Source organism: Ursus americanus, chromosome 17, assembly GCF_024610735.1.
Source record: "Ursus americanus isolate L20-20 chromosome 17, mUrsAme1.1.p, whole genome shotgun sequence".
NCBI lineage: Eukaryota > Metazoa > Chordata > Mammalia > Carnivora > Ursidae > Ursus > Ursus americanus.
Genome location: NC_142143.1, coordinates 17434958 through 17653036, shown reverse-complemented (window position 1 = coordinate 17653036; position 218079 = coordinate 17434958). Strand labels below are relative to the sequence as shown.

The window sequence follows — 218079 nt, the reverse complement described above, 5'->3', positions numbered from 1 at the left end:
GGCTTTGAACCATAGCTATAGGGCTTCAAGTCCAAGAGCAAAAACTAAATGAAAGCCAAGGGAAAGAGAGCGCCAAAGAGAGTCCAAGACTCTCATCCACAGTGGCCATCCAAGCAAAGAGACCTAAGGTGGGCATAAGAACTGAGGGGTCAGGGACCTGGGTGGCTCAGTTAAACATCTGCCTTTGGCTCAAGTCATGATCCTGGGGTCCTGGGATTGAGCCCCACAAGGGGCTCTCTGCTCAGCGGGGAGCCTGCTTCTCCCTCTCCGTCTGCTGCTCCCCCTGCTTGTGTTCTCCTGCTCTCTCTCAAATAAATAAATAAAATCTAAAAAAAAGAAAAAAAAAACTGAGGGGTCAATCCAAGCAACAAAGGAATCTAAGAACTAGAAGCAGCTGCTTAGAGCAGACAGGCCGAGGGTGGTCTCGACAAAGAACTGAGAGATGGCCCCTGATTGGGGGGAGGGGCAGGGGGAGGAGTTGCAAATTCCACAAGGATTATTGGGTCCGGATTCCTGTCAAGGGCTCACGTTGGAATGGACAATGTCCATTCACTATGTTTAATACTCAATTCAACAATCTCATGTGCTCAGGAAAACTTCACTCATGAATCCTTCCTGCCACTGACCACATCCCTCATGTTCATTCACTTAGCACCAACATATAGTTTGAACGGACAAGAAAATAATTTTTCTTATTATAAAGCGAGGATGTGTGCATTACAGAAAAATTGAAAAATACGGAGAAGTACAAAGAAAAATAAAAACCACTCATCATTGCCTCAAAGATCATCTGCATTAACATATTGCTTTATGTTCCTCTGACTTTTGCATGTACCCACATTCATTTCTTTTAATAAAATTGGGATCATCCTATATAATGTTTATTTTTTTTAAGTTAATGGTCTTTTTATCGGAAGGAAAAAAAAAAAAAAGACTAGCATTTACAACGTGGAATGGCCGTGAACTGCAATTTCTCGAACAGCAGCGTTGACGGTTGTGCTGAGGTCCGCGGCCACAGACTACTCTGCTGGCTCCAAGTCATGCTTCGGAAAGTTTTAGAAACAGTCCGCAGATGCTCCCTTGATAAAGGTTTCTTTCTAAACATTCGTGTGAATGGTGACAGCCTGACACCCATTTTGCTCTAGTACAACGCGGACAATGCTAAACCAACACACACAGCATGCCACGAGGGCGCGTGTCATTGTCACCAGAGGTGGGGGCACACGGAAGTACGAGCAGGATGTCCTGCTAAGGGGAGGCTACACTTAGACAGTTTATCCTCCACCCATTTTTCTGCACAGCATCCTGAGGTAAACCAATTTTAAATGTTTTCAGTAAACCAGCTATGGCAATTTTTGCTAACAAATTGAACTAGAACCCATTTGAATGGGGTTAAAATTCGTTTTTTCATTTTGTGTTTTTAATAGAAATGCCTGACAGTGCTCCATCATCAAGCCGCATGCATGAAAAACTGGCCAGCCCAGTGCACTCGTCACTAGCGAATGGGACTGCAAGGAGTCCACTTAATGCTTCCTTATCTCAAGGTAGCACAAGTGTTTCTGTCGTAAAACTGATGCGTAGTGTAGTCTTCAGGGGACGGGAACACCAACACATACATGTAGATTTCGTGCACGTGAACGGAAGGTATTTTGACATTCAGTTTTGCTATACAGAAACAGAACGAGTAAATGAACTTTTTTTTTTTTTTTTTTTTGCAAGGGGTAAGTAAAAGATGCAATTTGATTCTTCTGGGGAGGGGGGAAAGGAGTTGAAAGTAGGTCTTCATTCTGTAGTCATCATCTGTACGAATTCTTCATAGCTGACTTGTCCAACTCCATCAGTTGCTGCTTCTCTGATCATTTCATCTCCTTCTTCATTTGTTTTTCTCCTAAGTTGGTCACGAGTGATGTAGCCTGCCGCATGGATGTAACCAGTGCCATCCTTGCCAAAGACTCGGAATGCCTCGCGAATTTCTTCTTCACTGTCTGTGCCTTTCATTTTTCTCGCCACCATAGTCAGAACTTCTGGGAAGTCAGTGGTGCCATTACCATCAGCATCCACCTCGCTGATCATATCCTGCAATGCGGCTCCTGTTGGGCTCTGACCCAGTGACCTCGTGACAGTTCCAAGTTCCTTTGTTGTGATGGTGCCATCACCATCTTTGTCAAACAGGGAGAAAGCCTCCGTGAATTCTGCAGTCTGTTCGTCAGTCAGCTGATCAGCCATGGTGCTAATCAAGGGAGGAAGCACAGAGGAAGTATGGGCGGGTGGGGGGCTGCAGGAGCACAGGGGCTGTGTGGGCAGGGGTGTCCCCTCAGCGTTGTGACCCCACCACCAACCTACTGAGTAAGGGCGCCCTGCCACCAGGCTCCCAGCACCACTCCGCGTTATGCTTAATACCTGCTTTTTCACTTCCATATTCAACAAATATTTATGTGTCAGCACTGTGCTAGATATCGAATATATACTGAACACAATATTCATGGTTCCTGCCCTCATGGAGCTTATAGCCTATAGAAAAATATATTGTATTACAAATATTTTTCCATATCTTTAAAAATTGAGAACACATGTACTTACCATTGGACTGTATTTTATTTTACAAATTAAATGTTATTTAGTGAGAATCTTTGGCAGAAATCTTTTTAAACATCCCTGATTATTTTCTTAAAGCAACTGTTAAATTGAGCAAGCCATAGGATATTAATATTTCTAAGACTTTGAATATATATTGCCAAATTGCTCCCCAGAAAGATTGTCCCAATATAAACTCTTACTGTAGCAGGTAAAAGTACCTATTTCTTCACACCTTTACCAACATTATTATTGTTTTTTATTTTTTATGTTATTTTATTTTTTTAGATTTTTTTTATTTTTAAGTAATTTCTACACCCAACGTGGGGCTCAAACTTCCAACCCTGAAAGCAAGAGTCACATGCTCTACCAAATGAACCAGCTAGATGCCCCCATTACTGTTTTTAAAATTCACTACAAAAAAAAGTCATTGCCCATCTGGTATCTGAAAAATAGTATCTTGTTTTAATTTCCATTTCTTTGGTTACTAGTGAAACAGAATATTATAATGTATTTATTAAAAACATCTAATGTGCCATCTACTGCAAGATGCACCCCCATTTCAGAAATGTTAGGTTTGGGGTGAGCCTACTTCTTAGAGCCAATGAAATCCAGCATTTATTCTTAAGTGAACTCATTCCTTCAACAACCACTTCCAAGGCACTTAGTACCTGCTGTGGGCCAGGCACTGTCCTGAGTGCAGAAGATAAAGGATGAGCCCAAACAGATCTGGGCCCCGCCAGCTAGGCTGTCAGAATGGTGGGGAAGATAGATTATCACAGAATCATACAAATGAATATAAATTCAAACTATGAAAAGAACCATGAAAGAGTTGGTGATATGAACTATGGAAGGTTTCTCCATAGAAATGACATTGAGCTCAGTTTAAAAAAGAGTAGAAGGTATGGAGGCAAAATGAGGGAGAGACAGTGTGGGAATTATGGGCAGAGGAAGAGCATGTGCAAAGGCTCTGGGCAAGAAAAAGCAAGGTGCTTAGAGGACTCAAAGTTGGGGACTGAAGAGCAGACAGAGTGAGGTGTTTGGTTCCAGATCAGGGTGGAGACAGAGGAAGGGGCCATTCAGCAGCCACACCATGCCTGGTGCTGCTGCAGGCACTGGGAATATAGCAATGAACATGAGAGGCAGAGTCCTTCTTTCATGGAGCTTACATTCCAGCAGGTGGGAGAGTCAGAGACAGAGCAGCAGGGAACAGAGATAGCCAGGAGAGGAGAGGAGAGGAGAGGAGAGGAGAGGAGAGGAGAGGAGAGGAGAGGAGAGGAGAGGAGGCGAGGGGAGGGGAGGGGAGGGGAGGGGAGGGGAGGGGAGGGGAGGGGAGGGGAGGCGAGGGGAAGGGAGGGGAGGGGAGAGAGGAGGGGAGGGGAGAGGGGAGGGGAGGGGGGAGGGGAGGGGGGAGGGGAGGGGAGGGGAGGGGAGGGGAGGGGAGGGGAGGAAGAAAGAGAGAAAGAAACTAGACAAAATCAGGTAGCTAGAATGTACTCGAAGGACAGAAAGAAAGCCAAAGCGGTTTCCATCTAGAGGACAAGAGGAAGAATCTTGTAAGATGATGCTACTTAGGCTTGTAAGGGTCAGATTATACAAAGGATGGTAAATTAAGCTGAAGAGTTCAGATTTTAGTATAAGGGCGACAGCAAGTCTCTGGAATCTTAATCTGGAAAGTGCTGTGATCTGGTTTACATTCTTAACAGCTCATTCTGGCTATTAAACAGACAATGGACTTTATTGGAACAAAAATGAAAGTAGGAAGACCAGTTAGGAGGCTGTGACGATGGGCCAGGTGAGAGGTGATGGTGGTGGGGCTCACTAGAGTGATGCCAGTGACAAGGTGAGGTTAAGATATTCCCTCTCACCACTCCTATTCAACTTAACACTGGGAGTCCTAGCTAGTGCAATAAGACAAGAAAAGGGAATAAAAGATATACATATTGGGAAGGAAGAAATAAAACTGTTTCTGTTAACAAATGATAGGCTTATCTATGTAAAAAATCCCAAAGAATCAACAAAAAAACTCCTAGAACTAATAAGCAATTATAACAAGGTTACAGGATACAAGGTCAATATACAAAAGCCAATTGCTTTCCTATACAGTGGCAATGAACAATCGGAATTGGAAATTTAAAACACAATACCATTTATAATAGCACCCCAGAAATGAGAAGCTTAGGTATGAATCTACCAGAATACACACTTGATCTATGTGCAGAAAACCATAAAACTCTGATGAAAGATATCAAAGAAGATCTAAGTAAACTGAGAGAGGTTCTGTGTTGGTGGACTGGAAAACTCAACATTGTTAAGATGCTTGACCTGTAGAGTCACTGCAATCCCAATAAAAATCTTCCGGAGATGTCCAACAGATCTTTGTCAAAGTAGCAAAGACAACTCAATGGAGAAAGTCTTATTAGATAAGTTGTTCCGGAACAACTGAACATTCATATGCAAAAAAATGAATCTAGACATTACACCTTTCACAAAACAGTCAAAATGGATCGTAGCCCTAAATATAAAATGAAATACTATAAAAGTTTTAGAGGGAAACAGAAAAACCTAAGTGATCTTGGTTTTGGTGATGATTTATTAAATACAACATAAAAAGCACAACCCACGAAAGAAAATACTAAGTTAGACGTTATTAAAATTAAAAACTTGTGGGGCGCCTGGGTGGCCCAGTCGTTAAGTGTCTGCCTTCGGCTCAGGGCGTGATCCCAGGGTTCTGGGATTGAGCCCCGCATCGGGCTCCCTGCTCCACTGGGAGCCTGCTTCTTCCTCTCCCACTCCCCCTGCTTGTGTTCCCTCTCCCCCCGCTTGTGTTCCCTCTCTCGCTGGCTGTCTCTCTGTCAAATAAATAAATAAAATATTTAAAAAAAAATTTTTTAATTGTGCTCTATGAAAGATACCATTAAGAGAATGGAAAGACAAGCCACAGATTGGGAGAAAATATTTGTAAAATATACATCTGATAAAGGACTTCTATCCAAAATGTACAAAGAACTCTAAAAATTCAACAATGCGATATGTAAAGATATTCAATATTATTTGTCATTAGGGAATTGCAAATTAACACAAGAAGATACCACTGCAATCTATTAGAATGGCTAATATAAAAAAAAAAAAACTAGCAATACCAAATGCCAGTGAAGACAGAGAACAACAGAAACTTTCATGCATTGTTGGCGGGAATGCAAAATGGTACGGTCCCGTTGGAAGGCAGCTTGGCAGTTTCTTAACAAAGTTAAATAAACATGGTCTTTCCACACATTCCGGCAATCATGCTTCTAGGTATTTACCCAGCTGATTTTAAAACTTGTGTGCAAATGTTTACAGCAGCTTTACTCATAATCATCAAAAGCTGGAAGTAACCAAAATGTCCTTCAGTAAACAAGGAGATACACTGTGGCATATTCATACACTGGAATATTCTTCAGCAATAAAGAGAAATGAAATATCAAGCTATAAAAAGATATGGAGGCAGCTTAAATTCGTATTACTGATCTTCGCAACCGCATGCAGCAGCTCTGACAGCTTGGAGAAGGGCAGTGGTGGTGGAGGTGGACAAGTGGACAAGTTTGGGAAAAATTTAGGAAGTAAAAAACATCAGGACTCAGTGATGAAATGTATTTGGGGAGGGGGTATAGGACAGAAAAGTGTCAAGGGTTACTCCAATGAGGTAAATTGAGAGATGGTTCCTGGAAGAGAACCTGATTTGGGGGGTATGCTTGTGAGTTCAGTTTTAGAGGCGCTGGGTCTCAGGAGCTTTGGAGACATCATCCAAGTGGACAGTTAAGTTGGCAGTTGATATATGGATCTTTGGCTTGGAGGATAAATGCAGTTAGAGACATAAAGTGGGAATCGTGTGCACATGGACAATCACTGAAGCCACGAACAGAGGTAATGTGCTTAGGGTGAAATTAGGCATGAGAAGAAAAGAACCTTAAGAAACTCACTTAGAAGTCAGGTAGAAGAAGGGGAACTAACAAAAGAGACAGAAAGGGGGGCACCTGCATGACTCAGTCAGTTAAGCATCTGTCTTTGGCTCAGGTCAGGATTTCAGGGTCCTGGGATCGAGCCCAGTGCCAGGAGCCTGCTTCTCCCTCTCCCTCTGCTTCTCCTCCCTGCCCCCTCCCCCGAGCTTGTGCTCTCTCTCTCTTTTGCTCACTCTCTCTCTCTCAAATAAGTAAAATCTTTCTTAAAAAGAGAGAGACAGAAAGAGAGGAGCCAGATAGATGGAAGATGAAACGGGAATGTGTGTCGGCAGAGTCAAGAGACCAAAATGTTCGGAAGAGAAGGGCACCATCAAAAATATCCATGGATGCTAAGAAGGGAAGTCAGACAAGAACTGAAGATGTTCTTTGGATGGCCTGCTCGTGATCTTGCCTATTTTTATTGATGTGCTCATTATTTTATTTAAGAGCAGTTTACTTACTAAAAATATCAATTCTTGGCCAGCCATGTATGTTACAAATATTTTTCCCAGTTATCACTAGTCTTATAACTATGTTTCTAATTTTCTGAGCCGTGTTATGTTTTTACATGTAGTAATCTCACATGTTTAGACAGATTTATCAGTTATTTTCTTTGTGATTTATTCTTTTGCTTTCTTGCTTAGACTCATCGACATTTTCTTATAGTTTTTTAATATAAAATCTCATTTCTTTACATTTAACTCTAATCATTCTGGAATTTATTTTGGTGTAATGGTTCAGGTAACTTAACTTTACCGAACAGTGATCCGTTATCACAGCACTATTTATTCCACGATCCTCCTTATCTGAAAAGCTTCTATCACTTATTTATTTATTTATTTGTTTATTTATGCGGGGGAGTGAGCATGAGCCAGGGGAGGGGCAGAGGGAGAAATGGGCTCCCCATCAAGCAGGGACTCAATCCCAGGACCCCGGGGATCATGACCTGGGCCGAAAGTAGACGCTTAACCAACTGAGCCCCTCAGGTGCCCCTAATTTTTTATCTTTATACCTGAGTCTGTACCTGAGCTTTCTACTTCGCTCCACTGAGCTATTTTTGCTCCCAGTAGTATTTTTTAAATTATTATAGCTTCATAACATGTTCAAATAAGTTGATATTCAAATTGCTCTCATTGTTTTAAACTCTTACTCTCAAATTTTCTCCAAGAACTTTAAAATCATTTTGAAAATTTAGAAATGTTTTAATCCCACTGAGATTTCAATTAGAATTGTTTTATATATATAAGTCAATTGTGGAAGAACTGATAGGTTTATAACCTTGAATTGTCCCATCCAGGAATATGGTATGTCTCCCTATATAGTAAAATTTTATTTTCTATAATTCTGAAACTGTTTTATGAAATAAAGAGCCTACACATTTCTTGTTACATTTATTCTTAGATATGTCATATTTTCTGTAGCCATTGAAAATTGCATTTTTCGTTCTTTTAATTTTTCTGTAGAGCTATTTTTAAAATTGTTTTTAATAGGGGCACCTGGGTGGCTCAGTCAGTTAAGCATCTGCCTTTGGCTCAGATCATGATCCTGGGATCCTGGGATCGAGCCCTGAGTTGGGCTCCCTGCTCAGCAGGGAGACTGCTTCTCCCTCTCCCTCTGTTGCTCCCCCTGCTTGTTCTCTCTCTCTTCCTCTCTCTCCAAATAAATAAAATCTTTTTTTAAAACTTTAAAAATAAAATTGTTTTTATTAAACCATTTTGTTCCATTTATCTAAAATATTTAGAAGCTTTCAAAGGTATCAAGGGCAAAACATCATATGTTAGTCATGAAAAGCTGACATCATCCCATTTACTACAGCCTTCAGACAAGATCCTGTACTGTAATGCGTTTACCCTTTGCTCTAGTTAGAAAGGCTGCCCCTTGAAAGCAAAATGATTCTCCCCAACCTACCACATCTGCCACCTGGAGGGTAGCCAGCCATCTGTCAAGATGGAGCCATGCTGGGACCCATCCTTCTGCCACATCTGTTTTTAGTCTGTTTCTTCTGGTGTTTGACTTTGTCTAAAATGCAACTGCAGCCAGCAATGGATTTTCTCCACTTTGATGTGACCCAGGACTACCACCCAAACCAAGCTTATCATGTCACAGATAATCTATAAAAATTGACCCGACCGTCAAAGTTGTCCTGTAGGCTCAAAGACCTCCCTACTGGCCATCAGTCGGGGATGTAACTTGCCTAGATGCATCCCACCAGGAGGGGCAGAACCCAGGGGCAAGTGGGCAGGAAGCACCTGCGGAGAAGCGATTTCCAGACTCAGAACCCTGCATCTTTTCCACCAATCTAACAAGTTAGGGCGCTGGTTCTCGTCACAGCCACGAGGGGGAGCCAAACCACAGAGTCCGGCGGCAGGCGCCCTAAGCCGGGCGGGGCGTGCGTTCGGTCCTGAGCTGGAACCACAGCCTCCCGGAGCAGGAGGAGACATCACACACTCCTCCACTCCCCCGTCCGGCTGATGAGCCTGCCCACTCTCCCCTGTATCTATACTGGATTTGCTCAGTTCTTCGGGTTCGTCACTCTCCCTCTGGACTCAGGGTCCTCAAACATGCTGTCCCCTCGGCCCTTTGTCCCACGAGCTCTCATCTTCCAAGTCTCAAATCAGGTGTCACTTATTCAAGGCGGCTTCCGCTGTTCCGAAGACGAGGCCACTCCTCCTGCTCCAGGTTCCGTGCCACCACGGTGTCCCGCTCCTTCAGGCTGAACTTCTCGGTAGTGTCTGTTTTACACTCCCCGGAAAGCTCCACCAAGGCAGGAACCCCGTCTGTCCTGCGGGCTGCGGCACCCCTGGCATCTAGCACCAGGCTCACTGCAACCCAGGCACTCAGCAAACACGGCTGGATTGATTCAGAGCCTTAGCCCGTAATCACGGCCAGCCCACCTGCCCAGACCTCTTTATTAGAGGGGAGGGCGGGGCTGAATTGGCAAGCAACCCCTCAGACTGCCGACGATAAAACAGGACTTCTCAAAAACCCCTTTGAAAGAACATTCCAGTTTAAGGGCCTTGCCTCCAGCAGCACCCTAGGAGGACCGATTGTCTCAGGGCTGTGTGTGGCTACCAACCACAGCAGGAAAAACAATGTTGGGGGGGGGGCAGCCAACCAGACCACTGGAATGCTCCCTGGGACTATTATACAGGATTCCTGCTATAATTACTTTTTTTTTTTTAAGATTTTATTTATTTATGTGACAGAGAGACAGCCAGCGAGAGAGGGAACACAGCAGGGGAGTGGGAGAGGAAGAAGCAGGCTCCCAGCAGAGGAGCCCGATGTGGGACTCGATCCCACAACGCCGAGATCACACCCTGAGCCGAAGGCAGACGCTCAACGATTGCGCTACCCAGGCGCCCCTCCTGCTATAATTAAACCCGTTCCAATGAATCTTCTATTGCTTTGGTGACAAGTCATTGGTCTTGTGACTTCTACATTCAGCAATCCAAAAGGGGAGAAAGTGAACTTACACAGTCCCGGGGGAACTTCAGGAAGCCCCTCAAATGGCCATGGGCTGACTCTGCCAGCCAAGGTAGAGATAAGACGAAGGCGGACAGCAGCAACGTACAGGGTGACTTGATCACAGCTTTGCTTTATGAAGACTGAGAAGACAGAGGGCATGAGGGCCCGGAGGCCAGGACAGACAGGATGTGAGGGGCTGGCTGGAAGTAAAATCTGCAGGATTGGGCTGGGATGGGACATGAGGGGTGAGGAGGACGGAAGGTGTCGAAGGCACTGATGGGGGCCAGGACTCCCTGCTAAGGAGCCCCCAGCACCCAGAGTGAGCAGACACTAACCAGCAGATGATCATACGAACGGCATGTTTGCAGAATCACCAGAGAGCCCTACTGATGTCTCCAGCCTAATTCAAAGGGACACATTCTGAACTAAGCTCCTTTACATCCAGAAAATCCTCACACACTGAAATGTTAGGTGATTTCCTCCCACTGTCAACCCCCAGCCCCCAGCCCTTTCCATCACCGTAACAACCACGTTGTGACAAGCAGCATGGCATCATCAGGAAGGACTCTCACCCCCACCGCAGAGAGCTCATCTTCTGTGGGTTAGCTGCCAGCTTCCTATGACACATAGTGCTCCCCCCGCACCATCTCCCGCCCCCCACCTCCTTCCCACGCCCTACATCCCGAAGCACCGATGCAATTCCAGATGCATCCTGGCTTTATTCAACACACCAGAATCCTCAGAGTATCGCTTGGGTCCTTCCACATGGAGGATTAGTGGATTGGAGAAATTCCAAAATTACATAATTCATATGTGGTAGTAAGAATACACATGCCTCGGGGGCTCAGTCAGTGAAGCATCTGACTCTTGATTTTGGCTCAGGTCACAATCTCAGGGTCAAGAGACCGAGCCCGGCATCAGGCCCCATGTTCAGCATGAAGTCTGCTTGAGATTCTCTCTCCTTCACCCTCTGTCCCTCCCTCTACTCGTGCATGTGCTCGCTCGCTCTCTCTAAGTAAATAAATAAATAAAATATCTTAAAAAAAAAAATACAGGTAAAGGCTATGTGGTTAAGGACCAAAAGGGACGCAGGAACGACATAGCCCAAATCCATCCCTAACTCTCTGGGACATCCTGGGCAACTTACTGCACCTCTCTGAGACTCAGTTTCCTTAGTTTCAACCAAAGTATTAGTCGTATAACAGAGATTTTATTAGAATTAAACAAAATATATATCACGTATTTAACTTAGAGCCTGGCACACGGCAAACGCTCAGAACCTGTTCTTATGATCACTAGATGGTAAAACCACGGGAGCGAGGATTCAGTTTTGAACTAGTTTTGAAGGAGTTGGCCTCGTTCACCGATACGTCAGCAGCGCCCAGTGAGTCCATGGCCCGGGGAAGGTGCACCGTTACTATTTGTTGAAAGACTGAATGAACATTATTACAGTTTAAGAAGCCAGGAAATATAGGGAGAGAGACAGGCAAGGCGGCCTACTATGGAGAACAAAGGGAAGAAATTTGACCAGAGTGCTGTCCGAATCCAGGCCATTAGGCAGCACGTCCAAGGACAGCTGTCCCAACTTGGACTGGGCCATGCTTGACAGTAACTGCGTGTTTCCAGGACTGAGTGAGGGGTCCCGGGGGGGAGTGAGGGGCACCGTGAGCAGACAGAGCACAGAAAGAGGCACAAGTGCGGAGGGAACACGTGAAATGATTCGGGGTTTGCATCTGTTTCATTTGAACTGTCAGCTGGTCGTTCGGGAAAGCTGTCGATGGGGCAGCAATACTGCCCATAGCCCTCGGGAGTTGGGGCACACATGCAGATGCTCCGAAAGGAGGTCAAGGCTGGAACCGCAGATGAAGGAAGAAGATGCTCGGAGTGAGGTTGAGGCCATGAGAAAACAGAGGAAGAATGAGAAGGACAGAGCCTCGGAAACCAGCCACAGCAAGAGAGAAAGAGGAGCCATCTCAAAGCGAACGCTTTTTCTCCATTTCCTAGCTTCAGAAATTGTTGGCTTACTTTGTGGGTAGGAGTACTCAGAGAGGTCTGCTGGAAGGACCAGAACTATGTGGGGAAACAGGAGAACAGTAACTCTTGGCCACATGACATCCCAGCAAAATGGACTACTGAACCATAGCGACTCACTGTACCTGAGAGTGTATGTCTCTTCCTCACTTTATGGCACTTCTCGGCTTTAATCCTGGCCACCGTGAATAAATAGGCCCCAGCAGCATCATAGCCGACTTCTGATAACACGTTCCAGTAGTGGATGAGGTGCAGCTTTGTCCAGAAGCTTGGGTTTTGGATCTTTGATATAAAGTCTGTGATACTTGCAACACAATGTATTAATGTAAGTCATGTTAGTATTTCGTATCTGGAAGGAAGCTATTCTTCTATTTGCCCCATTCCACCAGCCTATTTCCATCAGACTTTGGTAGGTCACCAGATAAATGTGAGCTTGTCCCTCTTAAGCAGTCAAAGCCATTGCCACTCATCTGTCCAGGAGGCTGCCTCCTCCAGGCAGTCTTCCCAAATCTACCAGGCAGAGCGAGCCCCTCCCTCTCCCAAGCTTGCCGGCTCTGTGTCTTTGCTGTGGTGAAGCACTGACCCCATGTGTAGCTCTTCTCTGGCTCCACATGTCCCCTGCTAGATAGAGCTACATCTCATTCATGCCCGCACTCCCAGGCCCTACGAGAGCTGGGATTCAGAGTGAGTCAATGATACATGTTTGCCAAAGGGTGCATAAGAGGACAAGAAGGAAGGCGGGGGGACACAGAGGAGTAGAGAGGACGGAAAAGAATGAAAGGAAAGGGAGGAAATTCGGAGGGTCTAGCAGGAGAATATGGCCAGTCCTTTATCCTAGCCCATCCACAAGTCCTCCTGGTCTCCGGAATCCTCTTAACTTTGAGAGGAATCCCTGTGGAGTCAAGAAGGGAAGGGAAGGGAATACTCTAAGAACCAGATGATCAAATGGAGCAAGGCTGGGAATCCGTCAGCCACAGAAGGGGATGCCAAGTGAGGGGCCCATCCTTAGGAATGAACAGGTGGTTGACCGAGTAAGTGAATGAACGTGGCCTGCTTAAGGGAAACGTGGGTGTGGGTGTGTCAGCACAGTGCTTAGCAAAGGAAGAAGGAAATCTGCTCGAACCCCGCATAGAAAGGACGAGCCTTACCTGGGGCTTGAGAGGAAGCTGCACAGGTCGCCCCAGGAGCCGCTCATTTTCATGTGCCAGGGCAGCTCCTCGTACACCCTCCAGAAAGCCGTCTGCCGCTGGAAGTATCGGACCAAGACTCGGTGGAAATATGCTTTCCTGTGATTTGTTGGGTTCTGAAAGGTATATGGACTGCTTTCTCTGACAGGAGTGAGCACACCTATTGAAAAATCGATTGCAGTAGAATGCATCCGACTTTGTAGCACATGAAAACATTACAGCAGATAACAGCTCTGTGGCCATAATCAGATACAATAAACAGGCAGCTTGGAAAAAAACCCTGAAATGTTAAAAATGTATCTTCTTATAAATCCGTCCGGATTTACCAAAGAATTAGTTACAGTTACGATCAGTGACCCAGATTTTGAAAAGCTAGGGAGCACGCTCATTTTTCATGCTGTCTTCCCCTCCCCCCAAGAAATATGTGTCACCTACTTTTTTCTATTTTAAATATACATCATGGTTGCCAACTAAATAAGCACTTTCAAATATGTGACGACATGCATTTTGGAGAAGTTAGTCTGCACCTGGGTCTCAAATAGGCCCAGGGGAAGCTGAGCCAACTAATGACAAATTGGAGGCCACAGCCAAGATTACTATAGTTCCACCACCAGAGAGGTGATTCCAACACATCATACTACCCAGAAATGAGCTCCTTGAAAACAAAAGGGTTTTGTTGCATTAAAAGCTAAGAGATACCTATCCTTGAAAGGTAAAATAGAAGTATTTTAAATTTTCTGCTTGACGCTTTTTCTCACAAGATCAATCACTCTGCTGGATGGCCCCCCAAGGCCAGCTCTCCACAAGAGCCACAATAGAAGGGGAGCCCATTGTTCAAATAACCATTCTGCATTTCCATTGACATGATTTCCAGGTTACGCGTTTGGAGAGACTTCATGCCAGCTGGTGGCATGTGCAGTGCTTCAGAAACCCATGGGAAGACCCGCTGGGCATGGCAAGGGCACTTTTGTGAGCTGCAAATACAGAAGGGGATTAGGGAATGAGAGAGAAAGGGAACTGGGGCAAACACTACCCTGCATCCAAGATTTAGAGTATTAATCACAATGCTTAAAGTGCATAAAACACTGTCATAGAAAACGGACTTCATCTTTTTTCAAAATAACCTTGTGACATATGAAAGGATATGAAAATCTGTGATTTTCACATGTAATTTTACATGTCAGCTTACTGGACTAAGGGATGCCCAGAGACCTGGTTGCGTATTATTTTAGGGTGTGTCTGTGAGGGTGTTTCTGGAAGAGATTCGCATTTGAAACAGGTAGACTGAGTAAAGATCGTCCTCACCAATGCAGATGGACATCATCCAATCTGCTGAGGGCCAGGACAGAAAAAAGGCAGAGGAAGGCGAATTTTCTCTCTGCTGGAGCTGGAATCTCTGACTTCTTAGAGATTCTGGTTCTCAGACCTTTAGAATCAGACTAGAATTTACAGCACGGGCTCCCCTGGTTCTCGGGCCTTGGACTTGGACTGGAATTCTACCAACAGCTTCCCTGGGCCTCCAGCTTATAGACAGTAAGATCCTGGGGCTTCCCAATCTCCATAATCATGTAAGCCAAACCCTCACAATCTTTTTATAGAGATATACATATAGAGAGATACATAGAAATATATAGAGATAGAGATCAAATCCTATTGGTCCTGTTTCTCTGGAGAACCCTGGCTAATACAATCCCCATATGACAAACAAAGCTACTTAAAATCAGAGGGACCACGGGGCTGGCCAGAGCCCTGATTGAAGAAGCAGGATTCAAACCTTCTGACTCAATTCCAGTGCTCCTCCAATTGCAGGAGTTGTAAGGAATGGCCTGACTGCAGCATCATCTGTACATATGAAGTTCAGCACAATTCTCACAGACAGACTTATTGGTTGACATTTCTATAGTGTCTTTCTCTCTCATGACAGGTTAGATGATGCTGTGTGGACAAACGACCCCAAAATCTCAGTGGCTTAAAACAGCAAAGGTTTATCATGCCATCACAGGGTGGCTGGACCTCCAAATTCAGGTCTGCTCACTCTGGGACTGAGAGACCAGCCGCCATCTTGAACATTGCCAGGAGCCACGTACAACCATTGGACAGAACTGGTCACAAGGTGCCACCCAATAAAGGGAACAGGAAGTGCTTCTCATGGTGGGTGGAGGGGTTGGAAATATTGGCAATTGGCCAATATGGACATGGACACCACACTGGTTATCATTGTGCCAGATGCACAGATATAAAGTACTTTACATTAAGCATACTTAGCATTTTTAATACCCTTGAGGTATTATCCCCATTTTGGAGGTGAGAAACTGAATCTTAGAAAGTTAAGCACCTTTCACAAGATCATGCCAGTTCTGTCAGATTCCAAAGTCCTTGCTCTTAACAAGAAATTGTTTATAAAAGAAGCCATGGTGGTTGCCCACAGGAAAGAAGATAGACTCTTTGCCAAACAACATACTGGCCTGGGAGTGAGGTAATGAGTGAGTGAAATGAGGCTGCTTCCCTACCATGACCACAGTGTCACCTGTGGGTAGCTCATACCTCCTATCCTGTGCTCAGCCCTCCAGATCCTGATTCCACTGCAGGCAAACACTAGACACCGACATTCAGTATCGGATCTCAAAACAATGGATATGGAGGCTTCTAGAAACAGCAGGGCCAAAAAAACCAACTGCCAAGAACAGCTGTGCATTCATTCAGCAAACATCTATTGAACGTAACTGGAGTAGGGCCCAGGGAATTCAGACCTGCTTGAAAGTGTCTGATGAAATGGAAGAATCCTTAGGCCAACAGAATTCAAGACCACTAGTTGATTTGCATGGGTTATTTTGGGAAAGATGGTAGATAAAAGGCCACAGAGGAGACGATGAGTCAAATAAAGGGAGAATTCATAATGGCTAATATTTCTTAAGAATTTACTACGGGCCAGGCCTGCTCTCAGTACTTGTAATTACATGAATTAGTCATTGAATGCTTACTAGTAATAATGCTCTGAGGTTGGTTCACTTATTATTTTACGAAAGAGGGACCTGGGTACAGAGTGGTGAAATGATGTAGCCAAGATCTTCAGCTAGGAAGTGGGAAAGCCAAGGCTCACCCCCAATTTAGCATCAGGACCCCATTTTTACTGGTTATGCTATGCTGACTCCTTCTGCTCCACAATTGCTGCAAAATGAGCTTCACAGCCTGGGTTTTTGGAGCATTGATACGGTGAAGCATTCTAAGAAGAAAAGGAAGGGGCTCTTTCCAGGAAGGGCTCCCTGAGATCCTGAGGAAGGATGGAGTTTGGGGGTGGAAACTCGCATGGCTCAGGTCTCCTAGAAAACACCTATTCCCCCTTTGGACACCAGCACCATCGTGACACCTCAAGGTCTGGCTGCCATGGGACAAATGTACAGGGACCTCAGCATGAGGCCTTGTTTTTCTCATGGTGAGCCTCGCAGGGGCAGTTGGGAGGTACCCACATCAGTACGCACAAACCAGAAGAGCCTCTCTGGGGGTGACTCCAGCCAACAGATGGGTGAGCCCACAGGACACTGCTCAGAGACTCCCACAGATACACAGAGCAGGCGAGGACTTTCTAGGAGGCCGGTGGGAAGCAGATTGACATGACCTAGCCTAGTCGGAGGATGTTCTGTGTACACAAGAAATAAAGGAAATAATGTATAAGAAGTGGCTGGCCCATCAGGGAAATTCAAATCAAAACCACAGTGAGATACCACCTTACGCCAGCTAGAATGGCAAAAATTGACAAGGCAGGAAACAACAAATGTTGGAGAGGACATGGAGAAAGGGGATCCCTCTTACACTGTTGGTGGGAATGCAAGTTGGTACAGCCACTTTGGAAAACAGTATGGAGGTCCCTTAAAAAGTTAAAAATTAAGCTACCCTGTGATCCAGCAATTGCACTACTGGGTGTTTACCCCAAAGATACAGACGTAGTGAAGAGAAGGGCCATATGCACCCCAATGTTCATAGCAGCATTGTCCACAATAGCTAAATTGTGGAAGGAGCCGAGATGCCCTTCAACAGATGACTGGATTAAGAAGATGTGGTCCATATATACAATGGAATATTATTCAGCCTTCAGAAAGAACGATTACACAATATTTGCAGCAACATGGACAGGACTGGAGGAGATTATGCTAAGTGAAATAAGTCAAGCAGAGAAAGACAATTATCATACGGTTTCATTCATTAATGGAACATAAGAAATCGCAGGGAGATCGGTAGGAGGAGGAAGGGAAGAATGAAGAGGGGGTAAACAGAAGGGGGAATGAACCATGAGAGTCTGTGGACTCTGGGAAACAAACTGAGGGCTTCAGAGGGGAGGGGGGGTGGGGGATTGGGCTAGGCCGGTGATGGGTATTAAGGAGGGCACATATTGCATGGTGCACTGGGTATTATATGCAAATAATGAATCACAGAACATTGCATCAAAAACTGGGGATGTACTGTATGGTGACTAATATAACAAAATAAAAATTATAAAAAAAAAAGAAGAAGAAGTGGCTGGCCCAGTGACAGCACTAAATAAAAAGTGACCGTGATGGCCAGGGGTGACAAGTTATGATAATGATTTAGAAGCACTAGAAGCGCATCTCCCAGCTTTTCGGCTCTCCTCCCTAATTGCCCTTTTCCTTTTCAGCCCCACTAATATGCATACACGCACACACGCACACATGGGCACCCACACACAAAGTACGCAAGACCAAAGAATCCTCAGCTTTCATAGCAGAAGGGGAGAGCGGCTGCTCTATCACAGGCCAGGGATCAAAGCATGCCTCTAGACTAGCCCATGTTTGATAGGAGTAACTTAAGTTACAAATTGAATACAATACTAAACAGAGTATTAATCTCAAAGGAAAGGAGCAGGCATGCACATGCATGTGACTAAGAGACTAGTTTGCCCCCAAATGATGGATACGACATTTGGACAAAATATGTCAAAAGACAGCCCTTTACCAAAAATATCATTGCAGACTTGAGTCCAATAGGCCTACCTTTGGGATCTTTTTTCTCCTTGCAGTATGTGCTTGCTTCCCATGCTCAGGCCACATGGAAGTGAATTATTGCGATTACAATTCCCCGTGCCTCCAGGAAAGATGCATTCACATCTTGACTCTACAGCGTGAAAAGTTGGTTGTGTTTTGTTTTTTTTTCTGACAGTAGTGAGCATTGCCAGCAGTGCTTTATTTTGGGGCTCACAGTGCAGAGAAGGGGTACAGCCTATACCCAGAATTTTAACAGCCACACCATGGCCCTTTCGTTCCTGCACCTCCAAGAGTATTACTGTTATTTGGGAAAATGAAGAGACTGAGTGCATCGCAAACCATCAGAGGCCAAGAGAACAGAAGAGCTGACATCACCCCGAGGAACATCTTCATTCCCCGCCCTGCTCTCTTTGCCACATTATGTAACTTCAGAGGTGGTGGGAATGATGACAATGTAGGAGGGAAACAGTGGAAAAGATTTATCTTTTTAAAAAGGAAAGTGAAAGAGGACATAGTAAACTTAAAAGGGAATTTGCGCAGAGCTGAGAATCTCTGCAGAGGCTGTGATTTAAAGGTATTTTTAAGTCCTCACACCTGAAGTTCTCTGTATGAATAGAGCGCTCTGCCTCTAGGTCAAGTGTCTGTGATTGCCATCGTGTCTCAGATTCAGATCTGCTATCCTTTCAGAAGGAGACAGAATTAGATTTGAGAATTAGGGCAGAGACTGCTAATGCCTACCCAATAACCATGTCCCTCATCTTTGTTACTGACAGACGCCCACCATAGTTTAGGGTAGCAACGCATCTGTTGAAACTTCCATTCGCCAACTTCCCTTGTATCTGGAGACATAGTGGAAATGTTGGTGGAAACCTGGGAAAGCTCCTTAAAAGGAAATGCAAGCCCTTCTTCTTCTCTTCATCCTTCCTGTTGCCCAAAGTGTAATGGCTGGAGCTCCAACAGCCATGTTGCTTCCAGCAGTCATGAACATGAGGTGACCTTGAGCAGGCAAGCTAGCGTGTGGATTAGGGACACGGAAGGAATGGGGTCCCAGATGACTATGTGGAGCCAATAGGGCAGCCTACCTCCAGAAAGTTCTCATGCGAGAGAATAAACCCTGGGATGGAAGCCATTGATGTCAGGTCTCTGTTACTCACAACTAGGTACAAGTATTACTTCATATCACCATGTGTATATGTGTTTATAGATTCACTTCTACTTGAGAAGTGCCAGCTACAAGCTTTCCCTTGTATGCAAACTTCCCTTTTCTTAACTAGCAGGTACTCACATAGATGCAAGCCTTACCAAGAAGCTTGTGCTCCACAGCACTCCGCAGAGACTGGTGCCTGAAGTACAGGAGGCCATTGGGCTTCTCCTGGACCCACTGTCTGGTGGCGTTGCGGAAGGCCGCCCAGTGCAACATGGTCACTTTGTAATGATCCCTGTAGCCCAGCATGTCCAGAATCTGGAATATCTCACCCTCAGTCAGCCCGCAATGTGAGATGCTCAGTAAGCACAGGGCATCGGCCACCCAGCCATCCAGCGCTGTGGGGAAACATAATGACAACGATGACAAAAAGAAGAGTTCTCATCTGCCAGGCATCATTCTAAATGTTTTATATGACTAACAACTTGTTTCTTTTAATCATCCTATTAAACTCCTACCTAACTCCCCCTATCTTACAAATAAAACGAATAAAGCACGGAGAGGTTAAATAACTTGCCCAGATCACACAGAAATAAGTGCAGAACGGGGATTTGAGCCCAGACAACCTGGCTTCAGAGCCCAGACTTTCAGGCATTAAGTTATCATCTACATTGTCCCAACTAATACATCCATGTGAGCTATGGTTCCGAACTGGCAAGCTGGCCAATTACTATACTACTGAGCAGTCTTTACTGAGATTCGCAAACATCAAATTTGCATTTACGGGTATGAATGGTTTTTCCATATGGTTGCTAACTTGCCACACACTCACAGACACCACTTGAGGCGGCAATACACATTACTCACCTGACCCTTAGATTTTTTCAGCCAGAGTTGGATTTCCCACTGGCTTTATGGTTAACCAACTCAAAAGAGACCCTTAAGACTACTGAGAGAAATGACAGGGTCTGTCCTTCTAAATGGACTTCCTATGCTGGGATTGGGGATGAACCCCAAACACCTACAATCTTTAAGCAGCGGCAGCCGCTCAGCCCCAGCTGTGCAAGCTTCCCCTGAGGTTGGCCCGCGTTTGACCAAGTTCTTCTTGGACCTGTGGCTGAGTGCCCTGGACTTGAGGAGGGGTCAGTGGGCAGTGCTAGGAGGAGGAAGGTCAGCCAGGGAAAGGAGCAGTCCCTCAGGAGAAGAGGGCCTGGGCTTTCCTGCACAATGCTGGACAAGCAGGGATAGCCATGGGCACAGCCATGGGTCACTTTGCCTGCATGACCCTTCTCAGGACACAGAGACCTTTTTTCCACCTCCTTGCACGTGGGGGGGGGGGAATACACTAAATTTGAAATTAATTTTATTTGCAAAAATGCAAACTCAAGAGCAAAAAATGGGACAGGACAATATGTTGTCATGCCAACCCATGTGTCTCTCAGTCCAAGCATTTTCTGCTTCTTTCCCCACCCCCACGTCCCCATCCCTGCTCCATTCTAAATTCATCATCCTTCAGAGAAGGTTATTGTAGCAGAGACTCAAGTTTCAAAGGAGACTTTTGAAGCTCATAGCAGAGATAACGGCTTTGAGAACAAACTTTTCTTCTCAAAAGACTGACTATTGAATATCAAAAGACAAACTCCTGACCAACTCATGGAATAAATTTTGTAACCACAAACAACAGACTCAGACAGTTACAGGATGAGCTAAGGAAGACTGAACCGAGAAAGGTGGAGGAGACAGTGAGGAAAGAGAGCAATGGAGTTGCTCAGGGGGGTTTCTGTGAAGGGGCCTGTACCCTCCCCTGAACCCAGGCTGTGGGCAGGGAGAGAGGACCCACCAGATGGACGCACGTGGGGACCCAACAGTACAGACAGCCTGTACTCTGCTTCCCATCGGGAGCCTGGAAGTCAGCAGCTCTGCAGATCTCCCGATGCCCTCAGAACTAGACAGCAGAAATTGCTATGGGGAGACCTACAGAGCCAGGAGCTCTGAGGGAGCAGTGAGCAACCAGCGTTCTCTGTCAGGAATGTTGAGTACCCACAAGACTATAGGCTCCAGAAGGATGCAGACGTTAGTAGAGGAGAGGGGCCTTCTTCACGTTAAGATGAGGGAAAGTGGGGGATGATGGCAGCATAGAGTGAATAACCCAAGAACAGAGGGGAACACAGGCATCCTAGAGGATTCCAACGCTGGAGGAACATCAGTATCTGTGGACCATCTGGGGCCATGACCACCTCAGTGGAAGACAGCAGGGACAGATGACAACCAAGGACACCCAGCACCAAGGCCCTCGGATTTAAGCTCAACCCAAAAGAGACACAGGAAGGACACAAATCCTTGAGTTGACTGAAAAACACCCTGAATTGTCTGAAAACAAGCTAAATTGATGGAATTAACCTAGATTAACTGAATTAGGTTTCTGCCATCCCTTGGACTGTAGGCTCGAAAGAATTAAGTTATAGAAATAATAAAGGCCAGGGGTGCCTGGGTGGCTCAGTCAATTAGGCATCCGACTCTTCGTTTTGGCTCAGGTCATAAACTCAGTCCTGAGATGGAGCCCCACGTGGGACTCTGGGCTCAGCACAGTCTGCTTGTCCCTCTCCCTTCGCTACCTCCCTCTCTCCCTCTCTCCCTCATTCTCTGTCTTGCTCATAAATAAAATCTTAAAAAAAAAAAAAAGAAAGAATAAAGGCCCATTTCTTAGACTCCTGAAAAATGTGCTTAATACAGTTCTCTTTACAGTCAACACAGAGCTTCCTACACAGTGTTGTTGGATTTAGCAAATAAAAATACAGAGCATGCAGTTAAATTTGAATTTCAGATAAACAACAAATTAACTTTTGGTATAAGTATAGCCCGTGCAATAATTTGGGATGTACTTCTAATGAAATTATTTATCTGTAATTTAACTAATTTTTAGTATAAATATGTCCCATGCAATAACTGAGGCAGACTTTTACTAAAAGATTATTTGTTCTTTATCTGAAATTACAATTTAACTGGGCATCCTGTATTTTCTCTGACAACCTCATCCTTAGACCCTCCTCCACTGGGTGGTCCACCATGGATCTTTCTCCCCGTGGGCTCCAGCTGGTTGTCAATACTGGCCAAGGCCTACCTTCTCCTGAGGCCACTGTGTCTGAATTGGCCCTCTTTGGTTTAAAAGTCCAGCTATAGTCTTCAATCCAGCGTTTCAGAATCAATTCCCAGAGCTCCTGGATGGAGGCCACCTCCAAGTACTCCTTCAGACACTGATACTCGTCTCGGTAGATTCGACATTCTCTCAGTTCATTTGCTAGGATTGTGAGTTTTAAAGGATTCAGGTTTGTTTTTTTCCTCAAAGTGGGTTTGCTCTGCCGGAGGGGGTCTTTGTTGGGAATGAAGAGATACTGTCTAAAGATGTTTAGTTTCACTTCTTCGTCTCCTACGTTCAGGAGCTCCACCGTCCTCACATCCGGGCGGGCACAGAGTGACTTGTAGGACAGGCTGGAGGAGACGGTGCTCATGATAAATCTGCACTGAGGAGGCAGTAAGCATGGCAGCCAAGAGAAATCTTTTGCCTGATGGAGAAAGTCAAAGACATTTGAAATCTTTAAAGACTTAAAAACTCCTTCGCTGATGGTTTTTAAACTTAGAGCAGCTGGAATAGAGGGAGTAAGTACAGGGTAAGGGCTGGGGTTAAGGTGATGACAGTAAGTTGGATAGTAAATGATATGGTGATAAGAAAATACCCACTCTCACCCCACAGAACTGTATTTGACTGACTCATCCATCTGTTATGAATTTGATAGTACAAATGCGACCTCTAAAAAGAGATTCCTACAAGCAAGTCATCCGACAAATCGTAGGCTTCTGAAGAATGACCTACAATGACGACCAAAGAAAACCTAAGAGTGCAAACTAAACCATTTGATTTAAAAAGAGAACACTGTTTTATGCTGAAGAATCGTTGCTTTATACCACAATACTATCATAAGTTAAATGGCTTTATTTGGGAATAAAATAAACACCTAATCAGATCTTTCTTGATGCCTTTAAAAGCTTCCCACCCCTGGCAACCATTATAATAATAATAAGAGCAACTATGAAACAATGACCGCTTACTCTGAGCCAGGCACTGTGCTGGATGTCTTCAGGTACTAACTGCATTAGTTAGATATTTGTATTTTTTCTGTCTTCTGATAGTTTGCCATCTCTCAGGGGCCTTACAGATCCAGGTGAGACTGCTCCTCCCAAGACAAGTTAATTCCTGGGGGTGGTGGACAACTTGCCTGGAACGTGGGCGTCACCTGCAGACTGGCCAATCCAGGACCACATCCCAACCCACCTTATCTGCCTCTCACTCACCAATCCAATATTTCCCTGACCTACATCATCCCAGGGCCAGTGACCAGACAACCAGGGACAGTCCCTATGCCACAAAGCCTGCCAGAATTGTACAAACTAGCCAATCCTGAATGGTTTACTCTGCCTTTCCCATGGGAACCCCCAAAAAGGCTTTGGCCTGGGTCTTCTCCTGGCTCCTGTCTTCTGCCTCCTGGCCACCCGGATACTTCCCCCAGGGCCCTATATGACATGGCGTGTCTCCTCTTGGGAAATATAAGTCATAATTTCTTCTTTCAATGGCACTGGCTTCTTCATGTTGTCACTCAGTCATTCTCCTATAAATCAAATCCCAGGTATAATTTTATTACACCAACTCACTGAGTCCTCCTAACAACCCTCTAGAAAGACAGAGGAGGGGACTGCAAAACAGAGGGGCTAGATGTTGTATCTAATTCGTTCCGATAGTAAGCAGCAGAGCTGGGATTGAAACCAAGGGTCTGGCTCCCCAGGCAGGCTCCTAACCCCTGCACTGCACTGGTGCAGGTCACAGCCTGGACTGTCCCTCCTCCTCCCACAGGGCTCTGGAGCCCTTCTTCCAGGGAGCATCCTCCCAAGGCCGAGTCCCTTCATTAGAGGCTCTCACGACCCTACATACTGATCCTTGGCAGCCCTTGTCACAGTTGCAATTTTATGCTTATTTGTGGAATCGCACCATTAACTTCTGCCATCCCCTGCTAGAATAAAGGTCCCATTTGCTTGCAGGGACCATGTTCGACTCTGCTTACAGTGCATTTCCCATAGTGAGTGGTCAATAATTACTCATTGAATTGATGGTGGTTGCTGTGTATTAAATTAAAAAGCAGATTACAAAACAATATGGTGTGTAACTTCATTTACATAAGCGTCGATGAGTGTGTATAGACATCCACAGACAAAAGGCTATACTCCAAAATGTTGACCAGTGATGAGACTGCGAGTATACTGAATTCTCTGCAGTCTTCTTCTTTATCATATTCTCTATGAGAAACATAGATTACTTACGTAATTTACAATTCCATGTGTTTTTAAGTTTTAGAGAGAATGCTTCACAGAGTAATGACTGATACTCGGGTATGTGTTAGAGGTTCCACGGATCCAGTATCACCTCAAACAGGATAAAAACTAACGAGCAACCAACTTGGTATGTGCAAAATCAGTGTAGATGAGGCAGATCAAAATACACAACATGAAGAAAATACCAGGGGCCCAATAAATGCTTGGTAAAAGTATAAAATGGGGGGGGGGGAGAACGAGGCAGGAGTAAAGGCCACAGGTTCTAGAACCAGACCTCCCACATCTGAATTCCAAGTCCCCCACCATCTTCAGATGTCCGGTAAGCCACCTAACATCTCCACACTTCGTCCCCTCTGTGTAAACAGAAACGATGATCACAGTCTCTCTTTCATAGGGTTCTTCTGAGAATTCTATATGTTGATATTTCCAAAGTTCCTAGAAGGGTGCCTGACCCACTGGAGGTATCACTACAGAAATATTTGTTCAAGAAAACAGAGAGCAGTGACCGTAAGCAATGCTGGCTAGAGATACTCAGTGCAATGGAAAGATGTTACGTACGTTCTAAATTATGGGGTTTTCTTTTTATAAAACAGCAATAAAATAAGCATGATTTCAAAAAGAGATTACCTTCTGTCCTGAAATCCCATAAATGCCAATCAACTCTTCGATTCCATCTAGGACAAGTATACATGGCTTTAAACTGATGGAAGCAATGAAGACTTCCACAAGAAGTGAAAAGACCAAGACATTTGAGTCTTCGTTAAGAATATCAGTTTCAAGCTGAGTACCTGGAGCATAGGAATTTGCTCAAATTAGGCGAAAATGTTTCCATCACTGCTAGAATATGTTAATGGGATGGGGAGGCGGAAGGGGTTGGGAACAATGAGTGCTATTCACAGCTGTACAGCTGACACATATAGGTATATGTGTGATTAGCAGCCTAAAAATATTCAACCCAAAAGGGATAATGGTATTTACCACCAGATGTCTCCTATACATTTTCAGGATTTTATATAAAAAAATATTTTGTATGATCCAAAGCATTACTCTCGTTCTCCAAAATGCAAAAATAGATCATGTTACGAAGAGTTGGATGGGGAGAAAGAGAAGCCAGACTACATGGTCTGCGAAGTTTCTACAGCTCTGTAATGTCAGGGGGCTCTTTAGGGGCCACAGCCACCACCCTGGGGGGTCCAGCAATGCACGCATGCGTCATCTTCCCCCAGTGCCTAGGCTCTTCGCTCCTTGCCCACATTAAACCTGACATAACCAATCCTAAATTACTCTACCCACAATGGCGGACCCCAGACTTTGGATTCTGGAAATTATCAGGGAGAATTAGGTACTGAACCAGCAAAGGGTATAGGATGTAATAGAGGACCAACTTTTAGGCTCTGATTAAGTGACATAGTAGTAGCAACCCAAAATTGTAATCAGCTACCTAATATTCTTTTTTTTTTTTTTAAGATTCATTTATTTTAGAGAAAGAGAGAGAGAGAATGTATGTGCGGGGGATGGGGGGAGCGGAGCAGAGGGAGAGAGAGAATCTTGAGCAGGTTCTGTGCCCAGCACGGGCTCGAGCTCATGATCCTGAGATCACAACCTGAGCCGAAACCACTCAACCAACTGAGCCACCCAGGCACTGCCCCTCAACTACCTAAAATTCTAAGGGCATTTTACTACATACAACTTTGATCTTGCTTTTATTTTTCAAAGGCAACATTTCCCATAGAAATTTAGGCATATTAGAATCTAGAAAATCAAGTTATGCAAAGAAGCTTTAATAGATTTAGTCTCTCAGATGCATTAAGATTCTGTTAGAAGCATTCAGAGTAATTATGTTTAACAACTACTTCCTGGCTGCCTGTTACGTGCAAGGTGCTGTGCTAGCCACCCAGAGGAAATAAAATGATCTAGAATATAAAGTCAAGGAGTTAAGGGAAGTGAAAATGGGTTCTGTACACAAATAATCACCTTTGAAGGCAGAATATGAGTCTGAAGGTTACTGGAGTTTGATGCAGAACCGTCACAATAAGGAAAAGCTTCGCGCACAAGACATTTGAGATGAGCCTTGGAGAATGCACAAGCAGAGATGAGGGCAAGGGTAGAGCAAGCAAGACAAGGCATAGGTGAAGGTCTGGAGGTGGGAAAGTACATGAACACTCAAAAAACAGGAAGCTGATGAGAGCAGTGGAACTCAACAGGGGAGGCCTGGGGATTCTAGACATCCTACAACACAGGACAGTCACGCACAAGGAAGGTGTGTCCTGGGGTCTACCTGACTTTCAAATGTCCTGTCAGTCACAGAACACTTACTTACACTTTACTCATTACCTTACTAATTACCTCACCTAGAAACCAACTCCATTTTCCTGGGAACGTAAAGTAATTTGCAGAGATTTAAAACACATAGAATTTTCGAGGAATACAACTACCATATAAAGCAATGGAAGATTATATATTGCTTCATCTGAAATGATACCACGATTTGTTCACCACTTCAGAAAATCACAACCCTCATGGGAATATTGCTCACGATGCTTGAACCTTGACTATAACACACCCGTGCCCGTCTGCACTGACAGCTATCGCTTCCATGGTCATTCTCCATAGAGAGGCAGGCACCTGCCTACTCCACTGTGGCCTCCGTTGGAATCATGTCTGAGCATTTACATATTGAAAAACATGTTATTTTATAATAAATTACTTTATCTTTCTCTTTTACATAGTAGTAGAGGGTAGTGGGGGTCTTCTTACTATTGAGGTAGAGATTACATATAGTATTACATTAATTCCAGGCATACAACATGATTCGATATTTGTATACACTACAAAATGATCACCACCATAAGTCTAGTTACCATCCAGCACCACACGGGTACAAAAACATTTCTTTCAGGGCTCCTGGCTGGCTCAGTTGTAGAGTATGTGACTCTTAATTTCAGGGTTGTGAGTTCAAATCCCATGTTGGGCATGGAGCCTACTTAAAATTTTTTTAAAAAAGAATTTTAAAAAATTTTTTCTTGTGATAAGAACTTTCAAGATGTACTCTTACCCGCTTTCAAATACACAATACAGTATTATTAACTATAGTCACCATGCTATACATAACATCCCCAGGACTTATTTATTTTACAACTGGACATATTGATTTTTAAAGATATCTTTATATTAGCAAATGACCATAAGATAAATGACTTGAAGGTTATATATGAATGTGAGACATAAAGGAGGAGAAGGAATCAAAAAAGATAGGGGCACCTCTCTGGCTCAGTCAGCGGAGTGTGCAACTCTTGGTCTCAGGGTCGTGAGTTCAAGTCCCACATTGGGTGTAGAGATTATTTAGAAAAAATAAAATTCAAAAAAAGATGGTTTGTGCTTGTGTCACACAATAAAATATTTTTCAAGAATGGAAAGAGAACAGTTAATCTTGGTGCTTCATCCTTTTAGGTTTTTGGGTGTTTTTGGTTTTTTTTTCCAAATCTTTAAAGTATGGGCAATATCGAGACTTTGAGCCTTAAGTAACCAAAGTTTAGAGCATGAGGGATTCTGGAAAACATGTAGTCTAGTCCAAACCCTCATTTTGTAGGTGAGGAAACAGGCCTAGGAAGGTGAAGAAACTTGAACACAGATCAGTGGGAGCTTTAAAAACACCGATTTTGCTAATAGCTTTCCTGCAAACAACACGTCATCATTTAAAGATTACTGCTTTTGAGGGGCGCCTGGGTGGCGCAGTCGTTAAAGCGTCTGCCTTCGGCTCAGGGCGTGATCCCGGCGTTCCGGGATCGAGTCCCACATCAGGCTCCTCTGCTGGGAGCCTGCTTCTTCCTCTCTCACTCGCCTGCTGTGTTCCCTCTCTCTCTGGCTGTCTCTCTGTCACATAAATAAATAAAATCTTTAAAAAAAAAAATAAAAAAAAAAAATAAAGATTACTGCTTTTGAGTTTCCAAGCTGTGTAGGTCACCGCGGGTGCGTACGATTCTTCAGCAGTCATATGCGGAAGGCATGTGCTGCTCTCCTCCTGCATGAAGCTGACACAGAGGCTAAGTGACAAAACGGTGGTGAATGAACCTCAGAAAATACACACAGGCTGACAATCATAAAGCATAGTATTACTCAGAATAGTCAGCAAAAAAATAATTCCAGGCGAAAAAAAAAAAAAAAACCCTCAAGGAAGATACTTCTAAATACACAAAGGAAAGCACTGGTTCAGTGTTTTTAAAATCCCATTTGGGGTGATTTGAATTATTTTTCCTCAAAATAATATTGAAGATAGTCAGAATTACCAGGAGTGGAAAACGATCCTAAACATGTCTCTTTATTCTGTTAGGGCCGAACTGTCTCTACTCAATGACAGTGGCCTATTGCCCAATTTAAATGGTAACATCTCAAGTGTTCAAAGGCCTGGTCAGAATAGGTAAATTTATGGGGAGAGAAAAAAAAGTCAATGGATACAATTTCAAAATACTTTGTAACAAAGTGACTTAGTGATTGACTGATTTTTTTCAGTTTTGGGCAGTGTTATCTCTTGCCATTCAATAAGGATTTATTGAGAACCTTCTATATCAGTCAGGCTCTGGGTCAAGCACTGAATGTGACAATGTCTAATAACACAGACATTGCTCAAAGACATATGTTATTTTTGATGTTATTTATATGCATGAGTATAATGTGTTTATTATTTTTAAGCTAAGCTTTTTCTCTTGTTTGGAAAAAGAAACTTTTCTGTGCCGTAGACATGGCTCCCTGCACTCCCAGGACTATAAAGGGGTACAGTAACACATATAATGACAGGACCATGTATAAGTCCTGGGAGACCAGGACAAGCAGCTTACTAGTCTTTGCAGGGAGACACCAACATAAACTAGAATACAATGGGACTAGGGCTATCCTTGCCAATTGGTCAAAGTTGGAGGTGAGGGAGAGAGTTACCCATCAGGCTCTCTGATTGAGAGGGTGCTCTTTATTATTTTTTCTAAAGATTTTATTTTTAAGTAATCCCTGCACCCAGCATGGGGCTTGAACCCATGACCCTGAGATCAAGAATCACATGTTCCACTGGCTGAGCCAGCCAGGCCCCCCAAGAGCATGTTCTTTAGAATAGGGCTTAAGGGATGAGAAGGATTTCAACTGACCTGAGAAAAGGGAGGGGCCTTCCAGTAGAAGCAAACAGAAGCAGACAGACAAGGAGGGACAGAAGTGACTGGCTGCCCCAGGGAGACCAAACCCATGGTGCAAAGGGTCAGAGACACTGGTGAAGTCAGCGCGGCCTAGGGCACAAGGCTTGGCAAGCCCTGCCAGCAAGTCCTGTTAGCATCTCTGCCCACTCCACATCACTGATTTGAGTGCAGACTCTCCTGGGAACTGATGCTAGGAGAGGACCCCGATGGAAATCATTCAAAAGAGCAGAATGTCCCTCTGTTGGTTCAAGGAGGCAAGACAGGACAGTAATGAGGACGAGGGGCCTGGAGCTTGGCAGGGACCTGAGTCTGAACCCCTGCTCTGCCCACACGTAGCTGTGTGAGCCAGCCATTCTGAGCCCGCCTCTTTATCTGGGGCGAGAATGCTGGATGCCGCCAGCATTAAACAAGATGCTGATAAAGCCCTTAGCACAGAGCCCGACACTCAGAAAGCCAGTTCAGTAAATGGAACTCACTGTTCTTCGAGCTGCCACGGGCTATGGGGGTAACAGGGTGAGGAAACATGTAAATAAGAAAGTCAGTGGCTTTCCCCTGACCTTCTGTGAAGCGTGCCACAGAAAGAACATCAGCGGCCTGCAAGGCAGGAGAGGGGCATGGGAGTGGGGAGAGCGGACTCCAGGCAGTTCTCTCTGCAAGATCCCTCTATCCAGGCAGGCAGCGGTGAGGGCAGAGGAGCAGAAATGTGAGCTTTGCAGGGGGCGTTCTGGTGTCCCTTCTAGAGAGGACGCCACAGGAGCTGGAGCTGAGGCGGCCACCGGGACCCGCTCTGCAAAAGGAGCCGCAATGTGCTCCAAGCACTTGACCTCACGGCCAGCTGTGTTCTCAGCGGCAGCTCCTCCCCTTCTGCCCACATCCCCCTCACCCAGGCGAAACCCAGCTTCCTGGCTCGGGCGGCCAAGCTGAGAGCCGGCTTCCCCTCAGCCTCGACCTCTCCCGCATTGCGGCCTCCTCCCTGAGTCTAGCTAACGAATAGAACTGTTTCCCTGAGCAGTCCCCCGCTCTCTGCCTCCTTCTGCAGCTCAGTGAGGAATAATAATAATGACTGCAACAACAATCACAGGAACAGCAACAGTGCCAGGGACTCTTCTAAGTTCTTTACCTGCAGTATCTCTTACTCCTCACACAGCTTTGTGTACATACCATTAGTCCCACCCCCATTTTACAGATGAGAAATTGGGGCCCACATTGCTTAGGCAAACTGCCCAAGAGCACACAGCTAGTAAGTAGCAGAGCCAGGCTGGGAGACGCAGGTGGGCCAAGTGCAGAACCACAGCCCCTCCCATGGGCCTCGTGCTTTTAATGAAGTGGGGGGTGTTCTTTCAGGGACACAAGGTGTCGCCTGAGTGTCTGCGATTCATAGGCTGTTCCTGAATTGATTCTACTTTGTCAACCTGTTTGTTTTGAAGACAGCAGCTGTTTTTTATCAGGAGCTTTCAGTATCTAAAAACACACTCATTAAAATCACAATTCACTTTGGGAATAAAATCGTAATTGGGCAGGTTCGGTTGAGCTCACCTCCTCAGCCTGGCCAGACTGAACTCCCTTGGGGCTGTGGCTGAGTAGGATCAGTGGTTGTCATCTAGAACCAGTCACACCTGCTGCTACTGATTTTGATTTTACCCACTTTACACACCCTGAGAAATGCAACCACAGAGAACGCATGCCCACGTGTTCGCCCTATTTACTCACAGACACTCGCATGTGTGAGCATACACGCACACACATGCACGCGCGTGCACACACACATACAGGAGCTCAAATATCTGCCCCATCATATAGAGATAATACACGTTCATCAAAACTGATTCTGAGCCCCACATACCCACTCAATACCCAAACGCACGCTTGGGTACAAGCCTCATGTGAGAAGGATGAGTTCCCAAAAACAGGCAGAGCCGGACACAAATACAAATACAAATGCAAGTGCGCAGCAGACACCCAATAATAATAATAGCTGATACTTATCAGTGCTTACTCTATGCCAAGCACTGGACTAAGCGTCTTTATTTTTTATTCTTTACCTTGATCTTCTCAACTACCTAAAAGACATTTCTTTTATTATCCACATTTCACAAACAGGAACACAGAGCCACAGAGAGTTAAAGTAACTCACCGAAGCTCACACGGCTAATAAGTAGAAGTCGGGCTCCCCAACTGCTCCTAGAACACAGGTAGATCCCACATAATTGTTCTCATTCCCCGCAGACACCTTGCATCTTAACTATCTCTCATCCAAAGCAGAACTCTTTTGATTCCCCTCAAAACCTGCTGTCCCCACCCCACTGGTAATGTCCCGTCTCAGTACACAGCCCCACCATCTGTCTAGCTTCCCAAAGCTGTCCTCTACTCCTCCTGTCCTTCAAGCCCCACATTCAATTCCTCAGCAGATGCTCAGTCCAGCGAAAGCCCTCCACTTCCTCAGCTACTGCTGTCCCCAAGCTCCCGTCATCGCGTGCTTGGACCACTGCAGTAGTCTCTAACAAGCCTCCATACTTGCTCCCTACATCCATTTTCCATACATCAGACTGCCTTTCATCTTTTCAAAATATCAATCAAATCTCATCACCCCCCCCAGTTAAGATCCTCCACTGGCCTCCCACTGGACTCAACAGAATCTGAACCTAACATTCCGTGCAACAAAGCCCAGACCCTAAGTGGCCTGGCCTTCACCTCCTGCCCCATCCGGTAGGGCTCCCCGTGCCAGCCACATGGGCCTGCTTTCCCTTTCTAACTCACCTTTGTTTCTGGCTTAGGACCTGTATTACCTTAACTGTTCTCTCCACCTGGAACATTCTAATCTCCACACGGCTAGCTCCTCCTTGTCCGTGAGATCTCCACAGAGTATAGCAGAGATATACTTTTGTCCTGCAAAAGTCCATGCTCCCCCTTCTGGGGTGGGGTTAGCTTTCTGTCCCCACTTGACTCCTAGTGTGGCCATGTGGGCCCACAATGGCCAAGTTCTTGCCAAAAGAGTGGCAGTGGAAGCGATCTGAATCATTGCCAGGCCAAGGCATTGAAGGAACAGGTGTGTGTCTTTCCCCTCTTTTTCCCCCTCCTCTAGCCAGAGGCAGAGGACCCTAAGATCCTAGGGGATGACAAAGCCTCAAGATGGAAAAGGCCTATGTCCCCCAATCACCACATGGAGGAAAGCCACTTGTTACCTAACTAGGAACCCCTTACTGGATTTTTCCGTGAGTGAGAAATAGACTTCATTCAAGAAGCCACTGAAACAGGACTTAGTTGTCACCACAGCTAGAGTTATTCTAATACAGAGACACAGCCCCGGGCCACTCCACCCAACTAGCACCCTGTCACCTTATCACATCACTCTGCATGGCGTTTATCACTATTTGTTTCTTGTTTGTTTGTTACCTGCCTTTCTCAACTAGAACATCATATCTGTGGGAGCCCTGACCTTATTTGCCTGAGGCGGACATCCCCAGAACCCAGGGAAGTGCCTGGCACAGAATAAGCAACCAATAAATACTCCGTAATGAGGGACTGAATGAGCGCGTGAGTATGTGCTCAAGAAATAGCTACGGAATCCAACAGGAGGAGCAATAGTTGCGAGGCACAGCCTGCCCTGGAGGCCTTGCGCTTGCTTCCCTGGACTGGAATGCTCTCTGCTTGGCTCCCTCCTCCAGGTATGTATTCAAACATCCCTTTCTCAGCGAGGCTTCCCCAGACCACACTTTTCAAATCCTAACAGTTCTGACAACACCGCACACTGCCTCCCTTCTTACTCTGTTTTATTTTTCTTCATAGAATCTACAATCCAATGTTCTATATTATGCTTTTAGTTGGTGAACTCTGTCTCCCTCGTCCTAATAACATAAAAACACCACGAGGGTAAGGACTTTTGTTCATTTTGGTCACTCTTGCCTCCCCACTAGTTAGTCCCCTGGCACATAAAGGTACTCAAGTAATGTTTGGTAAAAGAAGGAAGTAAGAAAAGAAAGAAGGAAATTGAGTTCTGTGAGGGGAAGAGGTGGGTGGATTATGTAAAGGAGACAATGCAGGGTTTACATTGAAACAAGATGAAAACAGCTATAGCAACAGCAGATAGAATATCTAATCTCTAATAAAATTTGCCAAAGTTAAAGGCTTGATTCCAGTACCATAGTTTTTGTACTGTAATTCTGTGATGAAGTAATGTATCACGGACATGATGTCACTGCTTTCACAAGTGCTGCCCACAAAATGAGGAATCATCAACATGCTGGGATGTTTCTTTTTGAAATAATTCACCCAGCTGGCGATCAGAGTAGACTTCCCACAACCACGTTCTCCAGACAAGAGCAAAATAGACTTGTAAACTGGGAGAGGATTTATTCTGAAAAAATAAAGGGGTAAAATGTAGTCAAGAATACTTACAAAGGAAGGGTAGGAGGGAGGGAAGGAGGAGGGAGAAAATTTTTTCTTGCAATCTCTCTCTAAGAGATATGAAATGCTAGTCTCAACTTTGGCCTCAGTTGGCTCCAAGAAAGTTACTTGCCCTCTGGACTTTAGCTGTCCTATGTAAAATTAGAACAGTAGAGAGATGGTAACCTTGGAAGGCCCTTCCAGCTACACAGATCCTAGAGTTGTCCAATATTAACCTGGGGTTCATCAAGGGGTCGGCCTGCCCAAAGGCCCAGGGAGGAAGACTCTACCACTCCAGTCTATGGCCCTTGTATCTGTCCTGCTGATCCCTTCCTGATGTCACAGCCACCATTGCCAGACTGGTCCTCCATATAACATTGTATCAGGAAAAAATAAAAAATAGAAGTGCTCATATGCCAGGGATTCCCATGAATCCTGATTACCATGGCACTGGAAATTGCCACAATTGTTAGTAACTCACCAAGACGCAGCCTGGTCCTCTACCGGGTGTTTTAGCTCCTAGTTCTGCAGAAACGTGATTTCTCTGAACTGGCATGAGCACAGCTGTTTAACTTTTGTAGTGAAGAACTTCCAGATATGCAGAGGATTCCCTGGTCCGCTGGTATCACTACATACAGACTCTAACCCCGTTCCTTACACACTTGTGATTTAATAAATCTGTGCCTCGTGACTTTTTATGGATGGAAGTTCTATGGAGGCAGTTACCAGCCTCACCTTACTCGTTACTAGCTTGTGACTGGCACAGTAACTGATCATAAATTGTTGCATGAGTGAATCAAATCAAATAAATAAGCCTGACATTTGGGTTCGGCAAAGCCAGAGGATCAGTCTGAAGATCCATTAAAATAGGAACCCTGAAGCAGGTTAGAGTTATTAAGCAGAAATCACTCCATAAGAAATATACCTCCATTATTATGAATTAGGAGTGTGTTACTGCTTTCATTACTTCGCCATCAAATTTGAATGACAGAATCTGATTTTGTGTCCTACCTCCACCTTTGCCCTCTTTAGTCTCTCCTCAGCCAAGCAGCCAGAGTGAGCTTGTCAAAATCAGTGACATATGTCACTGCTCTGTGGTAAAAGTAGTAAAAAGCTCAAGTCCTTACGTGTGAGACCAGACAAGACTTACACCCTCCCCCCATCCATTACATGCCCATCCTCATTCCCTACCGCCCTCCCTACAGCCCTGACTTCCTTCCAGCTTCCTGGCCTCCCTGCCATTCCTCCAGCCTCAGGACCTCTGCACTTGCTGTTCCCTCTGTCTGGAATGCTTGTCCAATCCATATTTGCACAGCTTGCTCCCTCACCTGCTTCCAGTAGTTAGCCAAATGCCACCATCTACTAGATAGCCTATTCCCTTTCAAGGTTTTATATTTTGCTCCATAGCACTAATGGCGTCAAACCTATTACATGGTTTCCGTATTTGCCTTGTTTGTTGCCTAGCTCCATAACGTAAGCTCTGTGGAGGTAGGGGGTTTTGTCTCTTTGTTCACTGCTATATCCCCTGAGTCTAGAACACTCCCTGGTACTTAGCAGGTAAAACCGACAAAGGAAAAATACAAATGTAATACGTCTACATAATTAGGCTAGGGTCTGAATGATTTCTTCTTAAGAACAAACAGAAAATGAAAACACTGCAAAGCAATCTGTGGCTATTGTTCTAGATGGTCAGTTGTTAAGACAATGCTTTGAAACGTCAAAAGAATACCCCTTTCTGTTACCTATACATGTGATTCAGGAAATTACAATACAAAGCATTGTTTTCAAATGGCAAAGTCCTGTTTCCACATACCTAATTTCAAAGGATTTGTTTCATTATTGTATTTAATTGGGCGCAGTTGGACTCGTTTCGTTGCAATAAAAATCATCAAAGGTCTCATCTACTCTGAAATAGTCAAAATTATAACCTACATGAGATATAATTCACATACTGAAAACTCACCATTTTACAGTGAACAACTCGGTGGTTTTCACTGTATTCACACGGTTGTACAAATATCACCACTAATTCCAAACCATTTTCAGCACCCCCTAAAGAACCTCCAGACCCACTAGGAGTCATTTCCTGTTTCTCCTCTTCTCTCATACCCACGCAGCCACTAACCTACTTTCTATCTCAATGGATTTGCCTATTCAAACCTAAGATTTTTTTAACACATGACCTATATATTCAAACCCCTGTTAAGTTTTAAAAGTCTTGCCTGAGCTCCATGTTGTATTAACCAAATAACTTGTCTTCCTCTTGGCACGAGTTCCCGGAACCACAAAAATGTTGGTAGCTCTACCCCTCAGTGGGCTAAAATGGCGGGTGCAGAGACTGGGGCAAAGGTGATGGAGATGTGGAGGTGGAGGGGCTGAACCATCCCCGCCGCTATGGTGGGTTTCTTTCAAAATACAAAACTCACAGAATAAAGGTGATCTGTGGTAAGAGGAGGAGGATGAGGGCGGAAGAGAGAAAACTATCTCAAGAATCTCCCTATTTCTACAGATGAGACAGAGAGGGACACTGTAGACAACCCCAGTCCTACTTCCCACCCCAGCCTCTTCCTGCCTGGAGATGGTGAACAGAGTATGCCACCAGCCCGGGTGGGGAGAGATAGAGGGAGAGATAGAGGTTTTAATGTGGAGGACACTGGATAAAACAATGAGGGAGTGCACACGTTGGGTAAGATAACTCAGTTCCAGACACAAACACAAATAATAATGTGGCCCAGAGTAGGCATTCAGTAAGTGTTAGCTGAATATCTTAATGTAATTAATAATGAGCTGATGATGTATGTGGAAGCACTTTGTAAAACCTACAACACTGTACAGATGCATTATTCATATTTCCTGATCTAATTTCTTCCCCTTAAAGTCATTCCATCATTGTCAGGAATTACTTAGACCAACTTAGATCGGGGTGGGGGAAGGTAAGCTCTGCCCTCCTCCTTGAGGAGACCAGAAGAAAGGAAGTGAAATAGCCAGGAAAACTTTGCAAATGCAGAGAGATATCTGATAAGGAAATTCTAAGCCAAGGGTAACTTTTCAGGGGCCTCTCTTGCAGGAAAGGATGGGCATAGAAAAGGGGAGGTGGGGGAAGACAGCTGAAATTTGAGGGATCACATTCACTCAAGACAGGCTGTTTTGCTCAAGTCTAATGAAAAGCCTGGCGATTTCTTGACATCTTACCTGAGAAGAGAGTCTAAACTGGAGCCTGCTGCAGCACCGTTAAAATCAAATCCCGCATCCTTTAAGGCAAATCTCTCCAAGATTTCGAAGGTTCTGTTTGATTCCTTAGAAATAACAAACACTTGCTTGCACTTCTTAGTAAACTCTTCATGATAGAAACGTTCAAAGTTGTGCTTATAGTCTTTAGAGACAAAAAGATAAGTTTTAGTACCTTAGATACCTTAGGTATCTCCCCTTCTGTATCCATATCACCTTCTTTCTATGTTGGTACCATATTTCACAGCCCAGGATGTAGTCTAATGAAAGCAAATAGGCAAGGAACTTAATCTTCCTAAAGCTATTTGTATATGAAATCCTACTTGGGAGCCCAACTTATTTCTTGACCTCAAAATAACAAGGGTAAAAAAAAAAAATCAAAAACTGGATTTGCTACATACATGCCCTCATCTTTTTAGATTGTTATCTAAGTATGACGTTACCTAATTCAATCTTGTGGCAAATGTATATATGTCTATCCATGGCAGGGGCTGGGAGAACGGTGTATTTTTGGACAAGATGCCCTAATACAGTGACGACCACTGGGCAACCCCCTTAAACTCTCTGGTAAAATAAGGGGCAGGGCCAGACACTTGGATCTCTGAGAGATTCCTTCTAGTTTCAATTTACTGTAATTCTAAACTCATAGTTTAATTAAAGTCAGGGTGCTCTGGACTGCCAAAATGCCCTTCTGTCTCTGGAGACACTTATATCCCCCCAAGGTTTTGTTTTTGCTTTTAATGGAGGGAGGCTGTGATGCCAGAAAATGAACACCAGGTAGGCTAACCTGGTAGGTTCCCAAGATACTCACCTTGTACCTCCACAGTTAACTGGGTTGCCCTCTGGTTCCGGTGAGAGCCAAACAGACAGGGAGGACCTACGGTCTGGCCAAAGTCAGCTTCAAATTTCAAGATCTTAGACAGAACTGGGAATGATCCCACAGTCTAATGGGTCTCTTGAGGTAAACCTGAACCTCACCCACTAATCTCGAGTATCTTCAAGGACCGCAGAAGTGTCTCTAAGAGTTAAGGGTATGAACCAATAGCTCTACATTGCCTTACAATAACCACCAGCTTCCCAACTGGCCTTTTGTTACCTGCCCCCTACCCCCATCAGATTTTGGGTGATTAAAGGGTATCAAAGATACAAAAGAAAAATAATACAGCACTTCTTTCTAAAGCCTTTTTTTAAAAATAATTCATCCATACTGTAACTTCTAATTCACACATTTAGTCTACATACTATACATTCAAAACTAAAGTCTAAAGCAAGATAATTTTTCAATAATAACTAAAATCAAAGGTTAAGGAGACTACGATGGAGAAATAGCCTGTGTGTAACCCAAATACACAGACAGACTCAATTCTTGAGCACATTAGGAAATATTAATCTATATATGCAGTTCAGATTGAGATTAGTCAAAGAATATCACTATTAACCATATTTCAAGCTTTAGCCAAATGCATATATTCTTCCAGGACTCATTTATTGTTAGTCGTTCTCATCAGCTATTTACTCTGTGCCCAGTATGCATCAGGCACTGTTTTTAGGTATTTTACACACAATATTACTCTCAAGGTGGTTAATAGTAATTCATTATGTAGAAGAAGAAACCAAGGCGTACTAATATTGTCATTTGCTCAAGGTCACACACAACTAGGAACTGAGAAATTTGAGATCGTGTGTGTCCTTAGACATTCTAAAACTCCAAGCTTGTAGTAAATATTCAGGATATTTTTTGACACTCAACATCCATTCACTATAGTTTCCGTAACAGCCCCAGGTTATCATCCGGGACCCCTCCCTGTTCCAACTCTCAATTCATGTTATTCCAGTGGGTCTGACTTCACCTCCAGCCCCAGAGGGGGCATATGACCCAGGATTAGCCCCTCAGAGCATCATATTCTCTTGGCACCAGCGATTAAGTCGGATACAAGCATATGGTCCCAGTCAGGCTAATCGGAGACAGAAAGACTCAATGCTACGTGGACTTTGAGCCACTTCTGCTGGACTTGAACGTGGAGCTACTCCAGCCATCTTCCTTCCACGATGGAGGAGCCAAGGAATTGAGGCAATATCAGGACAGCAGAGCCGTGCTGAGAAACAGCAAGAAACCAGGGCAGGTAACATCGTTTGAGCCACTGGTTGAAGCCTGAGCTGAACCAGACCTAATCCTAGGCTTTAAAGTTACATAAGCTAACAAATTCCCTTTTTGTTAAAGCCAATTTGAGTCACCTGCAACCCAAAGAGTTATGATTGACACAATATTCTTTTCTAGGACTCCAAAATGATTTGGCTTGTAGGCAGAGTTGATCAGCACTGGTGAGATTTCACCACCCGCCTCCCTCCCCACCAACACTGCATTCGAATGAGTTGAGGTGAGTCAGCTCTGTCCCATTCAGTTCACCACAGATCCACCTGCTTCGTATCAGAAGGACTATTGCCTTCCTGGCCCCTGAAAGTATTGGGGAACGCACCACCTGCCGTCACTTTGCAATTTCACATTAATTGGGCCCTTACAATAGTAATTCATAACCTTTTTTGGGTCATCGAAACTTCTGAGGATCTGATCAAAGACACAGGCCATCTTTCTACCCCCCCAACACATGTATGCATGTAAACATACTATTTTTCATATTTTATATCACTTTAGGGGCATCAAGGACCCCTCCCAAATCTGTCTAGGTGAAAAATCTCTGCCAGACTCTAATATTGCTCTGTCTTTTCTTTCTGTGTGTCCTCAAGACACTACTTTCAAAAATAAATGTAATCACTTCATTTAGAGGCAGAATGGCAAGCTGTACTTCTCGGACCGTAACGTGTATGCAACTCACATGGTCATCTTATTAAAATGTAAACTCTTATTCAGTAGACCTGGACTGCTTTCCTAATAAGCTCCTAGGTGATGCCAAGGTTGCCGGTCCACAGATTACTGAGTAGTAAGGATGAATGATGTTTAGCCGTATCCCCGACCTCCAACCACTAAGGTGCCAGGAGCATTCCCCCCCAACTCTGACACCAAAATGACTTCAGACGAGGCCAAATGTCCCTTGGGGGGACTGCCAGATATTTTAGGTCTTCTCCAAGCTCCTGGACTTCCTAAATAATCTTCCATGACCCTTTATTTGCTCTTATTTCCAGTTTAAAAAATCTTCAAATGGAGAAATGCATGTTACAGATATATGGTCACAATTTTAAATGCTTAGGGAACATTTGCAATTTTCAAAGGCCTCTTACAAGGAAGACATGCAAAACATATTAACTTTATGTTAAAAATAGACTTAGCTATCTCCATAGTTACTCACCCATATTTTCTATCATTAAAGTGGCTGGGTAAAGTTGTTCTATCACAATTGACCAGTCCTTGAAAACCAGCTCACCCAACTCAGGGAGATCTTTATAAAATCGGACAGGGAGTCCTTTGCTAATAATCTTGGCCTTAAGCTTTCCGATCCTTAATTTTTCTTCGTCATTCAGAGAGCCTGAAGACAGCCTCTCCTTTTCTTCACCTAAAGTCTTCAGCAGCGTGGTTCCGGTCCTAAAGTAAAAATACTGAAATTGAGACTCATTCAGAAATGCTGCTTGGATGATCTCAAACTCCGTCAAACTGTAGTTGGGATTCTCCAGGACCCAAGGATAACCATTTTTTGCAGCAACATAGAGATTCTGCTCTACTGTGGATAAACTTGACAAGTCAGTTGCTTTGGAGAATACTAAAGGCACGTGGTCAGGGAGAAAGTCCCCGTATGTCTGACCCAGCATGCAGATGAAAAAGGGAAAGCAGCTGTTCACGTAGTCGAGACAGAGCTTCAGATACTGGGAGTGGAGACAAGAATGCTGTCTAAACAGGTTGGAGGATAAGGGCGGCGGGTCCATCAACGCTGACCACCTCAGGTCTACAGCTTTGAAATATGTGCCCCGGGAACTGCAGAGTTCATTAAGCTGAGGAAAGATGTAGTTTGCCAAAAAGTCTCTCTCTTCTTGAAAATCATTCAGAGTTGAGCAGATGTAAGGCTGAATGGGTTTCTGGAACTTTAAAACAAACTGGGCATACCTGTCTACATTTGCCTTCTGGCTTATTTCACTTTGCTCAGGGGATGACATCGTGCTTAAAATATAACCATTTTCATTCTGGCATAGCTGCCGACCTCCACTGCATCTAAGACTTCCTCCTAATGATGTTAGCTACAAACACTTCGAAAACATTCCCCAAAATGGTTTCTTTCTTATTGACATGTGAAGGTGAGAGGTGCCAACCAACGGACAGATCAGAGTTGAAAATCTAGTTTAAGACTGAAAAACAAAAAAAAAATTCATTTTAGGATTAAAGGAAGTTCACATTTCCCCTCTTCTCCCCCAAAGCTTTTGCTGAACAGCTGAGAACCACGAGGTGAGCAAGCACTAGACACAAGGCTCTCCCCTTTTCCCAGCCCACCGTTCCACCTTCCCAGTATTCCTTCCACCCACTGCTACTTCTGCCCCCTATAAATTTGGAAATCATGCAAGGGGACTTCCTGAGAGTGTGAAAAGGAAGACAAACCCAGAGAAGGATCCTCATGTATCTAGAAGCAGAATTAGCCAAGACCCATGACCAAGACCAGAAGCAAGAATGAATAGGTATGAAGTTGAGGTCAGGATAATAAGAAGATATCAAAGTGTCACAAGGTCCAAGACCAGTAATGCACCTGGCATCTGAGAGACACAAGGAAGTTGGGATCTAAGACCTTCAAAGAATTCTGTGATTTTTTTTTTTTTATCTTAAGTTGAGCAGACTCATACAAATTCCATCCACCTACATGAGCCGGGAATTCAATTCCACTGAGCTAATGATGAAACACACACCCTCCAATACTGATGTAGATATGCTTGCACCTTGCTCAGAAGCAAAAAAAATTAAATGAAAATGACCCCTTTTATGAGCTTTTTCTTAATGCAACTCATTTCCTTACCAAGCATTGCTTTTTTGGTTACATTTTTTGCCTCCGCCTAAGGAGAAACATCATGTTACCGTGTATAGGGCAATTTTTCATCACAAATACCTGACAAGTATAATGCAGTACCTTTTTAAAAAGTGTTAACCCTTTGGCTTTTAAGTGTCACAATAGTTTAATAATAGATCATATTGCCACCCTACTTTACAGACAAAGAAACAAAAGTTCAAACAGGATAAGCTACATGTCCAAAATCACTTGACTCGTGAGTGGAGAGCCAGGATCTAAACACAGGTTAGCCTGACTCCATTATAGTGTCTCTACATTATAGAGATAATGAAATTCCTTAAATCAATGGGTGGAAATACCAATCTAATAAATGATATTGTAATAAACAGGTGGTAATTTGAAAAAAATTAGTTTAATCTGTGCTCACACACTACTGCACCGAAAAAAAAAATCTAAAAAAAAAAAAAAAATGACAGAATAGGTATCATGGATGTTTTATTAACAGACTTCTCTCCCGCCATGTAGGAGGCTAGAATTAGATTATCAGCCCTTGCAAATATCTACCTTCTCCTAGTCCCATGCAATCAGAGGTCATTTCTATTTTGGTCTCTACCATGTCCTCAACACTTAGTATAATGACTGGCTAAGAGGGGGTGATAAGTAAATATTTGTTGAATGAAAAAATTTAATGTAATTTTTAAATGAAAAGAAAATATAATTAAATATTTATCAAACCTGGAGAGGACTTCCAAAACTTATAAGCTGTAGAAGAAATCACAAAACATGGACAGATATGGTTACATTTTGAAAAAACTTAAAAGGCAACCAATGAACTGTAAAAACTACTTGCCACAAATAAATCTATCTTTATTCTAAAAAAATACTGGCATCCTAGTAGACATATAAGCAAAAGATACAAACAGATAAAAAGAAAAACAATACAAGAATACATAAAAAATCTCATGCAACCTTTCTAGAATTCAAAAAAAAATTTTAAAGCAATGGTAGAGATTTTTAACACCTGTTTGTAGCCATGATAGAGTAATAGGGACTAGATTTATCTATCCTCTTCAGAAAATTAGAAAACTGGACAAAATATATTAAATAGCTTTTTTCAGATTTAGACATCAGACAGGATAGGAGTGTGAATCCTGAGAGAGAAGTGAGCTAGAGAAGTTTATCAGAAAAAGAAGACTTCAGAACAAAGAGTACTACTAGGAATAAAGAGTGACATTACATAATGATAAAGCAGTCAGTCCACCAAGAAGCAGAGCAATCCTCAGAGTGTATGCACCTAACAACAAGAGCTCCAAAATACAAAAAGCAAAAACTGGCAGAAATGAAAGGAGAAACAGACAAACCCTTAATATAGAGATTTCAGCATTCCCGTTCATATATTATGTATTTTTTTTAAAGATTTTATTTATTTATTTGACAGAGATAGAGACAGCCAGCGAGAGAGGGAACACAAGCAGGGGGAGTGGGAGAGGAAGAAGCAGGCTCATAGCGGAGGAGCCTGATGTGGGGCTCGATCCCATAACGCCGGGATCACGCCCCGAGCTGAAGGCAGACGCTTAACCGCTGTGCCACCCAGGCGCCCCATATATTATGTATTTTGTGCTACAACTGCAGAGTTGAGCAGTTGAGGCTATGAGCAGGCTTTGACTACAAAGCCTGAAATATTTTCTATCTGGCCCTTTAAATGATGTTCACTGACCACCATTCTGGGCCATAAAGGCTCCCTGTTCCTCGGCCCCTCCCTCCCCCGCTCATGCTCCTGCACGCTCTCTCTCAAATAAATAAAAACCTTTTTTTAAAAAGCCTTTTAAAAAGATAAAATAAAATAAAAAATAATAATCTCCACACCTTGCTCTACAACTGCTAATAATGAGCGTTCCCAGGTTTTGCAGAAATACGAGATTGAGGCAGGGGAGGGGAGAGCAGAAGGAACCTAAATGGAAGGAGTTCTTTTTGAGTGGATGGAAAATATAGAAAAGGCATGACTTTAAATTTTTAAAACAATTTTAGACAAAAAAAATTTTAACTAGAAACTTCATTATTACCATAAGTGCAAAACCCTTATCATATGCCACAAATAGATAGTAGCCATAAAAATAAATGCACTAAAAAGCAAACCGTGTGAAAAAATTCTAGATACACTTCTTTTACTGAATAGATTAACATGTACTTATAAGAGAGACATGTAAGACAAACTTGTACCAAACTAACTTTCTCTTGGCCTAATCAAAAAGACTGAAGCAGAATTGAAAAGTCCAACATCTGCGCCAGGGAATCAAAGTTATTTAATATCTGCCCCTGGCCCATCTGATAGCAGTAAGGGGCATCAGAGTGAGTATACTCCCGGAGGTTGAACACGGGTGTTGGAGTCATATAACTCTGACACTAGTTCCTGCACCTGTACATCTGGAAATGACAACCACACCCATGTGACAGGATTAAATGAGACTTTGCATAATAAGCACCTAATTGTGCTAAAAATTTGTTTTAACACTGCTAAAATGGACTTCTCATAAAGAAATATCCTTCCCAACAGATTTCTTAAGCAAATTATCGCTGCTTAATGTATTTATGACCTACAAGGTCCACATTAAGCCCTCAATGTTTGCTATTCCTATTGTTGTAAACGTTAGTATTACCTTTACCGCAAATGTTTGCCTTCGTATTTTGTGATAAAGCAGCCTCAACAGCATTACTCCATGTATCACTGTACTTTGTAACTAAAAGTTATGAGAATATCTATTAACTAGTCAAAAATTCCTCTGAACTTTTAAAGAAATTTCTCTCAATATTTTAAGGCTTAGAAATTTCTATATTCAAATGCCATACCCCCTGCTCCCCACCCACAATGACCGCAGGTTCTAACTTTGGTAATTTTACCCTTGACAGCCCCAGATTCTTTTAAGTTTCTTAAAATGTCAATGGTGGGACTGCAAATTGGTACAACTATTTTCTAATTGACCTATTTTTCTAAGGCAGACTCTAGGGAGATATTTGTTTTTAATTAATAGAAAATAAAATAGAAACTATAAGACTACAGATGAATTTAATTTAAAACAGGTTTAAGAGCACCTGGGTGGCTCAGTCAGTTATGTGTCCAACTATGATCTTGGCTCAGGTCTTATTCTCACCATCATGAGTCCAAGCCCTGTACTGGGCTCCACGTTGGGTGGAGAGCCTACTTAAAAAGGGCAGGGGGGGGAGGTGTCCTGGGTGGCTCAGTCAGTTAAGCAACTGCCTTTAGCTCAGGTCATGATCCCAGGGTCCTGGGATGGAGCCCCGCTTAGGGCTCCCTGCTCAGTGGAGAGCCTGCATGTCCCTCTCCCTCTGCTGCTCCCCCTGCTTGTGCACTCTCACATGCTCTCTCGCTCTGTCAAATAAATAAAATCTTTAAAAAAAAAAAAAAAAAAGGTTTAAACTTTCTAATTGCATAAGAAAGTTACAGCACCCAGAGATTTTATTAGCAAATTCAGGTAAACATTTTATAAATCCAAAGTCAATTCTCAAGCAAGATAATTTAGTGTGAGTTGGGACAGGGTATAGGGAAAAGATCACAAATATTCCAAAATCACAGCTAAAACTAGTCAAAAATGAGATATAATGTAAACTACCATTACATTAAATATTTAGAAACACATTCATTGTTCTATAGCCAAAATAATACAAGTTCTACAGTTGGAAACATTAAACATTACATAATGAAAAACCACTCAAAAGTTAACATAAGAAAATAATTATGGCTGTTTAATGTCTTAGCTAAAATCTTTTTTTTTTTTTTTCCCGAAACCTTCAAATAGGACAAAGGAGTTCGGTGCCGGCTGTGCGGAGACACATCCCCTGGTACAATCTACTATGCCGGACAACGTGAGGCAGACAACCTTTCCGCCAGAACAGCTAGAGAAGCTAGGTAAGATACTTGAGAGCTTGTTTAAAGGCATCAGGATTTGAGGAGACAAGATTCCAGAAAGAAAGGAAGCTTTGAGAAGTGAGCCCTACATTCTCTGTTGCTTTTCCCTTCAAAGTACTTGCTGATTCTTATGCCACACAGAGCCTATATTCTTGGAAGAAAGCGCAATACTGATAAGCGGCCGCCTCATTGTACCAGCGCTAGAAAGACAAAAATTGGATTCCAGGGCTCAGCAGGCAGGAGGCTTGGTAAACACCCTAGGCTTTCTGTTGTATTTTCTGGATGCCCAATCTGCAAAGGTTTCCTGCATCCCTCGTGTGTCCTCACAGGTGCTCTCATTTTCTTCTAAGCTGGATTTTTTTTTTTTTTTTTTTTTTAAGTAAGCTCCATGCCCAGTGTGGAGCTCAATGTGAGGCTTAAACTCATAACCCTGAGATCAAGACCTGAGCTGAAATCAAGATGTCGGCCACTTAACCAACTGAGCCACCTAGATGAAGTCTTTTAAACTTCCACTTCTGTGTGCTTTTGGCAAGTTTAGAGCAAGTCTGTTGGTGTTTATATATTTATCTTATAGTCAATAATTTACCAGATTTTCATACTCATTATAATGTTTTCTCCCTAACTAGAGTCTTTCGGGTTTCCAGGATACACAGTTATTTCACCAATAAGGAGGAATTCCAAAATAAAATTAATGTCAATTACTTCCTATTCTTATCTTAGACCCTCCAAAACAGTGTGGGACCATACTGACAAAAACAGGCATGTCTGTCTGGTTCCTGATTCCTACTGAAACAGGTTTTAGTGTTTTGCTGTTCAAAATGATAGTTGCTTTCAGTTTTTTTTTTTATCAAGGTATAATTTACATATAACAAAATCTACTCTTCTTTAAGTGTAGAGTTTTACCGCCATGTGATTTAACCACCACCAAAATCAAAATCAAAAGCACTTCCATCACTCCAAAAAGTCCCTTCCGCAGTCTTCTGCACTCATTCTCTTACATCTTTGCTTCACTTCAGATAAGATATAGCACTTATGCAACTCCGCCATTAATATCTGCTCAAGCTCCGCAGAGACCATATCTATAATCCTCACCCCTGTGCAGCCAGCACCTTGCATAACACCTGGCACATACCAAATCAACACTTGCTGGATAAATAAATGAATGAATGAATAAACCAATCAACCAACCAACAAACCCACCTTGGTGCTCACCCCCATTCCTGAAGCTCCCTAATTCCAACTGCTTTCCTGCCTTACTCTCCCTGGTCTGCACTCCCCCTGCCTCCTCACTGCTGGACTACGCCTGTCCACCAGGTGAGCTATCTATTGCCCATAATGCCACCCCTTCGCCGGTATGGTTTTCTCTTCCAAGAAGAGACTTACCAACAACAACGAAGGTAGTTGTTTCCAGTAGTGTCCATAGACATACAGTGTCAAAGGGAAAAACTAGAATTAGGAAGCAAGGGAATCAGATCCAAAGGTAGGGAGTTTAGTAACAGCCTGGAGTGTTAAGTTCCAGAGGAACTAGACCAAGATGGGAAGTGAGAATAAATAATGGGTAAAAGGTCAGAAGAGGTGGGCACCCCAGGTGAGAAAAAGCAAGGCTGGGGTCTAATAAGCTGCCCTTTCCCTGCACAGGGCGCAAAGACAGGAATCCTGTCTTAAACGGGCAGAGCCAAGCCTTCAGAAATTCCCACCACCATCTGATGAAACGTCTACTCACAAGCAATGTATCTATTTTGGAGGACATGTCTCATTCTCAGTTCCCTCCAGGTGCAACACGAACTAGCCACCGCTGACTCCTTAAGATGGAATTTGCAATTTCAGAACTGGTTGCTTACTTGTTCAGAGCTAGAGAAAGAGGTGAAGGAGTTGTGAAACGCAGAAAAGTGAAAGAACTCATCTTTTCTAAAAGCAAAAAATAAATAGGAGTTAAAATATACAAAAATGCAATTATTTGAGATTTCTGAATGTAATTCTCACCCTAGCACACTTTAAAAAAAAAAAAAAAAAGGTACAAGCACAAAAGCATTAAAAAAAAAAAAAAGCTTTGTAAGGTATCCTTTGCTTACTAGTAACAAATGTTGGTAATTTGAGCAGATGTAAATAAGTCACCACCACAATGTGTAAACACCAACCACAGAATTAAGATTGGCAAACCTAAATAGGGGAAGTTGCGAAAAGATTATGATAGCCTGTCACTGAAAAGCTTGTTTTCAGGAATTCGAATGAACATCTGAAAACAAATTAAAAGTTCCATTTTCCTGGAGGAAGCAACAAGGTAGGGAGTGTTGTTGGACACAAAGTCGGAGTTGGGGTGGGGAGAGAAGTATGTAAAGACTAGGTTAAATAGACACAGAAAATATTTCCAGAGGCGCAAGCTTAGGGTGAGGGACTTCCCTCGCCGGAAAGACACCTGGGCCTTTGTGTCTCTAAATGCTGAGTAGGTATTTCTATGAAGTTACAAAGCCGCGCACCCTCCCGTTCGCAGCCCCAAAGGTTTTGCTTTCAAATATCTGCAGGTGTCTCCTCTTGCACCGGGTAAACGAGGTTTTGGGGGTTTTTTTTCGTTTTCTGTGCTAGAGCGAACTTTACCAACACGTTCTCCACCTAACAATAGGGATTCTAAGGCAGCCGGCGAGTCACCGCCTCTGAACTTGAGGAGTTGAGGGCATCAAAGTTGCTCTCAATTTCCCTCACGGGAAAAAAAGGAAAGAAGCCCCACTATCCTCTCCTGCAAACCAGACCAGGGAGGCCGCAGGTTCCGGCCACTGAACACTGAGAGGCAGCGGGGGCTGCGGCAGCCCCCCAAATGACGCACGAGAAGCCAGATTCCTGTTTACCAGCCGGAGGCGGAGCCCAGACTCATAGAGGCCGACCCCCCGAACACAAGGCGGCCGCGGCCAAGGTGTCGGAGCTTTCCAGGCCTGTTTCTACAGGCTGTGTACCCTGGAGAATCCTGGAATAAATAAAGACCTTTACTACAATCAGAAGAAGACGTAAATTCTAAAACACGCAGCGCGTAATTCACGCAAAGACACTTTGGGAAATGCGGCAGGGCTAAACTACGCAGCTGGTTCACAAGCCAAAGACTACGATTCCCAGCATTCAATACAGTGTACCCCCTGTTACGTTGCATGCCGGGAACTGTAGTTTCTCACCACCTCCATCTAAAAAGTACTCCGGGGATTTTCAACATCTCACGTGTTTCTCTTCTCGGGGATGCACTACCAAAGAGAAAGCTGACTGCGAAAAGGCGCGCGGGAATCATTCCCAACGTGACCCCACGCGTAGACGGGGAAAGCGAAGAACCGTTGCCATGACTACCGTTTCTCCTGGTCACGGAATAAACGCGTTCAAGGATCCGGAAGTGGTTCTTCTGCTACCTCTCCAAAACGAGGGATGTGTTCTGTGCTGACGTTCATTGGGCCGTTTCCCCGAGAGGCCAAAGCTACCCAGGCAAAGGGGCGGTTCCGTGTGAGAGGGGCCCGCGGAGCCATTTGATTGGAGAAGAGAGGCTACGGCTGACCAATCGGAGGGAGCCACGCTTCGGGCATCGGGCACCGCACCTGGACAGCTCCGATTGGTACACTGCGGTCCCCCCCACGAGTCCCCATTGGGTAGAGGGGGTGCGTGGTGCGGCACCATTGGTGGGTTCGTGTTTCCCGTCCCCCGCCCTCGAGAGGCTGGGGTGAAAAGCGGCCCGACCTGTTTGGGGGGTAGTGGGCGGACCGCGCGGCTTGTGGTGTGAGTGTCTGAGCCCCGTGGTGGGGGGTGGAGGCGGCTCCTGCGATCAAAAGGGACTTGAGACTCTCACCGGCCGCGCGCCATGAGGGCCCTGTGGGTGCTGGGCCTCTGCTGCGTCCTGCTGACCTTCGGTGAGTGATCCCAGAAAACCGGGCGCCCCCGGACGCCCCCACTCCTCAAGCGCGGCCTCTTCTCGAAGGTTCTGGGGGCGTTGAGCCTGGGAGGGGGATTACGGGGCCTCCGTTGAGCCGAGGGGAATCCATCCCCTTTCCTCGAAAGAGGCTCAGGGGAGTTCGCGCACTATACTTTCTGTGGAAAAGAAAAACGAGAACCGAGAACATTTAAATCCCTTGCAGATCTCCTAGTATTCGCGCTTAGAGGTCTCGACCAACTTGGGGTGGGGCGCCTCTCGGGCTCCGGGTCCCCCGGGAGCCTGCGGGTGCCCGTTCCGGAGGACTTTCGCCAGACGCAGGATCCTTTGGCCCTCTGAGCTTGGGGACCCCCGCATCCAGTCTGCGAGTCAGAACGCGGGTTTCCTTTCTTAGGTGCTGGACTGCGGAGTGTGGGGCCCTGAGTCAGAAGAAAGGCAGTGTCAGCGTGTTAGCTTCACTTTTGCTCGAGCTTCTTAACATCTCAAAATCTCTTTACTTCTCTTCCCTCGCTCAGTTGGGCCCGATTTCAGTTCCTCTCGCCAGTGGTTGCACAAATTCTATTTGTATTCCGACCTGCGATATTGAAGGTCTTAAGTTTCGGCATGGTCAGTTGGGAGGCCTTGCCTCGGCCTGCACGCAACACGTGTGACTGTAGAAGGGACCTGGTATCAATCTGCTAAACTTTATTTATAAAGCATCCGAGGGCCGCTCTTCGATCGAACGTGGTGGCAGCCTCCGCGTTTCAGAATCTACTGGAGGACTCAGTATCTGAACTTAAATAAGAAATCTACCAAGTTGGGTTTACACTGGGTCTTTAAACTAATGGATCCATTCTTCCAATCCCACCTCCCATATTTACCACCTGAATTTTGCAACCCCTATTCTTGCCCCGTTTGATTGTATCTTCTAAGAAGTACTGGAAGCAACGATGGTTTAAGAGTTTTCTGGTGTCAAATCTTTCAGGGTCAGTCCGAGCTGATGATGAAGTTGATGTGGATGGTACAGTGGAAGAGGATCTGGGGAAAAGTAGAGAAGGTTCAAGGACAGATGATGAAGTAGTACAGAGGTTTGTGTTCTTTGACTCTACACAGCTTAGCCCTTACGAACAGTAGAATATAGTGGCGTGTTATCTTTTCTTCAAAGGTCCAGATGACATGTAACACCCCAAATTTAAATATCCAAGAAATGGTCAAAGAAAGTGTTAGGGCTATCATGTTCATCCCTAAGTATCTCCAGACTTGCCCCTAGGAATGACTGGTCAGAATGGGTTGAATTTCTTTTGAAAACTATTTGGATAACTAGATGGCAGAATATAAGCTCTGTGACTTTCCTAAGACCGGTTGGTTTTATATTCAGTAAGTGTGTAAACTTAGCAAATTTTGTTTTAAGTAATCTCTGCCCCCAGTGTGGGGCTTGAACTCCTGACCCCTCACACGGAGTCACATGTTCTACTGATTGACCAACCAAGTGCCCCTAAACTTCGTAATTTAAAAAAAGATTTCCCTCAGTTGAGCAATGTTTTCAAATTTGGCCCCTTGGGACTTAAATTGACAATTTTGTAGACCACTAGAGGCCAAAGCTTCCCAGGCAAAGAGGCAGTACCACGTTCGAGGGAACATATAAATAAGTATGACCTTGCTTTTTATTTTTAGTAGAGGAAAGTCAGGTTTTTTTCTCTGACAGTTTTAAGAACTGAGTGTTACAACTCAGTGCTAATGTGGTAAAGTTTTACTGTGGCAAAATAATAGAAATAGTGGATTAGTAATATTTTATAATAGGTTTCCATTTTACCCTTTTAACCCTTAAGACAATCTCATGAGACCACTGTGCTTTCACCACATATCCTGTGTTTTTGGAGGGAACTAAGCAAGCAATGCAGTAGTTGATCAACTTTTTTTTTTTTCTTAGAGAGGAAGAGGCTATTCAGTTGGATGGATTAAATGCATCCCAAATAAGAGAACTTAGAGAGAAATCAGAAAAATTTGCCTTCCAAGCTGAAGTTAATAGAATGATGAAACTTATCATTAATTCATTGTATAAAAATAAAGAGGTAAGCAACATGTGGTTTGGGCAATACTATTTTCTCTCTGTGCAATAGCATACTTGTTTACCTTCATAATAAATTTATGTAGGAATTTCACGTAAGTAGTTATTAGCACAGTTTATATACCCAGTATGTATAAAAATTGCTTCTAGATACCTGTGGGGGTGGTGGATAGACATTTTCCTTTTGTCCTTTCTGTTCCAAATATGTTTATAGTCTGCCAAATAGTGTTGAGGACAGTCACAGAAACTAAGCCCTTTGTGTTACAGACATAAAGATATAAAGATCACTAGTATGAGACTGGAGTGTTACTACTCTTACCAGTTCAGGTATCCCTTGCAGTTGCTAAAGTCCTATGTGTAAAGAGCTGTACCTTCCTTTACCAAGAGAGTAAAGTCACTCCCGTACCATAAGTTTTATTTTTTAAACAAGTGCTTTTTCAGAGTACAGAAGAGAACTAAAACGAGTTTGACATTAAATTTGCTGTTTTATATATCTTGAGGCTAATTAAAGTGTATGTTAAATCTGGCTTCCATTTAGATTTTCTTGAGAGAACTGATTTCAAATGCTTCTGATGCTTTAGATAAGATAAGGTTAATATCACTGACTGATGAAAATGCTCTTGCTGGAAATGAGGAACTAACTGTCAAAATTAAGGTAAGCTTAAAAGAGCTTTCTTTTTCTTCTAAAACAAAAAGAATCCTTAAGAGATAGGGAATCTCTATCAGTCAAGATAGGCCAGGTTATGCTGCAGTAACAAATAACCCCTAAGCCTAGGGTCTTAAATTGGGGTTTGGCAAAATACAGCCTGTGGGCTGAATCCAACCTACTTTTTTTATAAATAAAGTTTTATTGAAACACAGCCATGCCTGTTCATGTGTTAGCTATGACTGCCTTTGTCCTACATGGTGGGTTTGAGTAGTTGTGACAGAGACCATATGGCCCACACACCTAAAATATTTACTCTCTGGCCCTGTTTCAGAAAAAGTTTGCTAACCCCAGGATTAAATTATCAACCACAGGCCACTGTGGCCTTTGCTTCGCATCATCCTCACTCCAGGACACAGGCTGATTGAGTAGCCACCATGTGGAGTGTAGTTTGTTGCCATGGAGAGCTTGGAGGGTCTCCCATCCTTTAAAGCCTCTGGTCTGAAAGCTACATTCCTGACTCCCACTTGCAGCTTATTGGCCAGAACCAGTCACATGGCCTTAATAACCAAAAATGAAGGAAGCGTATTCCTGCTATGTTTCCGGAAGACAGAGAGCTGAGAATATTTATTGGAGAACATTGATCACCACAGATTCCAAATATAGAAGTCATTCAAGTTGTGAACCTTTTTATTTTCTATGAAAGGAATAGGCACAACCTAAAATTTTATTTTTCTTAAATTTTTTTCTTCAAAAATAATTTGTTTTGTTTAGGTCTATCCCTGCGCTTTGATGTTTGGACCAGTCTGTCTTCTTTATATTGATACTTTCTCAAATACACTGAACTTAAGATTTTTCTCTATAAAGAAAGGTGCTTGCCTGTAAGGTGCACATTTTCTGAAAAGGCCATGAGATACTAAATGGTGGAAAATGAACCCAGTTTAGTTTTCTGTATTGGAATTGAGGTGGCCCAGAGCTGGTAGTTTCTGAATATATAGCTCAGGATTTACTTGTCATACTGTGAGTATTAAGCAAATAAAACTATCCTGTTCTTGTCTTGCTTTCAGTGTGACAAGGAGAAGAATCTGTTACATGTCACAGACACTGGTGTAGGAATGACCCGGGAAGAGTTGGTTAAAAACCTTGGTACCATAGCCAAATCTGGAACAAGCGAGTTTTTAAACAAAATGACCGAGGCGCAAGAAGATGGCCAGTCAACTTCTGAATTGATTGGTCAGTTTGGTGTCGGCTTCTATTCTGCCTTCCTTGTAGCAGATAAGGTTATTGTCACGTCAAAACACAACAACGATACCCAGCACATCTGGGAATCTGACTCCAATGAATTTTCTGTAATTGCTGACCCAAGAGGAAACACTCTAGGACGGGGAACAACAATTACGTGAGTATTACTGATTCCTGATAAGAAGTATCCGTCCTAGCGAGGATCTTGACTCTGAGCAAACCACTTATTCTGGGCTTTCATTCCTTGCCTATAAAATTGACCTGTTCTCATCACTTGAGGAAATATTTTGAGGACCTCCTAAGGGCCAGACACACAGAGTTATAATGGCCGCTATACATAGAGGGCAAAAAGTCAGAAGGGTTGGCTCTTCTAGGGGAGAAAGCAAATTGGAGGCCTCACGAAGTGGGTGGATGCAAGATTTCCAGGGAAGCAAGAGCTGGGAAAGAAGTGTCAGATCTGTGGAGGATTGTGGCTCCAAAGGCATGGAGGCACAGCACGTTCACAGGATTCAAGAAATTCGTCTTGGTTGGTGGCAAATCACGATAGAATTTTTTATTAGCTTTTTTAAGGTTTTCTGAAGATGAATATGGAGGGTGGCAGGACTGGATGAGAGGAGACTCTCAGGGTGACCATTGCAAATACTCAAGTAAGGTAGTAGCTGGTGCTGGCTGGGGACAAGTTGGAGAGAACAGGACAAATAAAGAACTTGAAGAAAGTTAATAAAAGTTCTTCAGAAGAAGATGTCTCCTCTGAGGATGGTTGGAAATTGTTGAATTCAAACTGGAATTTGGTTTAAGCCGGTGAATGTTACTTGTATAGACGAGGCACATCGCCTGCCCAAGGGCTCGTGGTGGTCATAGCACTGTGAAGTAGACGACAGCTTTTTGCCTTTTTGTTCCCCCAACAAATAGAACAAGATACTAACATTTGCTTAATACTTAGGGAATGATAAGTAAATCCTGAGCTGTATGAAGCTACCAGCTTCAGGCCACAACAAAGAAATCCCATTTCAGAGGTCGTTTGGCTTGCTCCTTGCCATGTGAAAATGTGCCTACAGCCTCAACTCTATTTCTTCGTTCAGTTTTAAGTTTTCTGAACATAAGAATTTTTAAGTATTCAGAATATAAGAAAGCATATATTTATCATTTTGACCAGTGTTCTTCACCCCAGAAGGTGAATAGTTCTGTCTTCATTTTCATAAATGTTCCTTTAACAAAGACTAATTAGATGAGTGCATTTTAGTACTTTTACTAACATTTCCCAATTTATCTTTCTCTGCCTTCGTTATTGACAGTCCTATCTCCTGCTCTCAATAGGAAGCATCACTAATAGTTACCCCAGTGCCCTCTCTGTTAGGTGTTAAAGGAACATAGGTAAGTCTCCTCTCTTAACTATAGTGAGATAGAAAACAACGTCCCAAGAGGGCTGATGTCTCAGGGTGCTGAGAAACAGGTGAGCTTGTCTAGATGGGTGCTGCGTGGAAGCAAACATGTATTTGCTCGACTGTTCCATTCCTGCAGCCTAACACTTGACTGACAGATGTTATTGGAGTGAATGAATAAGGGTAATCAGGACAGCTTTGTGCAGGTAGCATGAACAGCTGATAAGTGAGTGTGAAACCTCACAAGTGCTCTCTCTGAGCAAAATTGCCATTTTTCTTTAAGTCCTTCTACCCCAGCATTTATTCAGCAGATAATCGTTTAAGTGCCTATCACCTGCTAGGGTTAGGACTCCAGTGGAGAGTAAGACCAATGCGGTCGCTGCTTCCATGTGGCTTATTCTGGTAAAGAAGAAAAACATGAAATAATTTCAGAGTGGCAATTGCCTGAAAGGAAGCTAGAGGACGCTTCCCTTATCAGAAGGACTTTCTGAAATCGTGGTAAGTTAGGTTCAGCTCTTCTAGGCACAGTGTGTTGGAATGGCCAAAGGAAAGAGGAAAGAGAAGGCAAGAAAGTGATGAGGTCAAGGTCCCACCTTATATATATGATTTCATCTAATATTTGACCAATAAAACAAGCTATCAAACAATTTAGTTCCTACCTTCTCCTCCTGTTCCCACCCCTAAATTAGGCCCTACTATACTCTTATGAGAGATCTTGTGAGAATTCGATGGGATCATGAAATTAGCATCCAGTAAATGCTAACTAGTACAATGGCTTCTGTCCTTCCTACCGTGAGAGAGGTATTCTGCATTTTTCCCTAAAGCTGGTCGCTACTTCTGATCTGCTGCCTGCCTCCTCCTACCTCCTCAGAGGCTAAGCATAAATTAATTCCAACCCCATCTTTTAAAGTCAGTCTTTCCCACTCCCTCTTTCCCATCAAAATGTAAACATGTTCAAGTCTCAGTGGGGAAGGAGGAGAGACAGGTGGTGCTGCACCACCCCCCCCACAGTCAGGCATTTATGACTTTATCCACCACCTTTCCATTGAAATAAGTCACCAGTAATTCTTGTTGCTAAATCCAGTGGATCCTGGGTTTTTTAATTGACATTGCTCCCAGCAATAGATTTCCTTTTTTCCTTAGTTTTCCTCTTGTGTTTCCTACATAATTTGCTATCTACGTAACACCATCCGCTTCATACCTAGTTTCCATGACCCTGCATATCTTTTTGTTTCCTTTGCCTGTTGTTTAAATTTTGACAGTATCTCTCTTTCAAAGGTAACTTTCAGCCTTTTCTCATTATTTTTGTGTTCCTTGTGCAGTCTTCCTACCGTGATGGATTCAGCTTCCAGTTCTTGCTCAGAGTTCTCAAATCTCTATTCTTAGTCTGGATCAGGAGTCAGCTGCCTTTTTCCTAAGTGGCCAGCTAGTAAATATTTCAAGCGTTTGGACAGTGGGATCTGTCATATGTCACAACTCTGATGTTCTCGCTTGAAAGTGACCATAGACAGACAATACACGATGAGGTTGTGTCCCAATAAAACTTCTTACAGGTGCCAGCCATGGTTTGCCAGTCCTTGGCCTAGATCTCCCTACTGGGCTCTGCACTCATATATCCAGTGGCTTTTAAATACCTCTTAAGATGTAACCAGCTTGAACTTGGATCCACAACTGAACTTTCCTCCAACCCCACATCACCAAGATACGTGCTCTGAAACCAGAGACTTGTCCACTTCATTAGGCTGTGTCGTCATGTACTGTCTACCTCTTGGTAATGCTACTAGACTGTAAGCTTTTCGAGCAGGAAGGGACCCACGATACAGCATTGGCTCCACTTATTTACTGGGAGCACAAACCTCAAGACATGGGCTCCCCACTGTGTTTGAGGGTATGTTATGATGTGTTGTTTTTCATGAGTAGAGGCGGGGTTTGCAGAAGGACAATAAGGAAGAAGAAGAAACAATGCTGCAATTTTCAATATTAGAATTAGCTAAGCCACTGTTGTCCAGTAGAACTCTGGAAATATTCTTCCTCTGCACTGTCCAGGGGGGCAGCTACTAGGCACATTTGTCTATTGAATACCTAGAATATGGCAGTGCAACTAACAAACTAACTTTAAATTTTATTTACATAAGTAAAATGTGGGGCGCCTGGGTGGCTCAGTCAGTTGAGCATCTGCTTTTGGCTCAGGTCATGATCTCCAGGTCCTGGGATCAGCCCTGCATCGGGCTTCCCACTGCTTCTCTCTCTCTCTCTCCCCGCCCACCACTGCTCCTTCTCTCTCTCTCTCTCAAATAAATAAATAAAATGTGACTGACAACTACTGTTTTGGACAGTGGAGATATGAACAATAAGATTAATTTTATAGCTTTTTTAAGGAACATATTTTTATTAAGCGTTTGGTCTCTGTAGAAGAGACTTTTTTTTAGGTTTTATTTTTAAGTAATCTTTACACCCAACATGGGACTCGAACTCAAAACCTCGAGATCAAGAGTCACACACACCTCCAGCTGAGCCAGCCAGGTGCCCCTGGGTTTGCCATCTATGATCATCATTTGATTTCTGGAGTAACTTTCAGAGTGCATGTCATTCCATTTTTCTCCAGAATGTTTCAGTGCCTTCTTACCTTGAGCTAACTCAACATTTCAGTTCTTCAAATAAAAAAACTAAACACACACACACAAAAAAAACTAAACAAAAAACCCAACATAATTCAGAAGGTTAGAACATTTGCACTGTTTACTTGGAACTAAGGATATTTTCCACTCGAGGGACGCAAGGAAGATTCTTCCCTCTACCGTACTCATGTTTGGTATATTTAGCTCACAACCTGTCACTGGTGGTAAGAGTTTTTAACATGAAAAATGGGCCATCCTGGATTATGCCGAACTGCTGGCCGTTAGCTTTGTCTGGAAGGTATTTAGGTGAATTTATAATAAAATCTTTTAAAGCAAGCATGTCTTTCTATAAATGTCTTATTTTCCTTTCAGACTTGTTTTGAAAGAAGAAGCATCTGATTACCTCGAATTGGACACAATTAAAAATCTCGTCAAGAAATATTCACAGTTTATAAACTTCCCTATTTATGTGTGGAGCAGCAAGGTAAATCTATGTTGATAAACTTTGTATATGTTATGTGGGCACATATTTAAATATTCAACACTTAAAAAAACAGGTTCAGTGGTTCTTTCAGTGTAGGATACTCAGGGTTTTCTTATTGAAGGACCTATTTTTTGAGCTGTAATTGCGTTTCATATTCTCTAAATGAAATCAATTACTAAATAAAAGAATTTAATTGTAATTCTACTTCAACAGACTGAAACTGTTGAGGAGCCCATGGAGGAAGAAGAAGCAGCAAAAGAAGAAAAAGAAGATTCTGATGATGAAGCTGCAGTGGAAGAAGAAGAAGAGGAAAAGAAACCAAAAACCAAGAAAGTAAGTCTGGTTCATCTCCACACTAAAATATTGTTTAGGGCATATTCAAGAAAACACAGAACCCCCAGTGTGCACAGACTGGTCAGAGTTAAGTTTCCATTCTTCGAGGTCTTTTTTTCTCCAGATCTTAAGGCCATAGGCCTAACTAAGTTTATTTGCTAGTATGTATGTTTTCTGCCTGTGAGAAGTTTTAAGTAGCAAACACAGGTCATTTTTGTGCAGTTCTCTGAGTTCTATATATTGCCCAGGACTGGTGGCTTATCATGTCCTAAATTTTAAGATCTTAAAAATCTTTCTACATCTTTTGTCATCTAGATGTGAACCATAATATTAGCTCTCTGGCCTGTTCAGGTAGCAGAGTAGATGGAAGTAATGGTGGTAGGTTTGAGGAATATTCATTGTAAGACATTAGATTGCTGTAGGTCATGAAGTAGGAATAATTAATGTTCTGTCCTTCTAACCTCAAAACAAATATTTTCAAGAAGTAACATTTTAGCTAGTTAATAATGGAAAAAAACCTTTAATTGGCATTCTGTCAGTTATAATGGTAACCGGTTGCCTTCTTTTTGCATTACAGATCAGCCTTAAATGTTGAGAGAAATACTTTTAGATTTTTGATCCCATTGGCAGGAGCCTTAGTAGATTAGAAGTGTCTTGGTGGTTCCCCACATTAATTTGAACTGTCTTAAAGTTATGGTTCCCACTAGTGTTACTGTTGGTGAATGCTGTGGCTGACTAATCATATACCGTAACTTCAGGTTGAAAAAACTGTCTGGGATTGGGAACTAATGAATGACATCAAACCAATATGGCAGAGACCATCAAAAGAAGTAGAAGATGATGAATACAAAGCTTTCTACAAATCATTTTCAAAGGTAAATATTATTTTAGAATAATATGATGAACATTACTAAATCAAGAATGTTTTTAGATTGTTTTGTTAACTATTTCAACACAATTGGTTTCCTTTTTAATTTTGTATGTTATATATTACGTATGCATTTTAAGAATTTACTCTGAGAAGTAGCCTATAGGCTTCACCAGCTTGTCAAGGGGTCTGTGTTACAAAAAAGATTAACAACTATCTACATAGGTTGGTGGACGATTTCCATAAAACATAATATCTTGTATTGAATGGCTTTTAAGATTATTGGCTTTTTTTCCATTCAAGAATGAATGCCTTTAATTTTTAAAATTTTTTTATTTGATAGCTGACATACAATGTTACATTAGTTTCAGATGTACAGCACTGATTCAGTGTCTCTGTACTCTCCTGTGCTCCCCACAAGTGTAGCTACCATCTGTCACCAGACAACGCTCTTACGGTATCACTGACGATTCCCTGTGCTGTACCGTTTATTCCTATGACTTACTGATTCCATAACTGGAAGCCTGTATCTCCTACTCCCCTTCACCTGTTTTGTCCATCCCCTACCCTCCTCTCTGGCAACCTTCTGTATTTATAGGTCTGATACAGCTTTAGGTTTGTTGACTCATTTGGCTTTTAACATAACCTTTAAGGAGCCTGTGTACAACCTCAAACATTTATTGTGAGGTCATATGCTTAGGAATAATTATTAAATCTTTGTTTCCTTACCTATTTCCTTTTACTGATCCCTTTTAACTGTAGAATCCAAAACTAGCATTGATTAAGGTTGTTTCAAGTAAATATTTCCCCATACAGCATTTTGTACAAAATAAAATATTTAGCATGGCTAGATAAAACTTGATTTTCTATGGTCATGTTTGTTCTTTAATCTTTATTCCATCTTCTGGTTTGTTTCTTAACCTTTTGTTAACATCAACCATGCCTTAAGTTTTACCTCTTAAAACTGTCCCCTTGGTTCCGCCTCCACTTTTATTCCCATGAACAGCCTTAGTGTATACAAATGTAATATACTTTCCTCTAGGGCAGCTGTATTAGAAATGTAACGGGAGCTACAGATGTGATGCTAAGTTTTTTAGAAGGCACATTCTTAAAAGTTGAAACAGGGTGCCTGGGTGACTCAGTCAGTTAGTTAAGCATCTGTCTTCAGCTCAGGTCACGATCTCAAGATCAAGCCCCATGTTGGGCTCCCTGCTCAGCAGGGAGTCTGCTTCTCCCTCTCCCTCTGCCCCCCACTTGTGCTCACTCACGCGTGCGTTCCCTATCTCTCTCAAATAAGTAAAATCCTTAAAAGTTGAAACAGGTATAGTTAATTTTAATGTTTTATGTTTTACGTAAATTTTATATTTCATTTAACCCAACATACCCAAAATATTTTTATTTCAACATGTTGTCGTTATTTTAAAAATTAATGACACATTTTGGTGTTTTTTTTGCTGTTTGTTTTCTTGTACTGTATCTTCAAAGTCTGGTTGTCTGTGTTTATGCTTACCCATACATCTCAATTTGGATTAGCCACATTGCAAGTGCTTAGGACCCACTTGTGGGTACAGTAATGGATAATGCAGATCTAGGCAATTTGTTTTTATGATTTATTTACATACCTCATTATAGCCACTGCTATCGTCCATATCCCAATGAAAGAAATCCGTTCCTGAGAACTTTTTGTGGTTGAACAGTATACTCATGAAGCACTGTATATTGTCGTTTAGACAAGATGATTTTCTGCCCTGTTCTCTGACACGTGTAGAACCTAGACAATCCATTCTTCCCCGAGTTTAGGAGATCCAGTGATGTTACTGACGATCATCAGGGATCATCAGCAAAATCCCATGTCTAGCCAGTTAGAATAGCAGTCTTAACCATCTCTTATTTCCTCCATTCCTCCTCCCCACCTCTGCCTTTTGTTGGTAAGGGAACTTTTTTGTTAAATAAATGCTTAACTGAATGTGTACCACATAATAAATCACTTAGCCTTTGCACGGCCTTTTTCCGGTGCCTTTCGTACGACTAAACGCAATCTTTCCACAGGAAAGTGATGACCCCATGGCTTATATCCATTTCACTGCTGAAGGGGAAGTTACCTTCAAGTCAATTTTATTCGTACCTACATCTGCTCCACGTGGTCTGTTTGACGAATATGGATCTAAGAAGAGTGATTACATTAAGGTGAGTTTTTAAATTGTAAAAACTGAGTTTAGAATTGGAAAGTTTAATTTCCAGAAAGTGACTTTTTTTTTTTTTTTTGTCTCTGCTTAGCTCTATGTGCGCCGAGTATTCATCACAGATGACTTCCATGATATGATGCCCAAGTACCTTAACTTTGTCAAGGGTGTTGTAAGTATCTAAAGATAATGAGGAGGGGTCATTAAAAACGAGGGATGGAAATGGTTTGTTGGTTTGGTTTTTTTCCAGTTTCTGTTGCTCACTAACTTTTCTTTTGCCGTCTGAAGGTGGACTCAGATGACCTCCCCTTGAACGTTTCCCGGGAAACTCTTCAGCAGCATAAACTGCTTAAGGTGAGTGTCTCTGGGAAGAGACTGGCTGCTTTGCACTTTGGGCTTCAGAGGACAGGCTCCACTAGTGGGGTCACCAGATACTGACCCTAGTCCTTGGCTCTTTAGCTGAAGAACTTAATTTTACTCTGGAATTATTATCAAATCCTCAGAATCTGATTGTTTTTCCCGTGATATCTTATGAAAGTTTCAAACCGATAGAAAAGTTGAAAGAATTCTATAATAAACAACTATATAAACCCACTCTCTGGTCCAAAGGTAGACTATAAATGTTAAAGTGATCTTGTGACTATTTCCACTGACAACTTAGTTTCTGCAAAGTCTGACATAGGATTGCTCACCGTTCCCTGTCTCTTGATAAATGGCAATGACAATGCCCTGTTTTTGTATCTTTCACCAATACTTCTCTGCTGTCTTAAATATGGTAGGTTCTCAAAAGTTTGAGATGACATTCTCTAATAAGTTAATTCTTTAATTTTATTAGGTGATTAGAAAGAAGCTTGTTCGTAAAACTCTGGACATGATCAAGAAGATTGCTGATGAGAAGTACAATGATACTTTTTGGAAAGAATTTGGTACCAACATCAAGCTTGGTGTGATTGAAGACCACTCAAATCGAACACGTCTTGCTAAACTTCTTAGATTCCAGTCTTCTCATCATGCAAGTGACATTACCAGTCTAGACCAATATGTGGAAAGAATGAAGGAGAAACAAGACAAAATCTACTTCATGGCTGGGTCCAGCAGAAAAGAGGTGAGATGAACTCCCAACTGTCAGGCATCCTGGTATGTAGCCAGTTCTTGGGGGAAAAAATTGTAATGGTGAACTGGAGTCATTATGAGGCCTGGTCCATCACTGACAGAAAAGTCCTATTCTCTGCACCTTTTATTTCTCCACCTGTAAAATGTAGCTACTAGAGTGAGCAAGTATACCAAGGCTAGACTTGGAAACTTTATCACTTCCCTTCATTTCGTAGGCTGAATCTTCTCCATTTGTGGAGCGACTTCTGAAAAAGGGCTATGAAGTGATTTATCTCACAGAACCTGTGGACGAATACTGCATTCAAGCTCTTCCTGAGTTTGATGGCAAAAGGTTCCAGAATGTTGCCAAAGAAGGTGTGAAATTTGATGAAAGTGAGAAAACGAAGGAGAATCGTGAAGCAATTGAGAAAGAATTTGAGCCTCTGCTCAATTGGATGAAAGATAAAGCTCTCAAGGACAAGGTATTCTTCTGGAAATTAGAACTTGTGAAATTTTAGCATGTGCATCTTTTAAAAAAAAAAAAAAACTTTTGTCAACAAATTAAACTTTACATCTGGTTACATTGTAACCATTAAAAGTTATACAGAACAGTGTTTAATATTGTTAAATTTTGGTGAGGATGAGCTTAAAGTTTCTAAACTAGAGGGGCACCTGGCTGGCTCAGTTGGTGCAGTGTATGACTCTTGATCCTCTTGGTCATGAGTTAGAGCCCCTTGTTGGGCGTGGAGCCTGCTCTTTTTTGAGAGGGAGAGGAAGCGCACAAGCAGGGGGAGGAGCAGAGGGAGCTCGATCTCACCACCAAGATCGTGACCTGAGCCAAAGTCAAGAGTTGGACACTTAACACTGAGCCACCCAGGCACCCGTACTTTAAAAGAAAAAATTGTATAAACTACAAAGAATTAAAAGGATAATAGTGGTTATTCTGTATGTGGGTAATGTTCTTTGTTTCTTTGTAACTGAAACTTTTCTGTAGTTTAATAGTAGTTTAATACTGCTTTTGTAATAACTTAAATTTTTACTGGTGAAATTTGTCTTCTGTGCTTAAAAGGAGTTTATTTTTGACCGAAAAATTCAGATTATTAAATGACAAGAGTCTTCTAAGAATCTGAATAAGAGGTATTTTTATGACCTGCCTCTGTTTATGATCTTACGTGATGAATCCTTAGTTACTGAATGACCTTAACGGTTGGTATTTAAGTGTATCTCCCTTTTGGTTTCTTAAGATTGAAAAGGCTGTGGTGTCTCAGCGTCTGACAGAGTCCCCGTGTGCTCTCGTGGCCAGCCAGTATGGATGGTCTGGCAACATGGAGCGGATCATGAAAGCTCAAGCCTACCAAACAGGCAAAGACATCTCTACCAAGTAAGTATCCTTGGGAAGGGCCCTGGCAAGGTGTTGGTTCTTGTCCAAAGCCTTCCTTTAGCAGATGATGGCAGCTTCTGTGGAAAGAACTGATGTGGGTTTAGTGTCCAGCACTACTGCCGTGTATTAGATGACACAAGCTTACAGAGGGATTGCTCGGACATTAGACTGATAAAGGAGAGGTGTTGGGCTCATGATTTATTTTACAGTATTTTTATACACAAATGGAAATTTTCTTAATCTGTGACATACGTTGTTTTTATTTTTGCACTCAGTTATATGCTTGGCCTGGTATCTGGGCTTCTTTGACATTTTTAGATACTAATAGTTCAGAAGATGTTAACGACAATGATGTTTGTCAAATGAGTTCAGTCCTTTTTAACTGTCATCCCCCCCTTTCGCAAATAGTATGCCCCACAAAATAAAGGGGTAAAGGACCCATGAGGTAACAAGTTTATGAACTAAAGGGCTAAGTACTGGAGGTACACTGGGTCTTCAGTATCCTTTACTTCCAGGGAATATATAGGTCAAATTTATGCTTTAATGTCAGAGCAACGGTCTTGAAAATGACTTCTTCCCTGCTTTCATTCTCCCTTCTCCTCCCTGGAATGTCTTTTTTATTTGCTCCCTGATCATCGTACATTTCCCCAAGGCCTAGTTTAGGATTCTTCTCACAAGTGTAGTCTCAGTTGTCACAATTCCAAAACTCTGTATTTTTTTATATAAAGTGTATTTCATATTTAGCGAGACTCCCAACATAAAATGTTTCCACTGTAAAATGTTAAAATGGCATCTTGCTTACATGTCTTGCCCCCCTCAAGATTTAATAGATTATAAAATTGAGGTGGAAAACAGGTTTCTGCTTATATCCCAGTAGTAGCCATTATATAAATGTCCATTTGTTTCAGTCATTTATTAACAGGAAGTTACCTTCCATTCAACGAACACGCATGTACTGTGTCTATACTTGGTGGTCTAAGTAGACATCACTGCTGTCGTTCTGACATTCAGACCAGTCAGGATAACAGATGAAGTCGTAATCTTCTAAACTCTGCATCTATAACAGGTATACCAATAGGGATAGATGTAGTTCCTCTCTCTCCTCAGCTATAGGAAGGAGAACAGTTAGAACTGATAGCAGAAAACCAGACATTACGAAAGGTAGATTTAGAATGCACTGAGAACTGAGCTCCGATAAAAGAAACATTTTGTCCTGGAATCCTATTGGTGAAGGCATCATGGAGAAGGTAGTAATTGACCACGCAGAGGCTGCCTAGATGTTTCAGAACTCTGTGGGAGACTGAGCTGCAGTTAAGAAAATGAGAATAAATTCAGAGGGGATGAAGACGACCGTAAATCCGTTCATCCACTAACAAAGCTCTAGGCGCTTGAGATGCGTTTGTAAGTAGTTCCCTTCATTGCGCTCTTCCATCGCACCTTGCCCATCCCTATTTAAAAGGCAAAGCACGGTGTAGCGATATAAATGTTTTGATTTTTTTTTCCCCAAGCGTTCTCTGTAATTTGAAAAATGTGTAGGATGTGGGAAATGCATGGACCCTGAAATTTGATGTTTCTTCATGTTCATTTTTACCCCTTACCAGTTATTATGCCAGCCAGAAAAAAACATTTGAAATTAATCCCAGACATCCCCTAATCAAAGACATGCTTCGACGGGTTAAGGTGAGTAATATTGCAGCCCTACTCCTTTGGCTTTCAGTTGGAATACTTCGTACCTTTTAATATTAATCAGATGTCCCCTCTTCCATCCCAGGAAGATGAAGATGACAAAACTGTTTCAGATCTTGCTGTGGTCTTGTTTGAAACGGCAACACTGCGGTCAGGATATCTGTTACCGGACACTAAAGCATATGGAGATCGAATAGAAAGAATGCTTCGCCTCAGTTTAAACATTGACCCTGATGCAAAGGTTTGAAATAATTTACAGAATGTTTGAATTCCCCAGTGTCACACACTGCTAGAATTAATAAGAAATTCCCCTTTTATATCCTTTATTATTTTTTTAATCTGTCTCCCTTTGTTAGCTTGACTGTTAACTCTAATTAGCAGATTTACTCTGCAGTTCTGGATAAAACAGGAGTGAAGTTAATTACAATGTTATACATTTAAATGAACAAAGTGAAAATAGACCCAAGGTATTGGATCCCTTAATGAGCTCATGAATATTGTCTTAGGTGGAAGAAGAACCCGAAGAAGAACCTGAAGAAACAACAGAGGACACCACAGAAGACACAGAGCAAGACGAAGAAGACGAAATGGATGCAGGAACAGACGAAGAAGAACAAGAAACAGTAAAGGTATCGCAAGTCGAGAACAGGGCTTGCATTTTAATTCTTGGAAAATTAGGCAAACTTTTATTTTTAGTTCTGGCATTTGTGGACTGCATAGCTTCCAGAAGTCAGACTTCAGGAAATCCGCCAAAAAAATAGGCATGTAATATCAAATTCAAAGGCTGGAGCAAGTCCTTTTTTTCTCTAAATGAAGTGTACACTTTCATCTTCCCATTCCTTTTGTTCCTCTGTGCTAGCCATCCATTCTCGAGATCTTGTTAAATAGATGGTTTCTTAAGCCCATAAGGCTTCTGTATTTGCCGCCTGCCTCTGCCTTACCATATAGCAGCAGTAGGCCAGTTTTAAATTCTTGATTATTTCTGTTCAGGGGCCATTGGTCTTACTGTTGAGTTCTAAATTATTTTGCCGATTAATAGGTGAGGTTCTAGCCTACCTCTGAAATAGTGGAACTATGCTGGGCCTGTTTCAGTTGTTTTTTCCACACGTGAATCTTCTGTGAGCTAAGATTTTTTTCTGCTGGTTTTTAATATCTTCTGATTTTTCTCTTTTCACAGAAATCTACAGCTGAAAAAGATGAATTATAAATTATACTCTCACCATTTGGATCCTGTGTGGAGAGGGAATGTGAAATTTAAGTCATTTCTTTTCGGAGAGACTTGTTTTGGATGCTCCCCCCAGCCCCTTCTCCCCTGCACTGTAAAATGTTGGGATTTCGGGTCACAGAAAGAAGTGGGTTTTTTAGTTGAATTTTTTTTAACATTCCTCATGAATGTAAATTTGTACTATTTAACTGACTATTCTTGGTGTAAAATCTTGTCGTGTATAAAAAATAAAAAAGATCCCAAATACTCAGCGTCTTGCTTGTCTTCATAATGATTGTACATACTTGGCTGATTTTTTTTTTTTTTAATCCTGTGTTTTGGATTTTTTTCCCCCTTACAAAAGTAATTTGTACATATCACAGAAGTGTTTTTTAGATCTATTATTTTTAAAAAGTCACCTATATAGAGAAAAGACAATGTTCCTTACTAAAGAATTCCAAATAATAATATGCATATACTCCCTCTTCCAGGAGGTGGGGCTTAATTCTTTCCTTTTTGAAAGTGAGCTAGATTTAGTGGCTGTCCTCTAGAGTATGAAAAGGGGGAAATAGTAACTTTGTAGCAGAGAAACCTGGCAGACACTACCTTAACGTAGTGGTCAAGGTTAATATCCCCAGTGATGTCCTGTATCCCTGATAGGATATGGTAACAAGAGTACTGCCATCTCTACCAAACAAGGCAAAGACAAGACCAAGACAAACCCCGTAGCACAGGAACAGTACTCTTCAAAAGCTTCAAGGTCAAAACCAAGGATAGAAAGAGATTGAAGGAGATATGGCAACTAGGCACCTAATTGCCTGGGTTAACCTGATAAAATTTAGTCTGGAGTATAGTTCATGGTTCTTTGGCTTTGACCTGCGGACCAGCATTTGTGGAAACAGAGGGGACATGGGGGCTCTACTATCTTTGCAGTTTTCCTGTAAATCTAGAGTTACTCCAAAATAAGGCTGTCTTTCAAAACACCCATAATCCCACAACAGGTTAACTGCAGATACTGATGATCCTCAGCAAGCAATCACTTCTTTTGAAATGTATTATTTATGGAAGAAACGGGTTCTCTAAATTCACAAATGGTGGTCTATTTCTTAAATGGCTAGGGAGAGAAAACCTGAGTTGTATATTCAGAGATCACATGTGTAAGAGAAAACTTTACGGAAACCAATTTTATGTACTATAAATTGTTACTAGGGACTAGATTTTCCCGATAATTTAGGACCCTTTTCTGGGCTTCTTTTATTTCTGTTTGTTGTTATGTGTCCTACTTCTCCCCCAAGCTATTTTTCTAGGCTTAGTTTGCAATAATCACTTTGAAAGCTAATTTACTTGAATGTATGTCTTTTTAAAAACCTGTTTCTTTTCCTTTGTAAGAAATAAAATGGGAGGGGCGCCTGGGTGGCTTAGTCATTAAGCGTCTGCCTTCGGCTTGGGGCGTGATCCGGGCGTTCTGGGATCGAGCCCCACATCAGGCTCCTCTGCTGGGAGCCTGCTTCTTCCTCTTCCACTCCCCGTTTGTGTTCCCTCTCTCGCTGGCTGTTTCTCTGTCAAATAAATAAAATCTTTAAAAAAAGAAAGAAAACGGGAGCTCAGTCATAGGGAAACATGCTGTGTTAAGACATAGCTTCCTTTCATGATACAACGCTGTATTAGCTATTTTTCATAATATGTGTTTCCAATTTTTTGGCCATCATAAATTACCATTTATAAAGACGGTTGTATAGAAATTAAAGCCATCGAATTGCATTAAATTAATAGCATCTGAAACTTGCTCCTCAGCGTTCTCCAGTTGCAAATTCTGCGTGTAATGTTTCAAGCAGGAAGCTTAGAAAGCATCCTACTCAGTTTTGGGTAAAAACAAGCGGCTATGTCATAAACACCTTGCACAACCCTGTTTGACCTAATTTAATGACCAAACACCTTGCAACTGGTCTATCTTGGGTTGTTTTTTACCCACAGCTTTATTAAGGAATAATCTAGTACTCTTAATTTTTGGCTCTCCATCCCTGGAATTCCTGGCTTACATCATTTCAATCTTTGATCTGATGTCACACTGTGCTCTCCCCGTCTGTCTTTACATGGCGTTTGCCTCTTATAAAGACACCAGTCAGATTAGATTAGTGACCCACCCTAATGACCCCATCTTAACTTCATTACATTTGCAGGACTCCTATTTCCAAATAAGGTCACATTAACAGGTACTGGAGGTTAGGACTTCAACATCTTTGGGGAGAGGACACAATTTACCCCGTAACAAAACTCATTTAAGCTTTTCAGTTATTTTAAAATATATTTTATAAGAATAACTACATGGTAATATGGTTTCTCGAATTTGGGGATAAAGAACTTGTGACAGTCCAAGTGACATTTGTTATAATTTTGTGAAGTACACAATTCCAAAAGAACTTCAAACTTTAAATATTTCAACTCAATTCAGTTTAGTACAAATAGCACTTTCCAATTTTAGAGAAATATTAACTTCACACCATAAGCTTTCATTGCCAATGACACTTTTATTATAGCTAATTTATAATTCCCATCTGCCATGATAGTCAAGCTTATTCAGAGAAATAAACCAGAACTATAAGGGCAGGAAACACTGTAAATATTCTTTCTCACATGATATTCAAGACAGTATCTATTCAACCACATTCAAAAAGCTGATGATACAAACTTTGGCAGTTTTCAAGAGACACTGGTCAATCCATATTTAATCTCAGTGCATCAGTTAACATCTGGGCACCTCCTCCTGCAGTGAGCATTGCACTAGGTGCTTAAAGACAACTGGTCTGACTCAATAAACATTAAAAATATAAATTTAATACTTAGAATATTATTCACGGAGTTCTTGGCAGAGTTGAGTATTTTGAGGTTTCTATTGCTGAGAAATTTGAGGTTCATGTTGTCTCTTTTTCAGTCCCCAAAGCTCCGTTTTGAGTTCTCCAGGCTTTGGTGGAATTTCAGGTATTGTCTATCAGAAAAACAAAACAACATAGATGCCAGTGCTTTCTTAGACTGTACTTCAGTGTGACCTGAAAGTAAAAACTAAAAAAAAACAGAAGTCCCTGTGCACTCAATGGTAAATCCTTATAGTGAGAGCCTATGGCCCATCTCAGTCCGTTTCTAACCCATAGCTTACGTGACTCTATTATCCAAGCTGCGCCTCTAGCATTTCAGGACTCACAGAGGGAGAGTTTCTATCAATATTAACTGACAGATCACAGATCTTAATAAAGCTTTCCACAATCTGAAATTCATTCCTGCACTATTCACTGAGTCTCTACCATGTGCCTGGCACAGGAAACAAGTACTGGGAATCAATTCATTTTGAATAGATTTCAAATCAAGTCGTTACTGTTCAAAAACAGTAAGTGCCTGGGGTGCCTGGGAGGCTCAGTCGGTTAAGCATCTGCCTTCAGCTCAGGTCATGATCCCAGAGACTTGGGATCCAACCCCACTATCCTTATGATGGAATATTATTCCGTCCTAAAAGGAAATGAAGTACAGATATATTTGACAACATGGGACGAACCTTGAAAACATGCAAAGTGAAAGAAAGTAGTCACAAAAGACCACATATTGTATGATTCCACTTAAATGAACCTGTGTACAAGGAGGCTGTGTGGACCTATGTTTCCATTTCTCTTGGGTACAAACCAAGATGTGGAATCGCTAAGTCCTATGACTCTACGTTGAACTGTCTGAGGAACGGCCAGACTGGTTTCCAAAGCAGCTGTCCCATTTTACATCCCTAGCAGCATTGTATGAGGGTTCCAATTTCTCTGCAGCCTCACTGACGCTTGTCATGAGCTGTTTTTAATTATAGCCATTATAGTGGTGATGAAATGGCATCTTGTTGTTTTTGATGTGCATTTCTCTGATGGTTAATGATGCTGAGCATTTTGTCAGGTGCTTATTGTCTGAAAAGCTCCCTTTTACACAAAGACATGAAGGAGGATGAGAAAACCAGCCGTGCAGGTATCTAGGAGTGTTTCAGGCAGAAACCACAAATGCAGAGGACCTAAGGCAGAAATGTGCCCTTATGTGCAAGGAAGAGCAAGGTGGTCAGCACAGCTGGTATAAAGTAGTCAACAAGAGGTTAGGAAGGGACTAGGAAGTATATAATCCCTGGAGAGTTGTTTTTTTTTTAAAGATTTTATTTATTTATTTGACAAAGAGAGAGACAGCCAGCGAGAGAGGGAACACAAGCAGGGGGAGTGGGAGAGGAAGAAGCAGGCTCCTAGCAGAGGAGCCTGATGTGGGGCTCGATCCCAGGACTCAGGTCACGCCCTGAGCCGAAGGCAGACGCTTAACCGCTGTGCCACCCAGGCGCCCCAATCCCTGGAGAGTTCTGAGAAGAATGACATGACCTGACTCAAGCATAAAAAGACAGTGGCTTCGTCGAGAAAAGCCTGCAGGAGAGCAAGGCTGGAAGGCAGAAACACAGAAACTGAGGTGAGACATGGGCTGACAGTGGCTTGAACTGGGTAATGGATGTGGTGAAAAGCAGTGAGATTCTGGATATAGTTTTCAGATCAGCCAGTGGGAGTTGCTGTTGTGTGCAGTATGAGAGAGGAGTTAAAGAAGACTCCTAGGCTTTGGCCTGAACAACAGGAACGATGGAGTCACCAACCACTGTGACAGGCAAGACTTCAAGAAGAGCAGGTCTGCTGGAGGAAGGCCAGCTCAGTTTCGAACATGCCCACTGCACATCCGAGTGGAACTGTTCATAATGATTCAGAGGCGTATCTGTTCCTCTCAGCTCTCAGCTTACGTACTGCGGTCCTGAGGAAAGCGACCTCGTCGCAATTTCCTCCCTATTTCTTACAACCCTATGGAATGCCCCTCATTATAAAAGGCAGGCAAAAAACGGTGCTGGATGAATAAATCAACAGACTTTCGCTCAGGACCCTTAGAAGCTCCTAAGATTGGAGAAATAAAAGCTTTACTCAGATTACTTTATATAAAACTGCAAGATAACTCTGGCATAATTTCACTCACTTCAGAAAGCTTCTATAGCTTTTCAATGCCTGAAGTTCAAACACCTTGATCTGGTTCATTTTATTCTTTCGTCTAACAACTAGTTAATCTTAAAGAAATAAAATAGTTCAGGAAAGAATGTGGGGTTTGGGGCCAGGGTCATAGGAGAGGTAGGCAGCTAAGAGATGTGCTTCACAGCACAACTCTCATTTTGAAGTGAAAATGACTTTCTAAAAAAATCAGTGATGGAAACCAGAATAAAAGCCAGAGTAACTTGTCAGACAATTTCCTATCTTAAAACTAGTCCTAGGATTTTGACATTCCAATCCCTTTAGTGTAAGAATGAATGTAGCTTGTTTCATATTCATTAAACTGTGGAAACTAAGTAATTTAGAAATATCTTTTCCCCCCAGGGTCACAAAAGGAAATTATATGAAGTCACAAAGCCCTATAAAATATAGCATACTGTACTATACCTGAAACTAACATAACACTGTGTGTTAACTAACTGGAATTAAAAACTTTAAAAAATAAAAAATAAAATACAATAATAGCATGTTTCAAATTTCTATAAAGTATATACAACTACACACACACACACACACACACACACACACACACGGACACATCTGGAGTAACCTGAATCGCCAATACAGTACAAAGCTAAAATGACAATTCAACTTGTTTTTTTTAAGATTTATTTATTTATCTATTTGAGAGAGAGAGTGAGTGAGAGAGTGAGCTCAAGCCCACAGAGGGAGAGACAGAGAACTGAGCCACCCAGGCGCCCAGACATTTCAACTCTTATTAAAAGAAATGAGTAAGGGACAGGCGGGGCTAGGTAGGGAGAGATAGATAGGGGCCTGCCTATGTGATCAGGCTCACAGAAATCCCCAAAATGTGGAGGTGTAAGGAAACCAGAGATAAGGGAATACTACAGACCACCCTGCCGTAGGTATCCAAGGGGGAGTCTTATTTATGACAGTCTCCTGTGGTCAACAGAAAATAACTAGACCCTAAAAAGAAGTAAGTCATTAAAGATGTTATCACTAGTCCTTAATCAATGGTGCTGCCAGTAGAGAAGTCAGAAAGATTTAAGTTCCCTCCTTAGCCTTCCATAAAAGAGCAACCCTAAAAGCCCTCAGTGGCAACCCTGTTGGGCCCCTCTCGCTCCTGAGAGCTTTTTATTTTCTGTACTCTTGCTTAATAAAAACTCTTATCGCTTTACTCACTCTCCTTTGTCCGCGAGATTCATTCTTCGACTCTGTGAGACAAGAACCTACCTCTCCCGCTTCAGAAAAATAGCACTTTTATTTACTAAATATATAATCAATTTTTTAAAAGACTAATAAGTCTTCTGACATCAAAAGTTAACAATGTCAGTAGAGGTTCTAAATAGCAATTTGTGTGTATGTGGGTATGTCTGGAGACAACCAAAAATGAACACTTTAAAATGAGTCCTGGGGCGCCTGGGTGGCTCAGTCAGTTAAGCATCTGCTTTCGTCTCAGGTCATGATCCCAGGGTCCTGGGACCAAGTCCAGTCTCAGGCTCCTTGCTCAGTGGGGAAACTGCTTCCCCCTCTGCCTCCTGTTCCCCGTTTGTGCTCTCTCTCTCTCTGACAAATAAATAAATAAAATATTTAAATAAAATAAAATGAATCCTAATGATGTGGGAAAAAAAGGCAAAAGAAAAGTTAAATTTCCTTACTACCTACAGCCCACTGACAAGTCCTTGAAACAGGCCGAGTGACCTTCCTCTAGGGACTCAGCTGCCTTGACGTTACCGCCTTGCTAAGGGCAAAAGGCAATCTTAGCCCAACCCCCAGGATCCTGTAAGTCTACTTTAACATACAAAAATTCCTTCGGAAACTTCATCTCTACCCACCCGCCTGCACCCCCGCACCCCCGCCAAGATACATGTTAGCAATCATCCCCCAAGCATATGTCCCACCTGTATACATCTGAGGAGTCTCATGACTGAGTTTTTACTAAGAAGTAATAAATGACCTTTCCCTGACAATAGCTAGCCCCCTTAGGATCCTGGAAACCTTGTTTCCAAAATACCTAGGAGGCTACACTATCCCTATCCCCCTCCCAACTTGATAGTACATAATGGACCACTCCTCGTGACCCCAATGCAGCTCTTCCTGCCCACGGGTCCTGTCTCCAAGCTTTAATAAAACCACCTTTTTGCACCAAAGACGTCACAAGAATTCTTTCTTGGCCATCAGCTCCAAACCCTAACGTCTTTCCTCATCATTGAGACTGCATTTTTTTGACTATGCCTTCAATAATAAGTAGATTATAAATTAAGGAAAACAGAATCAGTAAAAGTAATGCAAGAGTAAATGGAAATGCCAAGGGAAGCTCGAGCACACTTTGTATTCCAGGACAGGACACTTGCCTTGAGTCCCTGCCTCCATTCCTAGCCTGAGCAGCTGAGCTGGACAACTAGGAAAAGCATCCTTAATGCCGCTCCCTTAAGACAGCACTGACCACACATTCTAGGCAGCCATCGGGGTCTCCTCCGCCCTGAACTCCACCCAGACCTTCTAGCTGTAAAGACTGAAAGACTCCAACAAAGGCCAGCGGTTGTTACAACAGTGTCAGTCATTGCTAGAATACCAACAGACGCAGGAAAAGAACACAAATTCCTTAAATGTTAGTAAAGTATCCAGCATCCTACACGTAACTGGCCAGCCCTGGCCTTCAGGTCCCTACAGAGGTACCCCACTGCTGATGCCACTGCCCAATCAGGACGAAGTGGCCTGCGACCCTTCAGTACAGTCCTTCCAGAGATGCTGGCTTCATGCTGCCTCTTCCCAAGGTCGAAGCAGCTGCTGGTAACAACCTTGCCTGTTCCTACTTATAATGAGATGGGTGAATCGAAGGTCAATTTCCCAGGGGCAAATCATAGGCATTCCTTCCTTTGTAACGCCTGCTTTCCGCTGGAGCTAATGACCTAACTGCATTTCTGTGGAAGGTTCTTACCCCTTTCTGTCTCCACTAGGTATCCTTGATACTTTCCTAGGCTCAAGAGAAGCAGTCCCTGCTGGTAAGAGATACTTCATGGGGCGCCTTGGTGGCGCAGTCGTTAAGCGTCTGCCTTCGGCTCAGGGCGTGATCCCAGCGTTCTGGGATCGAGCCCGCATCGGGCTTCTCCGCTGGGAGCCTGCTTCTTCCTCTCCCACTCCCCCTGCTTGTGTTCCCTCTCTCGCTGGCTGTCTGTCAAATAAATAAATAAAATCTTAAAAAAAAAAAAAAGGGATACTTCAGCATTGTTTGTACGAAAACTAGATACCACCAAAATGTCAATATGGGATTAAATAATATATGGAACATCCGTAGTATAAAATGCTATTCAATGGTCAGAAAGAAAAAAGGCTGTTGATATAAACATGTGTCTATTCATAGAGATGTTAACCAAAACAAACAAGTTACAGAGAAATGTGTATATGAACACCTATTTACGTGGGGAAAGACACCCTCTCCACTGTGTGTGTGTGTGTGTGTGTGTGTGTGTGTGTGTGTGTGTGTGTGTCTCAACAACAGAAGTCTGCAAGTATACACCAACCAAAAAATGGTAGCCACCTGTGGGGAGCAGACTGGAGACAGTGGGGGAGGGGTAGATTTTCACATCCTACTCTACATGCCGAATTCAATCTAGGTGTTTTACAAGGGTGTTGTACTACCTCATTAACAGGATCAAAAAAGAAAAGCACTAAACAGAAAGCTTGGACTTCAAATCCCCAGGAAGCTATGTGAATCTGGGAAATCACCTTCAGTCTTCAGAATCTCAGTTTCCTTATCTGAAAACAAGAATAAAAACCCCCGAAACTGTAGCTGACAGTTCACTGAAACTAAAAGACAAATGGCTAGTTCTGTGTTACCCGTCCAGAGTCAAGGCAGACATGACTGTTCCATACGCTGGGCTCCAAACCACTCTATTCACACCTGTAGCATACACCTAGCACACGCCTATCATTATTTCCACTGCATTTCCTTGCCTCCACCTCAGCAAGACCGTAACTCCTCAAAAACACCTCTATCTCCCAGTTCTAATTCAACGAATGCTTAAAATGCTAAACTTAAATTTCTCCCTCCTTGGAATGCCTATATTCCCTCATTCTTCATTTATCAAATATTTATCGAGCATTTACTATGTTCTAAGCTCTTTTCTAGGTGATTGAGATCAAGGGTGAACTACCCAGGCCCAGGCCCTTCATGGAGATTACATTCTGGTGGAGAGGAAACAAAGAAAAATTAAAAAAAAAAAAAAAAGGGAAAAAATACTTGCAAATTGTGACAAGTCCTCTAGGGGAGCAAAGGACTGAGTCAGAACAGCACAAGGAGGAATCCTTTAGGAGCTGTCCAAAGGACCCTGACTGCTGGAGGAGATATTTGAGCAGAGACTTGACGTTTTGAAGCAGGAAACCAACCCAAGATCTGGGAGAAAAGCCTTCCAAGATGAGAAAAAGCATGGCATTGACAATGGGACAGGCTTGATGAGTGTGAGAAACAGCAAGGAAACCGGTGTGGCTGCAAGAGTGGGAACGAGGGGTAAATAGTAAAAGATCAAGGCCAGTGGCAGGCAGGGGACTGGCTGTGTAAGACCCGTGTAAGAACAGGCCATGCATTGCTCTAAACGCAATGGAATGCCATCATCAGGTTTTAGGCTCAGGGCAGATGGCCTTCTAATTTTGTTTTAAGATCCTTTCGGCTGCTGGGAGGAGAACGGAGGGATCCAGGAGCCAGGAACGATGGACCCTCCTGCACTCACCAGGTCCGGCCGGTAGTATCTGTGCACCACTTCAGCCCCGGCGCACATGCTCAGGAGGCTGGCAGCGAACATTTTCAGGTAGGTGGCCCAGGACACGCCCGCGGGCATGGTCAGGGGGCTGCACGGAGAGGAAAGGTGGGCAGTGTTATTAGGCCCCCGGGTCAGGATGAAACCGTGCCGGGAAACAGGCCACACAGCAGCGGTGGGACGGGGTCAGGACCCCGGGTTGTCTCCCACCCCGCGCCCCGTGGGCTCATTTAGGATGTAAGGGCGGCGAGAGGCCAAACGCTCCTTCCATGGCCGCGGGCGGCCTTCAGCCTTCACTTTGGGCTCTTGGCGTGGGGGCTGGGCCTGCGCAACTTAAAGGCACCTCTTGGGCAGCAAGCGGAAGACCGACACCCAGTGGCTTCCCCGCGCCTCTTCAAACTCTAGCACGAGAGAAACTGCACACCGCACTCCCCACCGGCCCTAAAGGCGTGCCCCGAGACACCGTACCGCAGAATGCACAGACGTTGGGCAGCGGGTCAGAGGGCGAGCGGAAGTGCGAGCCGGGGTCGCAGCTGACGGCCAGCGGGCGGAACCGAAAGTGCAGGGCCTCGGGGCCCCGCCGGACCAGAAAGCCGTGGAGTGTGCCGGCGCCCGAGAGGGCACGTGATGCGGGCCTAGCGTGGACTTCCGGCCGGAGCGCTTGTCTTTTTTTTTTTTTTTTTTTCTTTCTTTCTTTCTTTCTTCTTATCCCCGCCTCCTCCAGTTGCTACTGCTTTCCCAGGCCCGAGCACTTGCGCTCTTCACTCTCCGTATAGTAAGACTTCTCTGGAAGATGTGGAATCTCGGGCTGGAAACTGGCCGGATTCTTGCCTCGTGTGGCCCCTCACACGCCCAAGGAAATTGGCTTGCGTTTACCACCTTTAAGGAGCGGGTGGAGATTGGCATTCCGACCAGTGCGTGTTTAGATGAGCTCACCCTCCAGAGAGTGAAGTTAAAGCGCTCTCCGTTCTGGTGCCGGGCGTCCTTTGAGACCTGAAACAGAGGCACACTCAAGACTGCTGTTCCCTACTGGTGCTACTGGAATAAAAGAAAGCTGAAGTCGGCATTGTTAAATCTCTGCGTATTTAGACTGTGCTATGACTATGGATTGATTTTTGTTGAGAAAAAGTTAACCCAGGACTAAATTCTGAAGGATTACGGATGTATGTATAACATGAATCATGATACGCTCAACTTTTAAACACTTTTATGGAGGTATGTTTGACATTGACATATTTAAAATATACAAATTGATGAGGTTTGACATGTGAACACCTGTGTAACCATTACTACAGGCAAAATAATAAACATACCCATCATACCCAAAGTTCTCTGTGCCTCTAATTCCTCCCATATTGTCTCCTGGATCAACCACTGATCTGCTTTCTGTCACAACAGATAAATTTGCATTTTCTAGGGGCGCCTGGGTGGCACGGCAGTTAAGCGTCTGCCTTAGGCTCAGGACGTGATCCCGGCGTTATGGGATCAAGCCCCACATCAGGCTTCTCTGCTACGAGCCTGCTTCTTCCTCTCCCACTTCCCCTGCTTGCGTTCCCTCTCTCGCTGGCTGTTTCTATCTCTGTTGAATAAATAAATTTAAAAAATCTTTAAAAAAAAATTTGCATTTTCTAGAATGTTACGTAAATGAAATCATACCATACAGTATGTACCTACCATCTTGGTCTGGCTTATTTCATGCAGCACAATTATTTTGAGATTCATTCACATGGTTGCACGTATCAATCACTCACTTCTTTTTATTGCTGAGTATAATTATAATACAATTGGTGTATCCACTCACCTTTGGTGGACTTTTTGGTTGTTTCCAGTTTGGGACTTATAGGAATAAAGCTGTTATGAATGGTGAAGTATACTAAAAAGACTCACATACAAGCCTGTGAACATATGCTTCCATTTCTATTGAATACTTTCCTACGAAAATGGCTGCAGCATATAAATAGGTGTATAACTTTTTAAGAAATTGCCAAGCTGTTCTGCAATGTATGTATACAGTTTCACATTCCCACCAGCAGTTTTGAGAGTTCCAGTTCCTCTCCATCCTCTTCCAACACCTGGTCTGGTTAGTCTTTTTAATTTTAGGCACTCTAATAGGTTAGTAATGGTGTCTCATGACTAATGATTTTGGGAATTCTGTTACATGCTTGTATTTTCTTTGGTGAAGTGTCTGTTCAAATCTTTCATCCATGTTTTATTGTTATTATTTTAGTCATCTTCATATATCATGGATATAAGTCTTTTATCAGATAGATTTGATCTGCAAATATTTTATCCCACAGTATAGCTTGTCTTTACTTTTTCTTAATAATCTTTTGAAAAGCAGAAGCTTCAAATTTTAATAAAGTCCAATTTTCAATTTCCTTTTTTATGGATGTTTTTGGTGTGCAGCAAGCCACACACCCATGAAGTTGGCCCGCCTGCCAGCGTCAGAGATGATTTCCCATCCAGCACTCTGGCTCCCTACTTCTTGAGCTCACCACTCAGAAAGCTTCACTTCTACTTAATTTCTGCAATACTCTCCTAATTCATGCATTTAAAAACACATGAACGCCACATTAATTCATGTTATGTTAGTTAACATGGGTTTCATGTTAGAAAGGAGCTCTGAGGTAAACTAATTTAAATAGACACCTCAGAAAATTACAACTAACTGCTAATTTGGGATCTTGGTTTGCTTTGTATCTCACCTTCCTGTGTCTGAGAAGTGAAAGCTACACCAGATTTCAAACATTAATCGAATTCTTGGCGTATCAGTTGCAAATGGCAGATGTTGATTAAATTCCATATTAAAGGTCAGAGACTATTTTCTAAAAACAATGCAGAAAATAAGTTAACTTATATTAAGATAATTACACTCTAAGAATATTTTTTTTTAAAGATTTATTTGACAGAGAGTGAGCAACAGAGAGAGCGAGCACAAGCCAGGGGAGAGGCAGAGGGAGAAACAGGCTCTCTGCTGAGCAGGGAGCACAATGCAGGGCTCTATCCCAGGACCCTGGGATCATGACCTGAGCCAAAGGCAGACACTTAACTGACTGAGCCACCCAGGTGCCCCTTTATTTATTTTTTTAAAGATTTTATTTTTTAGTAATCTCTATACCTGACATGGGGCTCAAACTCACAACCCCGAGATCAAGAGTTCCATGCTCCACCAACAGAGCCAGCCAGGCACCCCAAGATTATTTTTAAATTATACATTCTTATAAACTAAGAAAGTATGTACTTTTAAAAAAAAAAAAAATTCTTAAGATGGGGACACTAGGTAGCTCAGTTGGTTGAGCATCTGCCTTCAGCTCAGGTCATGAACCCCAGGTCCTGGGATCAAGTCCTGCGTTGGGCTCCCTGCTCAGCGGGGAGTCTGCTGCTCCTCCTGCTTGTGCTCTCTCTGACAAAAAAATAAATAAAATCTTTTAAAAAATAAAATAAAAGTCTTGAGATAGAATATATAACAAGAAATTTCAGGAGAACATTTTTAATTTTTTACTTAAATCAATTTAATTAACATGTAGTGTATTATTACTTTAAAAGGTAGAATTTAGTGATTTATCAATTGCATAGAACACCCAGTGCTCACTACATCAAATGCCCTCCTTAAGGCCCATCACCCAGTTACCCCATTTCCCCACTCACCTCCCCTCCAATAACCCACAGTTTGTTTCCTATGGTTAAGAGTCTCTTATGGTTTGTCTCAGGAGAATATCTTAAAGGCAAGATAAGTACTGCAAAATATTGGCTTAGCACAGCTAAAAAATGGTTTAGATTCCTTAAAAAGCTGTTAAATGACAAACTAGTAAGACTCGATTCCACCATAGAGAAAAACTGTCTTTTCTGTCTTTTGAGTTTTCTGCCATGCACCCAAAACCACATTTTATGCAGTGCCCAACTCCTATTCATAGCGTAGTCTATCAGTAATGCATCCTATGTCTGCGTATCTCGTGTCTCTCCGCTTAGGAGGACATCAGTCATTAGATTTAGGGCCCATCTTAATCCACTATGACTTCACCTTGACTTGATTACATCTGCCATGACCCTATTTTCAAGTAAAACCACATTCACAGATACCAAATGGACATGAGTTGGGAGACACTATTCAACTCAGCACAAGCCCTTATCACCTACTCAAAAACTTAAAAAATATGTAAGTAGAAGTTTAAACATTAACTGCTAAAAGAAATGCTCAAAGGCTCGTAAATTTTAAGAATAAGGGAAGTTGATGCATCAGGGTGGCTCAGTGGGTTGAATGTCTGGCTCTTGATTTCAGCTCAGGTGATGATCTCGAGGACCTGGGATCGAGCTCCGCATCGGGCTCTGCACTCAGTGGAGAGTCTGCCTGAGGATTCTCTCCCTCTGTCCTTCCCCCTGCTTGCTCTCTCTCTCTCTCTAAAATAAATAAATATTTTTTAAAAAGATTAAGACAAGTCAATTCTTTTGAAACCTAGAAAATCTTGTATCCTCCCCTAAAATGAATGTTCGTTAAAGGCCCGACACACAGATTTTTTTCTAAATCATTTGCTTGAAACATGTAATTATTCCCCCAGGTGACACCACAAACCCCCCATTCTACAAAATATAGCTTAAACATTAAAGACCTGTATTAAAGGGCTGAGTAGATACAGGAGAGTGTGTGAACCACAGGTCTCCTCATTTACTCCCTATTACTTGGAAGAATAAGCCCTATTATGATGACTTTTCAAACTTTTTCTGGTCGTGGTTCACAGTAAGAAATTCTTTTCTAGGATTGTGATCCTATCTGTACACATGTACCTGTGTATGTGTAAAACAATACTTACCTTTATTATATATGCACACTTTGACATTTTTATTCTGTTGTTATTTCTTCTTAATGCTTAATTTCAGTACCCATTTGTGGACAAAAAGCTGCAGTTTGAAAAACCCTAGTCAGCAGTAAACCTTGTTGAAAATAAGATGAAACTGACTGACAAAACGTTACCTAAGAAGGAAGCAAGCTTACTAGGTTCTTAAAAGGGAGAGGAAGCATTGGGAGGAAGAGGTAAAGAAGATGAAGTGACTTACCCTTCTTTTGTTGTTGTCCTATCATACAAGGTCTCTTTGAAGCAGAGACATATTTGGCAAAGACATTCCTCCTAGGAGAAGGACATTCCTCCTAGGCTTCCCCCAAACTCTGATAGGCAAGGCTCACAAGCAGAACAAGTTTGTCTGCCAGATTCAGCTTCAGAGGGTGAGAGAGATACTGATAGGATAGGAACCTCTTTGCTGCAATCACTTCACCATTTCCAGGTCTGATGTCCTGCTCCCCAACACCTCTTCCAGTAAACTCTTCCTTTTGCAAGGCAGAAGTGAGCAGAGGCCCCTGGCCTGCTCAGGTAATGAATGGCGCTGGCAGGCCCAGAATGCACAGCACCCCACATTAACTCCCCATAAGTGAAAACATCCTGAGAAAAGTTTGCAGCTCTTTACACACATTTTTAGTCACCAGAATTCTCTCTCTGAAATAACCAAGGTAAGTCACCTACTTAAAAACTTTTCTGGATTGAGATGCCTGGGTGGCTCAGTTGGTTGTGTCTGACTCTTGATTTTGGCTCAGGTCATGATCTCAGGGTCCTGAGATGGAGCCCCATGTCAGGCTCCGCACTCAGAGGGGAGTCTACTTGATATTCTCTCTCTCCCCCTTGCTCTCTGCCCCCCCCCCCCGCTCTCTGCCCCTCTCCCCACTCATGACGTGCACAATCCCATGAGTTCTCTCTCAAATCAATAAATAAAATCTTAAAAGAAACTTTTCTGGATTGTGGTCCTAAGTGGTTAGAAAAACCAGAGAGAGAGCAAGAGAATGGGCTGTCGTTCATTCGTTCATTCAACAAATATTCACTGGATGCCCACCATGTCAGGTTCTGAGTAGTACCTACTAATTGACAGAGCATCCATAAAAGTTCTGAAGAGTTTAAAAATATTTAAAGTTTCATTTGAGCAATGGCTATAAGACAAATTAATCATACTCCATTTACTCATGAAAGCCCTTTCCAGGGTCCCAGAATGAAGAAGACACATGAAGTACGAAGCCATAGTTGTTCCCAGTCCATGTTACATTAGTGAGAAATAAACATTGGTTGCTGTAAACCAATGAGACTGAAAGAGCCCTTCAACTACCTCTGTTTCGACCAGTCCGTATTTTCTAATTGACTAAAATCTTTTCAGTTTATCTCTTAACTAAGCAAAAGACTCAGTGGGTAACGCATCCCATGTTGGGAACGGAAAGTACCCTTCAAGCAATAGGGAATACCCTGATGCCAGCAAGACCTTGCATGATTTTCCTGAGGACAATGATCGACCTGCACCTAACCACGGACCTTTGCTCTACATTTTCTCTATATAAACCTAGAAGTATTTTCAGCGCTTTGGAGACAGTTTTTGAGATTTAGTCTACTGTCTTCCCGGTGTTGACGTCGCTGACATAAATTGTTTCACCACCATTCCTCTCTCACTTAGGATTTTGTCAGCGGTATGTGACCAAATCTGGTCCCTTTGGGACTTCCGGAGCCAGGTGCTCTTGCACCTAGTGCCCCGGTAACAAGATTTTGGACTCATTTGTTACCACAGCCTAACTGGGGAAAACTAATACAGCAGCCATGTTTTTCATCATGCAAACTAGAGAAACAGAAAAGCCTATCTCCAATAAGAGTTACTTAGTTTAGTCTTTGTACAAACACAGTGACAACTTGAAAACTAATGAAACAAAAACCGGCTGTACGAGCCATTGAGAAAAAAAACAGAGCGGCTAGTCTGTAAGGTAATAAGGGAGACGTAGTGCTTAAATGGCATCTACCCTACACTTGAAACGTCAATATTTTATATATACGAATTAAAGCAACGGTTCATGTAAAGCTTTACATTTTACAAAGCAGTTTTACTGTCACCATCATTTTACAAATGAGGATACTGAGGCCCAAGATGGCAGTGACCTCAACTCCTAGGTTTTCTCACTCCAAAGTCTCTTATTTGCCCCAAATCACAGTTGATAAGTGATACCTGATAATTAACGCAAAACAGTTTTTAATCGGGATAAAACTGAGGTAGACTGGCCTAGGATAATTCTGATAAATATAACCGTACCACCCACACAGAGCCCCCAAAACACATCACCCTCTCAGCTCCGGATCCGCCCACTACCGAAGAGTCAGCGCGGACAAAAGCTTACGTCAGCAGAGCGCGCCTCATCCCACCCTTTTTGTCCTCCACCCTTCCCGAAAGGCCAAGCGGCGAGCAGAACCAACGAGAGGGAAGCAAACATGATTGGGCTGCCTGCGTCACGTGACGGCCACGAGGCGTGGGATTTGGCTTCGAGGAGACGGAAGTGCCGCGCGAAGAGGGGGGTCCGGGCTGGGGGGGGAGGGGTGACTAGAAGCTTGGGGGAGGAGCTTGAACGCCAGCCGCTGTCCCAGTTCTGCCGGCAATCGTGTCCAGTCTCTGGTTATTGTCGTACAGGCATTAGTCCGCCGCGCTACTACGGAGACCAGTCGTTCGCTTGCCCGGCAGGAGCAGCCGCCAGCTCGAGCGGCAACGGGGAATGGAAGCTGAGAACGCGGGCAGGTAAGGCCGGGGCGGAGCGCCGCCCCTCCCCCCGCGCCCCTCGCTGGCCGGCGAGCGCGCGCACGCACGCAGGGGTCTTTAAATGCCGCGGCCCGAGTACAAAGGCCTGGGCCGCGCGTGCGCACCTCCGGCCGGCTCTGGCCGTTCCTCACCTGGGCTGCTCCGAAGCGGCGCCTCCAGCACCTGAGCCCTTCTTCCGGCTTTCCCGGCATCCAGCCGGCTTTAAAATGCGTTAGTAAGCAGCTAGCAGTATGCACTTAACATTTCTTTCCAGTTGTCATTCTTGGCTGCATTTCCCTCCACCTTCCCTTATTCGAAGAGCTGTAAAGATGGAGTACCAGACGTATCACTGCTGGAGTTTTTATTTTAGAGTTAGTAGATTTATTGCGACTTCTTCTCCCATAGGTTTACTAAAGCAGCGTGAGGGACCACAAGGTAGATAACACTGCCGTACTAGAGCTCTTGAATTCTGGACTATGACTAATACTCCCAAGAACTCATCAGTGCTTTCTGGTGATCTTGGGGACGAACTTAAGAATCTACTTTCAATATGATCTACGGGGAGTGTTAGATACGTGCACAGAACATTTGGCAAGAGCAGAGGTTCCGCGATTTGAACTCCTGGCAGAAAATTAAATGAAAAAATAATTAGGGTAACAGGACGTTTAAAAAGAAAAAAGTGATGGCTTACATTGGAATAAAATTCTTTTAGACCTAATGAAGAATTTCCTGACTCTCTGTGGCTATATGGGTCCTGAACTTAGACAAGACACTTCGCTTCTCTGGGTCTGTTCGTGTCTGTAAAGTAGGGCATTTCTGGAATACGATTCTGACATGCTGTGAATCTGTGTTATGTAGAAAGGATTAGATCACCAAAATCTTTATAGAGTTTAGGAAAGATATATGTAAAGGGTGGGCTTTATTCTGCCTTTGTGGGTCAAATCCAGACATAAAGTACTGCACTTCCTCCCCAGAAGAACTTTGCAGTTAAAAGAATTCACCAGACCTTGTGAAACTCGCTCCTACCTTTGTGATCTTACTTCAGATCAAAATTGAAACCTGGGTGAAGTCTACCATCAAATGAATTACACGTTAGAAGACCTTGCTCAGTGTCTCAGCAAAGTCCTAGGTCTCTGGTACAATGTCTATCCAAAAATTGACTTATATTTTGTTTTAACTTCATCCACAGGGTTATCGACCATTTTTAATTTTGACTCAAAGTTTTAACCTTGGGAAATAAAGAGAATTTGGTGTTAGTAGTGTAAGGGCTTTATCCTTGGGGATTCTGAAATGACTGAGGCCCCAGGTAATCCTGAGAAATTGAGTTTTTGTCAGTCTTGACTTTATGCTAATCAAGGAGTAGAATGGAATGCTGGGTATAATGAATTTACTTTTTATTTTGGAAGAGTAATTTCAAAAAATTTGAAGAAATAATTCCATTATTTCTTTTTTTCTTTTAAAAGAGACATTAAAAAAAAAGAAAGAACATAATTGCAGTATCATAACAAATAGTTAAAGCCTAACCAGAGAAGAAGAAAAGTAGGAAGAGGATACTATGTTTCTAATGAGCTCCAGCATGAAAAGGACATTTACCAAAAATGGAAAGTAGAATGTCAAATCAAAAATGACTGGAAAAGTGTGATATGGACCACTGAAAATAAACACTGGAATGAGTAACCCTCAAATGAAATCAGTCTTTGTAGAAATGTTAAAGAGACCAATAACTTTTTTAGTTAGGTATTGACAACAAGGGCAAGAAAGATTTAGGTTTTCTGCCTACTCCACTGGCATATTAGTAGGTAACAGAAAACAAACACTTGTTTCTAATTTTGATTTTTTTATCTCAATAAAGAAAAATGACTGTAGACCGGAAATGGCAGAATGAATGTCTTTAAAAGACAAGAGCAATGAGGGCATTTAAGAGAACTTTCAACTGGGCGCCTGGGTAGCGCAGTTGTTAAAAGCGTCTGCCTTCAGCTCAGGGCGTGATCCCGGCGTTATGGGATCGAGCCCCACATCAGGCTCCTCCACTATGAGCCTGCTTCTTCCTCTCCCACTCCCCCTGCTTGTGTTCCCTCTCTCGCTGGCTGTCTCTCTCTCTGTCAAATAAATAAATAAAATCTTTAAAAAAAAAAAAAAAAGAGAACTTTCAACTGCTTTAAGAAATCATATTTCCTGGCCCGGATAAGTTATATTTCAAATGAGAGGTTAGATTACAGCCAATCTTTAAGACTGGTAGACAACAGGAGAGGGGCCCAAAGCCTGAAGATAAACACATGGGTTCCTATTTCTTCCAAAGGTGGAGTCTGTCCTCTAATTTATTGACTTTGATCCTAAACAAAATTTTTTCTTCTCAGTGGTTTTTGAGCATATTTAAAAGGAGCCAGTGACCACTAAGCTACAGTATAATTTCAGAAAAAAGTAGGACATACTAAGCTAGGTTCATTCCCTTTTGGGTAATGAATGATACTGGACTAGACAGCATCAGGAGGGTGGTGACAGGAGGTACGTAAAGTATGTAATCATCTCCTGCTATCTTTATTATTACAGCAAAATTATTACATACCAGGCAGTTTTAAGTGTTTTACGTGTGTTAACTAATTTAATCCTCATAACCAATGAATTAGGTACAACTATTGCCATTTTACAGATGTGCAAACTGGGACAAAGAGGTTAAGGAACTTGAGCTAGTAAATGGCAGAGCTGAAATTCGAATCCAGGCAATGTGGCTGAAAGTCTGCGTCTCTAACAACTGTGCCATATACCACTTCTCTGTGGGCAAGATGAAGATGGACTGATGGCAGTCCAATTAGGTGAATTCAAAACTGGTTAACTGCTGAAAGAATTAAGAGGAGGCTGAAGAGAGGTCTATATTGATGTGTCATGTAGTTCTACCCCAACTTGTTTTTTAAAATTTGTGAACGACCCAACTCTGGGAGAGGTTTATGGAATTGATAGTTTGAGTCAATCCAGATCAATCCTAACTGTCTGGAATGGTGAATCATCTTTTACCAAAAGAGCCACAATCCTGTGCTTAGGTGCAGAAAAATCAGTGATCCAGGGAGAGGTGATAAAAGAGCAGTTTTCGTTGATGATGAACTCCATATGAATCAACAGTATAATGTGGGTGCCAGTAAAGCTAATGTCATGGATTCTGCAGTATGACCCCAGAATGAGGAAGTTGATAGCCCTGCTCCATTTCAGGTTATGATGAGGCTATATCTGGAGTATTTTTATTTTGTTTGATTCTGAGCACCAAAAAAATGACAAAATAGTGAGGAAATTTGAAATCTTACTATATGAAGACTAGTTGGATGAATTGAGGATCTGGCTTATTCTAATCTTTGTGTTTATAGTTTCTAATAGATCGTGTACAGCAAGTACCCAGTAATGCATGGTGAATCCACACACTTCCACTTGGCAATATTTTTTTTGGTGGTGGTGGTGGTGGGCAGCAAAGCAAGGTTTATTGGGCGATAGTAAAGTGATAGTACAAAGCTCCCGAGGAGGGAGGGGATCCGAGAGGGTTGCCACCAGAATTTCTAAATCTAGCGGTTTTTATGGCTTGGAGGGCTCTTTTAATCAGATTAACCCTCCTGCACCTGTCACCCAATCAGGTTTTTGTCATCTACCTATCACCTGGGAAAGGGTGGAGGCCTTCTTACAGGGTGGTGTAAAATCTCTGTAAGGGTGGTTTCCTCTTGGGGGGGGGGCTGTCCCTGCCTGCCTGCTTTCCAACTATCCTTCATCATTCCCTCCTCTGAAGAGGTAACCCTGGTGGCTCATTAGAGCTCTTCTAAGGTCCCCTCGGGGCCAACAGCCAACTTTTGCAGTTTTTTCCCAAATATGTGGGCTTTAAGAATGATCTCGGCCTTGGGAGAACCGGGGGAGATAGCTGCGAATTTAATGAGAGCCTCTCTCAATCTAAGAGCTGCCTTTTTCCCATTTAAAACCAGGAAGGCGAAGTCCATCAGGTGGCCATGTCTCATCCTGCAACATGTACTGTGGCCATGCCCCAATGAAAATGAGTTGCCTTTGTTCAGGTAAAACCAGAAAGGCATCCAAGTAAATGATATTGAGTGATTTTACAAGTCTGATAGTCTTCCTATAGCCTAAAATGCCAGGAAGGGACTCTAAAGAAATGAGGGTCTGGTCAGGGAACTACCCATCTACAAGAGAGGAAAAGGCATCCCTTACTTCGGTTTCTTATAGTTGATCAGGGAGACTTGGGAAGAGACAAAAAAGTATCCCCCACCTCAGTTCCTTCTCATCTTTTCCTGATGTGTGGCCCTAGGTACTCATCAGCTGACAGCCAGAGCCCCTGTCCTCTCTGCAAGAGTACTCGTGCTTACCTAGGCTTGGTCCTACCTCCAGAGAGCGACCCTGGTTTCCCTACCCTTAAGACTCTCTTAGAAGTCAATTGGATACACTAGACTTCTTTTAGTAGAGTTGTTCTGTCTGGCATAATGACATGGAGGGACAAGATGGGGCACCCAGGGAGAGGAAATCCATCTGGAATAACCCCTGTGGAACCGAAAAGTTGGGATATCCCTTAGCTCTTAGTTCTTTTGCCCTGCTTGGCCATTCCTTCACATAGATGGTGTAGGCAGTTTAGGGGTGACCTAGTAATGCCCAGGAGAGGAGGAGTCAGAAACAGGAGACTGTTCCTCACCATAACAGGGAATTGTGAGTGAGATCCCTTGGAGGTCACCCAAACCACCCACAAGAGAATGTCCGGGGGACCATCCTGAGCTTTCCCGCTCATTCTCTTAGGGGAGGGATCAGCCCAAAAAAGAGTAGTAGAGGAGTTTCGCTCTGGATGCCGGGATAGGCAAGTAAGGAACCAGGTCCCTGTGAGGGCCTTCTGGTGTCCACCAAAGGGTAGCCTTGGTGAGGCCCTTCAGTTGCTGCTAGGTTTTTCCTAGGTCTCTCACATCCGGTGATCTGCCCCGAAAGGAGTTCTGAGTCCTTACCAAGCCGACATTCCCAGCTTCTTTTGGGGGATCAGTCAGAAAGGAGCCCAGAAAGCCTGTTACCCAAGACAAGAATGTCAGCTATGCTAATGGCTCTTACATGGCTGACAGGTGCCCATCATTTCAACAAACAAAATGGGGGGAGAGAGGGAGAGAGACTTGCTGCCCACTACCTACAGTTAGTTGTCCTTACTGATGGTGGATATCCCAGAGGAGCCCCATAAATGTTACAGGATTTTTTTCTCCGTCAGTGCCCGTGGTTCTTGGTCAAGCCACCTTGAAGAATGAAGAGGTAGACCAGACAGAGTGGTGGGCAGCAAAGCAAGGTTTATTGAGCAATAGCAAAGTGATAGTACAAAGCTCCCAAAGAGGGAGGGGACCCGAGAGGGTTGCCCTCCACTTCACAATGTTAAATGTAGTCTTTAAATACTTGTGATGGTGTTTGATCATGGTTTATATAACTAGTTCCCTTTAGTTGAGCATTTGAATTATTTAGCATTGATTGTTATTTTGTAATTATTCAGTGTTGTGTATGTTTGTTTAAGTGAAAATGATAAAATACTGCTATGGACTGTCCTTTCAAAATTCATATGTTGAAAACTAATCCCCACTGTGATAGTATTTGGAGGTAGGGCCTTTGAGAGGTAATTAAGTCATGAGGGTAGAGCCCTCATGAATGGGATTAGTGCCCTTATAAAAGAGGTCCCAGAGAGATCCCTTTCACCTCTTCCATTCTGTAAGAATATAGTGAGAAGGCAACCGATATGAACCAGGAAGTGGGCCCTCAAGAGACACTAAATCTGCTGGTGCCTTGAGCCTGGACTTTCTAGCTCCCAAACTGTAGTACTAAAGTAAAAAATGTTTATTTTTGTTTTTGTTTAGAGAGAGAGAAAGGGGAGGGACAGAAGGAGAGGGGGAGAGAGAGAGAATCCCAGGCAGGCTCCATGTCCAGTGCAGAGGCCAACACAGGGCTGGATCTCATGACCCTGAGATCACGACCTGAGCTGAAACCAAGAGTCAGGCGCTTAACCAACTGAGCAACCCAGGTGCCCCTAAGAATTGTTTTTTATAAGCCATCCGGTTTATGGTATTTTGTAATAGCGGCCCAAGGGGACTAAGACAAATGTGTTTAGAAAAGAGCAACTTTAATCTTTAAAATACTGGAAAGTGGGGCGCCTGGGTGGCTCAGTGAGTTAAGTAGCTGCCTTTGGCTCAGGTCATGATCCCAGGGTCCTGGGATTGAGCCCCACATCGGACTCCCTGCTCAGCGGGGAGTCTGCTTCTCCCTCTGCCTGCTGCTCCCCCTGCTTGTGCTCACTCTCTCTGTCAAATAAATAAAATCTTTAAAAAAAAATAGTGGAAAATAACGAAGGATTAAAGAAGTTGGAGTTCATTGTAGAGAAAATCTGAGTTTTTGAAGTACAGCAAAACCTGAATTCCTCGGTCCACTGTGTGTGTGTGTGTGTTTTGAGAAAGACTGTTGGGAAATACACAGTTCATCAGGAAAATACACGGTGTATCAATTTCAGATGGCAATAAAAACCAGTGCTTTGAGCACTGATGGTCAAGAGAAGGGGGGTGTGAATGGAGGCTAGGAGAGAGGAGGGGAAGTTAGCTGCAAGCAAAGTAGAGGTGGCACAGGACAGTGTGGGGACAAATGGTAGGGAAGGAAGGTGAGCAAGGGAAGTGAGACCATCACTCAAAGGTAGTGTATTGCTTAGAACTTACACATCATATTTTTCATAGCTTTAGTTTTCTATTTCTAATTTATTTATTTTCTATTTCTAATTTAACTTATTGTGAAGTACCAGGGATCATTTTTAGACAGATTAAGGGAGATATTGATGTTATTGATGTTTCTCAATTTCTTTCAAAATTCATCTGTATCTCTAAAGTCAAACTTCAGATTTCTCTCTCTTCCTTTTCACTTTTTCTTCAGCCAACCGATTTCTAAAATTTTAATTTTCAGATTCTGAGCTTCAGATTTCAGTGACCCCGAAATACGCGAAAGGAGCCACATTTTGGAAATTATTTTTTAAGGCTCAGAATCCTTTTGTAATGTAGTGTTTTCCTAAATTAAGTATTTTAAGTTTGGGCTTTGGGAAGTGCTCAAAATTGGACACATCTGTGAAGCTCCTGAGAGTGGTAGAAAGAAACAAAGGAGAGGGTGGACAGTTGCTCTCCCAACAGTGTGACAGACTAAGAACAGACATCGTACATTCTTCTGGCCGCTCACTTATTGTGACCACACGGCTCGACTTTTCTACATTCCAACAGAAAGGGGCTGCTGACATCTCAGGAAACTGCCGCTGGCCACAATCAAAGTTACAGTAAATTTTACTAGAATTTCCAAAGGGTCACTAAACAAGATCTCACCATGTAACCTGGCAGTGTCCACCCCCTCTAATTAGAGTATTTATGTCATCAATGCTGAACAACCAGTGTTTTTACAATTTATCAAAAAGAGGTATGAATATTATTTTTTTAAAGATTTTATTTATTTATTCATGAGAGACAGAGGGGCGGGGGGAGGCAGAGGGAGAAGCAGGGCTCGATCCCAGGAATCAGGACTTGAGCCAAAGGCAGACGCTTAACCAGCTGAGCCACCCAGGCGCCCAGAGCTATGAATATTATTAAAGAAAAGGAAGTGGAGGGGGTACATTTTACTTTGTGCTGTGCACGATTTAAGCATTTCTCTTCATTTTTCACGTTTCAGCTTCTAGGACTTGTCTACATACTTTCCTGATGTGCAGCCTTAGGTTACAATACTGTTTTGTGTTCTTTCTACTTTAAAGGCTGCATTAAATGTTTTCTGCGCTTTTAAAAATATCAATAAATGTAATTTTGCTGCATAGTATTTTCTCATGTTAATGTACAAGGTTTACTCCATTGCTGTCTATTTTTTTACATAATTGAAAACAATGTATCTTAAAAAATAAAACTCTTAAGATATGGTATAATATCTTTCTAATTCTTAACATTTTCTTTAGCAGCTTACCCTTAAAGATAGCTTGAAACCAGAATTCCTCTCCAGTGGTTTGGCCCCTGTCTGTCTCTGAGCACCCAGCATCGTAGCTCGCCACCCACAGATAGTTTGTTACCCTGTCTGCCTCGGCCATTTAAGCTTATTAAGGCCATTTTATTAAGATATGAATTCTACACTATAAAGTTCACCCATTTAGAGTGCACAGGTTTGCCCTTTTAATCTCTACTTTCTGAGCTTCTGCTTTTCTTTCTCTGTGACTAATAAGTGAGTAGTTCACCACAGATAATGTGACTTTTCTCTCCAAATGGTAAACAGTACTTACCCATTTTATTTCCTAGTGTTTCCCTTCCCATCGTGTATTTAATGGCATCATTTGGCATCAGCTGTAGCTTGAGTTTCACAAAATATATGTTTACTTCTCTGGCTTTGTGCTAAGGGCAACAGTTTGAGATAGTGGTTTATAGTCATTAAAAGTATTTTCGGCAGTTTTCTGTGAAGGCCTCTGTTCCTTATATTGAACTGAACACTTGGAACAAAGTCTGAAGATGTTCAGAAAAGAGGTTTAAAGTGTTTTTTTCCATAAATTCACAGATATATACAGAATATCCATTTCTAGTCCTAATCTAGTGGCAAAAACCCAACAACAATTTAAAAACAGATCCGATGAATAAATCATTAAGTAGGCAGATAAACCAAAAGAGAACCTTTCGTTAGATTGGAGGGAAGGCAGGAATGGGGAGGTGTTGGTCGGAGGGTATAAAGAGTACCAAGATCTGGGAATCTAACGTACATCGTGGTGATTACAGTTAATGATACTGTACTGTATACTTGAAAGTTGCCAAGAGAGCTGATCTTCAATGTTCTCATTGCAAAAAAGAAATGGTAATTATTTGACGTGATGCAGATATTAGCTAAGACTGTGTTAGTAATCATTTTGCAATATGTGTATCAAATCAACACATTGTATACCTTTACCTTGTACAAAGTTATATGTCAATTGTATATCAGTAAAGCTGGGTGAAAGTTAGATTGGAGGGGATCTTTGCGACAAAAGGATTAAATCTGAAGACAGACACACAAATTGTTTTTATGGATACTTTAATCCTGTATGAGCTGCTGTGTCTTTTAAGTGTCTCTGCTATAAAATTCCCATGATCTCATTTCAGAGAAAGCAGAGGCTGACTTGACAGGACTGGTAAGTTTTATTGATGACACGTCTTGTCATTAAACAGTGGGAGAGTTAATTAATGTTTGGTTAGTAGGCACAAAGTAAAAATCGGGTGAATGTGCGCACATGGGGGCAGATATTCCTTCTCCCTTTGCCCCTTATTGTCAGCTCCAGATACGACAGGCTGGTTACAAAGTGTTTGGATCCTGAAGTTTTGTTTTTTTTTTTTTCACAGCTGATTGTTTAAACTTCTGGTTGGGTAACTTTATTGTCCTATTTTATATTTAATTGTTCTTTCAGCTGTTCCCTTCCGCAAGCTCAAGCTTTTTATACATTCCCGTTTCAACAAATGATGGCGGACGCTCCCGCGGTGGTGGTGCCGAGCGAGCAGGCAGTGCCGGCAGAAGGTGCAGACCCAGCTCCTGCCCAGGAGCCTGTACAAGGTAGTTCTCGTCAGGATGGCTTAGAACATCCACTGTTGGATTAGCCAACTTATGTAGAAAAGGGTGTCATGACGAATTTTAGTTTTATTTTAGTATTAAAATTTTTAAATACTTTTTAAGTATGTGCCAGGCACTGTGATAGGTTTAGGGGAATGAAAGAACATGGATCCTGTCCTCAAATATCTTATAATCTAGCAGGAGAAAATAATAAGTAAACACATGTTATATACTTGAGCACACAAGGGTGAAGAGCAGCACAGGGTGCTGTGAGAGCTCATAGGGTTGGCACCTAACTCAGACCGAGGCTCAGAGGCAGCTTCTCAGAGCTCTGGAAGTCAAGGGTGAGGAGACTTTATCCCCATGAAGAATGGGATGGGGAAATTCCAGACTTAGGGAACAGTGTCTGCAAAAGCACAATGTGAAGAAGCATGACCATTGAAAAGTAGTGGTTCTGTGTCACTGGCATCTGGTGTATAGCCAAAAATAGTAAGTGATGCGGCCTGCGACCTGAAGGATGTATATTCTGTCCTGGAGGCGGTAGGGGGCTGTTGAGAGAATGTAAGTGAAAGGTGACTTACATAGACTGGCATTCTAAAAGTCAGCCTAAAATATTGTAGAGGATAGATTGGATGGTAAGGAACGAGGCAGAATTTGGAGGCAAAAAGTGGGTTCGAGACTAAATTATCTGGGGATGAAGTGAGGAGGACCTGAGGGGTTGGAGAGAAGGTAATGGTTTTCTCCAGGGTATCATTATTTTTTGAGAAATGGGCTCAGAGTTTCAACTTATGATTCCAGAAACACCTCTGACTCCATTGCATTAGAGATACCCCTGCCCTTGACTCTCCTATTGCCACAGAGTTAGATCCCTTGGCATAGGGAGTGGCTAAATCAGAGCAAGGTAGAGAGAGGAAGGACAGGAGGCTGGGTTAGGGAACCGCCAAATAGTAGTAGAATGGGGGAGGAGCCCAAGAAATTAAGAGAGATGTTAAAGAATGAAGGGTAAGAGAACCAAGCTTTCCTGTGGGTAACTTTAGGTCAGTGGTTCTTGCCCAAGCATCCCCCATGCCCACCCTGCAAGGGACATTGGGCATTGTCTGGAGACAGCTTTGATTGTCATGATTGGCAGGGTGCTACTGGCATCTATTGGGTAGAGGCTAAGGTTGCTGTTAAACATTCTATTATGTACCGGACAACCTCCCCAAAACCAACCCAAAACTTATTCAACGTAAAATGTTAGTAGTGCCGAGATTGAGAAGCTCTGCTTTAGGTCCTAAGATAGATCCCTGCTCTTGCCTTCTAAAACTACTTTCATCCCAGAGATTTCATCCTCAGCACCTCTAAATTCACCTCTGTGGCTGTGTGTGGAACAGAATGTACACTCATACTCTCTAAAACAAGCCCACAGCCATTTGAGGCTTTCTGTTGCTGGAAATTGTGGGGAAGTTGAGTTAAAATGTTTCTCTTCCTCCCTGTTTTTCTACTTATTTTTTCATTTGTTTATTGAACTATTTATGTATTTACATTTAAAATTCCTATAAAATAGTCTAGATGCTTTGTATCCCTGGGGAGGCCACGGTGACAGGTAGGAGTGTGTAGAACATCCGTCTATGGTTATTATGGACGTTTCATCCCAGGAACAGCTAGCAGAGGAAGGAGGGTGGGGCATGGGGCCACATGAATCCAGGGTGAAGGAAGGGGGGGGTGCAGAGGACCCTGAGGTTGGGAGATAGAAGAGAAAGGTAGATGGGGCGCCTGGGTGGCGCAGTCGTTAAGCGTCTGCCTTCGGCTCAGGGCGTGATCCCGGCGTTATGGGATCGAGCCCCACATCAGGCTCCTCCGCTAGGAGCCTGCTTCTTCCTCTCCCACCCCCTGCCTGTGTTCCCTCTCTCGCTGGCTGTCTCTCTCTCTGTCAAATAAATAAATAAAATCTTTAAAAAAAAAAGAGAAAGGTAGAGTGTTGACAGGGTGGCTTTTCTGGGCAAGGTGCCTCACGTTCGTCACTTAAATTTTTCTGCATCTGCATCTACATCCTGGAAATTACTGTGTTTCAGAGACTCCAAAAGGAAGGAAAAGAAAACCAAGAGCAACAGAACCAAAAAAACCAGTAGAACCCAAAAAGCCTGCTGAGGCCAAAAAATCTGGCAAGTCCACAAAAGCAAAAGAAAAGCAAGAAAAAATTACAGACACATTTAAAGTGAAAAGAAAGGTAGACCGTTTTAATGGTGTTTCAGAAGCTGAACTTCTAACCAAGACCCTTCCGGACATTTTGACCTTCAATCTGGACATTGTGATTGTAAGGATTTTTGTCCTTGTTTGGTTTTGTAAATAGCATTGGTGGATTAACTTGACTATTCTTGCAAATAGCATTTTGTTGAAAAGAACCATTTCTTAGAATCCTTCTGGTAGTAAATGGTGTCTCCTTCATGAGGTTGTATTATATGGGTGTGTTTGAGAGGACGGGCTCCGGAGTGGGGCTGTCTGGTTTCAGATCCTGCCATATGGGTCTGATCTTGGACAAGCCTTAACCTTCCTAATCACCACTTTCCTTATTGGTGAAGCAGGGGTGATGATAGTACCTCCCCACAGAGTTGCAGTTAGATCACATAATCCACGTGGCTCTCTTAGATTGTGTGACACCTGTGAGTTCTCCGTAAATGAGAATACTGATTTTGAGCTTTGGTTTTTGTCAGTCATGTCAGAAACAGCAGCATGCAAACAGCTTAGCTGATGGGGACTAAGCTGCTCGCTGGGAGTGGAGAAGCTGACTGCAGCTGGGCCTAGACTCCGTTGACCGGCTGCTCCAGGACCTCTCTTCCCAGCCCAGTTGGGTGGGTGTGGGGGCCTGGGGATATGAGGGAGTCAAACTGGTCTTTATTTTTATTTTTTATTTTTTTTAATTTTTTTTTTAGATTTTATTTATTTATTTGACAGAGATAGAGACAGCCAGCGAGAGAGGGAACACAAGCAGGGGGAGTGGGAGAGGAAGAAGCAGGCTCATAGCGGAGGAGCCTGATGTGGGGCTCGATCCCACAACGCTGGGATCACGCCCTGAGCCGAAGGCAGATGCTTAACCGCTGAGCCACCCAGGCGCCCCTATTTTTTAAATTTATTTTATTATTTTTTCTTTGTATTGAAGTGTAGTTGAGAGAGTGTTACATAGTTTCAGGTGTACAATATAGAGATTTGACAGGATTATACACTATACCATGCTTGTGGCAAGTGTAGCCATCAGTCACCATACACCATTACCGCACATTGACTGTGCTCCCTATGCTATACCTCCCACTCCCCTTCACCCATTTTGCCCATCCCCCTACCTTTAGCCACCACCAGTTTGCTCTCTGTGTTTGTGGCTCTGTTTCTGCTTCCCCCCCCCCCCAAGACTGGTTTTTTGTTTTGTTTTGTTTTGGTTCTTTTGGTCATTTTTCTTAGAGAGAGAGAGTGCACAGGCAAGAGCAAGTGGTGGTTGGGGGGGAGGGGCAGAGGGAAAGGGACAGAGAGAATCCCAAGCAGGCTCCACACCCAGGGCGGAGCCTGACATGGGTCTCCATCTCAAAGACCCTGAGATCATGACCTCAGCCAAAACCAAGAGTTGGACGCTTAACCAACTGAACCACCCAGGCACCACCAGAGTGGTTTTTAAAAACAACAGCAACACTTTTAAAAGGGAATGTTTTTCTCAAAGTAGAATACTCTGGGGGTACCTGGGTGGCTCAGTAGGTATGGAGCTTACTTGGAAAAAAAAAAAAAAGGAATGCTTTGTTCAGATCAAGACTAGGTACTTGATAAACAATATTACTTATGATGCTCGATTAAGTTTTTATTTTAATAAATTTAGTTTTGTCCACCACTCCTCCACAGACACCCTAAGGCTTAAACCCTACTTTTTAAGACTTAACTGTATAAACATTTTTTGTAGATTGGTATAAACCCAGGACTAATGGCAGCTTACAAAGGGCATCATTACCCTGGACCTGGAAACCACTTTTGTGAGTAATTACTTTTTTTAAATTAGCTTACTTTTAAACTAGGTATCTTTGTTAATAGTTTGGGTTTTTTTTTAACCAAATTGTATTTTTTAAAAGAGAGATTGTACAAATACCTACATGTTTTCTGTTTATACATACACAAAAATAAAAGTTTTGAAACTTTTTGGTGTTTTTTGTTCACATTTTGGTGTAAGAGTGGAGGGGCAAGAAAAGCAGTATTTCCCCTTTTGTTTTGCTAATAGTTTTATAGTAGTTTTACTACATTTTTTAATGAATTTTCTTTTTTACTTGATATCTACGGTACCTTATTGTGCCCGTGCAGGCAGAATACTGACCTTTCCAGATTTCCACTGATCCTATTTCCCAGGAGAGATGAAATGCATTGATCATTGGCAATCAAGTTGTAATAGTTAAGGAATATGAAGATACTTCATATCTAGCAGAAAGTAGTATTAAAGAGCCTCATACTTGTAGAACGGGCTTTAAAACCAAGTATAACTACTGTTATCTTCTGTGCAAGTCCACTTACCTCACACCACCCAATAGAAAAAGGCATGCAGTAGGCCCTCAGGAAATACTAGTCCATTATCTAAGAGTAACATTAAAAACATTTAGGGCAAAAAAATATAGTAATGGGTTTTTGGAACTAAGGACATACTGTCTCCATTATTTTAAAAAAAAATTTTCTGGAAAAGCTGGAACTTTACATTTATTCCATTGTCAGGGCATTTGAATATTCCAGGTCTCTTGGTGTATGTTTATCTGTTCAAGTTATTCCAGGGGCAGGTGGTGGTGTTACCAGTTACTAGAAAGGAAAACAAACAGTTTTGAAGTTTGCTACACTGACTAGCTGTGTCTTTCCGATAGCCATTTACCATAACTGCCCTGTGAAAAGGAGATCAAAATAGTAGTTAATATCGCATAGATAGTTATGATCATTAAATGAGGTAATCCATGCAGAGGGCTTCACACATAGTAATTGCTTGATACGGTATTTGACCCGTAATTTTTTAAATATCCTAAATATTTTTTTTTTTTTTGTACTTTCAGGATAAAATGTAACTACCATATCGATTTCATGGGGCGAAAGCCTTTGATCTATATGGAAATAAACTGAACTCTCATTTTCACAGGGAAGTGTCTGTTTATGTCAGGCTTGAGCGAGGTCCAGCTGAACCATATGGATGATCACACTTTACCAGGGAAGTATGGTATTGGATTTACCAATATGGTGGAAAGGACAACTCCAGGCAGCAAAGATCTTTCCAGGTAATTACATTTATTTTCATAGGTTGGAACCTGACCGTGCAGGTGCCTCATATCCCCCAGGAATACTCTATGTACCTAGTTCAAGCTGAGCTTAACAAATACATGACTCGATCTTTTATTCACAGCTGTCTGAGTTTAGCATATTATAAATATTGCCTTACTTATATTTTGACTACTTTTTAATTCAATTTTAGTAAAGAATTTCGTGAAGGAGGACGTATTCTAGTGCAGAAATTACAGAAATATCAGCCACGAATAGCAGTGTTTAATGGAAAATGTAAGATTTACTTTTAAATTTTATCTATTTTCTTTGCTAACATTATGGGCAGTGTAAATATGTTTGTATTTCATTTTAGGTATTTATGAAATTTTTAGTAAAGAAGTTTTTGGAGTTAAGGTTAAAAACTTAGAGTTTGGACTTCAACCCCATAAGATCCCAGACACAGAAACTGTAAGTCCTTAAAATTACCTTTGTACATCAGCTAAATACGAATTTTTTTCTAGCTAGCTTCCTGTTTTTATTTGTCCTAGCCATTGTGATTGACGCCATTACACACACACACACACACACACACACACACACACACACACACACTGGATTTTGTCGAGTAATAGTTCTATCAATTCAAACTAATAGTTGCACGTTAACTCAGGTACCGTTATTAAAAAAAAAAAGAAACATTTGTCAGATAAAATGTCTTACTGATGCTATTTGGTTAAAATATTGGAAGGAGCTAGCTAACATACATTCAAAATGTATTTGATGGCAAATTCTTACCAAATTCTAGTAGGTTAGCCCTTATTCAGTATGAAAGAAATATGTAAGTGCAGACATGCTCCTGATTAGTACAACTGCCCCTCACCCCCTGCTTGTGTAGTTTAGCCCAAGTTCATTTTAGAGCCGTATACACAGCGCAGTTGCAGGCAGACGTGCAGCCAGTCTGACCGGCACATGGTGCTGTGTGCTGGGGCCTCGTACACGAAGGCATCGTGATGTAACAGTGGGTTCAGACTCTGTCATTTCTGCGGAGCTTCTGCAGACATTTGGTTCAAATCGTGCTTCTTAAATATAGTTTTAAGTTTTGTTTGCAGCTTTTTAAAAAAACAACATACATGCACAGACCCATGTGTTCGAGACAGTATTTTAAATGATGGAGAAGCCAGTGCGCCGACAGGTTTTTGTGGAGACCTCAGAATAAAGTTTCTGCCACTTCCATACAATTGAACTTCTCCTTTAAATTCCTTTTGTTTTTAACTTGTTATAAATATGTGATCGATAAAGTAGGTGGTAGCCCTGGTCTTTCTTGAAACCGAGGCCTACCCTTGTCTACCTCGGTGAAATTGTACAGCTAAGTTCATTGCTTTCTATAAATTACTGCATTATTGTCCCTTAAGAGCCAGATGAGGCTCGAGTACATCTCTTGGATATATGTGGCCGTAATAGTGCAATACTAAGTGAACTTGAATCTTATCCCGACAGGCGGTTTTAGCTCTTATACCGAGCTGGGATTACTTGTCTCTTTTAAAATTTATTCTTTATTATGAAGTATTCACAGTTATTGATGATGTTAGTGATTCAGCTTTGAAACAAAAAACTACTTTTCCAAATTTCTGGATTTTTTTTTTTTTTTAAGATTTTATTTCCTTGAGAGAGAGTGAGTGAGCAGAGCGGGGGCGGAGGGGGGCAGAGTCGGACTCCCCGCTGAGCAGGGAGCCCAATTTGGGGCTCAATCCCAGGACTCCAGGATCATGACCTGAGCCAAAGTCAGACGCTTAACTGACTGAGCCACCCAGCAGCCCTCCTGGATCATTTTATTTTATTTCATTTATTTATTTTTAAAAGATCTTATTTATTTATTTCAGAGAGAGGAGAGAGAGAGAAAGAGAGAATGAGAGACCACACAAGCATGAGCAGGGGGAGGGGCAGAGGGAGAAGCACACTCCCCGCTGAGCAGGGAGTCCAATGCGGGACTCGATCTCAGGACCCTGAGATCATGACCTGAGCCCAAGGCAGATGCTTAACCCAACTGAGCCACCCAGGCGCCCCCGTCTGGATCATTTTAATTGAAGAATATCTTGGGATGGGAAAATGTGCTATTACAAGACCTGGTAGCATTTGCACCTACATATCTTTATGAGTCAGGAGTTTCTAAATGCTTTCTAAACAAAACAGAATAAATAATTTGTTTTCTGTAATGTTACGGAGGCCTGTATAAAAATTGCAAGAAATTGCAACTGGAAATTCCATAGTCCAGCAGCCTCACTCTTTGATACATATATGATACCTGTTATATATTTTGTATTCTATGAAGGACAGTTTGTTGCCAGTATCCCAAATGGTAAATGCAATGTCTTTCTCCTTAGTCATTCCACTTCTAGGAATTTATCCAGCGGATATGCTCACACATACTCAAAATTAAATGTGCGCAAGGTTTTTCACTACAGCTTATAATAATAAAAGACTGAAACGACCTAAATGCCCACAGCTGGGCCTTGGTTAAATCAATATGCAAGTACTACACAGCTATAGAAAAGAATGTCTTTTTACTCTAGTAGAGTTACCTGATACAGAATTATCTCTGAATACGCTGTTAAGTCAAAAAGCAAGGTGTAGAACAGGGAATAGAGAGCATGTTACCATTTGCGGGTTTTTTAAAAAAGGGTGCGGGAGAGTACATGTGTTAGACACGTTTGATTGCATATTCATAGTGTACCTCTGGAACCAGCAGCTTTGATTGCCCTGGAAGAGAACTAGGTGGATAGAGACAGCATTGGGAGGGGAGACTCCGTTGTGTACTTCTGTGCCCTTTTGTACCTTGAGAATTGTGAACCATGTGTTTACTGTTAAAAAGACAAGATTGTTAATTGATAAATGAATACGGGGCGGACGCTTCATCATTTTTGGTTCATTGACTTTGTAATAAGTAAATTTTACAAATTTGAACTCAAACACAACTACTTTTGTTGAGTTTGCATATATTAATATGTGATAAGCATCGTTATTAACCTGGAAAAAGATAAACTTTTTCATCTCTGTGTGAATAGATTCAGTAGACTTATAAGATTTGTGTAACCATAAAATTTTCTAATTCTAGCTCTGCTACGTTATGCCATCATCCAGTGCGAGATGTGCTCAGTTTCCTCGAGCCCAGGACAAGGTTCATTACTACATTAAGCTGAAAGACTTGAGAGATCAGCTGAAAGGCATTGAACGCAACACAGACGTTCAAGAGGTGCAATATACGTTTGATCTGCAGCTAGCCCAAGGTGCGTTCCCATTTTCACCCCGTGCATTTATTTCACTGATCTGTTCATTACAGAAAGCGTGTGGTGGCTTTAAAAGCAGGAGAAAAGAAAAGGTGTATGTGCAGCCAGTGTGCTCTGACAATAGACATTAGTCAGTGTTAAAAATCTCCTTTCACTAAAGTCGTCCATCTGTTGTGGGTCCTTCTGCAGATGTCGGGGACACAAGAAACATCGTAGCCCACCTGAAATTAAATCTAATAGGCTTTTACAGTTCCTATGAGTTAATTTAGTATATGTTACCAATAGTTTAAAAGATGGTAGGAAAAGATGCATCTCAGTATACGTGAACTCGAATAAGATTTGTTCATGATGACTTCTGAATAAAGCTATTTTCCAAACCGTTGTACAAAATCCATTTTAAATCCCTTTTACTCTCCTCGCAGAGGATGCAAAGAAGATGGCTGTTAAGGAAGAAAAGTACGACCCAGGTTATGAAGCAGCGTACGGCGGTGCTTATGCAGAGAACCCGTGCAGCGGCGACCCGTGCAGCTTCTCTTCCAGGGGGCTAAGTATGTTCCCCTCCGTGTGTGCGTTCCTTTCAAACGCTTGGTCTTGTCAGGACGGGGGAAAGGGGTGGGTTTTTTTTTAAGAGAATGCGTTATTGAAGTTCAGGAACGGGGCTGTGAAAATCTTTCCAGTGGCCGATAGTGGAAGCGTGGTGGTTATCTGATGTTCACCACACGCGCATGTGCGGCTCATTTTCTCTAAGTCACCGTGCCGTCCTAATCGCGTTCTCTCCGTGAATAACAGTTGAGGGTTTCTCAGTCCTGCGTCTGCCGAGAGAAGAGACATTTATCACCGTAGTCAGGAACCTTGTGTAACTGTTTTAATAGCAGTTCCCCTTCCCTGGACTGCTCAGACCTCCAGACTGAACCCTGTAACGTTTTTAGGGAGAATAAACTAACGCTAACATTCTTTTCCCCCCCTGGCAGCTGACAGTGGAGAATCAGCTTTCGGTGACATTCCAAACGGGCAGTGGATGACCCAGTCGTTTACAGACCAGATTCCTTCCTTTAATAATCATTGTGGGACGCAAGAACAGGAAGAAGGACACCACGCTTAAGAGTGGGGTTTCTCAGCTCTACCTAAACACTGCAGTTTTAATGCAGTTGTCAAGAAGTGGCCCTCAGTCTGCTAACTGAGGCATTTTATTAGTATTTTACTCTGTGATATAATGACAGTACAGTTGTGTGGTAGAATCAACTGTATGAGCCTAAGTGAGTTGGGAAGGAAAAAGTAGGGTTTTTTGCGTATGAGTTTTTCTATTTGAATTAACCATCATTCCAGCTTTTTATAAACTATACTTTGTTTACAAAGAAATTGATTTTCTTTTGGGAGTCACTTTTAATCTGTAATTTTAAAATGAAACAGTCTGAATATTTATACTTGATTATTAACTGTGCATCAACCGAGATACACGTTATTTCTTCTATGCCTAAAGGGCATGCTAATAATAATTACCATTGGTAAAGAGGCGGATGTGTTCGTTTTTGTATATGAAGTTGACCCACAGTGGAGCCTCATTTGGTAGTTCTTAGCGGTGTCTGATGGGCTCCCTGAGTCGTATTCACACTCGCACCTCTTGCCTCACCAATGGGGAATGTTTGTGAGAGATGCCAGCAGTGGAAATGTAAAGTGTGGCCTTCCGGCAGCAAGGCTAGCCTGGCCTTATCTGACGGGGCACCGAGGCCTGGCTTTGGCCTCCTCACCCCGGATGTTGATCCCCAAGTATAGGTAGAAACTGTTATGCTGGGATGATAAGTTCCAGAGAATGCAGTAGACCTTTTTAAGTTTGTTACTTCTGTGTTTTACTTGAGAGACGTACATTTGATAGGGAAGGAACTGAATTTTTCTTACAATGTCTATCACCATTCTAATTTTATCCTCCTTGACTTTAAGGGTATAACGTGGAAAGTGGTGAGAAATGAACTCTTAGGCTGAACAGCAACATGTGGGAGGTGTCTGATAATCTTATTTAAATTGGTGCTTTATGTACATGAGATGTACATGAGATGTATTGAGATAATTTTTCTTGCTAAGTATATCTAATCAGTAATTTAAAAAAATCTCTGCATCCTTGCTGTCTGTTACTGTGGACTAAGTGAGCCTCATGGCGGGGTTAGTTTGAAGTAACGTACCGTTGTGATGTTCTAATGCCTTTTCCATGGTGCTATAAAGAGTCTAGACTACTAGGCCTGGTGGATAGGAAAGCCGGGTATTCAGAAATGCCGTTTGCAGTTACTCCTGGTCACTTCTGAATATCCTGGTTTCATACATACCCAGGGAGCATGCTGTTTTTCAATATGAAAATATTTATGAGGTGGTTTTTTTTTTTCCTAAGAGATTATATGGTCTGTTCTCTATATAATAAGAGAAACAAATTCTTGTGAATCTTAACATGCTTTGTAGCTGTGGCCGTGATGGATTTTATGTTTTCCTTAGTCTAGGCCAAGCTGTGTAAGAGTTGTTCAGCCCATGTTACTTAACTCACGTACTGTACTGCTGTTTACAGGGATGTTTTATGCGGGTGCTTCGAAGTGCCTTGCATCAGGGATTAGGAACAACTGAATTATTTTTTCATGGGACTATGTAAAGCATGTAAGTAGGAATTGCTTTGGTATAATGATTGTAGCCTTACAATGGATTTTTTTTTTAATTTGAGTGGAGAAAATACCCTTTAAATTATGATGGACGCTCATTAGAGAATGGGTTTGAGGATTTTCCAAGCATACAATAATGGTGTTTTTCATTACATATGAAAGATGAGTAGTAAATGTTGATATACCCTATACATGACAATATGAGACTTTTTCATTACATAATACTGAAAAAGTTTTTAAATTCACTTGAAAGTCTGATGGTTTTTACAATAAATATATTAAGAATGATTATCCTAAGTTGCAAGTTTTTCTTCAGCAGGAGTGACTGGTATTCTTTCCCCCTTTACACGTGAGGTCAGTCTACCCTGTATTATGTTTAACGTGTAGAATAATATATACACTGAAAATCATTAGAAAATCTGCAAATATTTTATTTTTTCAGACATTCACGTTTTCAATGTAATATATTGTTTTACAAAAGACAAGACTGGCAACCTGTTAAAAAATACCTACATGTGAAAAAACACATTTAGGAATTTTTAAAAATTGTGAACGCAAGTTGCATTCAGAGCTAAGCAAATTGCTGAAACTGAGCGGATTTATTTCCTTCCAACAGTACAGCTCACGCACGTCATCGTGATTTCCGTGTATCCCCCCCCCCGTACTTCAGGAGTCCATGCCTGCGCGACCCAGGGTACTGTTTGCACACAGTAGTCTTTGTGGTTTACATCGTGGGTCATATGTATCGAAGGTACTATTCATAAAGAACAATGAAATAGTAGGCCTACAAATGCACAATCCCACATTTTTATGCAGGACATACTTAAAATGTCAAGTCATATCAGCTATTGTGGTGATTGAGTTTAAATATCCCTGCAGGGTCAGGAACAAACCAGCTTTCCCACAAGTCGTTGTGAACACTAGGGAAGTCCCAAGGTTTATGTCTTCCATTCCAGTGGAGTAATTTTGCTTCCTGCAGAAAATGCTCCGAATATCTGGTATCTGGATTCCAGCCTTCGTGGTGTTTAGAAGAAAATAATAGGCTTGTTAGAAAGTAAAATTTTTATATTGAAAATTGAATACAAGTCCATTATTTTAAAAATTAAGCAAATCAAAGAGTACATAAGGAAGAATTTACCACCTACCCTAGATCTCCAAAATAACCAGTTAAAGAGCTTTTCATGAAATCCTTCCAGTAATACTCTTCCTGTGTGCGAGTGTGTGTGTGTGTGTGTGTGTGTGTGCGAGTGTGTGTGTGTGTAGTACAGCACATGTGGAATTACGGAATTATTTTTAATGACTACATAGGATGGATATGTAATTATTAGTGAGTTCCTTATTAAGGCTGTCTAGGTTGTCTGTCCCTTCACTGAGAGAAGTGAACACCGAACAGTCTCCTGTGCACGTCTGGTGCGTGTCTACAGATCTGTCAGGTAAAGTCTTGTAGGCGGAATCAGAGTGAAGTGTGTGTGCCTTGACGTTTTTGATAAGAGGTTGCCATACTGTCCCCAGAAGAACTTGTATCCGTTTCCCTCCCACTAAGAGTTTATAGTTCTCCTTTCTGTACATTTTCCCTCCTTAGTATGGCAACATCTTCCTGTAAGGATCTTGTTTTTACCATGTGAAATGTGATGAAGAAGATTCACTTTCTAACACAAAGCTGTGTCCGTTTGTTTTTTTGTTAAGATTTTATTTATTTATTTGACAGAGAGAGACAGCCAGCGAGAGAGGGAGCACAAGCAGGGGGAGTGGGAGACGAAGAAGCGGGCTCCCAGCGGAGGAGTCTGATGTGGGGCTCGATCCCAGGACTCTGGGATCACGCTCTGAGCCGAAGGCAGACGCTTAACAACTGAGCCACCCAGGCGCCCCAAACTGTCTCCATTTGAATATTATTCGCCTCATAAGGAGTCACTTAGAGATGGCGCGTTTACCCTAATCCTGCCATTGCTCAGAGGATTTTTAAGAGTATCTCTTCCAGAAGTACACTAAGATCTTGTGTATGTAATGTAATCTTTTTTTTTTTTTTTAGTATCCTCTATGGTGTTAAATTTTCTATGAAAGAGAATTTGATATATTTTTTTTAAACTGAAAATCCCTTAATGAAGAGAGGGTGAATAGCTGGAGTTGTGTGTTAGTCCAGCTTAATATATGATGCAAGAAAAAAAACCCCATCTTCTATTATTCATAAACATAGCTGTGAAGGTGTCTCAGAAGAGGAGCTAGGTGTTTCAGGCTATGGTAACATAATTGGAATAGTTATCAACTTCCAAAGACTCTGTACAAAGGAAATGCTCATTTGGGAAGAAGCACCTTAGAGTCTCCACTCAGTGGGATGTCATCTGTCTGCTCCATGATCAGAGGACTCCCTACGGGCTTGGAGTTTGCTTTTATTTTTATTTTTATTTTTTTTTAAGATTTTATTTATTTATGTGACAGACAGCCAGCGAGAGAGGGAACACAGTAGGGGAGAGGGAGAGGAAGAAGCAGGCTCCCAGCCCAGGAGCCCGATGTGGGACTCCATCCTGGAATGCCAGGATCACGCCCTGAGCCGAAGGCAGACGCTTAACGACTGCGCTACCCAGGTGCCCCCTGGAGTTTGCTTTTAGCTAATATATATCATACATTTTTAAAAAAGGCTACCTGCTTAGACCCAAACTTAATACCCATTAGTGTTATATTGCTTTCTGCTTCCAAAACACTCTAAAAACGGAATCATTTTTCAAATGATTTCTGTGTAGATTTACTTTGCAGACTTCCCTGATTCCAAAACCTTCAGCACAGATGTGGTCCCTGTTCTACAAAGAAAAATGATTTCCCGTAGGAAGATTCTGTCCCTTCCTGCGTACCAGTTAGATACTTCCTAAAATGTGACTGAGACTCTGTTCAAGATCATGGAATGTTGTAACCTTATCAATCTAAGCTCTGCATAACTATTCCTACACAACCTTTTTTATAGACCTATAACTTTGATGAGATTTCCTGCACATTGATTACATGGAGACATTGATATTTGACCTAACAGGGAACACAGCATTATTATAAATTAAACCAGATGGAACACTAGTGTCCTTAACTTCCCTGTGTTGCTCCCACGTGCGTACAGGTGCTCAGGAAAATCAAGGAAGATTCTGGTAATGAGACAGAAGCAAATCTACACAGAATCATTAAGAGACAGGAGCCCAGCTTCGATAGTTTTATGTGTCCCTTCTTTTAAAAGGGAGAGTAAGGGACATACCACCCTGCAGGTGGTTCTGAGAATTAGAAATGAGATTCACCTTTGTCACCAGAACTAGCTCAGTTCTTGACAGTGTGGAAGGTACCTAGTAAATATACATCCATAAGCCATTGTCTCCAATTCTAAAATAATGCCCAAATGTCTGAAAACAAGAGGATTTTTAATAACCTTTTTGGTAGCAAAACCTAGATCCCACTCAGGGTATTGCATAACATAAATGTATGCATCACATTACCCTTTTAAAATGCCAAACCTTTCCCAGTTCTAAACAGGTCTGGCCCGTGCTTTTGGCTAAGGGATTGTGGCCATGTGTTTGAATGAACGTGACTAGCTTCTGCACCAGGCTCTGTGATAAGCAATTTACATGTATTAGGTAAATTATTCCTTATAAAAACTTTATAAGGTTCTATCAGCTTCCGTTTACAAATGGAGAACTAAGGCACAGGAAGGGTGACTAATTTGCCCAACATAGGCAACAGCAGAGTGGGGGTTGCAGGCCATGTCCTAGAGCCTGCACTCCTGCAGTGAAGGGTGAATAAAAGACTCCCGTGGTACACAGTCAGGAAACAACTTTTTAAAAGAGAAGTTACAAGCTATCTAAATGCATCATAAACCATTACGCTACGTCGTGTGGTTTTGCCCACTGCAGGCTACTGCAGGAGGGCCAAGAGGCAAGTGAAGAAGTTCTGACAGTGGAAGTCCTATTTTACCAGTAGGTAATGTTCACTGAGCACATACTGTCTGCTGAGCCTGAGGCCACGTGCATCCCATGAATTCCTGGAAATGCACCTCGGGGGCCGTTTTTATCAGCTGTGTTTGTAGGATCCGAGCAAGAACCTCCAAGATCGCCTGGAGGACGTGCACGGAGGCAGCTGGTGTGATATAGCACACTCTCCGCCCCTCGGTGCCCACCGGTCTGTAAAGTGCACACGTGGGTTGTCTCCCTAAATTACTTACCCAGGTGCCGAATGTGCCACAGGGGGTTGATGGCCGAGTATTTCCCGTGAAACACAATCAGCATTGGGGAGGTGGCCACCCCTCCACCCAGGGAGCTGCTGTAGAGATTTTCCCTAAGAAATGGAATAGAAAAGCAACATTTGGCCTCAAGCCGCACAGACTCGGATAAAGTAGAATCTTCTAATTTTGAAGGATATAAGACAGTCTCCCACTATATAATAAGACTATAGTTTTTCATTTTCCCCCAACCTTTTATTTTGAAAATTGTCAGACTTCTACAAAATTATAAGAATACCATGAATTCCCATATAATTCGTCTAGACTCACAGCATAGCATTTTGCCATTTTAATTTTCAGCCTTTTTAATGGCAAATATGGAAGATCAAATTCCAGTCCTACATTATGCAGAGAAACTATTACAAACTCAAGGTTATGATGGTATTTAAAATATCCAGGTAAAAAAGATGGACAGGAAATACAATGACATGGTAATAGTTGTTGTGTTAGAAGGGTGTTTTTTTTTTTCTATTTTAAAACTTCAATAATGAAAAATGATACATTTTTAAAAATTCAACCTTCAAAAACAAAGTTGAGTTTATAAAATAATTATTTTTTATTTATTTGAGAGACAGAGAGAATGGGGGGGTGACAGAGGGAGAAGCAGACTCCCTGCTGAGCAGGGAGCCCGATGTGGGGCTCATTCCTGGGACTCCAGGATCATGACCTAAGCCGAAGTCACTTGTTTAAGTAACTGAGCCACCCAAGCGCCCCTATAAAATAATTCGTAAAACAAATCTATGTAAGAAGGAGAAACTCGACTGAGATAAATGATTTTCAGTGGAGAAGGTTCACTAGGCTTTTGGGAGAAGACTTAAAATTACATTATTAGGGGCACCTGGGTGGCTCAGCGGTTAAGCGTCTGCCTTCGGCTCAGGGTGTGATCCTGGCATTCTGGGATCGAGTCCCACATCAGGCTTCTCTGCTGACAGCCTGCTTCTTCCTCTCCCACTCCCCTGCTTGTGTTCCCTCTCTCGCTTGCTGTCTCTGTCAAATAAATAAATAAAACCTTTTTAAAAATTACATTATTAATTCATTAGAAAACTGTTTGCATAATAAGATTCTGCAGGATCTCGCTTCCGCTGACATACCATCTGAGACTAGATTGTCATCTCTTGTCCCCATTCTTTCTCATCAGTGCCTCTGTAAGAAAATCTGACCTAAGCTGTCTGTGAAACATTTCTAACCTGAGTTATGCATAGAAAATTAACAGAATAACTCTGCTGCCAAGCACAGAAAATGTAGAGAGGTTTGCACATACTCCACGTTTTTTTGCATCCATTTCTCCAGTTGTTTGGTGATGCGCTGGTGCTTCCATTCCGTCATGTTGGCCACAATCACCCCCGGATTGAAAGAGCAAGTGCTGGGACTTATGCCAAGGTCTTTAATAGTCTTCTTCCTGTAGTCCAGATAGCCCATGTATGTATTCTATAAAGGAACAGGAGATGCTTTTGACCAAATCTCTTGTTTCTGGAAAATCATCATTTTCTTGAAGCCTCCGTGCAGTATTTCTGGGTTTCCTGCTCTGTCACCAGCCACTTCCTAGCGTCCCTAGCTGGTTTTCTCATTTCCCCAACCTCTAAGTCTGAGTGCCCCCAGCCTCGCTTCCAGCACCTGTTCCTCTCTCTAGGATGAACTCCCCCGACAGCCTCATCCAGTCTCATGGCCCCAAATGCTATCCGCATAGCCAGCCCCGATGTCTCTGGATTTCCAGCTCCTGCCACATCTGCCACCTCTGTCTCCGGGAGGCTTAACAAGGCAGCTCCTCTTACATCCAAACATGGATCCCAATCCTGTCCCAAACCTGCTTCCCGACAAGCCACCCCACCTCAGTTACTGGCAACTCTATTCTTCCAGATACTTAGGCAAAAAACCCAGGGTCGTTAGGTCCTCTGTGGCTTCTCATTCACTTTTCATCCAAATCTGTCAGCAAGTCCTGTTGGTCTCATGTTCCAAACTACACTGTCTGTGCTGCTACCTTCCCGGTCCAGGCTGCCATCACCAGTCACAGGATTTCTGCAAGCTCCTCCTGAACTCTTCCTGCTTCCACCCTTTTCCACTCCACTCTGTCTCTATGTCACTCCTCTGCTCAGAGCCTCTCCAGTGGCTTCCCAGCTCAGAGTAAAAGCCCGAGTTCCTGAGATGGGCTGCCAGGCCCAGCACCATCCACCCTCTTTCTAACATCTGTGCTCGCCCCTGTTTCCTCTGCCACACTGCTCTCCTTGTTCCTTCAGTACAAGGAGGACACACTCCTGCCTCAGGACCTTTGAACTTGCCGTGACCTCTCCTTGGAATGTTCTTCCCCTAGATACCTGCCGAGGTGCTTCCCTCAGCTCTTTCAGGTGTATGTCTTCTTTCGGCGACATCACCTCAGCAGAGCCTTCTGCTCTGATCACCCCGTTTAAAACACAGCCCGACCCACACCCTGACCCTCCGTTAAATACTTTGTTTACTGACTATCTCTTCCCACTAAAATGTAAACTGCACAAAGGCAGGAATTTTAGTTTTGTTTACTGTCTCACTGATACTAAAACAGTGTCAGGCCCAGAGGGAGGCTGAACGGATGTGACGTGAGGCAGGACATAGTGTCTCACGCGCACGGGCTGTCCTAACCCGCCTCAGTGTGGCGCTCAAATGTAACAGGGAAATAATGGAAACACTTGCGCACTTGCTGGGCACCAGGCAGTTGTGGGAACTTTGCACGCATTACCTCATTCATTGCATGCAGTCAGTGTCCATGTATTAACTAATTTAATTCTCACAATAACTCTACAAGGGAAGTACTCTTACTACCTCTGTTGGACAACTGAGGGAGAAGACGACTGTCACTGGCCCAGGGTTACAAACCTACTGAGTGATGGAGTCGAGCTTTGGACCAAGTCAGGGGCAGCCTGGAAGCCTACGCCTCCAAGCGTGTCACATCTCTGTTGTCACGCATACAAAATTATTTCCTGGAATTTTTTTTTGGAGAACACCATTTGATTCTTAACAGCACCTTGTATTTGAAAGCCATCCTTTTGGCTTCAGAATTCCATACAGGTTCAACTTTCCTCATTTCCTCCAGGATAAGGAGCTCTTTAGCCTTGAGGAAAATCAGTATTCTCCCCTAGTGAAAGGGGGGAAAGCGATGATCACAGCTCTGAAAACAGAACCCAAAGTTCAGGGAGTCTCTTACAGGAAACCCCATCTCGGCCAGAGAGTGCGGTTCCAGCCACCTACAGAACAAGGGTCCGTTCTGGAGCATTACCGCAGGCTGGATTGGGCATCACGCCGTTTCATCGCGGCTCACAAAAACAGAGCAGAACAGGAACCGTTGTTGCCGTGTTTCAGACAAGAACGGGACTTGCAGGGTTAGTTTGCCCCACACTCGGTAGGCACGGAGCTGGGCTGGAACGGGCTGCCAGGGCCCCCGGGCCGTTCTGCCTCCCCTTTGTCCCGGGCGGGGTTCGGCCAGGTTAGATTATTATGAGCTGTGGGGAAGGGAAGGGATGAGAGCAGCAGGGCGAAGGCAGGACCTCCAAGCAGCGAGCCCACCTGCAGCCCCACAAATCTGTTCATGTCCTGAGCCGAGGGCAAATCGCAGTCACCCGAGAAAGCTGCCGCATGGCCCAGGGCCAACGTGGTGTCATAGAGTTCTTGGATATCACCTGAATTTAGAAACACCAGGAGTTAAAATATTATAGCATTTGTTTTAGAGCTAGATAGAGCCTTAGAACGTCACTGTCCCCAATTTTGCTATGGAGGAAAAGTATGTGATCCCAATTTCAAGTGGCCTGGCGATTGACTTAGTAACTAGCTTGTCTCAGTTCAGAAAGCCACTTGATGGTAAGCTCGGATCGGCACTGGGCCGATTTCTTTACGTCTGTTTGCCATGTACCAACACACCTGTGCTCATTTTATTTGCACGTGGGAGACAGAAAGCAACACTGAAACACCCAAACTTAGCTCACTTCTGAGAATGTCATTAGGGAGACTTCATTGCCCTACATCGTAGGGATGCAGAGAAAGGGAAGGCTACTAGGTTATTTATTGCTGACTTTGACAGAGTAGCTTTCAGAAGGTCAGCTGGACTGTCCAGGGAAGTGAGTATCGACCCCCGTTTTCAAACTATTCGCAAACTTGTAACACTACTATTCTCTCCCGACTTGAGTACACAAGTCAAAAGCACTGGGCACCTAGCTCTTTGGAAAACGAAGGAGATAAGTCATTCTACTTATCAGCTACTCCTTTTCCCAGCGTTCTTGGCAGTCCGCGAGTATACCTTGTACAATGACATCATCGTCCAAATAGATGACTTTCTCATGTTGATGGATAAGCAGAGGGAGATAAAATCGAACAAAGTTCAGCTGTTAAAACAACAAAAGAAGCGATGGTGGGGAAGAGGCTTGTGGCTCCGTGTCTTCTAGCGCTGGGGGGGGGGGTGGCTTTGACCGTGGCCTCAGCTCAACTCCAGGTCCGGAGCAAAATATGCCTCACTGCAGCGTCCCAGTGCCCAGTGATGGGGGCCTGGGGCTGCCACCCGTGCTGGCTGATCAGCGCCCTCCTCCATCCCAACCCTCAGCCACCGAGGCGGTGACGGGACACTTTCACCGCTGTGCATGGCTACTGTGGGAGGCAGAGGCTTCCTTCCCGGTCAGTCTTTCAGGCCACAGACTGCCTGCTCTCCTCTACACTCGTAATTTGCTGTCAACTAAATTAGCCTCATGCACACGCGCACGTGCACACACACACGCACGCACAGATATCCACACGCACGTGCACACACACATGGGCACAGAGGCATCCCAGCCACAAGTTCAGCCGCTTAGCTCCTTGGCCCAGAAAAACTCAGGCAGGCAAGAGCTGAGGGTGGGAGTCATATAGTTTTATCAGCCACACCTCTTAATCCAAAATCCCATCTCAGCTCACAGTCTGATAATAAATAAAAGGAACTGGGAAAAGATTATGTCATCCAAGGGCTTAGAATTCAGTAAATTTTCGAGGATGGATTCCAGTAACAATTATATGTAGAAGGTGGCTGCATTTTCTGTAAACCTGCCATCAGCACTACTCTTTATGCAAAAAAGAGTCCCTTTTGTAAGAACTCTTGCAGTAAAATACCTTAAGGTTCCCAATGCTAGGGAAAATAGTGGGTGTCTCCTGAAAATATCTTAGTTGATCCTATGAGATATATAATCTATCATGCTACTGTTTTTCCTTAGCTTCTGGAATACTCTGGGCTAAATTTAATGTCCAATTGCAGTACACACAACAGCCTGTGGGTTGGGAATATTTTTTCCTGGCCTCACTATTTGGCCCCTACCGCCAACCCCTACAGGCATATTCACACACATAAATCCAACCTACATTTTCTTATGCTTCATTTCTTCCTTAATAGCTTCATTATATTTATTTAAACTATCTTAAATCCTTCTGGAACAGGTGGCTTATAAATTATAAATAAGCAGAGCTTGGTGGAGATCTAACACTGCTTCAAAAATATTCCATCCGCGTCCCAGTGGCTAGTGTTCCACACTGAGCGAGGGTCTCACCAAAGACTGTCCCCAGCATGTGCGTGTTTCCTACTCACAGGCTGGAGCAATTCGGGCCTTGATGAGTCTGGTCTGATCTTCCCTTTGAGGACTATAGGGTTGAATTCCACGATTTTAAAGTTTATTTCTCTTAGCTTAGAATGTTCGATCCATTTTCTAAAGAGATGACAAAAAAAAAAACCCACAAAAATAAAGCTCTAGTATATACCTCCAACCTTTCCTCAATTTGCCTGTTGCTTCAATCTGTTGCCTCCTTAGAAAGTTAAAAATAAAATGTGTATAAACTTAGTAGACTTTAGTCTATAAATCCTGATTTCTTTTCCCCCCCAATCTGGTCTGGCTTCAAATCTTTCCTCTCTTTTTCCTTTAATTCGCATAACTCTGGAAAGGAAATGACGCAAAATAGTAATAACCAAATATCTCCCCAGATCCACATAATCTCCACAGGAAACTGGAAGAACAAAAATGTTCCTTCTTTCTCATAAAGCAGCATCTGTGGTTGCTGGTCTATGTTTGCCATGGGCTAACAGATTTATCAAGTTATGAAGCAGGACATTCTGAATCTTCTCGATGGAAGTCATTCTTACTCTGCTGTTTGGACTCCAAGGATGATTTGAAGTTATCCTTATCTCTTTGTCTCTGTCTCTCACTCTTCCCCACCTGTCCTCACTTCCCACCTTCACCTCCTCCCTATCCCCACCCCCTCCCCTTGTTTGTTTAGTCTTACACAATTTGTGACTATCTTTTATCCAATTAATAATACAATTCTTGGTAGAAATTACCTCAAAATACAAAAAAAAAAAGCCACACATGGTAGCATTTGTTGTTCAAAAATCAACAAAAGAGTCGACCTTCTGAATAAAATTTAGATCTGCAAAATTTGAACCATAAAAACCAGTCATTTACACAACATTATATGTCAATTCTATCTCAATAAATCCAGAGGTGGGGAGATGTCATGTCAATAAGATAGACAATCCAACTGAAAAACTGGCAAGAGACTCAAGCATGCACGGGACTTTCTATGTGGCCAAGAAATGTGGGAAAAACAGTGCTCCAACTCATTAGAAATAAAGGGATCTCAAGTTAAACCACAGTGAGATAGCCCTGGACATCCGTCAGAATGGCAAAGTTAAAAAGACTGACCATACCACGTTGGGTAGCGGATGTTACAAGGGTATGTGTACTTTGTGATGACTCACTAAGCTGTATGCAGGATTTATGCAATTTTCTGTTTTTGTTTTATACTTGAGTGAAAAGAGGGGTTTTGGTTTTTAATAATTTAAAACAGGGAATAGTAGACTGCACAACCCAGAGCTGGGAGACAGTCCCTGCTCAGAGCCCGGGAGGTCATGCCTTCTGTTCGAGTACAAACCCTTACTCAGAACATATTATACATGCTACCCTTTGGGGTTTGGTGATCTGGTTTTCATACCCACAGATAATTACAGGGCTGTTAACAGCAGGCTAAAGCAACAATCTGCAACAATAGATGATAAGAAGAGCGAGAAATGAGACAGAAAATCTAGAACCTATACATAAGCCCTCAAACCCACAGAAGCCAAGGACCATTTAGATTAGGAGTGAGTGTCTTCCATATCCCAGTGCCTCCTAATAGTGGCTAGGACTTAAAAACCTAATTACCAATGTCATCCATAAATACATTCTTGGGGAGCCTGGCTGGCTCAGTTGGAAGAGCGTGCAAATCTTGATCTTGGGGTCATGAGTTTAAGCTCCACGTTGGATGGAGAGATTACTAAGATAAATAAGCTTAAGAAAAATAAATTCTTTCTTTCTTTTTTAAGATTTTATTCATTTATTTGAGGAAGAGAACAAATGAGAGAGAGAGAGAGAGCATGAATGGGGGGAGGGGCAAAGGCCCAGGGAAAAGCAGGCGCCCTGCTGAGCAGGGAGCCCAACAAGGGGTGATTTCAGGCCCCAGGGGCCATGGCCTTCGACTGAGCCACACAGGTGCCCCTTTCCTTTCTTCAATTTTTAAAAATTTTTAAAATTTTTTTTAAATTTTTTTTAAAGATTTTATTTATTTACTCGACAGAGATAGAGACAGCCATCGAGAGGGAACGCAAGCAGGGGGAGTGGGAGAGGAAGAAGCAGGCTCATAGTGGAGGAGCCTGATGTGGGGCTCAATCCCATAACGCCGGGATCACGCCCTGAGCCGAAGGCAGACGCTTAACCACTGTGCCACCCAGGCGCCCCTTTCCTTTCTTCAATTTGTTTTTAGTCTCCATGCCCAGTGTAGAGCCCAAAGCAGGGCTTAAATTCATAATCCTGAGATCAAGACCTGAGCCTATACCAAGAGTCAGATGCTTAACCGACTGAGACACCCAGGCGCCCCTAGTTCTCCTTCCGAATAATGGAAATAACACTTCAAATGCCTTGAACTTTCCTTCATCACTGCTGTCCCCAATCCCTCCATCCTCCCCAGAGATAGCCACTGTTACACAGATGGAGATCTTTAGGTCTTTTTCTTTATAGAAACACATACATGTACATGTACACATTTATAGTTTGGGTTTTTTTTTTAAGATTTTATTTATTTATTTGATAGAGACAGCACAAGCAGGGGGAGTAGCAGGCAGAGGAAGAAGCAGGGTCCCCACTGAATGGAGAGCCCCACATGGGACTCAATCCCAGGACCCTGGGCTCATGACCTCAGCCAAAGAGAGATGCTTAACCAACTGAATCATCCAGGTGCCCCCCTTTTTAAAAGATTTTATTTTTAAGTAATCTCTACACACAATGTGGGGCTTGAACTCACAACCCTGAGATCAAGGGTCACATGCTCCACCAACTGAGCCAGCCAGGTACCACTGGTTTTTTAATTTTTAAAGCTATAAACTGAATGTCTTTGTCCCCCCCCCCCTCAAATTCATGTGTTGAAACCTAATCCCCAACATGATGACATCTGGAGGTGTGGCCTTCAGAAAGTGATTAGGTCCTGAGGGTGGAGCCCTCACGAATGGGATTCGTGCCCTTATAGAAGAGACCCCAGTGAACCCCCTTACCCTTCCACCATGGGAGGACACAGCAAGAATACAGCCCTCTGTGAACCAGGAAGCAGGCCCTTACCGCGCGTGGAACTGGCTGCGGCCTAGACCTTGGGCTTTACGGCCTCCAGAACCGTGAGAAATACATTTCTATCTTTATAAGCCACCCAGTCTGGGGCATGCTGTTACAGCCTGAACGGATAAGACACTCACAAAATGGATCATACCATATGAGGCCTACTGCAACGTGCATCTCCTACTTAACAATAGGCCTCGAGGACCTTCTTGGTCAGAATACCCGCATCGCCTTCTTTCTCTTTTAATTACAGTATAGTGATGCAACACTTCCATCCATCACTCGGGGCTCATCACAACAAGTGCTCTGCTTAACCCCCACGCTCCTGTTTCACCCAGCCCCCACCCATCTCCCCTCGGGGAACCAGCGGTTTGTTCTCTATAGTTGAGAGTCTGTTTCTTGGTTTGTCTCTCTTTCTCTCTCTCTCTTTTTTCCTTTGCTCATTTTTTTGTTTCTTACATTCCACATATGAGTGAAACCATGTTATTTGTCTTTCTCTGACTGACTTATTTCACTTAGCGTAAGACCCTCTCGTTCCATCCACGTCATTGCAAATGGCAAGATTTCATTCTTTTTTATGGCTGAATCATACTCCATTATATACACATAGCATCTCGTCTTTATCCATTCATCTATCCGTGGACACTTGGGCTGCTCCCTTGATTTGCCTATTGTAAATAAGGCTGCTATAAACGTAGGACTGCATGTATCACTCTGAGTTGGTGTTTTTGTATTTGGGTGGTAAACACCCAGGAGTGCAATGACTGGATTGTAGGGTAGTTCTATTTTTAACTTTTGGAGGAACGTCCATACTGTGCTCCACAGTGGCTCCAGCAGTTCTATGCACATAAAACTTTATTAGACATTGCCATATTGCCCTCTCAAAATGCATTACCAATTTACAAAGTGGACATTGTTAAAATAAGTAATAAGCATGTCCATTTCTTGCACTGGATATTGTTGTCCTATATAATTTTTACCATCTCGATGAGTGAAAAATTATATGTCATTGTCATTTTAATTTGCATTTCCCTGTTAGTAACACAAAATACCTTTTCATGTTTGTTGACCATTTGTATTTTTTCTTCTGTCAATTGTCTGTTTGTATTCTATACTCATTTTCCTACTAGATGCTTATATGTTTAAAATTTTTTTGTAAGAATTCTTTATATACTTTGGATAGTAATCCTTCATCTATAATACATGCTGAAATATTTTGCCTAGTTCATTGTATGATTAATTTCACTTACAGTATTTTTCATCATTTAAAAGTTTTTAGGGGCGTCTGGGTGGCTCAGTCAGTTAAGTGTCTGCCTTCGGCTCAGGTCATGATCCCAGGGTTCTAGGATTGAGCCCCGCATCAGGTTCCCTGCTCAGGGGGAGTTTGCTTCTCCGTTTCCCTCTGCCGCTCTCCCTGCTCATGCGCTCGCTCGCTCTCTCTCTCTAAATAAATAAATAAATAAAATCTTTAAAATAAATAAATAAATAAAGTCCTTGTGTGCTAATTCCAACACTTGGGTTCTTTAAAACAAACAAACAAATGAATAAATAAATAAAGTTTTTAAATGTTATACAGTAAAATCTGGCCTTTTTTTTTGCTTATGATTTTTTTTTAAGATTTTATTTATTTACTTGCAAGAGAGGGAACACAAGCAGGGGGAGTGGGGGAGGGAGAAGCAGGCTTCCCACCAAGCAGGGAGCCTGATACGGGCCTCAATCCCAGGGTCCTGGGATCATGACCTGAGCCAAAGGCAGAGGCTTAATGACTGAGCCACCCAGGTGCCCCTGCTTATGATTTTTTGGGCTTACAGTCACTTTCCATAGCAAAATTATATAATTATCCCACATTTTTATAATACTTCAAAATTGTATTTTCTGTTCATTACCTCTAAATCCATTTCCAATTTGTTTTTTTTTTTTAGTATGTTGTGTGACAGGAAACAGATCGCTGTGCAGTTCAAAAATTATAATTAGTGATGATTCCGGGTCATATTAAAATGATATTATATTAATATCCTCCCAGGTAAAGAAATCAGAGAAAAGAGAAACCATTTTAGAAAGAAAGACTTCCACATAACGAGCTTAAGGATTGTAATTCTTTAGTTCAGTAGACAATGGCTTGGGTAGAATGATGCATTGCCCTACGAGATTAATGAGGCTTTGCTGAAACTTCCTTTGCTGGGCAACACATTTGTCAGGTCACCAAGTAAACCTCGAATAATTCAAATGACATTTATCAAACCCAAAACATAGGGAAATCCTTTTAAGGAAAGATAAGAAAGATGAAAAAGTAGAAAACCCCAAAGTCTACAGTGCACAAATTACCGGATTCGAGACAGAGTGTTCCGGAGTCCAACGACATAGAACAGAATGTTGGCGTCAGTGTTGCTGTAGATGCTATTGATGGCAGCCATGGTGGCCCCCATCCTTCCCGCCGCGGCACAAATCACCACAGGAATCTCCTCCTCCATTTCCTCAGGAGGCTCAGAGTCATCGTCTGGAAACATCAAATCCAGTGTCTTAGAACATGAAGGAATTTCATAGTGGGGCCAGTTTAAATTGTCTTCCACACTCCTGGGGCAAGACAGCGTAGTGTAGAAGAGAGAGCCGACTGGTCTCCAACACCCAGTCTCTTCTTCTCTTAGAAAAAGAACATTGGAATTTTAGCTGGCACATAGCCAACCAGGAAAAATATGTTTCTCAGACTCCCTTGCAAGTCTGTGGGAACACGTTCTGACCAATGGGAGGTTAGCGCAGGTATGTGTGTGACTACTGGGTTTGCCTATGAAAGCAATGTGTTGGCCTCCCCTCTTCCTTACCCCCTTCTCATTGTCTGGGATGGAAACATGATGACAGGACTTAGGGCAGCCATCTTGGACCACAAGATGGAAGCTACCTGTGGAGGACACCAAAACCCCAAGAGAGAAGGAATCTTGATCTGGACGATTCCACAATTCTGGATGAAGTGGGGAATGGACACATCACACTTTCACTTGAGAGAGAAAATAAACTGTTTCCAGTTCAGGCATTATTATTTTGGAGCTCTCTTACAGAAGCCAATCAGACAGCCTAACACAGACACGCAGTTGAAAAATATGTGAAGAAATGAATGCCTCATTCTATTCAACGGTTCTCAGCTCCTCAACTCTTTCCTAAATTAGAATATTTACCCTGCCTACACTGCTATAAAATCTACTGCTTGTGATCTTCCTTCTCTTATCCACCCTCCAGTCAAGTTCTAAAAGTTGATAGCAGGGGCGCCTGGGTGGCACAGCGGTTAAGTGTCTGCCTTCGGCTCAGGGAGTGATCCCGATGTTCTGGGATCGAGCCCCACATCAGGCTCCTCCGCTAGGAGCCTGCTTCTTCCTCTCCCACTCCCCCTGCTTGTGTTCCCTCTCTCGCTGGCTGTCTCTATCTCTGTCACATAAATAAATAAACTCTTTAAAAAAAATAAAAAAATAAAAGTTGATAGCAAGAGAAAGGCGGTAAATGCAAGAGCATGACTAATGTACAAGAGGGATAACTGATTGTTCTTCTGGGCCGTGGCTGATATAAACACTGGTGTTGTAACACCATATTCTGGCACCACGTGCAATTTTCCAGGATGAAGGATAATAATTATCAGTAGGTAGAGTGTCCACGATCAGACGGCCTTTTGGTTTTGACTTGAAGCTCGCTCTCTCTTTACAGATACTTTTTGCAAAATACCACTCAGGTGCAGGATAGTTCTAGCTGATATTTAATCCAACAAATACATATTAAACTAACTACCAGGACCTGTGCTTTGTATGACTTAAGGAACATTGAAGGGTCTGCCCCTTCTCCTCCAATGTCTCTTCACAGGCTGGCCACCACACTGGACACGTCCTCCGCGAGAATAAGTTTGTTTTCACCGTATCTTTACTGACACGAGGAAATGCTCATAATGCAATGTCAAGGGGGAAAAGAATACAAAATTTTCTCTAGTATGTGGTGCACAAAGTCACCACAGGAATCTCATCTAGCGAATGATCCCCACGTGATATATACAGACATACATATTTTCATCTGTTTATGGAATTATGAGTGATTTCAGCTTCCTTATTTGCATCTCTTATGTTTTCCAAATTCTCTAAAGTAACCATGGTTACTTTTATTTAAAAAAAAAGAAAGAAAGAAAATATTTCTTCAGGGATTATTCCTTTGGACTAACCTGTCATCGTGGGGAGGTTTCCTCACCATGCGGCATGATACCTGCCGGCAGTGAAGTGAACTGGCCCAAATGCAAATCTGACTATGTTTCTCCACTGCTTCCCATCCTCCAGGGGTTCCCGTACGGTAAAGCCACCTCTCCTTTGCCTGGTACACAGGATGCCTCAGGATCCAGCCCCTGCTCGCTTCCCTAGCTCTGACTCCTTCCATTCCAGCAATACTAAACTACTTGTGGTCCCCTGAATACTGCACCAGGCAGGTTGTCCCTGTCCCCAGTGCCTTTGCACACACCATTCCTGATGCCTGGAATGCTCCTTCCATCCTTTCCTGCATGGCTAACTCTGACACCGTCATTCCAGATCAGACCCTTCAGGAAGCCTGCACAAATTAGTTCAACCCCTGTCTGTGCTCACTTTGGCCTTGTTTATGGCTGGATTTAGCTGCATTGAAATTTTTGTTGTTGTTGTTGTTGTTGCATGTCTTTCCTTTCTCTCCCGTTACCTCGGAGCTCCATGAGGGCCGGGACAGTATCTCATTCATCTCTATCTGCTCACTTGCAGCTAGCATAGTGCCTGGAACACGGTAGATTCTTAATATATTTTGGAGGAATGGATGAATGGATAGATGAATTTATTAAATACCTCTCTTTGAGCACTGACCCCACTGCACACAAAGCATCTATTCATGTGTCTGTCTGCCCCGCTAGACTGTGAGCTCATTATAGTATCCCCGCTGAGTCTGGCACCTAGGAAGCACTTAATAAAAGTTTGCTGGACTTAACTGAACTGAACTGATGTGTAGATCTCACAGAACAGAGCTTTGGAGGAATAATTCCTGGGCTACTCTGAGGTGCCAAGAGAGAGAAGGCTAGAAAGCTGGGGCAGAGCCAGGCTGTCAGGCAACAGGCAGAATAAGGGAGGAGGAAGGTGTCCCCAGGAAGAAGGGCCACCCCAAGCGGTCAAACACCAAGTTTACAGCTCCGCTACAGACTGCCACACTTCTTGGAGCCTCTGCCAGGCTGAGGAGCTGGAAACTAACCTAAGCCAAAAACACTGCTCTCTGCCAAGAAGTCTTCCCTGGATAGAATATGGATGAGGCACACTGGAGAAAGAGGGGGAAAGATTTATCGACCGTAAATTCTTCACTAATGTCTCATCCTTGTGGCTTCTTGGGGAATCATCCACTATATTTGAATCTGTTGTGCCAATAGGTGCCTAAGCCAATTCACCATAAGATTTAGCTGCTTGGTGCCCATAAAATCTCTAGAAAACACCATACTGATGGCAGTATGGACTAGAAATGTACTACATTGCACTAGTCTGTTCCTACAAGCAGCTCTTATCAGACCACGCCCATTCCTAGAAAAAGTGAAATGTCTGCTCTCCCTCGCCAAGTCTCTGAATCCCATTTCAAATTAGGATCATTTCAGCCAAGCATGTAAACTTGTCTCACTTCAAATGGGCCAGGTGTGAATCACCAGCTAATTATCAGGAGATTACATCAAATGTCATTATCAGGAGAACACACAAAACGGCACCGTGCTTTTCGTCAGCATGTGACTTGGCAGGGCTTCTGGATAGTGCCTTATACCACCAGTTCTTTGAATTACTATCTTTGAAAATAGAACAATTAATATGGAATAGGTGGAGCACAGAGGGGTTTTACTGATTCTGTATTCTAGAATGGTCGATAAATGTCATTGTACATTTCTCACAGCCCATGTACAACAGCAGGAGTGAACCCTAATGATGCAGACTGTGGACACTGGGTGATAATGATGTGCCCATGAAGGTTCATCAGTTGTCCCTAATGTACCATCTGGTGGGGGATGTTATTAGTGGGGGAAGCTCTGTGCGTGTGTAGGGGCAGGGGTTATATGGGAAACCTCTGTGCCTTCCACTCAGTTTTGCTGTGAACCTAAAACTGCTCTTTTTCGCACACTTTTGAAAAAAGTTTTATTTATTTATTTGAGAGAGAGAGAGAGAGCGCACGAGCAGGGTGAGGGGCACAGGGAGCCCGATGTGGGGACTCGATCCCAGGACTCCAGGATCATGACCTGAGCCGAAGGCAGAGGCTTCACCAACTGAGCCACCCAGGTGCCCCTAAAACTACTCTTTTTAAAAAATAAAGTCTATTAAAAATATGCACTTCTTGAAAAAAATTCCAGCCCCAGTTTCCAATAAACCATGATGATCTTCTTCAGACCTCTCCACTCCCATCCCAAAGGTAGATCTCTGCTACGGGTGTAGTGCGTGCCTCCCAAATCCTTCTTTGTGTTATTCTAGAAGGAAATATACCACTTACGGGTGGTGTTTTCACACCAAAGTGAAATCATACTTTTCACGGTTTTCTGCAACTTAGCGTTTTCCACTTAACACAGACGTCTTTCCATGGCAACACTATATCCTTCTGAATGGTGGTTCATTAACACTAGTTCTTGTTTCTTTAACTCTGAATGGGATAAAAATGTGACACTGGACCCATTCGTGGGCTCCAAACACTTTATCGGTCCAGGGCTAATTAATAAGCCAGGATGTGCATTTCCTTACCGTTGTTCTAACAGCTGTTACCAAAGCTATTCCTTTCTCTCTGTGGAGAAAGGAATTTGTAGTGGGATTCCACTGGCCAAATGTGTTGGTTTATGGGCAGGGATTGAAGGGCGAGGAGGGAAGAACTTGAAGTTCAGACAACTTTTGACCTTGTATGGCTTCCTTTCTCTATTGAGGCATAATTTATCGTTAGGCACTGAATTGCATAAATTCATATGTTGAAGCCCTAACCTCTAGTACCTCAGAATGTGACTGCATTCGAAGACAGAGCCTTTGAAGAGCAACTAAGTGAAAAATGAGGCCATTAGGCTGGGGCCTTAATCCACTATGACTGGTGTCCTTATAAGAAGAGGAAGGGACCCCAGAGATGTGAACACTCAGAAAAGGTCATCTGAGGACACAGGGAGAACTGTGAGCCCAGAAGAGAAGTCGGGAGAAACCAACGCTGCTGACACCTGGATCTTGGACTTCCAGCCTCCAGAGCTGTGAGGAAATAGATTTCTGTTGTTTGGGCCACCCGGTCTGTGGTACTTTGTTAAGGCAGCCCAGGTTGACTGATACAGATTTCCTAAAATTTGGTAATTTTGGAATTTTCTTAAAATTTCCTACTGTAGGTATAGGGTTCCATGATTTTTAGTAAATTGATAGAGTTGCACAACCTTCAATCAACACAATCCTACTTTAGAACATTTCCACCTTCCTGAAAAGTTCCTTAAACTGGGTTGTGGTCAATCCACTCCTGCTCCCAGCCCCAGCAACCATGGCTCTCTTTTCTGTCTCTATAGATTTACCTTTTCTAGAAATTTCTATATATGGAATGTATAATATGCGGGCTTTCAGGTCTGGCCTCTTTCATGTTGTATAATCTCTGTGAGGTTTATCCGCAGGGAGCACATATTACTGTGTTCCTTTGTATTGTTGAAAAGGACTCCGTTGTGTCAATGCATTACATTTTATCTACTCACTAGTTGATTCACATGTGGATTGTTTCCAGTTTGCAGCTACAAAGAATAATGCCCTAGAAACATATGTATACATGTCTTTATGTGGAATCATTCTCTTTTCAGATGCTCTTCATGTTCATTTAGACTAGATTATCCATGTTTTGAACTGTTTTTTTTAATGAATTTTTTTTTTATATTAAGATAAGTCAGCTTTGTGAGAACAGGGACATTGTTTTTTCACTGTTGTATGTTCAGTGCCTAAGCTAGCTTAAGAAAAAAAGTGTGAATGAATGCACACAATGTACCAAAATATTAACTGTATTTGTCTTTGGCTGATAGAGCAAAAGGTAATATTTTTCTCTTCTGCATTTGCCATAATGTATGTGTTTGATTAATATAAAAATTAAATTATTTAAAAATAGGGGCATCTGGCTGGCTCAGTTGGAGGAGTGCACGACTCGATCTCAGTGTTGTGAGTTTGAGCCCCACACTGGGTATAAAGATTACTTAAAAATAAAATCTTTATAAATAGTATAATATAATATAATATAATATAATATAATATAATATAATATAATATACATGCTATCAGTGCTTCTTAATTTTTCTGTGGGTTGATTTTGTGTGTTCCGAGGTTGTGAAGGTACCTTTTCAAGCAATTCACCCCTTAGGGGGGAAACCGGGCTCCTCGGCACAGCTTAAAGAGGATATAGGGTCAACACAGGATCTTTTTGAAATTGAGAATTCTGAGGCTACTGCTGCACTGATGGGAATGAACCAGCAGGGAGAAGAGAGAAAAGGCAATTTTCATAATCAAAATTATTGAGAGACTCAAAGGATGGATGTAAAGCAAGCAACCCAAAGTGTAGTCCCAGAACCTAGTGTCACTGGGAGCTCATTAGAAATGCACATTCTCAGGTCTCACCCCAAATCTACTAATTCAGAAGTTCTCAGGGTGGGTCCAAGTATTGTGTTTTAACAAACCCTAACTGTGATTCTTATATGTGATAAAGTTTGAGTAGCACTGATCATTCTAGAACATCACTGAAAAGTTGGCCTTGGGTCGATATTCTACAAGCAGGTCCTTGGGACCTGACCAAATTGTGGCTTCTCTCTTAACCCAGCTACTGAAAGGAATCGAAGGAATGTATTTAAACGACAGTCCTAGGTATCTCATCTTGACGGATTATATGCTTGTTTACCTGTCTCATTCTTTTTTTAAAATTCTTTTTATTGTGGTAAAAAACACATGCAACATATCATCTTCACCATTTTTAAGTGCGCAGCTCATTGTATTAAATACATTCACACTGTTGTACAACTCTTGCCACCGTCCATCCCCATAACTCTTATAAAACTTACAAGAGTTTTATAAACTCATCTTATAAAACTACAACTTATATCCATTAAGCAAGATTCCCGATTCCCCCTCCTCCCCCCCAGCCCCTGGCAACTGCCATCATACTTTCTGTCTGGATGATTTTGGCTGTCTCAGTACCTCATCTAAGAAGAATCACACAGTATTTGTCTTTTTGTGACTGGCTTATTTCAGTTAGCATACCTGTTTCATTCCTGAGCACAGTCTCCTTATGAACTTTCTTATACAGGATCCCACAGAGAGTCACAATCAGAAGGAAGAGCAACACCTGATTAACTGAAATAAAAACAGAAACACGTTCGAGTGTAACTTATCAAGCTGAAATTTGAGGACCGTTTAGAAGAGTCATAAGAGCAGATGCCTTCCCTGACACACATAGCAGTGGTGTGGACCTTTCTTTAAGCAGATCGCATGTGCAGTACAGGTTAACCTGGGATGCTGGGGATGCTCCAGGATACGGAGATGTAGTTTAAGGAGCCTCCAGGGCTCCCCCGGGCAGTCTGATGGCAGAGGTTGCAACCTTCGTGCCTTATGATGCTGCCTCCAGGGCCACTTCCTGTGCGTGAATACTTCGTTTCAGTTGATAGCCAACATTTATATAATGCTTGTGATGAGCCCGTGCTTCTTATGAGTACACGTTCTCAGCTATTATAACATAGCTGCTGCTGGGTTGATTCAACCATGGGTCAAGGATGACATACAGAAAATTCTTGCCCCGAGTAAGAAGCCAGAAGACCCAAATACTCTTCGTTCTAAGCAACCAGGACCATCTGTTCCAGAAGAGTTTCACTTGCCCTTGGGATCTGCTGAGAAGCCGAGTGACATAGGTCAGTGTTTTCCTAAAATGGGGCACATGCCATGTGATTGTACATGAGGTGTTTAGGACCTTCAGGATCATGGCATTGAGTAACATGAAATCACAGCATGAGAAATCAGTTTAATTTCAGGTGCAGGCAGGCAACGAAATCTACCCAGAATTGAATAACATTGTTCTAATCATACATATTTGTATAATCACCTTCTTTTTATAATAGGAGGTAGCTTATTCTAATTACAGTAAGGATATACACTTTCTATTGTAAAGTACACATAATTTTTTAAGTGAGTCAACTTAAAAAGTCATGCACAGGACAGAAGAAACACAACGATGAAAAATTGAGAAGGTGGGGCATGGCTCTACACGGAGCGCAAGTACCTGAAGTCTGGAAAATGTTGGTAGGAGAGGAAGGGGCTAGGATTACAAGTGAGATTCAAATCGTGTTTCTATCACCTCTTAGCTGTGTGGCTTTGGACACATTACTTAACCTCTCTGAGCTCAGTTGGCTCATCAGCTCCATGAGGATTGTAACTGGAATATTAATCATTGTCTCACATGGACGCTTTGAGAGTTAACAAAGGCAATGTAGGCCCAATCAGCACGTTACAAGTGTTAATCTGTTATCATTTCCTACTTTTGTGCATCAAGGTATTTACATTTATTGGCCCCATACTGATCTATTTTCTGGCCCCTAGGCCTTTGTCTTCACATTTGCAAAAGGAAGGAGTCAGTCTCCAGGGAAGTCTTCCAGAGATACATTCTGAGGCTCAATGATTCTCCAGCGCTGACATCCAGTTCTTTCTGCCTTTCTGGATTATCACATTCAGCCAGAGACAACCGGATATAGACCCAGTTTAAAACCAAACTACAGAGAAATAGAAGATAAGGAACAAAGTCCTGTAGTTTATCAATATGTCTGATTAACATTTACCTGCTCAGCCAGTTTGGGGAAGCAACTCAATGTCTACTACCACCTCTGTTTTTTGTTTTTTGTTTTGTTTTGTTTTTAGTATAATATGTCCTATGCAATATTTGGGATATACTGACACCAAAATATCATTCATAGTTAATCTGAAATTCATGTCTGACTGGATATCTTGTCTTTTCATCTGCTACATCAGGCAACTCTCCCCTGAGGCTAACAGTAACACAAGTGGATTACTATGTTTCCTTCCCAGGTTAGATCTGCTAGATCGGAAATCAAGGGCAAATCCAGGTTTTGACGGGGTCTGAAGATTATATAATTTAAGGTGACTCTTTAAGAACAGGAACACGAAATTACAACTGCTAAATTAAATAGAAGCATTAATATTTATTTAAAATGAGAAAATAAATTATATTTATAAGTTTTATAGAAATGTATGACCCCTCTCAGGACAAATCCATCTCTGGACAAAATACTTCACAACTTTCCACAGGCATCATCCTGAAATGATGATGCCAAGAATTGCCTGTGGGAAAACTACCCATGAAAAATCACAGAGGATTTTTTTTTTAAGCCAAGATCTAGCATCAAAATAGTCCCTTAAAATATCTATTTTTAATAATCATGATGGCAAAAAGCTGTAATCTTACTTTTCCGTAACAAAGCCATGTGTGTTCACGCAGACAAAAACTGTGACCTGTGGATTGAAGAACAAAAATTTATTTAAAACAGAATCAACCCAAAAGTCATCATACAATGATTAAGGACCATGTCTTTGGTGTTCTGATATGTAGCAAACTGTGGCCTCATTCTTTACTAGAACTCTGGAAACATATTTCTTGAATGTATAGCTCCCCTCTTCCAATTAATTTCTCTGGCTATACAAACAGTACAAAGGGTGCCCAAGGGGTAATCTTTTGTCTTCAGGGTGTTTTGTTTTGTTTTGTTTTTGTTTCTGTTTTTACGTTCTCCAAAAATAGCCCTCTCAGCTCCCCAAGTTAGCAAGTCAGATGGTGCTAACTGAAGAAACGTCACACAGAAGGTCTCCTTGATCTAAAATATCAACCCCATGCATATTTTCTGCTATTATAACTGCATTCCTTGACAATGAAATTTTTACATCCTTAGGGACCCCTTGTGGGAACAGAACTATCCCTTACACTAAATCCAATCATTCATTCCATGAATATTTTTTGAGATCCTACTAAAAGCCCAGCACTGTGCTATGTACTAGGGATGCACCAATGAACGAATCAGTCCCAGTCCCTATCATCATGGGGCTTTCAATCCTGAGGGCTAACAGATATTAAAATGTAACAAATAGGGGCGCCTGGGTGGCTCAGTCATTAAGCGTCTGCCTTCAGCTCAGGGTGTGATCCCAGGTCCTGGGATGGAGCCCCGCATCGGGCTCCTCCGCTATGAGCCTGCTTCTTCCTCTCCCACTCCCCCTGCTTGTGTTCCCTCTCTCGCTGGCTGTCTCTCTCTCTGTCAAATAAATAAATAAAATCTTTAAAAAATAAAATAAAATGTAACAAATAAAATAGATTATGGTAAGAGATATGAAGGAAACAACAGAGGTCCTAGGATAAAGATCAACAGAGTTGGGGAGTGTTTCAGGAAAAGAAATCAGGAAAAGCCTCACTGATGAGATGGCATTTGATCAGAAGGAAGAGCAGGAGCCAGAGGGGAGAACGCAGAAGGAAAGAGCAAAGTGAAAAGGAAAGGAAAACAGCAGGTGCAAAGGCCCTGTGGCTAAAAAGAGCTCTGAGTATTCTAGGTTCAATGCAAGAGGTTCAATGTAGCTGGAATGGAGTGGACTAAAGAAAAGACTGGCCAGGTAAGACTGGAGACAAACTGTGGTGTCTTTAAAAGAGTTTAGATTTTATTTCAAATGCATGCAACTCCCTCCATCAGTTTTTGTCTTCATTAAAGCCCCCAAAGCAATGTTTTCAAACATTCCCACAGAAATTCTGATGGTAAAGGAGAGTAAACACTCAAAGTCATTCATAATGAGCTCTAAAATACAAGTTTCTTGCATTACCTTCAGATTCTTGTAAAGTGTACAAGAATAAGGAAAAATAATGACTCCTTTCATTGTTAGCAGAGGTCCCCTCAGAGCGAAAACTCCTTGTTATCATGAAGTCAAAGTCTTCCATGCATGGATGGGGTGGGCAGGGATGAGAGCAGGGACATGGTAAATGGGTCCAAGTAAATGATGAACTGGAATCTTGGGGTTAGTAGCAGCCCAAGAACAGTATGTGGGGAGGAGAAAGATCCTGTTGCAGGGGCTGCCACTTGCTCATGAGAACTTCTTTCCTTGTGACAGGTGGCCCCCAGGGACTTTTCAAGAACTGGGAGGCCCAATATTCAGTCCACAGTCTTCTGCCATGCTCTGCAGCTTCTACCCCCCACCCTACCTCCACCCTGCTTTCCCCCCAGGATCTAAAGTCATGCATCCATGTGTTCGGGGGAAATCAAGGAAAGGGGGTCCTTGTTGGACATGGAGAACAGTGGACAGAGGCAACTAAGAAAAACTGCTGTGGGCACTTTAAATGTAAGGAACGTAAGCCACTAGGAAGTCATGGGAATTTGGGAGGGGATACTGGATGGGGGAGAGGTGAGTGCATTTTACATGAATCTCCAAATCTATGGCTGCTGGCAGAAATCTTAACCTTTTTTGAGACATAAATCTCAAAAGTCTGCTGAAGCCCATAGACCGCTTTCTAGAATAATGTTTTTTAAAGCTTAAAAAAATGTATTGTATTACAGGGGCGCCTGGGTAGCGCAGTCGTTAAGTGTCTGCCGTCGGCTCAGGGCGTGATCCCAGCGTTCTGGGATCGAGCCCCACATCAGGCTCCTCCACTGGAAGCCTGCTTCTTTCTCTCCCACTCCCCCTGCTTGTGTTCCCTCTCTCACTGGCTGTCTCTATCTCTGTCGAATAAATAAATAAAATCTTCTAAAAAAATTTTTTTAAAAAATGTATTGTATTACAAAGAAAACCAATTACAGAATTTTAAAGAAAAGGAAGCCATCAACACATTGGAGAAAAAAACTCCAAATTTGTGACATAATATATATACTTCTTTATTAAGTAGCAACTATTAGCAAGTGTAATAGTTACAGTCAGTTTGAGGTAGTGGGGAGCTTTAAAGAAGTGGGAGATACCTGAACAACTGTAACGTGGCATGAAAATATCTGATTTCTTCAGGGGATGATGGCACAGGTATACAGTAACTTCTGTGATTTGTCGCCTACATTCACAATTGAAAGAAGCCCTTAGTTCCAGGTAGAGGCTAGTGAAAGTGAAGATTTTTTCTATGTGCGCCTAAGGGGCTCAGTGGGTTAAATGACAAGCTCTTGATTTCAGCTCAGGTCATGATCTCAGGGTCGTGGGCTTCTGCTCAGGGGGGAGCCTGCTTGAGATTCTCTCTCCCTTTGCCCCTCCTGCTCCACCTCCCCACCCCTGCCCCAGCCTCCACCCCCAACCACACCTTGCACATGCTGGTGCGCTCCCTCTCCCTCCCTCTTTAAAAAAAAAAAGAAGTTTTTTTCACATCTAAGTACGTGAAATCCTGTAGAATGAATCGATGGACACTTAGGCAGTCTGTGCACCCCGGGTTAAAGGTTAGACCCCCTGGGCTTGGTAAACTCAACTGCCATTTGGATCAAGACAATGTTTTCGCTCTTCTAACATCTAGAAAAACTGCTGCTCTAGGAGGATATGCCAGATTTGTCCTGAGGGTTTTCACAGGCCCAGGTTTACTATGTGACACTCCAGGTGACAGGCAGGTGAGGCCCCAGGCAAACTTCAGACAGGCGCAGGCTGACTTTCAGGGGGACTGCCAGAGACAGGAGTGCAAATGGAAAAGAAAGCCCTCCAAGGAAGGCTGGAGGGATGCCAGAGACAGACTTGGGATAAGATTTCCTATTTTGTACTATTGGCCTATTAAAGGTCATCAAAATGGCCACCTTTGCAACTTCATATGGACCGATGTTGAAAAGTCCTCTGCCTCTACATTGAAGATTACAGAAGATAAAGAAGGGGCCAGGATCCAAAACAGAGGGAGACTTTCACTTATTAGTCCTACGGGGCTTATCCTGCACTTATTTAATACCCAACACGACCCTCTGCACCAAACAATTAAAATGGGTCCCAGGTATAAACGGCTGGAACAAACCCAACTGATAGGTTCTAATAAACAGACTCGGCACCTATCGAATGTTGAATCACGTGGAAGTATTATCTATTCAAACAGACAGTTAAGTTCCAGAGAGCCTAAGCATGCACGTGTGTGTGTGCGCGCACACACACACACACACACACACAGATGCTATCCGGCCAACTTTTTACACAGAGCCCTTGGCTTTGCATGAGACAAATTCAGGGCAAATTCTAAGAGGCCTATCAACCAGATATATTCCAGGAACAACATCTTTTAACAGGAGAGGCCAACTGCTTCTTCAGAGAATAAAGAACTGGCCTATGAGTACTGTTTTTCTGCCAAGACATTTGATACATGTTGACAAGGTGATTTCTTGGTGGTCTTCGGGATTTCCATAAATTTCATATGGCCAACTTCCATAATTAGAAAGAGTGCTTCACCCAGAGAAACACAAATTGTGTTTCGGTATACCTGGTGGTTTTGGTTTCTTTTTTTAAAAATAGGCTTCCTTTCTGTGACACAAGTTAGTTATTAAAGGCACAGTATCTGTTCAAAATTTGATGAGTTGAATTTCAAATATTTACACGTAGAATTCACTTTTCTGGTTATATCATTCTGTATATTTTAACACATGCATAAATTCTTGTACTAAGAATTTATTGTATCTTATACAACAAATGGAATAGAGAACAATTCCAACACCTCCGAAGAATTCTCTCGTGCTACCCTTTTGCAAGCAGACCCTGCCCAACACCTAGCCCCTAGAAAACACCAATCTGTTCTCTGTCCCAATAGTTTGGCCATTTCTAGAACGCCATATAAACGGGATCATGCAGCACACAATCTTTTGAGACCCTCATCTTCACGTAGCATGATGTATTTGGGATTCGCACTTGTTATTGAATGTGTCAATAGCTTTTCCCTTTATCATTGTTTAGTATTCTGTTGTGTGGGTGTGCCACAGTTTACCCATTCTCCTACTGAAGGACATCTGAGTTATTTTCTGTGTTCCATGATTATGAATAAAGCTTCTGTAAACACTTGTTTACAGGTTTCTGTGTGATTTTCAGTTTTCAGTTGTCTATGTTAAATAGTTAGAAATCAGGGGCGCCTGGGTGGCTCAGCCTTTAAGCGTCTGCCTCCGCTCAGCGGGGGATCCCAGGGTTCTGGAATCGAGCCCCGCATCGGGCTCCCTGCTCTGCTGGGAGCCTGCTTCTTCCTCTTCCACTCCCCCTGTTTGTGTTCCCTCTCTCGCTGGCTGTCTCTCTCTCTAATAAATAAATAAAATCTTTAAATTAATTAATTAATTAATACTTAGAAATCAGATTGTGGGGTCATTCGGTAGATGTGTATTTAACTTCATAAGAAACTGCTTATCTAAATAAAGAAAATCTTTAAAAAAAGCCAGGGCGGGAGGGGTGGACACCTGGGTGGCTCAGTTGGTTAAGCATCTGCCTTCAGCTCAGGTCATGATCCCAGGGTCCTGGGATCAAGCCTGCATGGGGCTCCCTGCTCAGCAGGGATTCTGCTTCTCCCTCCCTCTGCTGTTATGTTCTCACTTGCTCTCTCGCTCTCTCCCTCTCAAATTTAAAAAAAAAAAAAATCTTTTAAAAAAGAAAGAAACAAAGAGTGTGGGCATTTAAAAAAAATAAATAACAATTTGTCTTGAAAACCCAAAGTTTATTTTAAAATTAAGTTGATCCCTCCTCATTATGGTCCTTCAAAGGAACTTCTAAACTTGACATTTGACTGGAGGCAGCAGTCAGCAAACAGGGAATACTAACCTTTAGAAACCAGCAGCATGGCAGAGAGAGCCTCTGGGGGGCAGCACAAAAGGCTGAGATGTCATAGTGCCCCAGGGCTCCCTCATGAATCCAAGGGTTGTGAGAACTTGTTGGCAGTGATCTTGGGAAACTCTTCCATAGGAAACTCTTTAATTCACTGTAAAGAACCAGCTACAACATCCCTTTTATTTCCCCAGGCTCTAGACTTAGGCTACCTCTGCACTGGCCCCCTCTCCTCTTCCCCTCTCGCACCCGGAAGACAATTGAGTCAAAACAGCACATTACTTAGGACTCTGGATATTGACTTTGGCTACTTTCATCCACTTATGATTTTAGATGATATGCATTCAGCTGACTCTTTGAGATGATGCAAGCTTAGAATGGTCTCTGGCCACATGTCCCTTTTTCCCCACTCCATGAAGGAAGGCCATCTAGCACCACAAGAGAGAATGAGGGGAAGGGCAAAAGGATCTGAGACTGAGTCCCTGATGCCAGCTCGACCCTGGGAATCCCCATTAGCCAAACCAATCAATTCCCCTTTCTTCCTTAAATTGCTTGAAATGACATTTTCTTGCAAACAAGAGTCCTTATAAATACACTCCCTGTGGCCAGAATCGTGTACACCTGCAGGGAGAGTTTTGCAGGGCTAGAGAATAATTCCAGCTATCATTTATTGCATGTTTAATTTGCAGCCAGCCCTATGCTGACCAGGTTCGTCATCTCCTTTCATTCTTACAATACTTTTCAGGCAGATATTTCACCATCTCCAAGTTTCAAATGAGAAAATTGTGGCTCAGAGAGATTCAGTAACTTGCTCAAAATCACACAGCTACTAAATGGCAGAGCAGGGATGTGAAATGAGGGCCCTCTGACTTCAACGCCCATGCTCTTGAAGCGCAAGGAGCTGGAGGGCTTGATGGGCCATTCCGGCTCCCCCAGGACGCAGGGGAGTCGGGCTCCAGGTAAGAGATGACCCTGTGTGTTGATGGAGTGTCAGTCAAGTTTGGTCAGCTTGCCCCTGAGTGCTCTGTGACTGTAACTACTGAGATCATGCCAGAAGCAGAGAGAAAGTGCTGACTAGTTCGAGACGGGGGCTCACCTTTTCCCTGTCCAGACTGTTGCCAACTTGAAAATCCCTTTAAGACAAAACAAGAGGCTCCAGGAAACTGACAACGGCACGTCTCATTGCAAGGCACAGCAGCGGTGAGCCAAGGAGAGAAATTCCTGAAGCACCCTCTCGGAGGAAACTTTCTGAGCAGCTTTCAGAATATAAGGCAGGAGTGGAGTCCTGGAGAAGCATGGCCTTCCCAAAGAAAGCCTGTTATATTTAATTTTTTGAAAATATGAAATTATAAAGATTTGGCATCCTCTCCCTCTTCACAGCTGCATCTCCTGTCTGATGGTGGCACTTTCTGTGTAAGCTGCTGTAAGTTGCTGTCCTGCTACTTGCAGTCAAAAGCATTCTAATAGATTAAGGAGGTGCTCGAGAAATGTTTGCAGCTCCTAGATACTAGCTCATGATGTGGATTTGGTAGTGGGATCAGACTTGTAAAGAGATAGAAAACCGATAGAGGAAGTCAGGGACACGTGCTGCAGGAAACAGTTGGGGGATGTCCTAAGACCCTATAGAATAAGAGGCAGAGACCTGGGGCCACAAGAAATGGGACTGTTTGGGGCAGAGCCTGGGAGAGCATCTTGTGAGTTAACAGCTCCTGCATGTAAAGAAATGCTTTCTTGCCTCTGAGCTTTGGTTCATGCAGTCCTTTCTACCTGGAATGCCCTTTCCGCTTCTCTTTCCCCAGTAAACTGTCACTTGTTCCTTCAAGACTTAATTCAGACATTACCTCCTTCAGGAAGTCTTACCTGATTACCCTGCCTGAGTGCTCCCCTGATCTCCATTCCTATCCCTATCCCTGCACTCAGAACACTGTTCTAGGGGCGCCTGGGTGGCACAGCGGTTAAGCATCTGCCTTCGGCTCAGGGCGTGATCCCGGCGTTATGGGATCGAGCCCCACATCAGGCTCTTCCGCTGTGAGCCTGCTTCTTCCTCTCCCACTCCCTCTACTGGTGTTCCCTCTCTCGCTGGCTGTCTCTATCTCTGTCAAATAAATAAATAAATAAAATCTTTAAAAAAAAAAAAAAAAAAAAAAGAACACTGTTCTAGTATCATGGGTATGCCCGTCTTCTTCCCTAAATCATGAGATGACTGGGGACAGGCACTGTGGCTTGCCCACCTCTGTGTGCCTCAATAAATGTGTGTGGAATGAATGATGAGAAAGAGGGGAGAGGAAGAAAGGAAACAAGGCTCTTGTTCTGTTCCTCAATCCCAGGAAGAAAAGGGGCAGCATACCATTACTCAGGAAAAAGGCCAGAAGGAGGGGACTGTGGATCTAGTCCAGGAATAAAAGCAGACGGCCCTGGTCTTTTTGTTAGCCTTTTTCTGACCATCAATACAAGAAGGCCCAGGAACTGTGTTCCCTGCGCTTTTGTAAGCTTTCTTAGGCTGAGTGACTCCTGTGTGGTGGCGTCTCTGCAGTCATAAATAGCCAAGCCTTTGGCATTGAAGAGCCCATGGGCTTGTCTTCAAGACAGGAAGAAAGATGGAGCCTCGAAGCCAGTGTTGGAGAGAAGGATTCCTTAGGCAAGGCACTGGGGGAGGGGGGGGCACCTTCAAAGAGCAGAGGAAAGAAGGCTGAGGTCCCGGGGTCTGTGACTAGGAAGAAAAGAGGAGTTTAGAGAATTGGTCCAGACCTAAGAAGTGACCGTTAAGTTTAAAAATGGGCCCCTGAAGACCTTACACAGGGAGCTATTTAACCAGATGCCAAAGGGTTCAGGCCTATGGCCAAATCTGGAAAGAATGCTTTAAGACCTGGCAGTGGCTAAGTGACTTAGCTCTGCCTTGGAAGAAAAGGCAAAAATGGCAAGAACTCCAGAAAAATATTTCAAAAATCAGAGCCCCTAAGTTTTAGTCTACATGCCAACTCTAATCAGTGGGTAGGGGCTTTCGGTATTGCTAAATTGAGACGGAATCTAAAGCTATCACCAGAGTTGGTTAAAGAGAAAGGAAAAGAAAAGAAAAGAAAAGAAAAGAAAAGAAAAGAAAAGAGCTCTGATCGATTAATCCTGTCTGCTAGGGGTTTAGGTAAGGAGGAATAGGAAAGAACCTGGAAATCAGAATGAAAGATAAAAGAGGGGGCTCTTTTTTTTTTTTTTTTTTTTTGAGAGAAGAGAGAGCACAAGCCAGGGAGGAGAGGCAGAGGGAAAAGCAGACTCCCTGCTGAGTAGGAAGGCTCACATGGGGTTCAATCCCAGGACGCGGCGCTCAATCCCAGGACCCCAGGATCATGACTTGAGCCAAAGGCAGACGCTTAAACGACTGAGCCACCCAGGTTCCCAGGAGGGGACTCCTTAAGGATATTATTGAGTGACTTAAATCTGGCAGGCCTGTACCTGAGTGGAAATATCATGGGCTTCGTCATTAAAAAGAGTTGACTTTCAATCCTCGTTCTGCCCCATTTCTTAGCCATGCAAGCCTGGGCAATTTACAAAACCCAATGAGTAAAATGGGGCTGTGCTGCCAATTTAATTAAATAGCCTATAATAATAATAGGTAACATTTACGTAGCAATTTCTATGTGACAGGCATTGTTTTATGACCTTTACATGCATTCACTAATTCAATCCTCACAACAACCCATAAAGTTACTATCCCTGATTTACCCATGAGGAAACTTCAAGTTCAGGGAGCGTGACACAATTAACGAGTGGCAGAGCTTCCCACCCAGGCAGTCTGGCTCTGAGTTCTCGTTCTTAACCATCTTAATAGACACTGAAGCCAACCACTTTCCACTGCTGATTGCAATCATTATGTGTCAAGCAACTGACATAAGCTCTGTGATTAAACTTCCCTCCATAAGACTTGCACCCTGCAGTTTGCACACGCATGAAACATTTTACAGAGCACTGTGTCTTAAACCATGCGAGCTACGGAGTCATAAACAGGACAAGAGCATGCGTTCACCTGAAGAAAGGAGAAAGAAGGACAAAATCAGGACTCGGGAATTTGGTCTCTGACGAAACATCTCTGACCTTTTTACTTTTTGCTCTAGCACGAATGGTTTACTCAAGATCCACCAAAATACACAGGACAGAGAAGCCTGATGAGGCAGTCTTCGCCTGGAGGACCTGCTCTGCTTTCTCCTGTGTTGGAATGAAGCGTTCTTTCACAGAATGGTTGCAGAGCAGGTGCCAACCAACTATGGGCCCTGCATCAAATCCTGCCCATTTCTTGTAAGTCTTTATTGGAACATAGCTAGGTTTATTCTTTGACCTTTGGTCTCCGGCTTGTCTCACACTACGACAGCAGATCTGAGTAGGTGCAAAACAGACCATATGGCTTGCACAGCCACCAATCTGGCCCTTTGCACAAAAACTGCTGATCCCAGCTGTCCACTTTAGGCCAGATTTTCTATATATCAATATGGCATAGGTGATCATCTCATGTCCTTAACTAGGAAAGGAAGAACACCACATCCCCTTGGGAGTTTGCTAGGGGAGGTATGAAATACCATGTCTGTAAGAGGAACCAAAATGAAAACAAATGTGGCCAGAATAGGATACAGCAAAGTGTGGGGCGCCTGGGTGGTGCAGTCGTTGGGCGTCTGCCTTCGGCTCAGGGCGTGATCCCGGTGTTATGGGATTGAGCCCCACATCAGGCTCCTCTGCTATGAGCCTGCTTCTTCCTCTCCCACTCCCCCTGCTTGTGTTCCCTCTCTCGCTGGCTGTCTCTATCTCTGTCAAATAAATAAATTAAAAAAAAAAAAGGATACAGCAAAGTGTGCTCTGAGAAAGGCTAATCAATGTTATGTGATAAAACAGTTCTGGGGTCCACCGGGAACTTTGGTGGTTTAACAACCTTAAGCAGATTTCTCTACTGCAGGACTTCTCAGAACCTTTAAAATGCCATTATGCCTTGAGATCTCTCAGAGGGTGATATGGTTCACAGAACATATTTTCCCCATGGGCCTATGTTCTTCAGAACAGTCTTTGCGAAATGCTGAAATAAAGGAAGTATTTAGAATCATGCTCCCTGGGAACTAGAAATGAAAACTATGTGAACTGTGGCTTAATGAGCATGTCTTTCTCTCAGCAAGGAAAGAGAACGAAGAAGAAATAAAAAGAGCCAGGGTGGAAAAAAAAGAAAAAGAAAAAAGAAAAAGAGGGGTTTGAGGAGAAGGAAGGAAGAAAGCAGCTCCCTGGAGAAATAACATGGGAGGAGCTGAGGAACACTTGGAGGACTGGACTATCAGAGGGAACAATGTGCCAAAGGCTGGCCTGCTACCCAACGCAGGATGTGGGGCCACGTCCATCATCACCATGGTCATCGTCGGCACCACCAGGGGCCTCACTACTCTGCAGATCCTGCATTATGTCCTTTAGACCTACAATGTCACTTCATTCCCACTTTACAGATGAGGAAATAGAGGCACAGACAAGTAAGTAGTCAGAGTCAAAGCTTATAAAGGCTGTAAGTGGCAATGCATAGACTGAACTCTGTGATCTGGCCCCGGAGCCCATGTTCTCACCACCACACTGCAGTGCTCTGCTTGTACCTGTATTCGACAGAGGGCTAAGCACAAACAGGATTCCGTACAGAAATGCGACACGAAGCCATTTGGAGGAAAAGACAAAACAAACCAAGCAATGTCACTTTGCTAACTGACTACACAGGGAGCCAAACAGCTAGAGACTGCTTCCGCCCCCCCCCACCCCAGGACAGCCAGATGTTTAGATAGCATCATGTTTTCTTTCTCTCCCTCTTTTTACTCTTGTGTTAACTATTCCTTCTTAACTCACATCGGAAGTTATCTGTCAGGCTTATCCGAGGTACTACATTTACTCCTGAAGTGAACGTAAGATAGTTTTTGAACATTAAGAAAGCATTTTCAACCCAAACACAACAACTAATATATTTATAAGCGTCATTTAGATTTCCACACTACTAATTTTTTTTTCAGGTTCTGAAAACATGAATCACAGCTCAATTAAATCTTTCGTGGCTCAGAAATGTACCTGCATTTAAATACTCGCATTTATCTGACTCATTTATCTAGCTCACCGCTGACTTCCATGCTTAAAGTATGATGAAAATAATAAATCACACTGCTCAGGGGAGTTAAAACCAGGTTGGGAAAAGCAGTCCAGAATGTGAAAAACTTGCACAGAGTATTCTGGATTTGCTGCGATGGCAAAAAAAAAAAAGGGGGGGGGGGAGAAAAATGGTTGCCTCGGCATGCTACGAACATTGGCTGGGAGCTCCCGAAGGCAAAGTTCACGTGGGACAATCCACCTCTGATTTGCGTTCTTGAATCTGCGGCAAAGCAGAGGGCTGCGGCAGGCGGGCCAGGGTAGAATGGAAGGGCTGCCACATTGCTCGTCAATCTGTTTACCTGGTGAAGGGTGAGGGCAGGGCTTTGGGCTCCTCCGTCCAGAAGAGCTGCAGGGCAGAGCGTTCAACTCCTGGCTGGCCCGGGGCTGCTGCCCTTCACGCGGCTTCGGCTGCTTCTAAGATCCCATTGGAAAGCCCAAAGGGCTGGAGAGCCCCAAGGCCAATATCACATTTCCAAGACAGTATTCCTCCCCCTGCCTCCAACCCCCCCCCCCCCTTTGCTTGCGTTGACTTTGGAGAGGCTCGGGTTTCTTCCACTCCTGCGCGGAGCAGCTGGGAGAGCTGGGAATCAGGCGTTGCGCTGGCTGCCGGGGTGAGGCGGCCCCTGAAACCACTTCCAGATGTGCTTGGCAGGCTGGCTCGCATGGCCAGACTTCCTCTGGCATCCTCCTCCAGCAGTCTGCGTGCAAATCACTTCGAAAACAAGGCAGCTCTGGCGGAAAAGATTCAAAACCAGAGAAAAGCAAATACTTGGCGGTGGCTTTCCACCACATGTGGGGTCTAAGGTGAACCTGTAAAGAGCAGAAGTGGAAAAATGGAGTTCATACTGATTTTCAGAATCTCATCAGAGCCACTAGTTTCTCCTGAAATCCCCCAGTCATTAAAATGCTGTGGTCCCCAAATGAAAGCCCAGCTAACAGCTATGGTCTCATTTTGCCAAGGCAATGATAGCAATAGGAGTTTGAAGATGATGTGTTTTGAGCCTGAACATGGAAAGGAATCAGGCAGGGAATCAACCCCACCCAGCTCTGAGCTGTTCTGTTTTTGCTATTGATTCTCAGAAACCCAGGAAATGGTGCCAGCACTTTGCCTTGGGACCATGGAATTTATTTCTGCAACCTCTCTCCTTAGTTCCTATAAGGAAATGAGGACCCCTTTGCTCACTGGCTCTTTCTAAAGTGGTGCTTCCCAATAGAAATATAATGTAGGCCACTCCATAATTGTAAATTTCCTAGTAGTCACCTTAAGATAAGTACAAAGACCTAAGATAAGTACCAGCCTGGCCGGTTCAGTCAGAAGAGCGTTCAGGTCGTAAGTTTGAGCTCCACATTGGGTATAGAGATTACTTAAACAAACAAACAAACAAACAAAAGAGAAGGGTCCCTGGGTGGCTCAGTCAGTTAAAGGTCTGCCTTTGGCTTAGGTCATGATCTCAGGATCCTGGGATCGAGCCCTGTATCCGGCTCCCTGCTCAGCAGGGAGTCTGTTTCTCCCTCTCCCTCTGCTCTCCCTGCTTGTGCTTTCTCTTGCTCTCTGTCAAATAAATAAATAAAATCTTTAAAAAGAGAGAGAGAGAATAATCATGTGTCAGGCACTGGGCTGAGCATTAAAAAAAAGGTAAGTACAGGGGCACCTGGGTGGCACAGCTGTTAAGCTTCTGCCTTCAGCTCAGGGCGTGATCCTGGTGTTCTGGGATCAAGCCCCACATCAGGCTCCTCCGCTGTGAGCCTGCTTCTTCCTCTCCAACTCCCCCTGCTTGTGTTCCCTCTCTCGCTGGCTGTCTCTATGTTTGTCAAATAAATAAATAAAATCTTAAAGAAAAAAAAAAAGGTAAGTACAAAGAGGTAAAATTCATTTTAATGATATATTTTATTTAACCCTATACAAAATATGATTTCAATACGTAATTAATATAAAATATTACTAACAAGATATTTTACATTCTTTTTTGTGTTAAGTCTGAAGTCTGGTATGTACCTTATACTTGCAGCACATCTCAATTCAAACACTAAATTTCATCTGCAACAATTGATATGTATTTAGATTTCATATAATTTATAGTTTAAAAATTGGGCTCACATACTCAGGTTGTTCCAAGCATTCTTAAAAGCTTGCCAATAACTGAATCAAGCATCAGTTTTTCAACTTAAATTCATTAACACTAAGTAAAATTTAAAAGCCAGTTCCTCGGTTGTACTAGTCACATTTTAAATGTTCGATAGCCAGTGTGCCTAGTGGCTACGGTGTTGAATGGTGCAGCTCTAAAGGGTTTAGCGGGTTTGTTTATTTGTTTTTTTACACTTGAACTTGGAGACTGGGAGTATCTGGAATAGCTTCCTTTTGTGTAGAACTCTGAACATTGACAAAGCATTTTCACATCTTCTATTTCATTTTCTTCTCATAATATACCTGTTAGGTAAGTTGAACAGAGATGTTGTTCGCTCCAATTTGCAGATCAGCAAACTGAGGTTTTTTGAGAATGTTCAAGTCCCAAGTTCCCAAAGCAAGTTGGTGATGAAGCCCGGACTGAAATTCCCATTGGCACTTCTCATCTGTTTCTTACTTGAGGCATGCTTCAAATACTAGGATTTTTGGCTACGACTCTAAGGGTGAAACTGCATCCAGGGCATTTTTGCATTCTTTACTTGGCTGGCCTTCAGCATCCAGGCACGGTTTGTATGGAGTTACCCACTGCCCTGGCGGTGTTCCCTTACACACCACTATCCTAAAGCAAGTATGCGATCCAGTAAGTATGCCGCTTTTCTTGGGAGCAGGCTTGCCATTATGCTATTCCTCTTTTCTCTTTACTCCCAGAAGGTGTACTCAGTTTTAAAGCACAACTTTACCCAGTGTGTTAGCTAACAGACATAGTTGTAATGTCTTTCTCTCTGGTTGTGGCAGGCCCATTTGATCCATGTGGGAAGTGAGAAGGTTCAATGAAAGCACTGAGTACTGCACTCTGAGCACTCCTGCTCCAGTCCTCATGGCCCTCACATGAGCAAAAATACAACATTTCCTGTCCTTCTAGAATCACGTGCTGTCAGGAGCAGCGGGACAGTCAGTCAGACATGTCCCAAAGCATGGTGGTGGGAAGCCCTCCAAGCTGACTCCTGCCTACTCCAGTTTCCTCCAAAGACCGGGTTTGCTGCCCCTTGACGTCTCTCATCTACTTAGCAGAATGCCTGACCCAGTGTGAAAGCTGGTGACTAAGCAGGTTCAGAGATATGACAACCAAAGTACCCCGGGGGCTGTGGGCCTCCCAACTGAAATAATAATTATGTTATTTTCATAGACTCTGCTTGCTCTTCATATTGGCTTCCATCGGGACCCAAATCCCTCTGCTCAATGCCCTACTGTCTCCAACTTGGGATTCCCTCGCCTTTATTTCTAGTGGGCCACGTTCCAAGGATGCAGGGGGCTTATTAGCTATGACCTAGATTTCCTTATTGTGTGCACAGGCTCTTCCCCAGGGAAGAAATGAGAACAGAAAGAGACGCAGGTTTTAAGGGACACTCCGAGAAGTACAGTGGCTACCAGCATGAGCTCTGGGGACAGACAGACAGACCCAGCTGTTAGCTCAGACATTATACTGAACACATCACTCAAAACCACACAGCTGTGGTTTCTGCAGCTATAGAGTGGGAAGCCTCCTGGTGAGGGTTCGAAGATATCATGCATGTAAAGCATTCAATAAGGGCTCAATACATGGAAGTTATCAGTGTCATCCCCCTTATCTGCAGGGAGTCTGTTCCCAGACCCGCAGTGGGTGCCTGAAACCATGGATAGCTCCAAAACCCCTTATATACTGTTTTCTTGCTACACATATATACCGATAATAAAGTATAATTTATACATTAGGCAACAATAATGATAAAATAGAACACTTATAACAATATACTGTAATAAAAGCTATGTGCATGTGGTCTCTCTCTCAAAAGACCTCATTGTTCTGTACTCACCCTCCTTCTTGTGAGGATGTGAGATGACAAAATGCCTGTGTGATGAGACGAAGTGGATGAAGCGACATGAGTGACGCAGGCGTGGTGAAGTGGTGTTCGGCTACCTCGTCTTCTGACCATCCATCCTCAGAGGGGGGACCGTCCACTTCCCGACTCTGTTGACTGAGGGTAACAGAAACCTCAGAAAGCAAAACTGCAGATAAGGGCGGACCACTGTATTTTTACTGTTGAATGAAAACACCCCTAGTTCAAAGTATGAACTGTGGAAAGGACTCAGAACAGTACGTTATTTGTAACTTTTTCTTAAAAAGTCCAAAAGAGTGATATGATGTTGCAAACACTGCCTGTAGCCTACGTAATACCCCTCTCTGCTTCTTCCCTTGAAATAGAAACACACTTTCATTTGGGGGCAGCAATGGCCCAGTTACAAATACTCACTTCCTCAGACATCCTGTTCTGTGACTTCCTAAAAAGCTGCTGTTTTCCTGGCAAAGAGCCTTTTGGTGCCTTTTGCCATTTCTTCCTGTCTGAAATCCAACTTGATGCCTGGGGGTGGACTATCCCTCTTGCAGCTCTGGGGATGAAAGGACCACACTGTGCTGCTGCATAGGGCCACGCCAGCTATGCACAGATTATGGTGTTGAATTGGTCAGGGTTCTGGAAGGAGATAGATGGCTCACTCCAAAAGGCTAATGGTGGAGACTCTGAGAAGAGGCACTCTTTGAAAAGGTCGGTATTAAGGAAACATGGTTACGAGTGGTGCAGTAAGGTGGTGTTAGCAACTTCAGGGAGGTATGACCACCTGTAAGGCAAGGGAGGCGTTACTAGGACTGGGAAAGTAGCTGAGTGGGCAGGGCTACCCAACAGGAGCAGCCTGTGGTGACCCACACGAAAGGGACTAGGGGGCTAATGACCCCAAACTTACCATCTCCTGTTGGTGGTGCCTCCCATTGGCCAAACCCTACTGGAAGTCAGAGGGCAGGGGAGCTCAAATGATGTCTGATCTTTAAGTCAGCCTCTCAGGGCACTGAACAGCTTGAAGAAGAGTAGAGAGTAGATCTGTATAAGCAAATGGAAAATACCCTTGCACAATGTCGGTAGGGTCCCCTGGCGTCATCTGGTTCAGCAGCCCTGCGCATATTAAGGAGGGCAGAGCAAGAACATAGGAGAAGCCGAAATCCCTGCTGGCACTGGGAGTCACCAGAGCAGCCCTGAACTAAGTGTTCTGAAACATCTAACCACGTGAGGAAAACGAACCTCTTTGGTCAAGTTTCAGTTACATGCCTGAATGCAGTCCTATGGGATTGATACACATCTTATATTTGCAGTATCATTCGCTGACACAGTGTATATCTGAGTCATTATTATTCTGTGTTTCTTTTTTATTAGTTGAGAGTCAAATGTTCATCATTCCTTCTTACCCAATGGGCCTGCCTTGGCTAAGTGTACTGCTTTGTAGATAAGGTCTTAGATAAAATCTATTAAGGCTGATAAACGGACTGGAAGGAAGGAAGCAGCTTTGTAGAGAAGCAATGAATCACTACGTTGGGTCAGGCTGACAGCCTCTATTATCGCCTGTCCCCACCCCTCAACCCCAGGGTTGGGCTCCAAGGTCACCCATGTGGGGCAGGAAGTATAACTAGAGGAGTCTCAGTTCCCTCTCCTTTTCCTGATGGGGCTCAATGATGGGTCACCTTCTTGACCCGAGCGGAGGCGCTCTGGGCTCTTCTCTGCTACCCCCTAAGCTGTAGCAATTGTGTCTGCACCTGACTCTCGACCTGGAGGCCCTCTTTCTCACTCAGATGAGTATTTTTCTTCCTTGACTCATGTACCGGTTCCCTGTTCTGGTAACTGGTGTAGGCTTTACCTGGCCTAGAGTCCTGGCCTGCTCTTGCCAGCTGCCCTCACCAAGCCTTGGCCACAGCTCTAGCCAAGACCCACGGCCAGAGCCCTGTGATCTGTGAACAGACCTCTCAGACACCATCTGCTTCTTTCATCTCAGAGCCCTGCCTGCCCCACCTCTCTGCTGTTGAGTCCTGCCCACCTGCTGGCACTCCCCCAAACTCCTTCCCAGACCTCTGCCAATAAGCCCTTGGCCTGAATCCTCAGTTGAGATTAAGGTATCCCTTGGACATGGCAATTTACACACTTGGCTGAAAACACAGGACTGTCTGCCACCTCCCAGCACCAGCCCCTCCCTCTCCGGCTCACTCCTCAGTGGCCTGTAGCTGAGAAAGAAGAGTAGAAACAGTAGTAATATAATGAAGACGACCAAGATGATACAAGTAAAACAGTCTACTACTTACTAAGTGCTTACTACCTGCCAGGCATCACACAGTGCAGCATAGCCCTTGCTTTGCGTGGTAACAGAACAAATCTCCATTTTCATGGTTTAGTTCAATGACATCAGGCTCTCAACAGCATAGTTCACAGTTCACATCCATTATCAAAGTGTATTAACTGTGAGTACTTGCCTAAGGACAAACTTTGCTGCGAACTTTTTAGTCCATGAAATTACTGTGCAAATAACGATCCAAATCGTGATCTGTGACCAATCATGTCACTTGTCTGTCAGTCAGCCAGTCATCGGTCACTGGACATTTCTTATTCAGTTTATGTACAAAGCAATGTGGTCCTGTTGCCTCCTTAATTCCCAGTGATATTTACAAAACTCGTGATATTTATAAAAATGGGTAATAGAGAATTGGCCAACAAAGGTAATAGGGTAGCAAAGAAACAAAAAGTGGTAATGATCAGAGTGAAGTTCAAATCAAAGGTGAATGGAGGTAGAGAAGAAAGAGCAGGCCGTGGGATGACACTGCCACTACACAACTCTAGACACGCAGCCCAAAGAATTTAGTAAAGGTGACTTTATGGACATAAACGCAGAAAGTGGTTGTGCAGAAAAGGATGAAGATGTTCCCGGGTAAGAGATGTGGATAAAAAATTCATCTTAAAGGAACCCTCAAAGATATTTCATGACATTGAAAGTGTAAAGAATAAAACATGGAAAGCTGATTCAAACCTGGAAAGGAGTATGACAACTTGCCAAGGCACAGAGAAGATGCTTACTCTGTACAGTAAGTTATATGACGCGAAGGCAAGCACTGCTCAAACTACTCTTGATAAGTTTTAATTTTTTTAAAAGATTTTATCTATTTATTTGAGGTAGAGAGAGGGAGAGAGAGCAGGAGTGGGGGAGCAGAAGGAGAGGGAGGAGCAGACTCCCCGCTGAGCAAGGATCCCCACAATGTGGGGCTCAATCCCAGGACCCCAGTATCATGACCTGAGCTGAAGGCAGATGCTTAACTGACTGAACCATCCGGGTGCCCCATTCCTGATAAGTTTTAAACAAAAAACAAAATTCAAAAAGCCCAAAACATTTCATTCTCAATGTTTCTAATGATTCAAATTACAGTATAGGTCTACTAATTTTCTCATTTCCCTAGGCATTTATTTTATTATTTTTAAAGATTTTATTTATTTATTTGACAGAGAGAGAGCCCAAGCAGGGGGCAGAGGCAGAGGGAGAGGGAGATGCAGGCTCCCTGCCTAGCAAGGGGCCTGATATGGGACTCGATCCCAGGACCCTGAGATCATGACCTGAGCCAAAGGCAGATGCTTCACCGACTAAGCCACCCAAGCGTCCCTTCTCTAGGCATTTAAAACCAATAGTAAGAGTTTTAAATATTTTCACAAAAATGTTTAAAGATCACAGCACAATTATAATTTTTCCCATTGAGATTTAAGATCACTTTGCAACTTATGTGGTCATTTTTAGAGAACTACATTACTGGGGCGCCTGGGTGGCTCAGTCAGTTGGGTGTCTGACTCTTGGTTTTGGTTCAGGTCCTGATCTCATGGGTCATGGGATCAAGCCCCATATCAGGCTCCAAGCTCCAAACTCAAAGGAGGAGTCTGCTTGAAGGTTCTCTCCCTCTGCCCCTTCCCACCCCTCTCAAATAAATAAATAAATCTTAAAAAAAAAAAAACTACACTACCATGCAAAGCAAGGACTGCCTGTACTTTACATATATTATCTCATTTGGTTTTCAAAACAACATCTAAGAAATAGACACTATTATTATCCCCATCTTATAGACAAAGAATCTGAGGCTCAAAGAGGATAAATAATTTGTCCAAGACCACACAGCTAGTAAATGGCTACACCTACTGAATTCTAAATCCCATGACCTTACCTCTTGCTATGTTGCAAGTCCAAATACATGATGGGTGTTTGGTATGGGCGAGCAGGAGCAAAGGGGAAAAAGTAGCGAGAGACGAAGTTACCTTCTCTAATGGAACCTTGAACGGCTAGAGCCGCACCATCCACCAGAGCTTTCTGTTTTCTATATACACTCATAGACTAGAAATATTTATGTCATTGATAAGCTATATATAGAAACATAATATATTCACCCCTAGTGCACCTGTAAATCCACGTGTACTTCTGAACACGTCTTTTCTTGATCCTTCAGGATCTTGCTCCCTCGAGTGCCAGTTCTCCCTGAGGTGGCCTGGTTGGTTAGCTCAAGCAACTCTCATTTCCGACTTTATTCTTCCTTGCCTGCTTCTCATTATTGAGGCTGAAAACAGACAAAAACAACGTCTTTCCCAGACTTACGTGGCTACCCTTCTGCAAGATGAACCCCAATGTCTGTTCTCTTCTTCTTTCTCTGTAGCAGAACCTTAAATATTAGCTGGGAACACGGCTATTCTAAATGAAAACTGCATGTCCCAGACTTTCTTCAACTAACTGTGGCCTTGTGACTAAATATTGGCTAATGGGATGTAAGCAGAAATAATGTGTATAATTCCGAAATGTGTTCTGGAGAACGGAACATTCCTTTCCCGTACTCTTTCCTGTTGGCTGGAATGTAGATGCAGTAGCTAGAGCTGGAGCAGCCATCTTGGACCATGAGCTGGAAGGAGGAATTCCAATCCACAAAGCCTACGAATTCCTAAGGACTTGGTGAAACACAGCTACCATGCCTCCCGGCTTTGGACTGCTACCTCCAAAATTCATTCATATGGGAGAAATAGAAACTTTTAAAGCCATTGTTGTTTTGGTATTTCTGTGAGTATAGTGAATATAACTTTAATATACCAAATGCCTTAGTTCTGGCCAATGAAACCCAAGGGCAAGTGTGCTGGATGACTTCTAGGCAAGATGCTTTTTCTCCTTGTAAAAGGAGGGTTCTATTTCCCATCCTGGCTGCCTTCCTGCTTTTTATCTTTGCCATGGTTATGTGAGAACACAATGCCCAGAGCTGCAATAACCTTCTTATGCTCACAAAGGAAAGGCCAAGAGAAATTCAGAGCCACTGACCAGAACCATGATAGCACTGAACTAACCCCAGATTTCTTGTGAAAGATAATGAACAGCCTCATCATTTAGCCACTGTGTTGGATATTCTGCCACTTATAACAGAAAGCATTTCCAAATGACATATTCTTTTGCTATGCATGCTTGTGCCCCCTCCCCATATTCACATGTTGAAACCCTCACCTCAAAGGTAATGACACTAGGAGGTGGGGCCTTTGGTATTTTGGTGTGTAGGTCATGAGAGTGACACCCTCATGAATGGGATTAGTGCTCTTATAAAAGAGACTCCAGAGAGTCACCCCTTCCACCATATAAGGATACAGCGAGAAGTCAGAAGTCTGCAACCAGCAAGAGGACCTTCACCAGAACCTGACCATGCTGCACTCTGATCTTAGACTTCCAGCCTTCAGAACTGTGAGAAATAAATTTCTGTTATTTATAAGCCACCCTGTCTGTAGTATTTTTTTTAAAGATTTTATTTTTTTTTAAGTAATCTCTATGCCTTACATGGGGATTGAACCCTGAGACCAAGAGTCACATATTCTACCAACTGAGCCAGCCCCAGTCCATAGTATTTTAACAGCAGCCCAAACTGACTAAGACATCTCTATTGCTCCTTCAGTCTCTCCTTTTCAACTGCATCCTTATTCTGGGCCCGCAGTTATGCCCATCTCGGCCATGCAAAATAACGTACCTTGCCCTGTATCCATTTCTCCCTCCTGCCACTGTGTTTTCTTTCCTTGCATGGGCAAGTCTCTGTAAAAAGTGGACTGACTATACTCATTATCTGCACTTCCTTACTTCATTCTTTATTCGTTATTCATTCTTTGATCTTCTCTGGCTTCCCTCCTCCCACTCGAGTATTTTAATCTAGGCCACTAATAACCTCCTAATTTGCAAATCCAACAGACACTTACTTGTCTTTGTCTTATCTGACCTCTCTATGGCTTTTGGCTTTGATAACCACTTCCGCCTCTGTGAAACTCCCTTCACCTGCGGCTTCTTACCCTCGCCGGTTCCCTTTCGACCTCTCTGGCTGCTCATTCTCCGTTTCCTTCATGAGTGCCTCCTTCTGTTTCTACCTCTTAAATGTTGGCTTCTTCGGGGTGCTCTTCTGCCTCACTCTTCCCTTTCTACACTTTCCTCCTAGGGGGTAACTTCCTAGAGTTTCAAAGATTAAAGGTAGCTTTCTTGAGAATCAGGGACCTATTCTAAACTCCTCATTAAGCAGAGCTGAGCCACAGCTGCTGTGGTAAAATATCATTTCCATTGGATTAAGTACTTTGTCACAGATTGAATTGTGTTCCCCAAAAAGATATGTTGAAATCCTAATGCCCAATACATGTGGATGTGACCTTATTTGAACATAGGGTCTTTGCAGGTGTAATCAAGTTAAGATGAGGTCATTAGGATGTAACTCTGAACTTATAAGCAGAGAAGAGACACAGATACACAGGGACAACATCATGTGATGATGAGGCAGAGTTTGGAGATGCAGCTACAAGCCAAGGAATGCCTAGGACCAGTGGCTACCACTAGAGAGCCAGAAAGAGGCAGGGAAATATCCTCCCCGACAGTTTTCAGAGGGATCATGGCCTTGCTGACACTTTGATTTTGGGTTTCTAGCTTCCAGAACTGTGAGACAACAAATTTCTGTTGTTTCAAGCCACACGGTTTGTGGTATTTTGTTTCAGCAGTTCTAGGAAATGAATACACACTTCCTCCATTGTCCTGCACCTCCTTATCTAAGCAATCAGTTATGACTTGTAATCACCTTTCTCATAATGTTTTGCCTTCATCTTTCCTCCAGTTCAGGGATTTTCAGCCCTTCACATATTGTAGACCAGTTCTGATTTTTTCTAAATTTGAGTATTAACACTGGGTTTACAACTTTCAGTTTTGCCCTTCGTCTTTTGCTATAAGGGCATTAAATACACACACACACACACACACACACACACATAACTACCATCTATTTACAGAATCATTCATAAAAGTTAGGACATCTTAACCCTAAACTCTCAGAAGAAAGTACAGTTCTTATCAAATTAAATATTTTAAGTTCTATGAAAAGCTCATTGCTTTGTCCCAATACTTTCCCAGTACTGTTTTAGATACATAGTTTATAACAGAAATATTTATGTACGTGACAAAGAAAAATATTAATACGTAAATATTCATAGACTCCTTTCTTGGTTTCCAGCCATCTTCCCCCTCCTTTCTCAAATTCTCTTTGACCATATTGAAAAATTGGGGTAATTTGTGAGAGGAAAAACTTGAGAAGCAGGAGCTGAAAGAACAGTGAGAATTCCTTTTAAAAAGGTAGAGAATCCCTTCTCGAAGGAAAATTTAGATGGATGAGGAGGTGGAGAGGCAGGCTCAGGATTGAGGGAGTTGGAGGAGAGGGTATGATACAGGCATAGGAGAGAAATTGCAAATGAAAACAGATGAAGAAAAAGGAATTTTAGGAAATTTGCTGTATGTTGTGTGTATTCCCCCTTCGGTACCTTCTTGAGAGTGTGAGGTAGGGATTTAAACTGCTTTCAATTTTTTTTTCTTCTGAAATTATATCTCTTCGAGTGTGATTCTTTATAGGACCAGATAATAAGGCAGCTCAGCCTTAATAGGGTTACATATGACTGTGAGCAAAGGCAGTTACGGTATAGTTGTTAGAGAAAGGGGCTATGGAATCAGAAGCCCTGCCTTTGAATCCTGGACCCAATCTGCTTCTGCTGTGTCCGTGGGAGAATTACTTTACTTCTTTGTGCCTCATTTCCACATCCACGAATGGGAGGTAACAGTACCCACTTTACTGGGTTGTTGGGAGAATCATGAGTTAATACACATAAGGCAATTAGCGTTTGGCAATGAAAGACCCTCAAATGTCAGCTAGTAATAAAACGGAAACCTACAGATAGTTTCCCACCTGCTGAAACAAAAAAACCTTTCGCGGCTAACTGTTGCTAAACTTCTTGGCATGACACCCAACAAAACCTCAAGTGCCTGATGTGCCTGAGCAGGCTTAGCTCCGACCTTCCCTCCGGCGTCCTCAGGTTCGGCCAGGGCGCCGCACTCGCGGCCGCTCGCTCGCGCGGCAGGCGCCTCCCTCCTCCCGCATTCGCGGGCATCCTGGACGCCGGGGCGCCGTGGGCGCGCGCGTCACCCGCCCGCCGAGGCTGACTCCCCCCCCCACCGCCCCGCGCTCCCGCCGCTTCGAACCTCTACGCGAGCTTTTCTCCCCGTTGCGCTGTAACTGTTCAAAGGGTCTGATTGGCCCGCACATCCTAGATGCTCAATTAAAGTGGCCGTAAAGGAAAACGCTGTACCTTCTCCCGCAAATACCAAACGGGGGGCCCTGGGTGGGGAGGGGAGACTTGGTAGGACTGTCCCTACACCCGAAGGCCCGTTGCCCAGGGTGCCAGGCCCGGACATTACGCCCGGGGGTGAGGGCGGGGCTCCCTTGCCCGGACCCCTCGGCTCTCCGCCGGCCTCCAGCCTCGCCCGGGTCGCCCGCGGTCACGTGACCCCACCCCCAGCGCACAGCTGGAGGCGGGTCCCCACCCTCCCCCGGGAGCGGCGGCGCCGGAGCGGGCGCGGTGCATTGTGGGCAGAGGGGCGGGGGTTGGGAAGATGGCGGCTCCCAGCCTCCTCAACTGGAGGCGGGTTTCCTCCTTCACGGGGCCGGTACCCCGCGCCCGGCACGGACACCGGGCCGTGGCCATCCGGGAGCTGATGATCATCTTTGGAGGAGGCAACGAGGGCATCGCGGACGAGCTGCACGTCTACAACACAGGTAGGCGCGGCGGCGGCTCTACGGCCCCGCCTGTGGGAGCCGCGGAGGGGGAGGGGAGGCTAGGCGGCGGCCGAGGCCCTGACAGCTGTCACCGCCGGGTCACTGCCTCTTCGGGCGGGCCGCGGGGAGTGCTGCTTGGCCAGGCGGCCGGGGTTCCGCAGTGTCCTGGGTGGCAGCTCCGTCTCCCCAGGGCCTGCGGGGCAGAACCGGGCCCCAAGCGGGGCTGGCCGGCCCTCCGGCAGGCGGTCCCAGACCCCCCCGCCCCAGCCCTGCGGGCGGACGTAGGCGAGACAGAGACCGTTTCCACCCGCCAGGGCCTCTTCCCGAAGTCTTGCCCACCCCGGGGGTTCGAGATCCCACCCCTGTCAAAAACCAAAACCAACTCCAAACCGAAGCTGCTCCGGGCCATTCTCGTCTTTACCTGCGGTTTTTCCTTAGGAGGAAACGAATCGGGGCGAGGGGAGGGCTGAGGAGGGAAAACGAGAGGCCTGGTACTTTCACCCCAAATACAACCCCGTATCTGGCAGGTGGCAGTCAAGATTTTTACCCCATTGGTAACCCTCTTAACTGGCGGGGAAGTGGTTCGTTGGTCAGACCGGCGCCTGTCTCTCCGTATAGTTGGGTGTGTGTGCTGAAGCTTGGTTGTGCAGCGCTTGGAAAGAGGACTGTCAGCTTGAGCACCGCTACAAATCATAAGTGCCCCTGGCCGGGGAGGCCCTGCCTTTGAGTGCCTTTGGGATAGAAAGGAGGATGGAATTTCATTTTCCCCAACTTGTAAATGCGCCAGCTAGCAAGAGAAAGCTGTTTCCTTGGTGTAAGGTTAATCACTGAATTTCGGGTCTATGTCATGATCAGTGGCTTTCACCAAATAACTTAATCATAGTGGTCATTTTAAGGTTAATAAAATAGTGGCCTAGGAGAAATTTCGTTTTTTCACCCTCTCCTCTTCCTGGCACTCTAATATATAGTTTAAAAGTTATTTGACAATTTGGTATAGTGTAAAAATCCTGGCTTTGTAATAAGTTAGACCTGGTTTGAATTTTGCTCTGCCAGTTCCCCAGGATCAGCGCTAAAGTTAGCAAACTTAAATGTCAGATTTCACTTGTTAAATAGAGATGATGATACTCACCACATAGGGTTTTGGTAAGAATTAAATTATACAGATTAGGGTTTTTCAACAGCAGCACTACTGCCACTTTGAACCAGAGAATTATTTGTTGTAAGAGCACGTGCTGTATATTGTAAGGTGTTTGGCAGCATCTCTATTCTCTACCCACTAGTTGCCAGTAGCATCTCTCCCCTCCCTCCAGTTAAACAACTACACATTTTTAGTTTGCTCCTGGGGGCAAAGTCATCTCCCATCTCCAACAACCACTGATACAGATAATAAATGTAAAGTATATACTCATAGTTTGCGATAACTGTTTATTATCATTGGTTTTAATTTTATTTTGGCAACTAGTTACAAATCAGTGGTTCCTACCGGCTGTTAGAGGAGACATCCCTCCAGGTTGCGCTGCCCATGGATTTGTCTGTGATGGTACCAGAATATTAGTATTTGGGGGAATGGTTGAATATGGAAGATACAGCAATGAGTTATATGAGTTGCAAGTAAGTATATTTCAAATTTATCTCAATTTTCAGCTTTAATAATATTGCTCCTAATTCTTTGAAAGATTGCAAAATATTTCATTACATGTTTAACATAGTATGAGCTTCACATTTTATAGCTTCAAGAAAAAGGTTTCCAATTCACTAAAAAGCCAGAGTTTCTAATGTCAGTCTTTTTTCAATACCCAGTGTAACAGTTGTAACATTAAGATATCTGTTACTTAGCGTCAGTTATACATGTTACACGTTTAGGTTTTTGTATCTTAGTTCTTCAACTTTAGCAGCAACAGAAGCATCAGAAGGCTTGTGAAAACACAGATTGCTGGTCCCTGCCCCCAGAGTTTCTGAATCAGTATCATCTGGTGTGGGGCCTCACCCCTGGCATTCCTTCCAAGTTCCCATGTGCTGCTGCTGGTCCCCAGACCATACTTTGCAAACCTCTGCCTTCATTATAGAGATTGTTACCCTCACACTAATAAACACTATTTTTTCCCCTGGCTATACATACAAAAAAGGGGTACAGTTTCATATGTCCTTTATAAATTTGGTTCTGTTAAACCACACTCAGAGCCCTCTCTGACAGCCCTTAATTGACTTTTATTTCTGAACTGTGCATATGTTCACAGGGCTGTTATCATGAGGACATCTGCTGATTGTCAGGTGTAGGTGAATTATACCTATTGATAAATAAATGGTTTTAGGTAAATAGAGCATCCATAGCCAGAGCATAAGTTTTGGAGTTTGGTTTGTTAAATGATCTTTATGCTTATTTAAAGGTTGAAATATATACTATCTATGGATTACCTAATTTCAGAAAGTAAGAATATATAAATTTCATTTAATCTTAAAGCTATGTATATTTAATTTTTCATCTAGAAAATATTTTTGAACTACTGGTGTTTATTATTATGGGCTTAGGTTGTTGTTGAGGAAGGCTGTGAATATGGAAAACTAGACTGACTTTCTTTCCTTTTTTGGATGGGGGACAGAGGGGCAGAGGGAGAGGAGAGAATCCTGTGCAGGCGGCACACTGGGCCTTCATGCCCCTGAGCCGAAATCGAGTTGGACTCTTAACTGATTGAGCCACCCAGGCGCCCCAGGAAAACTAAACTGAATTTCTGTTTCAGTGTTTATTTTAGTTGCAGAAGTTACCTGTTTACTTGTCATTTGTCCCTAGACTAGCTTATTGGAACCTTCTGATTGGATTTCAATTAAAATGTATTGGTATGATGTTATACTATTGATAATATAGGAACGCTTTCTTGATATTGTCTGATTGTATTTATGCTCTTTTATAGGCAAGTCGTTGGTTATGGAAAAAAGTGAAACCCCACCCCCCTTCTTCTGGTTTACCTCCGTGTCCTCGGCTTGGACATAGCTTCTCTTTATATGGTAACAAATGCTATTTGTTTGGTGGTCTGGCAAATGAAAGTGAAGATTCAAACAATAATGTTCCCAGGTATGCTGATTCTTTTTTGGACCAAATGTTTACTTTATGACTTAGATTAAGAACATTTAATTTCCACCATTTTCAGTTATTAAAAGGGATGAAACTTAGCCTTTTGCATTTAAACCTAACAGTGAACAAATTTGTGTGCAGTTGTGTTTTCCTTAGTCCCTGGAATATATATCTGTTTTCAAAACTATGCCTTTTCTAATCAGAAATCATCTTATTAAATGATACTAATGTAATTGCTTATAGCAACCTATTTTTATATATTGAGCCATAATGTATTTCACTTGTCATTAATGATAATGAAAAGTAACAAATGGTTATTTTCAAATTAGATGTCTCTGGGAATTTGGTGACAAAAATCTCACTGTAAAATAAAGGTTATCATATTCACTTTTCATACAGGAAGCTGTTACAGTGGTTCACACTAGCAAATACTTTTTGAACCAATCGTCTCCTTTTTCCAAACAGAACTAATCACTATCTTTTTTTTTTTTTTTTGCATATTGTTTTGATCACATTGTCATTATAGCACTCAGGATTTGGAGATTTAGAGTCCGAAAGACTGTTTTCTGATTCACTGCTTACCATGTGGTTGTCCTTTAGCGGAAGTGATCTAATCCTGTTTTCCTTGACTGTGAAATGGGAGTGATTCAATATCTACGTTTCGGTGTCATTCTGTTGGCTAAATAAGATCGTTGGCATCATTTTCAAAATACTTGCAGGTTGCCATCAATATATTACCTACATAACATTGATGTTAGAGTCTTAGCTTTTTTGTCTTTTCCAAACTTTAAAAAAATGACACTTACTAAAACATGGTAAACTTGAAAACTGGAGAAAAGGAAAAAAATTTATCCCAACATACTATTCCAGATACTTTTACTTCTGACACATGTCTTTTTCATTTTTACATTGAACAGATTTTTCTAGATAGACTTGTAAAAATGCAAGAACTTAGAAAGTATATGCAGTTCTTTCTTACAGCATCACTGTCCTCCAACACAGGCAAACACATAATTCAACTTGATATGCATCTTTTAGAACCTTTATCATGTAACATTTATTAGTTAGCTTTTTTTAGGTTATTGTGTATAAAGGGCAAGCTTCTCAAGTTTATGCTGCGTGAGGGAGCAAATAGATAGATGCAGTGCTTTTGAAAGCCTCTGGTTAAAGCTAGCGGATTCATTTCTGTTCACATTCCATTGGTCAGCAGTCCAGGACTGAGTGTTCTGCCTAGCAGGAGAGGGGAGGTGGGGAACATTGATCTGATCCTACACAGATATGTATTCTCTTTTATAGAAGTGGGATCTTTCTTCTTGCTCTGCAGCTTTGGGTGTTTACCTGTTTGTTTTTGTTCTTTTTTTCCTTTAACAGTGTATCTTTGAGATCTTTTAGGGCAGTAGATAAAAATTGACCTTATTTTTTTTTAATGGCTGAAAAGTAGTCTGAATTATGCAAATTACTTAACCATTCCCCTTCTGGTAGACATTTAAATATTTCTACTTTTTTGCTATTTCGGTCTTTGCACATGTATAACTATTTTTGTCCCCCACTCCCCTCCCCTCTGAAGCTCTCAGTTTGTTTTTTTTAGAGAGAGAAAGAGCTAGTGAGGGTTGGGGGGGTGGGCAGAGGGAGAGAGAATCCATGCTATGCATGGAGCTGGTCACAGGGCTTGATCTCATGATCCTGAGATCATGGCCTCAGCCGAAATCAAGAGTCACATACTTAACAACTGAGCAACCCAGGCGCCCCAATTTTTGTAGGATTCGTACTTCTAAATGGATTCAGTGGGAGGGAGGTCAAGGGTATTTACATTCAAGTTTGTTCGGTATTCCTGAATCAACCTCCAAAGAGACAGAACCATTTTATACTCCTAATACCAGTGTGCGGGACTGCCTACACCCTTAATGATATTGAATTGTCTCACTCCTCTTAGTTTTTACCAAACTAATAGGTGAAATACATTTAATGGATTTATTTTAATTTCTTAAAAACTGGTAATGAGGGGCGCCTGGGTGGCTCAGATGGTTAAGCGTATGCCTTCGGCTCAGGTCATGATCCCAGGATCCTGGGATCAAGCCCCGCATCAGGCGCCCTGCTCGGTGGCGGGGAGCCTGCTTCTCCCTCTCCTACTGTTCCCCCTGCTTGTGCTCTCTCGCTCTCTGTCAAATAAATAAAATCTTTAAAAAAAAAAACTGGTAATGATTGGGGCACCTGGGTGGCTCAGTCAGTTGTGTCCGACTCTTGATTTTGGCTCAGGTCATGATTTCGGGGTCATGAGATCCAACCCTATGTGGGGCTGCAGGCTCAGTGCAGAGTCAGCTTGTCCTCTTCTACCCTCTCTACTCCTTCCCATATGTGTGCATGCTCACTCTTGCCCTCTATCTTAAATAAATAAATAAATAAATCTTTTTTAAAAACTGGCAATGAGCTTGATTAACTATGCTTATTGGAAATTTGCGATTCCTTTTTCGAAATTGTTCCTATCCTTATTCATTTTTCCTTTTTAAATAGAGTATAAATTGTATACCATAGGGGTGCCTGGGTGGCTCAGCCATTAAGCATCTGCCTTCAGCTCAGGTCGTGATCCCAGGATCCTGGGATCAAGCCCCGCATCGGGCTCCCTGCTCGGTGGGAAGCCTGCTTCTCCCTCTCACACTCCCCCTGCTTGTGTTCCCTCTCTCGCTGTCTCTCTCTGTGAAATAAATAAATAAAATCTGTAAAAAAATTATATACCATAAAATTCATCCTTTTTATACATATAATTCAATGATTTTAGTCAGTTTACTATGTCATGTATCCATTACCATAATTCATATTTTTTCCAAGTCTTCTGTTTGCCTTTTTTAAAAGGGTTTTCATTTTTGTTTTATCAGGTTTGACAATATTTTTCTTTTATTGCTTTCTGCTTAGGAAGATTCTTTTACCCCACAACTGTCTAGTACATTCACAGCTTTGTTCTTTATGTTTAAAATATTAATAGAATATATCTTTGTGACTAGTATGACGATTTTTACTTTTTCTTCCTAATGGATTTTCGATTCTCTACCACCATTTATTAAATAAGCTATTTTTTTCCTCACTGATTTGAAGTCCCATCTCTATCATAGCTTAATCCTCATATAAATGGGTCTTTTTCTGGGCTTTCAGGACAGGGGATATGAACTACACTCTGTGGGCCAAATTTGGCCTGCCAGCTACCTGTCTTTGTTAATAAGGTTTTATTGGAACACAGGCATGCCCATTGATTTACATGTTGTCTCTGGCTGCTTTCATATTAAAAGAGCAAAGTTGAGGGGCCCATGGGTGGCTCAGTTGGTGAAGTGGCTGCCTTTGGCTTAGGTCAGGATCCTGGGATCGAGGCCCACATTGGGCTCCCTGCTACATGGAAAGCCTGCTTCTCCCTCTCCACTGCTTGTGCTCTATCTCATGCTCTCTTTTTCTCTCAAATAAATAAATGAAATCTTAAAAAAAAAAAAAAAAAGAGCAAAGTTGAGTAGTTGTGACAGACCTTAGAGCTCCCATAGCCTAAAATATTTACTGTCTAGCTTTTTACAGAAAATGTTTGTCAACTCTTGTTCAAGACTGTATTCTGTTTCATTAATATATTTACCTTTCTATCAGTAATTGTGATGTTTGCTATAAGTTTCTAGTATTTGCCTTTGATCAGATTAAGGAAGTTTTTAAAAATTTCTAGTTTGCTAATTAGTTTTTTTTCTTTTTTTAACTAAAAATGGATGTTCATATTCATTTCAGACATAGAAATGAGCTTGTTGTTTCTTTTCTTTAATTCATTGTGTTAATTATATTATTATTTTCTGAAATATAAGCCATCTTTTTATTTGTAGTTAAACTCATTGCATTACAGTGTTCTTTTCATACTTTGCTGAATTCATTTTGCTAACATTTATTTATATTATCTATAGTCATTAGTGATTTTTCCTGTATTGACTTTATTTGGGGTAGTGGGGTCCTATTCAAATCTGATTTGAGTATCAGGACTCTGTTATTCCTGGGAACATAATCAGAGCTGTGTTCTGAGGTTATGGGAAGCTTTCCATCTTTTATTATGCTTAGATAACATAATTTATTAAAAATTTAGTAGAAATTTCCCGTAATTGTCTGAAATTGGTATAATTTAGGAGGATGATCTTTGCCTACCTTTTCAATATCTCTTATAGTTATTGATCTATTTAGATTTTCTTTCTCTTCTTTTTTTTTTTTTAATATTTTATTTTATTTATTTATGTGACAGAGAGAGAGACAGCCAGCGAGAGAGGGAACACAAGCAGGGGGAGTGGGAGAGGAAGAAGCAGGCTCCCAGCGGAGGAGCCTGATGTGGGGCTCGATCCCAGAACGCTGGGATCACGCCCTGAGCCGAAGGCAGACGCTTAACGACTGCGCTACCCAGGCGCCCCATAGATTTTCTTTCTCTTGAATCATTTTGTAATTTATGTTTTCCTTGAAAAATCACCCATTTCATTTAGATTTTTACATTTTTTGATAAAAATTGTAAGATAGTTCTCTGTATATCTTTAGAATCTATCTGTAGTCACATCTCTTTTCTCATTTATAAATGTGTGTGTTGTCTTTTCTCTAATCAGACTCGTGAGTGGCTTGGTGGTTTCAAAGAACCATTTTTTTTAATAATAATTTTTTATTATGTTATGTTAGTCACCATACAGTATACCCTTAGTTTCTAATGTAGTGTTCCATGATTCATTATTTGCACCATGCAGTATGTGCCCTCCTTAATACCCATCACCGGCCTATCCCAATCCCCCACTCCCCTCCCCTCTGAAGCTCTCAGTTTGTTTCCCAGAGTCCACAGTCTCTCATGGTTCATTCCCCCTTCTGTTTACCTCCCCCCCTTCATTCTTCCCTTCCTTCTCCTACCGGTCTTCCTATTTCTTATGTTCCATAAATGAGTGAAACCATATGATAATTGTCTTTCTCTGCTTGACTTATTTCACTTAGCATAATCTCCTCCAGTCCTGTCCATGTTGCTGCAAATGTTGTGTAATCGTTCTTTCTGATAGCTGAGTAATACTCCATTGTATAAATGGACCACATCTTCTTAATCCAGTCATCTGTTGAAGGGCATCTCGGCTCCTTCCACGATTTAGCTATTGTGGACAATGCTGCTATGAACATTGGGGTGCATATGGCCCTTCTCTTCACTACGTCTGTATCTTTGGGGTAAATACCCAGTAGTGCAATGGCTGGATCATAGGGTAGCTCAATTTTTTAGTGTTATTGATTTATTTTTATTTTTCACTTATTTTCTTCATTCCATTTCTTTAAATTTTTCCTTTTTTTCTAACTTCTTTTAAACTTTTAATAATTTTGGTGCCTTTTCTAACTTTTTTCTAACTTCTAGTAATTTGAATGCCTAGTAGTTCACTTATTTTCAGTGTTATTTTCTATTAATGCTACATATTTTCCTCTCATTATGGCTTTGGCCATATTCCATGGATTTTTATATGTAGTGCTCTTATTGTCATTACTTTTTATTTTATCTTTTTTTTTAAAGATTTTTATTTATTTATTTGAAAGAGAGAAAGAGCACAAGCAGGGGGAGCAGCAGGCAGAGGGAGAAGGAGAAGCAGACTCCTTGCTGAGCAGGGAGCCCAATGTGGGACTCGATCCCAGGACCCCGGGGTTGATGACCTGAACCGAAGGCAGACGCTTAACCCACCAAGCCCACCCAGGCGCCCTTTTATTTTCTCTTTAACCCAAAAGTAATTTGGCATAAATTTGTAAAAATTTCCAAATGGAAAGTTTTGTTATTGTTGCTAATATGTAGCTTTATTATATTGGGTTAAAAAATATGTGTTCTATGGGGTTTCTCCTTTTTGGAGATTGTCTTTGTGGTATATGTCAATCAGTTTTTGTGATTATTCCATAGGTGTTCATAAAGATTATAAATTCTTTGTTGTTTGGGTACAAGGTTCTTTATTAAATCACTGTTTTAAATTATTATTTGAAGCTTTTTTATTTTGTGAGTAGATCATGTCAACTTCTGAATGACATGTTAAAATCTCCCAGTGAGATTGTGAATTTATTGTTTATTTCTTGTATATCTACTTTTCAATCTGTGTGTAGTATTTTGTTGTAGACTTATCTTTTGTAAACAGGACTAACAGTTGATCAGTATGAACTGGTATAGCTTACTGGCTGGCATCCGTTCTTATCTGCGTAAGTCTATGCCACGTTAGTTGTCAGATAGTTTTGATATTATCATTGCTCTTAATTGCTTACAGCTGGTTTCAGGGTTCTTTTTTCTTTCTTTCTTTTTAGATTTTATTTATTTGAGGGAGAGAAAATGAGTAGGGGAAGGGGCAGTGGGAGAAGCAGACTCCTTGTAGAGCAGGGAGCTAGACATGGGACTTGATCCCAGGCCCCTGAGATCATGACCTGAGCCAAACGCAGACACTTAACCAGTTGAGCCACCAGGCACCCTGGTTTCAGGGCTCTTTTGTTTTTCTTACAGGCTTCCTGCCCCCAAGAGACTTTGTCTCCTAATAGAGAAGTTTTTTCCTACCTTTGTGTTTTATGTTTTCCATTTATTCTGCTTGTTGTTGGTTCTCCACCCCCGGCCCCTGACTTTGCTAGATTTTTAAAAATCATAACGAGGTTGAACATTTGTGTGTGTGTATACGTATATGTGTTTGTTTATCTGTGTCTCTGTGTGTGTACATACACATTTATACAACTTTTATTTCTCATTCTGTGAACTATCAGTTTATATCCTTTTATTTGTATCTATTGTGTAATTGGTTGTAATCTTGATCTTATAGGAACTTTTTACATTAAGAAAATTTTATCTTTTTCTGTGATGTATACCAAATTTCTTTTTCTAGTTTGTCTTTTGACATTGTTTTATAATTTTTTTTTTACCTAACCATCTTATTAATTGCTTTCCGTAGACTATGCTTTGCTTATTTTTCCTTTTCTTTACTTTTTCTTGATTTACTGTTCTTTTTCTTTCCTTTTAATGATTTGAAAGTTATACATTGCTAATTCTGTGCTTGCCTTAGTTGCTCAAAAATGATCACATACATTTAAACTGAAAGGATCTTGTCATCTTTGAGAATAGGTTATTGTCTTTACCTTCTTTTGCTTTTCCCATACGTTCCATGTATTCTTGAATCTTACTCCAGATTATAATAATGCTAAGAAGTTAATTTTTTGGTCAGTCTTTCTTAGTGATTATTTAGACCTCACAACTATACTTATAAACATAAATTTAGGGGTACCTGGGTGGCTCATTCGGTTAAGCATCTGCCTTCGGCTTAGGTCATGATCCTGGGGTCCTGGGATCGACCCCCCCATCAGCCTGCTTCTCCCTGTCCCTCTGCCTGTCACTCCCCCTGCTTGTGCATGCTCTCTCTGTCTCTCTCTGTCAAATAAATAAATTTTAAAAAAATCTTAAAAAATAAACAACAATTTAAGTATATTATAAATTATTGGTTTCTCTGTCTACTGTTTCTCTTATGCAGTATATTTTTTCTTGGATTTCTTATTTTTCTGGAATAACATCTAGAATCGTTTTTTCCAAAAACAATTTTATGTCTAAACTTTTAAGTTTTTGGTTTTTTTTAAGATTTATTTATTGGGGGGGAGGGGCTACGGGAGAGGGGAGAGAGTCTCAAGCAGACTCCATGCTGAGCACAGAGCCCAATGCAGGCCTGATCCCATTACCCTGAGATCATAACCTGAGCTGAAATCAGGAATCGGATGTTTAACCAACTGTGCCACCCAGGGCCCCCTAAACTTTGAAGTTTTATATGTCCTAAAGTGTTTTAATTTTGGGCTCATATTTGAGCAATAATTTGATAGGAAATATATTCCTATAAAAGTTATTTTGCTCAAAACATTGAAAACATCCATGTCACAGATGAAGAGTTTAATGCCAGTTTCTAGAGTTTAAAAAAAAGGCTATGTAGGGCATTGCTATGACATTATAGAGTGAAAGTTTTAAAAGAAAAAAGTTGCAAAGCAACGTTTGTAGTCTGTGTCATTTATACATATGTGGATGTTCATAGAGGTCAGAAAGGGTAGTTACCAATTATTGCCAATAGTGATTGTCCTGGTTATCTAGTACCATGTAATAAACTCCTCCAAAAGTTAGCAATGCAAAATAACAACCATTTATTATGTTCAGGGATTCTGTGCATCAGGAATTCAGACAGGACACAGCAGTGATGGCTAGGCCCTGAGATGGGAAGTCTTGAAGGGTCACTCCCATATCTGGTGCCTCCACTGGGATGACTGAAGGATGAGCTGAACTGGGGCCGTCCTCCTATATGCCTATATGTGCCTCTCCACATGGGGTTCTTGTGCCACTTTGACTTATATGGTGCTTTAGGATTCCAAGAACAAGTGTTCTGTAGTGAAGCTGCATTAGCCTTCTGTGGCCAAGCCTCAGAAGTCACCTAGTGTCATTTCACCTTATTCTAGTCGAAGCAGTCGTGGGGTAACCCAGAATCGCGAATGGGGACTGACAGGTAGACCCTACCACCTGATGGGAGGAGTGTCAGAATTTGCAGCTATGTTTTGAAACCATCACAGCTGTCGTGGACAAGAGTGTTGATTAAATGATGGCAGGAATTTTCTAAAAATCTCTTTTGTTCTCTACTGATCCTCAGAAGAGTACCTGATACACAGTAGTGTTTGATAAATACATGTTGAATGAATGAGGAATGGGGTCTTTGCTCTTCTAATGCTTTTTGGTACTAAATGAGTTTTTCACAGTAAACATAGATTATCTTTATAAATGGAAACAAAAATCAAATAAAAGCTATATACTATATTAATGTTGTAATTTATTTCATGATATCCTAGATACTTGAATGATTTCTATGAGTTGGAGCTACAGCATGGTTCTGGTGTTGTGGGTTGGAGCATTCCAGTGACTAAAGGGATTGTGCCTTCTCCAAGAGAGTCCCACACAGCCGTCATATATTGCAAAAAAGATTCTGGAAGCCCTAAAATGTATGTCTTTGGTGGAATGTGTGGTGCTCGCCTGGATGATCTATGGCAACTTGACTTAGGTAAGTTACCTTGATTCAGGCTCAGGAATCGGTTATGATTGATAAGGGCAAATGTAAAAATTGCTTTAGAAAAATATTTTTGGTTACAGCATTTATTGAGTTACACTTAGATTTATAGAAGGCACTTGTAGCCAGCTCTGGGACAGCCGACCTGTGATGCAAATGGCTGCTGGTCAATGAAGTTAAACAAATGAATGTTTGATTTATTACAGTAACTCTCCTGTGCTCCTTACAAATAGGGTCGCCATATGTCATGGTTTGCCTGAGAGGGCCCTGATTGATGCTTATTGTCCTGTGTGTAATCATCAATAGTACCAATTATCGCTCTGTGAAGTGTCCCACTTGGGGATGATCAAATTTATATGGTTACTCTGTCTACAGGAAATGTAGCATTAGTGATGTTATTGCTGGTCAGTGAAAAAACTGTGGCTAGCTCTTTTTAAAGACAGCCTAGGAGTGAGTGAGCGATGGGTAAGCGTGCCTCTCGCTTTTGACTATCTTCTACACAATGTGCTCTTACCTAAAATGTTAAAATCCCTAATCTGGTTTTAATTCAAAATTGGCGGCATCCTAAGTACACTTCTCCATTACAAATGCTCACATTCAAGTGTAAATAGATTACTGTCATTGGCTATTTATGTCAGCTGGAAATGTTTGTTTTAAGAGGAAGTTCATGTAATGGTTTTGAAACATTTTTGCTTCTTTTTGGTAAGTCCTTTTTTGTTTTATTTTTTAAAATTCTGCAAGGTGAGGTAATTTGCTGTTACTAAACCAAATTGCTAATATACTTATTTTTACTTCTAGAAACTATGTCTTGGTCAAAACCAGAAACTAAAGGGACAGTGCCACTTCCACGAAGCCTTCACACAGCCAGTGTTATAGGAAATAAGTATGGTGTTTTTTTTTTTCACTTTTTTTTAAAATCCCAGTTAAGAAAGATACACGCAGAGAAGAGTGGTGTTACCAATTGCTTAGAAATAGATTACTGAATTTAACAACGTTTGATTGTGTTTACTAAACCTAAAATAATAAGCCTATAGAAGCTAAAATACTGTGCCATTTTCTTATCCTGCTGCCTCTTATATTTCTGTGCATTTCTTACAGTGCCTTGCACAGAGTAGGTATTAAATAAGTGTGAGGCAGAGTGTTGTCTGGCCTGGCCTCCATTGCCAGGTTTGACATACCTAACTCAGTGTTTCGTTTACTTACTTTTGGTAGTGCTGGATTTGTACTCAGGTATGTACTCAGTATGTATGGTCAGTGATTCAACTTTGAACAGAGTGATGGTTAGAACATAAACTCCGCAACCAGATTGCATGAATTCAAGTCTCCAGTTTTGGTATTTGTCCTGTATTGCGTGGGGCGGGGAAATTTAATCTGTTTGTACCTCAATTTCCTCACATATAAAATTCAGATAATAAAAAACCTATTTCACAAGGTTGTCTTGAGGATTCAGTGGATTAATGTGTTTGAAATGTTCCAAACAGTGCCTGGTACATAAACTCCATAAAGGTTAGCTGTTATACTATCATCAGCAAGTTTCCTTATTTGTACATTATTGTATAAATAGAAATTAATTAAGTGTTTTCCTTGTGTAGGGACTTTTTCTTACCAGTAATGTTTTAGGAAACAACTAGAACCTCATTAGTTCTTTTTTAAAAATAGCCATAAACAAAATCCAATAAGATATATTTTTCAGAATATCAGAACGCTTTTATAAAATGTGATTTTCCATTGGAACTCTCTATATAAAATAGATAGAAAATCAAGCTTGTCTGGTTGGCATGAGGTCATATGGACCCTAAGCGCTGCCTGATGAGCCCTTCTCCTTCAGCAGCTATTAGGCATGTCTCAAGAACTCGTAGGGCCCCGAGGAACATAGTTTAAAGTTTTTTATTTGAGTGATATCAGTGACCCAAGTTATAAGAAACTTAATCCTCTTTCATTACTGTATACGTACAACTCTGAACTTGATTTTGGGTGTCATAGGCCATTTGACTATCTTTCTGACTGACGTACGTTTAGTATATTATATATAATTTTGATTTTCAACTTGCCAGAGAGAAAGAATTTGATTCTGTATTGCTTCATGAAATTGTAAACTCCTCAGAGAAGACCATTTTATTCATTATCTTATTCCCATTACCTTGATCATGATTAAGTAAGTGAATAGTCCCAGAGTTTTGAGTCAACAAATAAGAAATTTCAGTCTATTCTTAGCATTTTAAATCTAAAAAAAAAAAAAATTAAAGCTTTAGGAAAAAAAAAAACCCAGCACTTTATCTTCTCTCTTTTTGTTGTTCAGGATGTACATTTTTGGTGGATGGGTTCCACACAAGGGGGAGAATATTGAGACTTCACCTCATGATTGTGAATGGAGATGTACTAGCTCATTTTCTTACCTAAATCTCGGTGAGTCTTTTAAGAGTTACTTACTGAAATAAAATTTATTAATAAAAGAATTTTTGTTATTTTGTTGTTTAAGAACAATATAATAGTCATGGATATTTCTGTCTTTTAGATACAGCAGAGTGGACCACCCTAGTATCAGATTCTCAGGAAGATAAAAAAAATTCAAGACCAAGACCAAGAGCTGGACACTGTGCTGTTGCAATTGGCACTCGATTGTATTTTTGGAGTGGAAGAGATGGCTACAAAAAAGCACTGAATAGTCAAGTTTGCTGCAAGGATCTTTGGTATCTTGATACTGGTAGGTAAGAGTATTCAACAAATGTAATTTTTCCTTCAGGTAAATAAATACATGAACACTGTCTGTCTCTTGAGATTTAGTGTAAATGCCACTGCCTCTCTTTTCCGTAATTAAAAATGAATGGAAGAAATATTATATGTAGATACTTACCATTCCGGGAAAATTTCCTTCCTTCCCCCCCCCCCCCCCATCCCAGGAGAGTTACTTAATTTCCCTTTTCTTGAGTATAGACTGGATTTAGTGACTCCCTTTCAAAGCACAGAATATAGAAAAGGACCAATAGTAGCTTAACAGTGGAGAAACCTGGAAAACACTGTCTTAATCAAGTAATCAGTGTAAGTGAGGGGCACCTGGGCGGCTCAGTCGGCTAAGCGTCTGCTTTCAGCTCAGGTCATGATCTCAGCATCTTGGGATCCAGCCCTGCATCGGGCTCCCTGCTTCTCCCTCTCCCTCTGTGATCTCTCACTTTCGCTCTCTCTCAGATAAATGAATAAAATCTTAAAAAAAAAAACGAAAAACAAGGAAAGTGAGAAATAGTCACAAATCGGAGGAGACTAAGGAGACATGAAGACTAAATGCAAGGTGGTACCCTAGATTGGATTAGAACAACAACAACAACAACAAAAACACATTAGTTGGAAAACAGGTGAAATCTGAGTAGTCTGTAGTTTATAGTATTATTCCAGTGTCAATTTCTTAGTTTTAACAAATATGTTAGCATTAAGGGAAACAGTAAAGAGTATATGGGAACTCTGCATTTTTTCTGTAAATCTAAAAGTATTCCAAAATAAAAAGATTTTTTAAAAAGATTTATTGACTTTTAGAGAGAGAGAGTACATGAGAGAGCATGGGAGGGGGGCAGTTAGAGGGAGAGAGAGAGAGAGAGAATCCCAAGCAGCCTCTCGGCTGAGCATGGAGCCCGAGGTGGGGCTCAATCCCACGACCCTAAGATCACTACCCAAGCCAAAATCAAGAGTCAGATGCCCAACCAACTGAACCACGTAGGTACCCCCAAAAAGATTTTTATAAAAGTATTACAACACTAAAAATTTTTAAATATCGAACTCATCCATTTTTCAATAAATATTTATTGACTGACACCTGTCTGTCAGGAATTGTTCTAAATTGTTTTACATGCTGAGAAGTGAAATGCTACAGCAGTGAAAGGGACTGATAATGTCCCTAATGTCAAAGAACTTATATTCTTAGTATGAGGGCAGTAGGATGATGGACACTAATCAGACAAAGTAATAAAATAAGTTCCGTTTCTGGTAAGCGTGTGAAGGTAGTAAGATAGACCAGTGGGATAGTCATGGGACGTACTGGAATGGGGAACTGGGGTTAACTTCAAAGTGGGTAGTTAGAAAAGTATGAGACGGCATTTGGGATATAATCCAAATGGAGGGAGATGCTGTCCGTGGAAAAGGCTGTGGGAGAAACACTGTAGCAAGAGTGAACAGCAAGTATAAGGGCCCTGAGATAGGAATACTTGGCACATTTGGGAACAGATTTGAGCTGAATGGAAGAGGAGAGCGGAGCGTAGGAGTGGAGGTTAGAGAAGTGACAGCAGGACAGATCATAAGGCCTCGCACATCTTGGTAGAGTTTAGGTTGTTTATAAAGTACAAGGGTAGTTTATTAGTTGGGAGGAGAGATGTGTCGTGATCGGATGTACGTTTTGGAATGGGCAGTGCAGTTGTGTGGAAAATAAATTGTAGGTGGGCAAAAGTGCACACAGGAGACCAGTTAAGAGGCTTTCACAGGAGTCAGAGAAGTCTTAGACTACAGTGGTGCCAGTGAAGATGGGGAGAAGTGGATGAATTCTGGATGTTTTGGAGTTCTTGTTGACAGAACTGGTTGATGAATTGGGTGTGGCATGTGGCACAAAGAGAGGAACGGAGGATGAAGTCTTCAGCTTGAATAACTTGATGGTATTTCCATTTACTGGGATGGGGAAGACTGAGGAGAAAACCAGTTTATGGAGAAAATGAAGAGTTTCATTTAGACTATGCTAGGTTTGAATAAGGAGACCAAATACGTAGTTGATGAATAAAGAAATCTGGAGGTCAGTCAAGAAATCAGATCTGGAGATGTAATGTGTGTTCTTACATGAGTAAAGCAGATTATAAAACATACCTATGATTCCACTGTCTTTTAAGTGTATAAAAAGTAAAATCTGGAAGGATACATTGTGTACCAAAGTGTTATCTAAAAGGTGAGAGTGAGGGTGGGGGAATGGGATAGACCGGTGATGGGTAGTAAGGAGGGCACGTATTGCATGGTGCACTGGGTGTTATACACAACTAATGAATCATCGAGCCTTACATCGGAAACCGGGGATGTACTGTATGGTGACTAACATAATATAATAAAAAATCATTTAAAAAAAAAAAAAAAGGTGAGAGTCAACATTTTCTGAAAGGTTTTTCTCTCATCTGTATTTTCTACAGAGGCATGTTTTGCTTTGGTAATATAAAAGCAGTTTAATTTTAAAATTAAGATAATTGAAAAAATAATAAATGGAACAACTAAGGGAGTAAATATTTTCTATGGAAGAAGCACATACTAGCAAGCAGGAAAGAAATATAGAAAATCCAACTTACTGATGCATCTTTGAAATTGGGAGTTATTGCCTGAAGTCCAAGGATAAACTTCAGCCTCTGAGATTGGAAGAAAAATGTGTGTATAAATTTTTCTTGGCAGCGAATGCATCACTTTCAACAGATTGTCTAAGGGATCTGTGACTTTAAAAGGTTAAAAATTACTGACTCTGAGTGGCCAGTTTTTCCATAAACCTTTTCTTTAGACATGAATATCTATCTAAAAATAATTGTGGTCACTATCATAAGGTCAAAATTTAGATTTTGCTTCTCCTCTTGATAAGTTGGCATGAATTTGGGGATTGGGGAAATGAGGGCTCTTCATCTTGCCTTTTTTCACTTTTAGTTAATCTTTGTGAATTTGTTAGTATTTAAAAGAGTGATTAATTCCGTAAAGCTTTGTATGAAAAACAGCAGTCCTTTGCTCCAACCTTCCTCTCATTTTCCTTGCTTCACAAGCATCTGCTTTCAACTCTGTTAAACAGTTCTTTTGGTATTTACTTCCATATTTCCATATAACATGAATATATAGTTACTTTGATGTTTAGGCATAAAATGCTCACTTTCTACTATGGAAATTAAGGATTTATCTCTTCTTCCCATCATTCCTCGCCTCTCTCCTATACGCCTTTCCTACCCTCATTCTCTCAATATGGTTAGACCATAATTTTGTTCGATTTTTATTGTTTACATTATGACCATATAAACACTGTTCACAGGTGAGCCATGTAGAATATTGTGATACTTTTCTCGCACAATTTTTTATTTGCCATGGATTAATAATTGTCACTTTTGTTTGTTTTAGATTTGCATGTATCTACCACTAATTCAATCCATACTCTGTTATTTGTTTAAATCTTCTCTCATTATGGTTAGATGCATCAGATATTCTATCAAATTTCATCGTCTTGAAGAAATTTCTCCTGCTCCAATCTGGGATGGCTGTCCTCCACAAATCGAGTCCAGCTATCATCTTGGAGTCTCCCTTCATCATCTTCCTGGGGATATCTTTTGCCTCTCACCTGTGCCAGATTCCCCGTTTCCTGGATCCCATATTTTTCCCTTTCTTAGTTTCCTTTTTCATTTTTTGTGGAACACATCCCAGGAAAAGGGTGCATAGGTGATAAATTTATTTTGAGATTTCTCATTGTTTGGAGATTTGTTCAGTCTTTCTTCCACTTAATTGGCCATTTGCATGGAAATAGAATTCTACATTGGAAGTCATTACCCTTCAGAATTTTGAAAGCATTGTTATACCGTATTCAAGCTTCTAGTTTTTTTGTTGAGAAACCCAAACCACTTGTGATTTTTGTTCTTTTTAAATGTGACCTTCCCCCTCACCCTTGATAGCTTTCAGATTTTTTTTTTTTTTTTTTTTTTTTTTTTGGTCCCCACTGTCTTAAATTTCATGGTGATGTGCTTGTGCATCTATTTTTAACCCATTGTGTTGAGTACTTAGTGGGCCCTTTCAGTCTGGAATCTCATGTTCTTCAGTTCTGGGAATTGATTTATTTCATTGGTTTATACCCTTCTGTTTTCTCTATTTCCTCTTCATGTAACTTCTATTATGTGGGTGGTGTACCTCTTGGACTTGTCTTCTTATTATTTGCTTGTATGGGTTGTCTTACTTTAAGACATGTAAATAAACTGGATTGTGAATAGGATTATGGAGAAATCTACATGGGGAATAGTTGGAGGTACTAGGTTTACTTATCCTCTAAAACACAGTCTTCAAATTTTTCTGTAAAGGGCTAGATAGTAAATATTTTAGGCTTTGCAGGCTGTATGGTCTCTATTATAACTCTGCAATTCTGCTGCTGTAGAATGAACGCAGTCATAACTAATACATAAACAAATGAGCATAGCTTTGTTTCAATAAAACTTTATTTACAAAAACAGCCCATAAGCCAGCCAGTTTGCTGACCGCTTCTCTAAAAGATACAAAAAGATAGGTATTAGACTTGTTCTATAAAGATTAAATTGTAGCTTATAGATATCAATTCACTAGAAGAATACATTTTCTTATGTAACTGTCTAAAGATGGAATGTACTCCTTCAAGAATTGTGAGTTCCCTGAATTGGTAGGTAAACAAAAAGAGGACAAGGGTATTGTAGAAATAATCTCAGGTTCTTTTTCCGAGTTCTAAAAGTCTACGATTGCTATTTGTTTTGGAAATGTTGGTAGTATTTTATACCAAAGTAATTCCTTGTTTGGGGTAGTACAAGTTTTGATAAGAGGATATTAACTTGAAGAAGTTACATTTTCCCAAAATATCATGTCCAAATCATCTTTGCTAACATTAACAGTATTTCTGACATGTATGCTATTGGCTGAAAATTGCCTCATAAAATTAAAAACTTACAAAGAAGGTAAAATAATGTAGGTATAACTATAAAATACTTGCTTCCCCCCACTCCCTTGCACTTCTATGATTAAACATAGAAATGTTTAATCTGATTCTGATGACAAATAGCTTGGAACTGGATTGTTTTGTGTGTAGAGCTATTTGTATAAAGAATTAAATAAATAAATAGAATCAGAACCCCAAACTGTTTTCATTTGACCTATGATAGCTATGTTTATCTGAGTAAATTTTCTCCTTCTTGGTAAACCGTTGAAATCCTCATTGCTGATGTTTCAGGACCCTAGGCCCACACAAACTATATAGGGAATATTTTTGATACATTTGAAATATCAATGTATAATATCAATGTTGTTCTTTAGAGAAACCACCGGCACCATCACAGGTACAACTAATCAAAGCCACTACCAACTCTTTCCATGTCAAATGGGATGAAGTGCCTACAGTTGAGGGCTATCTTTTGCAGCTGAATACAGACTTGCCGTACCAAGCTGCATCGTCAGAGTCTTCAGCAGCACCAAATATGCAAGGTAACATAATTTTCACCTTAAAACATGCATGCTCATATGCTTTTTTAAAAAGTTACTGCAGGAAAACCAGTAATTATGCCCTAGTTTTAAAAATTTTATGATATGATGTTTCCTGCCGGGTTAATCAAATACATTGCATTTCAACTCTGAAGCTTGGCTGTCTTATCATTATGACGTGGTAGAATGCGTAGACATGTGGGATACAGTGCTTGTTCTGCAGTTCATTCTGATGTACTTTCTTAATTTGACATGCTGCCTGACTTCGGGAGATGGTTTTAATTAGCTTTCATAAATATTTCAGCTTTTTTCAAAAGTATTTCGTACAGTAACAGGCACTTGGAAAGTAAAAACACTTTTAATTTTACATGTTCTTTTAGAAAGGATTTTAGTCAACTATTAAGCAAACTATTAAGAAAATAGATTAACTTTGATAAAGATACTTTTTAACCTTTAATACCTAACTTCTGGAAATACTTGATTGTAATATATTGTATTGAAGCTAATTTAGAGCATGTCAGTCTGAACTTTCTTATTCCTGCAGGAGTCAGAATGGACCCTCACAGACAAGGCAGTAATAGCACCATTCCTAACAGCGTAAGTTAAAAAAAATTTATGGTGACAAATGAATGTTTAAGGTTAGAGTCCCAATTTTTATTCATATTTTTAGCATATTACCCTAGGGCAGAGGTTCTCAACCCTGGCTGCATATTAGAATCACCTCTGAGATTAAAAAACAAACATACACAGAATCCCAGCCTTTCCCGAGATTTAGTGATGCAGAATCTTTAGGATGATGTGCAGGTAACTGTGGTTTTAAAGGGACGCTCCATGGATCACTATGATAGTAGCCAAAATGAAGAACCCCTAAGCGAGAAATTGAAGTCTACCCTCATTACACATAGCATCAGAGGTTAATCCCTTATAATTTATACTGTATCTTGAAATCTGTCTTTTGACATTTTTTAATGTCATACACACTCATTTTAAATTTCAACTAATACTTCGAAAATGGATATGAAATATATTTCTTTACCATGTACTTTGTGGACCAGAGAATATGAGTTGCTAAATTGAGCACTGATGTTTGTGAGGTTCCTTCTTGTTTATGAAGTGCTTCACAATAGGTACTTGTAGAGACTGATGAATAAGCTTACTAGGATTTACACTGGTTTTGTATGGCAAGCCGCTATCTAAATATACGGTAGATTCTTTTCAAGGACAATGATGTGTAGGTATAAGCGCATGTGTTCTGAACATGACTGTGATGGAGAAGTATCTTTAGGGCCATAAGAAGTTATAACTGACTATAGAGTTATATTTAACAATCAAGATGGAGACAGAAAAGTAACAAAAAACAGCTAAGTAAAAAGGGGCAACAATATTGGGGTTTTTGAATGAAGCCAGATCACTTTTGTGGTGCGGTAGACCCATAGGTATTGCTATATAGTAGCTGGTATTCACATTGACGACTTGAATTATCAGAAAGTTCAAATATATTCATTATAGTGTGCATAAGAAGACAAAGAAAAACAGAATTAGAAAGATTCCTATCTAAAATGTTTAATGGTAAAGAATATTGATATGTGTATGTATTAAATCTTGATCTCTCGTTGGAAAACTCATACAGAACAGTTCATTTGCTTGAACTGAGATTTTAGTTTTAGGAGTCATCAGATCTTTAATATCCATATTGACCTTCTTAAGAAAATTTGACAAAAATGTTAAACTCGGTAGCTTTGGTATTGTCTCCTGTGTTACATGCATATTTACTTGAATACTAACTACCACTTATAAAAATATAGCGTTTTTTTTCCCTCAGAATATACCCTCCCGTTCCCCTTCAGAACTGATCTTTTGAGAATGGAGATTAAGTGAAGGAATTGTTTTCTTAAACTATTGTAAAATTTAAAGAATAATCTATACAAATTAAGAATATAATTTAAACTGTTTTATATCTTGGTAAATTTATTTTCGAAACCATTTAAGTTGTAAATTATTATGCTTGTTTTTTACATGTATTTTTATTCAATTGAACATTGCTTGCTACAATAAACTATTTATTTCTTATAGATCAGTGATACAGTGAACAATACAAAAACCGAACATACAGCTATGAAAGGAACTTCTGTGAAAAACAGACCAGATCTCAAAGCATCAACTGATTCTAATGCCACTTTACATTCATCTTTGGCAACTAATGCTTCTAATCATAATAGTTGTGTCGTGGACGTACTAAGGAAAAATGAAGGTATGAGGATGGCATTTTAAATAAAGCTAAAACTTTTTATAATAGTAGGGAATTTTAGTCTTTGGAAAAGTAAATGTTCTATGGTTTTGATCCATTTTCAAAATCATAATTAGCCTGCCATATTGACCCTAGTTTGAGCGATGTCAAGATACCAAGGAAGCACTTACCTGAATAGTAACACTTAGTTACGAGCTATGGAATTCAGATGAGGCAAGCTCTTATATGACATTAGAGGTTGGCCAGTGTTGCAGTGTCCCTCTCCCATTACTGTATTTTCTTAGCACTTAGAACTATCAGAAATTATTTATTTTGGGCAGGGATTTTCTTGTTCATTTCTATTTCCTCAGCACCTGGATCCATGCCTGGTTAATAGTAGTCAGTTAGTAAATACTTGTTTAGCAAGTGACTGGATTATCCTCAGAAAGGTAGTTCATTTATGAGAACTGTTGATTACATTCATGGGACAGCTTGTAATTCAGTGAACCTTATATTTAAAATGAATTCATTTGAATGTTCTCATACCACTTGAGATACATTAAGCATTGTGCCTGATTTCAATATCTAAAATTATTTTATAAATCTCATTCTGATATGTCTGTAACATAGAAACATGTAACTGTATTTTTAATTTGAAAAAATCATGACAGCTGATATAAATCTAAATCCTCTTCAGTGATGCAAGCTTAACAAGTTGAATATTATTTTTATTTCCGTTTTTTCTTTATGAGTTCATGGTAGATAAAAGTATTCAAGGAAAACAATTTCCTGTAATTTTTCCTCATTTCATTACATGTGGAAAAGGAGGACACTTTTGTTTTCTTGATTTTTTAAAAATATTTTATTATGTTATGTTAGTCACCATACAGTACATCATTAATTTTTGATGTAGTGTTCCATGATTCATTGTTTGCATATAACACCCAGTGCTCCATGCAGTATGTGCCCTCTTAATACCCATTAGAATCATTTGGTCAAAATTAGCCTGTTCCTGGGCTGCAGCTTATATTTCTGTCTTTTTTTTTTTCTTTTTTTTTTTTTTTTTTTTTTTGAGATTTTATTTATTTATTTGACAGGGAGAGAGAGCACAGGAGGAGAATGGCAGGTTGGTTGGGGGGGGGGGTGGAGAAACAGGCTTCCCTCTGAGCAGGGAGCCTGATGTGGGGCTCGATCCTATGACCCTGGGATCATGACCTGAGCCTAAGGCAGACACTTAACCAACTGAGCCACCCAGGTGCCCCTATTTTTCTTTCTTATAGTGATTTTCTATGTCTGTCCTATAAAGAAGTTTATATTCTTGAAAACAAATAGGAGCTTTGAGATTTCAGAATCTTAATGCACTCTAAATCCTATGTTGTAAGGCAGTTTGGATAAAATTAGTACTAGGCAATGGGAAAACCAGAGTGGTTGTACAATGACAGTATCTGGTAGATCGTAGACATTCAAATATGTGAATGAATGGCTGCCCAATGTCAGGTTAACAAGAGGAAATTGGACTTTTTCTCTGTAGGTTAGAGTAGCTGGTATGTTTCAAAAGTGGAAGAGTGACATGATTAGTTGTTGTTTGGAAAGAACACTCTGGCCTCACCATCAGAAGAATTATAGTAGGAAATGATTGGGAGACCTGTTAGGGTATTCTTTTAGGACTGCAAGAGACACAGAGACTAAAGCAGTGGGTAGGGTGGAGAGGAGAGACTATGTCATTTTTCACATTTTAGAAGCTAGGATCCATTATTAGCCTTGGAAACTGGTTGGATATGAGAAATAAAAATGAGTTGACCATGACTCCCAGTTTTTTGGGTTGGAAATTCAATGGATGATGATAGTCTTCATCAAGATATGAAATATAGGAGCAAGAACAGACTTGGGTAAAAGGTGAGTTCATCTTTGAACTTAGTGTTTTTGAGGCACTTGAAGAACATATTGGTAAAGATTTCTAATGGGCAGTTGGATACTTAGGTGTAGAGTCTAGGTAGTAGTTTTGGCTGGAAGTAAAATGTAAAAGTTAAGGGTATCTAAAAGATAAGCTCCACAACAGCAGGGACCTTGTCTGACTTGTGAGATTCCTAGCACCTGGCACAACGCCCAGGACATATGGATTTGAGAGATGTATGATTTGTGAAGGGTAGTTAAAGCATAGGAAAATATGTAGATGGAGAAAAGAGAGGACTTGGGAACACCTGCATTTAAAGAGTCATTTGAAAAGAAGAAACCAGCTAAAGAGATTGAAAAGTGGTTCCTAGAAGGTCAAGAAAAGAACCAACGAGATTGGTGTCCTATTTTTTCTGGGCATCACAGTTTGTGACTATATATATTTATTGGGTATGCATGTCTCTCTCTACCACATGATTATAACTTGAGATATTAACCATGCTTGCTTTGCTTCAACACTGTAGAAAGAAGCATAATATCTGGTGAATAGTAAATCTTCAGTATTGTGGAATGAGTAATTATAAGTCATAGAAACGGCTTCAAAAAGGAGTATGCGGTCAGCATTGTTTACGTTGCAGAAAGGTCAAGTAAATGGAATTCGAAAGGCATCCCTTAGAAATCATTGACATTTGCCAGAGCCATTTCATTAGATTAGCAGGCTAGAAACCACGTTTGAGGAGGTCAAGGAAGTAGAGACTGCTCTGAAGGGAATTAGTGAGGGGCAAAGGTAACTGGAGGAGATTTGTGGGGTCAAAGAAGATGCATATTTGTTTACTTGAGAGGCTTGTTAATGTTTGTGGATCAATGGCCAAAAACTAATGAAAAAGAATCTGAAAACCCTGAAGAGAAAGGAATGATTGATGAAAGAAGGTCCCAAAATACGGGGAAGGAATGGGTCCAAGAGCACAGGAGGGTAGATTATCCTTCCTCAGGAGAGAGGTCAGTTCATCCTCTGAAATGGAAGAGAAGACAGAAAGGATGGGCACAATCACAAATACATTTCTAGTTTAGGGCAGGAGAAGGCAGAAAATTGATGGCATTCATGCCTGATTGCTTCTGTATTTTTCCTTAAAATGGGAAGCAGGGCATTTGATCTATGATTTAGGAGAGAACAATGCTTCAGTGTTAGAGTGGAAGAAGCAGCTGAGAAGTTGGACGTCTGCTATATGTGTAGTGCACTTTATTTTTCTAAACATTTTATGCCTGGTGGTTAATTCATATGAATGACATGTACAGTACTCATGTTTATGATTTTAAAATTGAAAATAACAAGAGTTGTATGATGAGAACCTTAAGATGGCACACTTATTGCAGGCATTATGTTAATAATTGATCTTTTCACTTTAATTTTAGGTCCTCATACTTCAGCAAATATAGGTGTTCTAAGTAGTTGCCTGGACTTAAGAACAGTAATCCCTGAACCTTCTGTATCCAGTTCTGTTTCCAGCGCACAAACTATGGTAACCCAGCAGACCATTAAAACTGAATCATCCAGTACAAATGGGGCAGTTGTTAAAGATGAAACTTCACTAACAACATTCAGTACCAAATCTGAAGGTTTGAAATGTGTTTCGCATACTGTATTTTGAACCATTTTTGTATATAAATTCATCAAACTTATTTGTTTAGATGGGAATTGCATTTCATCTTGGATTGAATCATATATAAACAGATAAAACATTTCAATTAAAATTATTATACAATATACTCTGCTGCCTTCCATAAAATATTTAAATCAGCACACACTGAAATACATTCGGAATGTATTTTTCCTTCCGTGAATATATTCAGCAAATTTTTTTCCCATAGAAAAGATTCATTTTTTAAATTATAGAGTAATAATTCCCCCAGCTTGATTTCTGATTTTGTAAGTTCTCATTTCATTCTTTTGCAATAGGACTTGTGTTTCATCTTTGGTAAACATTCTCTGAAGTTCTAGCTAGTCATCAAACCCTCGAGAAATGAACTTTGTGAATTAGTTTGAGTTAGAGGGTCCGTATTTCTAATTATTGTGCTTTTCTCCCTCTGGCTATTTTTTGTATGCTTATAAATTATATTTTGATGTGTCTGTTTGCTAAGTGATTACATAAGTCTTACATGATGAATTGTTTGGTTTTTAGTGGATGAAGCATGTGCACTGCCTGCAACTAAGATCAGCCGTGTAGAAGCACATGCTACAGCGATGCCGTTTTCTGTAAGTACATGACCTAAAGATCACGTGTGTTTACAGGTGGAGTGCTGGGCAGCTCCAGCGTAAACTCATGAAAAGATTCTTAGGTGTCCTCTAGTAATGACTTGCCAAAGATTGAGAAATGAAGGCTTGAATAGAAAAATGTTTACAGTATAATGTTAAGTGAAAAAAGCTGCATAAAAAATAACATATATATATATATATATATATCCCAATTTTATTAAAAGATACACACAATACATACATTCTCACTCGCATGTGAGTCCATGCACATACTCATTACAATGCTAGATGACGTTCTGCAGGCTGTGCGGCCACAGATAATTTTTACTTACCTCTCTGGGCCTTCAGTAGTTCTGTATAGTACTGTACAATATTTTATATAGAAATAGAGTGTATGTGTACATATATATGTATATATGTAAATTACATTAATGGCTTAAAGAATAAAAAGACATATTACAGAATATAAAACTTCAATGGCTCTATTGGTAGCTACTTATTGGGAGAACAGCAGAATATTGCAATATTGGGTTAGACATACCTATAGGGTAGATCAGTAATCTCTGACATTGAGTTGTTTTATGAAAGGCCAGAATTGGTGCATGGCACCAAACTTAAAATGCTAGGTTTGTGCCTCACAAATATACCACGATTGTCTTAATGAGGTAGATATAAGGATAATACGTATGTGTGTGTGCATGTGTGTGTATATACTTTTTAATTTATTTTAAAATTATCAGCCATTTCAACTTTATTGCTATGAGCGAGAGTTTTTATCTGACCTAATATTTACCTCTTAGAATCTTCAGGAATTGTCGGTAGTTTTAGTCTTCTCTCAATTTTATGAATTTTGATCATATATTTACCTTCATCAGCTTTCACCTTTCCAGATTGTTAAGTCCTGGAGTTCTTAGACTCTTCTCAGGGAAGACTTATTAAAGGGAACTTTTTTCTCCTAAATGTATTTTGCAACACATCAGCCAGAATGGTATTTGTTATTTCAGTTGGAGCCAGTTGTTTTATAAAAGTTGTTGAAGAGAGTTTTTACAACTTTAAAAATGAAAACAAGTTTAAAGATATTCCTTTAAAAAAAAAAAAAACCTTAAAGACTTTCCTAGTTAGCTCACTTTGTCATGTGTGATGGCCTAAATAACCAATAATGTGAATTATAAGCATGTACCTCTGCTGTTATATATTTAAGACAGAAATAAATAACTGAAGTGCACATTTGTTTTGAGCTTCTGGAAACAGTGTCTCATTTATAAAGAAGATGGCTTAAAAAGGTTAGTTCCAGGGATAAGTATAATTCACTTATCACTAAAAGTAGCTTAAGGTAGAGGGAGTTTATTTGTTTTAAAGCAAGGTAAAAAATGTGAAACTGTTTAATCTGCTCCTCTTAAGTATATACTTCACTAAAGTATATTCAAATTGCATTTTAGTTTTGAACATTTTTTCTCCTTTTAGGTTTGGAGAATCACAGGTATTTCAAGTACAAAGATCACTGAATTTCTGCTAGTTGTTTTTGAATCTAGAAATAAGCCAGCTTGGAATGAATTTTTTTCTTATTTGCTCCTTTTGGAGCAAGGTATAATGTCACACTAAAGGGATTACATTTTCTGAGAGGGTCTCTGAAATGACAGTGTTCTATAAAACAGCTGGCATTTTAACATACCACTGATTGGAAAGCATGCTAACTCCAGCTAGGTGGGTAGTGCAGAGCTACTGACCTGGAGAATGCCCGTCACTCCCTGTGTTTGAGTTGGCGTCCCTGTTTCACTGTCAGTTGACCTAATCTGTTAAGAGTTTATTTACTTACGAGCTTTTAATGTTGTGGTGTTTACCCATATACCTACTTGTAGATCACTGCATGGATTTATTAAATCTTGAGGTTTCTTATATGCCCAGTAAGAATCCTGATAAATTTTTCTTTCTCTGAAATTAGAAAGAGACTCCTTCAAATCCAGCGGCCACAATGAAAGCAGGAGAACGACAGTGGTGTGATGTAGGAATTTTTAAAAATAATACAGCTTTGGTGAGCCAGTTTTATTTGCTGCCAAAAGGAAAGCAGAGCATCTCAAAGGTAGCTATTGATACATTTCCTACACTGTGAGTTGTAAGTTTCATGAATGAGATCTTTTTTTATAATCCTGATTCAAGTCACTTGAATGCAAGAAATTGAGATCTGCTCATAATCTATAACTGAGAATTCTATCTATATGCCTAATTATCTTGTATTCTCTTGTAAGGCACTTTTTATGGAATATATCACAAGCAGGTCACTTAAAAAACCTTATACAATCACTGGGCTGGATTTTAAGTCATAAATAATATGGTCTGGCTAGTACAGATAAGGATTTTTTGAAATATCTCTAATTTTGTTACCTGGTGTGTTTAGAGAATGGAACATTTTTTCTTACTGAGAACTTTTTTTTTTTTTTAAGATTTATCTGTTTATTTTAGAGTGCACATGTGTGAGTGTGCAAGTCAGGGGAGGGGCAGAGAGAGAGAGGCAGACTCCCCACTGAGCGAGGAGCCTCTACTCTATCTCAAGACCTTGAGATCGTGACCTAAGCTGAAATCAAGAGTCTGATGCTTAACCAACTGAGCCACCTAGGCGCCCCTTTACTGAGAACTTTTTAAATTCCTGATTTCACTGCTTAAAAAATTTAAAAGCGCCTGTAGGTTATTGAATACAATCTAATTTGCTCTTGATTCTGAAAACCCTTAAGGAAGAACTCATATATATAAATGAGACATTAGCCCTAAGAATTATGAAGTAGATAACAGCTCCAAAGCACACTGAACTGATTTTTTTCTGGAATGGGGAATTTCAGAGAGTGAATTGCCTAGAACTACACGAATGGAGAATTTATCATTTATCGTTACATTTTAGTTTCTCTAATATTACTTACGATATTTTTCATATAGAATTCTTCCAATTCTTGACAAAAATAGAAATCCTGGTTAATAATTTGTTAGTATTATACCTAATGAAATTTCTGGCTGTAGTTTAATTTCATATATAAGGAAATAACAATATCTAAGGGCCTAGTAACGTTACCTTTTTTCCCCAAAAGAAAAACAGAGCATAAGCATTTAGAACCAGTAAATTTGGGTTTGAATCATTAGTTCTAGTACGCAACAGTGTGACCTCGGACAAGTCACCTGTTTAACCTCTCTGAGACTCAGTTTCCTCATCTAGAAAATAAAAATGACATCGCTCCTTTATAAATGGTGGTGCAGGAGAGTTAGGGAGAACGTGCAAAAACTGTTTGAAAGTTGTGAATGGAATGAACTTCCTACCCAGAATATGCAATCCAATTATTTAACGTGTATTCAGCATCTGCTGAATATTAATTCTTAAAATGCTCTATACTACGTGCTGGTTACTTCTGTCAAGCTTGCTTGCCTGTATCCAAAGGGTGTTGTTCTGGTTAGACTACTTGAAAGTAATTCTTCTGAGATTTCTACTCGAATTAAGTTTACAGGGATAGTTGTTACTTTGTTTATAGTGGCCGTCCAATTGTTTCTACCTTCATATTCTTCATGTGCAGAACACACTTCAGTTTGTTTTTATAATCAGTGGTTTTTAACTGGAAAGGGCACTTTTCCTCTGGTTAAGAGTCACCAATTTATGGGCTTAGTTGCTTTTGTATTCGAAGGTTTATTCCATGTGTTAAAAAGGGAAATAAATGTGAACTAGAACCTTAAAACATAATTCATTCTTTAAAAGTTTTCTTGTTGAATGAAAAAGTGATTAATTGCACCTTTTGACTTTTGCATGTATTACATTTTAGATAGGAAGTGCAGACGCACCTGACTACAGTTTACTTAAGAAACAAGATCTTGTTCCAGGCACAGGATACAGATTCAGGGTTGCTGCCATCAATGGTTGTGGAATAGGCCCTTTCAGCAAAATCAGTGAATTTAAAACTTGTATTCCCGGTTTTCCTGGAGCTCCTTCTGCAGTCAGAATTTCAAAGGTGAGATGTCAGGTCAAGGGGTGCTGATTTAATTATTGAACTTTTGTACGTGAAGTGAAACGGTCAGTTTAGAGATTCTCATTAGTATCTGATGGAATGAGAGGTATCTAAAAGGGGTGGATTAATGTACACCTGAAACTGATGTAACGTGTGCGTCAACAGGACTTCAATTTAAAAAAAATTAGGTCTTAATAAATAAAAGGGGTGGATTATGGATTATAAGTTTAAAAAATGTTTGCTAATCACTCATAATTTTAAGGACCAAATTTCAAGCAGAATTACAGCATCCGAATTATAGAAATTCAGGGAAATCTGGTGTTCTTTATTAACTTTGTTCTTGTTATATGGAACCAAAAAGTTTGTGCTGGAGAATTTTAATAGAACACATGAAATTGAATTATATTTTATCCTAAGGTCCTGCCCCTCTTTAGAGAAGAAAAGATCTGCTTTCAGGTAAGAAAAATCCCTTTCTTAGGATGGCACAGGCAGACATTTAAGCCTAGTTATGATACTGAAAAGTGGGCACGATTTAAACATTGTAGATCCAGTTAAGGTAGGTTTTAAAAAATCAATGAAGTTCTAGTATCTAATGCAATTACTTTAGCGGAAAGCAATATTTTGTGTTCTAAAGATAGACTCAGCATTATAAGTGATATTAGAGAAAACTTCAGAACCTTTACCTGGTTTTGTCTTCTTTTTTCTCTCCTCTCTTCAAGAATGTTGAGGGTATCCATCTCTCCTGGGAACCTCCAACCTCCCCTTCTGGAAATATTTTGGAATATTCAGCCTACTTGGCTATCCGCACAGCACAAATACAAGATAATCCAAGTCAACTTGTGTTTATGAGGATTTATTGTGGTCTTAAGACATCATGTATAGTAACTGCCGGGCAACTTGCAAATGCACATATTGATTATACATCCAGGCCTGCCATTGTGTTCAGGATATCAGCAAAGAATGAAAAGGGATATGGACCAGCTACACAAGTTCGATGGCTTCAAGGTAACAATAAAAAAGCACCTTTAAATTGAATTTTTTTTAACTGAAGCTATTGTGATGATTATTTATTAGTAACTGGTTTTGAATATTTGTCATTTAAAAGAGTATTCTGACTGTATTTCTAGCACTTATGAGTTTGAGTTTGTAAGTTGTTCTTAAAATGTATTTGCTCAATTTTAGATCCAAATAAAAATAGAAAAGAAGCAAAGACTCTCTGAAAATTAGTATATGGATTCGTCCTTACAGTTATATAACTGCTTTTTTATAAAGGAAAATAGTAAAATTAAGATAAAAGCTAGAAGGCTTTATTACCCCAATATCTTTTCTAAAGGCCATGTAACTCAGTCATCCTAGAGTTATTGAGATGATTCTAGTAACTGGCTGTGTACACTGTGCTGTCTCACGTAGTAGATGTTCTCTCCACTGTCAAGGCCCCATCTTTGAGTACTCCCTCTAACTTTATTATTCTAGACAAGCAGTGGTCCTTTTAACAGCTATCTTCTACTGCATAATATTTGTGATACTAATTTTAGTAGCCGCTATTTGATTCATTTCTTTGTCTACAGTTAGCACAGAGCTTAAGAAATTACAACAGAAAGAAAGAAAGAGGCGAGTTTAGAAACTCTGACTTTGAATTTTTATTATTTTCCAAGAATCATGGCAAAATACAAAAAGAATAATGGATTTTCTTGATTCATACCTGATATATTGGAATACGTTTTTGGCCAAAGCACTTAACTTACCTGGTCCTTGGTTTCCTCATTAATAGAAGAGAGAGTTAAAAGAATTTACATTTAAGGTTTCTTTCAGCACTAAAATTCTGTATTTTCATCAGAAGCAAAGTATATCTGTGAACATTTTAACATCTGTCTTAGTGGCTCTAACTTTGCTTTTGCTGAAATTAATAAAACATTCATAATTTAAAATTCAAAATTGAAGTATATATGTCCTCCTTATTGCAGAAAGAAAGAAGCACCTTAACAGAAGTTTTGAAATAGTGTTTTAAACATTTGTAAGATTTTTGTAAATGCTCTAAATGTTTTATTTTTGCATTGTTTTTACCTCAAAATTGTATAAACTTTTTTACAACTGAAATATAAGCATTAGACAGCTCACTCAGGTCCCATTGCAACCTTCAAGATGCAGATAGGCGTGACGGGTCCCTTGCCACAGGCAGCTTGTTTTGAACCTCTTCGGAACGTCACAGTTCCACTGCCTGTTCAGATCTGGACTGGAAATACAGAGCAATAAGTGCAGGGAAGGTAGTTCACGCTACGAGCGGCAGGAACCGCACGGGCCCGGGCCTGTCTTTTTTATACCATGGAACCTTATGCCAGTTTAGGTTGACTGAGTAGCTGTGTTCTCGAGCTTCACATAGAATACTCCCAGCCAAGATGGATTTAATTGTGCAGAATTGATATATATGTATGTTCCAGTTACTAATTTAAAGTGTATAGAATATTTTAATATATAATTTTTGTAAAGAACTGGGATTTTTATACTACAGTATTTGTAATTAATGTGTCTCACTAATTAAGTTTCTCTCAAAGAAAATATGCAAACTGTTAGACACGTAATGAGTGATTTCCAAACTCTAAAGGTAAAATAAATGCACTACTCTGGTGTTGTCAGAATACCTTTTCTGTGGCTGTATGAATCCTTAATCTTTAAATGTGCGTTTTACAAACAATGTTTACAAGGAGCTTCTCTGGTTTGTTATGTCAGCATCTCCCTTGGTGAGAGCTTCATTCTGCATTTGTTAAATTCATATGCTTTGCTTTTAGCATATGCTTGCTTTTTGCACTAGTAGAATTTTAACTTACCTCATTATTATGTTTGTAATCATTTGTATAGCTTCCATAATATGTCTGATATAGGCTAAACAAATACTTAACCAAAGTTAAAATAAATGGTAAGCAATTTTGCACATATTAAATGCTAGGGTTTGTTGTGTATATGTGTGTGTTTAGTTATAAAAAGAGTAAGAATGGAAAGTTATAGTATATGTTTCAAGTCTGATTATTTTAATTATCTGTTTGCTTTAGTAGAAAAAGGTCTCGCTTTTAACTCCTTATTCTCTATATTAATTAACATTTTGCATCTCGAAGTCCTTCTCTTTAATGACAAGGACTAAGTCGACTTTAAGCAAAGAACAGAGTATTTGTTTGAGTGTGCACATTTATACCTATTTAGTATTCGGTTTAGTTTACTTTGCTTACATGCCTCAACTGTGCTGTAAACCTGTGGTTCTAACATACATCTTATTTTCTAGAGAGAAAGGCAGTCTTTCTATATACCAAGGGATTTGTGAAAATAACAAATGTTTTTACTTGGAGAATTAGCCCAGATTCTGTTATCATTTTTTGGCATTTGTACATTAAGCAGTGGCCCCATTTATGGGTGACTGAAAAATGCCATTGAGAAATCTCTGTGGCTTGACATTAGTAGTTAATAACAGATCTTGAGCTGCGTGTTCATGAATAGAATGGACTAGGGTAAATAACAAGAGAAGTGCATTTAGCTTCCTATGATTTGCACATTTTCTGAGTGAAGATCCCTGAGTAGCAATGGGCTAGATCATGCAGATGTCTTTCATAAGAGGATTTATGCTGAGTTAAATGACTTTCTTTACTCCTCCTTGCTGGATAGGCAATTCAGATGTACAAGGCTTTGTGCCACAGTCCTCTTCCTGGGCTCTAAAACTTTGGTTCACATATGTAGTAAAAAGATTGTGATGTTGCATGCTCTTAGAATTATGTTTTCTAAAATATTGCATTGGCTTCATTTTAGTTTAGTAAACTGTTTTGGCAGTTTAACTAGAAATAGGGTATTATAAACTCACTTTTATCCACATTAAAAAAAAACAGAAATAATTTGATTGCATGTATGAGGCCCCTTTGCCCTATAACCCAATTACATAAATACAATCATCTATAAGAAGGTTAAACTGTCGATCCGTTATTTCAAAGACTTGTAGCCTAGCAAAGATTTGTTGCGGTTAGAGATGTGGTCTACTATAACTGAAGATATTTTTATTTTTACAAAATTGCAGCACTTGTAGCATAAAAATCGTTTGTAACATTGGCTTTGAAGAGAGAATTAGTATTTAAAGTTATTGTAGCAATCTGACCATGAATGAAATAGGTTGCAGAATAGTCTTGGTCTTTGACTGCTTAAGACAGTTAAGTTTTCCAAGGCTGGTTTTAGGCAGTTTTATGTATTATGTACCAATGATATATAAAATAAAGCACCTTTTCTATGATAACCAATTACAGGTGTTATTTATTTTGAACTATGAGAGAAAAATTAGTGATGGCGGAGGAAATCTGTAGAAATGTTGACTTTATATCATTCACTTAAAATAATCTAGGCCGTCTCCTAAAGAATAGATTGTGTCCCAAAACTTGTTTATAAGTTAGTGGATTGTGTTCGGCAGTCATGTTCTCATAGAAAGGTAACACCTGTTTCTCTCTAATCCTTCTTGTGGCTGTGCTTGTAAGTGAAAAGGCACATGGCTCCAGGAAACAGATCTAAACTGTTGCCATCTCTTTTTTTGTCCTCTGTTCACTCTTAATCTTTTGTCTTTATGCTTTGCACCCACTTTAATTCACAGCAGCCAGACTTCTGTCCTGCTATTCCATCAAAATGGCTCTAGCAAAGCTCAGGGATAACTTCTCGTTTCCCAAATCTGGTGATTACTCTTGTCCTTCGTAACTCAACCACTCCCTGGACACTTGGACATTTTCTTGGTTTCTGTGATACTCGCTCTCTCTTTCCATACCTCCTCCTGTCTGTAGTCCCCTTTTCCACTTGCACCTGCCTCTATTCATTTTTTCAAGACTCGGGTCATTTTTCAAGATTTCAATATGGAGCCTTTCTTGACATGCTCCATATCCAGGTAGATTTGCCCCCTTCGTCTTGTGCCCCCACTATCCTTTGTCAAATCTTCTGTCATAGCAGACCTAAAAAATGTTGTATCCTTACCTGTTAGCATTGTTTTCTCCCTCTGCTAGAATGGTGGTAGGTCTTTGAGGCAGAGCCTGGGTCTTTATATTTTTTAGATATTGGCCATTTAGCTGGTGCTTAAATATGTTAACACATGGTTAAAGAAAATTGTCACCTTTACCTCTCTCCACAATCTCACCTCCCTCTCTCAAACTGGGGTGAAAATGGGAGGGAGGCTTTAATAGGGAAAGAGAAATTAGCAGATTTAGTAAACCTCTAGAGAAAATGCTAAAGACAAAACTCCAGTTTTGTCTTATCCTGCTCTGCTCTTACTTAGGTTCCTAAGAGAAGTTCTAGGATAAATAAACGGTGTGTCACATATGTACTTGGTTAAAAGGGATTTAATCTAGGTATGTAGAGATCTCGAGCAGAAGTCTTTCATCTAAAAAGATCTTAGTGAGATTGGTGGGTATTGCTGGATTATGATTTTTAACATCGGATGATCCAGAAAATGAGTTAAAAATATTTTCAGGGGCGCCTGGGTGGCACAGCGGTTAAGCATCTGCCTTCGGCTCAGGGCGTGATCCCGGCGTTCTGGGATCAAGCCCCACATCAGGCTCTTCCGCTATGAGCCTCCTTCTTCCTCTCCCACTCCCCCTGCTTGTGTTCCTTCTCTCGCTGGCTGTCTCTATCTCTGTCGAATAAATAAATAAAATCTTAAAAAAAAAGAAAAAGAAAAATTTCCAAACTATTTCCTTGTAGGAAAGCCATGGGCAGTTGTCTAGCATTAGAAAAAACCACCTGTTTAACACCTAAGCACAGGGACTGCTGGAAGACATGGAACAGCAGCATTAATACATATCAAGTCAGGCCACTGTTGTTACCTCTGAGCTTATAGGACAAAGGATTCTTACCCTACTAGAAAACAACATGACATTGGCACAACTTCCTTCCACATTTCCCAGTTATAGTTGGGAGTCCCTGTACTATTTCTGTAACTCAGGAAGACTTTTTTTTTTTTTTTTTTAATCATGCCTGGAAAAACATGAACTACCACATTCTGGGGAGAAAAAAATTCTATGAGCTGAGTGAAGAAAGAAAAGGCTATAAAATCCAAGGATACCAGCCTCCTTGTTCAGAATAGATTTCTGTATCTTACTAGTATCTCTTTGCTTCTTTCCTGTTCTCTAAGGAACTAAAATTTAAAAAAAAAAAAAGTCCATTCGTGAGATTGTTTATTTCAGTAAGGTCATCTGAAACTGAACGTGAGATTCTTTTGTGTATGTAGTATCTTGGATAAATTGAATTGAGCAAGTGCCTGGTACTTAAAGGTCATCATATTCGCAATCTGACTATCACTCCTGCCAGAGCCTCACATTCAAGTCTTGAGAATACAGGGTTACAAACCCTTTGGCCTTAGACATAGAGAAGCCTAGGAGATCACAGATATGAGAGTATGGAAGCAACAGAAGGATTCACTGTTTCCTGATTTGATTTTGCTGGTTCAACAAAAAGTCTTTGCAGAGTATTTAGGGATGTTAGGGTGTTTACTCCTGAAGATTAAAGTGTAAAAAGTATGTGTTGGTGGCATATCAGATATGAAAGCTGTTGCAGAGAAGGAAATGGCCCCCTTGCTACCCACTCCCCCTTCCTGGTATCCTTCCCACCCAGGGACGAGAAGCTAGAGGACCCATCATTCCTCAGCATGCAACTGAGGAAAGCACCTGAGAATCCGTTGTGTCTGAGCATATACAGGTTAAAAATAAAAGGTAGGAGCTGGTATTTGTTTTCGAACATGGGATAACTCTGTCCACTGATAAATCATGGTCCAGTAAATATCCAGCTCTGACCAAGAGGATTATTCATTCCTTGAATCTGGGACGATAGAGTGGAAGTTCCTTAAGAACTTGAGAAAGGTTCCCTCCTAATTTCTGTTTCTTATTGGAGAGGGAGGAAAAAGCTGCAGGTATAATACTGACCATCCAAAATAACAAAGGTGTAGGTATGCCACTTAGAGCCTCATAGCGTATGAGAGAGTGGGCAGTGTTCTGAAGGTCTGACTTTTCCATCCAGAGCCCCCCGCCCCCACTGCCGCCGCTGGGGTGGGAGTGAGGGGTGCAACTTGGTGGAGTAGCAGGACCCTAAGCTCAGCCAGACCCACGTTTACAAAGTCCTCCTGCCACCAGTTGCAGTGTAGCACCCCCTGGTGTCATGTCCCTTCCAGGTTAAATATGGGTGAGATTTTAGGTCTTGTAGCTAGCTGCCTGGGACTTTTACAATAATAGCTATAGCAATGTCTGGAACTTTCTGGTGAGTTGGCACCCCTGTGTTAGACCCAGTTGGGGAGTCTGGACGTGGAGAATACACCTTCAACTTCCCCATTTCCTGGGAATGGGGTGTGGGGCTTTTACTGCCAGGCCTACTCTACCTCTTGCAACAACTCCCTCACCCAAGATAATAACTTTAGCTTGCTCTGTTTGGGTAAAGGGGCTGGATCAAATGTTTCAAGATCTTTTTCTTTTCTTCTTTTCAAATTTTGAAATTGTATGTCAAATTAATAGCTATTTTCCTGAATCAGGAAAAATTGCACCTTAACTGTGTCTTATTTAATCTGCACAGTGGGACTGGCAGCAATGACCTTGGTGGCAAAGACAGGATTGCAAATTGTTAGGACATTTGTGTGACCAGCCTGACATCTGTTACTGATCAGTGTAGAGAAACAGTAACGACCATGCACTTTCTGTTTTTTTGGATTACTTAGTACATAAATACATTATTAGGAGAATGTGCCAAAGGGAATCTGTACTTTTGAAAGTCAACAGAATTCAGTAAAGAGGCAGGGTCTTCGTCCATTTATTTTGGGATTTGCATCACCTATCTTTGTTCTCTGCTTTAAATGGTTATACCCAGTGAACAAAGTAACCAGTTAACCAGAATCAGGCCGGTGACTCTGATTCAACTGGGCAGAGCAGTCCTGTAATAGTGCCGTCTTGTTGGATTCTGACCTTTGGGAACCTAGTTAACTTCTGTGAGGAATGGCCCATACTCATTTCTCTTTTCCTGTTATCAGATACTTCTTCCCCACCAGTTAAAATAATAAGCTGATTTGCAGTGCACAGCAGTGGCTGAAATATGGGGAGATGTTCCCTCTCTTGGTTGATGAAATTATGTAGTAAATAATCTTATATCTTTTTCTTTTAAAATATTTCTTGCAAAACAAATGAAATGATCAAACATGGATTCAACCTTCAGCTTAAGAACTAGAACATTCTCAGATACCCAGAATCCCCCATTTGTCCTCAACCCACATACCACACAAGGCGAACATTCTGGATTTTTTGTTAATAATTCCCTTGTGTTTATTTATGGTTCTACCATCTATGTATGTATCCCTAATAGTATGTTGTTTAGACTTAACCTGTTTTTGAACTTTCATGTAAATGATTTCATGCTGTGTTACATCCTTCCGTGACTTTTTTCTGACCATTGTTTTTGAGATTCCCATCTTTGTTTATGCATGTAACTTATTTCATTTGTTTTCACTGCTGTACGGTATTCCATTGTATGCTAAACCACAGTTTGTTTATATCTGTTCTTCTGTTCATGGAGATTTGGGTTGTTTTCCATTTGGGGCTGTCAAACAATGCTGCTCTGAACATTCTGCCAGTTACAATGTAAGCTCCGTGCGGGCAGGGATTTCCCTGTTTTGTCTGATCTTGTCTGTTTAGACATTCACAATGTCTAGAACAATGCAGGGCACATGGTAGATGCTCAGTAAATATTTGAAGATGAATGAGTTCTTGTACGTGTCTCCTGGTGCACGTGTACAAGATTCGCTCCAGGGAAGTTGTTTTCAAAGTGTGGTCCAGGGACCCTTAGGGTCCCTGAGACCCTTCCAGGGGGTCTGTGAGGACAAAATTATTTTCATAAAAATACTAAAACATGATTTGTCCTTTTCACTCTCATTTTTCATGAGTTTAAATATTTTTCAGCTATGATGACGTCTTCACTCTGACTAATCAAGTGTGTACTTGTGTATTACTGTGTTTTGAAAATGTCTGTTTTAATTTCTAATATGGTAAAAATTGATAAATATAATAACCCACATGAACAACGGCTCTTTGAGGTCCTCAGTATTTTTTAAGGATGTAAGGAGGTTCTGAGACCAAAAATTTGAGAACCACTGCCCTAAGAAGCAGGTTTTACTTGGTCCTGCTGGACTGTTTCTCAAAGCATTTGTACCAGTTTATGTTCTCACTGGCAATCGTCGAGGGCCATTGTTCCACATCTTAGCAAACACATGGTCTTCACTCTCTTTTATATTTGTCAGTTGGGTGGTGATTATATGGTGTCGTACTGTGGGTTTAATTTGCATTTCCCTGATTACTAATGAAATTTTTTTTCATATATGAATGTGTTTTCTCTTACGTGAAATACTTATTCATGTCTTTTCCCCATTTTTCTATTAGGTGTGTGTCTTTTTTCCATTGATTCGTATGATTTCTTTATACACTCTGGATACCAATCCTTTGTCAGTTAAACATGTTGTATATATCTTCTCCCAGTTTGTGAATTATCTTTTGTAATTATACTGAATCTGTTGATCAGCCTGGAGAATATTGATATCTTTTCAGCAATAAGTCTTCCTAGCCAAAAACACTGTGTTTCCATTTATTTGGTCTTCTTTTAATATCTCTCAATAAACTTTAATGATTTTTCTCCAGAAAGGCCTTCATGTATTATATTAAATTTCTTCCTAGAAATTTTATGTATTTTTAATGCTGTGGTAAATTTTTTAAAATTACAATTTCTACTTTAACTGGTTGTTATTAATACAGATGATGTTGCTATGTGTTGGTTTTAGATCCAGCAACCATGCTAAATTTTTATTCGTTCTAATAATGTATCTAGATGTTCTTTTGAGTTTTTTATATAACCATTATCAGAAAATAGTGGCAGTTTTCTTGCTTTCTGATCCTTCTACCTTTTAAAAAAATTCCTTCCTTCATTTCTGCACTGGCTACGACCTGTAGTACAAAATTGAAAAGAACTGATAGTGACATCCTTGTTTTAGCCCCAGTTTTAAGGGAATACTTTCAACATGTCAGCTCAGTATTTTTGTCATAAATGACCTTTATTAATTAAGAAGATTCTCTTCTATTTCTAGTTTGCTAATAGTTTTATTTTGAATGGATTTTGCACTTTATTGAATGCTTTTTAATGTTATGGTATTAAATTATGGTGGTTGACTTTTTAATATTGAACCGACCTTTGATTCTAGGATAAGCCCAACTTGATCATGATGTGTATTTTATAATACATTGCTGGACTCAGTTTGCCAATATTTTGTTTAGGATTTTTGCTTCTATGTTCATCAGTAAAACTAGCTTTAGAGTACTCTACTTCTATGTCCTGTCATTGTCTAGTTTCGGTATACTAGCCTCATGATACGAGTTTTTCGATTGTCTGCAAGAGTCGAAGATTGAAACTAGTCTTTAAAACCATTTGGTCGGACACCTCAGTGGCTCAGTCGGTTAAGCACCTGCCTTCGGCCCAGGTCATGATCCCAGGGGCCTGGGATCGAGTCCCACATCTGGCTTCTTGCTCAGCGGGGAGCCTGCTTTTTCCCTCTGCCTGCCGCTCCCCCTGCTTGTGCTCTCTTTCTCTTTCTCTGAAAAAATAAATAAATAAACTATTTGGTCATTAAGAGATTTTTAACTATTGATTCCATTTCTTTATAGATCACAGGAACATGAAGATTTTATATTATTCTTGGTCAATTTTGTTAAATCTAATAAATTTTTCTAAAGATTTCTCCACTTCATTAAAAATTTTTTGATATGAAGTTATCTATATTATCTTTATGTTTTTAGTTTCCACGGCATCTGTAGTTATGGCCCATTTCATCCCTATTAGTTTATTTTGTGCCTTCTCATTTGATTAATCCTTCCAGAGGGTTGACTATTTAACCCAGTTATTTTTAAAGTAGATTTCTAAATGCTAAGGGTAGGTTATGGTTGTCTTAATCTTTACTTCTAATATTTTGCCAGAGAATATGAGCTACAATATTTTAATTTCCCGAAATTTGAGATTAGCTTTCTGATTTATGTGATCAGTTTTCATGTATGTTCCATGTGTACTTGAAGAGTCTGTATGTATTCCCCAGTTGTTGAGAACTTTATACCTGATTTATTTACAGAAGTCTCAAGATCTCATCATGATAACTACATTTCTCAATTTCTAAGTTGTATTTGCTTTTTCTGTTGGCTTTATTAGATGCATACTAATTAAGAAATTTTGGCTCTTCCTTGGTGAATTAAACCTTTTAGAATTATGTAGTGACTCTTATCTGTATGAATGCTCATTGCCCTCATCTTCGTTGTTATTGTTACTTACTGTAGCAATCTTTTGGTTAGTCTTAATCTGAATGTCTTTGATCTTTCTTTGGCCTTGTATTTTGAGTTTGCGGGAGACTCATGGAAGGATAAGGCCAAAGAAAATACGCCTTTTTAACTAGATAGTTAAGTACATTTATATCTGTAGTGATTACAAATATAAGTTGGATTTATTTCTAGGTCCTCATCGTGTCTTTTTTTGTCCACTCCCCACTTCTTGCCTTGTCTTTTTTCATTTTCTTATTCTTTTCTCCCCTCCTCCATTTGTTGGTTTCTTATTTTCAATTATTTTTTTCTTATATGAGTTCTGTTTAGCTTGCAAATCTTGTTCTCTGTGTATTCTTTTGCTCCTTATTCATATTTTCTGTGCTTCTTTCTATTCCTTTACATACCATTAATTTTCCTGTGTTGATACCAGTATTGCGTCTTTCTGGGGGCTTCTACTGTCTGTTGTATAAGCTATGTTTTTGGTTTTTTTTTCCGCTCATGGTGCCATTTTCCTTTAACTTACTTTTGTTGGAAAATAGGTATTATTTGAAGTATGGGCTAAAATTGAGACCCTTCAGAGACTATGTTTGCTCTGCCAGATACCCAGTAACTGCCAACCCGAGAGCACTTTATCAGCTTGAAGGTTCTGTGATTTCAGATCGTAAACCTTGAGGGCTGGCCTGTGATTATGAATTTGCGGGTGGTGGTGATTTATCCTCCTCCACCCAGCACCAAAATTGAGATAGGCAAAGTTCCTTGCTGCCCATTTCTCTGTGGTGGTCCTACCAGACTCCAGCCTAGGTGAGCCTTGGGCTCTGTGTCCCGTCCTCCCTGGGACGCGTGGGTGGCTCAGTTGGTGAAGTGTCTGCCTTTGGCTCACGTCATGATCCCATTGGCCTGGGATCAAGTCCCATATCAGGTTCTTTGCTCAATGGGGGGCCTGCTTCTCCCTCTGCCTGTGGCTCCCCCTGCTTGTGCCCTCTCTCTGACAAATATGTCCATTCCCCCCCAACTACTGATAGTCTCCAGAGTTCAACAGAACCCTTGGGGCAAGAACTGGCAGTGGAGCCTGCTTAAGATTCTCTCTCCTCCCTCTGCTCCTCCCCCACCTCTCTCTCCCCCTAAAAATTAAAATTTGTTTTACTTTGCGCTTGATGTGAGTATTCCTACTCACATGGCAGTTTGTAGTCTATAAAGAATTCTAGGATGTTTAGTTCTGCCCTTTGTCCCGCCAGGGAGCCCTCCTATGGTGTGGGCACTGCCACTTGCAAGGTTAGAAATGTACACAAAGAAACCATGTTTTATAAGTTATACTTTTCCTCCAAAGTAAGGAGTGGCTCTGCTGCCATTTCCTTAAATGGCTGTCAGCCCAAATATTATTCCTTTGTGTTCTTTGATTAGTGTTTAGTTTGGTCTGCAGAAGGGATTTGGTCTTGCTTTCTTGCAAACCGAATGTTGGGCATTAGAGATGCACGAATAGGCCTTCTTGGCATAGCTGTCCTTGGCTGTAAGGCACTGTCAGTTATGGTTTGCCTAGCAGTGTGTTTTCCCCAAGTACCTGGTGTTGAAGGTTCTGAAATCTCTTTCATTCAGATGTACTCTGAAACCGAGCCCTGGAAAATAGGTGCAGAATAAAGACTTACTGTTTGCTTTTAGAGGACGCTCAAGGAGGACCCAGATTATACCTGAAGGAGGCAGTGTTTATGCTGCAGTGTCAGAATATTTTAATCCTAGGTATTATTGTGGAAGATGGAGGAATTACCTATCAACTTGTAATTTCCACCCCTAAAACTGATACATGGCCATAGGTCTCTACAGACAAAGCCAGGACATATTTACTGACTTTATTTGGCACGCTCCCTGGCATTAACCTTGGTAAAGGAGAGTTTGCAGTAAGATGCCTTGTACAGGTATCTACGTACTATGCCGTCCAGAAGGAAACGGTCTCTGGAGTAAGTCAGGGGCAGCTGTAACTGTTACTGGGCAAATTTACATCTCAAAAGGTGATGGCCAGAAGCCAGAGAAAGGCATCCATCCCACTGCCATCTGTGGCCCAAGATTTGAAGAGATTCTGCCTTATGGTTTTAAAATCAGGTATAAAAAGAAATGTAGTCTTCAAAGAAATGTCTAAGCGGCTCTGGCAGCCAGCAAATACTGTGTACAAAGCTACGCAGTTTGGGTGGTGCTATTTTCTCTATTTGGTAATTAGTATGAAGGTGTAACAGAAGCTTTATAGGCTTTTCTGATGAAGCTTAAACTAAAACCTGAAGGATGAGTGAGACTTAGCCAGACACAGGAAGAGAAAGAATGTTCTAGGTAGCAGGAAGTATAAGCGGGTAGAGGCGGTAAAGAACATGGTACAGGAGCCAAGAGACCAGGCTGACTGAGGCATATCAAGAAAGAGGAAGTGAAACCTGGGGAAGTAAGCAGAGTAACATTTCTAGCTCTAAAAGAAACCATACATTAAACCTGAATATTTTTCAGACAATGTAGTATAGTTCCTTAAGAAATAAAATTAGTTGAGATTGTTCTATTTTTTACTCATGAATACACTATGACTTAATATGAGTTTAAGGTCAATATACATAAATTATTACATAAACATATATAAAGTTGTCTAATTCAGAGAAACCCAAAATATACATTTAGGGTAGCCTAGTTTTTGGTATAGATCTTAACCTGGTATCATTTGATTGATTCAGAAATGTATTTTATCACATAAAGCAACAAATATTGTCTTTGGACTGTTAATAAAATAACTTTCCCTGAAGAGAAAATTTATAGATTTTTAAAATCTTGTGCTACAAGATTTTTATTCTTGGCAAATGTCAGAAACTATTTTTTTTCATTTATCATGCTCAATTGGTACTCCTGCAGAAATCCTTTTAGTTGGCCCTCATAACTATGTTCAATTTGTGTTACTAAAGGTAACTGGTATTCCTGTAACCCACTAAGGCGATCCAGAAAACAGGCAATAAGGCATATTTTTGAGGAAAGGAAAATACTGTATAGGTATTACACTATTGGAGGAAAAGAAACACAAACAGCTTAATACATCATCATACCCAAGTATATGACATTAGGAAGGTAGCATTAAAAAAATAATCATTCTCTCTGGGCTAAAGCATCTCTGTTATAAGGCAATGAGGGGAGAGACAGAAGCTACTAAAGTCCTGTTTATGACTTAGTCACTGAAGCCCGTTTCTCTCTCAAATACTCCTAAAAGCAGTATCTACAAAGTTATAAAGAAAACACTTTCAGGTTAATGTAGGAGCTTATCTACTTAAGTTCCAAGGGAAGAAAACATGACATTCACTGAAATGCAACACAGGCCACGTAAGAAGCCGACGCTCCCTCCCACGTGCATAAAAAGAGAGTATGTGCCCGACACATGCAGAAGGTGAGAGCTCTTCCAGAGGAGCAAGGCCATAGAACCCCAAGTTGACCTGGTTTTACCTAGAGTTTCAGTACTACCAACAAATTACTACATTTAGACATTTGCTTTGGTTTATATTGATATAAATCTTAAAGTTGTCTAATTCCTTATCTTGATATTCAAACATAACCCAATCTTTAATTTTAGAGAAAGAATCTGATAAACAAAGACCAAGTGCTTTTATCAGTTACATACTCATATACTGCCTGGATCAAATGGAAACTATTTCAGAAATACACTAACATGGAAATATTGAAAAGCTTAAAATTGTATGTATCTGTTAACCTAGCAATTCTTTTAAAAATTTATTTTAAGAAAACAGTCATGGATGTACACAAAATTCAGTGAAGTGTAGTTTATAACTGTGAAAAGATGCATATAGTCAAAATGTCCAGTAGAGGATTAAATAAATTATGGTTCAGCCATACAACAGAATAATAAATGAATAAAAATAAAAGACTATGTAATGACCTGGGAAAGATGTTTACAATATATTGTTAAGTGAAAAAAGCAGGTTACAAAACAGTATGCAAGTATGAGCCCATTTTTATAAAAATATACATATTTAGCAAAGTAAAAGGACAAATGATATTTACCAAAATATTAACATTGGTTATTTCAACATAGTAGGATGATAGTTGATTTTGCTTAACGCCCCATCCCTTTTCTTGCCTATCTGAATTTTCTGTAATGAAGATTATTTTTTAAATGGGAAGGTAGTGAGGGAGTTACTAACCTCAGATTATCCCAGATGTGCCCCCAAGGTCTCCAGATATTTCTGTTCAGCCTGTATCTACAAAAGCCTTCTGTTTATAAATTTGAGTATCCTTCCAAGATGACATTTAAATTGTCTTTTAGGCAAACTATACAATAGCAATTGTTGATATTAAAAAAAACCCAAAACATTCAGGTTAATTACCACCAAAAAGAACAAATGAGAAAATACAAATCTTCACTTTAAAAAAGGAACATACTACTAAAGTATACAAAGTTACATTATCTAAGTTTAGTTTATTGCAAAGATCAAGACAGCGCACTAGAAGTTGGGGCTTCTGTTTCACACCATTCGTAGCACTCACTCTCTTCTCCACTGCATTCACTCACCCATGCAGAGAAAGGTCTGTATACACACAATGATGTCTGACGTTTCCTGGTTCCCATAGTATAATTAGGAAACTTGACACTTCAATTAAAAAGGTAAAACGAGGACATTTACCATCAGACTATAAAATTCCTCTTCTGGAAGAGGATACTATAGTATTTGAAGATATGCTTTGGAAAAATCATATAAAAATGAAAGGGCACCATTTCAACAGCATTAGGACTACATTAAACTTAAATGAATTCCGACACTCACTATGTAACTCAGAAATAAATCTGGTCTTAACAAACATTCCAATAAACTAAAACTATCTTACCAGGCACAATGAACAGTGTAAACACTGTTAACGGCACCAAGTTTAATAGGGCGGACAGTGTTTGCTTCTGCCTTCGCACTTCAGTTTTCAATTACATTTTTAAAAAATGGTGCTGCTTAAGCTATGAATGTTTTACAAAAAATTAATTTTAATAAATATGGCAAATGCTAAAAATCTAGCTAGGTTACCATGCAAGATATTACATAACCAAGACAAACTCAAATTTATAATAAAGGCAACTTGCATTCAAAATGAACTCTACCCTTAAATTTTATTAAAAGGGCAAACATCATGAATTAACCCAGCTGCTTACTTGAATTACAAAAGTAACATGATTCAATATGAAAATAAGAAACTGTCTACAAATCTCTGACAGTAATAAATTGCAATATACAATGCATACAGGAGTCATACAGAGCAACAAACTCTCGTACAAAACAAAAATATTTTAATACCTTTAAAATCCAAATTTTTCTTTAAAATCATTCATGAAAAAGATTCTCAAGTCAGAATTAACACCTCAATTAGTCAAGCATCAGGAAGCTACATTACAGCTATTTAATATACAAAGAGACATCTTTTCCCCAGTCACTTCCTTCTAAATGTCTCTGTTTCCAGAATCGTACAGACTCTTTTGCTTCTCTCTACTCCCCATGCCACCATTTCTTCAGATCATGAAAACTGAATTTGTTGCACACCAGAAATCTAAGGTCAGAAAATTTAAATTGAGAATTAAAGAAAAAAAATATTTTAAAAATAACATATATATTGTAAAAAAACAAAACCAAACCATGTATATTATAAACATTCAAAGAGTAAAAACAACAGACAATGAGAAATAACTCTACTTCCCACTCCCAGATCGCCATTCTGTCCACCCAAGGGAGCCACTTCAATAATTTCTTATGCATCTTTCTAGAAATCTATGCAAATACAAATATGTGTATACATATTTTTAATCAGTAAGAGAATACACAATTATATATTTTGAGAAAGCAATTTTTAACATCCTCCTTTATCAGGTCCTTAATAATAATACAGTTAATCCTGAACAACACAGGGGTTAGGGGTGCCAGACTCTGCACAGTTGGAAATCCTCATATAACTTTTGACCCCTCCAAAAACTTAATAGCCTATGGTTGACCAGAAGCCTTACCAATAACATTAAAAAGTCAATTAACACATATTTTGTATGTTATATGTATTATATACTGTATTCGTACAACACTAGCTAAAGTAAATATTATTAAGAAAACCATAAGAGAAAAACCATACCTACAGTACTGTATTAAAAATCTGCATATTAAGTGGACCAGTGCAATTCAAACCCGTGTTGTTCAAGGGTCAGCTGTAATGTGTTGAAATTAACTAAAAATCAATGGATACAATCAATTTTTAAGATAATTTAAACTACAAAGAAGGTTGCATTTTACCTGTTGATACGACGTCGTATAAACCATAACATTTTGTTGCTGACCATCTGCAGTTATTAAGCCAGCTGGTAACTGGTTCGCTGGAAGACAAAAAAAAAGGTAAAAGCAGGAAAAGAATCACATCTACTCTCTGGGTCTGAACCTTAAAGTCGTGCTGTTAATGTCTCATTACGATTCTGCCACTAATCAATGTAATCTTGGACAAAATCATAAACCCTCAAATTTAGCATTAAAAAAAAAAAGCTCTGTAAAAAGCACATTTTTTCTATTGCAAGTTTCCAATTTTCTGAATCTTCATTTCTCTGAAATGTACCTGAGCTGACTGCGCATGTGTAGAAATCTGCAGAGACCAGACGGGGTTTCTAATTCAGAAGCAGACCTATACCGTGGGGCTTAGCTGGGATCACACTTAACGTTAACTAAGCAGCATGTATTTTATGTATGAGAAACACAAAATATATGCCTGTAAATTTTATATGAGAAATAGAATCACCACAGACCTTTATTTCACCAATTTGACAATATTCTTTTTTTTTTTTTTTTAAGATTTTTTATTTTTAAGTAATCTCTACACCCTATGTGGGGCTTAAACCCACAACCCCGAGATCAAGAGTTGCACGCTCCTCCAACGGAGCCAGCCAGGCACCCGTATTGAATTTTTTTTAAAAACCCTTCAGTTCAAATTTATTTAAATCACAAGATTTTATATTACAAGCTACAATTCTCAATATTCCTATCTCATGTGAATCTTAAACCAAAAACTAGGGGCTATGGAAATCAGAACTATGGGTGAAAGATTATAATGTCTGCAAAATATAAATTTCTACACTTATCCCTCACTGACTTCAAATAAGTAAGAACTATTCAAACTAGTGCTATGTCAAAATACGCAGGGCTGATATTCCAAAAGTACCACTACATTTAGTATTAATAACTACTAACAAACTACATGACCTATAAGAACAAATTTAGTTGCATAAATGTATCATAACGCTGCTTACTAAATGCTTCCTCCGTAAGTTCTTCACTTAGTCCATCTGTAGCTGTGACTGTTCCACCAATGCCTTTTTCTCCTTTCATAGCCTGGGGAAGGAAAAATCAAAAAAGCAATCACTGGTATTCAAAAGAAACTGTTTTCTAGATGAGAATGCTTATTTCCTAAAATTAGGAGCTCTATTATTACAAACACTGCACAGAGTATTTATTTACACTTCTGGTTAATTACATATGAAGAGACCCTTCAAAATGCTAACGTTTTATATAAGCAGTAATCATCACAAGACAGTGTTAGTAATGACCTAGAAAATCTAAAATATTTATGGATAAAAATAAAATTATTCTAATTCCACACTACATCAAAAGGAAAATAGAAGTCTACTTACAGATGAAGTAGTCTGCAAAATACTATAAATGTTCAGCTCATAAATCTATAAATGATCCAAATTATCATTTAACTGTATATATATATATATATATATATATATATATATAGCTCTCAGCCAAATGGGCAGTACTATAACAGCAAGTTTAAAGTCTTAAATTCCTAAATCAAAATTACAGTTTGGACCAAAGAGCTCTAAGTTTCCATCCATTCACTCTAAGGTTCTATGATGCAAAAGATTTGGAAAAGTACCGGAAAGAATGTATACATTCTCTTCCTACTTTAATCATTTGATGATGCATATAACACTAACTCAATGGGATTCTAACATTAAAGCTATTAAGAAAGTATTCTGAAAGCAATGTGAATCTGACACCCAAGTTAGAGTGTGGAAATAAATATGCTGATCTCAATTTATTCCCACAAAATTCATACCACGGGCAAAGATAAACCCAAAAGGAAATGCAGAAGAATTTAATAAGAAAGGGATACGGTTAGAATTCCCTTTTTCTTATCCAGGAGGCCCCAAGCTTTGAGGTGCTACCTCTTTTAAATTAATAATAACCACAGCATGTGTTACCATTACAGAGTGTTCACTATATGCCAAGCTAAGGGCTATACGTAGATTATTTACTTAGTTCTCTCAATAACCCTGGGAGATAGGTACTATTACTAACCTCACTTTACAGACCCCGAAACCAAGGCCTAACGTATTTAAATAATCTGCCCGAGGTCACATGTGGTGGAGCTGGGACTCAGCCTCAGGTGGCTGGAATCCAGAGGCCAGGCTTTCAGTCATTACACAACTATGATGTCATTTGTAACAAAGGGAAAAAGAAAGGACATACTATTGAAATACAGTAATGTAAGTGATTATATACTTCTTCTGATGCATGATACATCTAAAAAGTTAAAGTGAATAGTATATCTGAGTTTCTTAAAAGCATAACGGAAGGCATTTTACTTACCTCTCTGAATTTCTGAAGGTATAGTTTTAGGGGTTCTACGTAACTGTCAAAGCCTAAGGTCGACATGGCGAAGAGAATATCTTCTCCGTTGATGGTCTTCCGTTTCTCTTGATGGCATCTTTCACTTGCTTCAGATGTTATAAAGCTGATGAACTCACTCACACATTCCTGAACACATTCTTTGGCATCTTTTGCAATCTGAAGAGAAAGATCACAGGTAAATTTGCAGGGAATATAACCATCCCCTTCCTAACAACCTACAAAAATAAAAAGCTATTCAGAAGAGTACAAATTTCAGGTCGTGGCTGTTAACATTTCATCTTTGAACTAATATGCTAATTACATTGACATAATGTGTGCTATCAAAATTCCAACCCTTGGAGTGAGATTAAAAGGCAAATACCAGTAAGAGAAGCCTTGACAACTATTCACGGAAAAAAGATATAACTTAAGGAAAAAAGCAATCATTGGATGTCCCTACCATCCCATGAAGATGAAATCTTACTAGCCAAGTGCCCCAAGAAAATCAGTCCCATGGTGTATGTAGTATTCGGTGGGCTAGACTCAGGTATCACTCCTCTGTCCTAGCATTTCCACAAATACGGACACCAGAAAATTTTAAAAAGACAAAACATTGAATTCATGTAAGGCTTACAAGGGAATGGAATAATGACATCTGGTGACATTTTTATTACTGAAGATACCAAGTGTCAGGTACAGGTTTGGAGTTTATTAAAAAGCAGCACACACCTGCCACTTCATTTTAAAAACAATTCTTCTTTTAAGGGTACGGGCAAAGGGAAACTCTGATGAATTAAAGCGCGCAATCGCAAAGCCGCTTCTAACAGAACAGCAGACCCCTTGCTGGGACACACTGTCCTCCGCCGCCACGCCTACTGTACGGAGAGGAGTGAGCGAGGGCCGCCAGGTAATATCATGCCGGCCGCGCACATAACTTTAGATGTTCCCGTAGCTATGCTTAAAAAAAGGTGAAATTAATGTTAATAATCTACTTTATTCAGCCAATAAACCTAAAATATTATCATTTAAACACAGAATCCATTTTAAAACTGAGGTATTTTCATTCTTTTTTTCACACTAAGCCTGCACAATCGGAAGTATGCTTTACATTCATAGCACATCTTCATTCAGATTCGCCACATTTCAAGTGCTCAATAACCGCGTGGGGCTGGTGGCCTGAGGTACTGGGCCGCGCGGGCCTAGCAATAGAAACAGTAATCAGCAGTTGTGCTTTATTTCCCCTTAAAACATTAGGAGGACCTCTCATACTGGAACTTCTAGGCTTAGCTCTGTATTTTAATATATCTCTTTGTGAGCTTTATTACTTTCGTAAGCACTTTATAAGCTACGAGAAGAAAGCTTATTATGCAATAGAAAATAATATAAAAACGTGGCTTTTAATTCAGACCAAGTGATGAGTAGAGTGACAAGTTTTTTTTAAGTTGGTATAAATAACTGTCTATACGACTGTCGATCTCAAGACAGAACTACTTAAAAAAAATCATGCCAGTTAAATTTAAATGTACATTAATATTTATGATTATATAAAAATAGTTGCTTCCAAATGTAAGGATTTTTTCCATATCAGTCCGAAATGACCCAATTTTGTTGCAACATGATAGAAGTCACAACTCCATATGCCCACACCTGATGGTTCTGATAATGCACCTGTTTTAAAGGAGATTCTTAATTTTATTTTATTTACTTCAAGTGGGGGAGGAGGAAGCGGGGCGGGGGCGGGGGGACGGACACGTGGGAATTGCCAATGGAGTCCTGCTCAGTAACTGAGTGTGTAGCACTGAAAGAGCTGCTGACTTGCTGGAAGGCTGAGTGGCTGAAATCGATAGCTGACTGTGTTCAGGAAATACACACTCACGTAGGTCTGCGCTCCCCTCTCCCCTGGAAAAAGAAACCGCGGTAAAACTTCTCCTGCGCATTACCTTTCCTGTTTGAGGTATGGCATTTTTCATTATCCTTGCTACATTTGCAATTGGAAGATAGATATCTTGTTCTCTGAAACTTTCTTTTGAGCCATTTGTGTCTTCATGATCGTTCATGCTGTCCTCAGTATCTAGAGAAATAAAAATGACAGGTTTAAAGTTCCTCGTCATCTTTACTTCAAGATAGAGAAGACTACCTGAAATGATCTAAGATAAGAACCATCCTGGTTCATTTCCTAGTCATTTTTAGGGAGGAGGATAGCAGTCCCTTCACAATTTTCTCACAGCCATAACCGAACCTACTCATTAGTTTCAAACCCACTGCCTCAAATCCTTTTTTCCTCAACTCTGCCCACTAAAACCTCACCTATCCATTCTCAAAAAAGCTCAAAAACATCTCCACAGCACCTTCAGAAGTGATCTCTCCTTTCACAAAATATCACAAAGTGCTGCTTCTCTGTGTCTTTTCCGACATACTTTATAATTCTTTTTATTTCTCATCCTATTAGATGTTTGCTACCTTAGGCCAGGGATTAGCTCCGTGTACTTCCTCGAACTTGGTATAGCATCTTCCACAGAAGAAATACTCATATTTGTTACATAACTTAGCTAGAAAACTTACAGATTACGATCTATGGTTCCTTGCATATTGCCAGATTAAGAGGTTATACTATACAAAGCCAAGTTTATATAGAATGGAAAAAGTGGACTTGAATATTACTGACCCAATTGGATTAATACTAATGTAGTAAGTTTTTGAACAAAGCTGTAGCACTAATCCGACATTCTTACAAAAGTGAATCCTCAAATTATATAGACTCAGATATAACTGAAGCTTTCACAGTACCAGTAATATCCTTTTTAACTAAAGGCAGTATCCTGTAAGTCATACGTACTCTTTCTATGTATTAAAAAAAGAAAAGCGGGGCGCCTGGGTGGCTCAGTTAGTTAAGCATCTGCCTTCAGCTCGAGTCATGATCCCAGGGTCCTGGGATTGAGCCCCAAGTTGGGCTCCCTCCTGGGTGGGGAGCCTGCCTCTCCCTCTGCCTGCTGCTCCCCCTACTTGTGCTCTCTCTCTGTCAAATAAATAAATAAAATCTTAAAAAAAAAAAAAAGGCACTTAAGCTGATTCAAGTTACAATTTTTTTTCAAGTTACATTTTTACATGTATCTGTTTCCAGATGAAGTAACTAATCACCCACCCCCAAATGCCTCCTAAAAATATATCTCAGGGGCGCCTGGGTGGCTCAGTTAAGCATCCAACTCTTGATATCAGCTCAGGTCTTAACCTCCGAGTCGTGAGATCAAGCCCTGCGTCGGGCTCCGTGCTGGGCATGGAGCCTACTTGGGATTCTCTCTCTCCCTCTCCCTCTGCCCTCCCCACCCCTGCACACGAGCTCTCAAAAAAAAAAAAAAAAAAAAAAAAAGAAAAGTATGCTTTTTAAAGATGGCTCCACACCCAGCATGGAGCCCAATGAGGGGCTTGAACTCACAACCCTGAGATCAAGATCTGAGCTAATATTAAGAGTCAGATGCTTAACCAACTGAGCCACCCAGGTGCCCCCGAAACATACTTTTCTAGAACTCTTTTCTAGAACTCATCACTCTTTTGATGACTATTTCTAATAAAAAAACAGCCTTGTTTTAGACTATCACTGAACTCTGACACAAGATTGCTAATTTTCCTGTAAAGACAAAAGTAACCTGGAATATCACTTTAATGTAATTTTCAAAGTCACTAAGTTGTGTCTACTGGGGAATGCTTTAATTGCGGCTTTCTCACCATCATGAGGCTGTATCACATAGTGGCTTCCTCCGATGTAGTCCGCAGAGATGCCTAGCTGAGAAGCATCTGTCGTAGCACTGTCGCCATCCATCTATGAGGAAAGAAGTTTTGCAATACTCTTCAATAAAACTTGTCTAAAAAACATAACAGAGTCAATGCTCATAAACTGTCATAGGATGGGTCAATTAATTTTCAAGGCATCAAGCTTACATTTGTATCTCTTGATTTGGAAACCTTTTGATAATTTTCCAGTGATTCAAGATTCCCCTGCCTACCCTCTGTGGGTGATAAGCATTAAGATCAACAGGGAAACAAAACAAGGAAATGAATCTAAAACACACACCTCTTTCTTTTCAATTGCATCATCTTCACATATAGTGCAGACAACCCTGACTTACAACCTAGCTTGTCCCTGGAATGACAAGCAAAGCCAAAGTCAGCTTAGTAGTCACCTAAAAGTCACCAATTTCCGTCACTTTCCTCTCTCCTGCTACAGCCTGATGGTCCTACACAAATCCTTTTGCTCCTGCTGCAAACTTTCTCTGCTCACAGTTCCAAAAGAGCCAGTGTCTTAGTTCAAACTGCTGTTTGCTATGGGAAGCATGTAGATTCCTTGCACAAATCTGGGCCCGTGCAACCTGAAAGCACACCCATACTTTGAACAAGCCTATCATCTCTAATTCTACTCAACAGTTCCCCCCCCTCACCGCCCTCAAACTTCAGATTCTTTAGAGAAAAAAGGAGAGGCCAGGGAGATTGGAGATCTGCACATAAAGACAGTAAAATTATAACCACAGACAAGAATGAGAATTAAAATTACTATTTTAAAAGAAACCTGCTTAATTTTAAGTTTGCTCAGAGCTATAAGAATTCTAAGAGGGAAAACCTGGAGAAAACTGAACCATAAGCCCTGAACTGTCTCCATTCCATTTCACCAACATGGCAAATCCTGGAAGTCTTTCCAGGCTAACTATTTGTGTGTGGAAAATTTGTAAATCCATTACCTGAATAAAAAGCATAGCAAAAATTAAGCACAATCGATACACGCTTCGAGGCCAAATCAAAGACACTTGATCCCACATGTTTATCAGGGCGGGACCCTGATAACAAGTTTAATGTTATTAACTGCACCCTTTAAGTCCTTGTGTAGCACGTCGTGTCCTCTGGCTCTGCTGGATTTTCATCTACTAGTAAAACAGGAGGCTAGTTTCCAAGTCTTCGATAATATGGCATTTCCTTGATACATCTGTTGACTGTGGTGTCTAATTATTTGTAGATAAAGATACATTTCCATCATCTATATAGTTTTCTAAGGGGCTAGAGAATAGAATTCACCTCCTTTAATAATGTTGATACTTCTGAGTGGCTTCTAAAAGGTAGTAAACGACAGTGAGCTCTGATTCTGACTCTCCTGCTGATCCCTGAAAACAGCATCCCTATCCATTAAACGTACTTCTATATAAAATGGAAATAGTATCCCCTTCCCCATCTTAAACGCCTAATGTGAAACATTACCCAAAAATAAAACACTATTTTAATCCTACAGTGCTAACAAGGTACTAGGAGAGTGGTCTTTAATAGATATGATGATGGAGTTTTTAGCCACGGAAGACAGCTCAATCAGGATCGCTGTGAACGGACTAGTTTTTACAATGCCCTAAGGGAGAGTAGGGAGATCAAGGTTCAGGAGAAAAGACCAAAGTGGTTGTTTCAGCACCTACGACTGGAAACAAATCTTTGTTGGGGCGGGGTGGGGACGTGTATGTCTGGGAGATCAATTAATTTATAAATACAGCATAAAAAAAAGTACTAAAGGCAAAAAGTTTAAATCACATTATCTTGTCTTGCACTGGAATTAGCAGCAAGATTATCACTGGATTCACAGCATAAGCCTCTAAACCTCAGTCTTCTAAAAAATACCGAAAGTATTTCAGAGATGTCAGAATGGAAGAAAGGGAAGCTGCCAAGGAGCTGTGCTCCGCGCAGTGTACGCCGGAGACAGACAGCCCGTCCTCCCTCCTCGACGGTAAGCTGCACGTGGGAGGCTCAGCTGTGTGTGTCTTTGGGTCTGCAAGTCGTAGCTCTTCTGTCATTTCATCACACCTCTGTCTTTCTCTCCTGTCTTTCTACCTTCAAATCCTGCCCCATACTTTAGTCCCAGTGTTCTCCCATCCTCCTGAAATCTGCAAGCCCAAAATTAGTGTCCCCTTCTTTGAATCCCCAACGCACTTAGTAACAAATTAAGCCTCATCTTTGATGCTTACAATATGCTAGCCACTCACATATATAATACGAGTGGGGAAAGGAGGCAGGGATACTTGTTGGATACATCCCAAAGGCTTTTTCAAGGTCTAAAATGCCTATAAAGATATTCAAAATAGGCTAGAGATTTTAAGTAAGCCAGTCAACAAATATTTACCAAGTAAGCATCTGGTATTTATCAGGTCTGTGCTATCTGCTGGGGATGCAGCCTAGTCAACAACATAGACAAGATCTCTGTCCTCATCTTGCAGGGAAGACAAGTATTACGTAAACTAGTGGCAGGGGAAAGGAGTGGGGACTGTAGTCTATTAATACTTCCAAGGCACAGGCTCTGGAATCCTATCACCTGGTTTGAATTCCTTCCTACTTACTTGCCATGAGACTTTGAGCAAGTGGAATGAGACAGGACTTACCATGGAAAGCCTCAGCATAGTATAATAGGAGTACTCAGTAAATGTTATATATAGCTTTTAAATAATTACAGTCACCTAATTGCTAGTGCCAAATGCTAAGGAAAACAAAGGTGTTCTGTTATATGCTTTGAGAGCTTATTGCACCCACACGAGTCTGGGGAGTCAAGAAAGCGGTCACAGGAAATGACATTTAAATGGAGACCAAAAGATAGACAGAAATCAGTCAGGCAAGGACAAATGGGAAAAGAATGTTCCAGGCAAAGGAAACAGGAATCTAGTACTGGTGGACTAGAATGGACTAAATAGAGGCTAGATCAAGCAGTGCCTTATGGACAAGAGCAAATCAAAGGGGAGTTTTAGCAAAACCGTGCAAATTAGACTTCTTCTTTAAAAGGTCACTCTGGCTAGAGTCCAGTGTAGAAATGGACTGAGGGGAGCAAGAATGGGGGCAGAGGACCACGAAGGACCATGAGGCTGCAGTCAGAGCATGAATTCAGGCAATATGATGAACACTCCTTCTCCAGATCAGTCCAGGACAACAGCAGTGGAGATCAAGGGGACGGGAAAGGGGCTTTCAGGAGGTCACATCCACAGACCTGGTGACTGAGTGAACATGAACCACAGGAAGGACCGCGGGCATGCTGCTGGCGTTCTTGCAGCTGGGGAGATGGGCGGGGGGGGGGGGGGGGAAGGCAGGGCCTGGGAGCGCTGGGCAATGACAGCCAAGCTACAGCTGGTGACCACAAACGTGCAGTGCCACCAGTCATGACACATCACATCGTAGCTGGTGGAAGAGCAGAGAAGCTAAAGTGCTGGGCCTCATCCAGACAACGAAGAGGGAAGGGCATGCAGAGAGGGACAAGACAATGGCTAAGATGACGAATCATTAGAGCCAAGAGAACTGATAACTAGGGATAAGGAGTAGTTCAATCCATTAAATTAATGTTATTGACTATTCTGATTACTTAGCTGAACTGCTATTCTCTAAAATATTATGTGAAATCAATGGTCAGTTGGCTAATACATTTTATTCTGTAATTCTGTGATGTAGCAGTATTAAATTATATTAATAATTTGCTGCACAAATGTGGGAAATAGTTCCCTCTTTAATATGTTTAACATTTATTGAATACTTTCCAAATATCTCATGCCATGTTCATGACCCCGTGAAGAAGATGAGAAAACGGAGGTTACAGAAGGCTAAGGACCTGCCCAAAGTGGCAGAGTAAATGGGATTTAAGTCCAGAGTCTCAGATGCCAACTACTTTCCAGTATCTGTTCCTAATAGCTTTTCCTATAGTCCATAAGCCTAAATCTTTACTTTGCCCTCTCTAAGCTCTAGGTCTAATGACTGTATATTAAAAACATTTAAAGTCGCTTCTCAAACCAGGACAATAGCTGCAGGATGTAAGCAATGCACGTGGTTCGGGGTTCAGTATGAAAAGCACAGGCCCACAGGACAGACCGCCCGTGTTTGAGGCTGGGGTCCCCACTTACTAGCTGTTATGTCTTTATTTACTATCCTCTTAGTGCTTCAGTTTTCCCATTTTTAAAATGGAGTTGCTAAGAGAAGTGAAGTTATTATATAAAAAGCACTTAGCAAAGTGCATGACACGTAATAACTCAACAAACATAACCTAGTATTATTTTTGTCCCTTCAAATACAGTTCTCATCCTTCTTTCCAGGCATGGTTTTCTTTCTCGCATAACCCCTTTCACCTGTTCTCTGGACCAATTCCTTTTTATCTCTTTGAGGGTAAGAAATAACACAAAGATTCCTCACCTCTAATGGCTCTTCCATCCTCCCTGACCAGCTGCTTCACTCTTTCTTCAACATGCTTAGGCTCCCTCACTCAACACACAGAAGTACATACAGACCCGTAAAACCGTAATTCTGCTCCACACCCCTGGCTAGCTATCACCCTCACCCTGACAGTCCTCACACATCGCTCCATTCCTATTTCAGCTCCCTGGCACATGCTTCTCCACACCTCCAGGATACTGAAACCGCTCTTGGAAGTTGCTAATAATCTTGCCTTCATTCCTACTTGGCTGTTCTTGGTAGTGCCGGCCACTCCGGACCCCACATTTATGCATGAAATTCTCTTCTCCCTTGATTTCCAAAGTGATATCCCTTCCTGGTTTATTTTTTCCTCCCCACTTCCCAATTGTTAGTTTCATCCAAGGTTATCCTTTCCTCTTTCTTCCCTCAGTCTCTTAATGAACTTGTTAAATACCACTTCTATGTTAAAAGTTCTAAATCTACAACCATATCCTGCCTGTCACTCCAGCGAGCCATGCCTGTAGAAGAACATCTCTGATGTCCCATCACTGCCAACTTAAGATTTGGAAAAATGAAACTCACCCTCCCCATGTCCTGCAAGGAGGCAATGGATGAGAGCTCCTGCTCTGCTTTCCAACTACTGTGATCCCACCCGCCCAGGATAATTATACCAGTGCCATCTAGATTCTTCTATCTCCTCCAAGTTCCACCTAAGCTGTTACCTCTTTTAATAGTTTCCTGGCTATGTCCTTCCTTTCTCTACTGCCACTGCATTACTACCCAGCCTACCAGGGTACCTACTGTTTTAAGACGGATCTCACTCCAACACCATTTCTATAGCTCCTGAACCTAGAACAGTTCTAAAAGTCTTCAGCATCAAATCCAAACTTAGTTTTTCCATGGCTTTTCATGAGTGGATCCCCCACTTAACCTAACTAAATTTGTTTCCAACTCTATCTTCAGGGCTGATAAAAATCTTAGTCGCCAGAAAGCACCTTATTTAAGGATCACCAGGTACAGCTCTTTTATTTTAGGACTGAGGCATGAGTCATGGCTCAAGGAAGTTGTAACATGCCTGACATCACAAATACAGTAGCAGATCCAGAACTAAGCATCCAGACAGCAAAACTGGTATCTCTCACTAAATTATCCTACGAAGTCTCCACTTGGACAATGCAGATGTACTCCCCATCCCCTGAACAACAGTTACTCATCCCTGCCTTCAGCCTTTAGCTTTCAGTGATACCCTCCATCTATCCGAATCCCACACATCCTTCAAGGCTAAGTCCACGACATTTGCAACTACCCGGGCCTCCTACACCCACTGGTCTTTTCATCTCTGCTACCCTGAGAACCTGCGTTTCCCATTCTGTGCATAATTGTCCTCTAAGCATTCAGTTCGACTGAAGCCCTTCTAGCAAAACAGACAGCCTCTTAAGAGCTGGGACAAGCTTTTTATCTTGTAGCCTCCACAGCACTTAGGGGCCCACAGGAAACAATACAGGCAAGTCACTAAAAAAGAAAGAAGCAACAGGAAAGAGTGAGTAGGGGTACTGTCTGTCTAGACTTGAAGGGCATTCATTCTACTTGGGATCTCCAATACACATTAGGCATAATTTTGTTTCCAGCTAGTCACTGTCCAAATCTAATTAACAACCAAAATGGTAAAACATACTTACCGTCATGAAATACTGTCAGAACCGTGTTGTCAGTGGTGTTCAGGAACACCTTTCTAAAAAGGGGTCTAATCTTCGCCCAACTTCAACCTAGAAGATAAACATCTATTAGTAGTAACAACGTATTGCCTACAGGCCCTCTTCCTAGTAAAAATTTAAAAGGCGCGTATAATTTCACCTACTATTCTTATTCAACAGAGTGCAAAAAACCAGGTGCCCAATAAAGGTTTCTTAAATTGGCAGATATATTTTGGAGACCTTGCAAAAAAGGAAATTCTATGGCAGGGAGGAGCTGCTTTCCTAACATAACCCTGAATTTAGTCATGTTCATCATAAATATTCATCACAAGACCCCAAATTACATGCACGAGACCAAAATTTCCACATCTAAATTATTCAAAATATTAACAACCAAGACACAAACGCCCCAACTTAATTTTTCGGTGATGATTTTCTTAATGCGTTAGAGTGAGATTTAGGAGTCCAAAAGCTCAAAAGGGGAGAAGAATATCTCAGAATACAGTGCTTTTAAACACCTCAGATTATACCAAAAAGAAGATATATGCTGCCCAGAGAACATACATGGAACACGATTAGGACCTTTATTTATCATTTTAAAGAACCACCATTTTGGACTAAAATTGCATCTGAATAGCACTTCATTTTCACTGTAAGGCCTAAATAGCCGAATAAATTGGTATCAATTACAATGTTACAATCTCCATTTCTCATTTGCTCTTTTCCTTTTTTTTCAAGTGAAGCAATTAAATTGGGGGGGAGGGGCAAAGCAAAAACATATCCTTTCAGTGTTAATTTTAAAGGAAGAGAAAATAATGATATGCATTCGAGCATGAAATCTAGTAAACAGAAGAAAAAACTGTAGCCACTGAATTGAATTTTTTTAAATGTCAGTCCAGGCAGCAAAGACTGGCTGACATTGTCTACTCTGCTATAATCTTAAAAGCAATGTCTAATTTCTTTTTAAATATTGCCCTCTTTCTAACCCCAAAACTGCCCGGAAGATTCCTTCCTTGTAGCTAGAAGCGGTTTTTTAAGGGTGTCTTTGAAAAAGAAAATCCTCAGTACACTTAAAATAATGGAGCTATATATATTTATGTACTTTGCTTGGGGGGGGGCACACCTCACCACACTCTCTCACCCAAATAGTTGACTCAGTATATATTTAGATTCAATATATTAAAGATAAACACTGTCACCTCATATGGTACATATTTTCCTGAAGGCAGGTTATGATATATGTGAAAGCTCAAGGGAATGCATACATCTGTTTAATGTTTGAAGAAATGCAAATTTGTATCCAAGAAAAGCAGCAGACCCTTCCTCCACCCTCCATTCTTTGGCATCAACAACCAGAGTTTTGCATCAATAGAATCCTTAAATTAAGCTACAGGAGCAGTGCGGGGAAGGAATAATTGCCTTTTAAGGAATTCTGGTTAAACTTTCAATACTTTACAAATAAAACCCTTATTTATTAATGCCACTTATATCGATCAGTTTATCTTACCACTTTATTTTGCCGATTCGTTTCCAAACTAAGAAAGCCCAAACCACCCCAGTGATTCGTGGCACGAACCATGGCACCGTGGACTCCATGCGGGTTAGTGGGATGCTATTTTTTTTTAAGGTCGTATGCTACCTAACCTTGTTTAAATTGTCTTGTTACAGTACTTTGGGCAAGATTACGACTTGTGGGTGCTCTGTAATTCTTTGTTCTCGAAGACTACTGCTCCTCAGGCCCGGCAGATCCTCCCCGCCTCCCACCGAAGATTAAACCTTAGTCCAATCCGAAAGGCTTCCTTCCCACCTTCGGGGCAAGTCCAGGGACCGCAAGCCGCCAGATGGCTGCATTCTTTACGTGTAAGCCAGACTGCGGGGAAACCAAATCCACTCCTTCCTCCCGGGGACCTCGCTTCCTCCCCACGAAGGTGCGCGGGCTGGCCCCGGCCCCACCGCCCGGCCCGGCCGACTGTCAGTCTCGCCGGTGCGGGGCGGCCGCCCCTGGCGCGCATCCCCCGACTCGCCCGCCCAGGCCCCGGGCCCGCGCCCAACGCCTGCCGGCCGCCCGCCCGCTCGGGGCGCCGGGGCAGACAAAGCGGCCCGGCCCCGCCATGCCCCCTCGGGCCAGCGGGCGGGAGAGCGGGCGGGAGGGGGGCGCCCCTGGGGACTCCGCGCGGCAGCCCGGCCAAGGGCGCAGGGTCGGGGCCGGGGTCCGGGGCAGCGCCCCCCGCTCGGCTCCCCGCACAAAATGGGGCCGGCGGGGCGCCGCCGAGAGGGGGCCCGACGGTGCCCCCTCCTCGGCCTCGGGCCCGGACCTCGGCGGCGGCGAGCAGGAGGCGGCCTGGCCCGCGTCCCGCCGCTCCTCGGCCCGGCGCACAAAGAGCCGCGCCGCGGCCCCGCGCCCGCTCCCCGGCGGGGCCCGCAGCGGGAGCGGCCTCGCAGGCGCCGGCCCGGCCCCAGCCCCGGCCCCGGCCCCGGGCGAGAGGGCGGGCGGGAGGGAGGCTAGTGGCCCCGGCCGCGGCGGCGTTGGCGGCGGGGACGGCGCCGGGAGGAGACGGACATTTCATTCGAGCTAAAGTGGAGTCGGTTTAGGAGCGATCATTGGCCGAAGCGAGACACAAACCTCCAATGCAGCCCTGGTTGGCTCCCGTCTCCAATCGGCTGTTTGGTTGGACAGAAAATGGCTGCGAAGGAACCAGTCCCAGCGCGGAGCTCCGCTTCCAGGACTCGGCCTCCCCTCCCTCCGCCGCGGGCCGCTTCCCTCGGCGCGACACCCTCCCTCCGCGCCTCCCGCGTGCCCGCCCGCCGCGGCCCCGCCCAGGCCCCGCCCCCGGCCGCGGCCCCGCCCCGCCCCGCCTCGCCTCCTCCGGGTGTGCGGAGCGGCCGCAGCAGCGGGATCCTGCAGAAAGGCTGCGGGCCGCGGCGGGCGGGTTCTGCGGAGGCTGCGCGGCGCCGTCCCGCGGCCTTCGTGCTCGGCGGGGGCTTCCCGGGGCCGGGACTCGGGCACGCTCTTGAGGTCTATGCGGGCTTTCTTCCCACGGTGTTTTCCCGGTCCTCTGCGAAGCGTGATTTCTCA

The 218079-nt window shown here is 41.7% G+C and overlaps 7 protein-coding genes, 2 long non-coding RNA genes and 1 pseudogene across 28 annotated transcripts; 4 read left to right on the top strand and 6 right to left on the bottom strand.

Annotated features, from left to right (window-relative positions):
• Window positions 1-916: 916 nt before the first annotated feature.
• Window positions 917-12241, bottom strand: LOC148108635 (calmodulin pseudogene; annotated as a pseudogene). Its single transcript, XR_015727112.1, has 2 exons — window positions 12176-12241; window positions 917-2230 (listed from the first exon to the last, which is right to left on the bottom strand). The product of XR_015727112.1 is annotated as a calmodulin pseudogene (transcript).
• LOC123780491 (putative tetratricopeptide repeat protein 41) lies at window positions 10695-49985 on the bottom strand. 6 transcript variants are annotated; one of them, XM_087868807.1, is made up of 5 exons: window positions 25388-25452; window positions 22500-22941; window positions 19537-19776; window positions 13199-13397; window positions 10695-12354 (listed from the first exon to the last, which is right to left on the bottom strand). In XM_087868807.1, exons 2-5 carry the CDS (start codon window positions 22885-22887, stop codon window positions 12090-12092), a joined length of 1092 nt encoding a protein of 363 aa, XP_087724933.1. In that variant the 5' UTR covers window positions 22888-22941; window positions 25388-25452; the 3' UTR covers window positions 10695-12089. The 6 variants fall into 6 exon arrangements, with proteins under 6 accessions (XP_087724933.1, XP_087724934.1, XP_045635393.2 ...); XM_045779433.2 differs by lacking the exons at window positions 10695-12354; window positions 13199-13397; window positions 19537-19776; window positions 22500-22941; window positions 25388-25452 and adding exons at window positions 30433-34294; window positions 37516-37696; window positions 40857-41844; window positions 48140-48267; window positions 49260-49985; XM_087868808.1 differs by lacking the exons at window positions 10695-12354; window positions 25388-25452 and adding an exon at window positions 37516-37647 and having other exon boundaries at window positions 13195-13397.
• Window positions 49986-50122: 137 nt separating this feature from the next.
• Window positions 50123-67747, top strand: HSP90B1 (heat shock protein 90 beta family member 1). Its single transcript, XM_045779431.2, has 18 exons — window positions 50123-50294; window positions 51279-51381; window positions 52224-52365; window positions 52900-53016; window positions 54075-54406; window positions 58622-58733; window positions 58947-59066; window positions 59825-59941; window positions 61984-62121; window positions 62212-62289; window positions 62406-62471; window positions 62953-63222; window positions 63446-63691; window positions 64454-64590; window positions 66192-66270; window positions 66362-66517; window positions 66783-66905; window positions 67454-67747. Exons 1-18 carry the CDS (start codon window positions 50246-50248, stop codon window positions 67481-67483), a joined length of 2415 nt encoding a protein of 804 aa, XP_045635387.1. The 5' UTR covers window positions 50123-50245; the 3' UTR covers window positions 67484-67747.
• Window positions 67748-70295: 2548 nt separating this feature from the next.
• On the bottom strand, window positions 70296-77886 carry UQCC6 (ubiquinol-cytochrome c reductase complex assembly factor 6). 2 transcript variants are annotated; one of them, XM_045779847.2, is made up of 3 exons: window positions 77751-77886; window positions 77256-77373; window positions 70296-70466 (listed from the first exon to the last, which is right to left on the bottom strand). In XM_045779847.2, exons 2-3 carry the CDS (start codon window positions 77361-77363, stop codon window positions 70371-70373), a joined length of 204 nt encoding a protein of 67 aa, XP_045635803.1. In that variant the 5' UTR covers window positions 77364-77373; window positions 77751-77886; the 3' UTR covers window positions 70296-70370. The 2 variants fall into 2 exon arrangements, with proteins under 2 accessions (XP_045635803.1, XP_045635805.1); XM_045779849.2 differs by having other exon boundaries at window positions 77626-77785.
• Window positions 76812-78609, top strand: LOC148108634 (uncharacterized). Its single transcript, XR_015727114.1, has 2 exons — window positions 76812-77035; window positions 77186-78609. It is a non-coding gene; the product is annotated as an uncharacterized LOC148108634 (long non-coding RNA).
• Window positions 77944-82328, bottom strand: LOC148108633 (uncharacterized). Its single transcript, XR_015727117.1, has 2 exons — window positions 79988-82328; window positions 77944-78275 (listed from the first exon to the last, which is right to left on the bottom strand). It is a non-coding gene; the product is annotated as an uncharacterized LOC148108633 (long non-coding RNA).
• A 2352-nt stretch (window positions 82329-84680) lies between these two features.
• TDG (thymine DNA glycosylase) lies at window positions 84681-105891 on the top strand. The gene is made up of 10 exons (XM_045779526.2): window positions 84681-84866; window positions 94294-94436; window positions 96488-96729; window positions 98356-98425; window positions 99559-99694; window positions 99889-99971; window positions 100051-100145; window positions 102790-102961; window positions 103384-103509; window positions 103933-105891. The coding sequence occupies exons 1-10, from the start codon at window positions 84844-84846 to the stop codon at window positions 104061-104063; spliced, it is 1221 nt and encodes a 406-aa protein (XP_045635482.1). The 5' UTR covers window positions 84681-84843; the 3' UTR covers window positions 104064-105891.
• A 119-nt stretch (window positions 105892-106010) lies between these two features.
• Window positions 106011-154176, bottom strand: GLT8D2 (glycosyltransferase 8 domain containing 2). Of its 7 annotated transcripts, XM_045779532.2 has the most exons (16): window positions 153889-154176; window positions 150991-151081; window positions 149774-149910; window positions 146269-146402; window positions 145782-146145; window positions 145344-145505; window positions 141665-142175; window positions 129919-129965; window positions 127710-127802; window positions 120790-120961; window positions 115419-115536; window positions 114111-114195; window positions 113384-113496; window positions 111111-111277; window positions 109793-109905; window positions 106011-106614 (listed from the first exon to the last, which is right to left on the bottom strand). In XM_045779532.2, the coding sequence occupies exons 8-16, from the start codon at window positions 129935-129937 to the stop codon at window positions 106442-106444; spliced, it is 1053 nt and encodes a 350-aa protein (XP_045635488.1). In that variant the 5' UTR covers window positions 129938-129965; window positions 141665-142175; window positions 145344-145505; window positions 145782-146145; window positions 146269-146402; window positions 149774-149910; window positions 150991-151081; window positions 153889-154176; the 3' UTR covers window positions 106011-106441. The 7 variants fall into 7 exon arrangements, with proteins under 7 accessions (XP_045635488.1, XP_087724936.1, XP_045635485.1 ...); XM_087868810.1 differs by having other exon boundaries at window positions 149774-151081; XM_045779529.2 differs by having other exon boundaries at window positions 146269-146378; window positions 149774-151081.
• Window positions 154177-154280: 104 nt separating this feature from the next.
• On the top strand, window positions 154281-189409 carry HCFC2 (host cell factor C2). Of its 3 annotated transcripts, XM_045779537.2 has the most exons (16): window positions 154281-154462; window positions 155925-156073; window positions 157372-157532; window positions 166377-166585; window positions 167390-167474; window positions 168891-168997; window positions 169107-169295; window positions 174620-174787; window positions 175329-175381; window positions 176858-177035; window positions 180318-180521; window positions 181085-181158; window positions 183101-183238; window positions 184956-185141; window positions 185556-185594; window positions 185858-189409. In XM_045779537.2, exons 1-16 carry the CDS (start codon window positions 154300-154302, stop codon window positions 186170-186172), a joined length of 2418 nt encoding a protein of 805 aa, XP_045635493.1. In that variant the 5' UTR covers window positions 154281-154299; the 3' UTR covers window positions 186173-189409. The 3 variants fall into 3 exon arrangements, with proteins under 3 accessions (XP_045635493.1, XP_045635494.1, XP_087724919.1); XM_045779538.2 differs by lacking the exon at window positions 185556-185594; XM_087868793.1 differs by lacking the exons at window positions 184956-185141; window positions 185556-185594; window positions 185858-189409 and having other exon boundaries at window positions 180318-180424; window positions 183101-183166.
• Window positions 189410-200371: 10962 nt separating this feature from the next.
• On the bottom strand, window positions 200372-217776 carry NFYB (nuclear transcription factor Y subunit beta). 5 transcript variants are annotated; one of them, XM_087868802.1, is made up of 8 exons: window positions 217627-217776; window positions 214989-215075; window positions 208849-208985; window positions 207066-207196; window positions 205105-205302; window positions 203757-203838; window positions 202756-202835; window positions 200372-202027 (listed from the first exon to the last, which is right to left on the bottom strand). In XM_087868802.1, exons 3-8 carry the CDS (start codon window positions 208940-208942, stop codon window positions 201995-201997), a joined length of 618 nt encoding a protein of 205 aa, XP_087724928.1. In that variant the 5' UTR covers window positions 208943-208985; window positions 214989-215075; window positions 217627-217776; the 3' UTR covers window positions 200372-201994. The 5 variants fall into 5 exon arrangements, with proteins under 5 accessions (XP_087724928.1, XP_045636015.1, XP_087724927.1 ...); XM_045780059.2 differs by having other exon boundaries at window positions 208849-208942; XM_087868801.1 differs by lacking the exon at window positions 217627-217776 and adding an exon at window positions 216811-217296.
• Window positions 217777-218079: the final 303 nt, after the last annotated feature.

Bases quoted from the DNA above. Each gene is read 5' to 3' on its own strand.
- LOC123780491 (XM_045779433.2), bottom strand. From the start codon at position 41,655: ATGTCATCCCCTGAGCAAAGTGAAATAAGCCAGAAGGCAAATGTAGAC. The intron at 37,697-40,856 runs GTGAGTAACTAT...TTGTCTCTAAAG, and splicing joins TTTAATGATAGAAAATATGG to ACTATAAGCACAACTTTGAA. The intron at 34,295-37,515 runs GTAAGATGTCAA...TTATTTTTTCAG, and splicing joins AGTTTAGACTCTCTTCTCAG to AATAAATCCTCTCCCAGTTT.
- HSP90B1 (XM_045779431.2), top strand. From the start codon at position 50,246: ATGAGGGCCCTGTGGGTGCTGGGCCTCTGCTGCGTCCTGCTGACCTTC. The intron at 59,942-61,983 runs GTAAATATTATT...ATCTTTCCACAG, and splicing joins TCTACAAATCATTTTCAAAG to GAAAGTGATGACCCCATGGC. The intron at 62,472-62,952 runs GTGAGTGTCTCT...TAATTTTATTAG, and splicing joins AGCAGCATAAACTGCTTAAG to GTGATTAGAAAGAAGCTTGT.
- UQCC6 (XM_045779847.2), bottom strand. From the start codon at position 77,363: ATGCCCGCGGGCGTGTCCTGGGCCACCTACCTGAAAATGTTCGCTGCC. The intron at 70,467-77,255 runs GTGAGTGCAGGA...TTTTTCTGATAG, and splicing joins GATACTACCGGCCGGACCTG to ACAATACCTGAAATTCCACC.
- TDG (XM_045779526.2), top strand. From the start codon at position 84,844: ATGGAAGCTGAGAACGCGGGCAG. The intron at 99,695-99,888 runs GTAATTACATTT...ATTCAATTTTAG, and splicing joins GGCAGCAAAGATCTTTCCAG to TAAAGAATTTCGTGAAGGAG. The intron at 99,972-100,050 runs GTAAGATTTACT...ATTTCATTTTAG, and splicing joins AGCAGTGTTTAATGGAAAAT to GTATTTATGAAATTTTTAGT.
- GLT8D2 (XM_087868810.1), bottom strand. The intron at 120,962-127,709 runs GTATGCTAACTG...TGATGTTTCCAG, and splicing joins TGTGCTCAGGAATGAAACAG to ACGATGACTCTGAGCCTCCT. The intron at 111,278-113,383 runs GTGGGCTCGCTG...GTTCCTTTATAG, and splicing joins ACAGATTTGTGGGGCTGCAG to AATACATACATGGGCTATCT.
- HCFC2 (XM_045779537.2), top strand. From the start codon at position 154,300: ATGGCGGCTCCCAGCCTCCTCAACTGGAGGCGGGTTTCCTCCTTCACG. The intron at 156,074-157,371 runs GTAAGTATATTT...GCTCTTTTATAG, and splicing joins ATGAGTTATATGAGTTGCAA to GCAAGTCGTTGGTTATGGAA. The intron at 168,998-169,106 runs GTGAGTCTTTTA...TCTGTCTTTTAG, and splicing joins ATTTTCTTACCTAAATCTCG to ATACAGCAGAGTGGACCACC.
- NFYB (XM_045780059.2), bottom strand. The intron at 207,197-208,848 runs GTGAGAAAGCCG...TTATTTCTCTAG, and splicing joins TGTGATACAGCCTCATGATG to ATACTGAGGACAGCATGAAC. The intron at 205,303-207,065 runs GTAATGCGCAGG...CTTTCTCTTCAG, and splicing joins CCATACCTCAAACAGGAAAG to ATTGCAAAAGATGCCAAAGA.